Source organism: Pristiophorus japonicus, chromosome 12 (assembly GCF_044704955.1).
Source record: "Pristiophorus japonicus isolate sPriJap1 chromosome 12, sPriJap1.hap1, whole genome shotgun sequence".
Lineage (NCBI taxonomy): Eukaryota > Metazoa > Chordata > Chondrichthyes > Pristiophoridae > Pristiophorus > Pristiophorus japonicus.
Window position 1 is genome coordinate 164,974,282 of NC_091988.1, and position 288,358 is coordinate 165,262,639.

Here is a 288,358-nt window from a genome sequence, read left to right on the forward strand (position 1 = left end):
ACTCGGTTTTAAATTGCTCCCCCGTATTTTGAGGCTGTGCCCCCTAGTTCTAGTCTCCCCGACCAGTGGAAAAACAACCTCTCTGCCTCTATCTTGTCGATCCCTTTCATTATTTTAAATGTTTCTATAAGATCACCCCTCATCCTTCTGAACTCCAACGAGTAAAGACCCAGTCTACTCAATCTATCATCATAAGGTAACCCCCTCATCTCTGGAATCAGTCTCTGTACCCCCTCCAAAGCTAGTATATCCTTCCTTAGGTAAGGTGACCAAAACTGCACGCAGTACTCCAGGTGCGGCCTCACCAATACCCTACACAGTTGCAGAAGGACCTCCCTGCTTTTGTACTCCATCCCTCTCACAATAAAGGCCAACATTCCATTCACCTTCCTGCTGCACCTGCAAACTAACTTTTTGGGATTCATGCACAAGGACCCGCAGGTCCCTCTGCACCACAGCATGTTGTAATTTCTCCCCATTCAAATAATATTCCCTTTTACTGTTTTTTTTCCCAAGGTGGATGACCTCACACTTTCCGAGATTGTATTCCATCTGCCAAAACTTAGCCCATTCGCTTAACCTATCTAAATCTCTTTGCAGCCTTTCTGTGTCCTCGACACAACCCGCTTTCCCACTAATCTTTGTGTCATCTGCAAATTTTGTTGCACTACACTCTGTCCCCTCTTCCAGGTCATCTATGTATATTGTAAACAGTTGTGGTCCCAGCACCGATCCCTGTGGCACATCACTAACCACCAATTTCCAACCCGAAAAGGACTCATTTATCCCGACTCTCAGCTTTCTGTTCGCCAGCCAATTCTCTATCCATGCTAATACATTTCCTCTGACTCCGCGTACCTTTATCTTCTGCAGTAACCTATTGTGTGACAGCTTATCGAATGCCTTTTGAAAATCTAAATACACCACATCCATCGGTACACCTCTATCCACCATGCTCGTTATATCCTCAAAGAATTCCAGCAAATTAGTTAAACATGATTTCCCCTTCATGAATCCATGCTGCGTCTGCTTGATTGCACTATTCCAATCTCGATGTCCCGCTATTTCTTCCTTAATGATAGTTTCAAGCATTTTCCCCACTACAGATGTTAAACTAACCTGCCTTTTGTCTGCCCCCTTTTTTAAACAGAGGCGTTACATTAGCTGCTTTCCAATCCGCTGGTACCTCCCCAGAGTCCAGAGAATTTTGGTAGATTATAACGAATGCACTTGCCATAACTTCCGCCATCTCTTTTAATACCCTGGGATGCATTTCATCAGGACCAGGGAACTTGTCTACCTTGAGTCCCATTAGCCTGTCCAGCACTCCCCCTCGAGTGATAGTGATTATCTCAAGGTCTTCCCTTCCCACATTCCCGTGACCAGCAATTTTTGGCATGGTTTTTGTGTCTTCCACTGTGAAGACCGAAGCAAAATAATTGTTTAAGGTCTCCGCCATTTCCACATTTCCCATTATTAAATCCCCCTTCTCATCTTCTAAGGGACCAACATTTACTTTAGTCACTCTTTTCCATTTTATATATCTGTAAAAGCTTTTACTATCCGTTTTTATGTTTTGCGCAAGTTTACCTTCGTAATCTATCTTTCCTTTCTTTATTGCTTTCTTAGTCATTCTTTGCTGTTGTTTCAAATTTTCCTACTCTTCTATTTTCCCACGAACCTTGGCCACCTTATATGCATTGGTTTTTAATTTCATACTCTCCTTTATTTCCTTGGTTATCCACGGCTGGTTATCCCTTCTCTTACCGCCCTTCATTTTCACTGGAATATATTTTTGTTGAGCACTATGAAAGAGCTCCTTAAAAGTCCTCCACTGTTCCTCAATTGTGCCACCGTTTAGTCTGTGTTTCCAGTCTACTTTAGCCAACTCTGCCCTCATTCCACTGTAGTCCCCTTTGGTTAAGCATAGTACGCACGTTTGAGACACTACTTCCTCATCCTCAATCTGTATTACAAATTCCACCATACTGTGATCACTCATTCCGAGAGGATCTTTTACTAGGAGATCGTTTATTATTCCTGTCTCATTACACAGGACCAGATCTAAGATAGCTTGCTCCCTTGTAGGTTCTGTAACATACTGTTCTAAGAAACAATCGCGTATGCATTCTATGAATTCCTCCTCCAGGCTACCCCGTGCGATTTGATTTGACCAATCGATATGTAGGTTAAAATCCCCCATGATTACTGCCGTTCCTTTTTCACATGCCTCCATTATTCCCTTGATTATTGCCCTCCCCACCATGAAGTTATTATTTGGGGGCCTATAAACTATGCCCACCAGTGACTTTTTCCCCTTACTATCTCTAATCTCCACCCACAATGATTCAACATTTTGTTCATTAGAGCCAATATCATTTCTGACAACTGCCCTGATATCATCCTTTATTAACAGAGCTACCTCACCTCCTTTCCCTTCTTGTCTATCTTTCCGAATCGTCAGATACCCCTGGATGTTCAATTCCCAGTCTTGGCTACCCTGCAACCATGTTTCTGTAATGGCCACCAAATCATACTCATTTGTAATGATTTGTGCCATCAACTCATTTACTTTATTTTGAATGCTGCGCGCGTTTAGGTAGAGTGTTTTAATACTAGTTTTTAAACCATGATTTTTAGTTTTGACCCCTCCTGCAGCCCCTTTATATTCAGTGGCCCTTTTTGTTTTTTGCCTTGGGTTTCTCTGCCCTCCACTTTTACTCATCTCCTTTCTGTCTTTTGCTTTGTCTCCTTTTTGTTTCCCTCTGTCTCATAGAAACATAGAAACATAGAAAATAGGTGCAGGAGTAGGCCATTCAGCCCTTCTAGCCTGCACCGCCATTCAATGAGTTCATGGCTGAACATGCAACTTCAGTACCCCATTTCTGCTTTCTCGCCATACCCCTTGATCCCCCTAGTCGTAAGGACTTCATCTAACTCCCTTTTGAATATATTTAGTGAAGTGGCCTCAACTACTTTCTGTGGTAGAGAATTCCACAGGTTCACCACTCTCTGGGTGAAGAAGTTTCTCCTCATCTCGGTCCTAAATGGCTTACCCCTTATCCTGAGACTGTGACCCCTGGTTCTGGACTTCCCCAACATTGGGAACATTCTTCCTGCATCTAACCTGTCTAAACCCATCAGAATTTTAAACGTTTCTATGAGGTCCCCTCTCATTCTTCTGAACTCCAGTGAATACAAGCCCAGTTGATCCAGTCTTTCTTGATAGGTCAGTCCCACCATCCCGGGAATCAGTCTGGTGAATCTTCGCTGCACTCCCTCAATAGCAAGAATGTCCTTCCTCAAGTTAGGAGACCAAAACTGTGCACAATACTCCAGGTGTGGCCTCACCAAGGCCCTGTACAACTGTAGCAACACCTCCCTGCCCCTGTACTCTAGTCCCCTCGCTATGAAGGCCAACATGCCATTTGCTTTCTTAACCACCTGCTGTACCTGCATGCCAACCTTCAATGACTGATGTACCATGATACCCAGGTCTCGTTGCACCTTCCCTTTTCCTAATCTGTCACCATTGAGATAATAGTCTGTCTCTCTGTTTTTACCACCAAAGTGGATAACCTCACATTTATCCACATTATACTTCATTTGCCATGCATTTGCCCACTCACCTAACCTATCCAAGTCACTCTGCAGCCTCATAGCATCCTCCTCGCAGCTCACACTGCTACCCAACTTAGTGTCATTCGCAAATTTGGAGATACTACATTTAATCCCCTCATCTAAATCATTAATGTACAATGTAAACAGCTGGGGCACCAGCACATAACCTTGCGGTACCCCACTAGTCACTGCCTGCCATTCTGAAAAGTACCCATTTACTCCTACTCTTTGCTTCCTGTCTGACAACCAGTTCTCAATCCACGTCAGCACACTACCCCCAATCCCATGTGCTTTAACTTTGCACATTAATCTCTTGTGTGGGACCTTGTCGAAAGCCTTCTGAAAGTCCAAATATACCACATCAACTGGTTCTCCCTTGTCCACTTTACTGGAAACATCCTCAAAAAATTCCAGAAGATTTGTCAAGCATGATTTCCCTTTCACAAATCCATGCTGACTTGGACCTATCATGTCACCTTTTTCCAAATGCGCTGCTATGACATCCTTAATAATTGATTCCATCATTTTACCCACTACTGAGGTCAGGCTGACTGGTCTATAATTCCCTGTTTTCTCTCTTCCTCCTTTCTCTCTCCCTGCATTGGTTCCCATCCCCCTGCCATATTAGTGTAACTCCTCCCCAACAGCACTAGCAAACACTCCCCCTAGGACATTGGTTCCGGTCATGCCCAGGTGCAGACTGTCCGGTTTGTACTGGTCCCACCTCCCCCAGAACCGGTTCCAATGTCCCAGGAATTTGAATCCCTCCCTGCTGCACCACTGCTCAAGCCACGTATTCATCTGAGCTATCCTGCGATTCCTACCCTGACTAGCACGTGGCACTGGTAGCAATCCTGAGATTACTACTTTTGAGGTCCGACGTTTTAATTTAGCTTCTAGCTCCTTAAATTCGTCTTGTAGGACCTCATCCCTTTTTTTACATATATCATTGGTACCAATGTGCACCACGACAACTGGCTGTTCACCCTCCCTTTTCAGAATGTCCTGCACCCGCTCCGAGACATCCTTGACCCTTGCACCAGGGAGGCAACATACCATTCTGGAGTCTCGGTTGCGGCCGCAGATACGCCTATCTATTCCCCTTGCAATCGAATCCTTTATCACTATCGCTCTCCCACTCTTTTTCCTGCCCGCCTGTGCAGCAGAGCCAGCCATGGTGCCATGAACTTGGCTGTTGCTGCCCTCCCCTGATGAGTCATCCCCCTCAACAGTACTCAAAACGATGTATCTGTTTTGCAGGGGGATGACCGCAGGGGACCCCTGCACTACCTTCCTTGCACTGCTCTTCCTGCTGATCTTCCATTCCCTAGCTGGCTGTGGACCCTTCACCTGCGGTAAGACCAACTCGCTACATGTGCTACTCACGTCATTCTCAGCATCGTGGATGCTCCAGAGTGAATTCACCCTCAGCTCCAATTCCGCAACGCGGACCGTCAGAAGCTGGAGGCGGATACACTTCCCGCACATGTAGTCTTCAGGGACACCAGAAGTGTCCCTAAGTTCCCACATGGTACAGGAGGAGCATATCACGTGACCGAGCTCTCCTGCCATGACTTAACCCTTAGATACACTTAAATTGGCAACAACAATGCTATAGCATCCTCCTCACAGCTCACACTGCCACCCAGCTTAGTGTCATCTGCAAGCTTAGAGATATTTCATTCAATTCCTTTGTCTAAATCATTAATGTATATTGTAAATAGCTGGGGTCCCAGCACTGAACCTTGCGGTACCCCATTAGTCACTGCCTGCCATTCTGAAAAGGACCCGTTTATTCCTACATGTTGCTTCCTGTCTGCCAACCAATTCCCTCTCCATGTCAAGATTGGATTCAAGTATATAAGAACACAATGAGCAACTTTGAACAAATCTTTTCAGTGTATGTCTTTAGTATAATTTGTGATGAGCTTGTAGATTTAATAATATTATTGCTTGATCTCATCGAACATTATCTTTTTGAGTCAGCTGCAGTAAAGCTGACTGCCCTGCCTACCTCTGGAATGCTTTATTGTTACTTTTTGGGACATGTGATGATTCTCCATTTATAAATATGGGGCGGAACTTTCAACTTTGGTTTTGTAAAATGGGCAATATTGAATCGTCCACCCATTATACATCTTGCCCAATTTTCTTTGACATTGACTTCAATGGAAAAAAAAATTAAGCGGGCATATAACAGGTGACCAATCCAATATTGTACATTTTACACCCCACTGAAATTGAAAGTTCCAGCACAGGTTTCTATTCTCTCTTAAGTTGTCTGCTTCTATTCCTGACAGATCCAACCTTGCATTTTATATTTTTATTGCTGCCCTATGGCTTATTTTAATTTCTGTTTCCCCATTCGAATTGAAATGGATTTGTTACATAACACATGATACACTTTAAACTTCTGCCTCCATCAATAACTTCTTGAACTTCTAACTTTTACTTTAACACATTTGCAGTGCTTAGAAGATTTAACATAGAAATATAGAAACATAGAAAATAGGTGCAGGAGTAGGCCATTCGGCCCTTCAAGCCTGCACCGCCATTCAATGAGTTCATGGCTGAACATGCAACTTCAGTACCCCATTTCTGCTTTCTCGCCATACCCCTTGATTCCCCCTAGTAGTAAGGACTTCATCTAACTCCTTTTTGAATATATTTAGTGAATTGGCCTCAACAACTTTCTGTGGTAGAGAATTCCACAGGTTCACCACTCTTTGGGTGAAGAAGTTTCTCCTCACCTCGGTCCTAAATGGCTTACCCCTTATCCTTAGACTGTGACCCCTGGTTCTGGACTTCCCCAACATTGGGAACATTCTTCCTGCATCTAACCTGTCTGAACCCATCAGAATTTTAAATGTTTCTATGAGGTCCCCTCTCATTCTTCTGAACTCCAGTAAATGCAAGCCCAGTTGATCCAGTCTTTCTTGATAGGTCAGTCCCGCCATCCGGGGAATCAGTCTGGTGAACCTTCGCTGCACTCCCTCAATAGCAAGAATGTCCTTCCTCAAGTTAGGAGACCAAAACTGTACACAATACCCCAGGTGTGGCCCCACCAAGGCCCTGTACAACTGTAGTAACATCTCCCTGCCCCTGTACTCAAATCCCCTTGCTATGAAGGCCAACATGCCATTTGCTTTCTTAACCGCCTGCTGTACCTGCATGCCAACCTTCAATGACTGATGTACCATGACACCCAGGTCTCGTTGCACCTCCCCTTTTCCTAATCTGTCACCATTCAGATAATAATCTGTCTCTCTGTTTTTACCACCAAAGTGGATAACCTCACATTTATCCACATTATACTTCATCTGCCATGCATTTGCCCACTCACCTAACCTATCCAAGTCACTCTGCAGCCTCATAGCATCCTCCTCGCAGCTAACACTGCCATCCAACTTAGTGTCATCCGCAAATTTGGAGGTACGACATTTAATCCCGTTGTCTAAATCATTAATGTACAGTGTAAACAGCTGGGGCCCCAGCACAGAACCTTGTGGTACCCCACTAGTCACTGCCTGCCATTCTGAAAAGTACCCATTTACTCCTATTCTTTGCTTCCTGTCTGACAACCAGTTCTCAATCCATGTCAGCACACTACCCCCAATCCCATGTGCTTTAACTTTGCACATTTATCTCTTGTGTGGGACCTTGTCAAAAGCCTTCTGAAAGTCCAAATATACCACATCAACTGGTTCTCCCTTGTCCACTCTACTGGAAACATCCTCAAAAATTCCAGAAGATTTGTCAAGCATGATTTCCCTTTCACAAATCCATGCTGACTTGGACCTATCATGTCACCTCTTTCCAAATGCGCTGCTATGACATCCTTAATAATTGATTCCATCATTTTACCCACTACTGAGGTCAGGCTGACTGGTCTATAATTCCCTGTTTTCTCACTCCCTCCTTTTTTAAAAAGTGGGGTTACATTGGCTACCCTCCACTCGATAGGAACTGATCCAGAGTCAATGGAATGTTGGAAAATGACTGTCAATGCATCCGCTATTTCCAAGGCCACCTCCTTAAGTACTCTGGGATGCAGTCCATGAGGCCCTGGGGATTTATCGGCCTTCAATCCCATCAATTTCCCCAACACAATTTCCTGACTAATAAGGATTTCCCTCAGTTCCTCCTCCTTACTAGACCCTCTGACCCCTCTTATATCCGGAAGGTTGTTTGTGTCCTCCTAAGTACTGTGTCGAACCAAAGTACTTGTTCAATTGGTCTGCCATTTTTTTGTTCCCCGTTATGACTTCCCCTGATTCTGACTGCAGGGGACCTACGTTTGTCTTTACTAACCTTTTTCTCTTTACATATCCATAGAAACCTTTGCAATCCATCTTAATGTTCCCTGCAAGCTTCTTCTCGCACTCCATTTTCCTTGCCCTAATCAAACCCTTTGTCCTCCTCTGCTGAGTTCTAAATTTCTCCCAGTCCCCGGGTTCGCTGCTATTTCTGGCCAATTTGTATGCCACTTCCTTGGCTTTAATACTATCCCTGATTTCCCTTGATAGCCATGGTTGAGCCACCTTCCCTTTTTTATTTTTACGCCAAACAGGAATGTACAATTGTAGTTCATCCATGCGGTCTCTAAATGTCTGCCATTGCCCATCCACAGTCAACCCCTTAAGTATCATTCGCAATCTATCCTAGCCAATTCACGCCTCATACCTTCAAAGTTACCCTTCTTTATGTTCTGGACCATGGTCTCTGAATTAACTGTTTCATTCTCCATCCTAATGCAGAATTCCACCATATTATGGTCACTCTTCCCAAGGGGCCTCGCACAACGAGATTGCTAATTAATCCTCTCTCATTACACAACACCCAGTCTAAGATGGCCTCCCCCCGAGTTGGTTCCTCGACATATTGGTCTAGAAAACCATCCCTTATGCACTCCAGGAAATCCTCCTCCACCGTATTGCTTCCAGTTTGGTTAGCCCAATCTATGTGCATATTAAAAGTCACCCATTATAACTGCTGCACCTTTATTGCATGCACCCCTAATTTACTGTTTGATGCCCTCCCCAACATCACTACTACTGTTTGGAGGTCTGTACACAACTCCCACTAATGTTTTTTGCCCTTTGGTGTTCTGCAGCTCTACCCATATAGATTCCACATCATCCAAGCTAATGTCCTTCCTAACTATTGCATTAATCTCCTCTTTAACCAGCAATGCTACCCCACCTCCTTTTCCTTTTATTCTATCCTTCTTGAATGTTGAATACCCCTGGATGTTGAGTTCCCAGCCCTGATCATCCTGGAGCCACGTCTCTGTAATCCCAATCACATCATATTTGTTAACATCTATTTGCACAGTTAATTCATCCACCTTATTACGGATACTCCTTGCATTAAGACACAAAGCCTTCAGGCTTGTTGTTTTAACACCCTTTGTCCTTTTAGAATTTTGCTGTACAGTGGCCCTTTTCGTTCTTTGCCTTGTGTTTCTCTGCCCTCCACTTTTCCTCATCTCCTTTCTGTCTTTTGCTTTTGTCTCCTTTTTGTTTCCCTCTGTCTCCCTGCATTGGTTCCCATCCCCCTGCCATATTAGTTTAACTCCTCCCCAACAGCACTAGCAAACACTCCCCCTAGGACATTGGTTCTGGTCCTGCCCAGGTGCAGACCGTTGGTTTGTACTCGTCCCACTTCCCCCAGAACCAGTTCCAATGCCCCAGGAATTTGAATCCCTCCCTGCTGCACCACTGCTCAAGCCATGTATTCATCTGCGCTATCCTGCGATTCCTACTCTGACTAGCACGTGGCACTGGTAGCAATCCCGAGATTACTACTTTTGAGGTCCTACTTTTTAATTTAGCTCCTAGCTCCTTAAATTCGTTTCGTAGGACCTCATCCCTTTTTTTACCTATGTCGTTGGTACCAATGTGCACCACGACAACTGGCTGTTCTCCTTCCCTTTTTAGAATGTCCTGCACCTGCTCCAAGACATCCTTGACCCTTGCACCAGGGAGGCAACATACCATCCTGGAGTCTCGGTTGCGTCCGCAGAAACGCCCATCTATTCCCCTCACAATTGAATCCCCTATCACTATCGCTCTCCCACTCTTTTTCCTGCCCTCCTGTGCAACAGAGCCAGCCACGGTGCCATGAACTTCGCTGCTGCTGCGCTCCCCTGATGAGTCATCCCCCTCAACAGTACTCAAAGCAGTGTATCTGTTTTGTAGGGGGATGACCACAGGGGACCCCTGCACTACCTTCCTTGCACTACTCTTCCTGCTGGTCTTCCATTCCCTAGCTGGCTGTGGACCCTTCTCCTGCGGTAAGACCAACTCGCTCCACGTGCTACTCACGTCATTCTCAGCATCGTGGATGCTCCAGAGTGAATCCATCCCCAGCTCCAATTCCGCAATGCAGTCCGTCAGGAGCTGGAGGCGGATACACTTCCCGCAGATGTAGTCGTCAGGGACACCAGAAGTGTCCCTGAATTCCCACTTGCTGCTTAAGCACTTATATTAATATTCTCAACCCTCCTCTAGATTTATCCGATTTCTCTGAACCTCTGAATATTTCTTCCTCTTTCAAAACTATCTAGTTTGAGTATCAAATACAAAATCTTTTGTACATCTAATTTTAGAGAGTAAACCCCCCTTGTCCTACCCGTTTCAATATCTGACCAATCAAGGTGACTCATGTTATTGCAAGGATTCATTTTTGGTGCCAATTTTCTTGGACAGACACTGATCAAGAACATAATAAGCATATTTTAATTACTTGATTGCAACCAGGCTTGCTGATTAGTCGTTAAACTCCTTATATTGTCTCTGACCTTAAATAATGGCAACAAGAGGGTATGATGACTCTCCTTTTAAGTTATCTCAGGTAATTCTACTATTGGTCAGACAACATAATCTCCACTTAACCTTGACAAACTTGGGTGTACCTAACTCAGGATATGAATTAGAGCCAGGTGCTGGTTTTGAAAATGTCCTTTGTTCTCAGGCTCCAGTCTGAGGTACCTATGGTTCTCAGCATTAACTCCTTTTGTTTTTCTGAAGTTCAGTAGAATTGTCGGAAACACCATTTTAGATCACTTTTCCTCCATCATCATAGGCAGTCCCTCGAAATCGAGGAGGACTTGCTTCCACTCTAAAAGTGAGTTTTCAGGTGACTGTACAGTCCAATATGGGAATTACAGTTTCCGTCACAGGTGGAACAGCCATTTGTTGAAGGAAAGAGTGGGTGGGGAGTCTGGTTTGCCGCACACTCCTTCCGCTGCTTGAGCTTGTTGTCTGCATGCTCTCGGCAATGAGACTCGAGGTACTCAGCGCCCTCCCAGATGCTCTTCCTCCACTTAGGGCGGTCTTTGGCCAGGGATTCCCAGGTGTTGATGAGGATGTTGCACTTTATCAAGGAGACTTTGAGGGTGTCCTTGAAACATTTCCTCTGTCTACCTGGGGCTCACTTGCCGTGTAGGAGTTCCGAGTGGTGCGCTTGCTTTGGGAGTCTTGTGTTGGGCACGCAAACAATGTGGCCCGCCCAACGGAGCTGGTCAACTGTGATCAGTGCTTCGATGCTGGGGATGTTGGCCTGATCGAGAACACTGATGTTGGTGCATCTATACTCCCAGGGGACTTGCAGGATCTCTTTTTCTACAACTGTGATGCCCTCCCATTGTCAAATAAGTTACCGATACTCACTACCTAGACATAGAGATGAAGAATGGCTTCTTAGGTGAAGTACTGGAATACTGCTAATGCCCATAGAATCGAAGCCCAGCATGTGATACCATCTTCAGAGGCAGGACAAGCTGATAAAATATGTAAGTTAACGCATTTTTCAATGATATTTAATTGAAAATTAAATTTCCGTTGAATTCTAGTTTTATCACCTGTACATATACAGCAATGTGTGCTTGTAAAGAAAAAAAAATGTTTCTTGATTTATCACATAAACTGTATTTTGGTAAATCATTCCATCCTTTGTGATCAATTGTACTTTTATACATTTAAAAAAAAAATTATTAAAAAAAATTTAGATGCTGTTAGCCTCCATATTCTTTGTTGGCTGTAAAGCGCTTTGGGACGTCCGGTGGTCGTGAAAGGTGCTATATACATTTCTTTCTTCTTTCTTCTTTCTTCAAATAGCTGCATTAACCAACTGGTAGAGTTTGTTTACCACAAGAGAATACCCCAAGAAAAAATAAAAGCGCAACTTCTATAATCTCAGTAGATACTGATGTATACATTGAAGTGTTTGTATTGGAATCTTTCAATTTATAGGAATGTAAGAAAGCATGTGATGAGAAAAGCAATTTAGCCCTTCAAGCCTATTCCTTTCAACAAACCATAAAATTTGCATTGTAATGGCCCCCAACAAATTTAATGCCCTCTATAAAATGAATAACCACAGGTAAGATTTCCAAGAAGACAGAATTATGAAATGTTTCCCTACTGACATCCCCCCAAAAAAATTGAGAATCAATTCCAGGATATCATTCTACATTAAAATCAACATTGGAGATAAAAGTAAAAAATCCTGTAACTGCTGGAAATCTGAAGTAAAGTCAGAAAATGCTGGAAATACACAGCAAGGCCACGAAATTGGGAGGTTTGGCGCTGGCCGTTTGTCTGGTTTTGCTGAAAAACAGCTGCCATCTCGCTTCTAGCTTCCAGTGCGGAACACGATGGCTGGCATTTTGGTCAGGTCAGCAGCGCTGCCATTGTCTGAACACAAGAATATAAGAATTAGAACCAGCAGTAGGCCATACGGGCCTTTGAGCCTGCTCCACCATTCAAATAGATCATGGCTGATCTTCGATCTCAACTCCACTTTCCTGCCCGATCCCCATATCCCTTGATTCTCTTAGAGTCCAAAAATCTATCTATCTCAGCCTTCAATATACTCAACGACCTCGCATTCACAGTCCATTCAGGTAGAAAATTTCAAAGATTCACAACCCTCTGAGAAATTCCTTCTCATCTCAGTCTTAAATGGCCTTACCATTATCCTGAGACTATGCCTCCTAGTTCTAGAGCCTCCAGTCAGGGTAAGCAACCTCTCAGCATCTACTCTGTCAATTCCCCTCAGAATCTTGTATGTGTCATTCTTCTCAACTCCAGAGAGTATTGGCCCAACCTACTTAATCTCTCCTCATAGGACAACTCTTTCATCCTAGTGATCAATCTAGTGAACCTTCATTGCACCACCTCAAAGTCCTTTCTCCAATAAGGAGACCAAAACTGTACAATACTCTAGGTGTGGTCTCACCAAAGCCCTGTACAATTGTAGCAAGCCTGCGCTCGCTGCCCACATTTAAATGATGACGATTGTGACGTCAATCGGCGTGTAATGCCTGAATTGACACATGATCTGTGATTTTTAACGTCACTGCTCTTGATACTGCCCTCTCCAAACCACGTACGGAAGAACGTGCGTACATCAGTACAACAGAAATGTTGTCAGCACTTCTTAAAGGGACACACACATATTTCAGGTAAGATTAGATTCTTGCTTTTGGACTGATTTTTTTTAACATTTTATTGGATTGGTGGCTTGGTGCAATACATTTTAAAAGTTGTTAACGTGTGCAGGAACTGCTGCTGGACGTTTGAAAGGTTTTGGCTGCTAAAGGAAGGCCTCTGATAACACCGCTTTCTACCAGTCCTGGGTGCTCTAGTTGCAATCCAGCTTGGGCTGCAACATCATATGGAGATGCAGCAGAGGCAGCAAAGGGGAGAAGCTGCTCGCAGAGGGAAGAGGGAGCAGAAGAAGAAAAAGCAGAAGAAGAGGAAGCAGTTTAGAAAAGAGCAGGAAACGGAAGGAAGGAGGCAACCCAGACAGCCCCTTCTGACCGAGATATCCGGGATCGAATCATCCACCCATGGTACCTGTGAACACAACCCCAATTCCCCTTTTAAGATTTGTTCCACACCTTACCTTCCCTCTGTTACTACCATCACAGCGTCCTCTTGTCCACAATGCTGAAATAAAGGCCACCACAAAGCAAACTTTCCAATCCAACTTTAGCCATATATGCATCCAATATAACACCAAAAAGTCAACTAATCACCTTTGTGCATTCCCTTAGTGATTGTGTTGCGTGTGCCTTTGCCTATCCTAGTGATGTCAGACAGTGCTACCCCAGTGGTTGTAGCATGGCTGGTGGAAGGTTGCTAACTTTCAGTGGGGAACACCGCAGATGGCATTGCAGGACAACCTCGAGGAGCTGGTGGCTGGGAGTATGAAATCAAGTGATGGTGTTTCTTCTTCTTCACTCTCCTCTCCCTTTTCTTGGTCAGCCACTGGCCGGGCAGGCTTGATTTCTTGGGTGTTTGAAATGAGAAAGGCACAAGGGTAAGGTTGTGGTGAGAGGAGGAGGGGTAAAACAAGAGGTACATGCTTACACCAGGTGCAGCTTGTAAATCAGAAGAGATTGTGGGATGAGGGGAAGTGGGATCTGAGGAAGGTAACTTATGAAGATATCGGCATCTTGTATTTCTTGTGGCCAAGGGCTCAGCCATGCCCCTGCTAAGAATTGCCTGCACCCACTCTTCCAAGGAGGTGATGTGAAGCTAGTAATATGAGGCGTGCCTTGTGTGGGGAGTTGTGCATTGAGCAGAGTGTGAGGTTAGTGCTACAGTTGCTAGGAGATGGCTTTTGAAGTTGCTTATACTGATCCTGGCCATTCGTCTGAGGTTATGATACAGCTTTGGACACTGGGGCCAGGTCCTGGTGGTGACACTGCTAGCAGTGTTCGCCTTGGAGATCTAGTTCCACATCCTTCCTTCTGGAGGGCCTCCTGGCCCCCTTGTGGGTAGAGGACCTCTCTTCCAGTGTTGACCCCCTGCACAAAGCTGGAGTTTTGCATCCGAGACCCTAGGTGTCTATTCCCTGGCCTGTTGAGCCATTTGTGTTAGTGCTAAACCACTTTTAGCATTTTTTTTGTGCACAAGGCAGTTCAGCATCCAGAGCTTCAGACTGCCCATTTCTGAAGGATTTTTAATAGTTTTTTTGCAGATAGCAGTTCAGCTTTGAAAGCTGCTGACTGCCTAGTGCTGAAGGATGTTTTCTTTTGCAGAAGGCAATTCAGCTTTAAGAGCTAAAGACTGCCTTGAAAAGGAGCAGGCTAGCTTTAAGTAAAGCCAGCCTCGCTCCATTGACACTAACTTGGGCCCCATGCTGAGTGTACAGCCTGTCAGAAGCTCTGCAATAAGGTAAGTAAAAGGATTAATTTTTGGGTGGTAGCCTCCAACGGTCCCTTTACCACTGGTGTGGCTGCAAAGCACCTGAAAAAAACTGACTGCAGCATGAACGGTGTATGACCAATTTCACGGACCAATTTCACAAAGGGGATTTGCATATGCACTGGGCCTAATGCCAGTTTTGGACATGTGCCCTAGGTTTCTACTGACCAACCCAATCCAATATGGCTGACACACTTTCAGCGTGTGCACGGCAGCCTCCATATTGCACCGTTAGGCGCCTGTTTTACACCTGTAGCACTGGCACAGCGTGATCCAATATCCAGGTCGCTGACCCTTGAGCCCACAGGTGCTGGCAGCTTTCTGGTACAGTACCCAAGTTAATATTCTTCATGTCTGCTCAACACTAAGCTGTCAAATATATGGGGCTAGACTTTCCACTTAGATTGCTAGGGCCCCAAAAAATGGGCGATGTTCCAGCTTTAGCGATGTTTCAGCTCTCAGGATGGCTGGAAGATTGCTCATTTTTCGGATCGCAACTTTCGCCATTTTTTTCTGCCGATAGTCCAGCAATAGCTCAGCAATGTGGATTGGGCCTTAGCGATGTAAAATGGGCCCCAGCGATGTGGAAGGCAAGACGTCCCTAGCAACGGCCTTACTGTGCATGCGTTTTTTTTTTTGCAAAGAAGGTTTCCCGCGATTCGGGAGGTCAGGGGTCATCCGGGCATGCGCAGAAGGCAAAGGGAGGGAGAGAGAGAGAGAGAGAGGGGAGACTGGAGAGACAGACAGCAAAGACAGAAGAGAGCGATAGAGAGAGTGACAGAGATTGAAATAATTGTTCTAGTTCCAGTTCTTAATACATTTGAGATTGAAATAATAATCAGCAAATTATGTCCAATGTGGAAGAGTCGGCAGAGAGTGGCCAGGATGTGGAGGGGAGGAGGAGGGCCAAACCCTTCTCCGACGAGGCCAACGAGGCCCTCGTCGGGGAGGTGCACTTGCGGTGAGCCCAATTAACCCGCGGTGTGCATGGGAAACCTCCACCCTGGGCCTCCGTAAAATATGGGTGGGATCACCGACGTCGTCTCGTCGTTTTTGCATTGTATGTAAATCTCACGGATTGAAAGTAAACTGGTTATTCTTGCATAGATTCCCTGCTAAGATCTGATCAGGGCTCGGAACCTGCGGCCTTTTTTAAGTCTAATTTTGGCATCGTCTCCTTTTGGGTTACGTTGGTGTATGGGGCATGACTGAGCAATGAGAGGTCCAGTCACCTTCTCCCAGACTGTGTCATTCTCTCTGGGCTGGAGATTGTATTCGAGATGTATGTGTCGAGCATTAGAACCTAAACACAATCTTAGTTATAACCATGCACAATTGCGGATACAAACCGTATTAGCATATAACGTTGGAAACTGTTGTATTTCCATGACAGTACCTAATCAATTAGCTTATGCCATGCTCTTGTCACGTTTGCAGAGGAAGATATCTAAGAATCATGTGGAGCGTAGGTGTACCGGAGGAGGACCTACACAGTTATGTATGCTCACCGACTTTGAGGAACGCGCTGCGGCACTGGCCGGCAGCCACAGTTGCTCGGCCACCACCCATGGTGGTGCATATCCCTCCATTCTGTCATGTGTGTAATGTGTAAAGCAGTGGTGATTCAAAGTAATGTAACGGCATTTCATTATAATGTATGAATGATGTCATGTTATGCATGCAGCTTCTGTACTACTCTCAGGTTAACAACATAAGAACATAAGAACTAGGAGCAGGAGTAGGCCATCTGGCCCCCCGAGCTTGCTCCAACATCATAAGATCATGGCTGAATTCCACATAGATGTACTACCATATGATGTAATAATATGTAACGTCTCTCGGTTCCCATTTATTGCAGTACTGTTGTTCCTCCTACGTATGCCAGCGCAGTGCAAGAATCATGTGTACCCTTCTGTTCTAATAAGCTCAATAAGCTCAATTGTGTTTTGTAGGTCCAACTCTGCAGGCGCAAAGGGAGGACGCACCTGTCCCTGTCCCCTTACAGGTGATTATCACCACGGGTGCTGAGGAAGAGACCATCGAGGGAGAGGAGGAAATGATGGAACCCAAGGAGGATGTCCCTTGCATCCCGGTATCTGCTGTACCTGCGGCCACATCATCGTCTTCGATGGAAGAAGTAGCGGGCCTAAGCGGCTTGCAACAGGCAACCCCAATGTGTCCAACAGTGCCCACGCCAACCGCCCGGAGGTTGAGTCAGCGCGGTCGGCACGCACAGCGATCGGCAGATCCTAAGGAGGATATGGCTGCACTATGCAGGGAGAGCGTCGACTTGAGTCGCGAGCTCCTCCAGGTGTTCACGGTGATCAACGGTAACATTGCCACAATGTCCGCTCGCATATCGAAGGGTATCGAGCGCATGATTGTGGCAATGGACTAGCAGATCGCCGCCATCAATACGATCCGGTATGCCACTGCACTCCCAAGGTGCCGTCCCGCCAAACGCCAGCACAGATGCAAGTCAGGAGGAAGAACTTCTGGTTTGGAAGTCGTTTTGTTAGAAACGTCTTCTCCTCCACCACCACCTGAGAGGATCCTGCCACCTTGAGTCACCCCCCACCACCGCCCTCCCCCCTCCCCCCCACCGCCACAGCAGCAGGCCTTGAGGTCGCCTACTGCAAATCGTCCAGGCGCAGTTACTCGGGGATCAAAATGGGGGCCTAGGACACAGGGAGTGTAGGACCTGGAGGGAAGTGTGGCCGCAGGTAGGGAGGGGCGATTGTTATTACTGTTATTATTAATGTTGGTTCTGTTGCTGTTATTGTTGTTATTATTAAAAATGTTTTGAATGTTGGGAGGGTGAGAAGGTGTTTGTTGAATTTTATTGTTGGGTGACTGTTGGGGGGGGGGGGGGGTTTAATTTACAATTTGGTAAATTATGAAAACATTTTATTTGAAATGTTATAATTGTTGTGCACTGTCTTCTAATGATGTAAAGTATAACATGAATACAATTCTTGGAAAACAATGGCCAGGCCAGGCAAGGATGAAACCGAATGCAACTACAACTGTAAATGTCACCAATGTAAGTTCACGCAATGCATTCATTTATGAGCTGCTGACGCAAGAGTTTTGTAACTGCGTAACTCGGGACCTTTCCGGTCTTGCAGGCTGGTGTGGGGGCATGGGTTCATCGCCAGGCTGATTGTCCTCCCCGAGGTCCTCGTCATCCTCCTCCTCCTCATCTTCCTCTTCCGTCTCCACTCTCTCCTGAGGTGGATTGGCAGTCCCATCTGGCAATTGTTGTCCTCTCCTTAAAGCTAGCTTATGCAACATGCAGCACACCACAATAAACTCAGCGACCTGGTCAGAGTGGTTTTGTAGACTGCCTCCAGAGTGGTCCAGGCACCTGAAGCGCTGCTTCAGCACTCCAATTGTCTTTTTGACAATATTGCATGTAGCTACATGGCTTTCATTGTAGTGCTTCTCGGCTTCAGTCTATGGGTTTACGCAGTGGGGTTATGAGCCACATTTATCCCCCAGCATCCAGTCATGACCTTCTGGCTGACAGTTAAACAGGTCAGAGACAGCGCTCTCACGCAAGATGTGCACGTCATGGATGCTGCCTGGAAAATTTGCATTTATTGCCATGATTATTTGGTTGGGGTTGACAACAAGCTGCACATTCAGGGAGTGAAATCCTTTTCAGTTCAGAAACACCTCCGCATCTTTTAAAGGTGCTCTCAGGATGACGTGCGTACAGTCTATTGCTCCCTGCACCTTAGGGAAGTTGGCTATTCTCGAGAAGCACAGAGCCCTCTCGGTCTGTGCCTCCCTGATCATAGGGAAGCTTATAAAGTCCATCCTGCGAGCATAAAGGGCTCTAGTCACCTGTCGAATGGAACAATGTGTGGCATGCTGAAAGATAGCACAAATGTTGCCAACTGAGGCCTGAAAGGAGCCCGATGCATAGAAGGAAAGTGCCGCTGTAACCTTAATCTCAACGGGCAGTGCGGTCCTGATGGTGCAGATCTCCCATGATGAGCTGGCATATCTCAGCGATGACGTCCTTTCAGAAGCGCAGCCTCCTAAGGCACGTGTTATCAGGTATGATCACTTTTCCCTGGAACTGCATCGGGTGTAAGGTCTCTTCCTCCACAGCTGTCTGCCTTCTTCAATATACCTTCATCCATCTTCAGTCTACTGCATGTGATTAGTGACCAATACTGATAGAGAAGTTACAGACCCCATCACTATCGCTATGAATGCCCTAACTTTGTCCTCAACAAATAAAAATGTGATCAGATGATTGTCAAAGAGTCAATAAGGCCCTTAAAATAACTCACAAATTAATTCTCCTCATAAACCCCTTCTTGAAGCAACCTCTCAGTTCCTCTGACATTCAAAATGGCATCCGTAGTGCCGAGTCCTGCTGAATAGTGCCAGTCGGGAGCAACTTTTCTCCAGGGATCTCCAGCAATTTTCTCGGTGAGCGTTCAGCCCGGCGACGTGCGGGCAATGTGGTGAAAGTTGCGGTGGGCGATCACCTCGGCGATGCCAAAATCTTGTGTGCTGAAAGTTGGGCCGGCGATCTTTGGGCGATGTAACACGGCCCAGCTTTCCATTTTTAAGGTGAAATGGGTGATAGCCTACCTATTTGGGTGATAGATGGGCGATAGCCCAATAATCATCAGGGAAAGTCTGGCTCATGATGATTACGTCCTATGGCACTCCAAAGTCTGCCAAAATTTGCTCAACCTTCATTTGCTGCAGGTTTAAATTACACTGCATACTGATATCTAGAGCTGCTCCTCAATCATTCAAAAGATTGCCAGAATAAGCAACAGGAAAGAGACACCCTAGTCTTTGCCTGGACATTGATTTTTGGTGCTTGTCTTATATTTGTGCATAGAGCATTTAAGGTTCAGATTGAAAACTAAAATACAATTTTTGACACAGCTATAAGTGTTACAAACACAAAAGTAGAAGACTGTTATCGGCAACTGACGCATAGGGAAATATTTTTAGTAACTCTAAGCTGTTGCCCTGGTCTGTGATTTTGCCAGACCATGTTTTATTTGTTGATCAGCATGTTTAGAAACTGTGTTAGAAATTGAAACCTTGCAATGAATGACTGTACCATATACAATTTCTGTCAAATTATATGACAAAGTATTCATGAAGTACATCAGTTCCTTTTGAATTACTTGGCTTATGCCCTGAATTATTTTATATTGATGTTTCTATATGACACGAATAGGTGACGCATATCGAACCACTGTTGAAACAAAGTCAGTGTTTAATTGGCCAACACTGTACTGTAAACCTCCTGGTATACTCACTCAGAATAGTCAACTTGCCATATTGGTGTGGGTGGATGCAGTGGCGTCAAGAGCACATGATATAATTGTGCGAACAGCAGAATAACTTATTTAAATGATGGTCCTGCGTTTCTTGCAGGACTTGTTTAGATATTGGTATGCTCAGTGCATTATCCATCATGTGCTGAATTTGTCCAGCAACATGTGGCGTTGATTGACAGGAAGGACCCCTCACCAGTACAATTTAAAGTGATCATGCAGTACTTACAGGTCAGTGGCTGGTTTATCGGGGCTGAAATTTCGGCCTCACCGGGTCTGTACGAAGTGCGCACAAACCCGGCAAGGCCTCATAAAGCCAGTTTTCGAGGCGCGATGTACACACACCGAAAACATACTTTTCCAATCTGTCAAGATTTCTCTTGACAGATCCTCCACTTCCCCAGGAGAAGGACATTCGCGCGGGAGAGATTGGGCTATTTGCCCAACTCATGCCAAACGAATGTCCTTCAAACTTTTACGCCTGGTAAAAGCAGGCGCATAGCTTACTTTTGTCAGCGTAAGAGTTTTAAAACATATAAAAATTAAATTTAATCATACATTTTTATGTTAAAAACCCTGTCCATTAAGGTAAGTTTATTTTAAACCCTATTTTTTTCTAAAACATTTAATTAACTTTAATTTCAATTAATTTTAAATATGTGAGGTGTTTTTTTAATTCATTATATTGTGTTTCTTGTGTAGGGGGTTATTCTCATTGATAGTAATGGGAACTTGTAAAAACAGAGTTCCCATTATCAATGAGAATACTACCTAGTGATTGGTGGTCCAGGCCCATGTGACTCCAGCATTTTCATACGTACAGGGAAGTCATCTCCCCATACGCTGCACATCGAATGAAAGCCTCCGACCGCAATCGAAAGCGCCTCCGTGGCCACCAGGTATTTTCGCAACATTTTTTGGGGTCAGAGGCGTTTGTCCGAAGAAGCCACTGGCCGTAATTTTCCGCCCATTTCAGGCTACTGGTTAACTTTTGGGTACTTCTTGGTGTGTTTTATCATTCTGGAAAGTTCACTTTGTCTAAACAGAGCCAGATCTTGCTGGTGTACTCTCATTGGCTGCCTCAGAAATAGTTTGACTGCAGTCATGGGTGGCCTCATAGGACTGCTTCAGAGTTGAAGGACAATGGTGAGCTGCAAGGAAGACACCAGAAAGCTGCTGTAAAAGGGAGGAGGAGGAGGACATTGCACAGGAGGCTGTATCCAAAGCAGATATTCAGGGAGCACTTCTCCAACGTTAACTTTATTCAGTCGCAAGTCCATAAAAAATGCAAACCAAGCACTATGGTTTATTTCGAGAGGGATAGAATTGAAAATGAGTGAAGTTATGCTAAACTTGTATCGACTACTTTGTTAGACCACACTTGGAGTACTGTGTATAATTCTGGTCACCATATTATAAAAATGATATAGAAGCACTGGAGAGGATGCAGACAAGATTTACAAGGATGATACCAGAAATGCGAGGGTATACATATCAGGAAAGTATGAACAGACTGGGTCTCTTTTCTCTTGAAAAGAGAAGACTGAGGGGTGACCTAATAGAGGTCTGTAAAATTATGAAAGGTTTTAATAGAATAGATACAGAGAGAATGTTTTCACTTGTGGCGAAGAGCATAACTAGAGGCCATCAATATAAGATAGTCAATCAAGTAGGGAATACAGAAGAAACTTCTTTACCCAAAGAGTGGTGAGAATATGGAACTCGCTACCACAGGGATTGGTTGAAGTGAATAGTATAGATGCATTTAAGGAGCGGTTAGATAAGCATATGATGGAGAAGGGAATAGAGGGTTATGCTGATAGAGTTAGATGAGTCCTGCTCCACAACGGCATGCAGACCGTGATCCTTACCAACGGATCCATTACAGATCCAATCCACGTCCGGACAGGGGACAAACAGGGCTGCGTCATTGCTCCAACCCTCTTCTCAATCTTCCTCGCTGCCATGCTCCACCTCACAGTCAACAAGCTCCCCGCTGGAGTGGAACTAAACTACAGAACCAGTGGGAAACTGTTCAACCTTCGCCGCCTCCAGGCCAGGTCCAAGATCACCCCAACCTCTGGCGTTGAGCTACAGTACGTGGACGACGCCTGCGTCTGCGCACATTCTGAGGCTGAACTCCAGGATATCGTCGACGTATTTATTGAGGCATACAAAAGCATGGGCCTTACCCTAAACATCCGTAAGACTAAGGTCCTCCACCAGTCTGTCCTCGCCGCACAGCACTGCCCCCCAGTCATCAAGATCCATGACGCAGCCCTCGACAACATGGACCATTTCCCATACCTCGGGAGCCTCTTATCAACAAAAGCAGACATTGATGAGGAAATTCAACACCGCCTCCAGTGCGCCAGTGCAACCTTTGGCCGCCAGAGGAAAAGAGTGTTCGAAGACCAGGCCCTCAAATCTATCACCAAGCTCATGGTCTACAGGGCTGTAGTAATACCTGCCCTCCTGTATGGTTCAAAGGCATGGACCATGTATAGTAGACACCTCAAGTCGCTGGAGATCTATCACCAACGATGTCTCCGCAAAATCCTACAAATCCCCTGGGAGGATGGGCACACCAACATCAGCGTCCTCGTCCAGGCTAACATCCCCAGCATTGAAGCACTGACCACACTTGATCAGCTCCACTGGACAGGCCACATAGTTCGCATGCCAGACACGAGACTCCCAAAGTAAGTGCTCTATGCGGAGCTCCTTCATGGCAAACGAGCCAGAAGTGGGCAGCGGAAACGTTACAAGGACACCCTCAAAGTCTCCTTGATAAAGTGCGACATCCCCACTGGCACCTGGGAGTTCCTGGCCAAAGACTGCCCTACGTGGAGAAAGTGCATCCGGGAGGGCGCTGAGCACTTCGAGTCTCAATGCCGCGAGCGTGCAGAAATCAAGCACAGGCAGCGGAAAGAGCGTGCAGCAAACCAGTCCCACCCACCCCTTCCCTCAACGACTATCTGTCCCACCTGTGACAGTCTGTGGCTCTCGTATTAGACTGTTCAGCCACCAAAGAACTCACTTCAGGAGTGGAAGCAAGCCTTCCTCAATTCCGAGGGACTGCCTATGATGATGATGATAGGATGAGGAAAGATGGGAGGAGGCTCGAATGGAGCATAAATGATGGCATGGACTGGTTGGGTCGAATGGCTTGGTTTATGTGCTGTATAGTCTATGTAATTCTATTTAATCCTATTCAATGTCTCATGTGTCTATGCTTCATCAAGAATTCTGTCACCAAGCTATGTCACCTTCTGCAGCCACAACTTGAACCTCACACCAGGGCCTGGACAGCACTGTCTGTAGCTGTCAAGGTTACCATGGCCATTAACATTTATGTCACAGGCTCTTTTTAGGCTGCAGCAGGTGACATAAGCAACATATCACAGTTTGCAGTACACCATTGTATTAGGAAGATCACTGAATCTCTCTAACCAGGAGGAACAGCTAGATCTCCTTCCCAATGGAGAGTGAAGCAAGAGAAGAGAGCACTAGACTTTGCCTGCATGACAAGCTTCCTAGCCATAAACTGCACACACATTGCCTTGCATGTTCCCTATCACCAGCCTGGTAACTACGTAAGAACATAAGAAATAGGAGCATGAGTAGGCCATTTGGCCTCTCAAGCCTGCTCCACCATTTAATAAGATCATGGCTGATCTGATCATGGACTTAACTCCACTTCCCTGCCCGCTCCCCATAACCTTTTATTCCCTTATCGTTCAAAAATCTGTCTATTCAATGACCCAGCCTTCACAGCTCTCTGGGGCAGAGAATTCCACAGATTTACAACCCTCTGAGAGAAGAAATTCCATCTCATCTCAGTTTTAAATGGGAGGCCTCTTATTCTGAGACTATGTCCCCTAGTTTTAGTTTCCCCTATGAGTGGAAATATCTTCTTTGCATCCACCTTCTCGAGCTCCCTCATTATCTTATATGTTTCGATAAGATCACCTCTCATTCTTCTGAACGCCAATGAGTATAGGTCCAACCTACTCAACCTATCTTCATAAGTCAACCCCCTCATCTCCGGAATCAACCAAGTGAACCTTCTCTGAACAGCCTCCAATGCAAGTATATCCTTCCTTAAATACGGAAACCAAAACTGCATGCAGTACTCTAGGTTTGGCCTCACCAATACCCTGTACAGTTGTAGCAGGACTTCTCTGCTTTTATACTCCATTCCCCTTACAATAAAGGCCAACATTCCATTTGCCTTTCTGATTACTTGCTGTACCTGCATACTGGGCTTTGCCTGCATGGCAGGCTTCCTAGCCATAAACTGCACACACATTGCCTTGCATGCTCCCTATCATCAGCCTGGCAACAACGTAAGAACATAAGAAATAGGAGCAGGAGTAGGCCCTTTGGCCCCTCAAGCCTGCTCCACCATTTAATAAGATCATGGCTGATCTGATTATGGACTCAGCTCCACTTCCCTGCCCGCTCCCCATAACCCTTTATTTCATACACATTGACCCCCAGGTCCCTCTATACTGCAGCACTTTGCAATTGTTCTCCATTTAAATTATAATGTGCTTTTCTATTTTTTCTGCCAAAGTAGATAACCTCACATTTTCCCACATTATACTCCATCTGCCAAATTTTTGCCCACTCACTTAGCCTGTCTATATCCATTTGCAGATTTTTGTGTCCTCCTCACAATTTGCTTTCCCACCCACCTTTGTAACATCAGCAAACTTGGCTACATTACACTCGGTCCCTTCATTCAAGTCATTAATATAGATTGTAAATAGTTGAGGCCCCTTCACCGATCCCTGCAGCACCCAACTAGTTACTGTTTGCCAACTGGAAAATTACCCATTTATCTCGACTCTCTGTTTTCTGTTAGTTAGTCAATCCTCTATCCATACTAATATATTACCCTCAACCCCGTGAACTTTTATCTTGTGCAGTAACCTTTTATTTGGCATCTTATTGAATGCTTTCTGGAAATCCAAATACTCCACATCCACTGGTTTCCCCTTATCCACCCTGCTCATTATATCCTCAAAGAACTCCAGCAAATTTGTCAAACATGATTTCCCTTTCATAAAACCATGTTGACTCTGCTTGATTGAATTATGCTTTTCCAAATGTCCTGTTATTGCTTCCTTAATAATGGACTCCAGCATTTTCCCAACGGTCTATAGTTTCCCTGCTTTCCGTCTGCCTCCTTTTTTAAATAGGGGCATTACATTTGCAGTTTTCCAATCTGCTGGGACCGCCCCAGAATCCAGGGACTTTTGGTAGATTACAACAATTCATCCACTATCTCTGCAGTCACTTCGTTTAACACCCTAGGATGCAAGCCATCATGTCCAGGGCACTTGTCTGCCTTTAGTCCCATTATTTTACTGGGTACTACTTCTTTAGTGATAGTGATTGTATTAAGTTCCTCCCTCCCTATAGCCCCTTGATTATCCACTATTGGAATGTTTTTATTGCCATCTACATTGAAGACCGATACAAAATATTTGTTCAAAGTCTCTGCCATGTCCCTGTTCCCAATTATTAATTGCCCAGTCTCATCCTCTAAGGGACCAACATTTACTTTGGGCACTCTTTTCCTTTTTATGTACCTGTAGAAACTCTTACCATCTGTTTTTATATTTCATGCTAATTTACTTTCATAATCTATGTTCCCTCTCTTTATTATTTCTTTAGTCGTTCTTTGCTGGCTTTTAAAATGTTGTCAATCCTCTGGCCTTCCACTAGTCTTGGCCACGCCCTTGTTTTCAATTTGATACCATCCCTTATTTCCTGAGTTAGCCACGGATGGTTATCCCTTTTACAGTCGTTCCTTCTTATTAGAAGATATTTTTGTTGAGATTTATGAAATAGCTCCTTAAATGTCTGCCACTGCTCATCAACCATCCCACACTTTAATCTATTTTCCTAGTCCACTTTAGCCAACTCTGCCTTCATACCTTTGTAGTCTCCTTTATTTAAGCTAAGGACACTGGTTTGAGATCCAACTGTCTCAATCTCCAACTGAATTTGAAATTCAACCATGCTATGGTCACTCATTCCGAGAGGATCCTTTACTAGGAGATCATTTATTAATCCTGTCTCATTACACAGTACCCGATCTAGGATAGCCTGCTCCCTGGTTGGTTCTGCAACGTACTGTTCAAGAAAGCTATCCGAGATACACTTTATGAACTCTTCCTCAAGGCTACCCTGGCCAATTTGCTTTGTTCAATCAATATGAAGCTTAAAATCGTGCATGATTATTGCCTTTCCTTTTTTATATGCCTCTTGATTTATACTCCATCCAACAGTGTAGTTACTGTTAGGGGGCCTATAGACTACGCCCACCAGTGACTTTTCCCCTTATTATTCCTTATCTCCACCCAAACTGATTCAACATCTTGATCTTCTGAGCTAATATCGTTTCTCACTAATGCACTGATCTCATCCTTTATTAACAGATCTACCCCACCTCCTTTTCCTTTCTGTCTGTCCTTCCAAATTGTCAAATACCCTTGAATATTTAGTTCCCAGCCTTGGTCACCTGGCAACCATGTCTCTGAAATGGTCATTTGTATCTATTTGTGCCGTCAAATCATCTATTTTGTTACGAATGCTACGTGCATTCAGATAAAGAGCTTTTAAACTTGTTTCTTGGCCACGCTTTTCCTGCTTTGACCCCACTTTCTAATACACTTTTATGTTTATACATTCTGTCCCTTCCCTGTCATGCTTTGGTTTTCAGTTACCCCAGTGCTACCCTGCTCTATTGCCTTCTCCTTATTCTTTGACTTTTTACATTTCCGCTCACCTGAACCCCCCCTCCCCCCCCCCCCCATACCCCCACTAATTAGTTTAAAGTCCTCTCTACAGCCCTAGATATTTGATTCACCAGGACCCTAGTCTCAGCTTGTTCTAAGTAGTGCTGGTTCCCATGGAACAGCTCCCTCTTACCCCAGTACTGGTGCCAATGTCCCACAAACCAAAACTAATTTTTCCCACACCAGTCTTTGAGCCACATGTTTAACTCTCTGATCTTATTTACCCTATGCAAATTTGTTCATGGCTCAGGTAGTAATCCAGAGATTATTACCTTTGTGGTTCTGTTTTTTAATTTGGCCCCTAGCTGCTTATAATCCCTCAGTAGAACCTCTTTGTTTTTCCTATCTATGTGGTTGGTACCCATGTGGACCACGACAACTCCATGTTCCTCTCTAGCCCAGAGGAGTTGTCCTTAGCCCTGGCACCAGGTAGGCAACACAGCCTTCGAGACTCACACTCTCGGCTGCAGAGAACAGTATCTATCCCCCGAACTATACTATCCCATAGAAACATAGAAACATAGAAAATAGTTGCAGGAGTAGGCCATTCGGCCCTTCGAGCCTGCACCGCCATTCAATAAGATCATGGCTGATCATTTCTTCAGTACCCCTTTCCTGCTTTCTCTCCATACCCCTTGATCCCCTTAACCGTAAGGGCCATATCTAACTCCCTCTTGAATATATTCAATGAACTGGCATCAACAACTCTCTGCGGCAGAGAATTCCACAGGTCAACAACTCTCTGAGTGAAGAAGTTTCCCCTCATCTCAGTCCTAACTGGCCTACCCCTTATCCTAAGACTATGTTCCCTGGTTCTGGACTTGCCCAACATCGGGAACGTTCTTCCCGCATCTAACCTGTCCAGTCCCGTCAGAATCTTATATGTTTCTATGAGATCCCCTCTCATCCTTCTAAATGGCAGTGAATAAAGGCCCAGGTGATCCAGTCTCTCCTCATATGATAGCCCAGCCATCCCTGGAATTAGTCTGGTGAACCTTTGCCGCATTCCCTCAATAGCAAGAATGTCCTTCCTCAGACTAGGAGACCAAAACTGAACACAATATTCCAGGTGAGGCCTCACCAAGGCCCTGTACAAATGCAGTAAGACCTCCCTGCTCCTATATTCAAATCCCCTAGCTATGATAGCGAACATACCATTTGCCTTCTTTACCGCCTGCTGTATCTGCGTGCCCACTTTCAGTGACTGATGAACCATGACACCCAGGTCTCGTTGCACCTCCCCTTTTTCTAGTCTGCCGCCATTCAGATAATATTCTGCTTTCATGTTTTTGACCCCAAAATGGATAACCTCACATTTATCCACATTATACTGCATCTGCCATGTATTTGCCCACTGTCCAAGTCACCCTGCAGCCTCTTAGCGTCCTCCTCACAGCTCACACCGCCACCCAGTTTAGTGTCATCCGCAAACTTGGAGATATTACACTCTATTCCTTCATCCAAATCGTTAATGTATATCGTAAAGAGCTGGGGTCCCAGCACTGAGCCCTGCGGCATCCCACTAGTAACTGCCTGCCATTCTGAAAAAGACCCATTTATCCCAACTCTCTGCTTCCTGTCTGCCAACCAGTTCTCTATCCACGTCAGTACATTGCCCCCAATATCATGCGCTTTGATTTTGTACACCAATTTCTTGTGCGGGACCTTGTCAAAAGCCTTTTGAAAGTCCAAATACACCACATCCACTGGTTCTCCCGTGTCCACTCTACTAGTTACATCCTCAAAAAATTCCGGAAGATTCATCAAGCATGATTTCCCTTTCATAAATCCATGCTGACTCGGTCCGATCCACTACAACTTTTCTTTTTGATCCCCCCACTTGAATGGCCCCCTGTACCACAGTGCTGTGGTTAGTTTGCTCAGCCTTCCTGCAGTCCCTGCTCTTGTCCACACAGGGAGTAAGAGCCTCGAATCTGTTGGACAAGACCAAGGGCTGAGGCTCCTCCATTACTATATCCTGAGTCTCCATACTTTCCTCATTCGTAGTCACACCCTGCTGTCCCTGACCACAGATCAAATTTGAATTAATTCATTTAATTGGTGTGACTAGTTCCTGGAATGTGGCGTCCAGTTAACTCTCCCCCTCCCTGATGTGTCACAGTATCTGCAGCTCGGATTCCAGCTCCTCAACACGGAGCCGAAGTTCCTCAAGTTGCAGACACTTAATGCAGATGTGATCACCATGGAGATCAATGGGGTCACCAGCTCCCACAGCAGAAACACATCTCCTGCCCTGCCATCGCTAATGTATTTAATTAATTATGTTTTTAAGTTTTGTTTTTAATCCCAGCTCTTAATTCGACCCCATGCCCCAGAAGAGAGAAAACCTCAGCAAGCAGTCACTTCCCTTCTTTCCTGTGACGATACACTTTGCTTTTGATTTTTTTAACTTCTTATCTTCGGGTGAGTTGGTGTTGTTTGGGCCGGCTGATTGCTGTGCTGCTCCCAACTCTCGCGCCCTTTTATCTGTGCCTCGATCTCCCGATGATTGTACATCTTTATCAAATGTACGAGATTCCACTCCTTCAACATACATCTGGTTTGGAAACGCAGGCCGTGCATCATGCCGGACTGCAGCGGTATCCTGGCAGCACCCATGATTCTTTCTTGCTGCACCAGCCCTTTATGCTGCCTTTAGTCCAGGCCAGCAAGTTGGGCGACAAAAGCTATCCTCTCTGGACATGGCTCCCGACTCCTGTCAGGAACCTGGATACAGTTGCAGAGTAGGCCTACAAGCAGAGCTGTGCTGCCACCAGGAACATCATCAAGCAAATCATCAGCATTCTCAAGCATTGCTTCTTCTGCCTGAACCATTACAGAGAAGCTTTGCAATAGATCCATAAGCGGATTTGTCACCTGCTGCATACTTCACAACTGCACCATCATGAGGGACCAACATTTTAGGTAAAAAATGGGATGAGCAGAATTTAGGGAGCTAGGAGTTAAATTAAAAAATAGGACCTCAAAGGTAGTAATCTCAGGATTGCTACCAGTGCCATGTGCTAGTCAGAGTAGGAATCGTAGAATAGCTCAGATGAATACATGGCTTGAGGAGTGGTGCAGAAGGGAGGGATTCAAATTCCTGGGACATTGGAACCGGTTCTGGGGGAGGTGGGACCAGTAAAAACCGGACGGTATGCACCTGGGCAGGACCGGAACCAATGTCCTAGGGGGAGTGTTTGCTAGTGCTGTTGGGGAGGGGTTAAATTAATATGGCAGGGGGATGGGAACCTGTGCAGGGAGACAGAGGGAAGTAGAATGGGGGCAGACGCAAAAGATAGAAAGAAGAAAAGTAAAAGCGGCGGGCAGAGAAACCCAAGGGAAAATCAAAAAGGGTCACATTACAGCAAAATTCCAAAAGGGTAAAGAGTGTTAAAAAGACAAGCCTGAAGGCTCTGTGCCTCAATGCGAGAAGTATTTGTAATAAGGTGGACAAATTAACTGCACAGGCAGATATTAACAAATATGATATAATTGGGATTATGGAGATATAGCTCCAGGGTGACCAAAGCTGGGAACTCAACATCCAGGGGTATTCAACATTCAGGAAGGATAGACAGAAGGGAAAAGGAGGTGGGGTAGCTTTGCTGGTTAAAGAGGAAATTAGCACAATAGTAAGGAAGGACATTAGTTTGGATGATGTGGAATCTGTATGAGTGGAGCTGCGTAATACCAAAGAGCAGAAAACGCTAGTGGGAGTTGTGTACAGACCACCAAACAGCAGTAGTGAGGTTGGGGACAGCATCAAACAAGAAGTTAGGGATGCGAGTAATAAAGGTACAGCAGTTATCATGGGCGACTTTAATCTACCTATAGATCGAGCTAACCAAATTGGTAGCAATACGGTGGAGGAGGGTTTCCTGGAGTGTATTAGGGATGGTTTTCTAGACCAATATGTTGAGGAACCAACTAGAGGGCTGGCCATCCTAGACTGGGTGATGTGTAATGTGAAAGGACTAATTAGCAATCTTGTTGTGCGAAGCCCCTTGGGGAAGAGTGACCATAATATGATAGAATTCTTTATTAAGATGGAGAGTGACATAGTTAATTCAGAGACTAGGGTCCTGAATTTAAGGAAAGGTAACTTCGATGGTATGAGGCGTGAATTGGCTAGAATAGATTGGCAAATGATACTTAAAGGGTTGACAGTGGATAGGCAATGACAAACATTTAAAGATCACATGGATGAATTTCAACAATTATACATCCCTGTCTGGAGTAAAAATAGAATGGTGAAGGTGGCTCAACTGTGGCTAACAAGGGAAATTAAGGATAGTGTTCAATCCAAGGAAGAGGCATATAAATTGGACAGAAAAAGCAGCAAACCTGAGGACTGAGAGAAATTTAGAATCCGGCAGATGAGGACAAAGGGTTTAATTAGGAGGGGGAAAATAGAGTATGAGAGGAAGCTTGCCGGGAACATAAAAACTGACTGTAAAAGCTTCTATAGATATGTGAAGAGAAAAAGTTTACTGAAGACAAACGTAGGTCCCTTGCAGTCAGATTCAGGTGAATTTATAATGGGGAACAAAGAAATGGCAGACGAGTTGAACAAATACTTTGGTTCTGTCTTCACGAAGGAAGACACAAATAACCTTCCAGAAGTACTAGGGGACCGAGGGTTTAGTGAGAAGGAGGAACTGAGGGATATCCTTATTAGGCGGAAAATTGTGTTAGGGAAATTGATGGGATTGAAGGCCGATAAAACCCAAAGTACTTCAGGAAGTGGCCCTCAAAATAGTGGATGCATTGGTGATCATTTTCCAACAGTCTATCGACTCTGGATCAGTTCCTATGGACTGGAGGGTAGCTAATGTAACACCACTTTTTAAAAAAGGAGGGAGAGAGAAAGCGGGTAATTATAGACCAGGGTGACTTGGACAGGTTAGGTGAGTGGGAAAATGCATGGCAGATGCAGTATAATGTGGATAAATGTGAGGTTATCCACTTTGTGGGTAAAAACACGAAGGCAGAATATTATCTGAATGGCGGCAGATTAGGAAAAGGTGAGTTGCAACGAGACCTGGGTCAGTCATTGAAAGTTGCATGCAGGTACAGCAGGTAGTGAAGAAGGCAAATAGTATGTTGGCCTTCATAGCTAGAGGATTTGAGTATAGGAGCAGGGAGGTCTTATTACTGCTGTACAGGGCCTTGGTGAGGCCTCACCTGGAATATTGTGTTCAGATTTGGTCTCCTAATCTGAGGAAGGACGTTCTTACTATTGAGAGAGTGCAGCGAAGGTTCACCAGACTGATTCCCGGGATGGCTGGACTGAGGTATGAGAAAAGACTGGATCGACTGGGCCTTTATACACTGGTGTTTAGAAGGATGAGAGGGGATCTCATAGAAACATATAAGATTCTGACTGGTCTGGACAGGTTAGATGCAGGAAGAATGTTCCCGACGTTGGGGAAGTCTAGAACCAGGGGACACAGTCTAAGGATAAGGGGTAGGCCATTTAGGACTGAGATGAGGAGAAACTTCTTCACTCAGAGAGTTGTTAATCTGTGGAATTCCCTACCACAGAGAGTTGTTGATGCTAGTTCATTGGATATATTCAAGAAGGAGTTAGATATGGCCCTTACGGCTAAAGGGATCAAGGGGTATGGAGAGAAAGCAGGAAAGGGGTATTGAGGGAATGATCAGCCATGATCTTATTGAATGGTGGTGCAGGCTCGAAGGGCCGAATGGCCTACTTCTGCACCTATTTTCTATGTTTCTATGTTTCTATCATCTGGGCAGCAGCAGATATAGGAGGAGAAGCAGGAAGAGAGGAGGAGAGGCACCGATCACCAGGGCCCCTACTTGCCAGAGTTCTCTGTCACTCACTCGTCGAGGAGCACTTCACTTAAATCAGCCCTCCCATTCCCCATTCACCAACTGTCCCACAATCCTTACCACTCGCCTTACAACCACCTTCCAATTGCCTACCTTCAATGCAGACTTATGGGTCTTGACCTCACTTCACTACAAAGATAAACATCAAATCCAGAACATAAAATATATTTATCAAATAAATATTTTACAGTATGTCAGCAATGACAGTAATTATCCTAATGCAAGCCCTTAGTGTCGTTTTCCTATCCTAGTGCTCCTATGAAGTGTTTCCCCAGTAGCTACAGCTTGGGAGGTGAAAGGCTTCTGAGCTTCAATTGAGGACTCTTCTGATGGCCATGGAGGATGACCTCAAGCAGACTTGTCCCGGCTGTCAGTGGCACTAACAAGGGCATTGGCAGAGTGGGTCATGGGGGAGCAGGCATGCTGTCATCCTCAGGAATGATAGCACGTGCCTCACCCATGGAGTCAGGGCCGCTCTTCTGGGACTCCGCCTGCACAATCCTATGGCTCTGCTTGAGTACAGAGTGTGGAAGTGCCCTATCAACAATGTCCTCAAAGCCAAGGTGGAAGCTGTTTGAGCTTCCATGACAGCTGTGCCTGTAAGGAGAGGCTCCATGGTGGGGGTGCCACTGTGGTTTTAATGGAGCTGACTACTCGGTCCATATTTGGCAGAATGGTCTCCAAGATCTGCCTGAAGCTTTGAGACAAGTTGGAGCTGGACTGCTCCGTGATCTGCAACATTGTGCACAAGCTCACTGGCAGGCTGTCCAGTGCGTCGAATATTTCCTGCTATAGTCCCATCAGCCTTCTTCTGTAGCCTGTAGTTCAAATAGAACTAGTATGCAGATCTCTCCTTCGGGCGAGCTGGTACCTGTGGCACATCCTATCCTCCTGTCCTAGCTCCTGTGTAATTGTGCCTGGTGATTCACCAGGTGAAGACACCTCCACTAACATCCTCAAATGTCCATGTGGTGCCAATATCTGAGCTGGTGCTTGTGAGGGAGAGATTGAGTGACGGTGAATCTTCCAATCAGTTGGCCTACTCTTCAGGCACTGGCAGAAGGGCTTCCACATTTTCAGCATCCGAAATAAAAGAGAGGGACAAGGGGGAGCTTGTGGTGTGAAGGGAAAGCAACAATAGGGAAGTAGTTGGTGAAAGCATATGCAGCTTGTGTGTGGGACGAGAGAGATGTTAGAGGGAAAGAAGAGGATTAGGTATGAAGGAACATCTCCAGAGGTACCAATCGCCTTGGCGGTGACTCTCGCTCTGCCCATGATTTCTTTAAGGGAGAGAGGGTGTCCAGGCAGGCTCTTCCCCATCCGTGCCAGCAAGCCGTCTGGAGTTGTGTGTGACCTTCTCCTGGAAGAAAGGGAGGAGTGCATTAGTGAGAGTCTTGTGACGTGTTTGTAGAATGTGCCTGTCATGGTTGAATAGCTGGTAGTCAGTCTTTCAGAGGTGAATACTGGGTAAGTGAGGATTGTAATAATGGTGAGTGTGAGGAGAAGGAGATATAGTGAAGTGTGGTGCAGTAATTGGAGGAGAATGAAAGGAAGTGGGAAAGAGGAGTCCTTTGAGTGCTGCTGTAGGTGGTGGAAGTTTGAACAGAGATTAAGAGAGCCGCACTCTTACCTTGACATCTCTAGTGAAGTCATTGATTTTTTTTCCGGCATTGCAGCCATGTCCTGGATGCTAAACTCCTAACATTGACATGTTTTGTGACCTCTTCCCACTGTCTCCTGAGTTGATTCCTGGATGGATTTCAGCTCCATGGGGGTAAGAAAATGTCCATCGTCCTGTCCACTGCCTACACCAGGATGTCCAAGGCAGCATCAGAGAAATTTGATGTTCTCTCAGCCATTCACTATTGTTGAGTGTTCTCTTTGTTCTGTAGCCAGAGCGCCCCTACCCTGTAAGAGGTGCAGGCTGCCTTTAGGTGGTGTTAGAGAGGCGCATTGTCTGCCCTCCCCACAGCTAGATGGGCAGCCAATGAATAGTATGGGCAATGCTGGCTGTACACCTGTGTGATTATAATGAACTGGCAGCACGAATATTATATGTTGCCTGAGTCAATACTAACAGGTGCATGTAGCAGAGGATAGGGAGTTAATCAGAGACCCAAAAATCTTGTAACTTTAATTGTAGCAATTTTGGTAGCCACCTCACCTATTCTGGATGGGCTAGTTACAATTAGGAACATAAGAACATAGGAACAGGAGTTGGCCGTTCAGCCCCTCAAACCTGTTCTGCCATTTAATTAGTTCATGGTTGATCCATATCTTAACTTCATTTACCCGCCTTGGTTCCATATCCCTTAATATCCTTCCCTAACAAAAATCTGTCAATTTCAGGTTTGAAATGTTTTATTGACATAGCCTCAAAAGTGTTTTGGGGGAGAGAGTTCCAGATTTTCACTACCCTTTGTGTGAAGAAGTGCTTCCTGATATCACCCCTGAATACCCAGGTCTAATTTTAAGGTTATGCCCCCTTGTTCTGGACTCCACCATCAGAGGAAATAGTTTCTCTCTATCCACCCTATCAACTCTTTTAATCATCTTAAACGCCTCAATTAGATCACCCCTATACTCAAGGGAATACTAGCCTAGTCTATGCAACCTGTCCTCATTATTTAACCCTATTAGTTCAGGAAACATCATGGTGAATCTGTGCCACGTCCCCTCTACAACCTCCCTGAGGTGTGGTGCACAGAACTGAACCCTGTACTCTAAATATTATCACCTGATTGGTCCAAAATCCTGTCAATCATACTCAAGGAATCATAGGGGCTTCACTTATAAACCAATCAGATCTTTGAGATGTGATGAAGTTAATGGACAGAAAATTGTGGAGCGTAATTGTCCAAATTCCTGTTATGCATTTTTTGGCATATGAAGCTCTGCACTGGGCACTAAAGATTAAACTTTACCCCAACATTTTTAACAATAGCCATAGTTGATCGGTTGAGTCTAGTACTTCCTGTTTATTATGCCATTCAAAATCTCTAAAGTTATCTTTTACTGTCATTGTACTTTCTGTAAAAACAGAGAGACAGACTATTATCTGAATGGTAACAGATTAGGAAAAGGGGAGGTGCAACGAGACCTGGGTGTCATGGTACATCAGTCATTGAAAGTTGGCATGCAGTTACAGCAGGCGGTTAAGAAGGCAAATGGCATGTTGGCCTTCATAGCGAGGGGATTTGAGTACAGGGGCAGGGATGTGTTACTACAGTTGTACAGGGCCTTGGTGAGGCCACACCTGGAGTATTGTGTACAGTTTTGGTCTCCTAAATTGAGGAAGGACATTCTTGCTATTGAGGGAGTGCAGCGAAGGTTCACCAGACTGATTCCCGGGATGGCGGGACTGACATATCAAGAAAGACTGGATCAACTGGGCTTGTATTCACTGGAGTTCAGAAGAATGAGAGGGGACCTCATAGAAACATTTAAAATTCTGACGGGTTTAGACAGGTTAGATGCAGAAATAATGTTCCCAATGTTGGGGAAGTCCAGAACCAGGGGTCACAGTCTAAGGATAAGGGGTAAGCCATTTAGGACCGAGATGAGGAGAAACTTCTTCACCCAGAGAGTGGTGAACCTGTGGAATTCTCTATCACAGAAAGTAGTTGAGGCCAATTCACTAAATATATTCAAAAAGGAGTTAGATGTAGTCCTTACTACTAGGGGGATCAAGGGGTATGGCGAGAAAGCAGGAATGGGGTACTGAAGTTGCATGTTCAGCCATGAACTCATTGAATGGCGGTGCAGGCTAGAAGGGCCGAATGGCCTAGTCCTGCACCTATTTTCTATGTTTCTATGTTTCCCAATTTAATGTAGCCAATACATTCACCTTGCACTACACTAGCTTTCATTGGCTCACTTGTGTCTTCCTTCTTAAATCAACTTTACAGCAGAGAATGTTTATCTGTATAAATGCAGTGTAATGTTTCAAATCTTTGTTGAAAACTTATTCATCTGCTAGTACTATCAAGACTTGATCCTCTCAAACCAGTTCCCTACGACTCAGGGATTATTTAAGGGGCCTTTGAATCCTACTTCATGGTGTATATAGCACATATGTTACAACATGAACAGGACCAATTTTCCTATTCTTAACATCCTGAGTATAGCAGTTCCTGGAGCATTAGGGACAGATAATCGGAGGAGAGATCCATAATTCCTGGCCTCTGCCCCTTTAATTCATCAAGCGCACTTCTGGCAAACTGGGGCCAGATGAAGGAAACTCCTGCTTGAAACAGGTGCCAACTTTATTATCATGTTTAAAGGATGTAGTAGCACTGTTCTTGTCATGTATGTAACCTTCATGTAACTGTAACCTTCATGTAACAACACTGCATACTATATACACCTAAGAAATGCACACCATGACCACAGGGGGTGAACTTGTGGGAGATACTCCTAGCTTGGTCTTTCAGGTATAAAAGGGGAAGCTTCACCCACCTTCATCACTTCTTGGTCCTGTGAACAAAGGTCAGGTCACAGAGTGACTTTGTCTGCAGAATGTGCCTTGTGTGAAATTATAGTAGTGTGTAAGGACACAACATTTGGCGACGGGAAACGGGAATCAATGATTCTTGAGAATGGCCACTGGTAGCACAGAGGAACAGTACTGTGTTGGTGCGGACTGGAACGATTTCGTTGAGAGGCTCCAGCAGAGCTTTGTCACGAAGGACTGGCTGGGAGAGGCAGCGGCTGACAAGCGAAGGGCGCATCTACTGACCAGCTGTGGACCTAAGACGTACGCACTGATGAAAGACCTGCTCGCACCCGAGAAGCCGGCGGACAAAACCTTCGAGGAGCTCAGCAAACTGATCAGTGAGCACCTCAAACCGGAGAGCAGTATACACATGGCCCGACATCGATTCTATGCACACCGTCGTTGGGAAGGACAGAGCATACCGGACTTTGCTGTGGACCTTCGGCGCTTGGCCAGCCTCTGTAAGTTCACAGACACCTGCAGGGGGGAGATGTTACGGGATTTCTTCATTGAGGGCATTGGACATGCTGGGATTTTCAGAAAGCTAATTGAGACCAAGGACTTGACCTTGGAAGCAGCGGCATTGATGGCTCAGACCTTCATGGCGGGGGAGGAGGAAACCAGGATAATATACACGCGCAACTCTGCTTCCAACGTGGCGATAGAGCAGGGAGTTAACATTGTAAACGCGACTCAGAACCCTGTAGGCAGGCAAGGGCAATTCGAGCTCTCCATCCAAGCCGACTGCCTACTATGGGGCAGCCAGGTAGTCATGCCCCAGAAGGGAAGGGAAGCATTCATCAGGGAACTCCACAGCGAGCACCCAGGCATCGTGCTAATGAAGGCCATTGTCCGGTCACATGTATGGTGGCCGGGAATTGACTCAGACCTGGAACACTGTGTTCGCAGGTGCACGACGTGTGCCCAGCTGGGCAATGCCCCCAGGGAGGCCCCACTCAGCCCATGGCCCTGGCCCACCAGGCCATGGTCACGTATTCACGTAGACTACGCAGGCCCATTCATGGGAAAAATGTTCCTCATTGTTGTTGACGCATACTCGAAATGGATCGAGTGCATCATATTGAATTTGTGCATGACATCCACCACTGTGGAGAGTCTGCGTGCGGTCTTTGCGACCCATGGCTTGCCAGACATCCTGGTTAGCGATAGTGGCCCGTGTTTCACTAGCTATGAATTCCGGGAGTTCATGTCGGGTAATGGCATCAAACATGTCATGACAGCACCGTTCAAGCCGGCCTCCAATGGCCAGGTGGAACGTGCGGTCCAAATCATAAAACAAGGCATGCTCCGGATTCAAGAACCCTCCTTTCAATGCCGCCTATCGCGCCTCCTGCTGGCCTATAGGTCCCGACCGCATTCGCTCATGGGAGTCCCGCCCGCGAAACTACTCATGAAACATACACTAAAAACTCGGCTGTCCCTCATTCATCCTGTCCTGTCAGACATTGTTGAGGGCAAGCACCAGTCCCAAAATGAGTGCCATGACCGTAACTCAAAGGGGAGATGGATAGAAATTGATGGGCCTGTATTTGTTCTTAATCACGCTTTGGGGCCCAAGTGGCTTGAGAGTACTGTAATTGGCAAAGAGGGGAATAGGTTCATAGTGGTCAGACTTAACAATGGACAGATATGCCGCAAGCATCTGGACCAAGTAAAAAAAAAGTTCAGCATGGACACTGAGGAACCTGAGGAAGATCATGAGATGCTGCCCACACCACCACCAGTGAATGAGCAACAAGAACTTTCAGCAGCATGCACAGTCCCTGCGGCCAGCCCAGACGAGCCAGAATCACCACAGAGGACAGAGACGCATGCCAAGGCTCAACAACCAGAGCCCCAACTGTGGCGCTCCACGAGAGAGCGTCGACCGCCCGAAAGACTTAATCTTTGACCCCACAAGACATGGGGGTGAGGTGATATCATGTATGTAACCTTCATGTAACTGTAACCTTCATGTAACAACACTGCATACTATATACACCTAAGAAATGCACATCTTGACCACAGGGGGTGAACTTGTGGGAGACATTCCGAGCCTGGTCTTTCAGGTATAAAAGGGGAAGCTCCACCCACCTTCATCACTTCTTGGCCCTGTGAATAAAGGTCAGGTCACAGAGTGACTTGTCTGCAGAATGTGCCTCATGTGAATTTATAGTAGTGTCTAAGGACACAACAGTTCTAATACCTCTAATAAAAAAATACACATGCTTTTCTTGTTTAATAACAGGTCAATGGAGCTTTCCATAACTGCTATTATAAGTGGTTGTCCAGGGCTGCCAAATAGACCAAAAAGGGCCAAAAGAAAGATTACTTTTTCAGTTTTGAGACCACTTGTGGCCAGCTTTTTATTTATTCTTCCTCCAGACATATAGTTTTAATGAGCCTTTGGGACAATTGTTTTTTTTTGTTTGCAGCACAGTTATTGGCATCAGTGGTAACTCTACTATTAAAAGTGCTGGGATGCAAAGGATCACCAAAAGGATATCAACAGGTTGGGCTGCATGACTGCTCTGTGCCCCTTCACAGGTATTTATACTGCTGCATCTGCAGATAGAGGTGACCAGACCAGACCAAACCAGCTCCATTGGGCAGGCCACATTGTCCGCATGCCCGACACAGGACTCCCAAAGCAAGCACTCTACTCGGAACTCCGACATGGCAAGCAAGCCCCAGGTGCGCAGAGGAAACGTTTCAAGGACACCCTCAAAGCCTCCTTAATAAAATGCAACATCCCCACTGACACCTGGGAATCCCTGGCCAAAGACCGCTCTAAGTGGAGGAAGAGCATCCGGGAGGGCGCTGAGCACCGCAAGTCTCATCGCTGAGAGCATGCAGAAAACAAACGCAGGTAGCGGAAGGAGCATGTGGCAAACCAGACTCCCCACCCACCCTTTCCTTCAACGACGGTCTGTCCCACCTGTGATAGAGACTGTAATTCCCATATTGGACTGTAAAGTCACCTAAGAACTCACTTTTAGAGTGGAAGCAAGTCTTCCTCAATTTTGAGAGACTGCCTATGATGAGTGCATGTGGGACTCCAATTCTCATGCTAGGTTGTGTCAGCAGAACCAATGACAGATGTGTGTGAAGGCCAGACTAACTGTTGTGCTGGATGGTTCTTCAGAAGCACCCTAAGCACTTCATGTTATGTTTTACTGCATGAAGGAAGACATGCTAGGGTGATCATCAGCCAGCAAAGCCTGATTGACTGCACCGAGCAAAATGCCACCAACCATATTTGCAGGTATTGTCGAATTTGCCTGACAAAAGCTGGGAGAAAGAGTCTTCACAGATTCTAGACTAGCAGAATGTCAATTGCAAAGCTGTAACATCTGTCATAAGGACACCTACTGCCAACATGTATCAGAATCAGTCAGCTGCAGCCTCAAGCCTGCACGAGCTTCCTTTCCATCATTTTGGCTGTCACTTCCTAATCGTCAGACTTGGTAAATACTCCTGCTGAGTTCAGATGCCTTTTGAGCTTTTCTAAAGGAATTCACAATTTCACAATTCACAATGTCCCCCATTTGGGGTATCCCTTTTAATTTTCCCTATCGCTTTAAATTTCACAAATATTTTCCACTCCTATCACTAATGTGCTCCCACTTGCCCTGGTCTACACATGGGTCTCTGAATAATGATGAAAATAAGTTAATTCAGAAGCTTTGAGAGCTATTGGAATATTATCATGCAGGTGGGAATGACACTTGATTTTCACAAGTAGAGGAAAATCTGTTCCAAATAATTTTCTAACGTTTTCACAGACAGTGACTAGTGGGGTACCGCAGGGTTCTGTGCTGGGGCCCCAGCTGTTTACATTGTACATTAATGATTTAGACGAGGGGATTAAATGTAGTATCTCCAAATTTGCGGATGACACTAAGTTGGGTGGCAGTGTGAGCTGCGAGGAGGATGCTATGAGGCTACAGAGTGACTTGGATAGGTTAGGTGAGTGGGCAAATGCGTGGCAGATGAAGTATAATGTGGATAAATGTGAGGTTATCCACTTTGGTGGTAAAAACAGAGAGACAGACTATTATCTGAATGGTGACAGATTAGGAAAAGGGAAGGTGCAACGAGACCTGGGTGTCATGGTACATCAGTCATTGAAGGTTGGCATGCAGGTACAGCAGGCGGTTAAGAAAGCAAATGGCATGTTGGCCTTCATAGCGAGGGGATTTGAGTACAGGGGCAGGGAGGTGTTGCTACAGTTGTACAGGGCCTTGGTGAGGCCACACCTGGAGTATTGTGTACAGTTTTGGTCTCCTAACTTGAGGAAGGACATTCTTGCTATTGAGGGAGTGCAGCGAAGGTTCACCAGACTGATTCCCGGGATGGCGGGACTGACATATCAAGAAAGACTGGATCCACTGGGCTTGTATTCACTGGAGTTCAGAAGAGTGAGAGGGGACCTCATAGAAACGTTTAAAATTCTGACGGGTTTGGACAGGTTGGATGCAGGAAGAATGTTCCCAATGTTGGGGAAGTCCAGAACCAGGGGTCACAGTCTAAGGATAAGGGGTAAGCCATTTAGGACCGAGATAAGGAGAAACTTCTTCACCCAGAGAGTGGTGAACCTGTGGAGTTCTCTACCACAGAAAGTAGTTGAGGCCAATTCACTAAATATATTCAAAAGGGAGTTAGATGAAGTCCTTACTACTCCGGGGATCAAGGGGTATGGCGTGAAAGCAGGAAGTGGGTACTGAAGTTTCATGTTCAGCCATGAACTCATTGAATGGCGGTGCAGGCTAGAAGGGCTGAATGGCCTGCTCCTGCACCTATTTTCTATGTTTCTATGTTTCTATGCACACTTTGTGCTTTGAGGTTTAACGTTCTACCCATTTACACTCTGTACTATAGCGTAAAGAGTTGCACAAAGTTATTGTGGCTTGTACCAGAAGGAAGATATTACCAGGACATTATAAATCAATACATTTGACATTTTTTTAATTCATTTTAGTTTATCAGATTCAGAGGCGTTGATTTATAACATTCATTCCTAGCTACATATCCTTGACTGAGAAAGGACAACATTTTATGATACTGACTCCTTTAGCATTTAAAATGTAGATAAGAGTGGGGAAAGGTTAGCAAGGTTGGATTATTTTTTATAAGGAAGGATAGGAAAGGAGATGATAAGGTATCAACAACTCAATGGTTAGGACTGGATGACTCGATGCGACCTGGGCCTCCGGGCTGGACCTCCTGCAGCGACTCGACGTGACCTGGGCCTCCCGACTGAACCTCCTGTGGCGACTCGGCGTGACCTGGGCCTCCCGGCTGAACCTCCTGTGGCGACTCGGCATGACCTGGGCCTCCCGGCTGGACCTCCTGTGGCGACTCGGCGTGACCTGGGCCTCCTGGCTGGACCTCCTGTAGCGACTCGGCGTGACCTGGGCCTCCCGGCTGGACCTCCTGTGGCGACTCGGCGTGACCTGGGTCTCCCGGCTGGACCTCTTGTGGCGACTCGACGCGACCTGGGCCTCCCGGCTGAACCTCCTGCAGTGACTGGGCGGTTGGACCTAGCTATCGGCCTCCACCCTCTCCCCTGCCCCCCCCCCCCGCCCCCATTTGGACCTCTCCTTTCCCACTGATGGCCTGGCCTCCTCTCCTCCTCCAGCACGTGGTGAGTACAATGGCTGTGACCCCCCCTGCCCCCCCCCATTCTGAACCCCATTTCACCACTGGCCCCCCCAGTGCCTGCCCCCAACCAAGCCTTGAACCACCTACCATCAAGGACGTTACCCAGCACCGAGCCTGCCGGCAACATCTCTCCATCGGCAACTAGGCCCATACAGCAGTGCCTGGTCTCCAGTTGCCTTGGACCCCCTTGCCACTGGACCAAGACCTTGCTCAGCTTAGCCCGTGTGGTAGCCGTCGTGCAACGACTACCCCACGTTAAAAGAAATTACGAACAGGCATCTTCCACTCCTCTAACATGAAGTTCAGGACCTGAAATGTCAGGACCGTCATGGACAACCCCAACAGTGACAGACCGGAATGCCGCAGTGCCATAGTTTCCCAAGAACTTAGACGCTTTGATATCGACATCGCCGCCCTAAGCAAGACCCAGTGGGCAGCGGAAGGCCAGCTCAAAGAGCAAGATGGAGGTTATACCTTCTGGAAAGGGAAACCAGAGGCAGAATGCTGCCTCCACGGAGTCAGCGTCGCCATCAAAAATGAGCTGGTTGACCGCCTCAAAGACTCCCCCTGCGGGGCTAACGAACGCCTCATGACGCTTCGTCTCACCCTATCCCAGAACCAGTGCGCCACAGTCATCAGTGCTTACGCCCCAACACTCGATGCAACAGATGAGGCCAAAGAGGGTTTTTACTCCAACCTCGAAAAATCTCTGACCTGCGTCCCCACGGGCAACAAACTGATCGTCCTTGGCGACTTCAATGCCAGGGTCGGCAAAGACACAGACCTCTGAGGAGGTGTGATTGTCAGAGAGGGGGTAGGGAAAGCCAACTTCAGCGGTACTCTACTCCTGACAAAATGTCTAGAGCATGAGCTTGTCATCACCAAGACCTTGTTCCGACAGAGGGACAAATACAAGGCATTATGGCAAGCCAGGTTAGCTGTGAGGCGCTGACTATGTCATCATCCGAGCTAGGGATCGCAAGGATGTGTGCATCACCCATGCCATGACAGGAGCTGACAACTGCTGGATGGACCAATGCCTAATCTGATCCACCATTGACATCAACATAGCCCCAAAGCGAAGGGGGCAGCAGAAGCAGTGTCGCAAAAAGTCAATGCCAAGGCACTTAAGGACTGAGCTAAGAGAGCCCTTTACAGTCAGCGCCTCACAGCTAACCTGGCGTGCCTTGATGACCCTGAGACACAGAATGCCCACAGCGCTTGGTCTGCCCTCCAGGCCTCCATAACCAGTGCCTGCTCGGTCACTCAACCAGGAAACACCAGGACTGGTTTGATGAGAATGATCAGGAGATTCAAGAGCTAATAAATTGCAAGTGCAGGGCATTTCTGAGCCTTAAACAACAACCCAATTCGGGAGCAGCAAAGCAGCATTACAGATGGCTAAAGACTAAGGTCCAACAAAAACCCGGGTCCTAAAGAACAGGTGGTGGATAGAGAAAGCACAGGAGATACAGCAACTGGCCGACAGCCATGGTGTGCGAGGATTCTTGATCGCAGTCAAGGCCACATATGGTCCAAACACACAAGGCCCCACCCTGCTGCTATCCAAGAACAGGGAAACACTCATCAAGGACACCAAGGCAGTCAGGGCCCGCTGGAAGGAGCACTTGGAAGATCTCCTCAATCGAGATTCTGCCTTTGACTCGAGTGTTCTCGACTCCATTCTATTGCATGCTACCCGCCACCACTTCAGTGAGACCCCAACAGTGCACGAGGTAGAAAAAGCCATAAGACAGCTAAAAAACAACAAGGCTATGGGAGCGGATGGAATCCCTGTTGAGGCACTGAAGTATGGCGGAGAGACACTGCTGGTGCCAATACATGACCTCATCTCACTGATGACTGGAGGGAGGAGAGCATGCTGGGAGATCTCAGAGATGCAGTGATCGTGACCATCTTTAAAAAAGGGGACAAGTCCGACTGCGGCAACTACAGAGGAATCTCCCTGCTATCAACCACTGGGAAAATTGTCGCTAGAGTCCTCCTCAACCGTCTTCTCCCTGTGGCCGAGGAGCTCCTCCCGGAGTCACAGTGCGGATTTCGTCCACTCCGGGGCACAACGGACATGATTTTTGCAGCGTGACAGCTGCAGGAAAAATGCAGGGAACCACGCCAGCCCTTATACATGGCCTTCTTTGACCTTACAAAGACCTTTGACACTGTCAACCGCGAGGGTCTATGGAGCGTCCTCCTCTGTTTTGGGTGCCCCTTAAAGTACGTCACCATACTCCGCCTGCTCCACGACGACATGCAGGCCGTGAACCTTACCAACGGATCCATCACAGACCCAATCCACGTCCGGACCGGGGTCAAGCAGGGCTGCGTCATCGCCCCAACCCTCTTCTCAATCTTCCTCGCTGCCATGCTCCACCTCACAGTTGACAAGCTCCCCGCTGGAGTGGAACGAAACTACAGAACCAGTGGGAACCTGTTCAACCTTCGCCGTCTCCAGGCCAGGTCCAAGACCACCCCAACCTCTGTCGTTGAGCTGCAGTACGCCGATGACGCCTGTGTCTGTGCACACATAGAGGCTGAACTCCAAGATATAGTCGACGTATTTACCGAGGCGCATGAAAGCATGGGCCTTACACTAAACATCAGTAAGACAAAGGTCCTCCATCAGCCTGTCCTTGCTGCACAGCACTGCCCCCAAGACATCAAGATCCATGGCGCGGCCCTGGACAACGTGGACCACTTCCCTTATCTTGGGAGCCTCCTATCAACAAGAGCACGCATTGACGACGAGATCCAACACCGCCTCCAGTGCGCCAATGCAGCCTTCGGCCACCTGAGGAAAAGGGTGTTTGAAGACTCGACCCTCAAAACTGTCACCAAGCTCATGGTCTACAAGGCTGTAGTAATACTCGCCCTCCTGTATGGCTCAGAGACGTGGACCATGTACAATAGACACCTCAAGTTGCTGTAGAAATACCATCAGCGATGTCTCCGCAATATCCTACAAATCCCCTGGGAGGACAGGCACACCAACATTAGCGTCCTCTTCCAGGCCAACATTCCCAGCATTGAAGCACTGACCACACTTGATCAGCTCCGCTGAGCAGGCCACATAGTTCGCATACCAGACACAAGACTCCCAAAGCAAGCTCGCAAGCTCAGAACTCGCCCACGGCAAACGAGCCAAAGGTGGGCAGAGGAAACGTTACAAGGATACCCTCAAAGTTTCCCTGATAAAGTGCGGCATCCCCACTGAGAGTCCCTGGCCAAAGACCGCCCTAAGTGGAGGAAGTGCATCCGGGAGGGCGCTGAGCTCCCCGAGTATCGTCGCTGAGAGCATGCAGAAATCAAGCGCAGGCAGCGAAAGGAGCGTGTGGCAAACCAGGCTCCCCGCCCACCCTTCCCCTCAACCACTGTCTGTCCCACCTGTGACAGAGACTGTGGTTCTCGTATTGGACTGTACAGCCACCTAAGAACTCATGCTAAGAGTGGAAGCAAGTATTCCTCGATTCCGACAGACTGCCTATGATGATGATGATGGTTAGCTTGTGTAGCTTTCTTTGTTATTCAAACATGCAGCCTGATATTGTAGTGATGCATTAAAAAATATTTTGCATCACAGAAATCACACTGTCATTGTGTGTCATATTTGTCATAGCTATTTACTAAACTTCCCTTTGCAAGATGGTAATGATTTTGCCCATTTCACTATGGGAAGTTATATTTTACCTTAATTTTGCTAGTAGACTGATTTGATTGTGAACAGGTTTTCCAACGTACAATTGTCCCAGATGAGACATATTATTATTGGCACTTTACAGGTATAGTATTTTCCAATATATTTTGATTTGATTCCAGATAAATCTTCATTTTGAATTTCTTGTACTGAATTATTAAACAAGTTAATACTTTTATTAAAAATACTGGCCCAATAATGTCACAGATATGCATGAAGTATTTGTCAGCTGAAATCGCCAATCGTAATTTCTAGGCTTTGCTCCTAAAATGAATCACTAATAATAGTACAGTATAAAAAAAGCTCATAATTACAGCCACTGCCACAGAGCTTTATGAACTTCATGAGAAAATGGCAGTTCATATAAGAATATAAGAACATAAGAAATAGGAACAGGAGTAGGCCATACGGCCCCTCGAGCCTGCTCCACCATTCAATAAGATTATGGCTGATCTGATCATGGACTCAGCTCCACTCCCCATAACCCCTTATCGTTTAAGAAACTGTCTATTTCTATCTTAAATTTGTTCAATGTCCCAGCTTCCACAGCTCTCTGAGGCAGCGAATTCCACAGATTAACAACCCTCTGAGAGAAGAAATTTTTCCTCATCTCTGTTTTAAATGGGCGGCCCCTTATTCTAAGATTGTGCCCTCTAGTTCTAGTCTCCCCCATCAGTGGAAACATCCTCTCTACATCCACCTTGTCAAGCCCCCTCATAATCTTTTATGTTTCGATAAGATCACCTCTCATTCTTCTGAATTCCAATTTATAGAGGCCTAACCTACTCAACCTATCCTCATAATTCAACCCCCTCATCCCCGGAATCAACCTAGTGAACCTTCACTGAATGCCTCCAAAGCAAGCATATCCTTTCATAAATATGGAAACCAAAACTGCACGCAGTATTCCAGGTGTGGCCTCACCAATACCTTATATAGCTGTAGTAAGACTTCCTTGCTTTTATACTCCACCGTCTTTGCAATAAAGGCCAATATACCATTGGTCTTCCTGATCAATTACTGTACCTGAATAATATCATTTTGTGTTTAATGCACAAGTACCCCGCTGTACTGCGGCACTCTGCAATCTTTCTCCATTTAAATAATAACTTGCTCTTTGATTTTTTTCTGCCAAAGTGCATGACCTCACACTTTACAACATTATACTCCATCTGCCAAATTTTTGCCCACTCACTTAGCCTGTCTATGTCCTTTTGCAGATTTTTTGTGTCCTCCTCACGCATTGCTTTTCCTCCCATCATCAGCAAACTTGGCCACGTTACACTCAGTCCCTTCTTCCAAGTCATTAATATAGATTGTAAATAGTTGGGGTCCCAGCACTGATCCCTGCAGCACCCCACTAGTTACTGGTTGCCAACCAGAGGATGAACCATTTATCCTGACTCTCTGCTTTCTGTTAGTTAGCCAATCCTCTATCCATGCTCATATATTACCCCCAACCCCGTGAACCTTTATCTTGTGCAGTAATCTTTTATGTGGCACCTTGTCAAATGTCTTCTCGAAGTCCAAATATACCACATCCACGGGTTCCCCTTTATCCACCATGTTCATTACATCCTCAAAGAACTCCAGAAAATTTGTCAAATATGACTTCCCCTTCATAAATCCATGCTGACTCTGCCTGACCGAATTTTGTTTTTCTAATGTCCTGCTACTGCTTCTTTAATAATGGACTCCAACATTTTCCCAACCACAGATGTTAGGCTAACTGATCTATAGTTTACTGCTTTTTGTCTGCCTCCCTCTTATTTAAATAGGGGCGTTACATTTGCAGTTTTCCAATCTGCTGGGACCACCCCAGAATCCAAGGAATTTTGGTAAATTACAACCAATGCATCCACAATCCCTGCCGCTACTTTTCTTAAGAACCTAGGATGCAAGCCATCAGGTCCAAGGAATTTATCTGCCTTTAGTCCCATTATCTTACTGAGTACCACCTCCTTAGTAATTGTGATTGTGTTAAGTTCCCCCCCCCCCCCCCATAACCCCTAGACTATCCACTGTCGGAATATTGTTAGTGTCCTCTACCGTAAAGACTGATACAAAATATTTGTTCAGAGTTTCTGCTATCTCCATGTTCCCCATTACTAATTCCCCAGTCTCATCCTCTAAGGGATCAACATGTACTTTAGCCACCCTTTTCCTTTTTATGTACCTGTAGAAACTCTTGCTATCTGTTTTTATATTTTGCGCAAGTTTACTTTCATAGTCTATCTTCCCTTTTTTAATCATTTTTTTAGTCGTTCTTTACTGGTTTTTGAAAGCTTCCCAGTCTTCTGTCCTCCCACTAGTTTTGGCCACTTTGTATGCCCTTGTTTTTAATTGGATACCATCCTTATTAATTGTGTAATTTACCATTTTGTGCTTTTGGAGCCAACACCCCCACACATGCTAACCATCCATGTTTATCATGAACAGTTAGCATTCAGGTGGGCATGTCCAAATTAGCTGGTTAAACCCAGCAGTAGCCCTGTGAACACTTGAGGGTTCTTATCCTGCATATCAGATCTCTGGATTTGGGTAAGTTGGGTAGAAAGCAAAGAAAGACCACCGGACGTCCCAAAGCACTTTACAGCCAACTACTTTTTGAAGTGTAGTCATGTTGTAATGTAGAAAATGTGGCAGCCAATTGTACACAGCAAGCTCCCACAAACAGCAATGTGATAATGACCAGATAATCTATTTTTTAATGATGTTGATTGAGGGATAAATATTGTCGAGGACATGGGAGATAACTCCACTGCTCTTCTTTGAAATAGTGCCATAGGATCTTTTACGTCCACCTGAGAGAGCAAACGGGGCCTTGATTTAACGTCTCACCTGAAAGACGTCCCCTCCAACAGTGCACTGCTCCCTCAGCACTGCACTCGAGTGTCATCTAAATTTTTGTGCTCCTTCTGACTCAGCCTTCTGACTCCGAGGCGAGGGTGCTACCAACTGAGCCACATTGGTCCTTTTCTGCATCAGTCAAAAGCTGAAATTCTACTAGTGTGCATTTCTTAGTTGTTTGGAGATGATGAAACATGGCATTAGTTTGTTATGTACAATGGACCTAACACCAGTTTCAGGCACACGTCCTGGATGCCTGCGGAGGAGCCCTAACCAATATGGCGGGTAGCCCACCTCTGGTGTGGTATGAGTGTGCGCACGCCACACCTAAATGGGCACAAAGGTGCCTGTTTTACACCTGTAAAACGGGTGTTGCGCAATTCAATTTTTAAGCCATGGCCTCTTTAAGTTCTTATGTTGTGATATTACCATTTTATTTCTTGAAAAATACCTAACATATTTTGTAATCACCGTTAATTGTGAAATACACAAATTTGCTGGAGCTATGTTAATATATGTCCATGTATGAAATATTTAATTTTGATGCCATTTGCAATGGTGGCGCATTGTTACACTTGTTTTGCAGCTGGATTTTAGAAATTCGGTTGTAATTTTCTCTTTTTTCGAGAGGGGGCTCCCTGTATGGCAATCTACATCGCCAGATCTGTGCTTACACTGGGTTCCTCGCCCTGAAAAGAAGAAAACCGTAATCAGTGCTAACTCCGCATGTAGGAGAAGAAAAATATTAGCGATGTGAACTGCTTACAGACCTTGTAAGTGCATGCGCAATATAACTAGACATCCGTCCTTTAATACACAAGACGCCCACATGCACGAAAATATGAATTTATTGCCCCAGGAAACTTCATGTTCCACCACATAACTAACTTACTGGTCACCCACAGACCAATTAAGGATTGAAGCAAACATGGTAATTTCAGCAAAAAAATTAAGTTTTACGTGCAGTACGTGATCTTGAAAATGAAAATTTATATTTAATGTAAAACCCTGAGAAGTATAGCACACGGTGGATGTAGTGTGAGTAGAACAGTATAACTTATATGACTAGTGGCTATTATATTGAGATTGGGGCGTGGATCTATCATCGTGTCTGAAGCTTCAGTGTATCGCACCCATTTATGACACATTTCGTCGCCTTGCGGTGACAGGAATTGCAAGGTCCTCCCACCCACGACTCGCGACATCTGTTTACATCCCGAAGCATTGAAACAACTATCTAAATAACACATTTTGCAAAGAAAACAATTGCGTCTAGAAACTCTTCAAAAGAGCAAAGGTTATTTCAATGCACGCCCCTTCGAAAAAAAGGATATCAGTGACACACTGGGAAATTGATAGGAAAGCTTTGGAAACAAACCTGTCAGTGCAGACAATTCCTGGGACATTTAATTGTTCCTAAGTTTCTGGGAGGCCAATTGAAAAACAAAACCGAGTTGCAATGTTATGTTCTGATAGCTGCATACATAATCTTATCGTGAGCTGAGAAAAATGTTTACATGTAATGATCAAAATTGATATTGGGGTGGTGGGAATTTAAAAAAAAACATGAATCTGCCAGGATATGATTAATCCTGACCCTTGAATTGCACAGACGTATAAAATGTAACGATATGCAAGGCTATGCTTTAAAAAAAATAGCACTACGTATTTGTTGTAAGTAAAGAGACTTTCATGTATTACATTATGTGCTCACTGTTTGAAATATTAGTCCATCCCCCAAGGATGCTGGTAATGTTTTAAAAAAAGCGTTTGTGGGAGATTGTTGATTGGGTTTTATTTTTGGAGCCGAGTGGGATCTGATAGCCTTGTTAGGTATGTTATAACATTCCGGTTGTGTGCCGAGAGGGAGAGAAGGGGGTCACACAGCTGCCTCCCGTCCCCCCCAATGACGTCTGGCTGTTCGGTGGGGAGAGACGCTGCACAGTCGGCTACCTGGTGCAGGGAGCCCTGATCTCCCCCACCACCACCAACAACCAACCTCCTCCTCGACTGAAGATTAATCCATTCATTCAGATCTGTTAGAAAAAAAGCTTCCCTTCTTTTTTTTTGTTCCCCGGGTCGGCGAGCGGCATCCGTTTCATGCATGAGTGGAGGAAGATTTGATTTCGACGACGGCGGGGCGTACTGCGGAGGATGGGAAGGTGGCAAGGCGCACGGCCACGGCATCTGCACCGGCCCCAAGGGCCAGGGCGAGTACTCGGGCTCCTGGAACTACGGCTTCGAGGTGGTAGGCGTCTACACCTGGCCCAGCGGCAACACGTACGAGGGCTACTGGTCCCAGGGCAAGCGGCACGGGCTGGGCTTGGAGACCAAGGGGCGCTGGGTTTATAAGGGCGAGTGGACGCACGGCTTCAAAGGCAGGTACGGGGTCAGGCAGAGCCAGGCGAGCGGGGCCAGGTACGAGGGCACCTGGAATAACGGCCTCCAGGACGGCTACGGCACCGAGAAATACGCGGATGGAGGTAAGACCCCCCCACCCCCTTCCTCATTATTATTATTATTTTAGTCACTAGTGTTCAATTCAAATCTCTCCCGGCTGATCAAACATGTCAGTTTATATTTAAAAGAGACAACACGGCCACTTTCAAATTTATAATCTATTTTTCTCCCTCCTCAAGACCTTTAAATATGTTGCTTGATATTGGGAAGCATCTTCAATCGTCAATTGGAGATCTAACTATTATAACCAGATTTTTTTTCCCCCCGTTAGGGATCAGATGTTTTGAATTGTTTCCTGGCCCCTTGTCAACGTTATTTGTGATTTTTTTTACCCGGTTGCCATGGTAACTGTATCAACACGTACCACGAGTCCACAACTGAATGTAAACGAAAGAGTTTTTCTTTTACAATTAACGTGCTCAATAGGTTCGTGGGGAAGAAAGGATTTGTTATTTTACTCGGCTCACGTGGACACATCACCACCTTGTTCAGAAAAAAAAGTTACCAGAAATCAACTTTGAAAACGTGCCAAGATTTGATATCTAAACGTTTATTCTTTGTTGAGGAAATAGCAATCAGTCGTTTGAAGGGGGTGTAAGGAATTCCTGTCACTGCTCTATGTACTCGTGTAAACATGGGCAGAAAAGGTCACGTTTCTCATCAAAAGCATAGTATCCTTGTGGGGGAATTAATCAGGTCTCTTTGGGGTCAAGATGGTTCCAGGAAATCAAGCCTGGTGATGGAAGTTCAGAACCAAGTCGACCCTCTGTAGCAGACCCAGGCCAGCCCACAGTACTCCATCCAGGTCACTGCTGATAATTGACCAGCCAGTTTGCCCCACAAGAGGAACCTCGAGGGATAGGCCTTTCATTAGCAGCTGGAATTCTTTCCACCTGGCTCCCGATATCCCTCTGTGTGGGGGACCTGACCCATCCACCTCCATGGCACGAACCTGGTATTGCAGTACTTCCAGGAACGGTGCAGTGGCTCTAGGCCTTTTGGCTAAGAGCATTGGCGCAGAGTGATCCTTGACTGGTGCAGGGTGACCTCTGGCGTTTGTGACTTGACAAAGAATTGGAAACGATTGGCTACGAATTTATTTAAAAAAAAAGCTAAAGCACTAATAGCAGGGTGGTGCAAATTTGACAAGCAGAGGGAGACAGTGCTGGTTAGCTGCAGTTATAACTGGTTAATCTCCAATAGTACCCCTGCACATACTTAACCTTCTTGACTTTGGCAATTTATACCTACGATTTCAGGACTTAGGCAAGTGAGTTGTGTCCTCACAAAGATAGTGTATGTGCACAACTAACTTGGGAAAATAGAAACCCTATTGGTAGTGTAGGTTTCTCAGTAACTTAATTTGGATATTATTAAACATGGTGATGAGGCGTGCCAGACACCTGGCTGACGAAGAAAAAGTATCCATTTTAGAGATATGTTTTTCGGTTTCCATATTTTTCCTAGCAACCATATATAGATATAGTTATAATGTGAAAATAGGCCATTTGGCCCAACCTGTCGGTCAGCATTTAACTTCCATGCAAGCAAATAGTTCTAATCGCATTTACCCATCCTGTTCTGATATCCATTCAACCCCTTTTTTCATCCACCCACCAATCCAATTATGAACATTAACATAATTTTTACCTCATCCACTAACCCCAGAAGTAAATTCCACAGCTTTAAAACTCTCCTATGTACAGAAGTTTCTCCTATGCTCTGTCCTAGCCAATATTTATCCCTCAATCAACATCACTAAAACAGATTATCTGGTCATTATCACATCGCTGTTTGTGGCAGCTGGCTGTGTGCAAATTGGCTGCCACGTTTCCTACATTACAACAATGACTACACTTCAAAAAGTACTTAATTGGCTGTAAAGCACTTTGGGGCTTCCGGTGGTTGTGAAAGGCGCTATATAAATGCAAGTCTTTCTATTCTACTTCTCTTACATTTAATCTTGTATGCATGGGCCCTCACTCTTGACCCCTCAATTACTAAAAGCAGTCTATTCCTATCTATCCTATTCCATCCTTTAATTATTTCAAACACTTATATCACCCCATAATCTGTGATGTTCTCATGAAAAACGACTCAATTTTGCAAGTCTTTCCATATTTAATTTTCCTCATAACCAGGCAGCATTCTAATGAATCTGCTTTGCAAACTCTCTATAGCCTCAATATCTTTGCTACAGTCCAATACTGCACACAGTAGTCTAACTGAAGTCTTATTAAGATTTTATATAGGTTCATCATTACCTCTTGGCTATATGCTCTACCTCATAATGAAACCTAGAATTTCATTTACTTTTTTGAAACAACCTTATCAACCTAAGATACTGCTTTTAATGTTCTGTGAATATATATATGAATAATATATCCAAGTTTGCTGATGATACAAAGCTAGGTGGGAATGCAAGTTGTGAGGAGGATGCAAAGAGACTTCAAGGGGATATAGACAGACTACGTGAGTGGGCAAGAACATAGCAAATGGAATATAATGTGGAGAAATGTGAAGTTATCCATTTTGGTAGGAAAAATAGAAAAACAGTATTTTTTAAACGGTGAGAGATTGGGAAATACCTGAATTTTGGCGAGATCCCAACAGACTGGAAAACCGCAAATGTAACACCCCTATTTAAGAATAGGGGTGTTACATTTGCAGTTTTCCAGTCTGCTGGCCAGATCCAAGACCACCCCAACCTCTGTCGTCGAGCTACAGTACGCGGACGACGCCTGTGTCTGTGCACATACAGAGGCTGAACTCCAGGACAGTCGACGTATTTACTGAGGCGTACGAAAGCATGGGCCTTACGCTAAACATCTGTAAGACAAAGGTCCTTCACCAGCCTGTCCTCACCGCACAGCACTGCCCCCCCAGTCATCAAGATCCACGGCGCAGCCCTGGACACCGTGGACCACTTCCCATATCTCGGGAGCCTCCTATCAACAAGAGCTGGCGTCGACGACGAGATCCAACACCGCCTGCAGTGCGCCAGTGCAGCTTTCGGCCGCTTGAGGAAAAGAGTGTTTGAAGAGCAGGCCCTCAAAACTGCCACCAAGCTCATGGTCTACAGGGCTGTAGTAATACCTGTCCTCCTGTATGGACCGTGTACAGTAGACACCTCAAGTTGCTGGAGAAATATCACCAACGATGTCTCCGCAAGATCCTACAAATCCCTTGGGAGGACAGGCGCACCAACATCAGCGTCCTCATTCAGGCCAACATCCCCAGCATTGAAGCACTGACCACACTCGATCAGCTCCGCTGGGCAGGCCACATAGTTCGCATGCCAGACACGAGACTCCCAAAGCAAGTGCTCTACTTTGAGCTCATTCACGGCAAACGAGCCAAAGGTGGGCAATGGAAACGCTACAAGGATACCCTCAAAGCCTCCCTGATAAAGTGCGACATCCCCACCTGGGAGCCCCTGGCCCAAGACCACCCTAAATGGAGGAAGAGCATCCGAGAGGGCGCTGAGCACCTCGAGTCTCAATGCCGAGAGCATGTAGAAATCAAGCGCAGATAGCGGAAAGAGCGTGTGGCAAACCAGTCCCACCCACCCCTTCCCTCAACGACTATCTGTCCCATCTATGACAGAGTCTGTGGCTCTCATATTGGAATGTTCAGCCACCAAATAACTCACTTCAGGAGTGGAAGCAAGTCTTCCTTGATTCCGAGGGACTGCCTATGATGATGATGATGATTTAAGAAAGGAGGGAGACAAAAAGCAGGAAACTATAGACCAGTTAGCCTAACATCTGTCATTGGGAAAATGTTGGAGTCCATCATTAAGAAAGTAGTAGCAGGACACATAGGAAAATCATAATGCAGTCAACCAGAGTCAGTATGGTTTTATGAATCGGAAATCATGTTTGACAAATTTTCTGGAGTTCTTCGAGGACATAACGAGCAGAGTCGATAAAGGAGAACCAATTGATGTGGTATATTTGGATTTCCAGAAAGCATTCGATAAGGTGCCACACAAAAGGTTACTGCACAAGATAAGAGTTCACGGGGTTGGGGGTAATATATTAGCGAGGATAGAGGATTGGCTAAATAACAGAAAACAGAGAGGCGGGATAAATGGGTCATTTTCAGGTTGGCAAACTGTAACTAGTGGGGTGCCACAGGGATTAGTGATTGAGCCTCAATTATTTATATTAATAACTTGGATGAAGTGACCGAGTGTAATGTAGCTAAATTTGCTGATGATACAAAGATAGGTGGGAAAGCAAGTTGTGAGGAGATTGCAAAGAATCTACAAAGGGATATAGATAGGCTCAGTGAGTGGGCAAACATTTGGCAGATGGACTATAATGTGGGAAAATGTGAGGTTATCCACTTTGGTAGCAGAAATAAAAAAGTAAATTATTATTTAAATGGGGAGCTATTACAAGATTCTGTAGTACAGAGGGATCTGGGGATTCTTGTACATGAAACTCTTTTGCACAAAAAGTTAACATGCAGGTGCAGCAAGTAATCAGGTCCTTTATTGCAAGGGGAATGGAGTATAAAAGTAGGGAAGTCCAGCTTGAACTGTACAGGGCATTGATAATACCACACCTAGAGTACTGCGTATAATTTTGGTCTCCTTATTTAAGGAAGGATATACTTGCATTGGAGGCAGTTCAGAGAAGGTTCACGGGGTTGATTCCTGAGATGAAGGGGTTGCCATATGAAGAAAGGTTGAGCCTGTATTTATTGGAGTTCAGAAGAATGAGAGGTGATCTTATTGAAACATATAATATTCTGAGGGGGCTTGACAGGGTAGATGCAGAGAGGACGTTTCATGAGGGAATCTAGAATTAGGGGGCATAGTTTCAGAATAAAGGGTCGCCCATTTAAAACAGAAATGAGGAGGAATTTCTTCTTTCAGAGGGTTGTGAGTCTTTGGAATTCTCTACCCCAGAGAGTTGTGGTGGCTGGGTTTTTGAATATATTTAAGGTGGAGATAGACAGATTTTTGTATGATACGGGAGTCCAGGGTTATGGGGAGCAGGCAGGGAAATGGAGTTGAGGCCAGGATCAGATCAGCCATGATCTAATTGAATGACGGAACAGGTTCGAGGGGCCAAATGGCCTACTCCTGCTCTTATTTCTTATATCCTTGTACATGAATCACTGAAAGTTAACATGCAGGTACAGCAAGCAATTAAGAAAGCAAATTGTATGTTGGCCTTTATTCCAAGAGGATTTCAGTAAAGCAGTAAAGATGTCTTACTGTAAATCTATAGGGCCCTGGTGTACAGTTTTGCTTTCCTTACCTAAGGAAGGACATACTTGCCATAGAAGGGAGTACAACAAAGGTTCACCAGACTGATTCCTGGGATAGAGGGATTGTCCTATTCTCTAGCGATTAGAGGTGATCTCATTGAAACATACAAAATTCTTACAGGGCTTGACAGGATAGATGCAGGGAGGATGTTTCCCCTGGCTGGGGAGTCTAGAATAAGGGGTCGACCATTTAGGACTGAGGTGAGGAGAAATTTCTTCATTCAGAGGGTGGTGAATCTTTGGAATTCTCTACCCCAGAGGCCCGTGGATGCTCAGTCATTGAGTATATTCAAGACAGAGATCGCTAGATTTTTGAATATTAAGGGAATCAAGTGATATGGGGATAGTGCAGGAAAGTGGAGTTGAGTTAGAAGATCAGCCATGATCTTATTGAATGGTGGAGCAGGCTTGAGGGGCCGAATGGCCTACTCCTGCTCCCAATTCTTATGTTTTAATGAACCTGTACCCCCAAATCTCTCTGCTCGCCTACAGTACCAAACCTACTTGCATTCAAAGTATAATTACTGTTACTTATTTCACCAAAATACATCACCTCACAGTTACTGACATTGAATTCCATCTGCCATGTTTTAGTCAATTCCCCCATCTTATCAATATTCCTTTGCTGCTTCTTCTGGTCTTAACTAAGATTTAACTATGCCTCCTATTTTGGTATCATCTGAAAATTTCGACACTACTCTCTCTCTCTCTCTCTCTCTCGAGGCCTATATTCAAATCACTGATATACACAGTGAACAGAAGTGGCCCAGAACTGAATCTTGGGGATATGACTATTGACTACTCACTTCCAATCACTCTGAAAAACTACCCATAACTACTAGTCCATTTTCTCCCTTTTTATTCAATTTTTAATCCAGTTTTCTATCCTCTTACCAACTCCATACTCCTTAAACTTCTCCGGTAATCCCCCATGTGGTACCTTGTCAAAGGCTTTTCTAAAGTCCATGTACACTATACACAACCACTGATGTTAAAGTAAGTAGCCTATAGTTACCCAGATTATCTCCGTCCCCCTTTTTAAAAATGGGTACTACATTGGCCACTCTCCCATCCTGAAATCTCAGAAGGATCTCCTCTCCCCACCTCTGGGTTTCAGGGATTGACAGATTGTTTCCTACTCGGAAAGAAATAAACACACTCTCAAAACATATGTTAAAGTTTATTGAATGACATTATTTCAGGAGAGGAAAAAAAATTCAGTAGCTCTTGTAAAACGCAACCACTCTGAATCTTACATTTTCTGCTGACTTTCTTGGCCTGATCAGCATAATTATTACCCTAATAGGAGTTCTCCTGCAGCTACAGTGGGCTGTCATTCCGCCAAGTCTCCAGTCTACTGTTTATATTCTAACCATAGGTGTTTCTTCTTACATCTCGACCTTTTAATCTGATCTCCTTAGGTTTTGTGTGGGTAAGCTGTAATGTATTTAAACATAGTCTTTGAAATGGAAATTTAATTTTTTCAGTAATCTGAATTATATTCCAAGGCTGAATTTTCATGCAAAACTGGATATTGATAATGGGAGGATACCTTATCTCTAAATGGGCTTTGTTACAGTTGATTCCTTTATTTCAAACTTGATTTTCTTAAAATTATCCTTGATATTTTAGAAGTTGAATATGCAGCCTTTAGGAATTATTGTACAGCCAGTAATTAATTTACAACTATCATCAGTTGTTAGAAAGGTTCAAGCCAGGAAAGCAGGTGTTATTAGACCCAGATTGAAATAAATTCTTATGTAAATATCTCAATTTCATTTTCTTTGATCAAATTATTATAAGGCAACATTCTCAAAACTAACACTTCAAATAAAATTGTATCAGACGAGTTATTGTTCACAATTTAGTTTTACATTTTATAGCTAGTATTGGGCAAATAACAATACTGAGCTTTACAAAATCTATTAAACAATTGTGAATCTCAATCAGAATTAAAATATTTAGCATTAGATCATGGTTAAACCGATTGGAAAGGTTTCTATTTCCTCCATTGAAATGATCACAGAGCAATAGAATAATTACACATAATAAAATACACTTTTGCCTCAATTTCTGTATATATTTTTAATTGAAGCGATTTAAAAAAATGATCTCCCATTGTATAGTACATAACAAACATTAGTCCCCTTATGTATAAGCTTATTATTGTGACAGTTAATACAATGCAAAGCATCTATTTTAATAAAATGATCCAACTTATATAACAATTTACCATCTTGTGTACTGTGTGCATTAAACAGTGATGCTGCCAGAGGTGTTGGCTAGTTTCCATAGTAACAAAGCAAATCACATTGCATCAACTCTTAACTGCAATATTACACTGCAGTATATGCAATGAATATCTTTCAAGGGAATTATTATTCATATATATTTTAACAAGACAGAAAATATTGCAACAGATGAATCCATAAGTTATTAAATATGCAGTACAATAAGTTGAAATCAGTGTGAGCATCCGGTTACGGATAAAGATAATTTGGATTACCTAAACCAATCTAACTCCCATGCAAGAGTACACTTTCATTTTCATTTCACCAAAGTGTTAAAAATCTGTATTCTGAAAATTCACAACTTCAACTGAAAACCACAGTGAATAATGTATGAGATGAATTAGGGCCTTTCAGTGGCCAAAGTACTCTTTCCAGATGTTGTTTAGTATTACACTTTATAATTGGCATCGGGGAAGTAACAAATACTATTTTATTATCCATTAAGTAGTTGTTAATATCATCCCTAATGTATAGTTTCATTTAGTTTTCGAACCTGACACCGTTTTGAATTACTCTGCACCAGACCTGCTGGCTATATACAAAATCAAGACAGTCAGCAAATAAACAAATTTAAATTTTAAAATTACCAATGCAACAATCAATTCACAGATATGCTGTTTCTATGTCTGAGAACTCCAGAGATCATCTTAATACTTAGTTTTGTTTGGTACAACATTCCTTAGTGTGCTAAAATGATTCCGGTGTCAGTCATCACTCAGAGGTAGTACTCTTGCCTCTGAGTTGGAAGATTGTGGGTTCAAGTCTCACTCCAGAAATTTGAGTACATAATCTAGGTTGACACTTCAGTGCCTTACTGAGGGAGTACTGCACTGCTGGAAATGCAGTCTTTCAGATGGGACTTTAAACTAAGACCCTACCTGCCCTCTCAAGTGGACATAAAAGATCCCATGTTACATATCTGAAGAGCAAGGGAGTTCGCCTGTTGTTCTGGCCGATATTTATTCCTCAACCAACATCACTATAAGATTATCTGGTCATTAATTTATTGCTGTTTGTGGGACCTTGATGTGAGCAAAATGGTCTTCCGCGAGAGATGGACGCCAAAGGGACTGGAGTGCATCATCACCCTCGGCAACCAAATTTTAACTTGATTTAAAGTACTGTCCAAAGTTTAATTTGTTTAATATGTCGATTTTAGTGTCCCCCCCCTTTAATCAGGGGGCACTTGATTTACAGATCAACTTAAAATTGGCTGATGCGCTTCTACATCACAACATTTCAAAAAGTACTTTGGTTGTAAAGTGCTTTGGGATGTCCAGAGGTCATTAAATGCAAGTTATTTCATACTTTCTGTCATTTATTTTAGGATGGCTTGTTGCATTTTATATTATTTTTAATACTTAATTTAAATCTTAATTATAACAGATTGAATCTCTGAAAATAGAAGTTATGTATAGCCAGCAAAGATACAATTCTGCATTTTTAGAAAAATTAGTACTGATTTAAATCATCAAAATAAATCTGCTGCAATATATTGTCTTTAAATACTTTGAGGAGTTTGCAGTTTTGTGTCATACATAAAAGGATAGCTCAGGGCATTGGAACGGCAATATGCTGTGCCAAACAGGAGAAAGATGTGGGTTCCCCACTGTGATTTCCAAAAGAGAAAGTGGGGTAGAAATTCATCTTGGGCAGAAGAAAAACGGGCGCTATCATATCAGCCACCTGCTATACCACCCACCCGATATTCAGTTCCATTATAACTGAATATCAAGCGAAGTGTATAACAAGCGGCCATTGCGATACCGCCTGTTTCGTGCTACCATCCAAGACAAATGTCTACCCCAGTAAATTTGCAATCTTACCTGTGTCATTGTGTGAAAACCAAGCCTTTCTCCAGAAGTTACATTTCTTGTACAAACCTAGTGGTTGACTATAACATGACATTGGTGGAGAGCTTTGGACAGATCTCCAATCCAGAGGTGTGTGTGACATGAGTCAGCTGCAAAGGTTTGCTTTATGACATGGCCACTATCTCATACAATTATAATCGTAGACCGTTGTAGTGTAAATATCACTAACATTCAGTTAGGCATTTTGCCATTCTGAGATTTGTCACATGATCTTCCATAAATAAAGCATTCATTCTCATGATAAAGGGGTACATCAACCAATGATCAGTGGCTCTCTTTGTCCCCATTCTTAAGTTGACTGTTTTAGAATCATCATTGTGTTTTAAAATTTTACGACTTAGTCCATACTTTTGCAATTAGTCTAACAGTTCCTGCATTATTCGTGGCAAACAAGCGTTTTAGCTAAGAATTCATTTAACACAAACTTCCAATCTAAAAGTCACATTATCTTTTTTACAGCATTTTGGACGACTATCCAACGTGTCTAAGTAAAGCCCTTGTCTTCACCACACTAAAATTGGACACATTGTAAAGTTTGTGTCAGGAACTGTTAGCAACAGCCACAACTAACTTCTTAATAAGCAAATGAATCATAGACCACTGTTTTAACTCTTCCCTACCTGGCAGAAATCACACGGGGGCAGTTAAAGTGGCTCCCACTCCTTTCCTATCCCAATCTGACCACCTGCAAGGTGGAAAGGGCACACATCCCAAGCTGGCAGGGTTCTCTTTAAATATGCAGATCGGAACCCTACTTTTAGAAGGGTTACCAATTTTGTGAGAGTCAAAGTGAGTTTAAAAAAACGAAGAGGATCTGCTTCTTAACACTGGCACCAGTTGATCACTCTACTTCCAGACAGATTAGGGGATTTCTAGTTTTCCCAGTTTCTACCCTGTATTTTCTGCAACAAACAAATTACTCATTTATGGATTCAGAAACAATTCAAATCATTGTACCTATTCTATGTTTAATTTATTTTAAAATAATTTTGTATTGGTATTTATTCAGTTCTTTAAGTGTCATATTAACCTTATTGCTATGAACATTAACATGATTTATCTGTTTTTCAATTCTTTCTCTACCCTATTCACCCACTTCCTTCTATAATAACTTCACATGGTTTTCAATATTTTAACCAAGTTAACATCAGCCTTTTCTTAAGTAAATTATTGTACCATTTCAATTACGGTAGAATTACATAGAATTTACAGCACAGATTAGGCCATTCGACCCTACTGGTCCATGCCAGTGTTTATGATCCACATGAGCATCCTCCCACCCTATTTAATCTTAACCCTGTCAATATAACCTTTTTCTCCCTCATGTACTTACCTAGCTTCCCCTTAAATGTATCTACGCTATTTGCCTCAACTACTCAATTTCATAGAATCATTAAATTTACAGCACGGAAGGAGGCAATTTTGGTCCATCGTGTCCGTGTCGGCCGACAAAGAGCTATCCAGCCTAATCCCACTTTCCAGCTTTTGGACCATAGCCTTGTAGGTTACGGCACTTCAAGTGCATATCCAATTACTTTTAAAATGTAGTGAGTGTTTCTGCCTCTACCCCCTTTCAGGCAGTAAGTTCCAGACCCCTACCACCCTCTGGATGAAAACATTTTCCCTCAAATCCCCTCTAAACCTCCTACCAATTATTTTAAATCTATACCCCATGGTTATTGACTCCTCTGCTAAGGGAAATAGGTCCTTCCTATCCACTCTATCTAGGCTCCTCATAACCTTATACACCTCAATAAGGTCTCCCCTGAGCCTTCTGTTCCAAAGAAAACAACCCCAGCCTATCCAATCTTTCCTCATTGCTAAAATTCTCCAGTCCAGGCAACATCCTCGTAAATCTCCTCTGCACCCTCTTGAGTGCAATCACATCTTTCCTGTAATGTGGTGACCAGAACTGCACGCAGTACTCCAGCTGTGGCCTAACCAGTGTTTTATACAGTTCAAGCATAACTTCCCTGCTCTTGTATTCTATGCCTTGGCTAATAAAGGCAAGTATTCCATATGCCTTCTTAACCATCTTATCTACCTGGCCTGCTACCTTTAGGGATCTGTGGACATGCACTCCAAGGTCCCTTTGTTCCTCTACACTTCAGTGTTCTACCATTTATTGTGTCTTCTATTGCCTTGTTAACCCTGCCCAAATGCATGACCTCACACTTCTCTGGATTGAATTCCATTTGCCACTGTTCTGCCCACCTGACCAGTTCATTGTTATCTTCCTGCAGTCTACAGCTTTCTTCCACATGGCCAATTTTTGTTTCATCGGCAAACTTCTTAATCATACCCCCTACATTCAAGTCTAAATCATTGATATATACCACAAAAAGTAAGGGACCTATTACTGAGCCCTGTGGAATCTCACTGGAAACAGCCTTCCAGACACAAAAATACCCATCAACCATTATTCTTAGCTTCCTGCCTCTGAGCCAATTTTGGATCCAACTTGCCACTTTGCCTTGGATACCATGGGCTTTTACTTCCGTGACCAGTCTGCCATGTGGGATCTTATCAAAAGCCTTGCATCAAACACACTACCCTCCTTATTCCCTCCCCCAAAAATTAAATCAAGTTAATCAGACATAACCTTCCCATAACAAATCCATGCTGACTAGTGGCAAGTTCCACATTCTAACCACTCTGAGTAAAAAAAAAGTTTCTCCCAAATTCTCTATTGGATTTATTGGTGAGTATCTTGTATTTATGACCCATAGAAAATATTATCTCGACTTCTGTCCTATCAAACCTCTTCATCATTTTAATACGTATATTAGGTAGCCCTCAGCCTTAGCTCCCGACCATTGAGTCTTTCAAGATAGTTATAATCTCTCCGTTCTGGTATTATCCTTGTCTTTGTTTTGCACCTGCACCAGTGCCTCAAATATCCTTTTTGTAGTATGGAGACCAGAACTGTGCACAGTGCTGTATGTGTGGTCTAACCAAGGTTCGAAGTTTTGAAGGATGTCTTTATTGTCCCTTTTTGTTAATGAGTCAAAGAACTTGCATTTATATGGCACTTTTCACGCTCTCCTGGTGTCCCAAAGAACTTCACAGCAAGTGAATTACTAAGTATTACACAAGCAAGATAGCAGTCAAATTGCGCACCGCAAAGTCCTACAATTAGCCATGAGGTACATGAGCAGAGTTTTGTTGGTTGGCGACATCATCCTCAGACATGGGCTACCTATTGAGATGATGTTTAATAGTACGGTGACAATGATTGTGGCTGACCAGTGAAGAGTGTGTTTTTTTTGGTTGTGTTTCCAGGTACGTACCAGGGCCAGTTTACAGGAGGGATGCGCCATGGATATGGAGTGCGCCAGAGTGTGCCCTACGGTATGGCCACCATGATCCGCTCGCCGCTGCGGACCTCGCTCACCTCCCTCCGCAGCGAGCACAGCAACGGCGCGGTGCTGCAGCACGAGCCGCCCGCCGACTCGGTGGCCCTCGCCTCCCCGGCCGCCGCCATCGGCCCGAGCCGCGGCGGCTTCGCGCTCAGCCTGCAGAGCGCCGGCGACGCCGAGCAGAAGCCCAAGAAGAAAGGTCTGTTCCGGCGGGGCTCGCTGCTGGGCAAGCTGAGGAAGAGCGAGTCCAAGAGCTCACTGTCCAGCCAGCGCAGCAAGCTCAGCTTCCTCAAGAGCGACGCCGGCCTCAGCTCGGCCGCCAGCGACGCCAACTCCACCGCCAGCCTGGGCGACGGCGGCGCCGACGACTTCCCGCCCGTCGAGCCCGACATCGATGCCACCACCACCGAGAACTACATGGGCGAGTGGAAGGGCGACAAGCGCTCGGGCTACGGGGTCAGCGAGCGCTCGAGCGGCCTCAAGTACGAGGGCGAGTGGCACGACAACCTGCGCCACGGCTACGGCTGCACCACCTTCCCGGACGGCCGCAAGGAGGAGGGCAAGTACAAGAACAACGTGCTGGTCAAGGGCAAAAAGAAGCATCTGATCCCCCTGAGGACCAACAAGCTGCGGGAGAAGGTGGAGAGGAGCATGGAAGGGGCGCAGAGGGCAGCGGCTATCGCCAGGCAGAAGTCCGAGATCGCATTGTCCAGGTAAGCCGAAAGTCCCATTGACGAGGTCCCACCATTGGGAATGGGTGTGAGTTGCATGGCCAACCATCGACACAAGTGCAGACAAGCAAGAATGCCACTGGAATAAGTGACACTTTCCAGGTCAGACGTTGTGATGCCAAGGTTTGGGGGTGGTAAGCAGTCAGAAGTTCATCACTGAGGGTATTTTTAACCTGTATCATTGGGATTGAAGATAGAGATTTCCGCATGCTCAGAGGTTGAATTAAAATTCCTATACATGTTGAGCCCTTATTTTCAACCAGTTCCATTCAGTCCTCCAATCAATCGATAATTTAAAAAGGCTTTTGCTAGCACATCGCTCTCATCTTTCAGTCAGAGCAATTTTTCAGGAAGTCTTAGCTAATATTTCTGCTTCAGTTACCATGATAGCACAATGCAGAATTTTTCATGCAGAATAGCAGTGTACAATAACAGGCAGAGGTCAAGTGTCATATAACAATGAATGCATCATTGGAACATTCTTTTTGTTTTATTAATTATGGAAAAATAACTTTAAATTCCTAACAACATTATCCCAATGCAGCATTGCCTATAAGGCATTAATTACTTGGTCTTTCAAGTTGAGGGCCAAAATTAAAATTTGTATTGCCAGAATTGTGTTGCTCTCCACACGTTATATATGAACTTTTTCATTAAGTGATGTTATGTGGAATATACAAAGTAAGAAATGTAGCAGAGTTTCAAGTAATCATAAAATGTCATCCATTTAAGGCAGGGAAGTAGCATAACTTTAGCAACAAAATTGGCAGAGGGAAAAAGCCACATGCAAAAATTGTTATTTAAATCTTTGTTCTAATTTTAATGGGTGGTTGATTAATTAGGTTATCAGAAGTTAAAGTTTCCATTTGTACTTTATAATGGAGACACTTTTAATGAAAAGTGTGAAATTATGTGTTTGCTGGTGTATATCTCTACTACTTACTGGCTTTGAGTCTTGGCTAGCTTGCTCATCTGTCAAACTCACTGAGGGAGATTTTAACTGGGAGAGAGTTTCAGGAGGGCTGAGTGTGGATGAGCATTAAACCTCCCCAACATCATCAATTTGAGTCCTGAGCTGCTTTAACCCACTGGTTCATTTACATCCCGCTGGCCAGCTGTCCTCCCAAAACAGATATAAAGAGGGTGGGTGGGGTGGCTTGACCCATCCACCTCCACGGAGGTGTGTGGGGGGCCTGACCCATCCACCTCCATGACACGAACCTGGTATTGCAGTACTTCCAGGAACGGTGCAGTGGCTCTAGGCCTTTTGGCTAAGAGCATTGGCGCAGAGTGATCCTTGATGTGTGCAAGGTGACCTCTGGCGTTTGTGATTTGACAAAGAATTGGAAAGATTGGCAACGAATTTAAAAAAAAATAAAGAGGCAGCTGGTCAGTTGACAGCAGGAGATGATCTGGTGACCCAGAGGCTACCTGTAAGTAGTCAGGTATGCCTTTGCTTCAGTAGGGTATCGTGGGTAGGAAGTGGAGGTGCTCGGGGCAACAGAGGCCCAGACTTTCCTTGCGGGGTCAGGAAGAGCTGGAAAACGTACCTAATAGTGCCTCTTTTCCCTGCAGACCAGGTTTTAGTACAGCGACAGGCACACAGATCAGTTGGCAGTTAAAATGCCATTCGGATCCAAATGACATAATAGGCCAACTTACATATATTAATGAGACAGACAGTCACCTCAGCCACCTAAAAAAGGGCCCAGTTAAGGTGGTGGGAATGGAGTGGAGACGGGCGGTAAGTTTTCGGAGGCGAGTGGGTTAAAATCACCTCAGTGAGTCTCATTTGACTTCCTCTACCTCCTCTCACCTTGCTACATTATGTATCCCTGTCAGTCACACGCTAGTGCTACTTTGAATCTCACCCAGTTAATCTCTTCTCTTGCTATTTTCTCTGTGTTGCCATTAACTAGGTGTTCTTTCCCTGGGTACATTTTCTACATCTTTCTCGCTGCTGTGTCTTATCTCTCTGTATTCCTTCTCCATAATGTTATTGATATCCCTGTCACCCACCTATTTCTTTCCTGTTGTAGCTACTTATTTTGGTGTATCTCTCCAGTACTGAATTGGATCTCTGTCAACTATCTTCTCAAGTGGCACTTTGCATCACTGTCATCTGCCCGTCCACCTCTAATGCTGTCTCTCTTGCCCACCCATTTGCCCTCCCAATACTGCTGAATATGTATTTCTCACCTTTCTGTTTTTCCTGTGTATTCTGTGAAATTCCTTTATGCCTTTTCATCTATTTCCTTCAACTTTTCAATTCTCACATCTTACTGATATACATATTTGACATTTATCTTTCCTCTCAGGTTTATTTGACTCTTTTGCAACATTACATTACATCACATTCAGTCAGTATAGTTGCAAACATTAACTTGCCTCTGGGTATTACATTGGAATTAACATGTACCTCTGGAGTACCAACATAATGTGTAACAGAGAGTTTGGATGAGATTTTACATTTGCTTAAATTATGACTTTCTGATATCAGCATTGTTGCCAAGCAGAGGCACAGCATGGAGGCAAAACTTTTGCCAAAAGGGTAGGAAGGAACTTCATAGGAACTGTTACCTGGGCTGCTCTCACACACTTTCTAATGACACATGACAGAGTGCCATTGGCAGAATAGATTACTTGCCCTACTCCCAACCAGGTAATTTTGTGCAGTGGAGATAAACTTAAAAAATGGTGGGATGGGAGTTAATATAAAACAAATTCGATGTAAAAAAAAACCTAAACTGACTGACATTTTAACATGGCTGTTTGACCTGACACTTGGATGGGGCTGATGTCCGTGGAGGGTCGCAACCCCGTTGCTGTTTCCATCTCACTGTAGAAAATGAACTTGCCTTAATGGGGCCTATTAAGCCCGCCCAGTGCTTTACCCGGCCCAATTAAATAGAGCAGGTCTGGTGACGTCATTCATGACGTGGTTTAAGCCAGGATCCTTAAAGGGACCCAGGCCACATAAAATTTTTAGTTTAATCTAACATAGTGGGTGTTGAATCTTTACTGTACAATAATATAATAAAAGTTATACATGAGTGACAAAGAAATATTTAAATAATATCATTAAGTAATATGACTCCATCTACAAATACGATTAAAAACTTAATTAAAAGATACATTAACTGGGAAGTTATTGGTGCTTTAGTCACAAATCTATAGACTTTTGTATCAGTATCTGGTACAAATAAAAGATATGTGTGTATAGGTAAGACATACAATTACGCAGATTTTAAACGTAACTGTAAAGGAGTGGGTATACAATCTTATTTATGCAAGTTCAGCAGAAGAGCTGCGGAAACCCTGACAAACAGTGTAAGTGGTGCTGACGATGTGTTTCTGGGATTTCTGCAGCTCATCCATTGAAGCTAACAAACGAGAGAATCTCAAACTGAAAAATTAAATTAGTCATATTCAGGGACTGAAAGCAAATTGAATCAGTGGAATGAGTGATGAGAATGAAATTGTTAAGGTTGATGACTTGATTTAATGTATAACTGGACAATCGCAGTATACAGTGAGGAAAAAACTTGACCAAAAACAACACACAAATTTATTTAAATGGTACATATCATTTTTTATAGTGCAGATCAATTCACTGCAATTACTGTTGAATTGGAAGGCAACAGCCGAGAATGGCCAGTGAAAAATGTATTTCCCTCACCATTTACATCCTTTCACGAATTTTTAAATTAACATTTACCAGTAGAACAGAATCTCCATCAATCCATTAGCTGATGTAATCAACATGTTTCTATTTTGGTTTGTTTTCCAAGCTGTCAAGTAATCAGTTGGAGCAATGGCCACTGAACTCACACCTCAGGTTGACAGACGTGGTTCCCAAGCTGCGTGAATCCCATGACCATGTAGGGAAATTTAACAAGTAGGGGGAGAAAGGTTCTTAAGTGCCTGTAAAGTACCTCATAATGATTTAAATTGGGTCCCCCGCCGCTGAAGGTCGGGTTGGCTCCGGGATGATAGATGCACCTGTGGGAAAGGTGTGTGGGAGTGGGATGACAGCACGTTCTCGACCCGCTGTCAAAAATAACAACTTTCCCACCTGACCCACCACCACCATGGAAAATTAATTCTTTGGTCTGTATACTTCTGATGAGCACGTTTATAAAGTTTCCAGGATATCGAATGGAACACTTGGGCATTTTCAAAATAAAGGTTTGTTCCAGGTTAAACTTATACAGCACCCAGTGCAAGGTTAAAGGGCAATGACATAGGCTCACTTTAGTGTACGTGTGGGGGTAAGGGTGTTGATGTGACTCTTGAGTTATTATTGTTGCTTTTATATCAATGCAAAACTGTTTTGCATAAAACTGGCAGAATTAATGCAGTTTTAGATACTTCAGCATGGCAGTACTTCATTACTTTGAATACAGGCTAGGCAATCCTTTTCTGGAAAGCATCATCATCACCATAGGCAGTCCCTCGGAGTCGAACATGACTTGCTTCCACACTAGAAATGAGTTCTCAGATGACTGAAGAGTCCAATGCGGGACCTACAGTCTCTTTCACAGGTGGGGCAAACAGTGGTTGAGGTAACAGGTGGGTGGGGTGCCTGGGTTGCCACGCGTTTCTTTCGCTGTCGACGCTTGGCTTCAGCTTGCTCTCGGTGAAGAGACTCGGTGTTCAGCGCCTTCCTGGATGCTTTTCCTCCACTTTGGGCGGTCTTGGGCCGGGGGGAATGTTACATTTTTTTCAAGGAGGCTTTGAGAGTGTCCTTGAAGCGTTACCTATGCCCACCTGGGGCTCGCTTGCCATGTCGGAGCTCAGAGTAGAGCGCTTGTTTTGGGAGTCTCGTGTCAGGCATGCGGACGATGTGGCCCATCCAGCGGAGCTGCTCGAGCATGGTCAGTGCTTCAATGCTGGGGATATTGGCCAGACCAATGGATTTGCAGGATGTTGTGGAGGCAGCATTGGTGGTACTTCTCCAGTGTTTTGAGGTGACTGCCATATAGGAGGACGGGTATCACCACTGCTCTGAAGACCATGAGCTTGGTGCCGGGTTTGAAGTCCTGGTCTTCAAAGACACTCTTTCTCTGGCGACCAAAGGCTGCACTGGCACACTGAAGGCGGTATTGGACCTCGTCGTCGATGTCTGCCCTTGTTGACAGTAGGCTCCAAAGGTATGGAAAATGGTTCACGTTGTCCAAGGATTTTGATAACCGGGGGGCAGTGCTGTGTGGTGGGGGCAGGTTCGTAGATGACCTTTGTCTTATGGATGTTTAGCGTAAGGCTCATGCTCTCGTACGCCTCGGTGAAGGTGTTGACGATAGCTTGGAGTTCGGCCTCCGTGTGTGCGCTGACGCGGGTGTCGCCTGCATACTGTAGTTCCATCACAGAGAATGGGATGATTTTTGAACTGGCCTGGAGGCGGCGGAGGTTGAACAGATTTAGCTCCACTCCAGTGGGGAGCTTGCTGAGGATGAGATGGAGCATTGCAGCAAGGAAGTTCAAGAAGACGTTGGTGCGATGACACAGCCTTGCTTGACCCCAGTCCGAACGTGTAATGGGTCTGTGATGGATCCGTTGGTCAGGATCACGGCTTGCATATCATCGTGGGGCAGGCGGAGAATGGTGACAAATTTTTGGGGGCAAGCGAATCTGAGGAGGATGCTCCATAATCCCTTGAAGAAGGCCAGGTACAGGTGTTGGTGCTGTTCCCTGCATTTCTCTTGTATTTGCCATGCGGTGAAGATCGGGTCCATTGTGCCCCTTAGCGGGCGGAATCCGCATTGTGACTCTGGGAGGAGTTCTTCAGCCATAGGAAGAAGACGGTTCAGGAGAATTCTTGTGATGAATTTCCCGGTGGTCGACAGCAGGGAGATTCCTCTGTAGTTACCGCAGTCGGACTTGTCACCTTTCTTGAAGGTGGTCACAATTGCAGCGTCTCTGAGATCTCCCGGCATGATCTCCTTCTTCCAGATAAGAGGCCGGTCGTGCTTCTCTGCCATGTTTTAGTGCTTTGGCGGGGATTCCATCTGCTCCTGATGACTTGTTGTTGTTCAGTTGTTGGATGTCCTTTTCAACCTTGTGCTGGGCAGGGGTTGTGCTGAGATGGTGGCGGTTGGCATGCTGTAGGATGGAGTCGAGGACACTCACGTCGAAGACAGAGTCTCGGTTGAGGAGATCCTCAAAGTGCTCCTTCCAGCGGGCACTGACTGCCTCTCTGTCCTTGATGAGCATCTCTCCGTTCTTGGCCCTCAGTGGGGTAGGGCTTTGGGTGCTTGGGCCGTAGATCGTCTTAATTGCGCTGAAGAATCCTTGCACGTCATGGTTGCTGGCTGGCTGCTGGATTTCTTGAGCTTTCTCCACCCACCATCTGTTCTTTAGGTCACGGGTTTTCTGTTGGACCTCGGCCTTCAGACGTCTGTAGAGCTGCTTTCTTGCCCTCAAGTTGTGTTGCTGCTTCCAGTCCAAGAATGCCTTGCACTTGCAACACATTAGCTCCTGGATCTCCTGGTCATTCTCGTCAAACCAGTTGGTGTTTCCTGATCGAATGACCGAGTGTCTCTTCGCAGGTGCTAATTATGGAAGCCTTGAGGGTTGACCAGACACTGTGGACACTCTGCGTCTCTGGGTCACTGGGAGTCGTCAGGTTGGTAGCGAGGCACGGGCTTCATAGGGCTTTCTTAGCAGGGTCTTTGAGTGCACCGGCGCTGATTTTCCTGCATCATTGTTTCTGTTGCCGTCGCTGTTTTGGGGCAATGTTTGATGGTGATGACAGAGCGAATTAGGCGCTGGTCCATCCAGCAGTCGTCAGCTACTGTCACGACGCGGGTGATGCACACGTCTTTGCGGTCCCTCGCTTGGACGATGACGTAGTCTAGCAGACGCCAGTGCTTGGAGCGAGGGTGTTGCCATGAAGCTTTATATTTGTCCTTCTGACGGAACAGGGTATTGCTTATGATGAGGCTGTGTTCTAAGCATTTCATCAGCAGGAGGATGCCATTGAAGTTGGCTTTCCCTGCCGATCACTCCTCCCCAGAGGTCAGTGTCTTTTCTGACACTGGCGTTGAAGTCGCCAAGGAGGATCAGCTTGTCGCTCGTTGGGACTCTGGACAGGGATTGAAAAGCAGAACCATGTTAAGAAAGTCACTGACAGAATTGAAAATACAGGCAGTTGTTGAAGCCAATTATTTTTTTCCATAAAGAAAGATTGCTAGGGAGCTTGACATTTCTGTGCTGGGAAATACTTATTGTGTTTGTGTGTGTGTGTATATATAATATGCATATATTTTCAATGGGAAAGAGTGGGCTGTAAAACAGTTTGCTGATTCACTATCACCTGTTTTGTGCCAAAGACCAATTTCACCCCAGTGTCTTCAGTAGAGGAGAATAAGGGAAGAAAATAGGCAAAAAAAAAAGTTTTTAGCAGTGGGGTGTTTTACCACAGTTTCCCAATACCACTCCTGATGGGGCGCATTACCTGCCAGGAGTGCATATTGAGGAATGTTGGTAATATGCATACAATTTCCCAATATATGCTCTGTTACAAGTTATGGGTCTGCCGTACATATTCTTTCCAATCCGTCTTTTGGATGAGATGTTAAACCGAGGCCCCATCTGCTCTCTGAGGTGGATGTAAAAAAATCCCATGGCATTATTTTGAAGAAGAGCAGAGCATTTATCCACGGTGTCCTGGCCAATATTTATCCCTCAATCAACATCACAAAAACAGATTAGCTGGTCATTAACGCATTTCTGTTTATGGGAGCTTGCTGTGTGCAATTTGGCTGCCGCGTTTCCTACATTACAACAGTGACTACACTTCAAAAGTACTTTATTGGCTGTAAAGTGCTTTGGGACATTTCGAGATTGTAAAAGGTACTATATAAATGCAAATCATTCCAGTAAGTGGTTGCTGTGTTTAGGAGTGTGCTCGCATGCCAAATATCTTATCCATATGATAGCATAACACAGGGGCGAAACAAAGGGATCTTGTGATCTGAGCTGAATATCCTGTCTTTTACACATGCCTTCACATGCACTTCTTCAATCTTTTTGAAAGCGATCTGAGAAATACTTGATAAACTTGAGGTGTGATATGAATTTTTAAGTCTTATATATCATTATCATAGGCGGTCCCTCGAACGAGGATGACTTGCTTCCATGAGAGTTCACAGATGTTTCAATGAAGGACCCGTTGTTCCAGTCCTGAACTCCAGTTGAAAGGGTGGAAGATGCCTGTGCGTGAATTGTTTTAACGTGTGGTGACTGTTGCACATCAGCCGCCACACGGGCTTGACAGAGCTATGTCTTTATCCAGTGGCAAGGATTAACCAGGACGACTGGAGACCTGCTCTGCTGCATGGACCTAGTGCACACACATATCGCAGTGTGGGCAGGCCCGTGCTACCCCTGGGCCCTCGGCTCTTCTGGGCCCCGTACCTCCGCCACGATGTTCCAGGGCCCTGCGCTCCAGCTCGATTTATAGCCCCGACCTGTCTATCATAGACAGCAAGTGAATATACAAGTGAATGACAGTCAAAACAAATTCTACATATTTATTTAAATCTCACTTCTCTCCTCAAAAACACAGGAAAAATAATAATTTATACACCACGGGGTCGAGTTTCTACTTATTTCTGCTCGTTACACCTGTGCAATCCAGGTGGAATTGCTTGAAGCAGCGCAAAAGATTGGGGAATTTTAAATGCAAGTGTATTTTGCCCAAAACCCTGCCCACATTTAGGCCCCTCCCCCCACAAAACTGGCCACACCCTCAGGTCGAAATTAAAAAATTCTGCCAATTGCGCTGGATCGGGAATGCTCTTCAAATTGCACTCATTGTTTTAGGTATACAATCACTAGTAGGCACCTTTTGTAAAGTTTTTTGTTTCAAAAGTATTTAATTTACTAAGAAACTGACTGGTGTACACCAATGAAACTATTAAATGGTTCAGTATTATATTTTTAAGCCATGAACAGTGATTTTTAAATCTGGTTACTCACAAAATGGATGCCTGGGCACCCTTATTAAAAATGCTTATTTTTGCTGATAAACCCATTTTTTTTTCATTCAAGGGATGTGGGTGTCGCAGGCAAGGCCAGCATTTATTGCCCATCCCTAATTGCACTTGAGAAGATGGTGGTGAGCCGCCTTCTTGAACCGCTTGCAGTCCGTGTGGTAATGGTACTCCCACAGTGCTGTTCGGGAGGGAGTTCCAGGATTTTGACCCATTAACGATGAAAGAATGATGATATGCTTCCAAATCAGAATGGTGTGTGACTCGGAGGGGAACATGGAGGTGGTGGTGTTCCCATGTGCTTCTGGTCCTTGTCCTAAGTGGTAGAGGTTGCAGGTTTGGGAGGTGCTGCCGAAGAAGCTATGGCGAGTTGCTGCAGTGCACCTTGTAGATGGTACACACTGCAACCACGGTATGCCGGTGGTGGAGGAGGAGGAGGGAGTGGATGTTTAAGGTGGTGGATGGGATGCCAATCAAAGGGGCTGCTTTGTCCTGGATGGTGTCGAGCTTCTTGAGTGTTGATGGAGCTACACTCATCCAGGCAAGTGGAGAGTATTCCATTACACTCCTGACTTGTGCCTTGTAGATGGTGGAAAGGCTTTGGGGAGTCAGAAGGTGAGACACTCGCCACAGAATATCTAACCTCTGACCGGCTCTTGTTGCCACAATATTTATGTGGCTGGGCCAGTTGAGCTTTTGGTCAATGGTGACCCCCAGGATGTTGATGGTAGGAGATTCGGTGATGGTAATGCCATTGAATGTTAAGGGGCAGTGGTTAGACTCTCGCTTGTTGGAGATAGTCATTGCCTGGCACTTGTGTGGCCTGAATGTTAGTTGCCACTTATTAGCCCAAGCCTGAATGCTGTCTAGGTCTTGCTGTATGTGGGCACGGACTGCTCCATTATCTGAGGAGTTGCGAATGGAACTGAACACTGTGCAATCATCAGCAAACATCCCCACTTCTGACCTTATGATGGAGGGAAGGCCATTAATGAAGCAACTAAAGATGGTTGGGCCTAGGACACTGACCTGAGGAACTCCTGCAGTGATGTCCTGGGGCTGTGATGATTGACCTCCAACCACCACAACCATCTTCCTTTGTGCTAGGTATGACTCTAGACAGTGGAGAGTTTTCCCCCTAATTCCTATTGACACCAGTTTTACCAGGACTCCTTGATGCCACACTCGGTCAAATGCTGCCTTGAAGTCGAGGGCAGTCACTCTCACCTCACCTCTGGAATTCAGCTCTTTTGTCCATATTTGGATCAAGGCTGTAATGAGGTCTGGAGCCGATTGATCCTAGCGGACCCTAAACAGGTTGGGTGAGCAGGTTATTGGTGAATAAGTGCCGCGTGATAGCACTGTTCACGACACCTTCCATCACTTTGCTGATGATTGAGTGTAGACTGATGGGGCGGTAATTGGTCGGATTGGATTTGTTCTGCTTTTTGTGGACAGGACATACCTGGGCAGTTTTCCACATTGTCGGATAGATGCCAGTGTTGTAGCTTGGCTCGAGGCGCGGCTAATTCTGAAGTCTTCAGCACAACAACCAGGATGTTGTCGGAGCCTTTGCTGTATTCAGTGCGTTCAGCCGTTTCGTGGAGTGAATCGAATTGGCTGAAGATTGGCTTCTGTGATGGTGGGGACCTCAGGAGGAGGCCGATATGGGTCATCCACTCGGCACTTATGGTTGTAAACACTTCAGCCTCTCTTTTTGCACTCACGTGCTGGGCTCCGCCATCATTGAGGATGAGGATATTCATGGAGCCTTCTCCTCCTGTTAGTTGTATAATGGTCCACCACCATTCACGACTGGATGTGGCAGGACTACAGCACTTTGATCTGATCCGTTGGTTATGGGATCGCGAAGCCTTATCTATAGCATGGCTGCTTCCGCTTTTTAGCATGCATGTAATCCTGTGTTGCAGCTTCCCCAGGTTGGCACCTCATTTTCAGGTATGCATGCTCTTCTACACTCCTCATTGAACCAGGGTTGGTCCCCAAGCTTGATGGTAATGGTAGAGTGAGGGATAAGCTGGGTCATGAGGTTACAGATTGTGCTGGAATACAATTTTGCTGCTGCTGATGGCCCACAGAGCCTCATGGATGCCCAGTTTTGAGCTGCTAGATCTGTTAATCTATCCCATTTAGCACAGTGGTAGTACCACACAACACGCTGGATGGTATGAAGATGGGATTTCATCTCCACAATGACTGTGCAGTGGTCTCTGCTACTAATGCTGTCATGGACAGATGCATCTGCGACAGGTAGATTGGTGAGGACAAGGTCAAATAGGTTTTTCTCTCGTCTTGGTTCGTTCCATTATCTGCTGCAGGCCCAATCTGGCAGCTATGTCCTTCAGGACTCGACTAGCTCAGTCAGTAGTGGTGCTACTGAGCCACTCTTGATGATGGACATTGAAGTCCCCCATCTAGAGTATATTCTGTGCCATTACTACTCTCAGTGCTTCTTCCAAGTGGCGTTCAACATGGAGGAGTACTGATTCATCAATTGATGGAGGGCGGTCGGTGGTAATCAGCAGGAGATTTCCATGCCCCTGCTTGACCTGAAACCATGAAACTTCATGGGGCTAGAATTTCCAAACAGTCTGCCAACGCCGGATTGCTGCTCAAAATACCGCTAAGATTCCCTAAATTATTGCCGGCGAAAAATTCAAAATAAAAGAAAAAAATCCACGGAATCTTGGGCCGATTGGGCGGTTCTTTTAAAAAAAAAAGGGCGATAATTACTAAAAATTTACACCAAGGCTGTGGGTTGGGCCTAGGAGAAGAAAAACACAAAAAATATTTTTTCAAAAAACATAAAATAAAAAATCAGAAAACATTCTCAGGATCCTGTTCACTTAAATCACTGCAAGAGAATGTTAAAGTAATTAGTAAAAACCCATTTACTTACCTTTTTTTTTTTGCAGGGCTACTCACCCATTGCCCAGCTCCGCTGATTCTCGTTGGTGTTTTTTTAAAACTTATCTACGGGTCACCGCTGAGCCAAAAATTGGGCAATGGCAGTCTATGGATGGTGCACGGCAGTGGTCCGCTCCCCAGCGGTTCTTCGAAACCGCGGGCAGACCTCAGCTGTGGAAAATTTTGCCGACCAGGTTCTCGTCCAAAACAGCCAGTACCGCTGAGAAACCGGGCGGCGAAGCACTGTAAATTCTAGCCCATTGTGTCCGGAGTCTATGTTGAGGACTCCCAAGGTCACTCCCTCCCGACTGTATAACACTGTGCCACCAACTCAGGACATGGTGATGAAGGAGTCTGGGACATTGGCTGAAAGGTATGATTCTGAGAGTATGACCGTCAGGCTGTTGATTGACTAATCTGTGGGACAGCTCTCCCAATTTTGGCACAAGCCCCCAGATGTTGATGAGAAGGAGTTTGCAGGGTTGATTGGGCTGGGTGTGCCGTTGTCGTGCCCGTAGCTGGTGCCGAGGTTGATGCCAGGTGGTCCGTCCGGTTTATTATTATTATTGTTTTTTTGTAGCAGTTGTGTACAACTGAGTGGCTTGCTCGGCTATTTCAGAGGGCAGTTAAGAGCTAACCTCATTGCTGTGGGTCTGGAGTCACATATAGACCAGACCGAGTAAGGACGGCAGATTTCCTTGTCTCCGGATCATTTGTCTGGGCATCTGGATTACTAGTCCGGTGATACCACTACGCTACGCTTCCCATTCAATTGTATTAATAATATTGCACCAGGTTATCACTCCAAAATACATCAAGAACTATTTATTAATGGAAATTTTTTTAAAAACAAGTAGTAATTGCATTCTACTACGCTGCCCGATTGTGCTGGTTCATTAAAGGTTTGTGATTATGTAAATACATTTTATTGGGAATTTGAAACCTAACCTAACTAGCGCAATTTCAAGTGCATTTTGCCCAAAATGGAAACTCTTCCCTCCCCCACCCCCGTCCCTTTCATGGGCAGATTCTTGTATTTGGCATTCACTTTCTTTCAGACTACTTCTAACTACAAAAAAAAACTGGCTTACTGCATTTTTTTTTGGGCTTCCAGCTCTGGACAAGAGCTGTGTCTCGCAGTCATCTGTTCTAAACTTGACTGCTCAGATGTCCCTTTGTGTGTGTGTTCTCAGGTAGGGTGGGTGGTTGAGATGTCGACTTCCTCCCTCCAGATGAATAGGGGACATCCTGGCTGATGTGCATGGGATGAGACAATTTACCAGCATTGTATCGGTCGTGAAATAGTCCTGTCTGGTTTCAATACACATGTTCAATGCATCTGTAGCATGTGGCCTTTCTTTTAAACCTGTGCAAATTCATTTTGTTTTCAAATACAACTCTTAAACAAAACTCAGTCCCACAATCCTATCGTTGAAGAAAAAAAATGCTCCAAAATATCAAATATGACGCATGCAGCAGCTCATGGCTGGGAGCATGCATTCATAAAATTGGCCTTCGTAAGTGATGCTTGGTTGGTATCTTCTTAGTAATGCGCATAAGAAACTTTAAAAGTTGCTATCCATTAACCTTTGCCAGCTGTAGTGAATATGTGCTTAAGACATAGATTTTTAGATGGTTATTTTGAATGACATTTGTCTATTTACAATATTTGATATTTGGTCTCCTACTCACCGAATGTTTGACGTGCATTGAAAGCTCTGGGCCACCATTACTACTTTGATGCTAAAGGAAACTACACAACCACAGCATTTTCAATCCTTTGTATTTACAGATGAAAGATTTTCTGTGCAACAGAATCCTGTTCAATGTTTGGGCAGTTAAAGATGTTGCTTGTCATCAGTCATGTATACTTATAAAATCAACATTTCACAACATTTTTGCTAACGTACAGAAGTGTGCTTGTTTGTAGAAGCCATTTGCAACATTTTTGCAGCCATGATGTAATTGGTAAACAAATCATGGGACCACATTTTTAGCAATCTTTTGAATGGGAATTTAAGACATAAGTCATATGTGCTGGCAATTTTGCATGAATTAGTTTTATCATATACGGTATGTAATGTGTCTTGATCTAAGTGAAATATATCCATATTTATACATCAGTATGAAGAAGTATGGTAATATAGTTTACTGGAGTAGCTGGAAACCAGAGAGTCCAAAATCAGATATGCTGATTTAATAAGGCAGGCACCAATGAAAAATGTCTCTTACTTTTCTCCTATTTCAGTACCCCAGCCAACCCCCCACCTACCCTTCCCCCTCCCCTCCCGCACACTCCACTCCCAGTGTGTCCCATTGCCATTTTGTTTTCTTTAACCAGCAGAGAAGCACATTCATAGCTGCGGACTTCAGTGGGATCACCATAATAACTCTCCAACAAGAGGTTTAGATTTGTGGGGTAGGACTGCTATTTCTTCCATCCAGTTTTTGTCTTTGTGATAACCCCTCTATTAAATATATTGAGGATTTCTGAAACATACACAGTGAGGGGACATATGCTAAGATTTTACACGTGACTCTCGAGTTTGTAACGCAGTTCTACCAAGAAAGCTACTGGGTAACAGATGAGTACAGTTTATTTGGAAATTAAAACATTTGTCTTCATGCCTCTTGCAGTGATTAATAGGATTATGTGAGATTTATTTTATAATTTTACATCAGCTCTCCTGTGTTGTTTATAAGAACTGCGTATGTGACTGCCAGCCTGGTGGCCTTTGGGAGGCCCAATATTTGGCGGGCTAAATCTGACGAGCTGCCTCTGGACGCCCATTTTGGGTGGCAGTTGGCTGGCAGAATGTTAATGAGGACCGACCATTAAAATGGCGTCCCACTGGCTTTCTGCCCGGGTTAAAGTTCCCCCTCAAAGAACATTGTTGAAGCTGACTTGAAAATTGAAAGTATCCTCTGCTTAATTTCACCTGTCAGAATCCAAATTCTTTATTTACACCATGGAGCACATTTGAAACTGGGTTTCTCAGTTCTTAGGTAGTGTTGGAATATTTCTGCTGCTGTGAAATTTATATGTGAAGTGGAAAGTCTGTATTACACACTTTCTCTGGCATAGGCTCCTACTTATCCACCTCCTGCTGCACCACCTGGAAAGATGGTGTCAGGCAACCCTTTGAAATGCCCCGTTTTCATCTTTTAATTTAGCTGTTGAGCTGTGGAGAATTTATTAAAATATATATTATTAATAAACTGCCATTTCAAGCTTACTTCAACTTTTATTTTATTTATCAGTTTTGCATTTAAGAAAATAATTAAAATTTATAGAAATCCATGCAACACAAAAAGCAAGTCTAGTTAGAATAAATGGAAGAAAGCAGATAACTATAACAAATGCAGATTTCTGGCATCATCAACATTGACATCAGTGCTACATTGGCCAAAAATGACATCAGTGTGCCTATGCTGTTTTAATGGCCAAAATCAACTTATTATCAGATTGTTGCCTGTGGCTTACAGCATAGCTATGTACCACTGTTAGTTTTGACAAGTGCACAAAAATGGTATGGCTGTGCATTTCATATACTGCAACCTAGATTAGAACCCTGGGAATGAATTTCTCCTAAAGCTTTGATGGCTTCAATAATCTTCAACAAGATGTAACCAGTTCACATTCTGTTTTTTTTTTAAAAGAGCAGTTTCCTCATGATCAATATTTTTTAAGTTAGTTGAAACTTAAAAAATTTGACTCTACTGCAATGCTGAGAGAATTGGCAAGACATGTCTATAAGATATTGTACCATTATGGTACCTCTCAACAGACAGACAGACGTGGGGTATATGTGCACAAATCGTTGAAGGAGGCAGGGCAAGTTGAGAAAGCAGTTAAAAAAGCTTATGGGATCCTGGGCTTCATGAATAGAGGTCTCGGCCGGAATTTTACCAGTGCTGCGAGTACGAGTTTGGAGGCGGGTCCACTGTCAAAATGGCCGTGGTTGACGGCGGGGTGGAAGTCCGCTCTGAACCCGCTTCCCAGTGAATTTCCCAACGGCCGGCTCTGCCTAGGGTTTGCAGACCAGGCGTTAAGCGGTGTGTTATGCATGCTGATAGTTAAGAAGCTGCTTAATGCAATTTAACCAGCATTTTACCAGGTCCTAATGATTTTTCTAATTTTTTTACGAGGATCCTGTCCCTTGGGAATCACGTCAGGTAAGTGTGTTGGGTTCTCAACAACTCTGGATTGGTTTGAATAGTTAACGGCTGCAAAAGTGATATAAAAGCTACCAAATTCTCAGCTGTTTAATTTCCAATCTTCGAAGCTGGAGCCTTCAGGATTTGGAATACACTTTTCAGCTTTATGAAAGTTTGAAGTGTTTGCAGTGAACTCTCTATCCAGTGTCACCTCCTTGGGGCAACCTCTCTCACCACTGACAGATCTCTTCTGTCATCTCAACTTCACCTGCCATCTATTCCAGCAGCGTCAGTGCCCTTGACAAAAATCTCACCTTGGTCCTCAGAATCCCACCACGATCATCCCCAACACCAACATCACAAGGCACACCAGCAAAAGAAATAACAGCACCAACCTTCTCCACAATCACCTGATGCTGCACAGGACACGGCATCAGCACCCGACCACATTGCTGCCAGGGATGGCCTCACCATGGCCACATTCACGTCACTTGATGCTGCATACTCTGGCTGCCTTGTGATGCATCAGGTTGGCACCAATCCACACCAACACCATAAAGCATCCCTACAATGCCCAAGCCATTCCTTTCACACTCATCACCGTTGGGGTGGGGTGTGGGTGGGTGGGGGGTGTGTATGGGGGTGTGGGTGGGGGTTGGTGGGGTGGGGGGGTGTGTGGGGATGGGGGGGCTGTGGGGGGGTGGGAGGGTACCGTTATGCAACTCACTAAGCTCTTCAAAAGGTGCACACAGATCTGTCCAAGAAGGAAAAGTGTTGAAAATATAGATTTCACTGTTTGACAACACATTAGCAGAAACTTTACATGGACATTGACGATACCATCCAAGTGCCTACCCTTGTGTGTTAGTTGGTGTGATTGGACAAAGATGAGGGTGCGTGTGAGGGGTGGCCAGTGAGATGGGGATGTAATAACGTAGATAGAGAGAAGGATGAGTGGAGGTCCAAGGTAAGTTGTGGGAGTAAAGTATGTGCAGGGATAGGGTAGGGAAGGCAAAGTGATGGGGATGTGATGAGTGGCACAGCAGAATGACGTTGAGTGTGGCTTTGCAGTAACGTTTCATGATCCACTGAGATCATTGAAAGGTTTGCGCCACAGAATCCAGGTCCTCCTGACAACATCCCTGCTTGTGCCCTCCTGTGCAATGTGCAACCAGGTTGCTTTGGTGTGCTGGGGAGGTCTCTTCCGCCCATTGGAAAAGAACCTCCCTGCGTGTTGTGATTCTCTCCAGAAGCATCTGGAGGGAGTCCTGGAAGAGCCTGGGTATAGCCATGCATCTTTGTGCAGTGTTTGCAGTACCTCAATTCTGCAGAACATTGTCAGAACTGTCAGAATGAATGTGGGCATGGTCCCCTTAAGGAAACCGGCTGATGATGCGTAATCAAATGACGTCATCAGACTCGCTTCCTTTAACTTGGCCGGGAATCTTGCAGGGCCAGCTTAACAAGCCCCAGCCACGTAAAATCACTTGGGACAGAGCGGGCTGCAACCAGGAGCGAGGTTTCAGCTCGCATCCGAAGTCACCTGTCTTGCGCCTGACCTGGTATGAAAAATCGCGGCCACAGAGTACAAAAGTGTGGAAATTATGATGAACATTTATAAAACAGTGGGTCGGTCTCAATTGGAGTATTGTGTCCAGTTTTGGGCACCGCTCTTTAGGATGGCTGTGAAGCCCTTAGAGAGGGTGCAGAAAAGATTTACGTGAATGATTCCAAGGATGAGGGACTTCAGTTACATGAATAGACTGGAGAAGCTAGGGTTGTTCTCCTTAGAGCAGAGGTGAGAGGAGATTTGATAGAGATGTTCAAAATCATGAGGGGTCTGCTCAGAGTAGACAGAGAAACTGTTCCCATTGGCAGAAGAGTCGAGAACTAGAGGACACAGATTTAAGATGATAGGCAAAAGAACCAAAGACAATGTAAGAAAAAATGCATGGTTAAGATCTGGAATTCACTGCCTGGAAGGGTGTTGGGGGCAAACTCAATTTTATCTTTCAAAAGAGAGTTGAATAAGTATCTGAAGTAAAACAAATTACAGGGCTACAGCAAAAGGGCAGGGGAGTGGGACAGGCTGAGAGTTGGCATGGGCTCGATGGGCTGAATGGCCTTCCGTGCTGGATCCGTTCTATGATTCTATGCAAATGGAAACAAAGGTAGTAGTATAAAAATTAGACAGCTGTGCAACAATTATTTAGTGACTGGGGTGAATCCTTTGCACAAATCAGTATCCTGACAAAGCTGTACGTTTGGATGAATGGCTCTGTAACACTGTGCTCTGGGCTATCTCAGTAGCAATTTTTGCCTCTCGGCTATATGCAATAATCTGATTGGCTCACCAATAAACTGCTGGAGATCTGCTGAAGACCTGACTCTGCAACGTCTGGTCTAGCTGGCTTTTATCAGCCAACAGTTCCATCTGTGGAAGCAACCTGATAAAAGTCAACTTCCCTTTCCTCCTTCTGCATTATCACACAGCTCCTGCTCCTGGTGTAGATTGCCACTCAGTACAGTGGCTCAAACCACGCTGGCACTCTCTGTGTCTAACAGATATAGTGAACAAATCTAGGTACATTTCCCAAATCCTTGCCCATTGCCAGCATGTATTGAAAAATCGCAGATAACATTCCCAGGATTTTCTGATATGCTCTGGGGATGGGTGAGAAACCTTACTGGGACTAGGGTCCTGGCGAATCAAATAACTAGGGCTGTAGAGAGGGCTTTAAACTAATTAGTGGGGGGGAGGGTTCAGGTGAGCAAAAATTAAAAAAGTCAAAGAATAAAGAGAAGGCAATAGAGCAGGGTAGCACTGGGGGAAATGAAAACCAGAGTGTGACAGGAAGGGACAGAATGTATAAACATAAGTGAATCAGAAAGTGGGGTCAAAGCAGGAAAAAATGGTTAAAAAAAAATTTAAAAGCTCTTTATCTGAATGCACGCAGCATTCGTAACAACATAGATCAGTTGACAGCACAAATAGATGTAAATAGGTATGATCTGATAGCCATTATAGAGATGTGGTTGCAAGGTGACCAAGGCTGAGAACTAAATATTCAGGGGTACTTGACAATTTGGAAGGACAGACAGAAAGGAAAAGGAGGTTGGGTAGCACTGTTAATAAAGGATGAGATCAGTGCGTTAGTGAGAAACGATATTGGCTCAGAAGATCAAGATGTTGAATCAGTTTGGGTGGAGATAAGGAATAATGGCCCCAAGTTTCCACACGCGGCAAAACAGGCGCCCCTCCGAGCTGGGCGCCCGTTTTTCACGCCGAAAACGGCGCCTGAAAAAAAACGCGCAATTCTCGAACGTTTTGCTGCTCGATGTCTGCTTGGCGCAGCGCACAGGGGGCGGAGCCTACCACTCGCGCCGATTTTGTAAGTAGGAGGGGGCGGGTACAATTTAAATGAGTTTTTTTCATGCCGGCAACCCTGCGCGTGCGCGTTGGAGCGTTCGCGCACGCGCAGTCTGAAGTAAACATTGGCGCTCGGCCATTTTAAAAAGTGCTGCAGAAAAAGTAAACATTTGTTTATTGAACCCTTGCAAAGGCTTGCATTTTAATTTTCTTGATATTTCTGTGTGTGAGGGTGAGGGAGTGCATTCTGTAATTAAAGATAGACTGTAATAAACGGGACACATGCACTTGTTTGAGACTATTCAAATTCTTTGTAGCTGTTCAATTTTTAACATTTTTTAATAAAACCACATTGCCCTTCCATGATCAGCACTGAGGCTTCTTGCAGATTTCTCCCCCTGCCGTCGGTCGGGCCCGTCGGCAAACGGCTGCCTCAAGTACTGAGGCTTCCTGCAGCTTTCTCTCTCCCTCCCCCCCCCCACCCCTGCCGTCGGTCGGTCCCGACGGCAAACCGCTGCCTGAAAGACCTGCCTGAAGCACTTTCACACAGGTAGGAACATGGTTTATTTAATCTTTTCTTTGCTTATAAATTTTTATTCAGGTTGGATTTATTTGTATAATATTTGTATAAGTATAACTAAGGATTTATTGTAGAATTTAATTACTTCCCTTCCCCCCCCCCCTCCCCCCACCTCGTTCCCGATGCCTAATTTGTAACCTGCGCCTGATTTTTTAATGTGTAGACAAGGTTTTTTCAAGCCTACAAAAATCTTCACTTACTCCATTCTAAGTTAGTTTGGATTACGTTTTCACTGTGGAAACTTTCAAATCAGGCGTCAGTGGCCGGACACGCCCCCTTTTGAAAAAAAAATTCTGTTCAAAAGTGAAACTGTTCTACCTGACTAGAACTGCAGAAAACTTAAATGTGGAGAATTCCGATTTCTAAGATACTCCGTTCTCCACCAGTTGCTCCTAAAAATCAGGAGCAAATCATGTGGAAACTTGGGGCCATTAAGGGGAAAAAGTCGCTGGTGGGTGTAGTCTATAGGCCCCCTAACAGTAGCTACACTGTTGGACGGAGTATAAATCAGGAAATAATGGAGGCTTGTAAAAAAGGAATGGCAATAATCATGGCCGATTTTAACCTTCATATTGATTGGACAAAGCAAATTGGCCAGGGTAGTCTTGAGGAAGAGTTCATAGAGTGTATCCGGGATAGTTTCCTTGAACAGTATATTGCGGAACCAACCATGGAGCAGGCTATCTTCGATCTGGTACTGTGTAATGAGACAGGATTAATAAACGATCTAGTAAAGGATCCTCTCGGAATGAGTGACCATAACGTGGTTGAATTTCAAATTCAGTTGGGGGTGAGAAAGTTGGATCTCAAACCAGTGTCCTAAGCTTAAATAAAGGAGACTACAAAGGTATGAAGGCAGCGTTGGCTAAAGTGGACTGGGAAAATAGATTAAAGAGTAGGATGGTTGATGAGAAGTGGCAGACATTTAAGGAGATATTTCATAACTCTCAACAAAAATATATTCCAAGGAGAAGGAAAGGTTGTAAGAGAAGGGATAACCATCCGTGGCTAACTAAGGAAATAAGGGATGGTCAAATTAAAAACAAGGGCATACAATCTGGCCAAGACTAGTGGGAGGCCAGAGGATTGGGAAACTTTTAAAAGCCAGCAAAGAACGACTAAAAAAATAATAGAGGGAAGATAAATTATGAAAGTAAACTAGCACGAAATATAAAAATGTAGAAACATAGAAAATAGGTGCAGGAGTAGGCCATTCATCCCTTCGAGCCTGCACGACCATTCAATATGATCATGGTTGATCATGCAACTCCAGTACCTCCATTCCTGCTTTATAGTAAGAGTTTCTACAGGTACATAAAAAGGAAAAGAGTGGCTAAAGTAAATGTTGGTCCCCTAGAGGATGAGACTGGGGAATTAATAATGGGGAACAGGGAAATGGCAGAGACCTTAAACAAATATTTTGTATCGGTCTTCACGGTAGAAGACACTAAAAACATCTTAATAGTGGATAATGAAGGGGCTATAGGGAGGGAGGAACTTAATACAAATACTATCACTAAAGAAGTAGTACTTGATAGAATAATGGGACTAAAAGTGGACAAGTCCTCTGGACCCAATGGCTTGCATCCTAGGGTCCTAAAAGAAGCGGCTGCAGATATAGTGGATGCATTGGTTGTAATCTACCAAAATTCCCTGGGTTCTGGGGAGGTCCCAGCAGATTGGAAAACCGCAAATGTAACGGCCCTACTTAAAAAAAGGAGGCAGACAGAAAAAGCAGGAAACTATAGACTAGTTAGCCTAACATTTGTTGTTGGGAAAATGCTGGAGTCCATTATTAAGGAAGCAGTAGCAGGACATTTGGAAAAGCATAATTCAATCAAGCGGAGTCAGCATGGTTTTATGAAAGGGAAATCATGTTGGACAAATTTTCTGGAATTCATTGAGGATTTAACGATCATGGTGGATAAGGGGAGATCCAGTGGATGTGGTGTATTTGGATTTCTAGAAGGCATTTGACAAGGTGCCACATCAAAGGTTACTGCGCAAGATAAAAGTTCACAGGGTTGGGGATAATATATTACAGGTTGAACCTCTCTTATGCGGGACTCCCTTATCCGGCACCACCCCTCATCCGGCACCATTCCTGGCCGCCGGGTGATACATGCGCAGATAATCTTTTTTTCTGCTCACCAATATTCTCTGCGCTCCTGAAGACAGAGACTCCTTCCTCGGTCCGAGTCGAAAGGCACTGATATCCTAAGTGGCCTTGAGGGTGGGTATTCAAGTCAGTGGGGTGTGGTGGGGGAGAGATGTTCAACCTGTACTACTAATAATATTTTGATTTAAATTATAAATTGCTAAAAGTTATTTAAAAAGAAATATATATATGTTTAAACCCCCCGGCTAGTTTTTCGCTTTGTCGAGCTTGGCCGCTATCTTTCTCCTCAATGCCGGGCACTCCTGCAACCACAGATCTGCCATAGCTCCGCTTACGCTGGGCAGGCTTGCTCTTAGTGCAATCCGTGTGCTGAGCTGGGATCGCGTTGAGTCCCATCGACCTGCCTCCTGCGCCCTGCCCTGGCTGGGGTCGGGCTGCATCCTGGGCTGGCCGCTCCTCCCCTCCGCTCCCTGCTGCCATCGACGCACCTTCTGGGGTCGGGCCGGCGGGCCGTGTCCTCAGGCTGGCCGCCACTCCCATCCCCTCCTCGCTGCCCTCGGCGGTCGGCCAAACAAAAATAAAATACCTCTTCGTTACTTTCAATGAGTCTTGGAGATTGTGTGTGGGGGGTGGAGTGGGCTGGGGGTGGATCGAGAGGTCGGGGATATCTGTATCGAGGCTGGCTGGCTGGGGCTGGGAGCTGGCAGTTGTAAAAGACGGTAGAACACGTGTCCTGCCCTCATCCGGCAAATTCCCTTATCCGGCAGAGGCCAGTTCCCGAGGGTGCTGGATAAGGGAGGTTCAACCTGTAGCGTGCATAGAGGATTGGCTAACTAACAGAAAACAGAGTCAGGCTAAACAAGTCATTTTCTGGTTGGCAAACAGTAACTAGTGGGGTGCCGCAGGGATGGTACTGGGGCCTCAACTTTTTACAATCTATATTAATGACTTGGATGAAGGGACCAAGTATAATGTAGCCAAGTTTGCTGACGATACAAAGATGGGTGGGAAAACAAATTGTGAGGAGGACACGCAAAATCTGCATAGGGAAATAGACAGGCTAAGTGAGTGGGCAAAAATTTGGCAGATGGAGTATAATGTTGGAAAGTGTGAGGTCATGCACTTTGACAGAAAAAAAAATCAAAGAGCAAGTTATTATTTAAATGGAGAAAGATTGCAAAGTGCCGCAGTACAGCGGGACCTGGGGGTACTTGTGCATGAAACACAAAAGGATAGTATGCAGGTACAGCAAGTGATCAGGAAGCCTAATGGTATCTTAGCCTTTATTGCAAAGGGGATGGAGTATAAAAGCAGGGAAGTCTTACTACAGCTATATAAGGTATTGGTGAGGCCACACCTGGAATACTGCGTGCAGTTTTGGTTTCCATATTTACGAAAGGATATACTTGCTTTGGTGGCAGTTCAGAGAAGATTCACTAGGTTGATTCTGGGGATAAGGGGGTTGACTTATGAGGAAAGGTTGAGGAGGTTGGACCTCTACTCATTGGAATTCAGAAGAATGAGAAGTGATCTTATCGAAACGTATAAGATTATGAGGGGGCTTGACAAGGCGGATGCAGAGAGGATGTTTCCACTAGAGACGAGAACTAGAGGGCATGATCTTAGAATAAGTTGCCGTCCATTTAAAACAGATGAGAAATTTCTTAGAGGGTTGTAAATCTGTGGAATTCGCTGCCTCTGAGAACTGCTGTGGCAGCTGGGACATTGAATAAATTTAAGACAGAAATAGACGGCTTCTTAAACGATAAGGAGATAAGGGGTTATGGGGAACGGGCAGGGAAGTGGAGCTGAGTCCATGATCAGATCAGCCACGATCTTATTGAATGGCAGAGAAGGCTCGAGGGACCGTATGACCTACTCCTGTTCCTATTTCTTTGCTTTTATAAGAACACAACATAAGAACCTGAGAAGTCTTGCTACAACTGTACAGGGTATTGTTGAGACCACACCTAGAATACATAAGAATAGGAGCAGGAGTAGGCTACCTGGCCCCTTGAGCCTGCTCCGCTATTTAATAAGATCATGGTTGATCTGATCATGAACTCAGCTTCACTTCCCTGCCTGCTTCCCATAACCCTTTATTCCCTTATCGCTCAAAAATCTGTCTATCTCCACCTTAAATATATTCAATGACTCAGCCTCCACAGCTCTCTGGGGCAGAGAATTCCATAGATTTACAACCCTCTGAGAGAAGAAATTCCTCTGAGAAGAGCGAGCTGCGGAGACTGGGTCATTGAATATATTTAAGGCGGAGATACAGATTTTTGAGCGATCAGGTAATAAAGGGTCATGGGAAGAGGGCAGGAAAGTGGAATTGAGTCCATGATCGGATCAGCCATGATATTAACTGGCGGAGCAGGCTTGAGGGGTCAAATGGCTCCTATTTCTTATGTTCTGATGTTCTTATGTTTATGCCAAAATTACCGTTTTCGCTGCCCGCTTTTCGGCCTTTAATTATCGGTAAAAATCAGCATTGCACGAGGATTTGTGGCGCAAACCGCGAATTTTGGCAACTTTAGTCTGGGGCCGATAGCACTGCGAGAGAAGCCTTGGGAGGGAGGAAAAAAAAATTGCAAAAAACATTCACAAAACCCTTACCTACTAAATCGCTGAAAAAGAATTAAAAAATAAAAACTTTAACTTACCTTTTTTGCAGGACTTCATACTTACCGCTGCTAGCAGGCTGCATCACAGGTTTGACACTGTTGATATTCTGGGTGCAGAATACGGGTCCCGAGAAAGCCAAAAATCGATTGCAAATACAATTTGCGATGTTGCACATCGGCGCTCCTCTACCCGGTGGTGCGTGGAAGCGCTGCTGCAAAAGGGTACCCCGAAGAGCCCGCCAGCTGGGTTTTTGCCGCGGAGGGTCGCGGCGAAAACCCAGTCGCAAAGTCGTCAAAATTCTAGCCCCCTATCTGTGTAATCTCCTCCAGCCCCACAACCCCCCTGAGATATCTTCACTCCTCTAATTCTACCCTCTTGAGCATCCCTAATTATAATCGCTCAACTATTGGTGGCCGTGCCTTCTGTTGCCTAGACCCCAAGCTCTGGAACTCCCTGCCTAAACCTCTCTACCTCTCTTTCCTCCTTCAAGACGCTTCTTAAAACCTGCCTCTTCCTGCACTAATTTCTACTTATGCGGCTCATTGTCAAATTTTTTTATCTCATAATACTCCTGTGAAGCGCCTTGGGATGTTTCACTACATTAAAGGTGCTATATAAATACAAGTTGTTGTTACTGTTCTGTCATGTAAGAATACTTTGAACTTGCACAGATTTTTTTCTTTTTTTACAAATTAAATTGATTAATAGTGAGAGCTTGAAGCTGACAGCAGCCCACTAAACTCAGACCAGTAAAACTGATGATGGATCAGTGGTACTGAAAGTGAGACTAGGCATATGGAATCGTGAAAACATTCCATTAAAAGTAAATTCCCTCTGTTCTCACATCCAGGAAGCTTCTTGTACAACAGATATCTTTGTATATAAGTACCAGGAAGTACATTTTTCAGTGTTTAATATGCTGATGGATCTGTTTATTGCTGCTTGCTGTTTCGGCTTTGTATTGGTTCTGTGACTTTAATTTAAGCCCTGTCGGGAGAAAAGTAAGTGTGAACATCAGATTGGATAAAAACAGGCTTGAATAGAAAACAGCTTCATGTGGTTTGGCCTCTTAAATGGAGAACAACATCAGGAGATTAGATATTGTGGCTTTGGGCAGAGGAGTGAGAGTTTGGAGAGACAGGACTGAATTTAAGGAAATGCAGACTATTTAAGTACTGTAGTTTCCTTGTTTGTAATGCAGTGCACTCTTCAAATGTTTTACTAAAAGGTCATGAGGGATAAGACCAAATAAAGACAAGAAGCAGACTAAGTGCAGCATTTACTCCCTGTGACAAATCAGTCAGCCTAATTAAATTTTCGGATTCCAAGAGAGTTTAATGGTCTAGAAAAATATTGAATGTATAATTTTAAGCATAAATCTATTTTTTTCTCTAGATAAGTAGAATGTGAAAAGCAGAGATTATCAATTATCTAACTTATTTATTTTTTCAAACAATGTTATCATTGCCAACATGTCAGGGTTACCCAAAGAATTGTAAACTGTGGGTTTGATTTGATGCCAAGGCTATTTGGCAAATTTAACGTTTTTTTTGTTAATTTGACTTATTTTTGAATCAAACTCGAGCAAAAACAAACTTTGAAAAAGTTTAAAAAATAAAATAAATGCTAAGCTGGGGTAAAGTTTGACCATCATACATGACATGTACTTCTGTCAGCCCTTTCAAACCACAGTTGCATCTGCCCTTTGAATGCCCAGTGCTCATACATGCTCTATACAGCTAGAAACGAGAGTCTCTTTGGGCTAGTCAGGCAGGGTGAAAATGACGCACATGATTCCCAGAGTCAGCAGTGAGCCCTTACTAAATAAGGCAATGCAAGCTGGTTTATCATTGCTGAAAGAGAATGCAACAGCTGATAGTCAACGTCTGCTCCTATTCCCGATTAGTACTTAGATCTGCACAGAGGCATCTCCTCTTTGTAGCTCTAGTGATCAGGCTGGTGAACACTTCAAGCCGCAAAGCATTCAAAAGCTAGAGCCAAAATCAAACAATTCATGTTCTTGATCCTGCTTGAGCTTTTGCCCATTATTAAACAAAGCAGCGTTCCACATTTCTTAAACAAATTAACACAGTAACATTGTTTTTTAAATTAAATCCATGCAGTCTTTTGTATATCTGAATTCTATGCATTTGTGCAGTGCTTGTACTATAAAGAAATATGGGGTTGATTTTTGTCTTGCTTTTAGGCATAAAAAAAGTCATTAACTGGACTAACATTGGAACCTCCAGCAACATGTCACACTGACTTACCCCTCGAAGTCTGCCTGTTCTCATTTTCTAGTGGAGCTTGATTTACGCAACCAGAGCTCCCATTGTAAACAGGCCTTATTAATATCTGAAAATCAGGGCCTGTAAATGTGGGTTACTAAAAGTTATTAGGAGCAACAAAGCCTGCTGGTTTACAATTTGTAGATGGAAATGTGGGCTATATCTCCCACACAGCAGGGTAGCTAATAAAAAGGATGAATATGAATCCTCTCAATCAGCTGAGAAGTTCAACTAGTTAAGCACCTGATACAACTTGGTGCTGACAATCTTGCTGCAGGAAGTCAGAGCGAAGTGGCATGTGATTTATGGAGCTGATGACCATGCCCTGCCCCAGAAACAGCAGATGCATCAGGCATGGGTGGAGCCTGCTGAAAACGGGCAGCATCAGTCAGCCACCAGAGTTCTGCATGTGGCTGACTCGCATGCAGTGCCTCACAATGCACACCCCAAAGGGGTCTAGAGCTACCAGAATCCCAGCAAGCTGTCCGTAAAACTTGCAGCAAGCCAACATACATTCCTTCCATAGAGAATCACTGAGAAAGTGTGGTCGGTAACACATGCCTGAAGCAAAGCACACCCACGTTACTCAAACTGCTAATACTCACACCCTACACAATAGAGGATGTCGATGTCCTGCACCTAGTTTGAACAATGTGCTGAAAATATGTTTGTCATTGTTTACAATATATTCGAAGCTCAGCATAAAATGGCAAGGGATGGTATTTCAATAACTACTTAGGATTACAGTACATAGCCCAAACACAGCCTTCCTCCTCTGCCTTATTTCCTCCAGCAGAACTTGCACAACTATATCATCGCTCCGAGGGGCTTTGTACCTTCCTACAGATCTGCCAGTTATTATTTTTAAATTGATGTTGAATTTGATGCTGTGCTCCCAATCCATTTTTTGTGTGTGTCTGACGCTTTAAACTGCTGCAGGCCTTTAATCTTGCAGCAGCACACTATTTCACCCCCTTTCTCCCCCGCCACTGGTTGAGCTCCTCGTCAGGAGGCATTACAACACCAATGGCTTGCCCTCGTTATTCAAATTAGGCTGACATCAGAGATTAGAGAAAGGATTAGCGCTCATGATATTGGGTTTGTGCCATTTCCTGTCCTGACCCTATGGACATCGTCATTATTGGAAAATCTAGGTGATTTAGTCCTAAATTATCTACACCCTGCAAATCACTATTCATTCCTTTTACTTTTACTTTGTGGTAAGCTTCATTTGGGAAAAAATAAGGAAAGTACTAATATAGGCAATGGGATTTTTCTCTATCACATGCATGACACAGGTGTATAAACTATGTTCCTGCTACATTACAAAAAAAAACACAACTTGAATTTAACCCAGGTGTCAGCGCACTCTCACTGGTTTTTCATAAGCTCGCTTCTGTACCCAGCTCAGTGTTAACTCCTGTTTTCAGCCATTTCCTTCTATTTTTTTCTTGGGTCTCTCTACCACCTGCTGCTATCTGCCCCATTCGATAGGGAACTTGACAAATGAGACATTGCTAGTTGAACACACTATTTTTTGACATCAACATATCTAAATGGCTCAGATTTTACTTTCAAAATAGCCGGGCAGCTAGTGGTGCTCGCCATTACTTATGGTACAGCAACTTCAGGAGAGGGGAAGATGCGTGGTTAAACTCAAAAATCCAAAAATTGCTGTCCGAGACGCGCCGCTCCGCCGTTAGCTTGGTGAAAACAGCATCTCGCTGTCTGCCTCACCATTGAATGTGTTGAGTGGTGTGAAGTGGCAGATACAAACCAAACTCGTCACAGAAGGTTAAATCAAGTAATTTCAAGTCTAAGTATCCTTTTAATGAATCAGTAAGTATTAATTATTGCCAATCAATCTCACTGAAAATTAATTATTACAAGTGTGGAGTCTCATTCCTTCAGGTTTTAATTGTTGGAGATTTTAGAAATGTAACAATTTAATTTTATTTCCACATTTTTTTCTCTCTCTCTTAATTCAATCTTTCTTTCCCTCTCTTTATTTTCCTTTCTGTACCTGATTTGACATTGAATTCACCCACTCTAATTAATTTACACTTCTCCATTCTTGCGCTGTTCATTTCACAGTCCTTCAATCTGATTGGTTGAGGAGATACCCTGTTGCTTTTCCTGTTCACTCAACTCCCAGATGCCCCGTTTCCCTCGCTGTGATGTTATCAGCTCGTACTTTCAACAACTTGCCACGCAAAAAATAAAAAAACTTAAACATGCAAGGGTAAGTCTAACTAACGGCAGGTGTCTCCCTGCTACTGCAAAATCTGGCCTATAGAGTCAAATGCTGATTTTGTTTCCACTCTAACTCTGGTGAGAATGCAAACAGATATACGTAAGAAGCTTGAGTTGGGTCACATGGGAATAGTGGACGTGCAAAGATTGTGTAAAGGAAACTATAAAGGAGATTAATTAACTATATATAGAAAAAAAGTCTTGCATTTATAGAGCGCCTTTCACGACCACCAGATGTCTCAATGTGCTTTACAGCCAATGAAGTACTTTTTAAAGTGTAATCACTGTTGCAGTGTGGGAAATGCGGCAGCCAATTTGTGCACAACAAGCTCCCACAAACAGCAATGTGATAATGACCAGATAATCCGTTTTTGTTATGTTGATTGAGCGATAAATATTGGCAAGGACACTGGGGAAATAACTCCCCTGCTCTTCTCCCTGCTCTTTTTCGAAGTAGTGCTATGGGATCTTTTACGTCCACGTGAGAGAGCAAACGGGGCCTCAGTTTAACATCTCATCCGAAAGACGGCACCTCCGACAGTGCAGCACTCCCTCAGCACTGCAGCTCAGCCTAGATTTATGTGCTTAAGTCCCTGGAGTGGGACCTGAACCCACAACCTTCTGACTCAGAGGCGAGAGTGCTACCCACTGAACCACAGCTGACACCAACTGATATATTATCAATATATTTCTGATTACTCATGTTTGGCATTACAGTGTCACAGATTAGCAAATCAGCAATAATTGGAAGTAGGTGTAAGAGATACAGAAGGATCATTAATACTCTGTTCAACACCTTTAAAACTGTTTGCTGCTTAGTGACCAAAGTCTGAATAGAATATCTTATAGCACTTTGCAGGATGAAAGTAGACTTTGGTGGCAGCGCATTTTACACCTTGCCTGATTTTCTTTTCTTGTAGAAATGAAGATCAGGCAAGGTATAAAACAAGCTGTGGATTCGTTAACGCCCATTTTGTGCTGTCGGCGAAGTTGAATTTTACCCGCCTTTGATCTTTAATTGTTCTGAGATTATATATTTTTTTAAATTATAGTTTAATTCAGCATTCTGACAAATTGCCTATTCAGGTTATGCTTAATTACTAAACTTTGAAAAGATTTTTACTGCAGTATTTTCATATAGTGGGGCAATTGATAATACTTGTAGTGCTGCCTTTTAACACATTTTACTGCTACATGCAAATGAAAAATAAGGTCGACAATTCAAATTGCTTGACAAAGAAATTCAATTTATCCAGCAATGATTTACCAATAAAGAAAAGCACACAAAGTAATTGTCGCACAATTTCAATTCAAATGAAAAAATAATTAGAATTAAATAACTTGGATGTAAGAGGAATAGAACAGTAGCTATGATTGTATAACCACTGTTGTCATTCTTGGATGACCAGTCAAAGAACATCATGGACCCAACTTAGTCCCTATGGATATGTAAATGGATTTCCATGCCATTAGTGATGCCATTTATGTACAGAGTGATGCTCTTCATTTTATTTCCCAGACAAAAACATACAGAAAGAATAGATGCACCACAAATCTGTCAATTAAGAATTTTCTTCCCAGTTGATCAGCCAGTTTATCCTGCTGAGATACTAGGATGATTCTAGGTTTAATCTCTCATTTGTGCTAAATTAGCTGATCTCAACTAGAGTGATGTTACGGGTGGCCTTGGCACCCTGGGTTAAGGGATGGGCAAATTGACTGAAGTTTCCTCTCCTGATCGCTGTTCAGTGCCGGAAGATTGCATGTGTAGCTATCAGTTGAGGCCAGAATTGGGTTTGGATGTGATGCTTCCCATGGTAAAATAGGCTGTTCACATTCACTGTCAAAGCTCATACATGAAATCAGGTCATGTAGGTAAGGCACTGCTCCAACCCCATGGAACCATTTCCCAGAAGCAGTTGATGGGGCTTAAATTCTTAAGTCGGAATTTTGCCGGCGCTCAGAGGGCGAGTTTGGATGCGGGTCCTCTGTCAAAATAGAAAAGATTGACAGCAGGTAGGCAGCCAGTAATGGTGACCATGAAACTACCGGATTGTTGTAAAAACCCATCTGGTTCACTAATGTCCTTTAGGGAAGGAAATCTGCCGCCCTTACCTGGTCTGGCCTATATGTGACGCCAGACCACAGCAATGTGGTTAACTCTTAACTGCCCTCTGAAATGGCCTAGCAAGCCACTCAGTTGTACACAACCGCTATGAAAAACAATAAAAAGAATAAAACCAGACGGACCACCCGGCATCGATCTTGGCATCGACTTCGGGCACGACAACGGCACATCCAGCCCAGTCAACCCTGCAAAGTCCTCCTCATTAACATCTGGGGACTTGTGCCAAAATTGGGAGATCTGTCATAGTCATACTTGAAGAATCATACCTTTCAGCCAATTTCCTAGACTCCTCCATCACCATCCCTGGGCATGCCCTGTCCCACCGGTAGGACAGACCCACCCGAGGTGGCGGCACAGTGATGTACAGTCGGGAGGGAGTGGCCCTGGGAATCCTCCACATTATGTCCAAGCTATTCCTTTCACACACATCACCATTGCGGGGGCTACTGTTATGTCTCCCCATTCACTACAGTTCACTAAGGTACTTCCAAAAATGTACACAAATCTATTCAAGAAGGCAAAGTGTTGAAAATAAAGATTTCAATTTACATGAACATTGGCTAAAAGACCAAAGTGCCTACCCTTGTGTGTTGTTAGTTAGTATGATTGGACATGGATAAGGGTGGGTGTGAGGGGTGGCTAGTGAGATGAGGATGTATAATGCAGATTAAGAGAGAGGGATGGGTGGAGGTGCAAGGTAAGGTGGTGTGAGTAAGGATGTGCAGGAGTAGGGTAGGGAAAGCAGAGTGATGGGGATGTGATGAGAGGCACAGCAGGATGAGGTTGAGTGTGGCTTTGCAATAAGATTTTGTGGTCTACTGAGATCATTGAAAGGTTTGCACCACTGCAGCCAGGTCCTCCTGACCACATCTCTGCATGTGCGCTCCTGTGCAATGTGCAACCAGGCTGTGTTGGTCTCCTGGGGCGGTCTCTTCCATCCATTTGAAGGGGAGAGAACCTCCCTGCGTGCTGTGACTCCTTTCATAAGCATTTGGAGGCATCATAGGCGAGCCTGGGTGCAGCCGTGCAGTGTTTGTCAGTGTTTGCAGCATCTCAATGCTGTAGAACACTGACAGCACAACTGTCAAAATGAATGTGCACATTTTTCCTTTAAGGAAACCGGCTAATGACGCATCATCAAATGACTTCATCAGACCCGCTTCCTTTTAATTCGCCGGAAACCTCGCAGGGCAGGCTTAACAAGCCCCGTCAATGTAAAATTCTTTTCACAGAGCAAGATGGAGCCACGAGCAACCTGCCCCCTGGCCGCATTGGACCTGTCTCGGTAGGCAAAATCGTGGTCTTAGTGTCCCAAACCAGATGCAATTCCGGCAGCACGCAGCGACAGCCAAAATTCGTTTGGCCCCAACAGACGAGCTGCGTCAGGGCGCCCGAGGGGACTAACTTACTTTGGGGTGTGCTGTCTCTGCGTGCAGGAGCCTCATATTGACACGAGGCCTGCGCTCATTTCAAGTGGCTGACAGGCTTACCGAAAAAAAGGCCCGCCTGTCCGTGCAAATCGGGCATGGGCCTCTGCACTGCTAATTTGGTTTACATTGCTCCTGTTTTAGGCCTAAAAAATGGGTGGAATGATACATTTTGACCCCAGTGTCTTCAAACTTAAGGGGAGGGGTGAAATGTGTTGGAGGGTTTGGGTGGAAATTAAAGTACCTGCTATGAATTAAGATTTATATTTCAGTATTACTGAACAATCCCAATCTCTTCAGTTGGGCCCCCAGTTCAAAAGTTTCATTCTAGCTATAAGTATATCCGTAATGGAAAGATTCCAGGAGTATTTGTTCTAGCTAATACTGGTTTTGTAATTTATCTACCTCCCTCAGCATGACCGTGCGTTTTGGCAGCACCTTCACGAGGGAATACAGGGCTTTTTATGTTTCTTTGATTTTTGCTTCCAAGTTAAGAGTGGTTTCAGTGTTGCCTTATTCAGATTCGGCAACAGCATTGCCTACACCCAAAGATGCATCCAGAAAAGGTAGGAAAGCAGATGATCAGCAGACTGCTAGGAGATTTAAGACCTGTTAATTGTTCCATCGGGATATATCATTTACTTGCTGATCTAAGTGGGCACATTTATTTATGGCCACGTGTAAAGTTACAATATTTGAAACATTTGCAGGGTAATCATAAGTAATTCTTTGTGGAATTAAAATATAGCTTTCCATGCTACATGTTGCAAGAAAAAACTAGATTGCACTCTACCATGTTCCTGAGGTCAAACCTTCATGGTTATTTATGGAGAGGATGTGTTGTCAATGCATGATCGCAAGAAAAAGTATTTGACAGCATTAAAAGTTTGTCAATAGAAATCCATACATGCACATTGGGTTTGAACACGTGTATCTTCACCTTTTGTTCCTAGCTAGCAATTCCAGTCCACATTTTCTCTGCTACCTATAAAGGCACTGTATGAAATACAATTGAACAATATCAACACAATTCATAGTGGGCAGAGATCCACAGTGAAAAACTGACCACAATTTGGAAACGATTCGCAATCTCACCCATGGACGCCACAAGGAGGCTGAGGAGACAAAAAAAATCACAAATAAAATATTTATTTAAAAAAGAGAACAAAGGAAAGAAAAGCTAAATTTGCAAAGCTATGACCATTGAGAAACCTTTTGCTAATAGGATTACAGGTTTCATCCCAAACCTCTCTTTGATTTTTAATTGGAGAATGTTATATAAAGCTGTTTTTTGAAATAGGAAAATATGGTTTGGTTTTGACTGTGCCAGGATTTTCCAGCAGCTCTCCAGCTTCCACTGCCCCATCTGTGGTTTTCCCCTTACTTAGATGGGCGTAGCCAAATGAAATGTTAGTGACGGAAATACGTCATCTGATTTGTTTTCCGTTGTTAGTGCCTTATCAATGCTCGCCTCATGACCTCAACTTCTTTGATTGTTGCTAAGGCAGTGGAGGGAGGGTTGAAAATGTAAAGGGTGTCAGAGTCTAATGCAATCGGTGGCATGCATACTTTATCACATTTCTGTTTCTAACATATTCCCTTTTATATTTATATGCAAGAGAAAACTACACATAAGGCATTGAACAGAGACAGGAGTGGGGTCACCAAAGCTGTGACCTTGGTTGCTTAGGACCGATAATGATGGAGAGCACATAATGCACAGAGGCTGTTTGGGCTCCTACTCCTGTTAAATCGTACATAGAGGCCTGAGGTTGTCTCCAAAGCATTCGGCACACTCCAGTCAGGGTGGAGTGCCAGTGTTACCACACTTGGGCTTTCTGCAGAGCAGTCCTCATTGGCCGAGGATGTAACCTTGGGCAAAGTTAACATCGCAAATGGTTTGACTGGGGCTGTATGGACCTTGGGCCTCAAACTACAGCAGTGTCTCTTGTCTGCATAACAGTGTTGGGAATCAGACTCTGATAATGCATAGTTTCAACGTTGTTACCAGCAGTCTTTTCTCACAAAGGTCTCTAACCTGTGATCTGTGTTGAGTAATGCTTAGCAGCAGTGGAATGGCATTCAAGGTGATGAAGTTTGCTCTTATGGTGACACCATAGCCACCTCACTAAATTGACAACAGATGTGTTTCTGAGGATGCAGGTCCAGGCTGGCATTTATGCTCCACTCGAGCCTCCTCCCTGTCTTTCCTCATCTAAATCTATCAGCATAACCCTCTATTCACTTCTCCCTCATATGCTTGTCTCGCCTCCCCTTAAATGAAACTATTCTATTCGCTTCAACCACATTCTCACCACTCTTTGGGTAACAAAGTTTCTTCTGAATTCCCTATTGGAATTGGTGACTATCATATATCGATGGCCTCTAGTTATGTTTGTCCCCACAAGTGGAAACATTTTCTCTCTATCCACTCTATCAAAATCTTTCATAATTTTAAAGACCTCTATTAGGTCACCTCTCAGCCTTTTTTCAAGAGAAGAGGCCCAGCCTGTTCAACATTTCCTGATATGTATACCCTTGCATTTCTGCTATCATCCTTGTAAATCTTCTCTGCACCCTCTCTAGTGCCTCTATATATATTTTTTATAATATGGCGACTAGAACTGTACGCAGTAGGTTCGATACAGGTTTAGCATAACTTCCCTACTTTTCAATTCTGTATCTAGAAATAAACCCTCGTGCTTGGTTTGCTTTTTTTTTTAACGGCCTTGCTAATCTATGTCGCAACGTTTAGTGATTTGTGTATTTCTACTCCGAGTTCCCTTTGTTCCTCTACCCCACCTAGACTCGCACCCTCCAAGTAATATAAGTGACCTCCCTATTCTTTCTACCAAAATGTAATACCTCACATTTATCTGTGTTGAACTTCATTTGCCAATTATACATGCATTCTGCAAGTATCAATGTCCTCCTGTAATTTGTTGCAATTTTCCTCCGTATTGACTATCCACCCCCACCCCCTCAAATTTGGTGTCATCTGTACATTTAGAAATTATGTTTATGATTCCAAAGTCTAAATCGTTAATATAAATTATAAAAAACAGTGGTCCCAGCACTGATCCTTGTGAAACACCACTACCCACTTTCTGCCACTGTGAATAAGCTACCTTTTATCTCTACTCTCTGCTTTCTGTCTTGAAGCCAGCTAGCTATCCATTCTGCTACTTGTCCCCGACTCCGCATTCTCTGACCTTGTTCATCAGTCTATTATGGGGTACCTTATCGAAGGCCTTTTGAAATCTAGATAAATTACATTTACTGCATTACCTTGTCTACTCTCTCTGTTACCGCTTCAAAAATTTTAATGAGGTTGGTCAAGCTAAACTTTCCCTTTAGAAATCCATGCTGACTATTCATTATTATATTTTCAGTTTATGTATGGCGACCTCCCTCATTTGCTTTAAAATCAGGACCTTAATAAACATAGTGTACAGTGGTCCACAAGCTATAAGCACCTGAGGTGCTTCCAGCATTGCATTATCCAGTGCTATGTGTCTCCTTGGCTCTGTAAACCTCACTTCCCATAAAGCAGGAGCTGGAGGCAGTCAGCAGCAGCACTACGTGCACAAAAGTCCATTTTCCCATGAAAAAAGCCATTCTGAAATATAGCTCCCATGGAATATCCCTGCTTCAATCCCCACAGCCAGCTAAAACAAATACAACAAAAAGTAGATCCATACTTGCCACTTGTTCCTGAACTTATCCCTTGTCTCCACCCTTTCCCTCGCTCCCCCGTTTCACCTCGAGGATTAGCATGTTTGCTTCGCAGCTCTACACCCTGGCTCCTCTACCTCAGCCCATGAGAAATTTCATGGGAGATAAAGTCCAAAAAGGAATGTTACATCTCCTCACATTTTATCTTATTTTCTCCCCCTTTGAATTCTCTTTACCATTTAATGACTGAAAAGTTGATAGGCAATCTGTTCTCAGGCCTTGGCCAATGTCCTTGAACCAGCTGTCAGAAGGCATATGAAGGCAATGAAGGTCCACTGGAAATGAACTTCAACTTTGTTCAGTAGTGGATCGGCCACCCGTTATAAACCCTGCTTGATTTTCCTTTCCATTTTTTTAACCACACTCACTCTCCTCGGTTTTCCCTTGTCTGCTCTGATACATTTACCTGCTCCAGTAGCTCAACTGAGATTTAAAGCTCAAGTTTGTTGAAAGTCAGAGAAGGGAAGCTGCATTCTATCACTCTATGGGGCCGAAATTGCCTCTCCCGATAAGGCCTTTGGCTGCCTGAAAGCAGCGGCCATGGATTGGCGCGGAATGGCCGCCGACTCTCTGCAGAGGGGCCGCCATTTTATAAATGCCCTCATCGGGTGAAGCAATGTCCGTTTTTCTGCCACGGCGTGCATGCGCTGACCCCTTGCCAACCAGTGGTGACCCCTTCCCGAAATTGCCCCGCGTGAAATATCCCTTTTGTGTAATTGCCCTGCGGGAGCACTGCCGCTGCCCGTCGGTGCCCCTGACAGCTTTTTCTGTCTGTGCACTTATTGGTCAGCGATGTAGCTGCCCTTAAAGGGAAGGTGGCGCTGCCTGTGACACCATTTTATTTTTTTACTGCCAGGTCGGCCTGACAATTATGCCCCCGGGTTTGGTCAGGCCGCCAACAGGCAGCCTGGCAACTCCTCTTGGGTGCCAGTCTGCTGGCTCGACCGAAACCATCCCTGGTGGCCCAGTGGACCTAACTTAAAAATATGCAGAGCTCACAGCGGCTGAAGGGGAGAAATGTTGTGACGTGTCAGCGCAACGCGGCACGTCCGCGTCGTGCTGACATCATTAGCGAGTCACTGATGAGTGATCTGGATGGCCGACCAGCTGCAAGGGCACTTCCGCCCCTCAGCAGCAACTACATTCTCCCCGAGCAAAAAAAAACCTTCCAAATGCTAAATATCGACTGCATCTCCACTGCTTCCGATGCAGCAGAGAAAAACTTCATAAAACATAAAGCGCACTCCGTTTTGGGCGGAGGTGAATTTCTACCTCTATGAGTTCACTACTGCATTACTGGGCTGCTTCAGTGTTGATTTGCTTTTGCAGGCAGATGGTCTTGAATTAATGTTAATTTGTAAATTGCAGCTTTGAAACTGTTCAAAAATAAGTTTAGGGTGTTAATAAACATTTAACAAGAATCAATTTCTTATAGACTGTATTTATACTACACTCTTCAGCCTACTACTGGGAGTCTCTCACCTCGGGGCTTTAGTACACACAATAATCTTTGAGTTATAAGGGATCATTTTCTGACTTTGCACTCCCAGCTGGAAGCCTCACCCACCAAGAGCACAAATGTGCAATGTGGAATTTCCGATTTGCACTCTGTGTGAGGCTCTCTACTGGAGGCACATTGAAAAACGTCCTCCATACTGCCACTTTTCTGTTCACGCATACATCTTGTAACAAGGAAAAATGGCAATATAAATACAGCCTTCGACTCCATTTACACTACGAAAGCCATTTTGTTATATATGTATGGTTGGAAGAAGCTTTTCTGAACCATTTCATGTTGTATGATTCCATTATACCTTTGCTTTCAAAGAAGAGATTAATTTTCTGTCCATATCCTTCTATTTTGATTTTTTTTTGTAATGTTACAAAAAAGTAAATTTTATGGAACAGTGCTGCATGATACTGTGTGTAGCAGTATCATGCAGCACTGTTTTGAGAATGCTGCAGGAGTGAAGGTAGACATCTACCTGTTTGTCTTGATTTTTTTTGGGGGGTTGGGGGGTAAGTTGGAGATTGTATGTTAAGTGTGTTTTGCACATAGTAAGGCATTTAGTGCTGGATTTTTGGCTTTTTTGTTTTCGGGGCAATAATGGCGGCGGGACGGGAAAGTTAGCAGCTAGTTTGTGCTTTGGTATGCAAGTTTGGCCATCTCGGCCCTACGTCAGGGAGCGCAGTGCTAAGGGAGACGTTGTACACCTTGCGTGGTGAAAGGAATGGAAATTCCCGAGCTAAGGAGTAAGGCCATGAGTGCTCAAGAGAGGAGGGGGGGGGGGAACTTAAAAAAAAAACACAAAAACATTCCTAAAACATTGCCCAAAGCACCGCAACACAAATCACACAAAATTTTAAACAAAAAACACTCGCACTTACTTTTGTAAAACTTTAGCTTCCTCTCCGATGCCGTCATGGCTTGACCGCTCTGATTTCCCAGACGGTCATTGCGGGCGTGCTTCCGGGCGGATAGGCCGGGCAAGAGCTCAAACTCTTGCCGGTGTTGCAACCAGGGGCATTGCACACCCGGGCGCAGCTCCTCCCGGCGGTGCTGCTCAGCGCTGCCGAAAACCCAACTGGAGGATCGCGGCAGGGCGCTGGAGACCTCACCACCGCCTTTCACACTGCTCTGGAGCGAAACCCGGAGTGCAAAGGACTGGAAAATCCAGCCCTTAGATCTCTAAAGATAATAATGCCATTTGTGGATTTATTGTGCATAATGCTTAGAAACATTGTATGAATAAACCTTTAACAATAAAATACAAAAAAGATCAGCCATGTGAATAGCTGAAACATACAAAATGAAAGGCATTGCTAAGAGTCTTCTGTACATGTTCCCATTTATCTTCATCTCTACAGCTGTATCTTTTTCACAGGTTCTAGCATTCTTACACTGTCTTGAGATTTGAATTCTTTCCTGGTGCCATCTTACTCCCTGGAGTTCTCCCCGGTGTCCTAGCCAATATTTATCGCTCAATCAACATCTAACAGATTATCTGGTCATTATCACATTGCTGTTTGTGGGATCTTGCGCAAATTGGCTGCCACATTTCCTACATTACAGCAGTGACTACACTTGTAAAGCACTTCATTGGCTGTAAAGCACTTTGGGAAACCTAATCTGAGGAAGGACGTTCTTGCTATTGAGGGAGTGCAGCGAAGGTTCACCAGACTGATTCCCGGGATGGCTGGACTGTCATATGAGGAGAGACTGGATCGACTGGGCCTTTATTCACTGGAGTTTAGAAGGATGAGAGGGGATCTCATAGAAACATATAAAATTCTGATGGGACTGGGCAGGTTAGATGCAGGAAGAATGTTCCCGATGTTGGGAAAGTCCAGAACCAGGGGACACAGTCTAAGGATAAGGGGTATAAGCCATTTAGGACTGAGATGAGGAGAAACTTCTTCACTCAGAGTTGTTAACCTGTGGAATTCCCTACCACAGAGAGTTGTTGATGCTAGTTCATTGGATATATTCAAGAGGGAGTTAGATATGACCGTTACAGCTAAAGGGATCAAGGGGTATGGAAAGAAAGCAGGAAAGGGGTACTGAGGTGGATGATCAGCCATGATCTTATTGAATGGTGGTGCAGGCTTGAAGGGCCGAATGGCCTACTCCTGCACCTATTTTCTATGTTTCTATCCGGTGGTCGTGAAAGACGCTGTATAAATGCAAGCTATTCTTTTTACTTTCCTTGGGCAGATCTGAAATAGGTTTCTTCTGTTGCTTGTGAAGGGTATGCTAACTTTAACCTGGAAAGGTGGCTAATTGCTTGTGGTGCATTTATAATTTGGATCCATTAAAATTTTTACATTCAAACCATGGACTAATAGGCTAGACTTTCCCTAAAGTCCCTCACCGCCGGATTGCCGCCCAAAAAGACCGCTAAGCTTCTTCAAATAACGCTGTCAAAAAAATTCCTTAAAAAAGGGAAGAAATACTGCCTGGCGAGAAAATGGATCTTAGATGTAGATTCGGAGATTCTTGACGATTTCTCGGAGGTTAAACGCGAAACTTAGCAAAATGGGCGGTTCTTACCAGAGTGGACGGTAAGTACTCAAAATTTAGACCGAGGCTATGGTTGGGCTTAGGGAGGAGGGGAAAACTCAATAAATATTTTTTCAATGAAACAAAAAATAAAAATTTAGGAAATATTCTCAAGAGCCTTTTCAACTTAATCGTTGTGAAAGAATTTTAAAATAATTATAAAAAAACCTATTAACTTACCTTTCTTTGCAGGGTACTTGCCTACCGCCCTGTTTCCGGCAGCTTTTTGTGGGCGGTTTTTATGATCTTACAGATGGGTCCCCATTGAGGCAAAACCTGGATCGTGGTGGTTTTCTCGGCGGTGCACGCAGATGCACGTGGGTGGTCTGCTCCCCAGCAGTATTTTCAAAATGACAGTGTAACTCTTTAAAAAAAAAGTTAAGAGGAAACTTTCACCGGGTGGTTTTCCGCTGAAAAAGAGTTGTACCGCCGAGAAAACCGCCGAAAATGAGGAGGAAAGTCTAGCCCAATGCTCCTTAATATTAGAAAGCCCAGTGCATGCTACAAATTGAAACCACTCTACTTCCAAAATCCCACTAGCAAATGCAGCATTGAAGAAGACAACTGATTTGCCTGGTGGCCTCGTAAACAGTGCCAAACTCAACATTTGTAGAAGATTGGTAGGGTGTTCTACACGTTTTGGGTTTCATCTACACATGTCTACAGCATGGGACAGAAGAAAATGTATATTGGGACAGAAGAAAATGTATATTTCTACAGAAGAATGTGACATAACAGGATAAACATAGTGATCTTGTGCTCCGAGCGTAGAGCTATGCTTGAAGCAAGCACGGGTCAGAGAATCGGGGATACAGTGCTGGAGCCCTATCCCTGAACTGTGCCCCCTTCAAGTGTAGCTCATTGGTGGGATTGCTGAATTTACCCTTGTGATAGTGCAAGTCATATTATATAGTACAGCAAAAGAGGCAAAAATAATAATAGTCTGTGATAGGCAATCCTGACTAGTATTCTCTTACTGTTATATTAAATTTTAGCACATTTACCATTGTTGTGAGAGACAATGGCCCCGATCTTTATAGGGAGGCAGTAAGGGAGGGTTAAACTCGCAAATCTCGTGGATGCGGAGGTCCTGTCAAATTTAACGGCAGGACCTCATTATCAATCTTTTATTCCTTTTCCTGGCTGGCAGCCGGTCAGATTGACAGGCTGGCCTGTCGCTGGGCAGGAAAGCCAGTGTCAGAAGGCAGAGACATACACCTGTTACATATAAAGGGAAAGATTGCGGGGCAGAAAGGGTCGGGGGGCAGGGGAGGGTGGTCAGACCAGCAATCGGGAAGGAGGGAAAGATCAGGACTTGATATTGGAGGGGGGGTGGGGGGTGCGGGGGGAGTCAAAGCCTGCCAATTGTAAGGGAGGGAACGATCAGAGCTCGGGCGGGGGCGCGGTGGAGAAGGGTTGGAGTCAGGCAATCTGGAGGGAGAGAAGGGAAGGTTGTGGGGGTGGTGGGGGCACGGTGGGTGGAGAGAGCGGTCGGCAGATGGTGGTGCAGACGGCTTAAGTTCAGGGCTGAGAAAGGCAAGAGTCGATCAATTGCGGCAGCGAGGAGAGATTGCGATTTGCAGAAGATTTGCTTGAGGGGTTGGGGGGAGTACTCCTGCTCCTCCTGGCCCACAAGGAGTGCTCTAAAAAGCTTATCTTCGGCAGCCATCAGCTCTTAGTTCCATTTTGCTGCCAGGTTTCCCGAGCCCTGGGAAACATGTGCAGCATCTGCTAAATTTAAATCAGGCGCTCAATTGCACTGCGGAAGCTTCATTTAAATATAATAAAGTGTGCGGCCTTACAAGATAGGACATAAAAATGCCTCGCAACCCACTGTCGTAAAGATGGCAGCAGGGGTGTACCAGGCGGGTTGTGTTTTGTGATATTATATTTTTAACCCCCTCTCCTGCCCATCGTGAGGGGGGGATTAATATCCTACCAAATATTTGTTTCTTAAGAGCGATTTGAATTGTTATTAGCTTGTTGTCCTCATGAGTGTATTGTTTATGTGAGACGGTTTTATACAGTTCAGCTGTATGACTCATGCACTAGAATGTAGAGATTCCAAGACACTGACCTAAATGTCTCCACTAGATCTGAGTATTTCTTACTCAGTTTGGATCGCTGCTTCTGATTTCACTTCTAGTACTATGATTTTTCTCAACCTGCGCTTCATTAAAATTTTAGTTTTTTCTTTTTACTGTTTTCATGAGATGTAAATGGCAGAAAAAATCAAAGAGAAAGTTATTATTTAAATGGAGAAAGATTGCAAAGTGCTGCAGTACAGCAGGATCTGGGGGTACTTGTGCATGAAACACAAAAGGATAGTACGCAGGTACAGCAAGTGATCAGGGACGCCAATGGAATCTTGGCCTTTATTGCAAAGGAGTATAAAAGCAGGGAAGTTTTGTTATAGCTAGTATTGGTGAGGCCACACCTGGAATACTGCATGCAGTTTTGGTTTCCATATTTACGAAAGGATATACTTGCTTTGGTGGCAGTTCAGAGAAGATTCACTAGGTTGATTCTGGGGATGAGGGGGTTGACTTATGAGGAAAGGTTGAATAGGTTGGGCCTCTACTCATTGGAATTCAGAAGAATGAGAGGTGATCTTATCGAAACGTATAAGATTATGAGGGGGCTTGACAAGGTGGATGCAGACAGGATGTTTCCACTGATAGTGGAGACTAGAACTAGAGGCATAATCTTAGAATAAGGGACCGCCCATTTAAAACTGAGATGAGGAGAAATTTATTTTCTCAGTGGGTTGTAAATCTGTGGAGTTCGCTGCCTCAGAGAGCTGTGGAAGCTGGAACATTGAATACATTTAAGACAGAAATAGACAGTTTCTTAAATGATAAAGGTTTATGGGGAGCGGGCAGGGAAGTGGAGCTGAGTCCGTGATCAGATCAGCCATGATCTTATTGAATGGCGGAGCAGGCTCAAGGAGCCATATGGCCTACTCCTGTTCCTATTTGTTATGTTCTTATGTTCTTATATGTAAAGTATGACCTTTGTGAATCAATTGTAAAGTATCATGGGTGCATCAAATTTAGCTAGTTGTACAAAGAATGGCATTTTCAACTATAATTTTCTTTTAAATCTAAAGCACAAAATGACAGCTCCTCAGACACACTGGTCCTGATACTTACCGGGGATGGGAAGAGAGGGAGGGGAGGGGGTTGGTTCCCGCATGTGCTGCAGAAAATTAACCGCACAATGTATTTTTTTCAACAGGTTTCTCGCCAGATTGACGGGCAGGCTGCTTGTCCCATGTGTGGGAGGGGCTTTCCGGACCTCACCGGGGGCTGGTTCGTGCATCACGGGGGGTATGATTCCGGACAACCCACAGGGGCGTTTGGATATTGCGGTGGGAGCTGGGGGCATGCGTTCGGACACCGGCAGAATCAGACATTGCATGGCGGATCCGGCGTTGGGGGGAATCAGACATTGCGGGGGAAAGGACATCATTGGGGGTGAATCGAACATTGCAGTGGGGCCTGGCGATTGTGGGGAGGTGGGGGGACAGCCGGACGATTGCGGTGGGGCCAGCCGATCGCTTGTTAGGCCTGGGGGATCCACTCCTGCTTCTCCTGGCCCACAAGTAGTACATTAAAGACACATACCTCATAGATCCTTTTACCTGTCGGTATTCCCGAGGGTCGGGAATCCCGGCCTCCATGTGTTAAAAATTAAAATTCTGTTAAAATGGAGGGACGCAGCCTCCTTAGTAGATTTTAGTGACTGAACCACCTCCTGAGAGCAATTTGGTTACTCGTCTCCGATAAAACGGAAGTCGGATGGGGTGGAGGCGGGTTGTGGCTGGGTTTGAGAAGTTTACAATCCTTACCTTCCCCCCCGCCCCTAACCCACCTGTCTTTGGGAGTTAAAATTCCTCCCAATCACACGGATTTGAGATAAGCATTGCTAATTCAGCACAAATCTACAAAGTAAATTTTAACCACAGGTGGAGAAAGGCGGGGCGATGGGGGGAGTACACCCGTCACTTGCACCTTCTTGTTGGAGTGAGGCTTGTGCCATTTTGAGGCCCGGACCTCATTTACTTGGTCACTCATTTTTCTTGCCTGCCTTAATTCTTTTAGAAATAAAGGCCGGAATTTTCTGGGCTGTCAGTGGGCGGGGTGTTTTTTCTGCAACGTGCCTTTCCCAATGTCTGGTCTGTCAGCGCTGAGCAGACCCAACAGGCAGTGGTGGGCAACGCAGTTCAACTAATTATAATGTTCTTATCAGACCCTTAACAGGCTTTTTTAACCTTGCTTTTTAACTTTAATTTCATGGCCACAGGAACCACGCTATTCGGTGACCACATCAGTCAACTTGAGGCGGGAGTTCAGTGGCCATTGCTCCAGCTGATTACTTACTTACAGCTTCAAATGTACAGTAAAAGCTCCCACCTGACAGAGATCACTTTCCTCATTCACAAGCTGTTCCTCACTGCATTTCCACAACAGATCTAGCATGTTGCAGGTTTTTTCAAGTTCCCAACCAGCCTTGCCTCATTACCCCTCTCATCATTCACAGATCACTTCTGTCATCTATATTTCACCTGTCATCTAGTCCATCAGCATGGGTGCCGTTTATACTGCCTCACCTTGGTCCTCAGAATCGGACTACCATGAGCCCCAACACCAGCGGCACCAGGCACACCAGCAGTACCAACATCAACCTTCTCCGCATTCACCTGATGCTGCTCAGGACAGAGGGCATCAGCATGTGAGCACATTGCTGCCCGACAGATCAGGGATGGCCTCGCCATCGCCAGATTTATTTAACTTTACGCTGTACACGTTGGCTGCCACATGATGCGCCGGGGTTAGCACCACCCCACACCAGCACCATAAAGCATCCTTACAATGGCCAAGCCATTCCTTTCACGCTCATCATCATTGCGGGGGGCACCATTCACTGCAACTTACTAAGTCACTTACAAAGATGCATACACATCTGTCCAAGACCGGAAAGTTTTAAAATAATGATTTCAGTGTTTGTCAGCACATTAATAGAAACTTTGCATAAACATTGGCTAAAACACTTAAGTGGCTACCCTTGAGTGTTGTTAGTTGGTATGATTGCACTAGGATGAGGGTGAGTGTGAGGGGTGGCAAATGAGATGGGGATGTGATAATGTAGATAGAGAGGGATAGGTGGAGGTGCAAGTTAAGTTGGTGTGTGTAAGGATGGGCAGGAGTAGGGTTGGGAAGGCAGTGTGATGGGGATGTGATGAGAGGCACAGTAGGATGAGGTTGAGTGTGGCTTTGTACTCACCTTTCCTGATCTAATGAGATCATTGAAACATTTGCGGCAATGCACCCAGGTCCTCCTGACCACAAAGTTGCTTGTGCATTGTGTAAATAGGCTGTTTTATCTCCTAGCGCGATCTCTTCCGCCCATCGGAAGGGAAGAGGACCTCCCTGCGTGTTCTGACTCCCTCCATAAGCATCGGGAGGGAGTCAGAGGAGAACCTGGGTGCAGCCCTGCATCTCTGTGCACTCATTGTCAGTATTTGCAGCACTTCAATGCTGTGGAACACTGACAGCACAACTGTCAAAAGAAAGTTGCCCATGGTCCCTTTAAGGAAACTGGCAGATTGCACATCATGAATGATGTCACCAGACCCGCTTCCTCTAATTGGACCAGGAAAAGCACTAGGCAGGCTAAACAAGCCCTATTAATGTAAATTCATTTTGGACAGCGGGATGGAGCCAGCCCTGAACCTGCGAAGTGAGCAAAATCCCGACCAAAATGTTTTGAAATTGCATCATGTGTCCATTATCTCTCCCTGAAATTTTGAAGTCTTAACTGCTTGTCTCCACCTGTCAGATGGACTTAAGACATCAAAATTTATGGGAGAGATAATGGACATGTGATTCAATTTCACAACAGTTTTTTTCTAAATGAATTAAGGCAGATAAGAAAAATGAGTGTCCAAGTGCCAACAGTTCAAATACAAAGTAATTGAGAGATTTCTATGGGTGCTAGTTTGGATCTGAATAATTAAGTACCGATCTATTGAGTTTTCCCATGGTTTTCCAAATCACTCTGCTGTTCCCAAGAACACTGTTGCTGGTATAACTGCTGCAACAAAGTTGAGAAAAGCACTCGTCCATTCTGTCAGTAGCTGAAAACACTAGGCTGGCAAAAGTCCTGTTACATGTTTTAATTATAAATTCTGCACTCTCCACAATGTACTGTGGTTACCACAGGAGCTAAATTAATTAGTGTAATTCTGAGCAGCACTTTAATTTCATGATCTTGGACTTTATATCAAAAAAAAATACTGTAGAGTCTCCTCTGCAGCATGTAGTAATTAGAAACAGTGATAATTCAATCTCCTGAATAGCAATCACATTGTGTTGTAATGCTTAAAATCAAAGTTATTATTGAACTTAACATGACCCACTTAGCTTTCTCTAAAGTAAAGTTCATGTATAAGGTCCAACAATTATTTTATTCTTAAGTATTAAGGTAAAAATAAGACTGCCTTGTGTGTATGATATGGATTAGTGCATCTGCCATGGCATTGTACATGGGGAGTTGAGACCAAGTGCCGTCTTCATGTGAAGCAGGGTTAGAGGGCAGGAGAGAATTGGAGCAGGGCATGAGACGTAATTCAGTCCCTCAATTTAAAGCCAACATTTGGTCCTTATTTTTTTATTTCCATTATAAATTCCTATGCCCCTTTATTTATAATACAGTTAGAAACTGCTTATGTAAACTTGTCACACAGTAATTACATACACTGGCTGGTGGGATTGTTGCTGCCACTGTCATTCAAGGAGCAGGGATAAGGAAGTTTGATGCTGCGTTGCAAATTTTAATATGTAAGCCTTGATTTATGTACATACAAGCGCACACAATGTCTGATCATGATGGGATCATGCTGTGTACGCATCAGAAGTGGGTAAAAGGAGAAGCTCTATTTGCAAAAGAGTTCTTAAAGGGGCAGAAGCTTGTTAAATTAATATTTCTCGGTTAGTTTTTTCAATAGCCTTTTACTCCATTCCTTTTCTTTAATTTATTTTTCTCATTTACATTTTTAAAATTTTAGCATCAGAATATGATGGGAATATTTATGTGGAAACAAAACAGCTTAATATTTCTGCAAAATCACGAACACCTACTGTAATTGCAAGCTATGGAGTCCTATACTGATTAGCAAGGCAGTTTAAAAAATTACGATGTGGGTTGCTTTTAAAGTTCCCCAGCCAGTATTTCATGGTTGAAGTGTGACAAAATGAAAGAAGCATGATGAGGAGAGCAGCAGACACTAGAGCCCGCAGCTGCCTTTCTGCCACTAACTATATCTGCAGGTGATCGGCGCACTTGCTTGTCAGTGACCAAGGACAACTGCTGCCACAGGCTCCAGATCAGCACAGAGCCAATTTCATAGCTGCCATCTGCCTCAAGGAGATTGTAGCCAATCTGCAGCACAGAGATAGCTGTGCCAGTGGCAGAGAAGGACACCGTGGGGGTTGTTTCAACCCCCAGAAACGGGTGGGTTTCGGTCAGGTGGAAGGTTACAAAGTTAAAACTCTGAAACAGGAACCCAATCCATCCACTTATAGAAACATAGAAACATAGAAAATAAGTGCAGGAGTAGGCCATTCGGCCCTTCGAGCCTGCACCGCCATTCAATGAGTTCATGGCTGAACATGCAACTTCATTACCCCATTCCTGCTTTCTCGCCATATCTCTTGATCCCCCTAGTAGTAAGGACTACATCTAACTCCTTTTTGAATATATTTAGTGAATTGGCCTCAACAACTTTCTGTGGTAGAGAATTCCACAGGGTTCACCACTCTGGGTGAAGAAGTTTCTCCTCATCTCGGTCCTAAATGGCTTACCCCTTATCCTTAGACTGTGACCCCTGGTTCTGGACTTCCCCAACATTAATAAGAACAGAAGAACATAAGAATTAGGAACAGGAGTAGGCCATCTAGCCCCTCGAGCCTGCTCCGCCACCCAACAAGATCATGGCTGATCTGGCCATGGACTCAGCTCCACTTACCCGCCCGTTCCCCATAACCCTTAATTCCCTTATTGGTTAAAAATCTATCTATCTGTGATTTGAATATATTCAATGAGCTAGCCTCAACTGCTTCCTTGGGCAGAGAATTCCACAGATTCACAACCCTCTGGGAGAAGAAATTCCTTCTCAATTCGGTTTTAAATTGGCTCCCCCGTATTTTGAGGCTGTGCCCCCTAGTTCTAGTCTCCCCGACCAGTGGAAACAACCTCTCTGCCTCTTTCCTGTCTATCCCCTTCATTATTTTAAATGTTTCTATAATTTCACCCCTCATCCTTCTGAACTCCAACGAGTAAAGACCCAGTCTACTCAATCTATCATCATAAGGTAACCCCCTCATCTCCGGAATCAGCCTAGTTAATCGTCTCTGTACCCCTTCCAAAGCTAGTATATCCTTCCTTAAGTAAGGTGACCAAAACTGCACACAGTACTCCAGGTGCGGCCTCACCAATACCCTGTACAGTTGCAGCAGGATCTCCCTGCTTTTGTACTCCATCCCTCTCGCAATGAAGGCCAACATTCCATTCGCCTTCCTGATTACCTGCTGCACCTGCAAACTAACTTTTTGGGATTCATGCACAAGGACCCCCAGGTCCCTCTGCACCGTAGCATGTTGTAATTTCTCCCCATTCAAATAATATTCCCTTTTACTGTTTTTTTTCCCCAAGGTGGATGACCTCACATTTTCCAACATTGTATTCCATCTGCCAAACCTTAGCCCATTCGCTTAACCTATCTAAATCTATTTGCAGCCTCTCTGTGTCCTCTACACAACCCGCTTTCCCACTTCTGTTGTTAATGGAAGCGGGATGATGGACAGGCGACCAATCTGCCCTCAGGAAGTGCGTTGGTCACTGAAGCCCTTTAAGGAGGCTGCGTGCCTTCATTTGAACAGTTTTAAAATTTTTAACCCATGCTGGCCGGGTTTCCTGGGCTTCAGGAAACCCGGCAGTTAAAAGAAGGCGCGAAGGGCTGGATCCATAAGATAAGTGGCTTTACAGCACTGCTTGTGGGCCAGTAGGAGCAGAAGTGATTCCCCCAGCCCAACAAGCCACCCTGTAAATCCCCCTGCGATCTGTCTGGAGCCTGCGATCATGCCCCTCAACCACCATTTCCATCCACATGCGATCTCTTCCCCGAACCTATGAAGACCTTAGTGGGTCTTTTGTTAGACCCGTGGCTATGGTCATCTACCTGGACAGCTATGTCTGTGGCTATGGATCCGATGACTACACTTAACTTTTATGGCACAGGCTCATTTCAAGCAGCCACAGGGAGCAAGTGCAAAATCACCCAGGGTGTTGCTGAGGCACAAATTCATCAGGTAACTGGCACACTTTTTAGGAGAGCTGTGAAAATCACCCAGGTCGGCATGATATCAATGCAACAGCATGGTATGGTTATCCAGTTTTTTCACATTGTTAGATTACCCAGAATGCAGGTTGCAAAATATGGCACCCTTGTGAGCTTCTACTGTTAACTCTCTCAAATTTCTTAACACTTGTGGGATGTCCAAATTGTGTGCAATTATTATATATAGCTCCCTTTCAAGGCTGTTTACGGGCAAAATTTCTTCAAATAATTTCACCTACATTTACAACTTTTAATACATCAGCATTATAGAAAATGTTTTCATACTTTCTCATAGCTTCACTTTCTGCCTTCATTATGTTAGCAACTGCTAAATATATACCAGAGCTTTCTCATCTTATCAAATCGATGTTTGTTATTGAGCTTAATGCTAATTCTGTAGCAGCCTATGGAAGTTTCTCCCTTCTGGCAGCTCTAAATTGGCTCCTACTCTGAGGTTAGTTTCTAAATAAACATTACATAAAAAGAAAATGTTTTCCGTGGTGGGTGTGGCCAGGGACACAATAACATCATGTCACTAATTGCATTATGGAGCAAGTCTCTATTTACAGACGTATTAAAATGATATGCAGATGACTTTTCCAGGTCTATCGTAACCTTTTTACAAAGCTTTAATGCTAATATGCTGAATTTGAAGCTTTGGTTACTGGCCAGTTTTTTAACTCCCCTGGCTCCGTGTATGCTTCTCACGCTCTCTAGCTCCTAATCATAGATACTCAAGCATTGAAATTCAAACATAGCCTACATTCAAAGCTTTAGTTAGTTAGGACACTAAGCAAACTTAAGTTTGTTATTATCATGCTGATGAAAAATGTTGGAAATGGCCGAGAATCAGCGATACTGCAAACAGGAGTCTGCTGTGTGACAGGGTGGCTACTTCCTCCTGCCCCGCCCCCCATCCCCCAGCTTTTTCCATTTTCCTGCTTAAGGCGCTGACTGTTGCTTGCGTAGGTTCTGTAAGCACTCGCCTCTCCAGTATTTCACCCAAATGCCGGTTCTTTATCTGTGAGCCGAGATGTTGACTGTCCATCAGTCATTTGACTACAGAGGGCATCACAGCTGAGCTCACCAGATGCCAACACACGTGGATTTTCCATCAAAAGCTATTGGATAATAATCAAAGAGGGTGAAATATGGCTGAGTTTTCACTGTCCTGACCTTTGGTGCTGTGGCTATTTTTAACAGCCCTGCTGCTGAAGATTGCTAGCTTAACATTCATTCAATACAATTAGTGGAGGAAACCCTTAACTCTTTGACTGTCACAAACGTTTTTTCCATTTGACTCCAAATTATACTCCAAACAATGTTAGCCTATATTTCCCTTTGTAACAAACACATAACAGATGAAATTTTATTTTGACTATAAATGTACTCTAATTAATAGAAAAAAATAACTGAGAGACAAATTCCGTTAAAACTTGTTGAGATAAAAAAGGGGAATTTTAACACCCCCATCTGGTGGAAAGGAGATGTGAGGGCCATTTAAAATTTAAGCTGGTCAGTTACCCCCTGTTCCGACTCCATAGGGAATTTAACACCACTGTTTTTGACCGCAGATAGGGTGTCTGCCTAAATCGGGCAGGAGCCTCATGTATGTAAATTGGGGTCCTATTGGGTCAAAAGGAACCCGATGGTCTTTTAATTATTGTCTGAGCTTGAGGGCTGCCCTGCTTACTGAAAGCTGCTCTGAAGACTGAAGAGGCCTCAAAAGGTAAGTGTTAAACTTTCCTTTATGGGGCCAAGAGGAGCAGGTGGCCTTCTCTAAGTCCCACAAGGCCTCTGCTGCCCGTTTCCCTCCCCAACCTTCCCACCTGCAAGATTCTGAAAAAATGTTCTCCCCACCACTTACCCTCCAGCCGGCTCTAGGTTGCACAATTTTAACAAGCTGGCTGCCCGTCAGCTGCCTCTTTCTGCCCGTTTCGGGTAGGCAGCTGACCGATGGGCTCAGGAGTTCTGGACCTCAAATTGGTAGGTGGTGTAGTCTGATGCTTGCCAAAATGTGCCAAGTGTGGTGAAATGGTTAAGTAGAACAGACTGCCTCAAAAGCAGAAGGTTTGACATTGTAGGAAATTCAAGTTACAAAGACACATTCACCGTTGAGAGATTGAGCAAAATGATGTGAAAATTCTCAAAAAAAAGTAAATTTTTAACTTTCAAGTACATTCATACTTACACAGTTAATGTGAAATGTTTACAATTTCATAAGAACATAAGAAATAGGAGCAGGAGTAGGCCATTTGGCCCCTTGAGCCTCTCCGCCATTCAATAAGATCATGGCTGATCTGGTCATGGACTCAGCTCCACTTCTCTGCCCGCTCCTCATAACCCTTTATTCCCTTTATTAACTTCAAGAAGTTAACTAGCTGTGGCTCATTTTGTGCTGCAATATTTACACTGTCCTTGATTAATGCACACTGTTGAATCTACCGTTACAGGCATAAACATGGAAGAGTATAGATATGCTTGAAGTGCACTTAACATCTGCTTTTGCAGTTATTTGCTGCATTATCCTTCATAGTGAGCTATTATTTGAATATTATACAGACAGAAACATAATTTTAGCAAGCTGAGGTTGTCTGGTTTCAACTCATCAGTTTTCACACTAAAAATAATTCTGGATCTTCAAATTGTTAAATGTATATTTCATGTGATAGTTGACACAGTTGTCAAATTGTGTGATTTTGAAAGTCATAGTTGTGGGTTGAAGGATTAGATTTATGGGCAACCTGTGGTTAAAATGGAATGAGTTCCTCTGAGTCAAAGAGCCAGCGTGAGAATTTAGATTTGTTTGTCAATGCTCAACAATAATTACTGAATACAGAACTTCCATGAGGAGGACAAATGACTTGCAGGTGCCATCAATGTGAATGAGTTCGACAGGTCCTGCTTCAACTTTGTGACATCTAGGACTCAATATGCCTGGAAAATATACTGGACAATATTGTCATGCAAATGCTTAACATGTTCATATTCAGTCTCATCATTTGCATTTTAACAGAGGCATTAAACTGTTTAAAATAGTGTAGATATTGGGGGCAAAGTTGCCCCACGCCCCGATGGGGGGGGGGGGGGGGGCGGTAACCTTCTGGGGCTGGGACTTTTATCGCGGGCCTGGAGGTCCTGCCCTCGACATGGAATTGGGTCATGCAGCACGGCACTGAGTCCAGCATCACACTGAGGAGGCCAGCGTTACGCGGATGTAGCTCGCTACAACATCCCTCCCCTTCAGTTAAAGGGGAGGGCCGCTGCACATTCTGCAGGCCTTTTAGTGGCCAGCCACTGGGCCACCAGAGACGCGATCGACTGGGCCTGCGGCCCGGCACCCAAATGGGAGTAGCGGGCTGCACGATGGCGGCCCAGTCGACATGAGGGCCAACAAAATAAAATGGCGGCCCGGAGCGCATAAGGCCTACCCTTGAAGGAGCACCCGAGGGCAGATGTCCACCAGCTTCGCAACCTACGAAGCTGGCGTTGACATCCGCCCACACTAGTCTCGCGGCCCGTGGGTCAATTTCCCCTGCAGGGTGCCGATGATATCATCGCCGGTTGTATGCGGCCCAGGGCACTAATCGTGTGTCGTGGCGCCACCTGTATACTGCCCCTCCAAAGCTCTGGGGCAATTTCCCCAGAGGCGCCTTTCCCCAGGTGAAAACGCTATTGCGCCTCCTTAGCGCCCCCCTGGAGGCACGAACAGGACTATAAAAAGGGGCAATTTTGGCCCCATAATGTCCTAGCTTAAACTCTCAAATCTGCCATGCACCCTTAGTGCTAACTACAGGTAGGAGAGATGTTTTCTGAGTTCAGTACTTTCCGAGACATTCTATTTAAAACTATTTTAAATTCACCAACCTCATACTCCCAGCAGGGAAGCTCCGCTTAAACCAAACTACAATTCTGTAGCCTAAGCTCTCTGGCCTACATTCCCGGTATGTCCAGCTCCCCACTGGAAGCATGGAAATAGCCCTACCATTATTGAGTTCAAAATATCTATTCAATATGCTGTAACCCAAATGGTATCAAGAGACAAAACTTGTAACAGTGCTGAATTATCATCTGTAGACAGCCATTAACCTTGATTGCTCGAACAGTTTTTGTGTCATGTCATTTCACATGTTAGTTCAGCCCTCCCATCCTATCGAGCTCATTAACTGCTAATGGGCAGCTTCCCCTGATATCAGCAGCACTCACCATGTGTACTCACCATGTCAACAAGACAGTTTTGAAAATAATCAGCAGGAATAGACAGAGAAAGATAAGGATAATCACAGTTCTTATTCATTCTTAAAAGGAGTAGCGATTATAAAATTGTTTGGTATGCTGCCACACGAGTTGTTTAAATTTCTCCCACTTTAAGAAATGTTGCTGTGTTTGGCACAGTTAGAGTGGGACTTCTTGCAAATCAAGTCGTGCTAGTGGGACAGGGTGCTAATATAATTTCAGTTCTAATTTTTAGTCAACTTCAAGGAATTTCAGTCAACTGTCTTGTGGTTTCACATTAATACACGTGGTGGTGTACATTACTGTGGTCCTAGTTTTGCAGAACTCTGAAACTTGGAGGAAGCGGTTAATGATCACTCCCAAATCTTGCTCCTTCTCCATTACCTTTAATCAACACCACCTCATGTTCTATCCTATGCCTATGTGCGCGACTGCACAGTTAGCTACCTTGAAGAACATTTGTCAATCTTCAGCCCATTTTTCCCAATCTATCCACATCCAGTTGCAATCTATTTCCCTCTTCTAGATTACTGACTGTGCCATACAATTTGGTGTCATTTGCAAATGTAATTTCTATATAAACTGAAAATGCAGGTCAGGCAGCATCTGTGGCGAGACAAGCAGAGTTAACGTTTCAGGCCGATGACCTTTTGTCAGAACTGGAAACGGTTAGAGATGGCATTCCTATGCTGCCAAGACTCTCCCCCAGATTGTTAATGAACAGAAGAGGACCCAGCATGAATCCTGGAGTGCCTCACGTGACCATACCCCATTGGGAAGCTACCCCTTTTAAAGTCATTCCTTGTTCATGGTCCCTTAGTTAATTTTTTATCCACACTTCCCATTTCATCCCCCAGATAAAGAGCCATAATTTTTCTTGCAATCATAACAATAAATGGGAAACATTATCAAAATTAATCTAATAATAAGATACTTAGGGTGATTAAAATCTGTTCCTTAAACTGGATTCTGAAATCAAGTTCTGATGGTATTAACTTCATAATTGACACTGGACTTTGCTGAATCCGTTTGAGAGGAATCCACAAGCTAATTGTTTTTTCATTTAAGCTACTTATTAATTTTGATAACTGTTGACCGTTGCTGTTTTCTGCTGGCTGAGTTATTTCAACAAAGTGTCAGCTGTGGCTCCGTGGGTAGCACACTAGCCTCTGAGTCAGAAGGTTGTGGGTTGAAGTCCTACTCTAGGGACTTGAGCATATAAATCTAGGTTGACACTCCAGTGCAGTGCTGATGGTGGTCTCGTCTTTTGGATGAGATGTTAAACCGAGGCCCCGTCTGTCCTCTCAGATGGACGTAAAAGATCCCGTGGCACTATTTTGAAGAAGAGCGGGGAGTTATCCTTGGTGTCCTGGCCAATATTTGTCCCTCAATCAACATAACAAAAATAGATTATCTGTTCATTATCACATTTCTGTTTGTGGGAGCTTGCTGTGCGCAAATTGACTGCCACGTTTCCCACATTACAACAGTGACTGCACTCTAAAAGTACTTCATTGGCTGTAAAGCGCTTTGAGGCATCCGGTAGTCATGAATGGCAATATATAAATGCAAGTCTTTATATCAATCGGACATTGCTATAGTTAATTAATTAAGTGTTAGTCTTGGCTCAGTGGGTAGCATACTCACCTCTGAATCAGAAGGTTATGGGTTCAAAACCCACATCAGAGACCATAAAAGCTCATAATCTAGGCAAGCGCCAGTGCATCACAGAGGGAATATTGCACTGTTGGAGGTGCCATCTTTCAGATGAGATGTTAAATTAAGGTCCCATCTGCCCTATTGGGTATATGTAGAAAATCCCATGGCACTATTCAAATAAAAGCAGGGGTCTCCCAAGTGTCCTGGCCAATATTTATATTTCAATTAAAATCTGAGTCCCTTATTCATGCTATTTACAAAATAGCAGGCCCAATTGGGTTAACAATTCTCTCACTGGAATATATTTGGAATGTCCACTATATTCTACCAAAGGTGGAAAATTAATGTAGTATTATCTGGGGAATGAAATGGGAAGTGTGGATTTTACTTGGTCAGATTTATTTGTGTGTGAAATAAAATAAAAAAGCCAAAAGACACTTTTGATAGATTTGATTTGATAGAGGTTTTCAAAATCAGGAGTGTTTCCAGGATGTGGGCATCTCTGGCAAGGCCAACATTTATTGCCCCTCCCTGATTGGCTTGAAAGGTGGTGGTGAGCCATCTTCTTGAATTGCTGCAATCCATGTAGTGAAGGTACTCCCACAGTGCTGTTAAGGAGGGAGTTCCAGGATTTTGACCCAGCAACGATGAAGGAAAGGCGATATATTTTCAAGTTAGGATGGCGTGTAACTTAGAGGGGACGTTGCAAATGATGGCGCTCCCATGCACCTGCTGCCCTTATCCTTCTAGATGGTAGAGGTCACGGGTTTGGGAGGTGCTGCCGAAGAAGCCTTGGCAAGTTGCTGTAGTACATCTTATATGTGGTATACACTGCAGGCATGGTGCACCGGTGGTGGAGGAAGTGAATGTTGAAGATGATGGATGGGGTGCCAATAAAGCAGGCTGCTTTGTCCTGAGTGGTGTCGAGCTTCTTGAGTGTTTTTGGAGCTGCACTTATCCAAGCAAGTGGAGAGTATTCCATCACACTCCTGACTGGTGCCTTATAGATAGTAGAAAGGCTTTGGGGAGTCAGGAGGTAAGACACTCACCACAGAATACCCAGCCTCTGACCTGCTTGTGTTGCTGCGGTATTTATGTGGCTGGTCCAGTTAAGTTTCTGGTCAATGGTGACCCCCAGAATGTTGATGGTGGGGGATTTGGTGATGGTAGTGCTGTTGAATATCAAGGAGAGGTGGTTAGACTCTCTCTTGTTGGAGATGGCCATTGCCTGGCACTTATGTGGTGCGAATGTAACTTTTGTAAGGAGAAACTGTTTCCATGGCAGAAGGGTAACCAGAGGACGCTGATTTAAAATGATTGGCAGAAGAACCAGAGGCGAGATGAGGAAACAATGTTTTATGCAGCGAGTTGTGATCTGAAATGCACTGCATAAAAGGGTGTTGGAAGCAGATTCCGTGGTAACATTCAAAAAGGAATTGGATAAATGTTTGAAGGGAAGAAATTTATAGGACGATGGGGAAAGAGCAAGGGAGTGGGACTAATTGTAAAGCTTTTCCAAAGAGGCACAATGAGCTGAATGGCTTCCTTCTGTACTGTATCATTCTATGACAAAGTAACCTAATCAAACATTTTTTTTAAGCAAAACTACTATCAGTCCACTAGGAATTAATATACCCTTTTGAGACGGTCTGCTAAGCAAAATGTCCTGTTGCTTGTCAACTTCTCTCTCTTATCGACATTGACAAACAACAGGACTTTTGGATGAAACAGGCTCGGCTTTTAGTAGGCCTTCGAGATGAGATGTGGATGATGTCAGTTCGAGTTCCCCCACAGAATGTAGATGTTTTTACCAGAACTGAAACTAGCCATCTGTGCAGTGATTTATGCCATTGCATCTTTTCAGTTAAACAAACAAATTTAGAGTTCAACCGTTTTTAACACATTGTGAGGTGAAGTGTTAATGTATGGAAATTGCTATTTTATTTGTACCTTCCATCTTGAAAGGGTTAAGTATTTTATAATGGATTTGCCTAATAGTTCACTATTCTCATAAGAGTCAACCAGATCACTGGCTGTTAATCTGCATATATTAACATTTCAAATAAACTGTTCCATTAATCAAAGAAACTTTATATTAATGTTTATGAACATTGGCATTTCCTACCATCCGTGGTCCTTTATTATAAATCTTGGTGAGACAGAATAGATATAATTTTTATTCTAGCTAATTTAAAAACTGTATGAAATAAAAACAGAAGCATCCCTATTTGTCACTCTGAGCTGTTTAAAGTGTGCATCTCTTAGCAGTCATTTTTGGAATAGCAAACTAATGGCCTAGAAACCGCTTCTCACTCCCTTCTCAAGTAATGGAAAGGAGAGAAAATATAAAAATACTTCTGTCAAGGGAGTGTCATTCTCAAAAAGTAAATGCATCTATTTACTGATGGGCTAAAATGCTAGATCAATTCTCCCACACTGTGTTTTCTAGCTTAATTGGAAATATTTGTCCCTGATTTTCTCTGAAGATGAACATGAGAGATAATTTTCTAAGTTCATGTTCTCAATGGGGAGCATCACCAGCATGCACCTGGGTATTCAGAGACATTGGCTCCAAGTTTTGGCCCGCGCCGAAAACGGCGCACCTCCGAGCTGGACGCCTGTTCTTCGCGCCCAAAAGTGTGCTAGAAAAAAACTTCGATATTCTCCGGCTCCTCGGAGCGCGATCTCAGCTTGGCGCGTTCTTCACAGCGGTGGGCGGAGCCAAACACTCACGCCGATTCTGTAAGTAGTGGGGGGCGGGTCCAATTTAAATGAGCCAACGTGGTGCCGGCACCCTGCGCGTGCGCGTTGGAGTGTGCGCGCACGCGCAGTGTCAAACAAACATTGGCACTCGGCCATTTTTAAAAGGACTCGGCTGCCGTCGAGCCACTGACGCCGCCCCTTAAGCGTGGCCGAATGGCCTCAACCCTCTTGAAAAGCTGCGTGCATCTGGTGTTGATCCTTCGGCTGCCGGCCAGCCACTGACGCCGCTCCTATCCCATGGCCAAATGGCCTCAGCCCCCTTGAAAAGCTGCGTGCCTCCGGTGTTGATCCTTCCGCTGCCGGCCAGCCACTAACAGAATGAAGGCCTGCCTGCAGCACAGCAGCTCAGCTCGAAGGCTGCTTGCTGCCGCTGTTGGGGCTGCCGTCGAGACACTGACGCCACACCCCTGCCTGTCTCCAACATGAAAGGCCTGCCTGAAGCACAGTAGCTCGAAGGCTGCTGATGTTTCACACAGGTAGAAACATGGTTTATTTAATCTTTTCTTTGCTTATAAATTTTTATTCAGGTTGGATTTATTTGTATAATATTTGTATAAGTATAACTAAGGATTGATTATAGAATTTAATCACTTCCCTTCCCCCCCCCACTCCCCCCCCCCACCTCGTTCCCTACGCCTAATTTGTAACCTACGCCTGATTTTCTAAAGTGTAGACAAGGTTGTTTCGAGCGTACAAAAATCTTCACTTACTCCATTCTAAGTTAATTTGGAGTAAGTTTTCACTGCCGAAACTTTGAAAACAGGCGTAAGTGGCCGGACACGCCCCCTTTTGAAAAAAAAATTCTGTTCCAAAGTGAAACTGTTCTAACTGACTAGAACTGGAGCAAACTAAATGCCGAGAATTTGAATTTCTAAGATACTCCGTTCTACACCAGTTGCTCTAAAAAATCAGGAGCAACTGAGGTCGAAACTTGGGCCCAAACTGTGCGCAGTCTTCTGGCCATTCATGCCCAGAAAATCATGTACAGTGTGCATCTGATTTTCCCATATATGCTCCTGGCAGGTGAGGTTCCCTGCCAACAACACAAAGATACACAATGATGCCTGATGAATATTTCTATTATATCACGGAGTGGTAACTGGAATAATTGTTCAGATCTCCAGCATTTAACTTTTTTGTTGTTGATGAATTTTTGAGAGCGGAGATTAACTTTGAACAATTTTTCAATTTGCACCAAATTCAGGTCTTTCAAAAAATCAAAATCGGGCGAATCTATAATTAATCAACTAAAGTCAGTCAACAGCTTGTTCACTTATTGTTGGCCCCAAAGCAGTTTATCTATTTTTGGCAAGAACTGTTCCACCATAGTCCATCCCAAAAGAAATTGAAAATATTTAACTTGACATGCCTTTTATATTTCAGAAAAGAATGAGATATCATCCTTGAGGTTGAATTTTTGTGAAATCAAATGGTTCGAACAGAATATGCTCAGTGTTTAAATTCTTAACAGCTGTCCTCTCCACATCCACAGAGAAAATTGTGCTTTAAACAAATATTCCCTCTGGGAACTACACTGCCATCAGGTTTAAACGAACTAATTAGAATGGGTCCTGTAGATATAGCTGTTACAAGGGCAGAACCAATTGTTTTTCGTTGCCAAGATGTCACTATCCCAATGTTACTTTAATCTGTGGAATATTGGACTTTTGTTTATTCCTATTTCCCAACCCGTTGTAATTTAAAAGATATATTTCTATTTATTGTACCCATAATAATAATAAATATAAGTAGGTAGACTTGGGATACCCATCCAGTGGGTAGGCATATTATAACACGGTGACTCAGGTCAATAATATGCATTTTCTCTACCTTGATGATTTGTGTGAAAATTTAGTGAAATAATTTCAGAATTATCCACTGGATTAGTGTATCAATAAAGTTGAAACTTTCAGTATGTCCTGAAAATAATTTTAATTCCTTATATATGACCTGGAGCCTAGATGTGTGTAAGTACTTGTATGATGACAGGTGCTGATGTGGGATTAACTTGGAGCATAAGGGCTGTTTCTGTCATCACCATTCATTTTGTAGAATATCTGGTCAAAGACCGTCAGATGTAACCAGTTTAAAAAAAAAAAGCAAAGTCAGCATTATATTAGTAGTACCTATGAAAGTTTGTAATATCCAAAGTCAAAAAACCAAGTTACAATTAATTGAAGCATAGCATGTTTAATTTTTTACCAAATATCCACTGCATTGATTTTTAAAATATTCCATCTAATATCCCGCACATAGACTCGGGAAAGCCTCCACACTTGGATTCGTGAACCAAACTGATTGAACGGAAATCCAATGCTCATCAACTCTACAGCTAAAGCTACAGAATGCAAAAAATTTTAATATCACAAGCTATTGAAAAGCTTGTAAAGATAAAACTACGTGAAAGAAAACAAGACAAGCTTCTGTTCATGAAAGTAACTGTACCAAGAGGAATACAAAATAATTAAAGCTTTAGTGACCTTGAAGTGTGATATATTTGTATACATTAAAAAGTGATTTTAAAAAACAGTTTAATGGGGGAAAACTTTGAAAGCTTTGCTATGTACATTAAACATTATTAAATATCAGGCTAGTTGATGTAGATCAGACTACTTCTCCATGATGACCCACTGAAAGGTAGCTGCTAGCAGTAATTTTTAACATGTTTTGGGGTCATACAATATTTCTATTACAAAATCAAAAGCGGTTTTACAGTGGTTTCCCAATGGACTGTGCTGTGAACTGCGCGACATTTGTTTCCGCCTCAATTCCTTGGGGCTAACAAAGTGCACTTAGCAACTTCTATAAATCCTTAAGACCTTCAGTCGAGTTGGCATCCTGTTAAAATTATATTGAAAATGGTATTGATTTAGTTAAGAATGAAACTTTATATTGTTTTAAATTACGTTTTGTGCTTTAAATCTCAGTTTCTAAACACCTTTAACATTTCCCTTCAGGTCTTCACATGCAAAAACCAAGGCCGAAGCAGCAGATCAAGCTTCGCAGGCTGCAAGCAATGAGTCCAGTATTGCAAGGGCAATCGCCAGAGAACTGTCTCCAACTTTTTACCAGCCAGGTATTTCTACAGTTTTAAAATGATGTAAGATATCGTGCAGCTATAAAAATTACTGAAAATAAAAACAGATTCTTCCATAGGAAAACAGGGAACAGTTAAATAAACTCAAATATCAAGTAAATCTGCAAGAGCCCAATGGCCCATTCTCATTGCATGGCTTCTTGTATTCCTATACATAGGTTGCGCAATATTTATATAATAGTTGATTCTTTCAACAAGCTGGTTTCTCACAGTGAAACACGGATTACATTATGAGGAAATCCAGGCTTGTTTCAAATCCTGTTCAGAATTAAAAAGCATACTTACTCTTAGATTAGAATAAAAATTACCTACCTCCGGACAATATTTTACAAATGGGCCTTCACAGAGTCATAGGCCAAATATTTACTCAGAGCTGCTATACAGTGGCAGTGGGGTGGGGATTGGACAGGAAACCCATAAGTATAGGATTCCTGGTCGTGCTGCAGAAATTAACCACAGGAGGTCTTTATAATTTTTCAACAGGTTTCCCACCCAACAGCCACAAATTCATGGGCTGGCTGTTGTTGGCTGGGTAGGCACAAGTCTGACATCGTGGGGGGGGGGGTGGTGTAGAGGGGGGGGGGTCGGACGATCATGGGGGTTCTTCTAAGAAGTAAAAACCTCTATAAATCTATAGTATTAGCCTGAGCAGCACGTCCGTATGAAGCAAACATGGAGCTTTATATTAGTTTTTTTAATAAGAATTTATTAATGAATTTTAAATAACACAAAAATTGATGGCATATTTTTGCAACATAGCCTAACAAACCACACCAGCATTTCCCGTGTCCATAAATTTTCTTAAGAGGATTATGACCATCAGAAAGAAATAGCCAGAAAATACATAATTTTCTGTTCGTGATCAAATATAAGTTATGGTTTGAACACAAATTCTGTCTTTGTGTTGTACACTGACAAACAGAGAATTAAGGTTTAATAGTAACAGCTTAATGGAAAGAAAGGGGCTGAAATTCTTCAAGCCCTGCTCTCCTGCTGAAAGTGTGGCAAGACAGGGCTTCCAGGTGTAGTTTGACGTGAAAGTGACGCTGTCCCAGATCCCGGGGATGGGGTCATTAACGTAAAAGGGGTGGATGCCTACATCATTTATGGCGTTGCGTGGATGCCTGTCCTATGGGGTAAGAAAATCAAAATAACACCTTTCTGTTCATCAGGGTGTGAGCCCTTGTAACTGTAGATAATATATTTAAAATGCACTTTTGCCGTTTTCCAAATGGCAGTCGATCACTCTGCAATTGAATGCTGCTGGGAAACCTGCATCAGGCCTTCACTGCCACATTGGTAAAATAAGTAGACCTGCTTCATGTAGGCATACTTTCAGTTGGGATTAATAAAGGTGCAACTGGTACTATATCTGACTCTTTGAGTAATGTCATGATGCAAGAGGAGAATAGTTGTGAGAAGTTCTCATCGCCTTCCGAGAGGAGAGGAGAGGAGAGATTGGGAGGGTGCAGAGGTGAGAGGGGGAGGGAGGGAAGGGGAGAGAAATGGATAGGAGGAAAGAGAGAGGGTGGGAATGGAGAGGGACTGGGATTGGGTCAGGAAGGAGGACGGGAAGAAGGAGGGGGGGAAGAGAGAAGGGTACCCAATTTTTTGCCTCCGTTCTAGGGAGGTCATTCGTATTTTATCAATCCTATGTTTGGTTCAATTCCTGAACTGTGCTATGTTTGTGTTGTTATCAATTGGTGGGAATTATCCCCCCCCCCCCCGGCCCCCACTCTTGAATTTATTTCTGCAGTGATGAGCACTTTTACTGCTTTGTAGTTCGCTTTAGTTTGATTCTCAGCAGCCTTTTCTGAATAAGGAGCATTGATTTTTTTCTTGGTTTTGCTAGAGATAGCCAAGGCTGTCCTTTGCAATGCCAAGTCCGGCCAGGATGTGCACAGCTTCCTTGCATTTCATTCAAATGTTGGGACGTTTTACTACGTTTAGGCTATATAAATGCAAGTTGTTACTGTTTTTCATTTCCTTTCCAGTTCAATCATTTTGTTGATTTTCCAAATGTGCTATTTGCTTTTTTAGATTGTGTTTCTTTAGATTAAACTTTTGGATTTTTAAAAATGTTTTAAGTAGCTCTAGCACCTAACATTATGGGCTAGAAATTGTGTAGCACCCTGTATAGGGTGATAACTTTAGCAGGAGCGCAAAAGTATCGCCGAGCGCTACACAATTGAATCCGACGCAAACTTCTGGCTCAGCGCTACCACTTCTCTTGGAACGCTCCCTCCTTTCCTTAAAGGGACGAGCCAATGCTGAGGTCATTGGGGGCTAAGGCTGGGAATGGTCAGCAACTGCACCTGTGATCTGCGTAGAGCAACCCCAAGCACTCGGAGTGCAGTGCTGATCAATCGCGGCCTGGAAAAAAATCAAAACAAAGCACATTGGGGACATAAATAACATTTGGCCTACTTGACCACCACTGCCTTTAATTACTGCTCCCCAAGCAGCCGGCCAAGGTCACAAGGTCTCCTGCAGCTGCCGTTGGTAACACCGGCGATGCTGCAGGGGACGGAAGCGAATTTTACATCCGGGGCGATAACCGGGTACTGCGCACCGGATAACATCCCGATCTCTGGGGCACGGCAGATCGAGGCGGTAAGTTTTAGCGCCAGTGCTAACCCGCAATGGAAGCTTGCCGGCATTGGTAATTTGGCCGTGCTCAATCGGTAAGCCGTTAGCGCCCCGTTATCGCCCTCTGAAAGTGCTAACGAGAGACGCAAAGTAGGCCAATTTCTCCCGCTATGTCTCATAACATTATGTTCACAGCTTTATTTGCAGGTGCAATACTTTTGGAATATTGCCACTATGTACCATTTTTAATAAAAAACAGATAAGCATAATAAGAGGCTAAATTATTTTTTAATAAACTAAGGGCTAGAAATTCCGTTGCGCTCCATTTGGGACAATAACTTATGAAATCTCCGAAAAGTATTGGCAGCCGATAATCATTTTTTGATCCCCGGAAAATTCAGCTTTAGCGCTCCAAGAGAGAAGTGATGCGCTAACTATTTCTCTTGGGGCGCTAAAGTGCGTGAGCGGGACAGTAGCGGCAGAGCGCTGAAGATTTGCAGTGCAGTGCTACCGGCACCAGAGGCTGCTTCCCTCATTTAAAGGGAAGGGTGAATGATAATTTACAACATTTTACTGATCAGTTCTGTGTGGCCAGGCGACCTGCGCGACTGCCATTACAGCCCCAATCACTCCGAGTGGGGGGCTTGGACATCACGCAGCGATGAGACGTTAAAAACTGTCAGCAGGCATCAGACTGGTGTGAAGAATAAAGTTTGGCCTACCTGAACACCACTGCCTTTAATTATCGCTCCCCAAGCAGCCAGCCGAGGTGACAATGCCTTCTCTTCCTGCCATTGTTGACGCCCGGCGATACAGCAGGGGGCAGGAGGCAATTTCAAATCCGGGGTGGTAACAGTGCACTACACACTTGATGACGTCACGATCTACGGGGTGCTGGACACCGAGGCGGTAAGTGTTAGCACCAGCGCTAAAGTGGCAGGGAAGTTCCGCAGGTGTCACTGAATGCTCCGCGCCCGGTCGGTAACCCCTTAGCACGCCGTTAACGGGAGATGCAAAGCAGCCAAATTTTCCCCCTAAATGGCAAGCATAAATTAAATATAAATTCTTCAATCCATTTTAATACATTGTAAGATTGGGATGTAAATGGTAATTAAAATAGACAGTAAATGGCAGTCTTATTCCATTCTCAGCAAGCCGACAGCTGGTGTAATAGTAGTAGTTTATTTAATCCAGACTGGATAGTTTTAACATTGGCCACATGGTTTATTTATGACTGGCATGCATGTGAATCCCAGGCATGCAGCCATCTGAAATGGAACTGTCTTCTTACTCGGTGTCAGTATTGAGCTTCAGTCGGTTTAACAGGGAACGTTGACTGGAAAACTGGATCTTGATTAATTTGTTCTGTGTTCAGCCAATATAAACAATCACGAATATCCAAGTCTTATTTAAGAGAATCCTTCACGTCGCTAGCTTTCAATCTTATGTGCAGATTATATAAAGGTTGTCCAAAAGATTGTTAAACTGAATTTTAAAACTTTTATCTTTTAACTCCATCGTAAAATATATTGGTCTCCTTCCATGTGGTTGCTCCCCCTTCCCTTCCTGTGGCACATAATATTTTTAGATCAAGAAGTCAAGAACGTGACCTGCTTCCAAGTCAGCCCTTAAAAAGTACACAACAACTTGCATTTAGATAGGGAGGGGCAAGGCCATGGAGGGTTTTCAAAACAAGGATGCAAATTTTAAAATCGAGGCGTTGCTTAACCGGGAGATAATATAAGTGATTTGTATGAGTTAGGGTACGGGCAGTAGAGTTTTGCATGAGCTTATATTCCTGGATTGTGGAAGACTGGAGGCCGGCTTGGCGTACGCTGGAATAGGTTTAGAGGCATGGATGAGGGTTTCAGCAGCAGATGAGCTGAGGCAGGGGTGGAGTCGGCGATGTTATGGAGGTGGAACTAGGCAGTCTTAGTGATGGCACTTTTATGTGGTCAGATGCTCATCTGGGGTCAAATAGGTTTCAAACAGTTTGGTTCAGCCACAGAAAATTGCCAGGGAGAGGGTTGGAGTCAGTGGCTAGGGAACGGAGTTTGTGGTGAGAACCGAACATAACAACATAAGAAATAGTAGTAGGAGTAGGCCATAAGGCCCCTCGAGCCTGCTCCGCCTTTCAATAAGATCATGGCTGATCTGATCTTGGCTTCAACTCCACTTTTCTGCCTGTTCACCATAACCCTTGGCTCCCTTATAGGGTTCAAGAATCTCTCTACCTCAGCCTTGAATATATTCAATGACTCAACCTCCACAGGTCTCTGGGGTAGGGAATTCCAAAGATTCACTACTATCTAAGAGAAGAAATTCCTCCTCATCTCCATCTTAAATGGGTGACCCCTTATTCTGAATCTATGCCCCCTAGTTCTAGATTCCCCCACAAGGGGAAACATCCTCTCAGCATCTACCCTGTCAAGCCCCCTCAGAATCTTGCATGTTTCAATATCACCTCTCATTCTTCTAAACTCCAATGAGTACAGGCCCAACCTGCTCAACCTTTCTTCATAAAACAACCCCTTCATCCCATGAATCAACCTAGTGAACCTTCACTGAAATGCCTCCAATGCAAATATATCCCTCCTTAAATAAGGAGACGTTAACTATAAGCAGTACTCTAGGTATGGTCTCACCAACGCCCTGTACAGTTGGAGCAAGACTTCCCTACTTTTATACTCCATCCTCTTTACAATAAAGGTCAAAATTCCATTTGCCTTCCTAATTATTTGCTGTACCTGCATTTTAACTTTTGTGTTGCATGTACGAGGGGACCCAGATCCCTCTGTACGCAGCATTCTGTAGTCTCCATTTAAATAATCTCTCTCCATTTAAATAATATTTTGCTTTTTTATTCTTCCTACCAAAGTGGATAACCTCACATTTTCCCACATTATACTCCATCTGCCAAATGTTTTCCCACTCATTTAACTTATCTATATTCCTTTGAAGACTCTGTGTGTCCTCCTCACAACTTGCTTTCCCACCTATCTTTGTATCATCAGCAAATTGGCTACAATACACTCGGTCCCTTCATCCAAGTCACTAATATAGATTGTAAATAGTTGAGGCCCCAGCATCGATCCCTGTGGCACCCCACTAGTTACAGTTTGCCAACCTGAAAATGACCCATTTATCCCGACTCTCTGTTTTATGTTAGTTAGCCAATCCTCTATCCATGCTAATATATTACCCCCAACACCATGAGCTTTTATCTTGTGTAGTAACCTTCTATATGGCACCTTATCTAATGCCTTTTGGAAATCCAAATACACTACATCTACTGGTTCCACTTTATCCAATCTGCTCGTTACATCCTCAAAGAACTAATACATTTGTTAAACACGATTTCCCTTTCACAAAACCATTTTGAATCTGCTTGATTGGATTATGAGTTTCTAAATGTCCTGCTACTACTTCCTTAATAATGGATTCCAGCATTTTCCCAATGACAGATGTTAAGCTAACCGGCCTATAGTTTATTGCTTTCTGTCTCCCTTTTGTAATTTTGAAATATTACAACCATTGCATCCACTATCTCTGCAGCCACTTCTTTTAAGATCCTAGGATGCATGCCATCAGGTCCAGGGAACCTGTCAGCCTTTAGTCCCTTTAGTTTGCCTAGTTCTTTTTCTCTAGTAATAATAATTGTTTTAATTTCTTTCCTCCCTTTTGCCCCCTGATTTTCTACTATTCTACTTTTAAAGACATTATAAAATATTTGTTCAAAGTCTCTGCCATTTCATTGTTTCCAATTGTTAATTCCCCAGTCTCATCCACTGAAGGACCAACATTCACTTTAGCTACTCTCTTCCTTTTTATATACTTATAGAAGCTCTTGCTGTCTGTTTTATATTTCATGCTAGTTTACTCTCATAATCTATTTTCTCCCCTTTAATTATCTTTTTAGTCATCCATTGCTGGTTTCTAAAATGTTCCCAATCTTCTGACCTACCACTAATCTTCACAACATTGTATGCCTTTTCTTTCAATTTGATACCATCCTTAACTAACTTAGTTAGCGACGGATGGTTCATCCTTCTCAAGGAGCCTTTCATTCTCAATGGAATATATCTTTGAGAATTATGAAATATCTCCTAAATGTCTGCCACTGCTTATCTACCTTCTTACCTTTTAATCTATTTCTCCTGTCCACTTTAGCCAACTCTGTTTTCATACCTTTGTAATTGCCTTTATTTAGGTTTAAGACACGAGTTTCAGGCCTAAGTTTCTCACCCTCAAACTGAATGTGAAATTCTATCATGTTATGATCACTCTTCCCTAGAGGATCCTTTACTATGAGATCATTAATTAATCCTGTCTCATTACACATTACCAGATCTAAAATAGCCTGTTCCCTGGTTGGTTCCACAATGTATTGTTCTAATAAACAGTCCCAAATCTACTCTATGAACTCGTCTTCAAGGCTACCTTTGCCAATTTGATTTGCCCAATTTATATGAAGATTATTGCAGTACCTCTCTTACAAGCTTCCATCATTTCTTGGTTTATACTCTGTCCTACAGTGTAGCTACTGTTAGGAAGCCTATACACTACACCCACCAGTGACTTATTAACCTTGCTATTTCTTATCTCCACCCAAACTGATTCTACATCTTGAGCTTCCGAGCCAAGATCATTTCTCAGTACTGTACTGATCTCATCTTTTATTAACAAAGCTACCCCACCTCCTTTTCCTTTCTGCCTATCCTTCCGAAATATCAAGTACCCCTGAATATTCAGTTCACAGCCTTGGTAACCTTACAACCACGTCTCTGTAATGGCTATCAGATCATAGTCATTTATTTTTATTTGTAGCTTTGGTCTTCCCAATATTTAGTTGGAGGAAATTTCTCCAACTAAATATTGTACTCATCTAGTACTGGATGGTGGACAAGTAGTGCGACAATTTAGAGGCGGTGGTGAGGTAGAACTAGATGTCATCAGCGTATATGTGGAACCTGATGTGTTTTCGGATGATGTTGCCAAGGGGCAGCCTGTAGATGAGAAATAGGACGGGGTCAAGGATAGATCCTTGGGGAACACCAGTGGTAATGGTGCGGGAGTGGGAAGAGAAGCCATTGCAGGTGATTCTCTGGCTATGATAGACAGATAAGAATGGAACCAGCCAAATATAGTCCCACCCAGCTGAAGTGACTCAGTGAGGAAACATCTGGGCCCCAAAACTTCCAAGTGAGATTGGAAAATGAGACGGAAACCGCCAAAATAGAGCAAGAGCATCCGGGAGGGCGCTGAGCACCTTAAGTCTCATCCCCAAGAGCATGCTGAAATCAAATGCAGACAGCGAAAGGAGCGTGCGGCAAACCAGGCTCCCCACCCACCCTTTGCTTCAACCACTGTCTGCCTCAGCTGTGATAGAGACTGTAATTCTCACATTGGACTGTACAGTCACCTGAGAACTCACTTTTAGAGGGGAAGCAAGTCTTCCTTGTTTCCGAGGGACTGCCAATGATGATGATTCTTTTCTTATCTGTTGCAACTTGAAATTAGAGTTTCAGAAATCTTAGAAATAAAATCAAAATACTGCGGACGCTGGAAATCTGGAATAAAAACAGAAAATGCTTGAAATACTCAGCAGCTCAGGCAGCATCTGTGGAGAAAGAAAGGTCATCAACCTGAAACATTAATTCTGTTTCTATCTCTACAGATGCTGCCTGACCTGCTGAGTATTTCCAGAATTTTCTGTTTTTATTACCGTAGAAATAAACTGATTTACTGAAATCTGTCTTATATGAATAGTGCTTTGTGATGGGTTAATAATCAATTATTTTGAAGCAATAAAAATTGTAGTGCCTAGAACGAAAGGGACAGCATTGCTCCACCAAACTATTGGAAAAGTTTTTATACCTCCATTTATACACACAAATCCCAATATCTCCCCGGGCCCCATTCCCTAAACTTTTTTAGGCCTCAGATTTGAGGTGTTTCTATCCTCTTTAATGGTGGTATTTCACTGCCTGGCACTGCAGCAAGACACCCTTTCTGCTCAGTCGGAGCCTGCCCCGCATAACTAATGACTCCCAACCCAAAAATATGGGTTGGGGTCGGGGCAGTGGTGAAGTCCTGTCCTAATCCCCCTCCTGGCGGTGAACTACCCCAGAGCAAAATCCAGTGTGTTACCTGTGAATAACATCAATGTTTTTCCAGGTTCCTTCTGTATCTAAAATGGCAATGAACTTCCTTTAAATTTAAACTGTGTTGAAGTATGGCCTGGGTTGACGAGCTGGAAGAATGGGCCCAAGTTTCGGCCTCAGTTGCTCCTGATTTTTTGGAGCAACTGGTGTAGAACGGAGTATCTTAGAAATTCAAATTCTCGGCATTTAGTTTGCTCCAGTTCTAGTCAGTTAGAACAGTTTCACTTTGGAACAGAATTTTTTTTTTCAAAAGGGGGCGTGTCCGGCCACTTACGCCTGTTTTCAAAGTTTTGGCAGTGAAAACTTACTCCAAACTAACTTAGAATGGAGTAAGTGAAGATTTTTGTACGCTCGAAAAAACCTTGTCTACACTTTAGAAAATCAGGCGTAGGTTACAAATCAGGCATAGGGAATGGGGGGGGTTTAAAGGGAAGTTTATAAACACTTTAGTTTTACAAATAAAGAGCCATCATCAATAATAATTGATAAAAACATCAATAAATCAACCAATAAATCAATCAAAAAAAATTAAAAAGAAATAATTTAAAAAAAAAATCAATAAATAAAACATTTTCTACTTACCGACTGCAGCACCGGGAGCCCTCCAACAGCGTGCTGGGATGCCCCCCCCAGTGTGTCTCTGTCAGTGTCTCTATCTCTCTGTCTGTCTGTGTGTGTCTCTCACTCTCTGTCAGTGTCTGTGTTTCTGACAGCGAGGGGAGGGGGAAGAGGGGGGGAGGTGAGGGAGGGGAGGGAGGGGGCAGGGGGAGTGGAGCAGAGGGGGAGGAGAAGGGGAAGGGGGGGAGGGAAGGGAGGGGTAGGAGGAGAAGAGGGAGGGGGAGGAGGAGAAGGGGAAGGGGGGAAGAGGAGGAGGAGAAGGGGAAGGGGGGGAGGAGGAGGGGAAGGGGGGAGGAGGAGAAGGGAAAGGAGAAGTGGGGGGGAAGGAGAACGGGCCGGGCCCAAGACTTCAGACTGGGCCTGTCCCCAGCATCAGATTTACAGGTAGGTGGCGTTGGGTGGGGTCGGGAGCGCGGGTGGGGTCGGGAGGAGTGCGGGTCGGGTCGGGGGGAGCGTGGGTCGGGGTCGGGAGCGCGGAGGGAGGTTGGGTAGGGTCGGGTCCGGTCCGGGTTGGGGGGGGCGGCAGTCGGGAGTACGGGTCGGGTCAGGGGGGGGGAGGAGGGAGGAGGGAGGTCAGGTTGGTTCGGGGGGGAGGGAGGGAGCGCGGGTCGGTTCGGTTCGGGTCGGGGGGGGGACAGAGGGAGGTCGGGTCGGTTCGGTCCGTGTCGGGGGCGGGGGGGAGGGAGGTCAGGTTGGGTCGGGTCCGGTCCGGGGTGGGGGGCGGGGGTCGGGTCGGGGGGGTGGTGGGAGGGAGGTCGGTTCGGGTCGGGGGGGGTGGTGGGAGGGAGGGAGGGAGGGAGAGGGTGGTCAGGTCGGGGGGTGGGGGGGGTGGGAGCGCAGGTCGGGTCCAGTCCGGGGGGTCGGGTCGGGTCCGGGGGCGGGGGGGGAGGGGGGCGGAAGGGGGTGTCGAGTCGGGTCAGGAGGAAACAGGAGCTGGGCGTGGGAGGCAGCCTTATGCACGCAGTCCCAGTGAGGCCATTCGGCCAGGGCTAGGGGCTGCGTGCTTCAGACCCCTCCCACACAGTTTTGGGCGCCTGGAGCTACTGCACATGCGCGCCCACTGTAGCGCGCATGTGCAGAGGTCCCGGCAGTGTTTTCAGTGCAGGGACCTAGTTCTGCCCCCTACACCTCGTACTGCGCCACGCCTGGCTCAAGAGGACCAGCAGGGAGCCGGAGAATACGCAAGTTTTTTTCAGGCGCACTTTGTGGCGCGAAAAATGTGCGTCCAGATCGGGGCTTCGCCATTCTAGGCGCGGCCCGAAACTTGGGCCCAATATTTCTGTACTACACGTAAGGGCTTAAATCTTTGTTACCGAGGTTTTTCAGCTTGGGGACTGTTATAGCAGATTTTAGACACAACAGCATCCCAGTTACATACTTCTGTGAAATGCTGAATTGGTGGACAGTGGGAACCCCCAGTGGTCAGGTCAGTTAGTTGAAATTTCCACATTCATTCATATTAGTCTATTAATAAAGATTGTTTTCATTCAATATTTGAGAATAACCAGTCTATATTAATTAGATTGAAAGCTATATTGTCTGTCCTGAGCTAATGCTCAATGAATGGAGACCCAAACTGAATACCTTAAGGAGGTAGTGCTCTGAGACAATGTCTCTCTCCTTCTCAATTACAAAATGGTCTGTGGTTTTGCAGCAGGTGGAAAAGACTGTCTTTTCTGTCTGAAAAGTCAGAGCCAGCTTACCTTTTTGAAGTGTAGAGCTACAGTATGTCTTAAAGTCCATGTTTAGAGAAAGTAAATTTGCATCTTTGTGGTTTTGTATAAACCGAAGAGGAAAATGTACTGTTCCCACTGGGAAATCTGTATATTATTCATACATGTATTTTTGAAAGTAAACCAGTAAATCTGTTTAGTCTTGGTAAAGTGCTTATTTAATCTGCCTCTATAAATTTATATTGTGGCTCATGTTGGCCTAGAAATTCCTGCTGTCATACTGCTCTTCAGATGCTGTATTCTCCGAAAAGGCACATTCTTCTCTCTGTCCCCTTCTGCAACGGGACCTGCAAAGTTGAATCTTGGAAATTTGTTTGCCATCCTAGTCTTGCAGCAACTATTTTTATGCCTCAGTAGCAATACAGCTTTGGAGTGGAGAGCCCTAGTAGAATATGGAGCACCCCTTTGTTTCTACTATTTTCAGTTTGCATTTCTTCTTGCAGAAAATTGATGTTAAGCAAACACTTAAGATTTCTTCCACTTACTATGGGTGTCTTTACATTGTGTAAGAAATAGTGCTTTGAAACTTTTAGAAATTCTATCACATTTACATAAGAGCAAAAGAAAAAGGAGCAGGAGTAGGCCATACGGTCCCTCGAACCTGCTCCGCCATTCAATAAGATCATGGCTGATCTGATCTTGGCCTCAACTCCACTTTCCTCCCCACTCCCCATAATCCTTGACTCCCCTTAATCACATTGATTCATTTATATATTTCCTTCAAACAAAATATAATTGAACTTTTACAAGGCACATAAAATTGCATTACGTATTGAACAAAGTATTTCCATTAAATTATTTTCTTTATGTAATGATCCTTTTATAGGGCCCAAATTTGCTCCCTGAGGTGCACCAACGTTGTACACAAAAAACGGCACCGAAAACTTACCTCGGTGTTCTTCCCGTTCCGAGCAGTAGGGGAGCGGAGCTAGGGCCATGCTGGATAAACAGAGCCGGCAGAGAGACGGGGCTAGGGCCCAGCATGTGTGTGAGTGCTGGCAGCATTGCGCATGCGCGTTGGAGCGTGCGCGTATGTGCAATGGGTCAGTAACATTGGCAATCGGCCATTTTTCTTGCGTGCCTCCTGCCCCTAGCCCTGGCCGAAGGGCTTGCCAGTGTGGCATGTCGTGCCCCGAAGGGCTCTCCTGCTGCTTCTTGCGTGCTTCCCGCCCCTAGCCCTGGCCGAAGGGCTTGCCAGTGCATGCTGCAGTCGGCGAGGTAGAACTTTAAATTTTTTAGTAATTTATTTATTATTCATTTATTATTGATAATGGTTTTTATGCATTAAAGTTGTTATGAAGGTGTTTAGTGCTTTGCAAGGTCCTCTCACTTCCCTCCCACCCGCCCCCCCTCTCTGGCTACCTGCGCTGATTTCTTAATTCACCGCAAGGTTTTTCTGTGCGGCCACAAGTGGCCACATTCACTGGCCTAAGTTAGTTTGGAGTAACTTTTAGCCATCTAAACTTGCTTAAATGGCCAAAACAAGCATAAGTGGGTGGTTACGCCCCCTTTTGGAAAAAAAACTAAACTAAAAAAAAAACCTAACTAACTCACTTACACTGGAGCAAATTAAATGGGCAGAATTGCAATTTTTGAGGTACTCCAAAAAAAAATCCAGTTGCTCCAAAAAAGATGGAGCAACTCTCCTGGGCAAACTTGGGCCCTAATATGCACCAGAACTATCTACAACTTTATAGTATTGTTACAGGACAAAATATATATCACAAAGCCCATTCTATGTGAGCTCAGGACTTAATTCTACAGGTTTTCCTTTAAGGATGGGTGTTTAACATGGCCTTAACAAGTACCTTTTCCATCAATTCCTTTCCTCAGTTTTGATTTGCTGCTGTTTTACTTTGAATCAATCAACAAATTATGATGATGAAAGTGTGACAGCTATGTGAGCAAGCGTCTAAACCGTGAAAGTGGATAAAAAGTCAACAACTGCTTTCTGATGGTGTTGCACTGAGATTTACACATGTCCATGTTCATTTAAATCATTTAACCAAGGAAAATATGTCCCCAGAGGTCAAGTTATGCATCATATTATGAAAAACAACCTAGCAGAATAAAGGATGGTGCTGATTGTCACACAAATTCGCCTCTACATGAAGAGATATTCTAGTTTATACTACTGGGTCAAATTGCTGTTAAGAATTTACAATGGCTTCAGATAAGGAACATATTGCACAGTAATATTACTGACAGCTGTGCTGATGAAAACATTGCAGAGATGATCATGAAAATTAGTGAATTATAACGGTATGAAAGTCAATGCTGTGGAACATACTGAACCATTTTAAATATAGAGTTTGGGAATTAAATTATAAAAATGAAAAGTGAATTTATATTTTATGAGGAACTGTTGCCATCCATACCCTGCTTGTAAATCAGTTACAAAGAAATTGAATTAACTTTAACATTTAATACAGTTGCACTTTGCACCCTCTCCAGTGCCTCTATATCCTTTGTATAATATGGCGACCAGTACTCCAAGTGTGATCTAATCAAAGTTCGATACAAGTTTAGCATAATGTCTCTTCTTTTCAATTCTATCCCTCTAGAAACAAACCCTAGTGCTTGGTTTGCTTTTTATAATGGCCTGCGTCGCTACTTTTAGTGATTTGTGTATTTGTACTCCGAGATCCCTTTACTCTTCTACCCCATTTAGTTTCTTATTTTCCAAGTAATATGTGACTACCTTATTTTCCTTACCAAAATGTAATACCTCATATTTATCTGTGTTGAAATTAATTTTCCAATTATATAATGATTCTACAAGTTTATTAATGTCTTCTTGTAATTTGTGTAGTCCTCCTCCGTGTTGACTATCCTTCCCCTCGCCCCCCAATTGGGTGTCCTCCGCAAATTTAGAAATTATATTTTTGATTCCAAAATCTAAGTGAGAAATTTTAAATTGTGAACTACAGTGGTCCCAGCACTGATCCTTGAACTCTTCTTAACTCAGTCTAATTTCTAGGCTCAGCTAATTTGAATTTCATGGTTGAGCACTGGACAAGATTACAGTCTCTAATTAAGCACTTGCTCAAAATAGGGCGTTGAAATTTGTGCCCTTCTGCAGTCCTGTACCACTGTAAATTTCTAAATAGAAAAGCCACAATGTTTTAACCGTTTTATACACTGGTTAATAATTGGATTAGATTCATTGAAGCAAAAAGACATTACGTCATGGACCACATGGACAGAGGTGTTCAAGGGGTCACTCAATTCCTAGTCTGCAGATCAATGGAACTGCTAAGCCGCAGCCCCATAGGAGTGGCATTGGCATAACGGGAGTAGCATATGTTGCCCTCTGTCAGGATGTTACCACGTCTACTCTCTCGCCACCTCCGAACAAATATCTGCATTGGTGCCAGAAAGCCAACTGGGCCAGTCCCCTCCAGTAGCAGGATTAAGGGAGTGGTGAATGAGTTAACAAGGACAGTTAATGCAGAGGGGTTTTGTATAACTTTTCAAAGGCGGGGAACAAGCAGATCAGCAATTTTTAATCAACTGATCCGTAGCATCTCTGGCTGCAAGGCATTGCGTGGCTCTCCTTCTGCATCTACCTCGCTTCCACCTAAGTCTTCCTCATCAGATGATGACAGTTGCTGTTGCTCTACCTCCTCCATCTACATTCACTTTTGTATTGTCATGTTATGCAACATACAGCACACCACAATGATACAAGAGACTTTGTAGTAGCCTCAGACCTATCTAGCCACCGAACCTTTGCTCAGGAGTATTATAGTGTGCTCTGTGATGTTACTAGTGGCCCCATGACTCTGGTTGTATCTGACCAGTTCAGATGTAGTAATGTTGCGGAAGGATGTCATCAGCCATGTGTGGAAGGGGTAGCCCTCAGTTCCCAAGCAGCCATCCTCTTCGTGGAAGAGTGGCATAGTGGAGGGATGATTGACTATCACAGGAGAAAGACATTGTAACAGCTGCCTGTGAAACTGGCACAGACTTGCAAGATTCTTTTGCAATGATCATAGACCAGCTCGACATTAATGGAGTGAAAACTCTTCCTATTGATGAAAGCTGCTGGCTGGTCTTCTGAGTGCAGTCTATAACTCCCTGGACTCGAGGGAAGCCAGCCACTGCTGCAAATCCTAGAGCTCCCTTTTTTTGACTGTGGTGAAGTTGTCAGACACTGGCAAAGTATGGACACCTGGTCCAGTAGGGAGCTGGTCCTGTTGCAGGAGGCTGCAGAGGTCTGCAGCAGCCTATCTGAAGAAACACAGCCTCCGATTACACAGTTCCTCAGATAGATTAAATGCCTATAGACTCTGTGTGGTGGGGTAATGCCTCCTGTGAGCACCTCTACTCACCTGCTGTATTCTACTCGGCCCTGCTGCTGTTCCAGGTTGCGGAGGCTGCTGCTTCTGCTCCTTTTCCCCCATCTGTTCCTCCATCCATGTTAAACTGGCAATAATGGCACCCATGATAAGCAGCTAGAACTTACTGAGGGTAGTAAAATAAAACATGTCAAAGAAGTTTAGGAAAGATGTCAAGGCCGTGGAAAGGATATTTACCAAAATGGTACCTGGGATGAACGACTTCAACTATGTGGAGAGATTAGAGCAGCTGGGATTGTTCGCCTTAGAGCAGAGAAGGATGAGGTGAGATTTAATAGAGGTGTTCAAAATTATGAGCAGTCTTGATAGAGTTGCTGGGGAGAAACTGTCTGGGCAGGAGGGTCGATAACCAGAGGAAACAGATAGAAACACAGAAACATAGAAAATAGGTGCAGGAATAGGCCATTCGGCCCTTAGAGCCTGCACTACCATTCACTAAGATCATGGCTGATCATTCACCTCAGTACCACTTTCTCTCCATACCCCTTGATCCCTTTAGCCGTAAGGGCAATATCTAACTCCCTCTTGAATATATCCAACGAACTGGCATCAACAACTCTCTGCGGTAGGGAATTCCACAGGCTAACAACTCTCTGAGTGAAGAAGTTTCTCCTCATCTCAGTCCTAAATGACTTACCCCTTATCCTTAGACTGTGTCCCCTGGTTCTGGACTTCCCCAACATCGGGAACATTCTTCCTGCATCTAACCTGTCCAGTCCCGTCAGAATTTTATATGTTTCGATGAGATCCCCTCTCATCCTTCTAAACTCCAGTGAATAAAGGCCCAATCGATCCAGTCTCTCCTCATCAGTCCAGCCATCCCAGGAATCAGTCTGGCGAACCTTCGCTGCACTCCCTCAGTAGCAAGAACGTCCTTCCTCAGATTAGGAGAGCAAAACTGAACACAATATTCCAGGTGAGGCCTCACCAAGGCCCTGTACAACTGCAGTAAGACCTCCTTGCTCCTATACTCAAAACCCCTAGCTATGAAGGCCAACATACCATTTGCCGCCTTCACTGCCTGCTGTACCTGCATGCCATCTTTCAATGACTGATGTACCATGACACCCAGGTCTCGTTGTACCTCCCCTTTTCCTAATCTGCCGCCATTCAGATAATATTCTGCCTTCGTGTTTTTGCCCCCAAAGTGGATAACCTCACATTTATCCACATTATACTGCATCTGCCATGTGTTTGCCCACTCACCTAACCTGTCCAAGTCACCCTGCAGCCTCTTAGCATCCTCCTCACAGCTCACACCGCCACCCAGCTTAGTGTCATCTGCTAACTTGGAGATATTACACTCAATTCCTTCATCCCAAATCATTAATATATATTGTAAATAGCTGGGGTCCCAGCACTGAGCCCTGCGGCACCCCACTGCCTGCCATTCTGAAAAGGACCCGTTTATCCCGATTTTCTGCTTCCTGCCTGCCAACCAGTTCTCTATCCACGTCAGTACATTACCCCCAATACCATGTGTTTTAATTTTGCACACCAATCTCTTGTGTGGGACCTTGTCAAAAGCCTTTTGAAAGTCCAAATACACCATATCCTCTGGTTTTCCCTTATCCACTCTACTAGTTACATCCTCAAAAAATTGCAGAAGATTTGTCAAGCATGATTTCCCTTTCATAAATCCATATTGACTTGGACCGATCCTGTCACTACTTTCCAAATGCGCTGTTAGTTCATCTTTAATAATTGATTCCAACATTTTCCCCACTACTGATGTCAGTCTAACCGGTCTATAATTACCCGTTTTCTCTCCCTCCTTTTTTAAAAAGTGGTGTTACATTAGCTACTCTCCAGTCCATAGGAACCGATCCAGAGTCGATAAACTGTTGGAAAATGATCGCCAATGCATCCACTATTTCTAAGGCCACTTCCTTAAGTACTCTGGAATGCAGACTATCAGGCCTCGGGGATTTATTGGCCTTCAATCCCATCAATTTCCTTACCACAATTTCCCGCCTAATAAGGATATCCTTCAGTTCCTCCTTCTCACTGGACCCTCGGTCCCCTAGTACTTCCGGAAGGTTATTTGTGTTTTCCTTCGTGAAGACAGAACCCAAAGTATTTGTTCAACTGGTCTGCCATTTCTTTGTGCCCCATTATAAATTCACCTGAATCTAACTGCAAGGGACCTACATTTGTCTTCACTAATCTTTTTCTCTTCATATATCTATCGAAGCTTTTGCAGTCAGTTTTTATATTACTCTCATACTCAAATTTCCCCCTCTTAATTAAACCCTAAGTCCTCCTCTGCTGAATTCTAAATTTCTCCCAGTCCTCAGGTTTGCTGCTTTTTCTGGCCAATTTATATGCCTCTTCCTTGGATTTAACACTATCCTTAATTTTCCTTGTTAGCCACGGTTGAGCCACCTTCCCCATTTTATTTTTACTCCAGACACGGATGTTCACTTTTTGAAGTTCATCCATGTGATCTTTAAATGTTTGCCATTGCCTATCCACCGTCAACCCTTTAAGTATCTAAGATAATTGGCAAAAAATCTAGGAGGGAAATGAGAATTTCTTTTACGCAGCAAGTTTTTATGATCTGGAATGCACTACCTAAAAGGGTGTTGGAAACAAATTCAATAGTAACTTTCGAAAGGGAATTGGACATGTACTTGGTAAAAGAAAAAAATGCAGGGCTATGGGAAAAGAGTCGGGAGTGGGACTAATTGAATTGCCCTTTCAAAGAGTCAGTACAGACCCGATGGGCCAAATGGTCATCTTCTGTGCTGTATGATTTTAAGCAATTTGGAAGCTAGAAATTCTCCTGGCAATCCAATTACCTGCGGGTGAGTTCCCCTTTAAATAATGCTTCTGAGAGACCAATCCCGCTGTGCTTTACTGACGGGTTGGGTGTTGGGCAAGACTTCCTCGATTTCGCACTAATATCATGTTGGGATCCTAATGACGTTATAGGACACTGATTTGCATGTATTCATGAAGCGTTTCCTGTGTCTTGTGGGCGCCTCGGCCGACAAAAGTACAGCACGTTTACAATGGCGGTCTGCAGGAATGTTGCAGTAAGTACTCTGTGCACCCATCCCGTTCCTCCCAGGCAGGGTGGGTTAAAATCACCCCTTAAATATTTCTGGCTATAAAATGTTCAGGAGAGTTAGAGAGGAAAAAGGGGAGGGAGGAGTGGCTTGTTAATTAAGGACATGATTACACCCAGAGAAAGGAAAGTTCTTATTCATGGCAATGTGCAGACATTAGCCTGGATTTCTTTCTGCAATACAGCAGAATATAGTGGTAGTAGAGCAGGGAAATGGTAAAGGAAAGCCTGCTGCTGGATGCCTGTCTTTAAAAACAGTGTTGGGCATTTCCATCCTCCCTCCCAGTAGGGATCTCAGCATCCTGCCTGTTGACTGTCCTGCTGCATTTAAATGACAGCAGGGAAGCTGAGCAACAGGACAAAGCTGATTTATTTGCCTTACTGCCATGGTACCACTGACTCCCAAGTAAGAATCGAAGAGGGATGGCTTTACTTGCTTGAGCAGCGGCACAAAGATTGTTGAAGGCACTGAAGAAGGAAGAGGACCTGCTTCTGATCACCTCTCCCTCTCCTATGCAATCTTCATGCCAGCATGAAACAGTGATGTGGACTAAAAACAGGAAATGCTCAGCAGGTCAGGCAGCATCTGTGGAGAGGAAGCAGAGTTAACGTTTCGGGTCGATGACCCTTCGTCAGAACTGGAGAGTGTTCAGAAAGACGGATTCTTAACCAGTACTGAATGGGGGAGGGGAAGAAGGAACAAAAAGGAAGGTCTGTGATAAGTTGGAAGCCAGGAGAGATTAGAGAGACAAAAGGGGTGATGGCCCAATTCAAATGGTAATGCCAGGAGTCAGAAAAATATTAATCAAGATAGGGTGTGAATGGTGGGATAATGACTAAGATTGGCTGACTTACTGAGATTTCCAGCATTTTCTGTTTTTATTCCAGATTCCAGCATCTGCAGTATGTGGGCTCCTCCTGAGCCTTTTGAACAGAATTTGTTGCTTACCTTCAGGTGCCTTTTAACTTTAGCTTCTCTCCCCTCTGGCACATCAGTAAGTGTCTCACTGCAGCACTGCTGGATTTGTACATGGGCAGTGGTGGGTTCCCTGTGTAGAGCGGAGATCCTGATGGAAGCCCACCCTGTATGCATAATTAATCTTGGCCCAGCGTCGTGGCAGGATTGTGTTGCTGGGTGGAATTTCCAAACCAACCAGTTGGGATTATTTGACAATTCAGCACAATACAGTTCCCTTTTAATGTAGATTTATCATTGATTATTTTTTGTTAGTGGCCACATTTAGCTTCTTTGGCGAAAATAAATGAGCAGGGTTGCTTATATTGTTACCATACTGAAGTAATGTAGTAGAGCAGTCTACACATCTGGAAATTGCACTAAACAGCCTACAATAACTCAATTATTATTTTCCAGGTCCTGAATATCAGAAGAGAAGATTGCTACAGGAACTGATCGAGAATGGAGATAATGTGGAAAATACAGACCAGGAACCCCCATCAATTGAAGAGCCTCCACCAACCCCTCCAGAGAGTCCTGGACTCCATGATAAAACCACAACCCCATTTGAGTCATCTCCTGCCGGCACTCCTTCACCAAGTCCTGTGGAGACACCGCCGGAGGTCAGAAAAGTGAGAGAATCAAATTCCAAGATGGAGGACTCCAGTTACTTGAGTCCTGGCAACTGGAATGGGGAGCAAAATAAAAGTAGAAGCTGCACAAGTAGCCGGTCCAACAGTCATCCTGGAACACCTTCTAGTTTACTGACCGTACAGTTTGAGAACAGGTCAGCTGCCAACAACCGAAATCCATCTCTGACCTCCAATCATCAGAGCAACAGAAGAACACCAACAAAACTGGAGGAGCAACTACAGAACAACTATGATTTGGACATAAAGCCTCTAGAAAGGATTGAAAGCAAACCAAGTACAAATCAAAAGAACAAGTCAAAAGCGCCTATCCCACCTCACCAGCTGCAAGATGCTAAGTTCCACGACAGCTATCACAGTTACGCTGTGCGGACGCAAGTAGGACCTCTCCCTTTAGATTTAGTGGATGATGAAGCTCCCGTTCAACCATTGCCAGTCAAGAAAGTAGTAATCCCAGCAAAACCTTCAACACCCGAACCAAAACCAGAGGTCAAAGTAAAAAAAGAACCGGAACCAGAACCAAAGCCAGCGCCTCAAGTGCAAGAAACTGCACCACGCCCCAAACAGGAAAAACAGCCACAACCCCAGCCAGAATCCAGACCTCAGCCCAAGCCTGAGCCCAAGCTGAAGGCTGGGCCTAAACCAGTGTCAAAACCAGTATCTAAACTAGTAACACAACCCGAAGCAGAAGGGAAGGAGGTAGCAGCGATGGCACCATTTGATCAGGTGAGTATATCATTAGGGCACAGGGATGTTGCATGGATTTACAAACTGATGTTTTACGCAAACAGTTATCTTCTATGACAAAGCAGATTTTAGCACAGCCAGATAATTGTTTATAAACATTTATAAATATCCTCCTCATACATCTTTACATTGTTGGCGTTAAAATCCTGGCATGTTAAGGGGGCAAGGCCACATGTGGTGCCATTAGTAGTTTGATATATTTAAATATTGAATTAAATGATGGATCAGACTCCTTACCCTGTTTGAATACCCCTCTATTTCCCTATATGCATAAAAGTGTGTGAAAGTTCTCTGTCTGATTGTGCCCTGAATTATCACAAAACAAGAAAGTAGAATGGACTTCAACATGTATAATAAACTTCTGTTTCGTGAAACTAAATCCTTGGAAATATTTGAGATCGCTGGATGCTGTGATGGGGGATTTTAGGTCCTTTCTGGTGAATGAACTAAGAGGGTCAAAATGGTCTTCCCTATCTATCTGTTCCCTATCTGTTGGTACTCTGAGATACAGTGAGCGAAATGGCCCTTTTTTACAGCCCTGTTAGTGCCTCTGGGGGGGTACTAATGGGGCACAATGATGTTTTTACCTGGGGAGGAGCGCCTTCAGGGAAATTTCAGTCAGCGCCTCAACCCCGCCTGTCCTTAAAGAGGAGGCCTTTGCGCCACGGCCGCTATCTTTCTTTGTCGGACGATTTTGCAGTTGGCCCGAAGATGGCGGCCGCTGGTTTGGATGGTATTCCAGGTCCCACAATTTCCTCTATCCTTTGTGTGGAAAAAGTGCTTCCTTATGCCACTCACAAATGCCAGAGGACCAGAGGACATATCTACCCTATTGAATCTCTTAATCATTTTAAAAACATCGATTAGATCACTCCTCAACCTACTAAACCTATCTAAACTTCACTTATGTCCGAACACATGTAAGTGTTTTTGCAGGACCTGAACTCTCTCTTTTTCTTCACATCATCGTTTGACATGAACGATAACTTGCACGTGATCGTCCTCCTTCTCCAAGAGCTTAACTGGCACCTGGGAAGCGACATGCCATTTGGCACCCCTGGTTATTGTTACAGAAGTGACTGTCCATGCTCACAGTAGAATCTCCTACTACCACTGCATTCCCGCACTCAACTCTTCCCCCTTTGTGCAACTACTTTTCCTGGTGACTGTGATTGCTTTCCTCACAGTGACTCTGTATGGAAATTAGCTTTTTGAGTGTTAGAGAGAACTCCCAGCATCCGTCTACTCTTAGGAAAAACAGAAAGCAAACTAGGAAGAATATTTTCCGATATGCAAAAGCAATGTAACAGAGTGCACAGATTTAAGGTTGTGAATACCAAGTTCAGGTCAAACATTAGGAATTATTTCTGTACAGAGAAGGTGATCAACAGCTGGCAGGAAGGGTGGTTGGGTCGAGACAGGCAGCTTATTTTAGGAGCAACTAGATGTGGTAATGGAAAGACAGTAGGGTTGGAATTCTACGATTGCAAGTCAAATGGAACGGAGGGACCATCTTCATCCAAACCTTATTGGTGTCTGCAAGCTTGTTGGTGTGACTGGAAGCTGAATATACACGCAGTAAGAATGAGTCAGGCTTTCACATCACCATGGTTGTCACGTATGTACAGAAACCTCTCACCATTTAATCTTTCAATCAACAATATATCCTTACCATCATTACCTTAAGAACAATAGGTTTCCCAAATTCGAAAATTCAACATTGTACACTTTAAATACATCACAAGGAAAACAACTGTAAAATATTTTACACTACAAAATGTTATCTCAAAAGGATAAACACATTACATTTAAGAATGGTTTAATCTCTCTCTCAAAGAACCAGTATCCCTTCTGTTGTCCAGGTCAACTTTTTGGAAGAAAAAAATTAGTGACTGACTTTTTTTCTTTAAAACACAGCCCAGCTTTTTCAAATGTTCAGAGTTTTATGTCAATCAGGTTTTAAGTAAAGACAGTGATGGAGTAATCAGCAGTCGGTGCTGGGCTGCTGGCCCCGCCGAAACCCTCCCTGGTGGCCCAGCGGGCACCAGGTAAGCGGCTGCAGAGCTCGCAATGGCCCTCCCCTTTAAAAGAAGGGAGGGATGTTGTGACACATCAGCGCAACGCAGCATGACTCACGGCACTGAGCATCGCACTGCACTTCCGCCCCTCTGTCGCCCTGCTACTGCCCCACGGAGGCACATTACACCTCCAATACAACCCCGCAGATTATTTTGATTCAAAGACCCCATTTCGTCGGGCGCTAAATTTTCATTTAATTCAAATTGTGCACCCCAAACAGGGTGTGGGGAAATTTCGCCCCCACGGTTTCCTTGAATTCAGAGGAGTAGTGCTTAAATAGATTCTGAGTGACTTCAAGATGTTGTTAATGAGCTCTGCAATATGTTGCAACCAGGCATACTGGACAGCCTAGCATCAAGACTGTTCCATCAGAATGAATAAAAGTGAAAAAAAAATTTCTGGTTCTTCCATGCACAAACCTTACATATCGTAGGTGCTGGCTGCTACGCAGTTAACTGTTGCATCAGAGATGTCACAGAACCTTAGTAAAGTAGGATAACTAATGCATTAACCTCAGCTGCAACTACCATCAGAAGGAACAGAGAAGGTGAAATTCTGTGGACCAGCATATTTCCTCAATGTGTCATACAAAAGTACAGCTGTGTATTAACTGCAAAGTGTTCTGCTCCATCAATGATTATATGGTTTCTGATGTACAACTAAAATATTTACAAATGTATTATCTTTCTGGGAAAGGCATTTAAAAAAAAAAAAAAATTATAATGCAGGTAAACATGTCTGCTGTATTTGAGGGTAAGGGGACAGCTGATCAGATGCCATATAAACATTGGTCAGGTAGATGGGAGATACTCAGTGCAACCCTGGACTATGTTTCATTTAATTCCTGATAACATGAAAAAGGTGTTGTAACTTGACTTTTCCTACTTAGTTTACAGGTAGCAAAACCGTGGGCAACGGTTTTCTCTGCTCTATCGGACTGGGTGTCTAAGCCGCAATTGCATTTCAGGAAAACTGCGAATGTGCTTTTAGAAAATCAGCTTTTATGTGTAATTGAATCATGAATGGGTTTATAAGGAATGTGGTTATAATTTCACTATGGTGGATGTTATTCCCTCCCAACCCACCATATAACTTGAATGTCTTAGAAATAAATTAGTTCCCCCATCATTCCATTTAAATCCTGACCTTGTGTTTCCTTTCATTATATACAGTAGTACTTTTGTGTGCAATGATATATTTCTCTTTGGTTTTGTGGGAATTTTTGAACATTTAAAAATGTATTCTCGGAATGTGGGCTGCCATTTGTTGCTTACCCCTTCTAGGTGCCACCTGAGGGACAGGATTGCAGAAACTGGTTGGCTCTTTGTGCTGCACATAAGTTCATTGGATTGAGTTTGCCCTCATTCCATGGCAACTAGCTGCATCTCTGGAGAGTGCATCTGGACAGTTTGGTTTCACCTCCCATGTCCCACTGGCGTGGTGCTCTGAGTGGGGCAGCTGGAAGCCTGGCGTGTGCTGCTATCCTGAGAGATGATAATATCATGCAGCTGTGACTCCAGGGTAGCTTGGCCATTATCATCATCTTCCTGTGCCACCTATTGCTGTGGTAGATCTGCAGAACAAGAGGGTAGAAGGGAAGAATAGGTGAGCATCCCCTCTTTGGACTAAGGAGACAGAGAAGGGCATGAAAGGTTCCGTCTGTGTGATGCTTCATAGAGATACCAGGACGACACTACAGGTGCTCAGCCAGTCACCTGATGCCACCAATCTGAGCATCTGTCACAACAAGAGCGGAGTAGCTCCCTATACTTGACCCTGTACTTGAAGGGGATGGAGGTTTTAAAGGTAGGAATGTCCCCTCTAGTGGCCAGTCTTTGGTGGACATTGTACACCAATTTCTCCTGCAAAGACCAAAGAGCGTAAGGAGTGGCAGTTAAGGAGTGTGTGGCAAGAGGCATGGGAGAGGTTAACTGAGATGTGGGGCTGTGCGGGTGTTAAAGTGGAGGAAGGGGTTTTTGGGTTGTGCAAAGCAGTTGTGTGTTTGAGGAGCAGCAGTGTAAATCACATTGAGGAAACTCTGGGTCTAAGAGTTTGCCCACAACTAATATCAGACTAAGTGGTCGATAGTTTCCAAGTTATTCCTTCTCTCTATTGTTGAAAAGCATTGGCAACCGTCCAGTTTCACCAAACAATTTGCATATTTAAGTAAACAGCTTTGTATTTTATTTAATGCAGGTGGGTATTTAATTAAATTGTAGGCTTTCTTTTAAAGAAAGAAAGACTTGCATTTATTACATAGGATTGCATAGGATTTACAACACAGAAACAGGCCATTTGGCCCAACCAGTCCATGCTGGCATTTATACCCAGGTCGAGCCTCCTCTCATCTAAATCTATCAGCATAACCCTCTATTTCTTTCTCCCTCATATGCTTGTCTAGCCTCCCCTTAAATGCATCTATACTATTCGCTTCAGCCACTTTCTGTGGTCGCGAGTTCCACATTCTCACCACTCTCTGGGTAAAGAAGTTTCTTCTGAATTTCCTATTGGATTTCTTGGAGACAAATTTCCCCACAAGTGGAAACATTCTCTCTGTATCCACTCTTATCAAAACCGTTATTAATTTTATAGACCTCTATTAGAACACCCCTCAGCCTTCTCTTTTCAAGAGAAAAGAGACCCAGTCTGTTCATAGTTTTCTGATAGGTATACCCTCGCATTCTGGTATTATCCTTGTAAATCTTCTCTGCACCCTCTCCAGTGACTCTATATCCTTTTTATAAAATGAAAAGTAGAACTGTAAGCAGTACTCGAATAAGTGTGGTCTAACCAAGGTTCGATACAGATTTAGCATAACTTCCCTACTTTTCAATTCTATACCTGTAGAAATAAACCGTAGTGCTTGGCTTGCTTTTTTAATGGCCTTGCTGTGTCGCAACCTTTAGTGATTTGTGGATTTGTACTCGGGGATCCCTTTGTTCCTCTACCCCACCTAGACTCGCACCCTCCAAGTAATAAGTGACCTCCTTATTCTTCCTACCAAAAGGTAATACCTCACATTTATGTGTGTTGAACTTCAATTGCTATTTATATGCCCAATCTGCAAGTTTATTAACGTCCTCCTGTAATTTGTTACAGTCCTCCTCAGTATTGACTATTGGCGCAAATTTAGAAATTGTGTTTTTGGTTCCAAAGTCTAAATTGTTAATATAAATTGTGAACAGCAGTGGTCCCAGCACTGATCCTTGTGGAACACCACTACCCACCACCTGCCACTGCCCACCTTTTACTCCTACTCTCTCCTTTCTGTCTTGAGGCCAGTTAGCGATCTATTCTGCTATTTGTCCCCGCATTCTCTGACCTTGTTCATCAGTCTTTTATGCGGTACCTTATCGAAGACCTTTTGAAAATCTAGCTAAATTACATCTACTGCATTATCATTGTCTACTGCCTCTCTATTACCTCTACAAAACATTCAATGAGGTTGGCCAAGCAAGACTTTCCCTATTGAAATCCATGCTGACTATTCATTATTATATTTTTGGTTTCTAGATATTCTTCTATTTTCTCCTTTAGTAGGGATTCCATTATTTTTCCGACCACCGATGTTAAGCTCTCTGGACATGTTCTATCTCCCTTCTTAAATATAGATATTACGTTCGCTATTCACCAGTCCTCTGGCACTACACCTTTTTCTAACAAATTATTAAATATGTGTAGTAATGCTTCTGCTATCTCTTCCCTAGATTCTATTAAAATGCATGGATGCAACCCATCCAGACCAGGGGTTTTATCCTCTTTGAGTTTGATTAGTTTATTTAATATTTCCCCTCTTTTTATTTTAAATTTACTTATCTCATTACTAATCTCATCACCCAATGTCATGTCCACCTGTTCTATCTCCCTGGTAAATACTGAAGCAAAATCATTATTTAATATTTCTGCCATCTCTCTATCTTTACATGTGGTATTATCCTGCCTATCCCTTAATGGTCCTATTCCCATCCCAACCTTTGTTTTATTGATGTGCCTGTAAAATATTTTACTACAGGTATTTTGTTTTATGTTCCTTGATAATTTAATTTCATAGTTCCTCTTTGCCTTCCTATTTTTTTTACTTCTCCTAATCTTTTCATATTCTCCCTTATCATGCACTTCCCTGCTGTCTATGTACTTAATGTATGTATCTTTCCTTGTCCTCAGTTGTTCCCTTATGGCTTTATTCATCCACGGAGACTCATTCGTGTTTAGTTTGTTCTTTCCTTTTATATATATATATTGTTCCTGCACTCTGTTGAACACCATTTTAAATATTTCCCATTGCTGTTCTACATTTGTTTTTTTTACCAATATTGTTGCCCATTCTATTTTCCCAAGTTCTATTCTCAGCCCCTCAAAATCAGCTTTTCTGCAATCTATTACCCTGGTTTTCATCACACTTATGTCCTTCTTAATTATCATCTTAGAGCGTGTTTTATTATGGTCACTATTGCGCAATGTTCCCCTGCTTTTACCTCTCTTACCTGCTGTGGTTCATTCTCCATTACTAGATCTAATAAAGAATCCTCCCTTATTGGGCTTTTTACATATTGGGTTAGAAAGAACATAAGAAAAAGGAGCAGGAGTAGGTCCCTCTAGCCTGCTCTGCCATTCAATAAGATCATGGCTGATCTGATCTTGGCCTTAACTTCATTTTCCTGCCTGTTTCCCATAACCTTTAACTCTCCTATAGTTCAAGAATCTGTCTATCTCAGCCTTGAATATATTCAATGACTTAGCCTCCACAGCTATCTGGGGTAGATAATTCCAAAGATTCACAACCATTGAGAGAAGAAATTCCTACTTATCTCCATCTTATATGGGCGACCTCTTATTCTGAAACTATGCCCCCTAGTTCTAGATTCCCAATGAGGGAAACATCCTCTCAGCCATCTACCCTGTCAAGCCCCCTCAGAATCTTATATGTTTCAATAAGATCACCTCTCATTCTTCTAAACTCCAATGAATACAGGTGCAACCTGCTCTACCTTTCCTCATAAGACAACCCCTTCATCCCATGAATCAACTTAGTGAACCTTCTCTGAACTGCCTCCAATGCAAATATATCTCTCCTTAAATATGGAGACCAAAACTGTATGCAGTATTTTAGGTGTGGTCTCACCAACGTCCGCCTCTGGCCTCTTTTGCATCCCTCCCTCCCTTCATCGGAACTTTAGTGGCTGTGCCTTCAGCTGCGTAAACTCCACACTATGGAATTTCCTCCCTAAGCCCTCCATGTCTTCACCTCCCTTTGCTCTTTTAACATCCTCCTTAAAACCCACGTTGTTGACCAAACATAGATCACGTCCCCTAATAGATCTTTCTTTGACTTAGCAGCTATTGTTTTGATTACGCTTCTGTGAAGCACATTTGGACATTTTTCTATATAAATGCAACTTAATCTAAAAATGCAGACATTCTGCTGCATAGTCAGACACTTTCCAGCAGTATTGTTGCAGTCACGAAGTGCTAGGTTTTCATAAAAGCCTGTTTAGGAGGGACCGTCTAATGGGTTACAAGACTGCTTTTGCCTGAGGCACACGGGTTTTGAATCTAGCCCAGATTGAAAAGATCCAAGCAGCAGTATTGCTGAACTACTGTTCTTAAATAAAGCAATAAGTGCAGCTTTTCTTTCTATTCGGCTGCAGCCAATGCTAATTTTTGAAAACGAGAATTATTTTTTCTCTGCTCTTATTGAGTCAGAGTGCCAAATTCCTATTAGCTCTGTGACTCATTTATGAAAGGCCAAGATCAGTCTATGAATTCAATATTAAAATCCATCTGATTTAATTTCCACACAAGAGCCTGGAGTGAGGGTAAAGGCAGTTTGCAGAACATAATGGGGAACAATAAATCAATCCTTGTCTTCATAACCCACAATAATGCAAAATAAGATATAATTAAACAGTATTAACTTTAGTGTATTAGCAGCCTACACAAGTTTAATGAAACAAGGCTGTGGTATCAAGGACAATGAAGGATGATTTTTACACCCACTTGTATAATAAACCATAACTCGCTTGTCACGTTTTGTCGCTAACCTACTATTTGGTGAAGCTCTGCTTAGTTTTATGATACGTGGTATAACCACAGCAGGAGAAGAATACTGGCAGCTTGAGACGAAATTCAAAAGTAAATAAATATAGATATATTATGTTTCTTTTGAGCAATAGTGATTACCTGGCCTCCTATAACACTATTTGTCAATTTATTATCCAAAAGTGGTCTTGTGACCTTTCAACTCTTAATGTTGCTTCTAAGCAATGTCATTGGCCAATAGTGATCACTTAGCCATTGTATTCATGTTATTTTTCTAGCAATCTTATTGCCTGCAACTAATCATGTGACAACCTTACTGGTATTTGACTGAGAAAGATCTGGAGCCATGCTAAGGTTGAGACTGGGATTATGTGGGTTTCTGCTTATTTTTGGTGACAATACAACTGTTTCCATGGTAACCATTGGTTATTGTTTTTGATCACTGTGATTGTTCCGTCAGAACATTTTCATTGAAGAATCTCATCTTTTCATAGGACTATGGTACCTGTGCTCATTAGTCCCTGGTAGCTATATTATCATGACATTCGGTGACAAAGTAACATCACAAAGCAACTTGCCTTCAAAAATATGTTGCCAAAGCCATAAATGGAAAATCATTTAGAAGGAGGGTGTTAACCAGTTTCATCCGATTTATTATAATGGCTGATTAGTTCCTGGTAACCATGTGACCGTTGCTGTGGTAACGCTGCTCATTGTTTCTTGAGCACTTATATTACAACATTAATAGAGTAGAAGCAACAGAATAGCAGGAAAGATATACAGTTTTTCAAAAAATGCATGCAATCATCGTCCCTTGAGATCAATTAGTTGCAATATAAAAAATGAGTGTCACAAATGATTTCAGGCAGAAATCAAAAGGAAACATATAATTAAACAGTATTTAGATGAGAATGTAAAAGAACTGCCTGCCCAGAGGGCAATATTGTCTAATATGTTAGCCACGAAGCCACATGTGGCGAATTGGGAATTTAGGTATGGCTAATTGCATTTTTGATTAGTAAATAATAAATGAGTAATATATACCATCGTTGGCCATGTGATTTCAGTACACATATTTGCATGCCGTATGCATTGTACTTCAGTCTTTCTGTGCACTTGTTGGTAAATTGGTAAGATGAAAAGCAGAATATAAGTGATTTTGATCATTGAGTGTGCTTTACTTCCTTGGTTACTGCTTATTGGTTATCTATTAAAATGGTGTGTAACATGGGTGATAACTAATATTAGTGCAGGTGACTAAAAAAGTATTGCCATAGCCACCCAGTAGTTAGTCAGCAATTTCTATTGGACATCATTGTTGTAAAAGGATATTTATTTTAAGTTAGTTCTGGATACGTAGCTGAAGTTAGTGGAATGCTATAATTGCATCCAGTATTCCATGTTGTTTAATCTCATTCAAGCATGCTGTTGCACTCTGAAAATTAATTAATCAATTTATAAAGAACTAGCAAATATTCAAACAAGGTCCACAAATACAGTCTTGTGAGATTTCCTGAAATATATGTTCCTTAAAATACAAAAGTGAAGGCGCTCTATCTATTCCTACCAATTTTCTACTAATATTGTTAGGGGCTATATTCCTGGGGGCTGCACTCCCTCAATAGCAAGAATGTCCTTCCTCAGATTAGGAGACCAAAACTGCACACAATACTCAAGGTGTGGTCTCACCAAGGCCCTGTACAACTGCAGCAAGACCTCCCTGCTCCTATATTCAAATCCTATCGCTATGAAGACCAACATGCCATTTGCTTTCTTAACTGCCTGCTGTACTTGCATGCCTACTTTCAATGACTGATGTACTATGACACCCAGGTCTCATTGCACCTCCCCTTTTACTAATCTGTCACCATTCAGATAATCTGCCTTCCTGTTTTTGTCACCAAAGTGGATAACCTCACACTTATCCACATTATACTGCATCTGCCCACTCACCTAAGTCACCCTGCAGCCTCTTAGCATCCTCCTCACAGCTCACACTGCCACCCAGCTTAGTGTCATCTGCGAACTTGGAGATATTACATTTAATTCCTTCGTCTAAATCATTAATATATATTGTAAATAGCTGGGGTCCCAGCACTGAACCTTGCGGTACCCCACTAGTCACTGCCTGCCACTCTGAAAAGGACCCGTTTATTCCCACTCTTTGCTTCCTGTCTGCTAACCAGTTCTCTATCCACGTCAATACATTACCCCCAATCCCATATGCCTTAATTTTGCACACTAATCTCATGTGTGGGACCTTGTCAAAAGCCTTTTGAAAGTCCAAATACACCACATCCAATGGTTCTCCCTTATCCACTCTACTAGTTACATCCTCAAAATATTCTAGAAGATTTGTCAAGCATGACTTCCCTTTCATAAATCCATGCTGACTTGGACTGATTCTGTCACTGCTTTCCAAATGCACTGCTATTACATCTTTAACAACTGATTCCAGCATTTTCCCTGCTACCGATGTTAGGCTGACCAGTCTATAATTCCCTGTTTTCTCTCTCCCTCCTTTTTTAAAAAGTGGGGATACATTAGCTACCCTCCAATCCATAGGAACTGATCCAGAGTCCATGGAATGTTGGAAAATGACCACCAGTGCATAGAAACATAGAAACATAGAAAGTAGGTGCAGGAGCAGGCCATTCAGCCCTTCTAGCCTGCACCGCCATTCAATGAGTTCATGGCTGAACATGCAACTTCAGTACCCCCTTCCTACTTTCACGCCATACCCCTTGATCCCCCGAGTAGTAAGGACTTCATCTAACTCCCTTTTGAATATATTTAGTGAATTGGCCTCAACTACTTTCTGTGGTAGAGAATTCCACAGGTTCACCACTCTCTGGGTGAAGAAGTTTCTCCTTATCTCGGTCCTAAATGGCTTCCCCCTTATCCTTAGACTGTGACCTCTGGTTCTGGACTTCCCCAACATCGGGAACATTCTTCCTGCATCCAACCTGTCCAAACCCGTCAGAATTTTAAACGTTTCTATGAGGTCCCTCTCACTCTTCTGAACTCCAGTGAATACAAGCCCAGTTGATCCAGTCTTTCTTGATAGGTCAGTCCCACCATCCCGGGAATCAGTCTGGTGAATCTTCGCTGCACTCCCTCAATAGCAAGAATGTCCTTCCTCAAGTTAGGAGACCAAAACTGTACACAATACTCCAGGTGTGGCCTCACCAAGGCCCTGTACAACTGTAGCAACACCTCCCTGCCCCTGTATTCAAATCCCCTCGCTATGAAGGCCAACATGCCATTTGCTTTCTTAACCGCCTGCTGTACCTGCATGCCAACCTTCAATGACTGATGAACCATGACACCCAGGTCTCGTTGCACCTTCCCTTTTCCTAATCTGTCACCATTCAGATAATAGTCTGTCTCTCTGTTTTTACCACCAAAGTGGATAACCTCACATTTATCCACATTATACTTCATCTGCCACGCATTTGCCCACTCACCTAACCTATCCAAGTCACTCTGCAGCCTCATAGCATCCTCCTCGCAGCTCACACTGCCACCCAACTTAGTGTCATCCGCAAATTTGGAGATACTACATTTAATCCCCTCGTCTAAATCATTAATGTACAATGTAAACAACTGGGGCCCCAGCACAGAACCCTGCGGTACCCCACTAGTCACTGCCTGCCATCCCGAAAAGTACCCATTTACTCCTACTCTTTGCTTCCTGTCTGACAACCAGTTCTCAATCCACGTCGGCACACTACCCCCAATCCCATGTGCTTTAACTTTGCACATTAATCTCCTGTGTGGGACCTTGTCGAAAGCCTTCTGAAAGTCCAAATATACCACATCAACTGGTACTCCTTTGTCCACTTTATTGGAAACATCCTCAAAAAATTCCAGAAGATTTGTCAAGCATGATCTCCCTTTCACAAATCCATGCTGATTTGGACCTATCATGTCACCATTTTCCAAATGCGCTGTTATGACATCCTTAATAATTGATTCCATCATTTTACCCGCTACTGAGGTCAGGCTGACCGGTCTATAATTCCCTGCTTTCTCTCTCCCTCCTTTTTTAAAAAGTGGGGTTACATTGGCTACCCTCCACTTGATAGGAACTGATCCAGAGTCAATGGAATGTTGGAAAATGACTGTCAATGCATCCGCTATTTCCAAGGCCACCTCCTTAAGTACTCTGGGATGCAGTCCATCAGGCCCTGGGGATTTATTGGCCTTCAATCCCATCAATTTCCCCAACACAATTTCCCGACTAATAAAGATTTCCCTCAGTTCCTCCTCCTTACTAGACCCTCTGACCACTTTTATATCCGGAAGGTTGTTTGTGTCCTCCTTAGTGAATACTGAACCAAAGTACTTGTTCAATTGGTCTGCCATTTCTTTGTTCCCCGTTATGACTTCCCCTGATTCTGACTGCAGGGGACCTACGTTTGTCTTTACTAACCTTTTTCTCTTTACATACCTATAGAAACTTTTGCAATCCGCCTTAATGTTCCCTGCAAGCTTCTTCTCGTACTCCATTTTCCCTGCCCTAATCAAACCCTTTGTCCTCCTCTGCTGAGTTCTAAATTTCTCCCAGTCCCCAGGTTCGCTGCTATTTCTGGCCAATTTGTATGCCATTTCCTTGGCTTTAATACTATCCCTGATTTCCCTAGATAGCCACGGTTGAGCCACCTTCCCTTTTTTATTTTTACGCCAGACAGGAATGTACAATTGTTGTAATTCATCCATGCGGTCTCTAAATGTCTGCCATTGCCCATCCACAGTCAACCCCTTAAGTATCATTAGCCAATCTATCTTAGCCAATTCATGCCTCATACCTTCAAAGTTACCCTTCTTTAAGTTCTGGACCATGGTCTCTGAATTAACTGTTTCATTCTCCATCCTAATGCAGAATTCCACCATATTATGGTCACTCTTCCCCAAGGGGCCTCGTACAATGAGATTGCTAATTAATCCTCTCTCATTACACAACACCCAGTCTAAGATGGCCTCCCCCCTAGTTGGTTCCTCGACATATTGGTCTAGAAAACCATCCCTTATGCACTCCAGGAAACCCTCCTCCATCGTATTGCTTCCAGTTTGGCTGGCCCAATCTATGTGCATAACTGCTGCACCTTTATTGCATGCACTCCTAATTTCCTGTTTGATGCCCTCCCCAACATCACTACTACTGTTTGGAGGTCTGTACACAACTCCCACTAACGATTTTTGCCCTTTAGTGTTCTGCAGCTCTACCCATATAGATTCCACATCATCCAAGCTAATGTCTTTCCTAACTATTGCATTAATCTCCTCTTTAACCAGCAATGCTACCCCACCTCCTATTCCTTTTATTCTATCCTTCCTGAATGTTGAATACCCCTGGATGTTGAGTTCCCAGCCCTGATCATCCTGGAGCCACGTCTCCGTAATCCCAATCACATCATATTTGTTAACATCTATTTGCACAGTTAATTAATCCACCTTATTGCGGATACTCCTTGCATTAAGACACAAAGCCTTCAGGCTTGCTTTTTTAACACCCTTTGTCCTTTTAGAATGTTGCTGTACAGTGGCCCTTTTTGTTCTTTGCCTTGGGTTTCTCTGCCCTCCACTTTTCCTCATCTCCTTTCTGTCTTTTGCTTTTGCCTCATTTTTATCTCCCTCTGTCTCCCTGCATAGGTTCCCATCCCCCTGCAATATTAGTTTAACTCCTCCCCAACAGCACTAGCAAACACTCCCCCTCGGACATTGGTTCCGGTCCTGCCCAGGTGCAGACCGTCCGGTTTGTACTGGTCCCACCTCCCCCAGAACCGGTTCCAATGCCCCAAGAATTTGAATCCCTCCCTGCTGCACCACTGCTCAAGCCATGTATTCATCTGCGCTATCCTGCGATTCCTACTCTGACTAGCACGTGGCACTGGTAGCAATCCCGAGATTACTACTTTTGAGGTCCTACTTTTTAATTTAGCTCCTAACTCCTTAAATTCTTTTCGTAGGACCTCATCCCTTTTTTTACCTATGTCGTTGGTACCAATGTGCACCACGACACCTGGCTGTTCTCCCTCCCATTTCAGAATGTCCTGCACCCGCTTCGAGACATCCTTGACCCTTGCACCAGGGAGGCAACATACCATCCTGGAGTCTCGGTTGCGTCCGCAGAAACGCCTATCTATTCCCCTCACCATCGAATCCCCTATCACTATCGCTCTCCCACTCTTTTTCCTGCCCTCCTGTGCAGCAGAGCCACCTACGGTGCCATGAACTTGGCTGCTGCTGCTCTCCCCTGATGAGTCATCCTCCCCAACAGTACCCAAAGCGGTGTATCTGTTTTGCAGGGGGATGACCACAGGGGACCCCTGCACTATCTTTCTTGCACTGCTCTTCCTGCTGGTCTTCCATTCCCTATCTGGCTGTGGACCCTTCTCCTGCGGTAAGACCAACTCACTACACGTGATACTCACGTCATTCTCAGCATCGTGGATGCTCCAGAGTGAATCCACCCTCAGCTCCAATTCCGCAACGCGGACCGTCAAGAGCTCGAGGCGGATACACTTCCCACACACGTAGCGCCCAGGGACACCGGAAGTGTCCCCGAGTTCCCACATGGTACAGGAGGAGCATATCACATGGCCGAGCTCTCCTGCCATGTCTTAACCTTAGATACCCTTAAATTGGTAGTAACAATGTTACAGTTCACTTACTGATATAAAAAATAAAGAAAAGCTACTCACCAAACACCAGCTAATCACTTACCCCATTGGCTGTGACGTCACTTTTTGATTACTTTCTACTTCTATTTTGCTTTCTCTCCCGCTGTAGCTGCCTTTTGATAGGCTGCTCCCACGTCTCACCAACTGCCGCTGGCTCTCGATCTCCCGCTGGGCCTTTTATAGGCCGCTCCCACGTCTCACCAACTGCCGCTGGCTCTCGATCTCCCGCTGGGCTTTTATAGGCTGCTCCCCTCTCACCAACTGCTGCTGACTCTCGATCTCCCGCTGGGCCTTTTATAGGTCGCTCCCCTCTCACCAACTGCCGCTGGCTCTCGATCTCCCGCTGGGCCTTTTATAGGTCGCTCCCCTCTCACCAACTGCCGCTGGCTCTCGATCTCCCGCTGGGCCTTTTATAGGTCGCTCCCCTCTCACCAACTGCCGCTGGCTCTCGATCTCCCACTGGGCCTTTTATAGGCTGCTCCCGCGTCTCACCAACTGCCGCTGGCTCTCGATCTCCCGCTGGGCCTTTTATAGGCCGCTCCCGCGTCTCACCAACTGCCGCTGGCTCTCGATCTCCCGCTGGGCCTATTATAGGTCGCTCCCCTTTCACCAACTGCCGCTGGCTCTCGATCTCCCGCTGGGCCTATTATAGGTCGCTCCCCTCTCACCAACTGCCGCTGGCTCTCGATCTCCCGCTGGGCCTTTTATAGGCCGCTCCCGCGTCTCACCAACTGCCGCTGGCTCTCGATCTCCCGCTGGGCTTTTATAGGCTGCTCCCCTCTCACCAACTGCTGCTGACTCTCGATCTCCCGCTGGGCTTTTATAGGCTGCTCCCCTCTCACCAACTGCTGCTGACTCTCGATCTCCCGCTGGGCCTTTTATTGGCCGCTCCCGCGTCTCACCAACTGCCGCTGGCTCTCGATCTCCCGCTGGGCCTTTTATAGGTCGCTCCCCTCTCACCAACTGCCGCTGGCTCTCGATCTCCCGCTGGGCCTATTATAGGTTGCTCCCCTCTCACCAACTGCCGCTGGCTCTCGATCTCCCGCTGGGCCTATTATAGGTCGCTCCCCTCTCACCAACTGCCGCTGGCTCTCGATCTCCCGCTGGGCCTTTTGTAGGGCCACTTCCTTAAGTACTCTGGAATGCAGACTATCAGGCTCTGGGGATTTATCGGCCTTCATTCCCATCAATTTTCCTAACACCATTTCCTGTCTAATAAGAATTTCCCTCAGTTCCTCCTTCTTGCTAGACCCTCGCTCCCCTAGTATTTTCGGGAGGTTATTTGTGTCTTCCTTAGTGAAGACAGAACCAAAATATTTGTTCAATTGGTCTGTCATTTCCTTGTTCCCCATTATGAATTCACCTGATTCTGACTGCAAGGGACCTACATTAGTCTTCTCTAATCTTTTTCACTTCACATATCTATAGAAGCTTTTGCAGTCAGTTTTTATGTTCCCTGTAAGCTTGCAATACTCTATTTTCCCCCTTCGAATTAAACCCTTAGTCCTCCTCTGCTGAATAGAAACACCAAGGGTAGACTTTCCTGTCCTGATACTAAGCCACAGCTCTGTCACTACCTCCCTCATGAGGAGGAGCATGTGAAGGTGTGTTTCCTTCTCTGATGCACTGGAACCTGATTTGCATCCTTCATTTAATCCTTTTCTCCAAATAATACAAAAAGAGAAGAATCCTGAGTAGAATTTCCATCTCTAGAATGTTGATTGTAATAATTATAAATCTTGCTCGCAAAAGGCAAGAATAAAACCCCCCCTCCCTTCCCAAATCTACACCCACCTGTACGGCTTCTGTTTGCTCAATATGCAGTGTAGACTCTGCATACTAGCAATTTAACCTGCTCAAATCACACAGTTTACCAGATTAGATCACTGGTAAGCGTTGTGTTGTTTCTAGCTATGACCACAATATCCATTAATGCTTTGGTCATAAATTATCTGTGGCTAACTGGAAGAATCCCAGTCCCTTATAACAGATCTACCCCGCCAACACACATTAATAAATCAACAATGCTGCTGTGTGGACTTGTCCAGATCAGATTACCAAATCTGCATGGAGAGTTGACTTGTTTCTAAGCTTCGATCGCCAGTTATGTTATTCTGGAGCTGTTCCAAGTTCAAAAATACTCCACCTAGCTTTTCCGCAAGACAAATCGAGAATAGCCACTAGTTGGTCATTAGACAAGCACGGATTTGAGCCCTTTCTGGATGGACAGAGGAGCTCATGCTGTGTGGCATGGTGAGCAGCATAAAGTATGTGATTACATTGCCACCATCCTCCTGATTACAGCATGGACACTCACCATGCCCTGTCCAATGGCAGTGCACCTCAATCTGTAAAAAAAAACCTAATCCTACAGGGGATGTATAAAATGGAAGGCATCCATTCCAGATTTCTAAATGGCCTTTTTTTATTACCGGATTCATGCTGATAGGAAATAAACATTTGGAACTTATGGAATTTGAAAATTCTAAATAATATTTGCACCTGTTTGAAATAATTAGTGAAAAAGAATGTTACAGTCTAGAAGCTGTAATTTGTGTTGTGTGCTAAAACCAGGATGTTGACACATGATTTATGTTTATTTCAGGGACCTAATACCATTATGATTGCCATGGTCATTCTCCTGAACATTGGCCTGGCTGTCTTGTTTGTGCATTTCCTCACATGACTTGTTTCTGAGGTAAGAAGCAAATTTTAATCAGTTAACTGAGCACCACAACATCTCTGATCCTAAAAAATATATTCATTTAATACAGTAGTAAAAATAAAAGCTAAAGATTTTCTTATAACAATACTTTTAGAATTTTACACACAAAACAAGACTGATGTCACTCAAATTCTTTGTGGTCATTGCAGAAGCCCTTGTGCCACTTTTCCTGCTGCGAATAAGGAAGAAGACTTTTGGGAAGTTGTACATCCTGCAAGACTTGACACTCAGAGACAATGCAGAGACTGATTACAGTGGCTCCTTTTGAAGAATTCCCTGATCTGTTTTCCGTCACCAGTTTGTGCCGTACAATTTTGCAAATGAGATACATTGGAAGATGTACATCTGACCTGAATTTATTTGTAGAAACTAACAGCTGCCTTACCTTTTGCCTGTGTTTATATTATACAGTACTAGCTGCCAAGGATTGTGCTTGAAAGCTTGGAATTATTCCATTGTACAAAGGGAGGGGAAAAGAGAAAAAAGATTCTTATGGTTCTATTTCTTAAACAAAAAGAAAAAAGTTGAGTTAGTTCAGGGAGATCTTGCTCACATATTTTTGTAGCTTGATGACTTTTTTGGTTAAACTGAGTAATATGAAAAAGGTTTTCAATGTGGATATTACTGTATGTATTTAACTCTTAAGTCTAAAAGATTTAGGGCTATATTTTCCTCTGTTCACTATTTCTGGTGAAAAAAATAAAGTGGTGTTTCCCATTTTATACACATATTTTACCACAAATAATATCTAACGCAGGAAAATACTCCCTTAGCGATTGTCTTTTGGAAAAGAGAACATGGATGCTTTGCACTGCATTCATAGGGCTTTTTATATGTCATGAATGGAAATTTTGGTCTACTGTGAATTTTTAATACATTTTTCTCTCTCTCTGTATTACTATCCTAATCAGATGAGTAAGAGAATTATGATTCATATTTGTTGCATGTTTATCAATGAGCTCTTTTTAAATCACATTTTTAAACTAATTGTGCCATCCTACCATACTTATAAACAGTCAGTATGCATTTTCAAGCAATGCTGTAATAAACTAAGGTAAAAAGGGAATGCACAAATCTGCTGTTAACATCATAATGCTTTCAGAATTAAATTGTTTAAAAATTCAAGGAAGACCAACACTTCTTTGCAACAAATTTAACACTTCTTTACATTTTGACGGCCATATTAGTTAAAAAAATTGTATACCTACAGTTTGTAACCATATATTTTTTACAAGAGTTTTTGGCACTTTGAGTACTTCTACATCTTTAAGATACAAATCACAGACATTTGTTTTTCTTTAAGATATTTAAAAAAAAATGCCTAACAGTATTTCTGCCAATATATTCAAAGTGGATTAATCAGCTTAAGCCAGCAACGTCACACAGTACTCGCTGCTAGATTGCTTGCAGAGTAGTATTTTCCCTTTTTTGTGGTGAAATGTTATGAGCTGTTTTTCTTCCTGTTCTCTGCATGTGCGCACTTTGTAGAACTTTAGCATAGATGGTTTTAAGCTTTGTTTTACATATAACAAGGTATGTATGCTTTTGTGTGGATATACATTCAGGACTGTTCTTGCCTTGTAAGATTTATATATAAAAGGATAAAATTACCTCAGAGACGCATGCTTCTCCAAAATTTTGATTGAAATGCTTATTTAGTATTTTCAGGTCTTATTACAATGTGAATAGTTTCACCAGCCACACTGAACATTTATCTTCCAGATATTTATTCATTTCTATAAATAAGTGTTATTAAATACTGTCTTGTTGGGTATTACCACATGAAGGATTTTGTGGATTGGAGTCAAGTAAAGCAAAATGTATTTATAACTTACTGCATATAATATTTAAGAAAAATTCCTTCATATGTTCAATATCCAAGACATTATATAGTATTCTCTGAGTGTGGTTTATTTCATTGCCTCATGATGAGATAATTAACTGAAGTGAAATGAATAGAAATTAATGTAACTGATCGGCAAGACAGTTGTTGCATTGAGCAGATTTAACATTATAAACCAAGAGAGAAAAGCTTAGTTCAGTCACATTTATTATCTGAACCATAAGGATTCGTGCCTTAATGTGCAGATACTTGTTATCACATTCAAAATACTTCAGATAGTAAATTTTCATTTGAAATAGTTTTTTTTCCTATCCTTGATGATGCTGTTTGAATTTCAAGTCTCCATATTGGATGAAGTGTTTTATCATTTTATGACATAGGATCTAAAGATACAACAGATCACAAAACTTGAAGTAATCGCTTCCTGGAGAATGCACTATCTGGTAAAGGTTATAAACTATAATGGACTGCAATGAGCTCAGCAGACTCCAAAGCTCTGCACTGCATGATACTTTCTAGAATATTACTTCTCTCAATTTGAATTAGTAGGGCTGATTTTAATTTTTGGCAGTGTTGCTGAAAATGGGCAGTAGCAGATTGGCTGCCCATTACACAATCTGCCCGATTTCCCTTGCATTTATCAAGGAAAATCATGCAAGGAGTAACAGGCGGACAACCTGCTACTGCCCGTTTTCTGCCATCGCCTAAAGTTAAAATCTGCCGTATTATTGTTTAATTTGGTGACTCTTTCATGTGTCATAATCAAAGAACTTGAGAAAAGTTGGGAACTATTTAAACTAGCTGAAATTGGCATTAATGATGAGGTAAATGGATTTGGTAGATTTACCACCCCATTACTGTTGCCATTTTTAAAGGGGCCTTCCCATGGGCCCCCAAAGCATCTGCCAATTTCAGGCAGTAGGGCTCTTTATTATGCAAATTGGGGTGTATGACATAGTTAGGACCCTAATTGCAATTTTAAGGGATACATGGGAGGAACATTCACTGCGCATTGTCCACTCGTCTACCTTGCCATTGAGCAGCTTAGCCGGTGGTCTGTAAAGGGACCACAGCAGGCCACTCAAGAAGCAGCCCTAAAAGTTTTTACAAGTTATATTTTTGTGAAGGCAGGAGGAGTAGTGGTGATCGTCACAGCTCCAGAACAAACTGCAGGCCGTTTCTTTACCTCTCGCTCCCTTTCCCCGCAGGCAGGCACAGCATCCGAGCCTCCTGATACTGCGCCATCCCACAACTAGCAAGCTGCAGTGGAATGCATGTTCCGAGTGTGCAGGCCTTGAAACGTCAGCACGAGCGGACAGTGGGAGGGTTAGGTCGAGGTGGGGGCAGGGTGGGTGGATGGGGGTTGTCAACATGCTCCACCGGCCGGCTGGATGGCTGGAAAATTAATATCTACCCCTTTATTTTCTTGTCAAGAATAATTTTTCAAATGGTGCGAAGATTATACTTACATTTTAGATGCATTTTAATGGCAGTATTTTTTTTTAAATCTGTTGCTGCTGATTTTCCGCACCCGACAAAGTTGAAGATTACCCTGATAATTATCACTCAGGTCAAGTGGTAGAGATCTTTGCCAAATCGTCCTGTAAATGTTGCTATGATTGATATAAACACTGCATGTAGCTTTGTTTTTGCAACTATAAACGTTTCTGAATATGGAATCTAACTTTAAAATGCTTTTCTTTTAATCTGTAATTCAATTTATAACATGTTTTATGAAAAAAAACTGGATTTTTCTACAAGACCAATTATATCCTTTGCATTAAGCAATATGGAGAAGTAAGAGAAGGCACAGGCTCTGACTGATAGAAAGAAAAGATTTTAACCGTGATTCGAACTACTTAAAAATGATGAAGCGGTTTTGCTGGAATATTCAAAGAAAATATACTTCGTGCTCTTTTGAAATCAATTTCAGTAATGCTTGAGATAGTTGTGATTGAACGTGTAAATGATTTTAACAGGCTGACAATCTTTGAGTTTGATCTGATAAATGAATTATAAAGATAATGGGCCAAATTTTGCTGTGGCAGGGCATCGGCATCTGCTGTTAGATAAATTTACCCTTGCGCGATAGGTTTTTAAAATATTTGCATGGAAAGTTGTTGAAAGTGAGAGCTAATAACGTTGCAGCGAGGGAAACAGGGCATCTGGGACCTGAGTGAACAGGACAAGCAACTGTGTATCTCCTTAACCAATCAGATTGAAGGATTGTGAAATGAGCAGTGCAAGGACTGAGAAGAAAGTGTACAGCATGGGTGAATTCAATGTCCAATCAGGTACAGAAAGAGAAATAAAGAAAGGGGAAAGAAGAGCGAAAGGAAAAGTGAAATAACATTTTACATTTTACATTTTTAAAATCTCCGACAACAATTAAAACCCGAAAGAATGAGACTCCACGCCTGTAATAGTTCATTTTCAGTGCCAGGGAGGTTGTTTGGTGGTAATTAACACCTATCATGTCGTTAAAAGGGTACTTAGACTGAAATGGCGAGTTTATTTTGTGTCTACCGTGCAAATGCAGAAACTTCACACCATTCCATACATTTCAATGGTGAGCCAGACAGCGAGGTGCCATTTTCGCAAGGCTAAGGACGGAGCAGCGCATCTCGGACATCAACTTTTGGATCTCCACATTTAATCGTGCATGTGCCCTTAGCCTAGAAGTTGCTGTACCGTTTACAGATAAATAACGGCGAACCTCATTAACCTCACCGTTATTTTGACAGCAAATTCTGGCTGTTTGAATGTTTGCTAATTAGACATATAAACCTAGACTTTCTGATCAGCATTATTTTAGGGTCAGTGGTAATCCCTTGTAACTGATCGGAAATTCTAAGCTATATTCTTTTAAAATGGGATTTTAGTTTGTTTTGCTTACAAGAACAAAAAATGTTTTTTTGGGGATAAAAATCATTGGAATATTTTTAAAGGATTATTGTGTGTTCTATATCTTACAATTGGTCACTCTTTTACAAGAAATATGACTGTTTCATCAGCAGAAGCAGATTAGAACATAGAACATGGAACTAAAGATTATTTCATGTTTTGGTGTAATGGGATACTTCGGACTCTCTGAAAGTAGAGTAGGAGATGCACTTCAATCCTGCTCCAGTGGGTTTGCTGTAGTCAATATTTGTCACTTGGAAAAATAACAAGAAGCACTGAGTGTAAAAAGAGAATCTTAAATCTAAGTTAGTTCATCATCATCATAGACAGTCCGTCGGAATCGAGGTAGACTTGCTTCCACTCTTAAAATGAGTCCTTAGGTGGCTGAACAGTCCAATACGAGAGCCACAGTCCCTGTCACATGTAGGACAGATAGTCGTTGAGGGTAAGGGAGAGTGGGACAGATTTGCCGCACGCTCTTTCCGCTGCCTGCGCTTGATTTCTGCATGCTCTCTGCGATGAGACTCGAGGTGCTCAGCGCCCTCCCAGATGCACTTCCTCTACTTAGGGTGGTCTTTGGCTAGGGACTCCCAGGTGCCGGTGGGAATGTTGCACTTTATCAGGGAGGCTTTGAGGGTGTCCTTGTAACATTTCCTCTGCCCACCTTTGGCTTGTTTGCCGTGAAGGAGTTCCGAGTAGAGCGCTTGCTTTGGGAGTCTCTTGTCTGGCATGCAGACAATGTGGCCTGCCCAGCAGAGCTGATCAAGTGTGGTCAGTGCTTCAATGCTGGGGATGTTGGCCTGATCGAGGGCGCTAATGTTGGTGCATCTGTCCTCCCAGGGGATTCGTAGGATCTTGCGGAGACATCATTGGTGGTATTTCTCCAGCGACTTGAGGTGTCTACTGTACATGGTCCATGTCTCTGAGCCATACAGGAGGGCGGGTATTACTACAGCCCTGTAGGCCATGAGCTTGGTGGTAGATTTGAGGGCCTGGTCTTTGAACACTCTTTTCCTCAGGCGGCCGAAGGCTGCACTGGCGCACTGGAGGCGGTGTTGAATCTCGTCATCAATGTCTGCTCTTGTTGATAAGAGGCTCCCAAGGTATGGGAAATGGCCGTGGATCTTGATGACTGGGGGGCAGTGCTGTGCGGCGAGAACAGGCTGGTGGAGTTAAATGTTACCATTGGCTAAATGGTTCCGTATAATTTTTTAATGATTATGAACATACAACAATTAATATTAGTGAAAAGAATATCCATGTATGTTTATTATTTTATGTAATTTGCAAAGTATTTTGTGATACTCAAAGATCCAATTACTTGCTGTTTAGTCGTCTTCCCAAAGTTACACTCTGCAGAAAAAATGCTGCACTATTTTAATTGCAACCTTGTTTATTTATAATAGAATGCATCAATCATTTAGAAGCTTTTATAATATAATGGTATGACTTAATAGGCAATTAAACCTTGCTCTCAGTTACTGTAACAGTATATGAATCAAAAACTTTTGGTCCACATTCCACTTATGCTCGAAAATTGTCATGAACTTAATCATGTTTTAAACCTATTTTCAGCTGTTTTAGGACAAGACTTAGTCACTTATATAGGAACCATGAGGTACAGAAATCATTAGAGACTTTCAATTTAACTGCAGTATCATTCTGTGTTGTAAGTATGTATGTTTCTCCAAACTTAAAAAAAATCCCAGAGGAGTTCAGTTTGTATTTTGCTACAGACAACAGCAATGTACATTTTGTGTTGTTATCTGGCTAAAAACTCCACGACATAAAGCACTCTGGAGCATAACATGTGGACATTTACAGATACTAAACATGGATTTAACTTAATATGAACAGTATTTAGCCTCTTTTTCTTTAAACTGTGGTTGTATTGCATGTAGTCTTTGAATTTCAGATTACCAGGATTTTCAGTTTATTTCTACAGCTGACTAAAGTAAATCATTGTATAAGTAAAGCTATTGTAAATTCTGAGGTTAATTAAAAGTAATATTAATTTCTTATGAGGTTCCAAGGTTCCGACATCAGTTAATTTTTTTATTAATATCAGATTTTCTTCTGAATATAGCAACAATTAAGTCTTTAACAAAATAACCTACAAGCTAGGAATGAGTTCAGATCTAAACCTGAGAAGTGACCTTATCAGTACTTGGGTAGTTTGGTAAAATTCCAAAAATTAAACCTTGCTGGGGGTAGAATCGAAACAGCCTGGATAAGTTTTCCTTTGGCTTCATGGAAACTTGGAGCTGCATCAAGTTTACACTGTATGATTGAGCTGTAGGGAGAGGTGTGATCATTTCATACTTGGGTCAGATTTGATTGAAAGCTATTTGTTCATCCTTACTACATTAAGGAAATTTGTAGATTTTTGGAAGAAAGCCAATGAAACAACATGTATAAATTTTACAAGATCTACATTAAATCGCATAGGACTTAATAAGATGTGACACAACAATTTCAAACTCCGTAGGATATTATTATATCTGATCGGATTTAGCTGGATCTAGTAGGGCAAGATTAGATAAGAATTTGATATTGGCATATATATTTGAGCAGTCTGAGCTAGCAGTCACTGAGAATGTTGTACACAGAGAAAGGATAAGTGATGCCAAAGTCGGGACTTCACCTCAAAGTTTCCACTATGAAAAGGTCAGGTTGGTAAATAGCACACATAATTTATATTCTTGGTAACTTCAAACCCCAAACCTTAGTTACTTTGGTAAAATCATATGTATGTGTGTGCATTGAAACACAAATTGAAATCTAAATGCTGTATGACCCTTAGTCCCTTCATGTTGCATTACCAAATCTTCCAGATGAAAAATAAGCCTCAAGTAAGTCCCTACAGACTCCAGCAATGATATGAGGATTGTAAACACTGTACAAAATTAAAACAATAATCTTGTTGGTTTACGGAGATATTTCTTATTTCTTTTAATAGTCATACAGATTTTTCTCTTCACTGCTTTTAAATAAACATATTTTTCATTCTTTAGATTCTTTGTATTGATCATTTGTTCAAAATCTTCAAATGGATTCTTGTAGCACTCTGTACTGAGTTAGTTGATCTCGGGCAGTATGGCAGTAGGGGTCCTATAATTAGCCTCAGCATCCCTGAGGGAGGGGAAAATGGTCAGGATTTTCACTGATATTTACTATCCAGTGACCCATTGCTAGAAGTGTGTGGGCATGGGATTGACTCAGCCTTGACCACCTCCTTCCACAGTCAAATAACCTGTTGCTATTCACTATCAAAACTCACACATGAATAATGGCTATTTATGAGAGATAGCCGAGGGCCATCTGCATTCATATAGCCAAATCCGAGTCAATGCCTTTCTGAAATTGTGCCTTACCCGCCCTCCAAGACCAATATCTATTCTATGAGTTGTACTGCCTAAAACAACAACTTGCATTTATATAACACCTTTAATGTAGTAAAACTTTCCAACGCGCTTCACAGGAGAATTAAACAATATTTAACACCGAGCCGCATAAGGAGAAATTAAGATAGGTCGATCTAAGCTTGGTCAAAGAGGTAGGTTTTAAGGAGCGTCTTAAAGGAGGAGCGAGGTGGAGAGGTTTAGTGAATGAATTCTAGAGCTTAGAGCCTAGGCAGCTGAAGGTACAGCTGCCAATGGTGATGCAATGAAAATTGGAAAACTGCAGTACTCCAGATGGGGGTCTGACCCAAAGCTGTGTACAACTGAGGCATGATTTCTGCATTTGCATTCCAACCCCCTTGGGATAAAGACCAACATTCCATTAACCTTTTGATTTCTTTATGTATCTGCTGGGAAATATCTGGTGAGTATCAAAAACAACCACTATAATGCCTGCTTTTCTCTTTAATAACTCAATAGAATGCAATTTTTAAACATGATTTATGAAAATACTATTCCGTTAGTGTCAAGAATTACAGAAAATAATACTGTATTATTCTGTTTTTATTAAAAGAGTAATTTCAACTACCAGTGAAGCCCTGTGGCATTCTCATTGGGAGAAAAAAAAAATCAGAGGTTCTGCTACCATACTCTACACTTGTACACACAGACCACAATTTTCCCTACCTCAGCAGGACCTTGATGGGCAACAGCGGTTGGGTCATGGCCCCACTGCTGGCTCCATACCAGCCTCCGACATGACTTTTCCCCGATTGGGCCTGTTAAGCCTTCAGCTAATTGAAGGAAGCGGGTCTGATGACATCATTTGATGACGCTTCATCAGCCAGCTTCCTTGAAGGGACCATGTGTAAATTTACTTTGACATTTGTGCTGTCAGTATTCTACAGCATTGAGATGCTCAAAACACGAAACGAGCACTGCACAGCTGCACCCAGGATCTCCCATGACTTCCTCCATATGTTAATGGAGGGAGTCACAGCATGCAGAGAGGTTCTCTTTCCTTCCAATGGGCGGAAGAGACCTCTCCAGGAGACCAACACAGCCTGGTTGCACATTGCACAGGAGGGAACTGCTATGTATGTAACCTTTATGTAACAACACTGCAAAACTGTATATACGTAAGAAATGCGCACCTTGACCACAAGGGGTGAACTTGTGGGAGACACTCCTCACCTGGTCACCTAGGTGTATAAAGGGAGGTCCCACGTAGGGTCATCACTTCTGGGTCCTGTGAATAAAGGTCAGGTCATGGGGTGACCTTGTCCATGAATGTGCTTCATGTGGATTTGTGGTATTGTGAAAAGACTTTACATTGGCAACAAGAAACGGGAATCAACGACCCACAAGAATGGTCACCGGCAGCATAGATGAATGGTACTGTGTTGGTGAGGACTGAAACAATTTCATTGAGAGGCTCCAGCAAAGTTTTGTCACGAAGGACTGGCTGGGAGACGCAGCGGCCGACAAGCGAAGGGTTCATCTGCTGACCAGCTGTGGCCCTAAGACTTACATGCTCATGAAAGACCTACGAGCACCCGAGAAGCCGGCGGACAAAACCTTCGAAGAGCTCAGCAAACTAATCGGTGAGCACCTCAAACCGGCAAGCAGCGTGCACATGGCCCAACACAGATTCTATACACACTGACGCCGGGAAGGGCAGAGCATACCGGATTTTGTTGCGGACCTCCAGCGCTTGGCCAGCCTCTCTAAGCTCACAAACACCTGCAGGGGGGAGATGCTAAGGGATTTCTTTATTGAGGGCATCGGTCATGCTGGGGTTTTCAGAAAGCTAATTGAGACCAAGGACTTGACCTTGGAAGCAGCGCGTTGATGGCTCAGACTTTTTTGGCGGGGGAGGAGGAAACCAAGATAATACACGCGCACAATTCTGCCTCCAACGTGGCGATGGATCAGGGAGTCAATATCATAAACGTGACACAGAGCCCCGCAGGCAGGCAAGAGCAGTTTGAGACACCCCAGGCAGCAATAGACCCAAGAGTAAGTCTCCAACAGAGACAATGGCAGGCTGAACGGGCATTTACGCCCCCCCCCCCCCCCCCAGTGGACAATGCGGCCCGGGATGGGGCCATTGACACCCACTAACAGGAGCAGTCAAAGGGACAATCAGCGAGGAATGCCTTGCAACAGCTCTTTTGTTCACAACAATGGGAATCTCACTTCATGCTGGAGGTGTGGGGGCAGACATGCTGCCTGGACTTGCAGGTTTCAACAGTTCGTCTGCAGAAATTATAACCTCAGTAGTCATTTAGCCAGAATGTGTAGAATGCCTGTAACCAGGCTAATATACGAGGCGGATGAACCAGATGAGGGGTCTGTGAGGCAGGATGATGCTTGGGACAAATCAATGGACGCTGAAGTTCAGCGGGTTCATGTGGCAAACATTCACAGCTCATATACCAAAACGCCACCTATGATGATGAAAGTCCTATTAAACGGCATCCCTGTATGCATGGAGCTGGACATGGGGGCCAGCCAGTCACTCATGAGTGTTCAACAATTCGAAAAGCTGTAGCCACTCAAAGCCAACAGACCCAAACTAGAATGCATTGAGACGCAATTATGGACGTACACCAAAGAAATCATTCCAGTGCTAGGCAGTGCAATGTTGGCGGTCACACACAATGAATCGGTGAACCGGCTGCCACTCTGGATTGTCCCGGGCAATGGTCCCGCACTGTTGGGGAGGAGCTGGTTAGCTGAGATGAACTGGAAATGGGGGGATGTGCACGCAATGTCATCTGTGGAGCCACTATTTCAACCCGGCGTCGGGACGTTCAAAGGTACCAAAGTAGTGGTACACATCACCCCGGACGCAAGACCAGTGCACCACAAAGCCAGAGCTGTGCCGTATGTGATGCGGGAGAAAATTGAGAGTGAGTTGGACCAGTTGCTGAGAGAGGGCATCATCTCGCTCGTTGAATTCCGCGACTGGGCAAGCCGCATCATTCCCGTCCTAAAAGCGGATGGCTCGGTCAGGATCTGTGGCGACTACAAGGCCACTATCAACCGGGTGTCCCTACAAGACCAATACCCCTCCTGAGAGCGGAGGACCTTTTTGCCATGCTGACAGGTGGCAAGCTGTTCACCAAGTTGGACCTCACTTCAGCCTACGTGACCAAGAACTGGCCGACGAATCTAAACTGACCGCCATCACCATGCACAAGGGACTGTTTGTTTACAACAGGTGTCCGTTTGGCATTCGACCAGCGGCCGTGATTTTTCAAAGAAATATGGAAAGCCTGCTCAAATCCATTCCTGGAACATTCGTGTTTCAGGATGACATCCTCATCACGGGTCGTGACACCGAGGAACACCTCCACAACCAAGAAGAGGTGCTACGCCGACTGGACTGGGTAGGCCTGCGACCCAAGAAGTCTAAGTGTGTGTTTTTGGCTCCCGAGGTCGAGTTTCTGGGCAGGAGGGTTGTTGCAGATGGGATTTGGCCTACAAAATCCAAAACCGAGGCGATTTGACGAGCGCCCAGGCCCTGCAACACATCGGAGTTGCGTTCATTTCTGGGATTCTTGAACGACTTCGGGAACTTTCTGCCGAACTTAAGCAAATTGTTGGAGCTGCTACACATGCTCCTGCGTAAGGGTTGTGATTGGTTTTGGGGGGACTGTCAGGAACGGGCTTTCAATCGGGCGCGGAGCCTACTTTGTTCAATTTAAGTTGTTGACCCTGTACAACCCCCGTAAGAAATTGGTTCTGACATGTGATGCATCATCCTATGAGGTTGGGTGCATGTTGCAGCAGAATAATGCCGAGGGCCAACTCCAACCTGTGGCTTATGCCTCCAGGTCGCGCTCTCAAGCTGAATGGGGATATGGGATGGTTGAGAAGGAAGCACTCGCATGTGTCTATGGGGTGAAAAAGATGCATCAGTACCTTTTTGGCAGGAGTTCGAATTAGAAACGGACCACAAGCCATTAACATCCCTGCTGTCAGACAGCAAGGCCGTCAATGCCAGTGCGTCAGCTCGCATACAGCGATGGGCTCTCACACTGGCTGCTTATGACTACACCATCCGGCACCGGCCCGGCACTGAAAATTGCGCTGACGCGTTCAGCAGGCTTCCACTGGCCACCACCGAGGGGGCAGCGGAGCAAAGCGCTGAGATGGTCATGGCTTTCGATGCCTTTGACAGCGCAGCCTCCCCCATCACAGCCTGCCAGATCAAAATCTGGATCAACAGAGATCCCCTCCTATCCTTGATTAAGAAATGAGTCCTGACTGGGGATTGGGCGCCCGCACACAGAGCATGCCCTGAGGAGGTCAGACTGCTTCACAGACGGATGGATGAGCTCTCCATCCAAGCCGACTGCCTACTATGGGGCAGCCGGGTAGTCATGCCCCAGAGGGGCAGGGAAGCATTCATCAGGGAACTCCACAGCGAGCACCCAGGCATCGTGCTGATGAAGGCCATTGCCCGGTCACATGAGTGGTGGCCGGGAATTGATTCAGACCTGGAACACTGTGTTTGCAGGTGCACGACGTGTGCCCAGCTAGGTAATGCCCCGAGGGAGGCCCCACTCAGCGAGTGCGGTCGGGATCTATAGGCCAGCAGGAGGCGTGACAGGCGGCATTGAAGGGAGGGTCCTTGAATCCGGAGCATGCCTTGCTTTATGATTTGGACCTCACCATTGGAGGCCGGCTTGAACGGGGCTGTCCTGACATGGTTAATGCCATTACCCAACATGAACTCCCGGAATTCGTAGCTTGTGAAACATGGGCCATTATCGCTAACGAGGATGTCCGACAAGCTGTGGGTCCTGGCCCACCAGGCCATGGTCATGTATTCACGTAGACTACGCAGGCCCGTTCATGGGAAAAATGTTCCTCATTGTGGTTGATGCGTACTCGAAATGGATCGAGTGCATCATTTTGAATTCGTGCACGACATCCACCACCATGGAGAGTCTGCGCGCAGTCTTTGCGACCCAAATCATAAAGCAAGGCATGCTCTGGATTCAAGGACCCTCCTTTCAATGCCGCCTGTCACGCCTCCTGCTGGCCTATAGGTCCCGACCGCACTCGCTCACGGGAATCCCACCCAAGGAGCTACTCATGAAACAAACACTCAAAACTTGGCTGTCCCTCATTCATCCAGTCCTGTCCAACATTGTTGAGGGCAAGCGCCAGTCCCAAAATGAGTATCATGACCGAAATTCAAGGGGGAGATGTATAGAAATTGATGACCCCGTATTTGTTCTCAATCACGATTTGGGGCCCAAATGGCTTGAGGGTACTGTAATAGACAAAGAGGGGAATAGGGTCATAGTGGTTAAACTTAACAATGGGTAGATATGCCGCAAGCATCTGGACCAAGTTTAAAAAAGAAGGTTCAGCATGGAAATTGAGGAACCTGAGGAAGATCATGAGATGCTGCCCACACCACCGCCAGTGAACGAGCAACAAGAACATTCAGCAGTGTGCACAGTACCTGCGGCCAGACCGGACAGGCCGGAATCACCACAGGTGACAGACACGCAACCAAGGCTCAACAACCAGAGCCCCAACTGCGGCGCTCCACGAGAGACCGCAGACCACCCGAGAGACATAACCTATGATCCCAATAAGATGTTGAGGGGGAAGTGATGTCACCTTTATGTAACAACACTGCAATACTGTATATATGTAAGAAATGCACACCTTGACCACAGGGGGTGAACTTGTGGGAGACACTCCTCACCTGGTCACCAAGGTATATAAAGGGAGGTCCCACACAGGGTCATCACTTCTGGGTCCTGTGAATAAAGGTTCAGGTCACAGAGTGACCTTGTCCATAGAATGTGCCTCGTGTGGATTTGTGGTATTGTGTAAAGACTTTACAGGAACAAGCAGGGATAACGTCAGGAGGACCAGGCTGCAGTGGCGCAAACCTTACAACGATCTCAGTAGATCGCAAAACGTTACTGCAAAGCCACACTCAACCTCATTCTGCTGTGCCTCTCATCACAGCCCCACCACTCTGCCTTCCCTACCCTACTCCTGCACATCCTTACACCAACTTACCTTGCACCCCCACCCATCCCTCTCTATCTACATTAATACTACCACCTCATCTCTCTAGCTACCCCTTTCACTCTCCCTCATCCTAGTCCAATTATATCAACTAACAACACGAAAGGATAGGCGCTTGTGTGTTTTAGCCAATGTTTATGTGATGTTTCTGTTAATGTGCTGTCAAACATTGAAATCTTTATTTTTAACACTTTGCATTCTTGGACAGATTCGTGTGCACCTTTGGAAGTGGCTTTGTGAGTTGCAGTGAATGGTGAGACATAATGGTACCCTCCGCAATGGCGATGACTGTGAAAGGAATGGCTTGGGCATTGTTAGAGATGCTTTATGTTGTTGGTGTGGGGTGCTACCAACCTGGGGCATCATGTGGCAGCCAGCGTGTGCAGCGTCAAATGAAGTAAATCTGGCCACGGTGATGCCATATCTGGTGTCCCGGGCAGCAATGTGGTCGGCTGATGCCCTCTGACCTGTGCGGCATCAGGTGATTGTGGAAAAGGTTGGTGTGGTTGTTGATGCTGCTAGATCTGATTGTGCTCAGATTCTGAGAACCAAGGTGAGAAAGTATAAAATGCACCCATGCTGATGGAATCGATGGCAGGTGAAGTACAGATGACAGAAACTGTCTGTGAACGGTGGGAGAGGTAATGAGGTCAGACTGGATGGAGATTTGTGTAAGGACTTGCAGCATTCTGAATCTGTAATGAAAATGCAGTTTAGAGAAGCTAGTGGTTCAGGGAACGTTTCTCAATCAGCTGGGAGCTTTGACTTGATATATGAAGCTGTCGACTGATTCAATGGTCAATGACCTCCCGCCTCAGCTTCACAGACGAGGTCTAGGCACAGCGGGAAACTGGTGGGCGACATATCAAATTCAAAAAGCTGGGTGGGGTGGAAGCATTAAGTAGCTGTAAACAAATGATTTGAATTGAGTCCCTCGCCGCTGCCTTTCGGGTCTGCTCAGTGTTGGCAGACCCGACATTGCGAAATGCAGGTATGCACATTTTGATAGTGGTTTCCCAAGCCACTGTCAATCATTTTAAATTTCACAGCTAATCCGCCACTCATCCTGTCTGCTAAGCGCCGGCAAAATTGGGTCCATAGCATGGGAGGCCTGTGCACCAGAACTGGTCACCCCTGCAGCCAGGCTGTTCCAGTGCTTGTCATTTGCCCACTAATGTGAAATATTGCCCAGATGTTCCCCATCCATAAAAATAGGATATATCTAACCTGGCTAATGTGTAGCTTTATTAATTCGCTCGATCAATATCCTGAAATTCTATTGTGGGAGCACCATTAACACAAGGACTGCAACAGTCAAAGAAGGAGGCCCATCACCACCTTCTCCGGGGGCAATAAATATGCCCTTGCTAGTGTCACCCACGAATTATGTCAACAAATATAAATTAAACGCCCAAAGTAGTATTAGCAGAGGCTTGGAATTAACCTTAAATCCACAATCCCGCTTTCATGGCATGAAGGTCAGCAAATCTGAGCTGTAAGATTAGCTCTTTCTCCAACCCATGCTCGCTGTTAGCATAGCTTCCCCACTGGGCTTGTAGAATTAGCCCTCAAGCTTCCAGTTCAGCCTTTTGGCTAGGGATAGATGAAGTAAATTGGGGAGGCTATCTGTAGGAGAAACGCAACCTTAAGCACATCAAAATCACTTGAAACGCATAGGAGGAGCAGTGAGAATTTGCTATATGGCAACCGATCTCTCTGTTGAGGTAACTGTAAAAAGATATGCCCGTGGCACTAATAAAAACAGAAAATACTGGGAAAAAAACAGGTCTGTGAGCATTTGTAAAGATGGTGGTGGTAAAATTAATTTAAGCTGCGTTTTTGATCGTGAATTGCAAGGAGCGATTTTCATGCTTGTGCCTCATTCAGCTGCTCATGCTGCTGGTGGCTGCGCGCCTAATGGGAAGCGGGAAAATCGGGCCTCACTGATGCGATTTAAAGGCAGCCTGCACCTCTTAAAGAGAAGATGCTATTTGGCAATAGGCAAATCGAATTTGCTTTACAACAGTCAAAATGACACAAAGAGGTGGTGCTGCTGCAAGGCCCCAGATTCTCTGATGCTGCATTGGAGGTCCTAGTGCAGGGGGGCAATGGGAGGTGAAGGGTACTTTTCCCAATGGGACCAAACGGTCTTCAACAAGTATCCTGGCAGCAATTGTAAGCGGTTACAGAAGAGGACAATGCTAGGGGCCTTGCAGCCAGGACCTGCAAAGATAAGGCTCCTAAATCTCATATCTGTTGCTCTCTGATGAGTCCAGCACCACCTAGACCCCCAGCACTCAAGCCCCCCTCTGCCGCTACCCTTCACTCTCCTCCAATCATTGCAGCACACTTCATGGAACCTCCTTTTGCACCTGCTACATCCCCCCCCCGCCCCCCCCGCCCCTCACAATTACTTCCCCACACCTCTGACACCTTTTATTTTACATCCACTTTAATCATGATGTACACCCTCAAGACATCTCACTAGACTATCACTAATACATTCCTTTCTTTCTTGCAGGAGAAGCTGGCGCACAATACATACCAGAAGACGCCCACAGGAGGAGGAGGGAGATAAGACCTGCATGTCCTGCCCCCCTTGAGAGATGCTCGAGATCGTGGGCAGAGGTCACATCAGGACTGTGGCTGGCAGCCATTCATTTGTCTTCCTTATACCCTTGCCACTAACTGCTAACCCTTGTCCCTCTCTTCCATTTCAGGTTCACAAGCTTAACGGGGCCCAAATGGAGCAGTGCAAGTAGAGGGTAGCGCACATGAAGATGAAGAGTCACTTGACGTTACACTTATAGGCACCAGCTCAAGACTGACACCCTGCATAATTCAGAGGGGTAAGCAAGAGAGGTCTGCATTGGGAAATACAGCAAGCACTGGTGCGCAGGAACAAGGGAAGGGGCCTAGGATGGACCAGCAAGCAGCTTGCCAGAGGGAGAGCTCGCATTATAGCCCTGCTGCAGAGGCCACAGTCGGAGATTTTGAAGGATCAGCTTATAAAAGACTGATGGGTATTCAGCAGGACTTTCTAAGTGCACTGGGCTGCCTGCTAGTGAGCTCGTGCACAATGGCAGAGCTCATGGAGGAGTCCAGCTCCAACTTGTACATCATAGGACCCTGATTTGCATTTTAAATGGACATGCGTCCTGACTCATCGGAACAGATTTCAACTAACTCCATTGCAGCAGTGATTTTAGTATCTTTGCCTCCACACGCGCCAGGGACCCGGAGAAAAATAGGGACTGACAGCTTGCTGGAGCCGTCCAGTTACTGGCTGCAGAATCAGCACAGGCAGCTGCTCCTGCAGAACAAACCACAAGAGGTCAGAGCCCCACCTGCTGCCGTCTGTCAAGAGAATGATCTGCTGGGAAGCTAATACTTGGCAAGAGGAAAGGAGACTGTTCGGAAATAGCCTGTAATGTTAGTCATTGTTGGTATTAAATAGCAGACTATGGCAGCTTGAAAGCTATCAACTTATCTAATTATATAGGAAACAAACTCCACCCAGGTTCTGCACTTACTGTTTGAAATCAGATGGTTGGTTTGACTTGTTGCAATCCATTGGGACTGTCTTCTTCAAATGTCAAATCTTTACAAGGTTAAGCAACGAAGTGTTTATTTTTAATGCACACCTGTTTTGCATTTCCACGACCATACTAATGTTCTGTACATTCCAACACAGATGATAGATTGGGGGAACCTTTGTACACTGCTTTTACAGCAGTTCACCACTTTCTGAATGTGCATTTGAGTAGAGTTTGTCCCAATTTGGCAGTCTTGAGATCCTGCATTTAAAACAATGCAACATTTTTATTTTTCCAGCTAATAGTTTGAACAAATTGTAACACCAACAGTCAGGTTCGATTGCCGGAGGCTCCTTTTAAAGGATGACATTTCCTATACAAAGCATGCAATTCCCTGTCTCCGCCCCTGCCACAGCTCATCTGCTGCTGAAACCCTCATCCATGCCTTTGTTACCTCAAGATATGACTATTCCAATGTACTCCTACTTTTATTTATATATTGAATCTTGAGGTACTGATTTGGAAAACATCCTTGTCTCATACAGTGAACGAGTTCAAAAGTACAGCAATGTCAAAATACCTCCAGGTTAGTTACTACGCTGCTTTTCATGTAAGTCAGCTCTTTCAGACTATTGGTGTTAGTAATTTGTTCAATCTATTACTCCCCTCCCTCAATAGTCATAGTTAATGTGAAGACAAATGCTTTCAGCTTAAGATCAAATTCTAAAATGTTCTATACATAACATTTATTTCCATTCATTACAATATAAAGTATCACAGTTTAAGTAATTACTGTAGGATAAAATGTTTTAGTCTACAGTAAAAAAGGAAGTCTACTCAAATTTCTTTAGTCTACAGTAATTTGAGATTAAATCCACTGTCTCCTTCTCTCAAACTAACTTAAGCTCCATGTGCTTTGGAACTTCAAAGACACAAAACACGTCCTTATTACATGATGCCGATGGCTGTCTTTTATTTAGATAATGTTGAGGTTTGTGGTAGTTTGAAGCCTGCCTAATTCTGGTCCAGTCTCCATCTCTGGGCTCCTAGTCAGACAGCCTGATTGAATATCAAGGCTTAGATTTAAACTCAGCTGTTCTTTATGGGTGGGTTTGTGGCTAGACAATATGGCCTACAGTAGCAGAGTGCTTCATTGTCAAGAAGGAAAATTGACAAGCAGCCTTGTCCCTTGTCCCAATTAAACACACCTTCTACTGATAGACGAGTATTAATAGCTATGGAGAAACCAGCAGCCAGATGATCCCACATTCCCCAGTGAATTCCAGCAACAAAGGCAGAAATTCAGTGAATGAATTAAACACCATGTTCCTGTTATTTAACTGAATAGGTTTACAGTAACTGTAGCAACATTCAACTATCTTCAGATCCACTTTTCAGTAATTTAGCAATTTCTCTTCCTGCAAGATGGAACAATGTTCTACTTCAGGGACAGGTAACTGTATAGTTAAGTCAATGTATTATACATCTCAGGTTTATAACTGTGAAAAGTTTTGTCCAATATTAAAATAATTTAGGTAAATACATTAAATGCCTCAGTATTTCTAGTACAGGTGTGTGTATTGGTAAAATGTGCTGTAATTACATTTGTTTACTTTGTGCTGGTGCATAAAGCTTGGTCACTTTCTCCACCTTCTGGTCACAGATAGGTACTGCAGTCTCTAATGAACCAAAGAGCACCAATTACATTCAATACAGAAACAGCAGGGAGGGTGCAGTGGTGCAGAGAAAACCCGGCATGCAGGGGTGGATTAACCATGGGGCAGATGGAGCTGCAGTCCCAGATCCACCAAAGAACATAGGCCCACCAAATAAATGTAGGAAAAAAAAAATAAGGCTTCCCGAATAGACAATGGCCTTGAAATCCCGGTCGGTCCTCTGCTTTCAGCGGGCCCGCGACAGAAAATGTTAGAAAAAGATTTGCACCTACCTTTTCCTGCTGCGCCCACCAGCGATCCCGGTCCTGAGGCCTCCTCTCCCTGCGCTTCGGAGTGCGGGCATGTTGGGACGTCCGAATGCTGGAGCTGGAGTCACATGGCACTGGGCAGCCAATCCAGGTACAGTATTTTCTCATTCATAATAATGGGAACCCCATAAGTAGAAGTTCTCATTATTATGATTGAGAACTCCCCCTCCCGCTAACACCCAAACACAAAAAAATAGAAAAAAGACATCACATATTTAAGATTAATTTAAATTAAAGTTAATAAATGTCTTAGAAAAAAATATATTTTTCCGATTTTTAAAACATTTTTAAAAAGTTTTTTAATAATGGTTTGAAATAAACTTACCTTAGTGGGCAGGGTTTTTAACAATAAAATGTGTTTTTTTTTAATTTTATTTTACTATGTTTTAAAACTCTTAGCCTACTTTTACCAGCGTATGTGCCAGCTTTTACCAGGTGCAAGAGTTTTCAGGACATTCGCTGGGCAAGAGATGGGTAAATACCGCAATCTTGCCCATGCGAATGTCCTGGCTGTGGGGATAAGGAGGATCTGTCAAGCCGGAGCTTGACGGATTGGAAAAGCCGGTTTTTGGCGCATGTGCATTGCGTGCCGAAAACCGGCTTTTGCGATGCCTTCCCGGGTCCGTACACATTCCATACGGACCTGGGGAGGCCGGGATTTCTGCCCCAATAAGAGAGGAAAAACAAGACCGAGAAAAATAGATTCACTTGTTTATACCTATATACAGAAGTACCTATACACACTAATGTACCTATATACAGAACAGAATATGTACTAGCCTGTTTTATTTCACACGTCATTGAGAGAAATTTGCATATATATATTGGAGTCTAGTATTGCAATGTTACCAGAACCAGAATATATACCTACTTGATACAGAATATATGTTATCAGTGTTGAATATACTGGCCTATGTTTTCATAATCAGAATCATATACGTAATGTAATGAACTTGAACAAACATAACTATCGGCCCATTTGGATCAGTTTGCCCCAGGCCCATCAGGCTCTTAATCTGGTCCTGCCGGCAAGGCGGGGGATGCAGTGGTCCTGCCGAATTTGATGGCAGGACATTGTTATAATTTATTGTCTTCCGATTCACGCCTGGAAGCCGGTCAAATTGACAATCTGATCAACTGCTGGGTGAAAAAAACAGCAGCAGGAGGCTGCACGTGGGGAACCTTGGGGACGGTTCCCCGCAATCGGGTGGGGAGAAGACCAAGGCCATCGCTGGGAGGATGGCGGGGGAAAGGGAGAGGTCATCATGGGTGGTGGGGGAAAGCCCCTGCTTCTCTTGGCTCACAAGGAGGACTGCAATAGGCACTTAACTTATTGAGCCAGTAGTTCCTCCCTTCCGACATTACAACAGTGACTACACTCCAAAAGTACTTGATTGGCTGTAAAGCGCTTTGAGACGTCCGGTGGTCGAGAAAGGCGCTATATAAATGCAAATCCTTCACTGCCAGGGAATCCCTGGGAAACCTGTGCGGCATCTGTTAAATTTAAATCAGTCTGCACTACGGGAGCCGGATTTAAATATGCTTATGAAGTGCCCTGCTCCTCTCTGGGAAAATGGCGGCAGGCGCATATGCAGCGAATTGGAGTCATGTTTCCCGTTTTTTAATGTTTAACGTCTTCCAACCATCTCACACCCATCATGGAGAGGGGGGTGGGAAGATTAATATCGAGGCCAATGTAACAGGTTTTGGGTTTCTACACTAGCTATTTTCTCATGTTCAGAATCATCATTCACTGCCACAAGTGGAGCTTGCATTCCCCACAATTTAGAGAGCAACTTTTCCTGACCAATATGTAGTTAAATGATGACATGATCTCAACAGAGAACCCTTTCCCCATAAGGCTACTAGAATATAACCAGTACTGCCGTGTGAATCCATCTCTCAATGAAAGGCTGACTAAATACTGCAGGGAAATAGGCTTCAAACATTTAACAATGGAGAATACGAAGAGATTAGGAGAGAAGTCAAGAAAACAATTAGCAAGGCAAAGAGGAACTATGTAACTACATTATCATTGAAAGTAAAACAAAATAGTAAAATATTCTACAGGCACATAAATAAAACAAGAAAAGTCAGAATGGGGAATAGGGCCACTAATGGATGGACAGGATAAAATTATAGGCAGTGATAGCAAAATAGCAGAAATATTAAATAATTATTTTGCTTCAGTATTTACCAGGAAGATGGAACAATGGGCATGCCATCGGAAGATGAGATTAGAAATTATATAACCGTATTTAAAATAAAAAGAGATATATTAAAGAAACTAATCAAACTCAAAGAGGATAAAGCCCCTGGTCAGATGGATTGTGTACGCACAATTTTAAAAGAATCTAGGGAACAGATAGCAGAGGCTGTAGTGTACATATTTAAAAATTTGTTAGAGGAAGGTGTAGTGCCAGAGGACTGGCAGATAGCTAATGCTATACCTATATTTAAGAAGGGAGATAGAACATTTCCATGGAACTATAAACCAGTCAACTTAACTTTGGTGGTAGGAAAGATAATGGAATTCCTACTAAAGGAGAAAATAGCAAAGCATCTAGAAACCAGGGATATAATAATGAATTAAAACAGAAAGTGCTGGAAATACTTAGCAGGTTAAGCAACATCTGTGAAGAGAGAAACAAAGTTAACATTTCAGGTCGATGGCCTGTCATCAAAACTGATGGCTACAACAATAATTGGGCACTTTTTTCAGCAGACAGCTATGGTGACTGGTGTGAGGTATTGAAGAGTCATACGGATATTTGCCAAGATGCTGATGGGAACTTACGGTTAAGGCATACTCTGGAAAAAGACTTCGACAGTTGTCAATCTATGTCTGGGGTAGTTGACTTTTAATGCCCTCTGAGGTGGCCTGATTTCAACTGGGGCTGCTGTAGAGGTACATAAGAACGTAACAATTAGAAGCAGGAGTGGGTCATACAGCCCCTCGAGCCTACTCCTTCATTCAGTAAGATCATGGCTGATCTTCGACCTCAACTCCACTTTCCTGCCCTATCTCCATATTCCTTTATTATTACAATTGACCTAATTTTATTTATTCCACTGGAACCTCCAAGATGGGGCTTGGCTGAGATGTCCCATGGTTGAATACCATGCTGACAATCACTGTCCAGGCTCTCACATGAAGATTGGTCACTTGGGTGAACTCTTAACACTGCACACACAGCAGGTGATGGGATTTCATTCATGCAACATTTGAGGAGAGGAGTTGCACAAATGAGACAGCCTCTTGATCGGTAAGCAAGGTTTCCTGTACCAACAGCAGACCTCAGGTATTAGTTACAAACCAACAACCTCGTCCCTAATTCCCTGATGGGCCCTCCCAGTAGGCCTGTCTCCATACCAGGAGCAAAGTTGGCTTCCTTCTACGCTGTACTATTCTGTTTCTGTCACTTCATAAAATCAGCTCTTCTGACTTTCATCCCATCAGCCAAAACTAAATTTACACAGAGGCCCCAGAGGTGATAACAGTAGGTCCTATTACACTCTGTGTAATGTATTCATTTAATCTCAATATCAAACTGTGAAGGTCACTAAACATTACTAAGAACAAATCAGTTGCTCATTTATCTCATTTGTTGTTGGTGTGAACTTATTCTGTATAAATTGACTGCTGTGTAACCTTACATAACACCAGCGGGATTAACAAACGCCTGATGACCCTTTGCCTTACCCTATCCCAGAACCAATGCACCACAGTCATCAGTGCATATGTCCCAACACTCGACATCCCTGTACCGCATACCCAAGGATGACAAATTGATTCTCCTAGGAGACTTTAATGCCAGGGTCGGCAAAGACACAGCCCTCTGGGGAAGCGTGATTGGCAGAAAGGGGGTAGGGAAATCCAACCCCAACGACACCCTACTCCTGACAAAATGTCTAGAACACAAACTCCTCATCATCAACACCCTGTTCCGCCAGATGGTCAAATACAAGGCATCGTGGCAACACCCTCGCTCCAAACACTGCCACCTGCTGGACTATGTTATCGTCTGAGCCAAGGATCGCAAGGATGTGCATCACCCGCGCCATGACGGGAGCTGACGACTGCTGGATGGGCCACCGCCTAATCTGATCCATCATCAATATTAACATAGCCCCAAAGTAGAGGGGACAGCAGAAGCAGTGTCACAAAAAAATGAATGCCGGGGCACTTAAAGACCCAGCTAAGAGAGCCCTATACAGCCAAAGCTTCACAGCCAATCTGGCGTGTCTTGATGACCCTGAGATGCTCAATGCCCACAGCGCTTGGTCTGCCCTCCAGGCCTCCATAACTAGTGCCTGTGAAAAAATATTTGGTTACTCAACCAGAAAATATCAGGACTGGTTTGATGAAAACAATCAGGAGATCCAAGAATTAATAGATCGTAAGCGCAGAGCATTTTTGAGCCTCAAGCAGCAACCAAATTCGGGAGCTACAAAGCAACATTACAGACCGCTCAAGTTTGAAGTCCAACAAAAAACCCGGGGCTTAAAGAACAGGTGGTGGATGGAGAAAGCGCAGGTGATACAACAACTAGCCGACAGCCACGACATACGAGGATTCTTCACTGCAGTCAAGGCCACCTACGGTCCAAACTTCCAAGGCCCCACCCCACTCCTGGCAAAGAACAGGGAAACACTCATCAAGGACACCGAGGCTGTCAGGGCCCGCTGGAAGGAGCACTTTGAAGATCTTCTCAATCAAGACTCTGCCTTTGACTTGAGTGTTCTCAACTCCATCCCGCAGCATGCAACCCGCCACCACCTCAGTGAAACCCCAACACTGCACGAGGTAGGCAAAGCCATAAACCAGCTCCAGAATAACAAGGCTACGAGTGCGGATGGAATTCCTGCTAAGGTGCTAAAATATGGTGGAGAGGCGCTATTGGCGCAGATACATGACCTCATCTCTCTCATTTGGAGGGAGGAGAGCATGCCGGGAGATCTCAGAGACGCAGTGATCGTGTCCATTTTTAAAAAGGGGAACAAATCCGACTGCAGCAACTACAGGGGAATCTCCCTACTATCAACCACTGGGAAGGTTGTCGCTAGAGTCCTCCTCAACCATTTTCTCCCTGTGGCCGAGGAGCTCCTCTCAGAGTCACAGTGCGGATTTCGGCCCCGACGGGGAACAACGGATATGATCTTTGCAGCATGACAACTGCAGGAAAAATGCAGGAAGCAGCGCCAGCCCTTATACATGGCCTTTTTCGATCTTACAAAGGCCTTTGACACTGTCGACCGTGAGGGCTTATGGAGCATCCTCCTCCATTTTGGGTGCCCCCAAAAGTTTGTCAACATCCTTCGCCTGCTCCACGATGACATGCAGGCTGTGATCCTTACCAGTGAATCCATTACAGACCCATTCCACGTCCGAACTGGGGTCAAACAGGGCTGCATCTTCTCAATCTTCTCGCTGCCATGCTCCACCTCACTGTCAATAAGCTCCCCGCTGGAGTAGAACTAAACTAGAGAATCAGTGGGAAGCTATCTAATCTATGCCGCCTCCAGACCAGGTCCAAGACCAACCAAACCTCTGTCTTTGAACTGCAGTACTCGGACGACGCCTGTGTCTGCGCACATTCTGAGGCTGAACTCCAGGATATGGTCGATGTATTCACTGAGGCATATGAAAGCATAGGCCTTACGCTTAACATCCGTAAGACAAAGGTCCTCCACCAGCCTGTCCTTGCCGTACAGCACTGCCCCCCCAGTCATCAAGATTCATGGCATGGCCCTCGACAACGTGGACCACTTCCCATACCTCGGGAGCCTCTTGTCAACAAAGACAGATATTGATACGGAGATTCAACATCGCCTCCAGTGCGTCAGTGCAGCCTTCGGCCACCTGAGGAAAAGAGTGTTCAAATACCAGGCTCTCAAACCTACCACCAAGCTCATGGTCTACAGGGCTGTAGTAATTCCCGCCCTCCTGCATGGATCAGAGGCATGGATGACTTACAGAAGACATGTCAAATCGCTGGAGATATATCACCAACGATGTCTCCACAAGATCCTGCAAATCCCCTGGGAGGACAGACGCACCAACATCAGTGTCCTCGCCCAGGCTAACATCCCCAGCATTGAAGCACTAACCACAGTCGATCAGCTTCGCTGGGCAGGCCACTTAGTTCACATGCCAAACACGAGACTCCCTAAGCAACTGCTCTATGCGGAGCTCCTTCATGGCAAATGAGCCAAAGATGGGCAGCGGAAACTTTACAAGGGCACCCTCAAAGCCTCCCTGGTGAAGTGCGACATCACCATTGATGCCTGGGAGACTCTGGCCGAAGACCGCCGTAGGTGGAGAAAGTGCAACCGGGAGGGCGTTGAGCTCTTCGAATTTCAACACTGCGAACATGAAGAGGTCAGACGCAGGCAGCGGAAGGAGCGTGTGGTAAACCAGTGCCACCGCTCCCCCCACCACCCCCCCACCCCCCTTCTCCTGACGAATATCTGTCCCACTTGTGACAGAGTCTGTGGCTGTCGTGTTGGACTGTTCAGCCACCAAAGAACTCATTTCAGGAGTGGAAGCAAGTCTTCCTCGATTCCGAGGGGCTGCCTATGATGATGATGAACACCAGTGGCTACGTTTCAAAATTCATGAGCTATAAAGTGCTTGGGAGGGCCCAAGGACTTGAAAGGCATTATATAAATGTAAGCTTATTCTTTCAATCTGCATGGAATAGTTGACTTTTCTGCATACTTTAAGAATGTATTGGCTATTAAATCTCACTATCATAGAATCATAGAATAGTACAGCACAGAAGGAGGCCTTTCAACCCATCAAGTCTGCACTGGTTCTTTCGAAGAGCAATCCAGTTAGTCCCATGCCCCCGCCCTTTCCCCATATTCCTGCAATTTTTTTCTCCTTCAAGTATATATCCAATTTCCTTTTGAAGGCTACTATTGAATCTGTATCCACCACCCTATCAGGCAGTGCATTCTAAATCCTAAACATTCATTGTGTTAAAAAGCTGTTCCTCATGTCGCCTCATTCTTTTGCCAATCACCTTAAATCTGTGTCCTCTCGTTATCGACACCAGTCATTGGAAACAGTTTCTCTTTATTTACTCTATCTAAACTATTCATGATTTTAAATACCTTTATCAAATCTCTTAGCCCTCTCTGCTCTAATCAGAACAACCCCAGCTTCTCCAGTCTATCCATGTAACTGTAATCGCTCATCCCTGGAACCATTCTTGTAAATCTCTTCTGTACCCTCTCCAAGGCCTTCATGTCCTTTCTAAAGTGTGGTGTCCAGAATTGGACACAATACGCCAGTTGGAGCCAAACTAATGTTTTGTATAGGTTTAGCATAAACTTCCTGGCTTTTGTATTCTGTGACTCTATAAAGCCCAGGATCCCATATGCTTTATTAACTGCTTTGTTAACTTGTCCTGCCATCGTCAAAGATCTGTACACAATCACCCCCCCAGGTCTCCCTTTTTTTGCACCCCCTTTAAAATTGTAACATTTAGCATGTATTGTCTGTCCTCATTCTACAACAGACACCACAGGCGCAGGACAATAATGAAACAGTGTTCTATATATTTTTTACCTTCAGTGTTTAGCGTACGGCTTTTTATAGGGCATCACTGCATCTGTGAAAGAAGGTACAATAATTGGTATGTGATTTAGAGAGAGGAATGAAAGGTTGGTCAGCACCATTCTGCTGATCTTGGTTACCAAACTGTGGCATAAACCAGCAGTCAAGTGACAACAAAACTCTAGAACCCCATTTGGAAGGCAAGTTCCTGGTTATTTCAGGATAACTTGCTCTATTTTGTCCTGAGCCATAGGCCTACTGCAGCCAAGAGGGTTAGGGCGTGAGCGACAAAGCTATGACTCCGCTGGGCTGTGCTGAGTTCCTGTGTGACCTGGGATCACAAATGCGACAGAGCAAGGTACTAACCTATCCGTAGCACTGCCACCCCAATGCTGACTCTGATCTTATGTTCAGTCGAACATTTGGGTTTTATTTTACAAATGAATAAGCTCACTGTACGAAAACTTGCTAGATCATGACAGGAGGCAAAAACAAAAGACAGAAAGGAGATGAGGAAAAGTGGAGGGCAGAGAAACCCAAGGCAAAGAACAAAAGGGCCATTGTACAGCAAAATTTTAAAAGGACAGAGGGTGTTAAAAAAACAAGCCTAAGGCTTTGTGTCTTAATGCAAGGAGTATCCGCAATAAGGTGGATGAATTAACTGTGCAAATAGATGTTAACAAATATGATGTGATTGGGATTACGGAGATGTGGCTCCAGGATGAGCAGGGCTGGGAACTCAACATCCAGGGGTATTCAACATTCAGGAAGGATAGAATAAAAGGAAAAGGAGGTGGGGTAGCATTGCTGGTTAAGGAGGAGATTAAGGCAATAGTTAGGAAGGACATTAGCTTGGATGATGTGGAATCTATATGGGTAGAGCTGCAGAACACCAAAGGGCAAAAAACGTTAGTGGGAGTTGTGTACAGACCTCCAAACAGTAGTAGTGATGTTGGGGAGGGCATCAAACAGGAAATTAGGTGTGCGTGCAATAAAGGTGCAGCAGTTATAATGGGTGACTTTAATATGCACATAGATTGGGCTAACCAAACTGGAAGCAATACGGTGGAGGAGGATTTTCTGGAGTGCATAAGGGATGGTTTTTTAGCCCAATATGTCGAGGAACCAACTAGGGGGGAGGCCATCTTAGACTGGGTGTTATGTAATGAGAAAGGATTAATTAGCAATCTCGTTGTGCGAGGCCCCTTGGGGAAGAGTGACCATAATATGGTGGAATTCTGCATTAGGATGGAGAATGAAACAGTTAATTCAGAGACCATGGTCCAGAACTTGAAGAAGGCTAACTTTGAAGGTATGAGGCGTGAATTGGCTGAGATGGATTGGCGAATGATACTTAAGGGGTTGACTGTGGATGGGCAATGGCAGACATTTAGAGACCGCATGGATGAACTACAACAATTGTACATTCCTGTCTGGCATAGAAATAAAAAAGGGAAGGTGGCTCAACCGTGGCTATCAAGGGAAATCAGGGATAGTATTAAAGCCAAGGAAGTGGCATACAAATTGGCCAGAAATAGCAGCGAACCTGGGGACTGGGAGAAATTTAGAACTCAGCAGAGGAGGACAAAGGGTTTGATTAGGGCAGGGAAAATGGAGTATGAGAAGAAGCTTGCAGGGAACATTAAGACGGATTGCAAAAGTTTCTATAGATATGTAAAGAGAAAAAGGTTAGTAAAGACAAATGTAGGTCCCCTGCAGTCAGAATCAGGGGAAGTCATAACGGGGAACAAAGAAATGGCGGACCAATTGAACAAGTACTTTGGTTCGGTATTCACGAAGGAGGACACGAACAACCTTCCGGTTATAAAAGGGGTCGGGGGGTCTAGTAAGGAGGAGGAACTGAGGGAAATCCTTATTAGCCGGGAAATTGTGTTGGGGAAATTTATGGGATTGAAGGCCGATAAATCCCCAGGGCCTGATGGACTGCATCCCAGAGTACTTAAGGAGGTGGCCTTGGAAATAGTGGATGCGTTGACAGTCATTTTCCAACATTCCATTGACTCTGGATCAGTTCCTATGGAGTGGAGGGTAGCCAATGTAACCCCACTTTTTAAAAAAGGAGGGAGAGAGAAAACAGGGAATTATAGACCGGTCAGCCTGACATCGGTAGTGGGTAAAATGATGGAATCAATTATTAAGGATGTCATAGCAGTGCATTTGGAAAGAGGTGACATGATAGGTCCAAGTCAGCATGGATTTGTGAAAGGGAAATCATGCTTGACAAATCTTCTGGAATTTTTTGAGGATGTTTCCAGTAGAGTGGATAAGGGAGAACCAGTTGATGTGGTATATTTGGACTTTCAGAAGGCGTTCGACAAGGTCCCACACAAGAGATTGATGTGCAAAGTTAGAGCACATGGGATTGGGGGTAGTGTACTGACATGGATTGAGAACTGGTTGTCAGACAGGAAGCAAAGAGTAGGAGTAAATGGGTACTTTTCAGAATGGCAGGCAGTGACTAGTGGGGTACCGCAAGGTTCTGTGCTGGGGCCCCAGCTGTTTACACTGTACATTAATGATTTAGATGAGGGGATTAAATGTAGTATCTCCAAATTTGCGGATGACACTAAGTTGGGTGGCAGTGTGAGCTGCGAGGAGGATGCTGTGAGGCTGCAGAGCGACTTGGATAGGTTAGGTGAGTGGGCAAATGCATGGCAGATGAAGTATAATGTGGATAAATGTGAGGTTATCCACTTTGGTGGTAAAAACAGAGAGACAGACTATTATCTGAATGGTGACAGATTAGGAAAAGGGGAGGTGCAAAGAGACCTGGGTGTCATGGTACATCAGTCATTGAAGGTTGGCATGCAGGTGCAGCAGGCGGTTAAGAAAGCAAATGGCATGTTGGCCTTCATAGCAAGGGGATTTGAGTACAGGGGCAGGGAGGTGTTGCTACAGTTGTACAGGGCATTGGTGAGGCCACACCTGGAGTATTGTGTACAGTTTTGGTCTCCTAACCTGAGGAAGGACATTCTTGCTATTGAGGGAGTGCAGCGAAGGTTCACCAGACTGATTCCCGGGATGGCGGGACTGACCTATCAAGAAAGACTGGATCAACTGGGCTTGTATTCACTGGAGTTCAGAAGAATGAGAGGGGACCTCATAGAAACATATAAAATTCTGACGGGGTTAGACAGGTTAGATGCAGGAAGAATGTTCCCAATGTTGGGGAAGTCCAGAACCAGGGGTCACAGTCTAAGGATAAGGGGTAAGCCATTTAGGACCGAGATGCGGAGGAACTTCTTCACCCAGAGAGTGGTGAACCTGTGGAATTCTCTACCACAGAAAGTTGTTGAGGCCAATTCACTAAATATATTCAAAATGGAGTTAGATGAGGTCCTTACTGCTAGGGGGATCAAGGGGTATGGCGAGAAAGCAGGAATGGGGTACTGAAGTTGAATGTTCAGCCATGAACTCATTGAATGGCGGTGCAGGCTAGAAGGGCCGAATGGCCTACTCCTGCACCTATTTTCTATGTTTCTATGTTTCTATGTGTATGGTTCATAGATTTCATCACAGCTCCCTCAATGGCTGTTACTAAATGCACTGACCGCTGTACATTGAGCCATACAGACGACGAAGGCCCCTGCTTCCGTCTCTAGTTGGGGTTGAACTAGGTGATCTTACCCAGGCGGAGATGGGCTCTACAACTTCCCTCAGTGAGGGAGAGAATCAGCCGGGGTTCCCGCTCCTGATCACTACCCAGTGACCCTGCTGGAAGGTGAATGTGTGTGGCCGTTGGGTGAGGATGGGATTGGGCTCAGCTGTGATGCCCTCTCACGGCCAACAATCGCTCACTGGGCCCACACTCCGTGAGCTCCATGGGGACAGGCAGCACCATTGAAACCCCTGTCCCTTCGAGAGCAAGCAGCTGATTTCCCCGGTTATGTGATCAGATTCAAACCAGTTTGTATTCTGCTGTGCCTGATGCAGGCTCATGATGGTGCTGTAACATAAGTTTCTGCATAAAGTGCCACGAAGCAGTGAGACTATTGTATACAAAAGCAAAATACTGCGGATACTGGAATCTGAAATAAAAACAAAATGCTGGAAATCTCAGCGGGGCAGGCAGCATCTGTGGAGAGAGAAACAGAGTTAACGTTTCAGGTCAATGACTCTTTGTCAGAACATTCTGAAGAAGGGCCATCGACCTGAAATGTTAAGACTATTGTATAGAGTAGATGAAAACTAACACCTATTTGTTCTTGGCCTGTTGGTCTTTCTTCCCCTCCCCCTTTCAGTGCTCCTTAAGAATCGGTTCTTTTTGAACATTCACCAGTTCTGACAAAGGGTCATTGACCTGAAAGGTTAACTCTGTTTCTTTCCACACTGAGATTTCCAGCATTTTCTGTTTTATCATCATCATAGGCAGTCCCTCGGAGTCGAGGAAGACTTGCTTCCACTCTTAAAATGAGTCCTTAGGTGGCTGAATAATCCAATATGAGAGCCACAGTCCCTGTCACAGATCGACGTTGAGGGAAGGAGTGGGTGAGACAGGTTTGTCGCACGCTCTTTCCATTGCCTGAGCTTGTTTTCTGCATGCTCTCGGCGATGAGACTCGAGATGCTCAACGCCCTCCCGGATGCATTTCGTCCACTTAAGGCGGTCTTTGGCCAGGGACTCCCAGGTGTCAGTGGGGATGTTGCGCTTTTTCAGGGAGGCTTTGAGGGTGTCCCTGTAACATTTCCTCTGTCCACCTTTGGTTAGTTTGCCGTGAAGGAATTCCGAGTAGAGCGCTTGCTCTATAAATCCCCTGGGAGGACAGATGCACCAGGCCAACATCCCTAGCATTGAAGCACTGACCACACTCGATCAGCTTCGCTGGGCAGGCCTCATCATTCACATGCCAGACATGAGACTCCCAAAGCAAGCACTCTGTTTTATACCTAAAATAAAGCCATAGAACCAGCTGGTGATGGCTAATTTGATGTACTTTGAATATCACTTCAATATTCCTTACAGTTTTTAAATTAAAGACAGAGGTTACGGGACTTCCTGAATAGAGCAGTCGGTTAAGGCACAAGTACCTTACCCAAAAAGAACAGATATGGCCCAGGTTCCATCTCCAGTCTTTGCCAAGTTTGCTAATGAATGCTGGGGTGAGCACTAAGGGTGCCATTTGCTCTCCAGTATCCCTGGATTGAGGTGCGAAGGAATCGGCTAGGGTCCCGATGCCTGATCTCTCTCCAGTGTCTCCTGCAGAAAGTATATGTGTGGCCGTTTAATGAAGACAAGGCCGGGCTTGGCTGTGATATCACATCCTGTTGAATAGCCTGCCTACCTTCATTGTCTGGGCTCACACATGAAGACTGATGAATTGGGTGAGGCACCACAGGGCTGCACTCGTGGAACCCACACCCCAACAAGAGGCAGTGCCTTTAGGAGAGGAAGCGGGCGGGAATTGCCAGGAAAAGGAGGAAAAAAAGACTGATGTTTAGGGCCATGTTTGCTTAAATTCTCTATGGAGAATTAAACATTTCCCCCAAATTGTGAAACTTCACGAAACAGTGACCAACTCCAGGGACTAAACAAAGGCCTGAAATCCTATGCCGAGGGGGCAAGTGGAGGGTCATACAGCATCACAGGGACAAGGACTGATGAGGGAGGCCATTCTGCCCATCCCTGCTCAGCCATCCAGAAAGACCCTACAGTCCCCCATTACAGCATCTAGCTGTTTGTTAACTGACTCCAGGATTTTCGTCCCCACTCCCTCACCAATAACCCATTCCATATGTTGATCATTCTCTGTGATAGAACTTCCTGTTGTCATCCCTGAATTCCCCATTCCCCCTCGTGATCCTATGCCCCCTTGTCCTATTGCCATGGTTTAGTTTGAAGTAGTGTTCCAGATTTACTTTTCCCATACCGTTTCCTACCTTATACACCTCTCTGTCACCTCACTTCAAAGCTGAAAAGCCCAGATTTCTCCAGTCGTTGCTCAGAACTCTGACTTTAGTAGATAGCTTCATCAGTTTCCGATTTGGTTTGTGCTTGCAATCTTGCAATAGATTTACCTGTGCATTTGTGTCAGCCTGGCTCAGCAGAGTGTGCTCTCACCTCTGAGTCTGAAGGTTGTGGGTTGAAGTCCTACTCCAGGTCATAAACATATTCTAAACTGACACCTCAGTGTAGTACTGAGGGAGTGCTGCATTGTCAGAGGTACATCCTTTGTATAAAGAAAGAACTTGCAATTATATAGCGCCTTTCATGACCTCAGGACGTCCCAAAGCACTTTACAGCCATTGAAATACTTTTGAAGTGTAGTCACTGGTGTAATGTAGGAAAACGTGGCAGTCAATGTGCGCATAGCAAGCTCCCTTAAACACCAATTAGATAAAGGACCATATTTTTAGTGATGTTGTTTGAGGGATAAATATTGAGAGAACCCCTCTGCTTGTCTTCAAAATAATGATGTGGGATCGTTTACGTTACACCTGAGAGGGCAGAGGGAGCCTCAGTTTAACGTCCCATCTGAAAGACAGCACTTCCGACACTGCAGCACTCCCTCAGTACTGCACAGTATTATGGGCTCAAGTCTCTGGAGTGGGGCTTAAACCCATAACCTCCTTGACTCAGAGGTGAGAGTGCTGCCACTGAACTAAGGCTGACCCCTTTAAAAGAACCCCTGGCACTATCTGATGAAGGGCAGTGTGCTGGCCAACATTCCTCCTTCAACCACCATCACCAAAACAACTGCATGAAGATAGCATGGAGGGAATTTGACACCAATGCACAAAAAACTGAATTTTGCAGTAAGCTGAAAACTTACTTTTTCGCAGATGAAATTAAACTGGAGATGGTACAATGGGCCAAAAATCGCAGGCTCTAAGGGCGTGTATGATGTGCACACACACCTGTAGAGGCCCCGCGAGTGCCAGTTCACGGTGCGTGATGCGCATGCTATTTGTCCAACTCTTGCCCGGTGAATGTCCTTCAAACTCTTATGCCTGGTAAAAGCAGACATAAGGCGTGCTTTTACCAGCGTAAGTGTTTTAAAAGATAGAAAAATAAAATTTTATCAATACTTTTTATATTAAAAATCCTGTCCATTAAGATAAGTTTATTTTTACCTCTATTAAAGCATATTAAAAAAATGTTAAAACATTTTGTCTAAAATATTTAATTAAATTCAATTTTAATTATTTTTAAATATGTGAAGTGTTTTTCTTAGTTATTTTAAATGTTTGTGTTTTTGGGGGTATCCCCATTCATAGAAATGGTGATCTCCGTACAAACTGAACTCACCATTACAGTAAATGGGGATACGCCAATTTCATTAATTGGTTCAGCCCACGTGATCCCAGGCTGCACTTACGATCCTGGAATACGTGGGCTCCTTCGTCGGACTGCGCAACTAGGCCTCGGAGCGCAAGTCAACGTTCCTCCGGGAGCATAAGAGATATTTTCGTTAAAACATTTCGGTCGGAGGCATCGGCCCGGGGGAAGCCTCCGACCGCAATTTTTGGCCCAATATTTTTCATTCTAGTTATGGTGCTACCCAGTGGCAGGGACTGGATGCTGCAGCTGCTTCTGCAGACAGGGAGGTCACAAAGTTTAAATCAGAGTGCTTCACAGCTGGTGTCTGAGCCAGCCCATCAGGGACCGTTGTTACTGGCTGACTTGTATTACATCAAGTCACAAGGTGCAAGCAACACTTCCTTGTGCAGCACACCAACGCAGCCCATGGCCACTAATAAGGGGTACCTGTGTGCCTGATGTGGCAGATATTCAAATAGATGGGTTGGAAGGATCTGGTTTTAAAAAAAAGCTTCATACTCTGGTAACATTCACTTCCTCAGGAAGAGTCATTCCTGTTGCCAGTGTTGTCCATCGATCATCCTGCAGCAGGTGTAACAGCACCCCGTCTTGGGAAATGGAGTCGGCAAGACAGGTACCTGTGGATGGATCTATAAATGCGGATCACAGAATAGTGATGGGTGGAGTTTAAATACCCCAGGTGTTGCTGTAAGTGCATTTGCTGGGCCCTCCTAAGCTCCTCTTCCTCATCTAAATCATGCAGCACATTTGGAACTTCCCACTCTCATCACTTTGTACAGCGCAATGTAAATACCAGCAGCAACCAAGAATACTGAAGCATGAAGTGAGCTCATTATAATTCATTTTAAGTGAGCTTTACTGAAGTAAAAATGGATTAAGGCACTAAGTGCTGAATTTATGTATTTTTTATGCTTTGAAGCTTTGTTGGATAAAGTTTAACTCAGAGGCATTTTAAAGAAAGTCAAAAGAATTGGTTTTAAAAAGCCAGAAATGATCTTCATCTCCTCAGAAGATCATGTGTACGGATTTTCATCACTGAGTTCAGAGTGAATGTGAAATTAACTGTGTAACTAAATTAAGGTAATCCATTATCACCTAAAGTCATTTGTAAATCATTCATATTATGACATTTGTTCGAAACTTGCTCCTTTCGTAATTATAATCTTAACAGAGGCGGCCGACTATCTGTTGGGCCACCTCTGACTCCCTTCCTTTCCCGAGCCCACCGGGCCAAACTTCCTCTAAAGAAGCCCCCTGCCTTAGCCCTGACACATCTTTCTCCAGCTTCTCTCCGATCTCCCCTTATGACCTTTCCGAGCTCATCCTGTCCATCAGACCCACTTCCTGCTCTCTTGACCCTATTTCCACTAAACTGCTGACCGCCCAATTTCCTTTTCTGGCTCCCATATTAGCCGAAATTCTTAACGGTTCTCTCTCCTCTGGTTCTCTCTCCCTCAAATCTGCCGTCATCACCCCTCTCCTCAAAAAAACGACCCTTGACCCCACTGTCTTTGCAAACTACTGCCCTATCTCCAACCTCCCTTTCCTCTCAAGTCCTTGAACATGTTATCACCCCCCCCAAATCTGTGCCCATCTTTCCCGCAATTCCATGTTTGAATCCCTCCAATCCGGTTTCTGCGCCTGCCACAGAACCTAAACGACTCTCATCAAAGTCACAAATGACATCCTTTGTGACTGTTACAAAGGCAAACTATCCCTTTTGGTCCTTCTTGACCTGTCTGCAGCCTTTGACATGGTTGACCACTCTATCCTTCTCTAACGTTTCTCCACCGTCGTCCAGCTGGGTGGGACTGCACTTGCCTGGTTACATTCTTATCTATCTAATCGTAGTCAGAGAACCACCGGCTTCTCTTCCCGCCCCGCATTGTTACCTCTGGTGTCCCCCAAGGATCTATCCTTGTTCCTCTCCTATTTCTCATCTACATGTTGCCCCTTGGCGATATCATCCGAAAACACAGTATCAATTTCCACATGTACGCTGATGATACTCAGCTCTACCTCAATAGCACTTCTCTCGACCCCTCCATGGTCTCTAAGTTATCAGACAGCTTGTCCGACATCCAGTTCTGGATGAGCAGAAATGTTCTCCAGTTGAATATTGAGAAGACCGAAGCCATTGTTTTCAGTCCCCGGCACGAACTCTGTTCCCTAGCCACTGATTCAATCCCTCTCCCCAACTCATGTCTGAGGCTGAACCAGACTGTTCACACCCTTAATGTCATAGTTGACCCTGGAATGAGCTTTCAACCAAATATCCGTAGCATAACTAAGACTGCCTATTTCCACCTCTGTAACATCACCCATCTCTGCCCTTGCCTCAGCTCATCTGCTGCTGCAGCCCTCATCCATGCCTTTTTTAACTCTAGACTTGACTATTCCAATGCACTCCTGACTGGCCTCCCACATTCTGCCCGTGTCCTAACTCGCACCAAGTCCTGCTCACCCATCATCCATCATAGACGGTCCCCCGGAATGAGGATGGCTTGTTTCCACGCCAAAAAAAGGACGAGTTCACAGGTGTTTCAATGAAGGACCCGAACTACATCCTCAAGGGTGGAACTTGCCTGTGCGTACATTTTTTTAACGTGGGGTGGCCGTTGCACATCAACCACCACACGTTGCACACCAGCCACCACACGGGGCAGCACGGATCCATCACCCCTGTGCTCGCTGACCTACAATGGCTTCCGGTTAAGCAACGTCTCGATTTCAAAATTCTCATCCTTATTTTCAAATCCCTCCATAGCCTCACCCCTCCCTATCTCTGTAATTTCCTCCAGCCCCACAACTCCCTGAGATGTCAGCGCTCCTCTAATTCCGCCCTCTTGAGCATCCCTGAAGCACTTAACCATTGGTGGCCGTGCCTTCTGTTGCCTATGCCCTAACCTCTGGAACTCCCTTTCTAAAGCTTTCTGCCTCTCTACCTCTCTTTCCTCTTTCAAGACGCTCCTTAAAATTTACATCTTTGACCAAGCTTTTGGTCACCTGCACTAATTTCTACTTATGCTGTTCTGTGTCAATTTTCTTATCATAATACTCCTATGAAGTGTCTTGGGATGATTCATTACATTAAAGGCGCTATTTAAATACAAATTGTTGTTGTGAAATCAAGTATCCCGCGACACTACTTTCATAGGAAACCAAGCAGATTGACTTAACTTTCAAATCAGGCATAATGGGGTCAAAAATTCACGGCTCTTCCAATACTCTGCCAGCATAACTTGGGCAGGAGTGCAGCGGAAACATTGGAAACTGGGCCAGGACAAAGATACGCTGATCCCAGCCTAATACTTGGGTTTGCTTGGGGCCTTGTAAAGGGACCGACTGTCCCTTATAGAGTCACTGATGCAGGGGGTCCAGAGACACCAGGTGCCCTTACAACCCTGGCCCTCAGAGGGACCTGCAGCTTCAGCAGCAATGGTACAGGTGTACCAGGCTGCCAAATGGCACATGCAGGGGCAGCATCTGCCTTGTGGGGGCCCAGTGCAAAGGTTTGATTTGGTTTGGGGGCCCTTGCATTTTACGACATTGGAATTAAATACTACCTACTTAATCTGGTGTCAAATCCTCGCATATATGATTGTGAAATCCATGTTTGCAATAGGTAATATAGAAATAAGCAGCACTGCCGCTATAGCACTCAGAGGTGGTGAGGTTTTAAAACAGGTGGAAAAGTCCCAAAGAGGAAAGGTATAATTTTCTTTCCGATCTCAGCTAAGACTGATTAACAACTTAATCAACTACACTCCCCATTCCTCCAGCTACCTTTTCCTCAGTCAGGCATCTGGTACAGTATCCTCATCCTTACTATCTAGATACTGAGGATGAGAATGTTGCACCAGAACAAGAAGGGTAGCATAATGGTAATGTTATCGAACTATTAATCTGGAGACAAGGGCCGCGATTTTGTCAATGGGGGCGAGTTGGGTACGCGTGGCATCGGTGGTGTGCGGAGAACGCGCTCCCAGCTGCAGCCCGCCTTGTTAACAGCAATCTTCTGTGGCTGGGGCTTGTTAAACCCCCCTGCGGGTTTCCCAGCCAATTAACTGGAAGTGGATCTGATTACGTCATCAACCGATTTCCTTAAAGGGACCATTCCCACCTTTTGTTTGACAGTCTTTTCTTCTGTCAGTCTTTTGCAGCATTGAGCTACTGCAAACACTGACCAGCACTGCACAAAGGTGCAGGGCTGCACCCAGGCTCTCCCTGACTCCCTCCAGATACTTATGGAGGCAGTCACAGCATGTAGGGAGGTTCCATTCCCTTCCACTGGATGAAAGAGACCTCTCAGGAGACCAATACAGCCTGGCTGCACATTGCACAGGAGGGCACAAGCAGAGATGTCATCAGGAGGACCTGGCTGCAGTGGAGCAAACCTTTCAATGATCTCAGTAGATTACAAAACGTTACTGCAAAACCATACTCAACCTCATCCTGCTGTGCCACTCATCACATCCCCATCACTTTGCATTCCCTACTCCTACACATCCTTACTCACACCAGCTTACCTTGCACCCCCACCCATGCGTCTCTATTTTATCACTTCCCTCTCTCACTAGCCACCCCACACACTCGCCATCATTCTGTGTCTAATCATATCAACTAACAGCACGCAAGGGTAGGCACTTGTATTTCATCCAATGTTCATGTAGAGAATCCGTTAATGTGTTGTCAAACATTTAAATCTTTATTTTGAAAACACTGTGTTCTTGGACAGATTTTTGTGCACCTTTGGAAATGGCTGAATGAGTTGTAGTGAATGGTCAGACATACAGGGTGCCCTGCACAATGGTGATGAGTGTGAAAAGAATGGCTTGGGCATTACAGGGATGCTTTATGGAGCTGGTGTGGAGTGGTGCCAACCTGGCACATCATGCGCACAGTGTCAGGTGAAGTAAATGTAACCGTGGTGAGGCCATCCCTGGCCTCCCGGGCAGCAATGTAGTTGGGTGCTGATGGCCTGTGTCTTGTGCAGCATCAGGCGATTGCGGAGAAGGTTGGTGTTGTTGTTGTTGGTGCTGTTGTGCCTGGTGATGTTGGAGTTGGGGCTGATCGTGGTGGGATTCTGAGGGCCAAGGTGAGTCCGGGCACCGATGCAGTTAGAATAGATGGCAGCTGAGGTGGAAATGACGGAAGCGATCTGTCCATTATGAGAGTTGCTCCAAGGAGGTGACTTCCAACCTGCATGCAGCTCAAAATTTCCTTCCAAATCCTGAAGGCTTCAGTTTCTGACATTGGAAAGTGAACAGCTGTGACATGGTAAGCTTTTATACCACTTCTGCAGCTGTCAACTAGTCAAAGCAATAGTCACTGAACCCGACTCCACTTACCTGATGAGTTCCAAGAGGGTTGGAAAACCCGACAAAAAGGTGATAAAATTGTAAGTGCCTGCTTTTAATCCTCTTAAATACCACTAAACTACCTGTTCAGTACATTAATGAACTGGCCCGGATTTCCGATCGGCAGATCTGACAGTTGAGAAACTCACACAAAGGTGAGTTCCGACCCACTGGCAATCACGGCCATTTTGACAGTGAGACGCCTCCAAACCCGCACTTGCAGTGCTGGGAAGATTCTGGCCAAGAGTTCAAATCCCACCATGGCGAGAGTTAAATAAATCTAGAATTAAAAAGCTAGTATCAGTAATGGCGACCATGAAACTACTGGATTGTTGTAAAAAACCCATCTGGTTCACTAATGTCCTTTCGGGAAGGAAATCTGCTGCCCTTACCTGGTCTGGCCTATATGTGACTCCAGACCCACAGCAGTGTAGTTGACTCTTAACTGCCCTCTGGAATGGCTGAGCAAGGCACTCAATGGCAATTAGGGATGGGCTGAAAATGTTGGCCTTGCCAGCGATGCCCACTTCCTGTGAATGACTTAAAAAAAAAGATCCTCCCCCAGGTGAAAGTGCATGGGACCAATAAAGTAGGTGCTGAAGGTGATGTAATAGAGGAGAGTCCAGTGGGATGCCCGAGATGCAAGGGGTGGAACGATCATCCTCATTGCCTTCCTCCTCAAGATCATCTCTCAATAGAAAGTACTTCTTCTTTTCCCTAAACATTGTTATCCTCTTCTGCTCCCAACCCCACTTGCTGTGCAGGACCAGCTGCAGGTGAGACAACACCCATTCTCCTGGAGCTGGCATTAGCCCATCGCTCTTGCTACTGTTAACCTCCCCAGCAGAGTCCATGTCAGCTGTGACTCAGTGGTTAACACACTCGCCTCTGAGTCAGCAGGTTGTGGGTTCAAGTCTCACTCCAAGTGGTCGTGAAAGGCACCAAAAAAGGTAAGTTTTTCTTTCTTTCTTTAGCTGCTTGGCACCCCTGAAGCTCAATAGCTTGATACTTGATGTCTGTCAGTTCGCTTATGTTCAGAAATCCCATCACCAATTGTCTGCCATTCCTGGGTATAGTGTGCCAGTTTCTCCTAGAACAATAGTTACAGCAGTACCCTGTAACATGAGAAGTTGGGAGTTTTAAAAGGGGCAGTATGCAAGGGAGGTTCCAAGTGGAAGAGTTATAGGTCCATTGAACCAGGGTACAATGTGATTGAAGACTTGTCATTCTGTTTATGAAGTGAATGTGATCAGTGAAGTGGTGATTAAGTGTAAAGGGAAAGGTCATAATTTTTTTATGTTGTCTGCTCTGGTCAGTTCAATAAACTTCTTGTGACACTTGTCCGATGGCCTGGGGATGAAAGAGGTGGTACTCAAAGCTCCCTACCTACACATTACTTTGGGTGGCCTCCAATCCTGTGAGCACAGCAGGCAGTCTTTTGAGGTCATCAAAGAAGATCTGCAGATCAACATCTGTAGAATTCTGGACTCACCTCCTTCCTCCACCACTTGCCTGATGTCTTCTTTGCAAGTTATCTGAATATGAAATAGAAGCCATTATAAAATCTAGAGAAAGCACAAGGAATCCTTTGGTTAGAAATCACTGTAGTTGAACACTCGGACAAAAGCCGGAGAAGGAAGCAAATGTCACAACACACTTCATTTACTTATTTCGCCCCCAGAAATCTTTTGCCACCTTAAGTTGCTGCATGCTTTAAAAGTCTGCAGCAACATGTTTTCTTCGCTCGCCCTCTCCAATGATTTATTCCGATGTTACACGGGAGTTGCACTCCTTGCTAGTCATTGCATATCATTCCCCAGCAGGGGATGTCCCACCTTGCTGGTGCTATGGGGGCACAAACCACAAACCGTTGTGGCCTCTGTATCTATCATAATGAGCACTCTGTATTCTTGGTGTATGTTTAGTCTGTTTTGATGGTGCCCTTTTTGTGTTGCCAGACATGGGACTTCGAGAAGAAATAGCAAGGTTGCCATATACAGCATTCGCAAGTGATTATTAAATGCATAAGGAAGTAGGTATTTGCTAAAGAAATTAAATAGTTGTTTAAAAATGAAGGGGGTGAAATTCAACTTTGGCGAGGGCATAAAATCAGCGATTAGTCCCCTGTTATATACCCCATTCAATTTTCCATTGAAGTTGATGTAAAGGATAATCTGGCCAGGTATATAAAGGGCACACCGATCCACTACTACCCATTTTGCAACCCCACCAAAGTTGAATTTCACCACCAAAGACTATTAAAGAGTACAAGAAGCAAGTAGGAGAGTGGAATTAATATAGGAGGCTCATGTGGAGGAATATACCACTGTACTCTTGATGCTGTAACATTCTTCAATTCTATGAAATGGCACTCTACTGTGCAATATTCAGGCAGTACTCGAAGGAAGAAACTTTTGGAGTATGGGTCACATTATTGGTAAGGTGCTCCCAGATCATGATCGGATTTCTTGTGCATCTTTCCATCCTTCCCTTGTGTTTCAGGATATTTTTCCTGTAGGTTTGTATACAATGATTACTGGACCATTGGGAAATATTACAATATAACTGCAGTTGGTATGAAGTGCAATTTACTGCTAGTGTGAAGCAGAAGTGATGTGAAGCTGAAATTGCTTCACGTTGGGTAAAGTTTGTGGTAGAGCTGCTGTATTAACATAATTATTCCACAGGCATTGAGGACATTACTGATTTTTATATAATTATAAAAAGCATAAATAAGGAGTTCTGGATGATTTTAGTTTCATATCTGGCTTTTGCCTCATATCTGGCTTTGCTCTCAGTGAAGTTTCCAGTCATAAGATTCCTTCTCTCACTGAGTCATTTATTACAGATATGACATAAACATTGCTCTAAACTGATCAGTGAGATTCTCAGAGAAGGTATGTAATCCAATTCTATATGTTCGAAGAATCTCGAGACCATTTTCAAAGTGCCAAAAAAGCAGCAGTACAAAAGCCTATAGATTAGTGGGCTATTCTGTATTGAAACAAGTGTTCCTGTTGAATACTGCAATCCCATAGACCTGGGAATGCCACCAATGAATCCTTTATATAATCATAGCCCCTGGTGCTCATTTATCTTGTTATTTTAGTGGTGTGTGTTAATCTAGCCTCCATGTTATTTTCAGTAGCTCATCCACACCAATTTTGTTATCAGCAATCGCGTTAAAAAACGACAGAATAAAAAATACATTTTTACATGAATTATTAGCAGGGATTCTGATGGTGAGGCATTCCCTTTAAACAATAACTTGTATCTTATTGACCATATCCTAAAGCAAATAGCCAGTGAAACCTGCTCATACAGGATATTCAGCTGTCAGGTTAATCCAGCTATTATGGATATGCTCTTTGCACAGTGTCAGCTGTGGCTCAGTGGGTAGCAGACTCGGCTCTGCGTCAGAAAGTTGTGGGTTCAAGTTCCACTCCAGGGACTTGAGTACAAAAAATCTAGCTGACATTCCAGTGCAGTACTTAGAGGGTGCTGCACTGTTGGAGGTGCTGTCTTTCAGATGAGATGTTAAACCGAGGCCCCGTCTGCTCTTTCAAGTGGACGTAAAAGATCCCATGGCATTATTACAAAGAAGAGCAGAGGAATTATCCCTGGTGTCCTGGCCAATATTTATCTCTCAATCAACATAACAAAAAAATAGATTATCTGGTCATTATCACATTGCTGTTTGTGGGAGCTTGCTTTTGTGCAAATTGGCTGCTGCATTTCCTACATTACAACAGTGACACTACTCCATTGGCATAAGCTGTCTGGCAGTTGTGAAAGGTGCTATATAAATCTAAGTCTTTCTTTTTACTTTAGTAATTGTTTGCTGCGCATGTATTCCAAATATGTTGACGAGATTCAACGCTGCCTCCAGTGCGCCAGTGTAGCCTTCGGCCGCCTGAGGAAAAAAGTTTTTGAAGACCAGACCCTCAAAACTGCCACCAAGCTTATAGGCTACAGGGCTGTAGTAATACCCGCCCTCCTGTATGGCTCAGAGACATGGACCATGTACAATAGAAACCTCAAGTCACTGGAGAGATACCACCAACGATATCTCTGCAAGATCCTACAAATCCCCTGGGAGGACAGACGCACCAACATCAGCATCCTCAGCCAGGCCAACATCCCCAGCATTGAAGCACTGACCACACTTGATCAGCTCCGTTGGGCAGGCACATTGTTCGCATGCCTGATACAAGACTCCCAAAGCAAGCACTACTCGGAACTCCTTCATGGCAAACGAGCCAAAGGTGGGCAGAGGAAATGTTACAAAGACACCCTCAGACCCTCCCTGAAAAAGTGCAACATCGCCACTGACATCTGGGCATCCCTGGCCAAAGACGGCCCTAAGTTGAGGAAGTGCATCGGGGAGGGCGCTGAGCTCCTCGAGTCTCATTGCTGAGAGCATGCACAAAACAAGCGCAGGCAGCAGAAAGAGCGTGCAGCAAACCAATCCCACCCACCCTTTCCCTCAACGACTATCTGCCCCACCTGTGACAGAGCCTGTGGTTCTCGTATTGGACTGTTCAGCCACGTAAGAACTCAGTTAATGAGTGGAAGCCAGTCTTCCTCAATTCCGAGGGACTGTCTATGATGATGATTCCAAATATTATCGTAATGGCAATCTGCTACCACCCAAGCTGTATGGTTTAACTGCAGATTATTTACCACCAGCTGGTTTTATACAGAACGCTCATAGCAGCAAAACCTTCTGGTACTAAACAATTATAATTCACACCGGCCTCTTCCAGCATCCTTACAATTCAGCCTGAACAGATTGTAACTGGGTATCAAACTAATGAGCACTAGGAACAAGTCAAGAAAAGTAGCACCCTGTAATAACTTGTGAATGATGTGCTCAGTTTTTTGCTTGGAAGGAAACACTGCATAGAAGAATGGGAAATTAAATGAAGCATGAAAGAAGTGGCTGCAACAGGCTAGCTGAAGCCAAGTCATGCGAGAGACCATATTGCCGGAGGAAATCATTTTCTGCTAGAAAGAGCCGAGCTAAAGAGTGACTGGATTTTAAAAGACCTGAAGGACAAAGACATTGGATGCCAATAAGTAGTTTGTAATGTTGAAATATTATTCTGGTGTAAAGTAGGCCTCATTCTTTGTAAAGTTAAACTATTCATAGTTCATTTTATTCTACTATAGAAACATAGAAACATAGAAAATAGGTGCCGGAGTAGGCCATTCAGCCCTTCAAGTCTGCACCACCATTCAATAAGATCATGGCTGATCATTCAACCTCAGTACCCCTTTCCTGCTTTCTCTCCATACCCCTTAATCCCTTTAGCCGTAAGGGCCATATTTAACTCCCTTTTGAATATATCTAACAAACTGGCCTCAACAACTTTCTGCGGTAGAGAATTCCACAGGTTAACAACTCTGAGTGAAGAAGTTTCTCCTTATCTCGATCCTAAATGGCTTACCCCTTATCCTTAGACTGTGACCCTTGATTCTGGACTTCCCCAGCATTGGGAACATTCTTCCTGCCTCTAACCTGTCCAATCCCGTCAGAATTTTGTACGTTTCTATGAGATCCCCTCTCATTCTTCTAAACTCCAGTGAATACAGGCCCAGTCGATCCAGTCTCTCCTCATGTGTCAGTCTTGCCATCCCGGGAATCAGTCTGGTGAACCTTTGCCGCACTCCCGCAATAGCAGAATGTCCTTCCTCAGATTAGGAGACCAAAACTGAACACAATATTCCAGGTGTGGCCTCACCAAGGCCCTCTACAACTGCAGTAAGACCCCCCTGCTCCTATACTCAAATCCCCTAGCTATGAAGGCTAACATGCCATTTGCTTTTTCACCACCTGCTGTACCTGCTTGCTAACTTTCAATGATAATTTAATTGAAACTTTAAGCTTGAGTACTCAATGCAGGAGTGAGTGTTTAGGGAACTCATGGAACACATATTCAATTTGGGGTTTGTTCATGGGCAGAAAATATGATTGGTATGTTTAGTGAATAAAGGACAAAAGCAGATTTTTTAAAAAAGAGACCTGAAATGCCAAAAAAGAAAAAAACGCAGGCAAGAAGGAAGGAAAGAACAAACTTGCATTTATATAGCATCTTTCATGACCTCAGGATATTTTGACGTGCTCCAGCCAATGAACTACTTTTGAAGTGTAGTCAGTATTTTAATGCAGGGAAACATGGTCGCTAATTAGCTCATGTCTCTGAAGTGGAGATACTAAAGAAAATGAAATAGATGGACATAACTAAAATAGCCCAGATTTTGCTACAGTAGGGCATCGAATAGCATCTGCCATTGGTTAGACATGTTCGTGCACATTCAGGTTTTAACATTTTTTGCGTGGCAAGTTGCTGGAATTGCGAGCTGATAATAGAGCAGCAAGGGAAACCTGAGTGACCAGGGAAGCAAACTGTGCATATCCTTAACTAACAAATTGAAAGATTGAGAAATAAACAAATTAGAGTGGCAGAATTCAATCTCAATTCAGATATGTCCTGTCCACAAAAAATGCACAAGGTGTGCTGCAGAAACTCGCCATGGCTTCTTCGACAGCATCTCCCAAACCCACGAGTTCTACCACCTAGAAGGGCAAGGGTAGCAGGTGCATGGGAACACCACCACCTCCAAGTCATACACCATCCTGACTTGGAAATATATCACTGTTCCTTCATTGTCGCTGGGTCAAAATCCTGGAACTCCCTCCCTAACAGCACTGTGGGAGTACCTTCACCATACGGACTGCAGCAGCTTAAGAGAGAGGCTCACCACCACCTTCTCAAGGGCAATTTTGGATGGGCAATAAGTGCTAGTCTTGCCAGCGATGCCCACAGCCAGTGAATGAATAATAAAAGTAAAATATCTGAAATTCTGTATTCCCTAGTATTGGAAGTCTGAATTATGATGAAAAACTGGAGAAAAAAAATTCTACCTTGAAAGGAGGATATTGAGGAGTTATTTTATAGAGATACTAACTGGCATGGATAAAAATAAATCTGGTGTATCCTTCAAACTAAACTGCAAGGGAGCACAAATTCCAGCTAGTAAAAGGCAAATTTAGGATTGATGTGCGAAAGCTTTTTACACAGTGATCAATATATGGAATGGATTTCTGGATAGAAGCAAAAACCCTGAAATTATTTAAGGCAAAAAATAAATGCTTCAAGGGGGGCTGTTAGGCCTTTCTGAATAGATGATCTAAGGTGGCCCAAGTAACTTTCTTCATCCAAATTTATCTTGTGATCTTGCAAAAAGTCAAAATACTGCAGTGTGCAAAGGACTGAAACTCTGGAATATCAGTGATTTATGAACCAAAGCTCTCTTCCACTGCAAGAATATAAAGGCTCTACACAAAGCGTTAATGGAATAATTTTCATCAGTTATTTTTCCAACTTCCTCACAGAATGTTTAGTTCTCCAGAACAAGAAAAATAAACCCATCAGAATATTTTTGCTGAAAGCTATGAGTTTGACGAGTTTCTAGATCCAGGTTGTATTTTTCATTATAATTCACCTGTTCTCACTTTGATCTAGTGAATTTTTAAATTACCACACCATCATTTACTTGACTTCATGAATGATCCTAACCCATCATTCATGATATAAAGGGAGAGAATAGAATATGGGAGTAAACTAGCAAGAAATATAAAAACAGATTGCAAGAGACATTATTATGGGGAATAAGTAAATGGCAGATGGTAAACAAATATTCTGTATCTTTCTTCACAGTAGAAGATACAAAAACATACCAGAAATAATGGGGAACCAAGGGTCGAATGAGAGTGAGGAACTTAAAGTAAATAATGTTAGTACTGGAGGAATTAATGGGACTAAAAGCTGGCAAATTCCCTGGACCCAATGGCCCAAATCCTAGGGTTCCAAAAGAGGTTGGGGATAATATATTAGCATGGATAGAGGATTGGCTACCTAACAGAAAATAGAGAGTTGGGATAAATGGTTCATTCTCGGGTTGGCTATCAGTAACTAATGGGGTGCCACAGGGATCAGTGCTGGGACCCCAACTATTTACAATCTATATTAACGAAGGGACTGAGTGTAACGTAGCCAAAGATGGGAGGAAAAGCAATGTGTGAGGAGGGCACAAAAAATCTGCAAAAGGACATAAACAGGCTAAGTGAGTGGGAAAAAATTTGGCAGATGGAGTATAATGTTGGAAAGTGTGAGGTCATGTAATTTGGCAGAAAAAAATCAAAGAGCAAGTTATTATTTAAATGGGGAAATATTGCAAAGTGCTGCAGTACAGCGGGACCTGGGGGTACTTGTGCATGAAACACAAAAGGATAGTATGCAGATACAGCAATTGATCAGGAAGGCCAATGAAATCTTGGCCTTTATTACAAAGGGGATGGAGTATAAAAACAGGGAAGTCTTGCTACAGCTATACAGGGTATTGGTGAGGCCGCATCTGGAATACCGCGTGCAGTTTTGGTTTCCATATTTACGAAAGGATATACTTGCTTTGGAGACAGTTCAGGGAAGGTTCACTAGGTTGATTCCAGAGATGAGGGGGTTGACTTATGAGGAAAGGTTGAGTAGGTTGGGCCTCTACCTATTGGAATTCAGAAGAATGAGAGATGATCTTATCAAAACATAAGATTATGAGGGGGCTTGATGAGTTGGATGCAGAGAGGATGTTTCCACTGATAGGGGAGACTAGAACTTGAGGGCATAATCTTAGAATAAGGGGCCGCCCAATTAAAACAGAGATGAGAAGAAATTTCTTCTTTCAGAGGGTTGTAAATCTATGGAATTCGCAGCCTCAGAGAGCCGTGGAAGCTGGGACATTGAATAAATTTAAGACACAAATAGACAGTTTCTTAAATGATAAGGGGTTATGGGGAGCGGGCAGGGAAGTGGACCTGAGTCCATGATCGGATCAGCCATAATCGTATTAAATGGCAGAGCAGGCTCGAGGGGCCGTATGGCCTACTCCTGCTCCTATTTCTTATGTTCTTATGTTAGGTGGCTGCAGAGATGATGGATGTGATCTTCCAAAATCCCTAGATTCTAGAACTGTGCCAATGGATTGGAAGGTAGCAAATATAAGAACGACATTGAAGAAAGGAGGGAGAGAGGAAAGGGAACTACAGGCCAGTTAGCCTGACATCAGTCATCAGGATAATGTTCAAATTTATTATTAAGGAAGTTGTAACAGGGCACTTAGAAAACCTTCATATGATTAGGAAGAGTCATGATGGTTTTATGAAAAGGAAATTGTGTTTAACAAATCTATTAGAGTTTTTGAGAATGTAATTAGCAGGGTAGATAAAGAGGAACCAGTGGATGTAACATATTCGGGTTTTAAAAAGGCATTTGACAAGGTGCCACACAAAAGGTTGTTACACAAGATAAGGGTTCATGGGGTTGAGGTAATATATTAACATGAGGATTGGTTGGTCAGAAAACGGAGAGTAAGAATAAGACATCATTTTTAGGTTGGCAGGCTGTAAATAGTTGGGTGCCACAAGGATCAATGTTGGGCTCTCAGCTATTTACAATCCAGATTAATGACTTAGATGAAGAAAGTGTGTGTAATGTATCCAACTTTCCTGATGATACAAAGCTAGGTGGGAGAGTAAGCTGTGAGGAGGACACAAAGGGCTGGATTTTTCGGGGGGTCCGTAGGTGCGATTGGTGGCTGGTCGTGGACCATGTCCGTGTAGTTGAGGCGGGAGTTCAGTGGCCATTGAATCAGCTGTTTGAGTTGATAGTTTCAAATGTAAAGTAAAAGCTCCTACCTTACAGAGATATCTTCCTTCATCCATAAGCTCTTCCTCATTGCATTTCTACAACAGATTCACTATGCTGCAAGTCTTTACACAAGTCTCCATCCAGTCTGACCTCATTATCTCTCTCACTATTGACAGATCGCTTCTGTCATCTCTGCTTCACTTGTCATCTATTCCATTAGCATAGGTGCCCTTTATACTATCTCATCTTGGTCCTCAGAATCCCACCACGATCATCCCCAACAGCAGCAGTACCAGGCACATCAGCAGTACTACCAACAACAGCAACCTTCTCTGCAATCACCTGATCCTGCACAGGACAGAGGGCATCAGCTCCAAAGCACATTACTGCTTGGGAGGCCAGGGATGGCCTCACCATGGCCAGATTTACTTTACTTGATGGGCCAGGTTGGCACCACCCCACACCAACATCATAAAGCATCACTACAATGCCCAAGCCATTCCTTTCACACTCAACACCATTGCGAGGGGTACCATTATGTCTCACCATTCACTGCAACTCACTAAGCCATTTCCAAAGGTGGACACTAATCTGTCCAAGAACATATCGTGTTGAAAATAAAGGTTTCAATGTTTGACACCACATTAACAGAAACTTTATATGAACATTGCATAAAACACCCACGTGGCTACCCTTGTGTGTTGTTGGTTGGTATGATTGCATTAGGATGAGGGCACTGGAAAGCTTGTTCAGAAAGCTTGTCAAGTAGATGATTTGGCTGAGGATGGCAAAACTTGGCTAGGGAGCAACTCTCAAAAAGGGCTGCATAAAAAGGGAAAGCAAAAATTCAAGTGGTGACAGAAAGGTTAATTGTTCAGACTGGCACAGCGGAAAAGTGGTCACCCCTGCTCGCTTTGTTGTTGAAAAAAAGTTGAAGGTCCTGCTGCAGGGGATGCACTGAAGGAAGGTAACCCTATTTGGGGCTGAACGCTAACCTCCAGTATAAGCACAGGTGCTAGCTGCAATGACTGAGGTTGGCAACCAAACCGATGCATGAGCCAGTTCCTGATACCTGGCTGATAATGAGCAAGATGTTTGCTGGTATAAGTTGCAAGGTAAAGGCAAGTATATCTGTCAATTTTGATCACATATTTTGTGGAATCCATCAACCATAGCACACACCATTCTGACTTGCAAATATATTGCCATTCCTTCATTGTTGCAGGATCAAAATCCTGGAACTCCCTCCCTAACAGCAATGTGTGAGTACCTTCACTGTATGGAATGCAGCGGTTCAAGAAGGCGGCTCAGCACCACCTTCTCAAGGGGAATTAGAGATGGGCAATAAATGCTGGCCTTGGCAGTGATGCCCACATCCCATGAATGAATTAAAAAAAAACAAAATAAAGAACTCCCACCCTCTATGAGGTACCATTTCAAGCATCAATTGTATCCTATTTGCGGCTACCTCACATGGTACACACATACTTCATACTTTTCTTGAGGAAAGAGATGACGGCCGAGGATCAGCAAACAGGTGTCCAGGTTGAAGTGCTCCTCGGGTGTTAGAGAATTTCTTAGCAGGGTTAACAGCCACTGATGTAGAGGATAACCCAGTTCCTCTAAGAATTATCCATCTAGTGTTTCTTCTCCCTCAAATAATGTGGACACTGAGAGCACAATGTAGGCATAGTGCTTCCTCCGCCAACAATTTCCACATCTCAATAATCAAGTCATTGCCTTTTTAATTGGAAAACTGCATGTATGCTAATTCTTATCCAATTTATGTAGCATTTACCATGGTTTATCACAGTTGTATGGATTGGTAACTGGACAAATGTGTTTTGTATTTCCACTCTTGTTATTTCATGATGGCTTAGTGATATTCTCATTTATTTCTGCTTGAAATAATTGTTTTCCAAAATTATCTTTTTTTAAACTTAATGCTCTAGTTATAGGGAACCGAATCCCCAGCGTGTTTCTGTGAAAATTGTTTTTTGTTCCAGTTACAAAGCTGTGTGTAACTCACTTTGTGTCACTTCTTGGCCATTCGTGAAATCTTATCAATGAACAGAAACTGAAATTTCACACCCTAGCATTCAATATTGCTTATAATTAACATTGTTATGTTACCTGATAGAATTGTTTTCTGGGCATGAATAAAATATGTAATATGAAACTAATTCTCTGTCTAAACAAAAATAATTTATTTTCTGAAAAGCCCTATTGTAAAATATGAAAAAAATACTAAAATGAATTTGTGTAGATATTTAATGATTACTAACTTTTCTTGCAGAGTATATAAATGAAAGAGTGTAAAGGGTGCTTAGAATCCAGTCAACATGATTTTCTTCTTCCCTCCATCTGTTAAACAGTTTTTTCAGGGGGTTGAAAAATTCTATTGTATAGTTTGAATCAGGCTTTCATAAGTATCCTAATCCTAGCTCTTATGAAACACTATTTGTGAAACATCACAAAAAAGCCCAATTAAAGAGAAACCTTGCATTTACAACATCTGAGTATCCACGTTCTATTGATTTTTCCTTCATCTCTTACAAAGCAGAGAGAGAGAGAGACCTCAATTTCATTTTTTTGATGATGCAAGCAGATTATGTCATGGTTTTTCACAGCAAGCAGACAGGCAACCTCATTTGTAACCTATTGTGCTGAAACATAGAAACCCAATTGTCATATTGCCTTGATTGTTAAATTGTGTTCTAGCCCAGTCTTCATGATCACCAAGTTAATTTTGAAACACTCTACTATAAGAAAATTCTTTATAAAATAAAATTGAGCAGAAAATATTTGTTGCGAGTTTCCTAAATAGAAATCTGCTTTGCTAACATTCTCAGAATACTGTAGTTAATAATAAATGTAGAAAAATGAAAGGAGCTGGGCAGACTGTGGAAACATGGACACCACAATGCTCTTAGTGCTTGGGTAAGATAACTTCTGACATTATTTTAACCCTTCGTTCCAGTTATAAGTGATCCTTTTCACTGAAATGTATTGGGCCTGTATGTTTCCTTGGAGAAATGAGAGCAGGATGCATTAAAGGTTGTTAAATTGGAATGACTTCTCTAAATTATAAGATGTATTGAACATTTCAACTTGAACATTTATTTACTTTGTATTTTTAATAAAATAACAACAGCCTGAGTTGTAGCTATATTTGGATGATATCACAGAGTAGTAGAGATTGTTAATTACAATAATCAATTTTACATAAAAATATTGCATCCATTAGTTTTTCCAGTCAAGATATTAATTCTCTAATGTTGTGAGAATTGTGTTCCATGTGTGCTATTTAGACGTGATACAGAGCTACTTCAGGAATATTTTTACCACCACTTCAGCAGTGATATTTTCCATTTCTGGTTTACAATAACCACACAATTCAGGTAGAGTAAGATCCTTTTCTCTCAGCTTATCCTATTACTCCATTTTAAAAATCAATTCCATTAGTTGCACTGTTTGAATCAGGCTCTTAATAAGACTGCATAATAGCGATAATAAGGTGGTCCTGACAGTAATTAACCTGACAAACGGTGAGACACTTGAATAGGAGTCTCCCAGGATACACTGCACTAATCCTGATTATTCAGTATTGATAACCCCATCGCAAGCATGCTATTTCCAGTGCTATTGTTATGGTTTACCAGAGGAGACATGCCCATAGTGTATGTGTTTATGATACGAGGGTAGACCTTCCTTTCTGGTCATCCACCAAGTACCCAGCAGGAGTATTTGCCATCAGAAAGGAGTGTGTATTTTTCCTCCCCTAGACCATTTGCATGGTTTTGATTTAACATCTCATCGGAAAGATGGCACATCCATCAATGCAGTAGTACACTGAAGCATCAGCCTCAATTGTGTTCTCAAGCAGTTTGAGTGGGGCTTGAACCCATGACCTTCTGAAGCAGAGGCAAGAGTACTACCACTGACACATCCAAGGGACATAAGCAGAAACTTACCTCAAGAGTGGTCATAGTGCACTTTACAATACAAGTTTTTAAAAATTCTTCTCCCTTCTTGAAAGGGCACAATCAAATTGTGTTTACTGCAATATCTACCTTTAAACGAACAATATTCTTTGCATTCTCTTCAGTGCAGAGTATAATAGAATTGCCAATATTTTGCTCAGATTGAAGAAGCAGTAGAATAATTTACAGACAAGGGAAAAAATATTTGAAGGAGAATAATCTTTTAGGATAACAAGTTGCATTCCCCATATTATTTTTTCAGTCTTTGGAATTAAAGCAGAAAAGAAAACATTAGCAAAATAAAATATTTCAGTGGTAAGGAAAAACTAAGTGATCGAGTGAGTGGAGCAAAAATGGCATTAAGGTCATTACTGATGGAATTACTGACGTAGAGGTTAAATGAGCTAACAACTTAGTTAAAATAGCACACGCAATATTTGACACAGATGCATTAACCAGTACACTAAAAACACCACATTGTGGAACTTCAACCACAGTGAGTTAAAAGTATCCACTGTATCAAGTAATGACTAGAATGGACTTGATTGTGAATATCCTTTGCTGAAACCTAACTGAGTTTGCTTATGATATTCATTGCCCATGATGAATGGTCACTTAAGCAAGGTACTAGAGAGCAACTTCTGCCTTTGGACAGCGTCCCAGTGTGATTTAGGGCCTTCGGGTGTGGCAGCGGGGGAAAGAGCAAAGAAAACTTGCAGAAACAAAAGAGTTCCCTCCCATTGCTCTTTATGTCTCGTTGTGCCTTAATTCCAGTCCAGGGAACAGGTCTATATATTTCAAGCTCATATCCAGTGGGAACATCATGAGCACTACACAGGCTACATAAAGGAAAGATAACCTTTCAGAAGCTTCAAATCAACCACTTCATAAAATATTCACAGTACCCATCCAAACCAGTCAAGTGATAGAAAATGAGTTAAATTTACCAAGAGGTTGAATATCCAAGAATCAACTTTTGATTTTACACATGATACAGGCCCCGATATTGGTGACCTTACTGCCCACTGCCGCTGACTGCTGCCGAGTTTTGACTCCGGTCTCCCCTCTGTGCCAGTTTCCACTTGGGTTGGAGTGGGCAGGAAGGGAGTACCGCTGGGAATTGCCCGCTGATGGCTGCTGACGGCCAAGTAGCGTAAGTGACCTCCTGCCCGCCGAACTGCCAGATTGGTGCGGGCTGGAGTCGGCACCAGAACGGGGAAGGACCGCTGCGTGGAGGACGGTCTAACCCCGACGGTAAGTATGAAGACCTGCAATAAAAGATTAGTGAACATCTTTAAAACATTTTTTTAAATTATTACAGCGACTTACCTGGATGGTGGCTGTGAAGGTGTTCCGGTATTTTATTTTTTTGTTTGCTGTGATTTTTATTTTCAGGTCTTCCACCCTCCCTGGGCACGACTCCATCCATGGCAGTATTTGGGCGGCAAGGGACTTTGCCGTCGAGATTGAGAGCTCCTGCCCGCTGCCGCCCAGATTGACGTGTAAGCCGTTATTTTGCCGCTGGGCAGTTCTGCCACCACTTTTAATGGTATCTTCCTGGCAAAGTAGTGCCTGGTCTCTCAGCAGCCATCGGCAGTCCTTTGGGCAGCACTTGGGCGGGCTTTGGGGTTCACTGATTTCAGGCCCACATAATGGGCCCAAGTTTCGGGCTGCGCCTAGTGCGACTCAGCCCGGACCTGGACGCCCGTTTTTCGCGCCACAAAGTGCGCCGAAAAAAAACTCACCGATGCTCCGGCTCCCTGCAGGTCCTCTGGAGCCGGGTGCGGCACAGCACGAGCTGTGGGAGGCGGAGCCAGGTCCTTGTGCTGTAAACAGTGCCGGGACCTCTGCACATGCGCACTACAGTGGGCGCGCATGTGCAGTAGTTCCAGGCACACAAAACTGTGTGGGAGGGGCCCGAAGCACGCAGCCCCTAGCCCCGGCCGAATGGCCTCACTGGGGCTGCGTGGATCAGGCTGCACCTCCCATGCCCAGCTCCCTCCTGACCGGACCCGACCCGACTTGACTCCCACTCCCCCTCCCCACCCCCCCCCACGGACCCGACTCGACCTGGCCTCCGCTCCCCCCCCCGCCCCCCGGCGACCCGACCTCCGCTCCCCCCCCACCCCGACCTGACCTCCGCTCTCCGCCCGCCCCCCCGACCTCCACTACCCCCCCCCGCCCCGGCGACCTGACCTCCACTCCCCCTCCCGCCCCGGCGACCCGACCTCCGCGACCACCCCCCCCCAGGTGACCTGACCTCCATGACTCCCAACCCTCCGCGACTCCCTCCCCCCCCACCTCTGCGACTCCCCCCCCACCTCTGCGACTCCCCCCCGACCTCCACCCGCGACTCCCCTCCGCGACTCCCCCCCCCGACCTCCACGACCCTCCCCCCGACCTCCGTGACTCCCCCCCCCGACCTCCGCGACTCCCCCCGGACCCGGGACCCGACGCCACCTACCTGTAAATCCAGCCCGAAGTCTTGAGCCCGGCCCATTCTCTCTCTCTCTCTCTCTCCCTCCCCTCTCCTTCCCTCCCTCCCTCCCCTCCCTTCTCCTTCCCTTCTCTCCCTCCCCTCCCCTCTCCTTCCCTCCCTTCTCCTTCCCTTCCCTCCCTCCCTCCCTCCCCTCTCCTCTCCTCTCCTTCCCTCCCCTCCCTTCTCCTCTCCTTCCCTCCCCTCTCCTCTTCTTCCCTCCCCTCTCCTCTCCTTCCCTCCCCTCCCTCCCTCCCTCCCTCCCCTCTCTTCTCCTTCCCTCCCCCCATCTCCCTCCCTCCCCTCTCCATCCCTCCCTTCTCCTTCCCTCCCTCCCTCCCTTCTCCTTCCCTCCCTCCCTCCCCTCTCCTTCCCTTCCTCCCTCCCCTCTCTTTCCCTCCCTCCCTCCCCTCTCTTTCCCTACCTCCCTCCCCTCTCCTTCCCTCCCTCCCCTCTCTTCCCTTCTCTCCTCCCCCCTCCCCTCCTCTCCCCCTCCTCCTTCTTCTCCCCCCCTCCTCCTTCTCCCCCCTCTCCTCCTCCTCCTCCCCCACCCTCCCTCTACCTCCCCCCATCCCCCTCTACCTCCCTCCTCCCCCTCCCCTCCACCCCCCTCCCCTCGCTGTCAGAGACACAGACACTGACAGACAGAGAGTGAGAGACACACACACAGACAGACAGAGAGATAGAGACACTGACAGAGACACACTGGGAGGGGCCGTCCCAGCACGCTGTTGGAGGATTCCTGGTGCTGCAGTCGGTAAGTAGAAAATGTTTTTTTTATTGATTATTTAATTTTTTTTATTTTTTATAAATTTTTTTTGATTGATTTATTGGTTGATTTATTGATGTATTTATCATTTATTATTGATGATGGCTCTTTATTTGTAAAACTGAAGTGTTTAATGTTTGTAAACTTCCCTTTAAACCCCCGCTCCCCCTATTCCATACGCCTGATTTGTAACCTACGCTTGATTTTCTAAGTGTAGACAAGTTTTTCTGAGTGTACAAAAATCTACACTTACTCTATTCTAAGTTAATTTGGAGTAAGTTTTCACTGCCTAAACTTTCAAAACGGGCGTAAGTGGCCGGACACGCCACTTTTGAAAAAAAAAATCTGTTCCAAACTAAAACTGTTCTAACTGACTAGAACTGGAGCAAACTGAATGCCGAGAATTGCAATTTCTAAGATACTCCATTCTAAACCAGTTGCTCCAAAAAAAACAGGAGCAACTCAGGCTGAAACTTAGCCCCAATAATACTTCTTATAAATCTGCACTTTGCTGTAATTTTAAATTTACAAATTGGAGAGATATACAGTGGCAAATAACTTCAGTTATAATAAGTATTCCTTTGGAATCTTTCATAATTTTCAATGAGATCTGTTCACTTATATGAGTAAATATACTAAAATGAATGCACCATTACACACTTTACATTTTATCCAATTCACCACTTGGATTTAGAATATTAGGGTCCTACTTATCTAGGAATATGCTAGATTAACCTGGACAAATTAATATTCCTGTTTGTTACAAACATTAATTGAAGATTTTTCTTTGTGACTAGTTGTTTATATTTGTCCATTGACGTACCATAATACTAGGAAACTTGTGTTGTGACACTATTCAGGGTATGCTGGGAGAAATCTTGGCAGGTCACACTATTTTTCAACCAATGACTGTCCTGTGCAGAAGGATCACTGTGGCTGTTCCTGTCTTCCTGCCCTCATTTTCAGATCACAATATCACTAGAAAATAAGGCAGGATGATGTGGGGGTTTAGAGTATCTTAGGAACTGAATATGGGTAGCTTATATGAGCTAAAATGAGTGATTCCAATACATGGGACAGTTACTTACGACCAAAGCCTAAAATAAATATTGGAGGTTAGTTTAAATTCAGTTAGACTTGCAGTTGCTCAGCTGAAGCTCAGAAATAAAGCTTTTGAGGCCTTCCCTGGAATATTTAATGACTCTGAAGTTCATTACTGCTGAGCTCTACAGCACAGAACCAGATTGAAGACTGTGACAATTGTGATTTAGACAAATTGGACAATCGCAATGCAGAAATGTATTAATTATCTCCAAAGACATGAGCTATAATTGTTAGAATTAGCAGTGATATGTAATCAGTTAAGGTCTATTTTCAACTTTTGCTCTAATAGTTTTGTGCCTGAGTTTTGTGTGCTGAGTGAATTGAATATATGTGACAAGAGCTATTAGCTTCATAGTGTGGTTCCTTGCACAATAACTGCAGCAAAGTGTACTTCTGTTTGTCAACTGATATGAAGCAGCAATTTCTGAAGAGCTGTAATTTTTCTGCTCATGAGGGTCGGATATACTATGTAATCATTGTATATTATATATTTACTGGCCTATATATTTGTTTATATTGACAGTGTACCAAATATCTAGATGTGCAGTATTGGGCTCCACGCCATAGGAAGGATATTGGGGCTTTCGAGAGGGTACAGCACAGATTCACTATAATGCTGCCTAGTATGAAGAAATAAAAATATAAGGAGGGATCTGAAAACTGTCCTACAAGCAGAACTACAGCCTACCAGTTCCAACAGGATGGCGCTGCCTGTCGCAGTGAATGTGACTGTGGTGCTGGCCTTTTATGCCTCTGGCTCCTTCCAGGCAGCAACAGGGGACATATGCAGCAGCAAGCCATATGCTACACATTGCTGCATTTGGCACATTACAAAGGCTCTCTATGCCTGCAGAATGGACTTCATAATGTGCCCAATGAGAGGGACATCCAGAATGAGCAGGCACTTCGGTTTGGCAGATTTGCAGGCTTCCAGATGGTTCAAGAAGCCATTGACTGGACACATGTGGTCTTGCAAGCACCGTTTCACAATGCAGAGTTATTCAGAAGCTGAAAGGGATACCACTCCCTAAATGTTCAGCTGGTGTGCGATCACATGCAGTGCTTCCTTGCAGTGAATGTCGCTATCCAGGGAGCACACATGATGCATGAGAGCAGTATCTCACAAATGTTTCAATGACAAAGGGAAGGGCGAGGCTGGCTGATCAGGGACGAAGGATACAGCCGGGCCACCAGGCTCATGACCCTCCTCTGCAACCCCACCACAGAAGCTGAGCAGCGCTACAATGAGAGCCATGCAGCCACTCGCAACATCATCGAACAGACAATTGGGGTGCTCAAGCAACGCTTCCAATGCCTCAACCCCTTTGGAGGCAGCCTTCAATATCCCCCTCAACAGGTCTCCAAATTCATTGTAGTGTGCTGCATGCTACACAACTTGGCAATCACGAGGGGCCAGGCATTGCCAGTGGGGATTGTAGGAGGAGAAGGACGACGAAGAGGAACCTGGCGAGGCACCGATTGGACAGCCACCCCATCCACGGGGGAGGCAGCGTGGAGCAAGAGGCTGCATGACCCCATAATGCACCATAACCCCACAGCTCATCATGGACTGGTTTGCTCGTTGGACAGTGGGGAACACAGAGAAGATGGCACCAGTCAGCGATTGCATAATATCACCAAGCTCAAGCGTAGCTTGTGTCTGCGATGCGATCTCTGTTGCGACGTTAGCCATGGCATTTTTAAACTTTTGGTTAAGCCATTGCACTGACACAAACCCCAAAACTATAATAAAGTTATAGAAATATTAGGCATATCTTTATTACTGTAACATCTATTCTCTATGAATAAAGTAAATACAGAGCACAATTCAATAAAACTACCTTACTTCTCTTTCCTTCCATTCTCACTTTTTCACATTCCCTCATTATATTAGTTAACCTTTATTACATTTATAATTAATACACCTTACTCTAACTATGCTATACTTTTCTCTTTTTTTAAGTTTAACATTTTTAAAACATTGAATAATATACATTTATTACATTCACTCCTTTCACAGATCAACTGCAGTTTACATTATTATGGACCCTACATCACGAGTCAATCTTCTGAGAGAATGTTCTGTATAAATAATCTTTAATTCTCAAAGGCAATAGCAAAACTCAGGATGTTTATCCATCCTCCATCTCCAGTTTGAAACCCGAGACTGCTGCTGTTGTGTATGCAATAACTGTTAGACTGAGTACTGTTTAACTCCAAGAAGTATGACCTTGGCTCTGCTTTATTAAGGCCCAATGTGACTAATATGGCTGGCCTTTTATACTTGGGCTGCACACATGTCCGTGCAGTCCAATGGCCTCCAACAGTGATGCCAAAAGTACACACATGACAATACCCCGCTCTGAGATATTAACACAGTCTTTTACAAATTGAGACGGTCCGGTGTTTTACACTCCCGGGTTGACCGTCTCAGTTTAACTCCAGTCTTGGGTGAGTGTTCAGAATCTGTTGTGACTGGTGGCTGGTTGGCTGACCTGGTGGGAGTGGCAATGGCCATGTCAGGGATTGAAAGTCCATTTTTATTGAACATGTCAGTGATTGAAAGTCCCGATTCACTAATGACCACTGAGTCCTCTAATGACTGGGGTTGGTTGGTCATCGATTGTCTCTTCCTCCGACTATTCCAGTTTGTCTGTGTGCCGCAGCTTTGTCTGATCCATATATTTCCTGCATGTTTGCCCATTTTTGAGCTTGACAATAAATACTCTGTTGCCCTCTGTCATGTATTCTACATAGCTACTGTTGGTACTATTTCAAGGTGTGCCACCAGAGGGCACAGCAGTGGGAGACTCGTAGGTTACCTGTACAGGTGTGCCTGGCCTAGTATAAAAGGCAGGCCACCAAGTGTGATCCTCTCTCTGGAGTTAACTAATAAAGGACAAATGTCACTACAGTTCAAGTACAACACACTGCCTCGTGGAGTCATTGTTAGAGCATCTAAGGACAAAACAACTGGCGACGTAATTACAAACTTTCACGCAGAAATGGCTACCCATGGTATATTGCAGCAGTTCGCCGATGGTGATGATTGGGATGCCTTTGTGGAAAGGCTAGAAGACTTCTTCACAACAAACGGCCTGGCAGGAGATGACCTGGCCGCATTGGCTGATAAGCGCCGTATTATCCTGCTAACCAGTTGTGGGCCCAACGTCTATGACCTATTCAGGGACTTGCTGGGACCAGTGAAGACAACAACTAAGTTGTACAAAGAGCTCGTAACCCTGATCCAGGAACAACTCAAGCCCAAGGAGAGCATCCTCACAGCCAGACACCGGTTCTATACCCACCGACGGCCCGAAGGCCAGGAAGTCGCGAAGTACGCCGCAGACCTCAGGAGGCTGGCGGTAACGTGTGAGCTCGGCACCCACCTCAACGAAGTGCTGCAGGACATTTTTGTAATTGGAATTGGCCATGAGGGCCTTCTTCACAAGCTACTGTCAGCGGATACCACAATCACTCTGCAGAAAGCCATCTCTGTGAGCCAGGCATTCATGATCTCGACCTGTGGTTCTAGGCAGGTGTCTCACCCTCAGTACTCAAACCCGGCAGGTGCTATGCACAGAGCGGTGCCGTTCAGAGGCTGGACTGTAGAGCACGAATCCTCTCAAGGGACTCGGGGGCCTGTTCTCTCTTCCCTAACTCAGAGTCCGCCGAGGGGGGGCTAATCGATTAGCACCATGCTGGCGTTGCGGAGGGAATCACCGGGCTCACCAGTGCCGTTTTAAAGACTATATTTGCAAAGGCAGCAGCACAAAGGCCCGCTTCCAGCGAAGGTGTAAGAGAAATAGGACTCTCCCGTGTCGATGAGGAATCCGCAGATGGCCATGAATCCAGCGTGAATTATGAATTGTTAGACAGAGAGGCTGCCCAGTCCCACAGGAGGCACATAGCAGTATTTACCTGCACCACCGAGTGCTCCCCGCTGAAGATGGAAGTCGAGATAGAGGGAAGTCCAGTCTTCATGGAAGTGTACACGGGGGCGAGCCAGTCAGTGATGAATCAAGGAGCCTTTGAGAGGCTATGGGACAATCTGGATGAACGACCTGAGTTGGCCCCGGTTCAGGCAAAGCTGCGCACCTACACCAATGAAATCATCCCAGTCGTTGGTAGTGTCAATGTAAACGTACTCCATGATGGCGTGGTGTACAAGTTACCTCTATGGATTGTTGCAGGTGATGAATCACGCTGCTTGGCAGAAGATGGATAGAGAAGATCCATTGGAAGTGGGAAGACTTCACCCCTCCAGCGATCGACGTCCTCTGCGCTCAGAGGCAAAGCAAGCTCCACCTGAGGGTGGACCCGGCACCGGAGAGCAGACCAGCATGGCACCCGAGACGCAGACCGCTCAGCACGACTGCGTGGAGATGACCCAGCTAAGACAATGCAAACGCACCTTCCAGGCTCCAGTAGCAGGACTCCAGAGGAAGAAAATTGGATCCAGAAGCGACTTCCCAACTGCGGAGGCAGAACCCGGGGAGAAGAGGATCACGCAGTCGACATCGTGGATGAAGGAAAGATGGCGCCCGAACCACGAGGTGAGGCGCTGAAGACAAAGGTGGCTGCGGCCAGACCACGACGTGCAGCGCTGATGGAGCAACACGTGGCACCAAACGGAGAAGCGGATTGGGGTAAAGCAAGCAAAGCTCTCTTAAAGGAGGTCTGCAACCCACTACAATTAAAGGGACAGTTCCACACATTTAAGCAATGTAACAGTCATTGGAAGTTAGAGACAAAAGGTGTAACAGATTATGTAAAGTGTGTAACTGATCATGTAAAATGTGTAATCGGAATTGTATACATGCAACCAGCAAGGAAAAGTCGTGCGATTATGTACAATGTGTGATTGATGATCGGAATTGTGCATATGCAACCAGCAAGGAAAAATCGCGCGATCGTGATCGGACCCCTAGAGTCTCCATCATAAGTAAGGAAAAGCTGTGCGATGCAGGATTCCCACTGCACGCAGCCAATGCAGTGCGCAGACACCCATCGGATACACACACGCCCAGCGAGCTACCCAATGCTGTAGCCTGCGTCCTGGGACCAGAGTCAAGCACAACGAAGTGTGGCCACAAGCAGCCAACACACACGAGCTACGAAGCAAACGACCTCAGCAGGGCAACGGCAATGATATTGATACCATGCCCTGGGTCGGCTCCATCTCTCAGGCAACCGATGGCACCAACTGCCATGAGTCTGAAGGAGCAGACTACACCAAGGCCATACCCCTAGATGTAGGGTCACCCATCACTGTTTCCCCAGAGGAAACAAGCACCAGCCAGGATTCCAAACCAAACGACGCTCAGGCCAGCGAGTCAACAATTCCCTGTGCACTGCTAGACGACAGCTCCTCAGGGAGCAGCTGTGACCCAGGGCATAATGAAAGGACAGGGAGGTCACAGACATCTGTGCACCTGCCCGAAGCTAGGGACCATGGCAACAGCCCCGAGAGCAGGCTACACGAGCCAACCGGGTTCCCACTGCCAGCACCAGGCACTGAGCCGCCACCAGATTGCAGGAACACAACCCAGCAGCTCTGGAACTAGCTTGTCCTCACGCACCGGTCACCAAATGACAAGGCACCTAATGTACTTGTCGCACCACGGAACCACAACAAAAAAAAAATGCAAAATCCACTTACCTGAACTTGAATGTATATGAATGTCAGGAGCCCCTGCCATATCGATGTGGAGGGGGGGGGTAGAATGGAGTGGTCAGGAACACACACACACACACACACACACACAGACAGCAACCACCAGAATGCTACTACACCAATTACCCACCCAACGTTGAGCTGGCCTGCCAGAGGTCAACCAGACAAAAACTCACATAGAGCTAAGCCCAGAGCACAGTCAATGCAGAGGCGATTTGCACTGAGGGTTCAGGGGCGAGTAATGTCATGTATTCTTCATGGCTGCTGTTGGTACTATCTCAAGGTGTGCCACCAGATGGCACAGCAGTGGGAGACTCATAGGTTACTTGTACAGGTGTGCCTGGTCTAGTATAAAAGGCAGGCCACCAGGTGTGATCCTCACTCTGGGGTTAACTAATAAAGGACTAAGGTCACTACAGTTCAAGTACAACACACTGTCTCATGGAGTCATCGTTAGAGCATCTAAGGACACAACACCCTCCTTGGCCATGACAGTACTAGCGATCCACTTAGGACCCTGATCATAATTCAGAACATATACAGGAACATTTACAGAAATATCGCATGACACAGCTGCGCGATCATGATACCTTTGCTGACTTTGTCTTCTATATTCAACATGATTATTCAAGTCAGGGTGTACAAGAGATAGCTTGGTCTTAAGACCGCTCTTCATCATTAGTTCAGCAGGTGAGACTCCAGTAAGCGTGTGTGGTCTTGTCCTGTAACTCAGCAATATGCATGACAGACGGGTCTGCAGTGACCCTTGGGTTACTCGCTTCATATTCTGCTTTATGATTTGGACAGCATATTCTGCTTGCCCATTGGATGCAGGTTTGAACGGTGCTGACCTTACATGTTTGATACCATTGAGTTTCATGAACTCTTGAAAATCCTGACTGGTGAAGCACGATCTGTTGTCGCTAACAACGATGTCAGGCAGACCATGTGTCACGGACATGACACTGAGATTCTCAATGGTAGCTGTGGATGTGCTGAATGACATGATTATACACTCTCTCCACTTTGAATATGCATCCACTTCAACGAAACACATCTTCTCCAGGAAGGGACCTGCAAAGTCTATGTGGATCCTGGACCATAGTTTGGACAGCCACGACCACAGACTCAGTGACGATTCCGCTGGTGCTTTGCTGAGCTGCATGCAGGTGTTGCACTGATGCGCACATGATTCCAGCTCAGAGTCAATTCCCGGCACCATACATGAGACCTGGCGATGGCTTTCATCATTACAATGCCGGGATGTGTGCTATGTAGCTCACGTACAAATTTCTCACTCCCTTTCTTGGGCATAACCACATGATTGCACCACAGTATACAATCTGACTGAATAGACAGTCTGTCTTTGCGACAAATGTAAGGTTTGGTCTCCTCGTACATTTGCTTGGGTATGGCAGACCAAGCACCTTTGAGGATGCAACTCTTCACCACCGATAAAATCGGGTCCTGGCTGCTCCAGGTCTTAACTTGTTGAGGCGTGACAGGGGTTCAGTCACTCTCAAAAACATCCATAACTAACAATGGGTCTGCAGGTTGTGGCGTTTCCACCTCAGGTGTGGGCAACGGCAGATGGCTGCAAGCATCGGCACAATTCTCGGTGCCAGGTCTATAGCGTACAATTCTGGTCACCAAATTACAGGAAAGATGAGATTGCACTCGAGAGGGTAGAGAGGATATTTATGAGGATGTTGCCTGGACTGGAGAATTTTAGCTATGAGGAAAGATTGGATAGGCTGGGGTTTTTTTATTTGGAACAGAGGAGGCTGAGGGAAGACCTTATTGAGGTGTATAAAATTATGAGGGCCTAGATAGAGTGGATGGGACGGACCTATATCCCTTAGCAGAGGGGTCAACAACCAGGGGGCATAGATTTAAGGTAATTGGTAGAAGGTTTAGAAGGAATTTGAGGGGAAATTTCTTCACCCAGAAAGTGGTGGGGGTCTGGAACACACTGCCTGAAAGGGTGGTAGAGGCAGAAACCCTCACTCACCACCTTTAAAAAGTACCTGGATATGCACTTGAAGTGCCGTGACCTACAGGGCTATGGACCAAGAGCTGGAAAGTGGGATTAGGCTGGATAGCTCTATGTTGGCTGGCGCAGACACGATGGGCCGAAATAGCCACCTTCCGTGCTGTAAACTTCTATGATTCTAAGTACATGGAAATGCACAAAATCAGAAAAGACAATTTCGATCCATGTGGCCAGCTGCATATCTTTGGATGCTCAGCCACTGTTTGGGCATTTGTACCATATTTCTAATAATAATGTATAGTTCTAATGATTCAAAAGGACAAGTTTAGTTTACCTGATACAAAACTCAGTTGTCAGTATAGAACAGAAACAAGGGTTAAAAAAATCATGATGAATTATTTATCCACCTCCCAAATTTATTCCCCAGTCAGGAGATAACCATTGATTTAAAAATAAGTTTTAACTTCATTATTTGATGAGGTATCTGCTGATTCTTTTATTGAGGTGATAAATTTAACCTGCACATCCACCAGAATCTGCATGGCTGATTGCTTGTAAAAATGATATTTCCCAACACTTTGCTTTTGATTGCTCTGTGTTGTGACAGATGATTGAAACTGCTTTACTGAGGAAAGGAGATTTTAGAAGCAAAGATGTATTACCAATGTTTGTCGAGTAAGAGGAAATAGGAAAAGTTTTATCCAAAATGGCTTTACTACTTTGTAATAATAATCAAAGGGCAATTGATATTTTAAGTGAAATGATTAATAATTTTTCTTTTTAAAATTGAACTAAAAATTCAAACTAATGTTCTTGGCAAAGCCACAGTTATGAAAATGAATTATAAAATGAATAGTGCAATTCTTTCTTGCCAGTGCAGATAAATAATTCAATTTATAATTCACTACATCCTTCTCAATATTGCTATTTATATTTAAATCGACAATTGTGCAAGGAAGTAGGCAGTGTAACAAGGGAGATCATTTATTGACTTTACAATAGCCGTGATGAAAATTGATCATAGTTCAGGAAATTGAGGCCAAATCAGTACCCCGGGGGGAAGGGTGTGGGAGGAGGAAGGGGGGGGAGGGTGTTGCTTGATTTCCCGCCACAGTTACGCTGTTTCACCATGACTCCTGCCAAAATTACAGCTGGTGATCGGGAAACCTCTGCGCAGTTAGCGGGTGAAATAAAATTGCAGGGTGTATTTAAAAAAGCAAAACCAGAAAAAAAATTGAAACTGTCCCATGTCAATTTCAGAAATTTTAAAACGAAACAAAGTGTTCTTAGTATGTATGAATATAAGAACTAGAATTTTTAGAAACTGAAAAGGCAATGATGTTCCATAAATCCATCTTTATTATGAATCAATCCCTTCACACATCTCTTAATTTTGTCTTTCTCTATAAATCTAATTGTTCCTTGAATTTTTTTTTTCTGTCTTCCACAAATAGCCTTAAACAATTTATTCTTTGCATGAAATAGATCCATTTCCCTTCTAATTCCAAATGTTTAAACTTATGCTCTTGGGTATTTTAACAATTCACCACAGTGAACAATTTATCTGGATTAATCTCATCAATTCCCTTTCTAATCATGAAACCATCAATAAGAGTGTGAGAACAACTTCTTTATTCTGACCAAACATGGCCGGGAATTTCCTTGGCGTTATTTCCATTCCATTCCACCACCGGAACTTTGGTAGAAAGCCCATTTGCACGCATAGACAGGGCTTCTGCTATACACAACGAGAGCAACTCCAAGGAACTTAACAGCCCAAGTATTATTATATTGATGTAAAAATAGCTTCCAGAATATTCTGGAGAGCACCAAGAGCTGAAAATGAAACTAGGAGCTGGGTAATAGGTAATCAGAAAATATCATACTTTGCACAGCATTAATATGTGTATATATAATATATATATTTGTATACTGCTTTCTGCTTCCCCAGATCAGTCAGGACTCAGAGTGTAGGCAAGGAGCTGGTATGCTGAGTGAAGTAAGGTGTACCAGCCTCCAGATGGCCACAGTTTGGCCCCATCAGAGGTCCAGCTAATCAACAAGCAGCTAGTTGCAGAACTTTGCCATCTGCTGCAAGGATACCTGAAGCCAACCATCAACAGCCACTGGCAGTCAGGGTCAGCATCACTCTTAACATTTCCACCTCTAGCACTCCTATACAGCACAGCTACTGTACTGACCACATGTATCAAACGCTAGACTGATGTATCAATCAATATGCACGTTCACCTCCTTTCCCACTGAAGAGAAACAGGAGCGTGACCAGGCTGCCTAATTTTACCACATTGCTACAGTTGAGACAGTACATGTCGTCAATGATAACAGCCATGTGGCCACCTAACCAACAGATTCCTGCTCCTCGTCTGTCACCACCACCTCATTCTCAAGTTCATCAACTGCATCCAGAGGGTGAAGCTAGTCTGGTGCAAATGTTGAGTGGAGGATGTAGGATGTTGTCTTGTTCTGGGCTACAGGCTGGCAGCTCTTCCTGGCCTACAATGATAGAAAATAAACATTAGAATACTGGTTGCAAGGGATATCACCAAATACAGCTTGTCAAGCAATTTAGTCTGTACGATGTGTATGACTAAATTGCAGTAAGTGTGAAGGAGGAAAAGAGATAAAATATTGCGGGAAGCTGATATCTTCAGCTTTCCCGATTCCTTTCATACTCCTAAATGCAACAATGTGCAGTTTTGGTTTCCATATTTATGAAAGGATATACTTGCTTTGGAGGTAGTTCGAAGAAAGTTCACCAGGTCGATTCCGGAGATGAGGGGGTTGACTTATGAGGAAAAGTTGAGTAGGTTGGGCCTCTACTCATTGGAATTCAGAAGAATGAGAGGTGATCTTATCGAAACGTAGAAGATTATGAGGGGGCTTGATAAGGTGGATGCAGAGAGGATGTTTACACTGATAGGGGAGACTAGAACAAGAGGGCTTAATCTTAGAATAAGGGGCCGCCCATTTAAAACTGAGATGAGGAGAAATTTTTTCTCTGAGGGTTGTGGATCTGTGGAATTCACTGCCTCAGAGAGCTGTGGAAGCTGGGACATTGAATAAATTTGAGACAGAAATAGACAGTTTCTTAAACAAGAAGGGAATAAGGGTTATGGAGAGCGGGCAGGGAAGTGGACCTGAGTCCATGATCGGATCAGCCATGACCATATTAAATGGCGGAGCAGGCTCGAGGGGCCAGGTGGCCTACTCCTGCTCCTATTTCTTATGTTCTTATGTCCAGGGTGGCCTCTGTGGGAGCGCTAACCTGCATTTTTGAAACTCTTTGCTTCGGCGCGGTCTGGAGATCGAAAGGGTTAAAAGTTGGAAGATTCAAGATTGGATTAAAACAGGCTGTTAGACGATATGGCACCTTTTAGCCATTGAAATGTTGAGTAGTGGGTACCTCAGTAGTGGGTAAAATGATAAAATCAATTATTAAGGATGTCATAGCAACGCATTTGGAAAGAGGTGACATGATAGGTCCAAGTCAGCTTGGATTTGTGAAAGGGAAATCATGCTTGACAAATCTTCTGGAATTTTTTGAGGATGTTTCCAGTAGAGTGGACAAGAGAGAACCAGTTGATGTGGTATATTTGGATTTTCAGAAGGCTTTCGACAAGGTCCCACACAAGAGATTAATGTGCAAAGTTAAAGCACATGGGATTGTGGGTAGTGTGCTGACATGGATTGAGAACTGGTTGTCAGACAGGAAGCAAAGAGTAGGAGGAAATGGGTACTTTTCAGAATGGCAGGCAGTGACTAGTGGGGTACTGCAAGGTTCTGTGCTGGGGCCCCAGCTGTTTACACTGTACATTAATGATTTAGATGAGGGGATTAAATGTAGTATCTCCAAATTTGTGGATGACACTAAGTTGGGTGGCAGTGTGAGCTGCGAGGAGGATGCTATGAGGCTGCAGAGTGACTTGGATAGGTTAGGTGAGTGGGCAAATGCATGGCAGATGAAGTATAATGTGGATAAATGTGAGGTTATCCACTTTGGTGGTAAAAACAGAGAGACAGACTATTATCTGAATGGTGACAGATTAGGAAAAGGGGAGGTGCAACGAGACCTGGGTGTCATGGTACATCAGTCATTGAAGGTTGGCATGCAGGTACAGCAGGCGGTTAAGAAAACAAATGGCATGTTGGCCTTCATAGCGAGGGGATTTGAGTACAGGGGCAGGGAGGTGTTGCTACAGTTGTACAGGGCCTTGGTGAGGCCACACCTGGAGTATTGTGTACAGTTTTGGACTCCTAACTTGAGGAAGGACATTCTTGCTATTGAGTGAGTGCAGCGAAGGTTCACCAGACTGATTCCCAGAATGACGGGACTGACCTATCAAGAAAGACTGGATCAACTGGGCTTGTATTCACTGGAGTTCAGAAGAATGAGAGGGGACCTCATAGAAACGTTTAAAATTCTGATGGGTTCAGACAGGTTAAATGCAGGAAGAATGTTCCCAATGTTGGGGAAGTCCAGAACTAGGGGTCACAGTCTAAGGATAAGGGGTAAGCCATTTAGGACCGAGATGAGGAGAAACTTCTTCACCCAGAGAGTGGTGAACCTGTGGAATTCTCTACCACAGAAAGTTGTTGAGGCCAATTCACTAAATATATTCAAAAAGGAGTTAGATGAAGTCCTTACTACTAGGGGGATCAAGAGGTATGGCGAGAAAGCAGGAATGGGGTACTGAAGTTGCATGTTCAGCCATGAACTCATTGAATGGCGGTGCAGGCTAGAAGGGCCGAATGGCCTACTCCTGCACCTATTTTCTATGTTTCTATGTTTCTATTTGAGTGTAACTTGTTACTATGCGAATAATAATCTATGCATGGAATCAAAGATACTCCTCTGCTGATCATCTGAGTTGTGTACAGTTATTCATGACATTGTCTGTATTTGAGTGTAAACATAGAAACATAGAAAATAGGTGCAGGAGTAGGCCATTCGGCCCTTCGAGCCTGCACTGCCATTCAATGAGTTCATAGCAGAAATTGCAACTTCAGTACCCCATTCCTGCTTTCTCGTCATACCCCTTGATGCCCCTATTAGTAAGGACTACATTTAACTCCTTTTTGAATATATTTAGTGAATTGGCCTCAACAACATTCTGTGGTAGAGAATTCCACAGGCTCACCACTCTCTGGGTGAAGAAGTTTCTCCTCATCTCGGTCCTAAATGGCTTACCCCTTATCCTTAGACTGTGATCCCTGATTCTGGATTTCCCCAACATTGGGAACATTCTTCCTGCATCTAACCTGTCTAATCCCGTCAGAATTTTAAATGTTTCTATGAGATCCCCCCTCATTCTTCTGAACTCCAGTGAATACAAGTCCAGTTGATCCAGTCTTTCTTGATATGTCAGTCCCGCCATCCCGGGAATCGGTCTGGTGAACCTTCGCTGCACTCCCTCAATAGCAAGATTGTCCTTCCTCAAGTTAGGAGACCAAAACTGTAGACAATACTCCAGGTGTGGTCTCACCAAGGCCCTGTACAACTGTAGCAACACCTCCATGTCCCTGTACTCAAATCCCCTCGCTGTGAAGGCCAACATGCCATTTGCTTTCTTAACTGCCTGCTGTACCTGTATGCCAACCTTCAATGACTGATGTACTATGACACCCAGGTCTCGTTGCACCTCCCCTTTTCCTAATCTGTCACCATTCAGATAATAGTCTGTGTCTCTGTTTTTACCACCAAAATGGATAACCTCACATTTATCCACATTATACTTCATCTGCCATGCATTTGCCCACTCACCTAACCTATCCAAGTCACTTTGCAGCCCCATAACATCCTCCTCGCAGCTCACACTGTCACCCAACTTCGTGTCATCCGCAAATTTGGAGATACTACATTTAATCCCCTCGTCTAAATCATTAATGTACAATGTAAACAGCTGGGGCCCCAGCACAGAACCTTGCGGTACCCCACTAGTCACTGCCTGCCATTCTGAAAAGTACCCATTTACTCCTACTCTTTGCTTCCTGTCTGCCAACCAGTTCTCAATCCACGTCAGCACACTACCCCCAATCCCATGTGCTTTAACTTTGCACATTAATCTCTTGTGTGGGACTTTGTCGAAAGCCTTCTGAAAGTCCAAATATACCACATCAACTGGTTCTCTCTTGTCCACTGGAAACATCCTCAAAAAATTCCAGAAGATTTGTCAAGCATGATTTCCCTTTCACAAATCCATGCTGACTTGGACCTATCATGTCACCTCTTTCCAAATGCGCTGCTATGACATCCTTAATAATTGATTTCATCATTTTACCCACTACCGATGTCAGGCTGACCGGTCTATAATTCCCTGTTTTCTCTCTACCTCCTTTTTTAAAAAGTGGGGTTACATTGGCTACCCTCCACTCCATAGGAACTGATCCAGAGTCTATGGAATGTTGGAAAATGACTGTCAATGCATCCGCTATTTCCAAGGCCATCTCCTTAGGTACTCTGGGATGCAGTCCATCAGGGCCTGGGGATTTATCGGCCTTCAACCCCATCAATTTCCCCAACACAATTTCCCGACTGATAAGGATTTCCCTCAGTTCCTCCTTCTTACTCGACCCTCTGACCCCTTTTATATCCGGAAGGCTGTTTGTGTCCGCCTTAGTGAATACCGAACCAAAGTACTTGTTCAATTGGTCTGCCATTTCTTTGTTCCCCGTTATGACTTCCCCTGATTCTGACTACCTTGTTACTATTTGATGACATCATCTGTGTATAAAACGATCGGGTTTGTGTATAGTAATTCAGAAAGCAGTTCGCCGTGATTTCAGGACAATTCTACATCGTCTGCATGTTAATGGTCTAAATATACTATAAGAGTTCAAAGGCTTTTTTGGTATAAAGATGAGAGTTTAGACACTGGACACACACTGCAATCTTGGAAGGTGTGTCACAAGCACCACGGAAAGCAGAGAGCTGCATTTGTGAAGTATCGCGGTAACTTTATACTCGGTTTGTTTCGTATGGATGTCTAAATAAAAGACCTGATCCTGCCTTTACTACAACTGAGTGTGTGTGTAATTCGATGTTTAAAGCAACAAAGTGAAAAAAAGCAAGACAGCTTTGCTTTACAACAGCCTCCTCAAAGGAAGTGATTTCTGTGCCACCTTCTGTTGACCAGACATGACCCTGGAGTGAACAGCATTGAGACTAACAGGAAGGGTTCATGTAATTCCACTTCACTCTGGAGTCAGTCAAACTTTAGCACCTGATTTACACTCCATAAATTCAGCATTAGTGCGAAACCCAAACTGGTTCACATTGATGCCATGGTGTTAATGAACCATGCTTTATTCAATTTTGATCACCATGGCTACGATAAGACAGAGGCATTGGGAAGAATTCAAGTGAAGTTCTAAATTTGTAAGGACTTGCTGATATGACTACCAGAGATTACAGTCTTAACACTGGGTTTAAGAAAAATGTCCGATGCCCATGCCTAGTCACCTTTCACTTTAACATGCAGTACAAATTCACCACAAAAGAACAACATAACGAACTTGTTCAACTAGAACTGTAAATGCAAAAATACTATTGTTCTCAAAGGATTGTCACTGCAATATATAATTTTACAGTTTTTCATGGATCATTTTTAACTATTCTTTCTGAAAATTTATTCAGCATTTTCTAACGTTGTCTTTCTGATCACTTGCAGCAGATGCTGCTAGTCAGCTGACTTCAAAATGAGGGAAATTAGAATGCACAGTGCAATGAATAAAAGGCAGGCTTTGCCATAATATATTACAATAGAAAGATGGCTCATTGCCTTCAGAACTGTCACTAAGCAACTGAGCTGATGGAAAGAAAATGGCATTTAATGTTGAGAAATGTAAAGTAACGCCTCAATGCTAAAAACAATTATATTTGCACTATAAAAGGGTATATCGTTAAATAAAGTACAGCAAGGAAAAGATGTGTTTGCTAGTTTGTCAAATGTTGAAAGTGAATTGTACAAGCTACATTGTATGCTAGCAAATACCAAGATCAAAGATTAGTGTTCACGAGTAATCTCAAGAGTGCATGCTGATTTTCCAAATCTGTGTTACCAGCAGGTAATCTTGTGCATCCGCTGTGCAGATCAGGATAACATGGGTGTGCCACTCACAATATTCTGTCCTTTAATTTAATGTCCCAAAATTCATGGGCAGCACACACAAGGGGCAGGATTTTAAGTTCGGGACTTCCTTTGAGCGGGGTGGTTTGATAACACACCTGAAACCCAGAATTCAGTGCAGCGTGTCTGTCAGTGGCTTTTTACCCCGCCATTGCTTTACCATATCATTTCCAGGTATTCCAACCAATCAGCGGGCATGACACAATTTCAGTATTTAAAAGGACACTCCAAACATGCAATTTGAAGGAGTTTGCAGTTGGGAGCCAAAGGGAAGGAAGGGGGAAAATGGAGTCAAGTAAGTCAAAGGTTGTGCCTCATTCAATCATGCCTCACTGGATGTGCTGCTGGGGCTGTGATGATCTGGAGGGATGTGCTGTTCCCTAGCGATGGGAGGAAGAGTCAGCTGAGGACACCAACAAGATGTGGTTGGAGATGGCGGAGGAGGTCAGCAGCAGGAGCTCATGGATAGGAAGCTGTTCAATGACCCATAGGGCAGGAAAGGTGAGAGCAATGGTACATTCACTTACATCTTGCTGTGCGTATCACCCCAACCCCCTCACTCTGCCTTCTCAGGCCTACTCCAGCACATCACTCCTCACACAAAATTACCTTGGAGGTGCACCCATCCCACTCGGTCAATGCACTACTCACATCCAAATGTGTTTATCCATGATCCTTATGCATGGTGATGGCTCTCCCTCATAGTTAACCTCAACAAATGCTCTCCATCCATCCATTCAATACATGCCATAACTCTCACTCATAGGTCTCTTCTTTTCCTCCTTACAGCAGAAGAGAGCGCAGAACACGAGAGAGATGCAGAGGACGAGAGGTGGCCCTCTACAGATCACACAGCTAACAAGTGCAGAGACAGAGGCGCTGGAAATCGGTGGAGTCTCGGCGTGCCTGACCATTGGAGTTGGGAGATGGGGCCTCCCATCTACTTGGTGACAGGATTAAATATCAGACAGCCACATGGCATACAACACTCTCTCATATTGACTTGATTCCAACAGCGAGTGAAATATGATCATGTGCATAATGATAACATCAAACTTTCTTACCTTGAAAGCACTCATTCATGCCTTTTATCTCCCCCAGGGGCTTTACCGTCCTGCAGGAGGTGGTTAAGCTGGCTGACGACTATGAGGACTCCACAGAGGAAATCACTCCCTCTCAGTGCACCATCACAGGACTCGTGCAGACCATGCACCAGCTCAAATACTCACACTTCGGTTGGATCTGAAAGGCAGATGGTTGGGTTTTCACTGGTGACTGACACATCACAAGTGAGGAAGAGCAGATGATGGAGACAGAGACAGCAATGGAGAGTCCACCATGGAGGGTGCAGGATGCTCCAAGCTCTGCTCAGCTGGATGCAGATTCTGAACCTCGGGGTCGTCAATGAACAGGATATTTCTGGAGCAGCAGCAGAGAATGTGCGATGTACTTGCAGATGTTCCAGCTGCACTGTGCATGTTTGCAGAGAGATTGGAGGAGTCTGTCTCTAGCATAAGTAGCATGATGTTGCGGGCCTTAGCGATGATGTCTTTGTCCATGGAAAGAGTGGACCCCTGCAAGGAGCATCAAACGGGGCAATCACATGAGTGCATGCAGGTATTTACCAATGGCTTGCACATTAGGAATGCCACCCTAAATAGGATTATTGATAACCTAGCCATGGCCATTCAGCGCCCCACTGATCTGCAGCAATGTGCTCTCCAGCTCATTGGTAGCAGGGAAGTGCAGCTGGGCCATGAGAGGGATGATGGTGTAAGGTGATATGGAAGCAGGGACTCGGCTCAAAACGCTTCCACTTCTCACCCATTGCCCACCGCCCCCTCAGTCAGTACCCCACATGCTGCCTCGTGTCCTGATGGCTGCGTCTTCCCCTGCACAACTGCCGGTGAAACAGTCTTTGGCAGAAACCCAGATGAAATCTGCCAAAAGCAGCTCAGCTGTCAAGGCAGGGATCTAAGCAGCCTGCTTCTACCTCTGCTGAAGTAACAGGGATTGCATCTCATAGAAGTGGTAGGAAAAGAAAGAGTCAAGATTTATAGTCGCACATGAATGAGTTGCACATTGTGAGAATGTTAAGTTTCTGTTTTATATGTGAGCCACAAAAATATGATTGTTTTGCACCACTTTCACGCCTTGCCCTTTCTTGTTTGCTGCCAAGTGGCCTTTTCAGTTGTGTGCTGATGAATGGGAGGACATGAACTGACACCAAGCAATGGGGTGCTTTGAAAGAGAGGCTGGTTTTTTGTAGGTCTGCTTTGTGATAGTGGTGGTGGTTGGGGGGGGGGGGGGGGAGGGAAGTGAGTTTTGCATGTGGTTGTTAGATGGGTGCACTGGTGGAACCTAAGTGACCCTCACAATAATGAGGGCATCCCAGGCAGTAATGTGCACCGCTGGAGGTGCATTGACCGCATCACCTTCCGCCTCCTCCTCCCCCACTCCTGATCTTCCTCCTCCTCCTCGGAATCATATGAAAAGGCTCTGCATCTTGTTCCTCCTGCGGTTCCAAACCTCGCTGCTGTGCCATTCTGGAAACCCTGGCTAGTGCGCACTGAAAGACGCCTCCTGATCTGTTGACACACCCGAAGTGCATCTTCGGCATGCTGTGATGGCTTGTTCGATGACACATCTGATGGTTATATAGCATTCATTGTATTGCTCCTTGCCTCATTCCTCGGGTTTCTGAGAGATGTCATTAGCTACCTTTTATGTCTCGGAGCAGCCAGCCGTTAACTCTTCTTCGAGGTGCGAAGAGATCAGGGAGGTTGGACTGCCGCAGGACAAAAGTATCATGGCAGCTACCCGGAAATCTTGCAGACAGCTACTTAAGGATCTTTTTGTGGTTTGCACACCAGGTACTCACATTGATGGAGTGGATGCCCTTGCGGTTGACAACGTCTCCTGGGTGATCTACAGGTGCCTTAATTGTTACATTCTTGCTGTCAATGGTGCCCAGCACCTGTGGGAAGCCAGCCAGCGCCGCAAACCCCAGGCGCTCTTTCTGACTGGCGTCATCGCAGGTGAAGTTGACATAATTGCCGGTCCTGGCAAAGAAGCAATCCGTCACCTGTCTTACGCATTTGTGTGTCGCCGACTGCGAGACTCTGCAAATGTTAGCCACTAAGGTTCAGCTGGCAGCGGGTCTTGTTCCCGCAGGCTGCAAATGTCCTGATGTGACACAATGAGCCTCCTGAGACACTGGTGTTCCAACATGTCGCGGAAACTTATCCTCTGCCTGTTGACCCTATGTGCCGGGTATGGCCTCCTGCGAGCTCCATCTCTCTGCTGATCCTCTCTCTCCTGTGGAGCTGCAAGTCTGTGAGCAGCAGGCTGTTGCTAGTGCAGGTCCTGGTGCTGCTGGTGGCCATCATGGTCCTCATGAATTTCAAAGTGATACAGGGTAAGTGGCACCAATACAGATATGATAGATTAGAGCTGCAAAAGTGCAGATCAGACCTCCGCTGCTTCAAAGTGTAGATGACATATCCAAAGTGTATAAAGAAACCTCTCAGCACAAGTACTGTGAACAAACCCTTTCACACAAGCAGGTAAGCAAGCAGCTGTGAGTACCTAGAACTTACTGACACATTTCCCTGTCATGGCTTCAGCCCCATCAATTGTTGCTTTCTTCTCACCATGTTTTCACTGGCGAGTTCCAGGAAGCCCAGGAAACCCGTGGAGCCAAAGTTAAACTCCAAAACCTATGTTAATATTGCTGTAATTGATCTATTAACATCTTGAAATTGACAAACCCGCCTCTCCCAAAAGGATTCCTCACACGCAGCCTAACACATTGCAGTTAAATGAAGAAAGTGGGGGGTTGGAGCCGGCTTCCTGACATGCCCACATTTTTCTGGGATTTCACCCACACCCAAACCCACGCGCTCACCAATGTTAAAATTTCCCCATGATTTCCTGTATTGTTCATCCAGTCGGTAACATAGCCGTGGACAATTAGAAAGAAAGAACTTGTGTTTCTATAGCGCCTTTCACAACCTCAGGACATCCCAATGCGCTGAAGTACTTTTTGAAGTGTGGTCATTATTGTAATGTAGGAAACGTGGCAGCCATTTTGAGTTCTTGTCACCATAGCTCTAAAAATAACAAAAGTATCCAAGGAAAAACACCAATGGTGGTCCTAGGTCTTAAATCAGTGAGGGGCTATTTGTTTTCTGTCTGTTCTCATTCAAAACAGACTATAAAGGGAGGACATGCTTTGAATTTTTTAAATCATGAAAGGAATTGATAGGATGGATCAAGGGCATTTCTTTGTTTGGAATCTGAGAATAGACCACGGAGCTTAATGAAGTAAGACAGCCTTGAGGAATTACCTTTTCTTGCCTTGGTTATTTTATTTTTATCACACATAAGAAGTAACAAAATAAAATGATAAATAATCTTATTGAAATTAAGCTTATAAAAAACTGATGAAACATTGTGGTAAGTTTACATTTTAAATAACTATTCCCTCTTGAGCTATGCATAACTATAATAGCACCAGGCAACATCCACATAGTATGCAAGCTGATCCAGAATTTATACACAATTGATTGACACAAATCTGGATTGTAATTTCCTATATCCCAGTAGAATGTAGCTTCATAGTTGTGATTCCCCACAAAATGAGATTCCCGCCTCAGTTAAGACATATTGTGAAGCAGAGAGGGAGAAAATGACCCGGATTTTGTGGTCAGCGGCGAAGGGACGGCCCTCATCGCTGACCTTGAGAAAAGCTGCCCATAAAGAATTAGCTGGCTCGAGACCGTGGATAAGCCATAGGCACACGAGTGCCAAGCAATGACTATCTCCAACAAGACAGAGTCTAACCACCACCCTTTTGACAATCAACAGCATTACTAGCGTTGAATCCCCCACCATCAACATCTTGGGAGTCACCAGAAACTTAACTGGACCAGTCATATAAATACTGTGGCAACTAGAGTAGGTAAGAGGCTGGGTATTCTGTAACAAGTGTCTCATCTCCTGACTCCCCAAAGCTTTTCCACCATCGACAAGGTCAGGAGTGCGAATATTCTCCACTTGCCTGGATGAGTGCTGTTCCAACAACACTCAAGAAGCTCGATACCATCTAGGACAAAGCAGCCCGCTTCATCGGCACCCCATCCAGCACCTTAAACATTCACCACCGACGTACCATGGCTGCAGTGTGAACCATCTACAAGATGCACTGCACAACTCGCCAAGGCTTCTTCGCCAGCACCTCCCAAACCCGTGACCTCTACCACATAGGACAAAAGCAGCAGGTGCAAGGGAACACCATCACCTCTAAGTTCTTCTCCAAGTCACACACCATCCTGACTTGGAAATATATCGCCGGTTCTTCATCGTCGCTGGGTTAAAATCCTGGCACTTCCTCTCCGTCAGCACTGTGGGTGTACCTTCAACACACGGACTGTAGCGGTTCAAGGAGGCAGCTCCCCATCACCTCCTCAAGGGTAATTAGAGATAGGGAATAATCCACATCCCATGAACAAATTTTTAAAAATTCCTCTATTCCAATGTCACTTTGGATTTGGCGTTGTCTATAGAGGATCTGTAGCATCCAGGAACAGTGTAATGCTGATCAATCAATCAGATTGAAGAATTCACACAGATAGCAAATCAGGAAGTAAAAAGCAGGGAATATAATTCATATTTTATTCATTGTACAAAAGTGAAATAATGATTTGGACATACACATGGGATTAAGGGAGAAGCTGAAATATCATAAACAAACTGTTAAAACATTTTATTTTTATGACTTTGAAAGACATCCAATTTTTAAATGTTCTTCTGAGGTATGCCATTGAAAACTCAGTGACTCCTGATCAACCAAAGCTTAACATTTTCATTGTTTTTTACAGTGTGATTAGTGTGTAAAAAGGTGAAGTTCGGGTCAAATAATTGATTCTGTGTTGATTGCAGCTGCGAAGACTGTAACAGCGCACTCTATGGAGGAGCAGGGTATCACTGATAGGAACTTCCGGATTTCCACATTAACCTGTGCATGTGCGGACGCTAGAAGTTTTACAGAGCAATGACAGCGAGCACTGACACTCTCGCTGTCATTGCAACCGCAAATTCCAGGCCAATATTAGCAGGCAGATCAACTTATTACATTCCAGTATACCTTCTAATGCCCATCTCAAGAATAGCACTGGTGGAGGACTGCGCATCAATATCCCTTAGGCAGTTAATGTTACCTAATGTTGGATCCTAATTTTTAAGATAAAAAAGAAAAATCCAAAATGAATTAATTTAAAAAGCATTGCAATCCTAATTGTATTATGAAAGTAATTTTACTTCTAAATCAGCCCAGGCACAGAGACATCACTGAGCGGTTAACACCAATTAATAAAATGCCTTGAAATTGATAGGTACATTGTAGGAAGCGACATATTGTGGTTTTAATTTGCTGAGATCAATTCCAATTATGCTTTTTAATACTATTGCATATCAAAACACAGTTTATTTAATTCTTGGTCAGGTTTTTACAAGTGCTTATTCGAGCTCTTTGATAACTTTTCTATGATCATGCTCAACAATTAAAATGGAATGTTTGAAGAAGGATTATACAGTGAAATGATGGCCTAGAAGGTGGATCGTGCTGCACATGCCTAATGAGGCTGGCAGCAGGAGCATGTCAAATTGGTCTGCCAGCCTCATTAGTATTGTGCCGGCGAGCTGCGGCCATCAGTCGTGGCCCCAGAAGCAGCTCGCCAGTCAATGGTGGGGTAGCAACATCAGTTGGCTCGAATGCTGGCTGAGGACCCAAGGTGTGTCCAGGATGAGCAGTGGCCTGCAATTACTGCAACACTACTGCCCCTCCCAGCTCCTCATTCACGTATTCTTTTTTTTAAACTTACATTTTTTGGTGGAGGCCTCCAGCAGTCCCTTTAGGCTGCATTCAGACTAATCAAATCAATTTCCAACTTAGGTCCTAAAACAGGCATTAGGCACTTTGAATATGTTAATAAGGGGCATAACTATTTTCAGCGATTGCTAGAAACGCCTCTACAACGCCCGAACCCATATGCTCTAAGACGTGTTTCCGATGTTGTTCAATAGTGGGAGGTTGGCCTAAACTGAACCTCTTTGTACCCACTTTCCATCCAGAAAACGGGCACAACAATTTTCACCCCCTATATATTTAAACATCACAGAGCAGTAACCTTTGCTAACGTTTATTAATTGTTAATACTTGTTAATGTGTAAATGACTTCCACAAAACTAATGTGTCAACGTCTGAAGCTAAATAATTAAACAGGTTTGTAAAGATTATACATAGCAGTTCAATAAAAGGCATTACCTTATAGAATCAGTGGACTTAAAATTTAACGATATGACTTCTTACTGACGAAATGACAGAGCTGAGAATGTATTTAGCAGGATATGACAGACATAAGCCATAGTGAAAGTGATGTAAACAACACGAGAATATGTTTTAGTGGACACAGCAGGGAGTAGACTTTGTTGATAGAAATAATTTCTATAAGAATAACCAGCTGAGGAGCTATGATGCTGGTTCACAATATAGAAACAGTAATTGGGATTCCTTCAAACTAAATTTCGTTTTTTATAAATGCAGATGAGTAAATGGCTATTATAGTCAAAGATATAGAAGCAATTCATTATATTCAGGATAAAACCCACTACTTCTATCTCCTTTTTTATTCTCTTGGCCCTTCTTGGGACCTTCTCTCCTGTTACTCAGTCATGGCACCTTTAACTGCTCCCCTCTCAGGTACTTTGCCCCTCACCCCCCAATCCGTACCCCAATTCATCACCACTCCACTGCTCACCTACTCTCCTCTCACCATCCCAGGCTTGAATGCCCTGTGTGCCCCTCTCAGTATTCTTGAAGGGTTCATTGAGACATTTGTCGCTGACTCCATTTGAGCAGCATCCTCACCAGTCAACCATTCTCACCTATCTTCCCATTCAGCACACTCACTGCGGGTTAATCCTGCCAACTGCCCTGTGACTACATCTACTATTGGCTCTTTGGAATATGCCATAGAATAAACGATCGTTGGCCTGCTTCTCTACTCCAATGGTCCCAGTCAGAGACTAAGCCATCTCCGACTACTCATTCCTCACCACCCACACCAATGTTCCTTGTAATTTTTTGGGGGGCCGCACGTCCCCTTTAATGGGCTGCGTGGCCCATTCAAAAGTCCGTGTGATTTTTTTTCAATTTATAAGCTGGCTTACTGACTGTGCGGGACCCCTGGACACTGTGCGGCCATGCAGCTTAGAAAGAACATTGCCCACATTCGCCTACCCTCTCCAACCTCCCTTCCTTCTGTGTCCACTCTGGGGGGAAAAAATTCTCCCCCAAGTCAACTACAGCTACACTTTCAAACTCTCAATTGCCTTTCCATTCATTATCATACTTCAGCTATTGTTCTGCTCAACCTCTCCTTGAACTCCAACCTTGATGTTTGGTCCCCAGTAAAACCTTTACTCTCTCCTATCCTGGTTGAGTTCCCTAGTATGACCCTCATCTGCACTCCCTCAAGTCCAAGGGGTGCAGACTTGAATATAACTGGTGCACAACTGGTTTCGCCATCCATTACCAGATCGAACTAGACTGCAGCAAGCAATTTTGGGCCCCATTCTCCTCTGCCAAAACTTTTCACGACTCCAGGATCATCCTGTTGATCAAAGCCAGCTTTTTTTCTGCATGACCAACTGTTTCCTTAACCCCCTCTCCTTTGCCCTCTCCACTCTCACCTCCAATAACAGCTACAAGGAGCTCATGAACATTCATGTCATTAATATTGAGACCACACATTCAGCTGCCTCTGTTGCACTCCTCCCTCTCCCTTGCCCACAGAGCCAAGCTTCTCCCCTGCCCTACCCTGAACTCACATCTTTCTCGATATCCTCTCCTCATGCCCTCACACCTGGGGTGGCAACAGCAACATGCAGCTCTCCAGCTGCCCTTACAGCTTGCCTGGAGGAAGTTGGTAAAAGATTAGAACCTTTGTGCCAAGCAGCAGGTGGAGGAACCAGAATATCAATTGTGAGTATGAAGAATAATGCTTCAGAAATAGGAGGAGGGCATGGATTGACTGTGAGCTTCTCTTTTTCTTTTTCTTAGTTTGGAGGAGCCGTAACAGAGGGAGGATGTTTGTGATATAGTAGCATAGTGGTTATGTTACCGGACTACTAATTCAGAGGCTTGGACTGATCCAGAGACTTGAGTTCAAATCCCACTGCGGTAGCAGGGGAATTTAAATTCCGTTAATTAAACCCCTCTGTGATCCATCCGTGGCTATCTAAAGAAGTTAAGGATAGCATTAGATTGAAAGCAGAAGCATATAATGCTGCAAAGATTAATAGTAAGCCTGAGGATTGGGAGAGTTTCAGAAATCAGCAAAGGGTGATCAAAAAATTGATAAAAATGGAAAAAAATAGACGATGAGAGAAAACTAGCAAGAAATATAAAAACAGATTTTAAGTGCTTCTACAAGTATGTAAAAAGGAAGAGAGTAGCAAAAGTAAACATTAGTCCCTTAGAGACTGAGGTAGGAGAAACTATTATGGGGAATAAAGAAATGGCAGAAACGTTAAGCAAATATTTTAAACATAAGAACATAGAAAATAGGTGCAGGAGTAGGCCATTTGGCCCTTCGAGCCTGCACCGCCATTCAATAAGATCATGGCTGATCATTCCCTCAGTACCCCTTTCCTGCTTTCTCTCCATACCCCTTGATCCCTTTAGTCGTAAGGGCCATATCTAACTCCTTCTTGAATATATCCAATGAACTGGCATCAACAACTCTCTGCAGCAGGGAATTCCATAATTCCGTCATTTAATATCATGGCTGATCTGATCATGGACTCAGCTCCACTGATTGATGGGATTGAAGGCCGATAAATCCCCGGGACCTGATAGTCTGCATCACAGAGTACTTAAGGAAGTGGCCCTAGAAATAGTGGATGCATTGGTGATCATTTTCCAACAGTCTATCAACTCGGGATCAGTTCCTATGGACTGGAGGGTAGCTAATGTAACACCACTTTTTAAAAAAGGAGGGAGAGAGAAAATGGGTAATTATAGACCGGTTAGCCTGACATCAGTAGTGGGGAAAATGTTGGAATCAATCATTAAGGATGAAATAGCAGCGCATTTGGAAAGCAGTGACAGGATCGGACCAAGTCAGCATGGATTTATGAAAGGGAAATCATGCTTGACAAATCTTCTGGAATTTTTTGAGGATGTAACTAGCAGAGTAGACAAGGGAGAACCAGCGGATGTGGTGTATTTGCACTTTCAAAAGGCTTTTGACAAGGTCCCGCACAAGAGATTGGTGTGCAAAATCAAAGCGCATGGTATTGGGGGTAATGTACTGACGTGGATAGAGAACTGGTTGGCAGACAAGAAGCAGAGAGTCGGGACAAACGGGTCCTTTTCAGAATGGCAGGCAGTGACTAGTGGAGTGCCGCAGGGCTAAGTGCTGGGACCCGAGCTCTTTACAATATACATTAACGATTTAGATGAAGGAATTGAGTGTAATATCATCAAGTTTTCAGATGACACTAAACTGGGTGGCGGTGTGAGCTGTGAGGAGGAGGCTAAGAGGCTTTAGGGTGACTTGGACAGGTTAGGTGAGTGGGCAAATGCATGGCAGATGCAGTATAATGTGGATAAATGTGAGGTTATCCATTTTGGGGGCATAAACACGAAGGCAGAATATTATCTGAATGGCGGCAGATTAGGAAAAGGGGAGGAGCAACGAGACCTGGGTGTCATGGTTCATCAGTCACTGAAAGTGGGCATGCAGGTACAGCAGGCGGTGAAGAAGGCAAATGGTATGTTGGCCTTCATAGCTAGGGGATTTGAGTATAGGAGCAAGGAGGTCTTACTGCAGTTGTACAGGGACTTAGCGAAGCCCCACCTGGAATATTGTGGACAGTTTTGGTCTCCTAATCTGAGGAACGACATTCCTGCTATTGAGGGAATGCAGCGAAGGTTCACCAAACTCATTCCAGGAATGGCTGGACTGTCATATGAGGAGAGACCGGAGAGACTGGGAGTTTAGAAGGATGGAGGAGATCTCATAGAAACGTATAAGATTCTGATGGGACTGGACAGGTTAGATGTGGGAAGAATGTTCCCAATGTTGGGGAAGTCCAGAACCAGGGGACATAGTCTTAGGATAAGGGGTAGGCCATTTAGGACTGAGATGAGGAGAAACTTCTTCACTCAGAGAGTTGTTAACCTATGGAATTCCCTGCTGCAGAGAGTTGTTGATGCCAGTTCATTGGATATATTCAAGAAGGAGTTAGATATGGCCCTTACGACTAAAGGGATCAAGGGGTATGGAGAGAAAGCAGGAAAGGGGTACTGAGGGAATGATCAGCCATGATCTTATTGAATGGCGGTGCAGGCTCGAAGGGCCAAATGGCCTACTCCTGCACCTATTTTCTATGTTTCTATGTTTCCCTGCCCACTCTCCATTACCCTTTATTCCCTTATTGCTCAAAAATCTGTCTATCTCTGCCTTAAATATATTCAATGACCAAGCCTCCACAGCTCTCTGGGGCAGAGAATTCCACAGATTTATAAACTTTTGAGGGAAGAAATTCCTCCTCATCTCAGTTTTAAATGCGTGGCTCCTTATTCTGAGACTATGCCCCTGATTTCTAGTTTCCCCTATGAGTGGAAATATCCCCTCTGCATCCACCTTGTCGAGACCCTTCATTATCTTACATGTTTCAATAAGATCACCTCTCATCCTTCTGAACTCCAATGATTTTTGGTCGAATCTACTCAACCTATCTTCATAAGTCAACCCCCTCATCTCCGGAGTCAACCTAATGAACTTTCTCTGAACAGCCTCCAATGCAAGTATATCCTTCCTTAAATACGGAGACCAAAACTACACGCAGTACTCCAGGTATGGCCTCACCCATACCCTGTACAGTTGTAGCAGGACTTCTCTGCTTTTATACTCCATCCCCCTTGCAATAAAGGCCAACATTCCATTTGCCTTCCTGATTACCTGCTGTAACTGCATAGTAACTTTTTGTGTTTAATGCAGAAGTACCCCCAGGTCCCTGTGCACTGCAGCACTTTGCAATTTTTCTCCATTTAAATAGTAATTTACTTTTCTATTTTTTCTGCCAAAGTGGATAACCTCACATTTTCCGACATTATATTGCATTTGCCGAATTTTTGCCCAATCATTTAACCTGTCTATATCCGTTTGCAGATTTTTTATGCCCTCCTCAAAATTTGCTTTCTCACCCATCTTTGTATCATCAGCAAAATTGGCTATATTACATTCAGTCCCTTCATCCAAATCAGCAATATAGATTGTAAATAGTTGAGACCCCAGCACCGATCCTGCGGTACCCCACTAGTTACTGTTTGCCAACCGGAAAAAGAATCATTTATCCTGACTCTCTGTTTTCTGTTAGTTAGCCAATCCTCTATCCATGCTAATATATTGCCCCCAACCCCGTGAACTTTTATCTTATGCATTAATCTTTGGTGTGGCATCTTACTGAATGCTTCTCTGGTTGGCAACTAGTAACTAGTGGGGTGCCACAGGGATCAGTGCTGGGACCCCAACTATTTACAATCTATATTAGCGACTTGGAAGAAGGGACTGAGTGTAACGTAGCCAAGTTTGCTGATGATACAAAGATGGGAGGAAAAGCAATGTGTGAGGAGGACACAAAAAATCTGCAAAAGGACATAGACAGGCTAAGTGAGTGGGCAAAAATTTGGCAGATGGAGTATAATGTTGGCAGAAAAAAATCAAAGAGCAAGTTATTATTTAAATGGAGAAAGATTGCAAAGTGCCACAGTACAGCAGGACCTGGGGGTACTTGTGCATGAAACACAAAAGGATAGTATGCAGGTACAGCAAGTGATCAGGAAGGCCAATGGTATCTTGGCCTTTATTGCAAAGAGGATGGAGTATAAAAGCAGGGAAGTCTTACTACAGCTAGATAAGGTATTGGTGAGGCCACACCTGGAATACTGTGTGCAGTTTTGGTTTCCATATTTACGAAAGGATATACTTGCTTTGGAGGCAGTTCAGAGAAGGTTCACTAGATTGATTCCGGGGATGAGGGGGTTAACTTATGAGGAAAGGTTGAGTAGGTTGAGCCTCTACTTATTGGAATTCAGAAGAATGAGAAGTGATCTTATCGAAACGTATAAGATTATGAGGGGGCTTGAAAAGATGGATACAGAGAGGATGTTTCCACTGATGGGGGAGACTAGAACTAGAGGGCACGATCTTAGAATAAGAGGCCGTCCATTTAAAACAGAGTTGAAGAGAAATTTCTTCTCTCAGAGGGTTGTAAATCTGTGGAATTCGCTGCCTCAGAGAGCTGTGGAAGCTGGGACATTGAATAAATTTAAGACAGAAATAGACAGTTTCTTAAATGATAACGGGATAAGGGGTTATGGGGAGCAGGCAGGGAAGTGGAGCGGAGTCCATGATCAGATCAGGCATGATATTAGCAGGCTCGAGGGGCCATATGGCCTACTCCTGTTCCTATTTCTTATGTTCTTATGTTCTTCTGGAAATTCAAATAAACCACATCCACTGGTTCCCTCTTATCCACCTTGCTCATTACATCTTATCCACCCTGCTCATTACATCCTCCAGCAAATTTGTCAAACATGATTTCCCTTTCATAAAACCATGCTGATTCTGGTTGATTGAATTATGCTTTTACAAATGACCCGCTACTGCGATATTAATAATGGTCTCCAGCATTTTAACGGCAGATGTTAGGCTAACTGGTCTATAGGTTCCTGCTTTCTGTCTGCCTCCTTTTTTAAATAGGGGTGTTACATTCGCAGTTTTGCAATCCGTTGGGACCTCCGCAGATTCCAAGGAATTTTGGTACATTACAACCAATGCATCCACTATCTCTGCAACCACTTCTTTTAAGAACCTAGGATGCAAGCCATCAGGTCCAGGGGACTTGTCCGCCTTTAGTTCCATTATTTTACCGAGTACTACTGCTTTAGTGATAGTGATTGTTTTTAGTTTCTCCCTCCCTATAGCCCCTTGATTATCCACTATTGGGATGTTTTTAGTGTCTTCTTCCGTGAAGACCAATGCAAAATATTTGTTCAAAGTCTCTGCCATTTCCCTGTTCCCCATTATTAATTCCCTAGTTTCATCCTCTAAGGGACCAACATTTACTTTAACCACTCTTTTCCTTTTTTGTACCTGTAGAAACTCTTACTCTCTGTCTTTATATTTCATATTTTGTATCTGTCTTCACAGTAGAAGATGCAAAAAGCATATCTAAAATGGGGGGGGGGGCGGGGGGAGGGAGACGAGGGTCTTATGAGGGTGAGGAACTTAATGTAATTAATATAAGTAGGGAAAATGTACTAGAGAAACTAATGGGACTAAAAGCCAACAAATCCCTTGGACCTGATGGCCTACATCCCAGGGTTCTAAAAGAGGTGGCTGCAGAGATACTGGATGCATTGGTTTTGATCTTTCAAATTCCCTAAATTCTAGAATGGCCCCAGCAGATTGGAAGGTAGCAAATGTAACACCACTATTCAAGAAAGGAGGGAGAGAGAAAACAGGGAAATCTAGGCCAGTTAGCTAGACATCAGTCATTGGGAAAATGCTGGAATCCATTGTTACGGAACTGTATCAGGGCATTTAGATAATTATAACATGATTAGGCAGTCAACATGGTTTTATGAAAGGGAATTTGTGTTTGGCAAATTTATTAGAGTTTTTTGAGGATGTAACTAGCAGGGTAGATAAAGGGGAACCAGTGAATGAAGTATATTTGGATTTCCAAAAGACATTTGAGAAGGTGCCACATAAAAGGTTATTATACAAGATAAGGGCTCATGGGATTGGAGGTGATGTATTAGCATGCTTAGTGTCATGTTTGTAACCTTCACATAACTGTAACCTTTATGTAACAACATTGTACACTGTATACACCTGAGAAATGCACACCTTGACCACAGGGGGTGAACTTGTGGGAGACACTCCTCACGTGGTCATCCAGGTAGAGAAAGGGAGGTCCCACGCAGGGTCATCACTTCTTGGTCCTGTGAATAAAGGTATAGGTCACAGAGTGACCTTGTCTCCAGTATGTGCCACGTGTTGATTTGCTGCAGTGTGTAAGGACACAACATTTGGCGACGAGAAACGGGAATCAATGACTCAAGAGAATGGCCACCGGTAGCACGGAGGAACGGTACTGTGTTGGTGAGGACTGGGACGATTTCGTTGAGAGGCCCCAGCAGAGCTTTGTCACGAAGGATTGGCTGGGAGCAGCAGCGTCTGACAAGCGAAGGGCGCATCTACTGACCAGCTGTGGACCTAAGACGTATGTGCTGATGAAAGACCTGCTCGCACCCGAGAAGCCGGTGGACAAGACCTTCAAGGAGCTCAGCAAACTGATCGGTGAGCACCTCAAACCAGCGAGTAGTATACACATGGCCCGACACCGATTCTATATGCACCGACGTTGGGAAGGGCAGAGCATACTGGACTTCGTTGCGGACCTTTGGTGCTTGGCCAACCTCTATAAGTTCACAGACGCCTGCAGGGGGGTGATGTTATGGGATTTCTTCATTGAGGGCATTGGTCATGCCGGAATTTTTAGAAAGCTAATTGAGACCAAGGACTTGAACTTGGAAGCAGCCGTGTTGATGGCTCAAATCCTCATGGCGGGGGAGGAGGAAACCAAGATCATATACGTGCACAACCCTGCTCCCAACGTGGCGATGCAGCAGGGAGTTAACATGGTAAACGCGACTCAGAACCCTGCAGGCAGGCAAGGGCAATTTGACACCAACCAGTAACAGACTATAGGGTGGGTCCTCAACAGAGACAATGGCAGGTTGAACGGACATTTACACCATCACAAGGGACAATACGTCCCGGGATGGGACATTGACACCCACAAACAGAGTGCTCAAGAGTAATCAAAGAGACAATCAGAGAGGAATGCCTGGTAACAGCTCTTTTGTTCACAACAATCTCAGCTCATGTTGGAGGTGCCACGTGTTGATTTGCTGCAGTGTGTAAGGACACAACATTTGGTGCCGGTTCCAACAATTCATCTGCAGAAATTGTAACTTGAGTGGACATTTAGCTAGGATGTGCAGGAAGCCTGCAGCGAGGCTGGTTTACGAAGTGGATGAACCACAAGAGGGGTCTGCAAGGCAGGGGTATGCCTGGGACACAGCAATGGACGCTAAAGTTCAGCGGGTCCAGGTGGCAAAGATCCACAGCTCATACACAAAAACGGCACCTATGATGATGAGAGTACTGTTAAACGGCATCCCGGTATGCATGGAGCTGGGCACAGGAGCCAGCCAGTCACTTATGAGTGTCCAACAATTCAAGAAACTGTGGCCACTCAGAGCTAGCAGACCCAAACTAGAACGCATTGACATGCAACTACGGACGTACACCAAAGAGATCATCCCAGTGCTAGGCAGTGCAATGTTGGTGGTCACACATAATGGATCTCAGAACCGGCTGCCACTCTGGATTGTCCAGGGAAATGGTCCTGCGCTTTTGGGGAGGAGCTGGCTAGCTGTGATGGAAATGAGAGGATGTGCAGGCCATTTCATCTGTGGAGCGAAGTTCATGCTCACAGGTCCTACAAAAGTTCGAGTCATTATTTCAACCTGGCGTCGGGACTTTCAAAGGCACCAAAGTAAGGATACGCATCACCCCGGACGCCACACCAGTGCACCACAAAGCCAGAACTGTGCCGTATGTGATGCGGGAGAAAATTGAGAGTGAGTTGGACAGATTGCGAAGAGAGGGCATAATTTTGCCCGTTGAATTCAGCGACTGCGCAAGCCCCATCGTCCCTGTCCTAAAAACGGATGGCTCGGTCAGAATCTGTGGCGACTACAAGGCCACCATCAACCGAGTGTCCCTTCAGGACCAATACCCGCTTCCGAGAGCGGAGGATCTTTTTGCCACGCTGGCAGGCGGCAAGCTGTTCACCAAGTTGGACCTCACTTCCGCCTAATGAACCAGGAACTGGCCGAAGAATCTAAGCTACTGACCACCAGCACCACGCACAAGACGCTGTTTGTTTACAATAGGTGTCCGTTTGGCATCCGTTCAGCAGCCGCTATCTTTCAGAGGAACATGGAAAGCCTGCTCAAATCCATTCCTGGAACAATCGTATTTCAGGACAACATCCTTATCACGGGTCGAGACACCGAGGAACACCTCCACAACCTGGAGGAGGTGCTACGCCGACTGGACCGGGTAGGCCTGCGACTAAAGAAGTCCAAGTGTGTGTTTTTGGCCCCAGAGGTCGAGTTTTTTGGCAGGAGGGTTGCCGCAGACGGGATCCGGCCCTCCGAAACCAAAACAGAGGCGATCCGTCGCGCGCCCAGGCCCGGCAACACATCAGAGTTGCGTTCATTTCTGGGGCTATTGAACTATTTCGGGAACTTTCTACCGAACTTAAGTATATTGCTGGAGCCGCTACATGTGCTCCTGCATAAGGGTTGCAATTGGTTTTGGGGGGACTGTCAGGAACGGGCTTTCAATCGTGCGCGGAGCCTGCTTTGTTCAAATAAGTTATTGACCCTGTACGACCCCTGTAAGAAATTGGTTTTGACATGCGATACATCATCCTATGGGGTTGGGTGCGTGTTGCAGAAGAGTAATGATGAGGGCCAACTCCAACCTGTAGCTTATGCCTCCAGGTCGCTCTCGCAAGCAGAAAGCGGGTATGGGATGTTTGAAAAGGAAGCACTCGCATGTGTCTATGTGGTGAAAAAGATGCACCAGTACCTTTTTGGCAGAAGGTTTGCGATAGAAACGGACCACAAGCTGTTAACATCCCTGTTGTCCGACAGCAAAGCTGTCAATGCCAATGTGTCAGCTCGCATACAGCAATGGGCTCTCACGCTGGCTGCGTATGACCACACCATACGGCACCGGCCAGGCATCGAAAATTGCGCTGATGCACTCAGCAGGCTTCCACGGCCACCACAGGGGGCAGCGGAGCAAAGCGCTGAGATGGTCATGGCCGTTGATGCCTTTGACAACGCAGGCTCCCCCATCACAGCCCGCCAGATCAAAATCTGGACAAACAGAGATCCCCTCCTATCTCTGATTAAGAAATGTGTCCTGACTGGGGATTGGGCGCCCGCACACGGAGCATGCCCTGAAGAGGTCAGACCGTTTCACAGATGGATGGATGAGCTCTCCATCCAAGCAGACTGCCTACTATGGGGCAGCCAGGTAGTCATGCCCCAGAGGGGTAGGGAAGCATTCATCAGGGAACTCCTCAGCGAGCACCCAGGCATCGTGCTGATGAAGGCCATTGCCCGGTCACATGTATGGTGGCCGGGAATTGATGCAGACGTGGAACACTGTGTTCACAGGTGTTCGACATGTGCCCAGCTGGGCAATACCCCAGGGAGGCCCCACTCAGCCCATGGCCCTGGCCCACCAAGCCATGGTCATGTATTCACGTAGACTACGCGGGCCCATTCATGGGAAAATGTTCCTCATTGATGTTGATGCGTATTCGAAATGGATCGAGTGCATCATTTTGAATTCGTGCATGACATCCACCACAGTGGAGAGTTTGCGTGCGGTCTTTGCGACCCATGGCTTGCCGGACATCCTAGTTAGCGACAATGGCCCGTGTTTCACTAGCTATGAATTCCGGGAGTTCATGTCGGGTAATGGCATTAAACATGTCAGGACAGCGCCATTCAAGCCGACTTCCAATGGCCAGGCAGAACGTGCGGTCCAAGTCATAAAGCAAGGCATGCTCCGGATTCAAGGACTCTCCCTTTAATACCGTCTATCGCGCCTCCTGCTGGCCCACAGGTCCCGACTGCACTCGCTCACGGGGGTCCTGCCAGTGGAACTACTCATGAAACGTACACTAAAAACTCAGCTGTCCCTCATTCATCCAGTCTTGTCAGACATTGTTGAGGGAAAGCGCCAGTCCCAAAATGAGTGCCACAACCGTAACTCAAAGGGGAGATGGATAGAAATCGAGAACCCTGTATTTGTTCTTAATCATGCTATGGGGCCCAAGTGGCTCGAGGGTACTGTAATTGGTAAAGAGGGGAACAGGGTCATAGTGGTCAGACTCAACAATGGGCAGATATGCCGCAAGCATCTGGACCAAGTAAAAAAAAGGTTCAGCATGGACACTGAGGAACCTGAGGGAAATTATGAGATGCTGCCCACACCACTGCAGAGAATGAGCAACAAGAACCGTCAGCAGCATGCACAGTCCCTGCAGTCAGCCCGGACAAGCCGGAATCACCACAGGTGACAAAGACGCATGCCAAGGCTCAACAACCAGAGCCCCAACTGCGGCGCTCCACGAGAGAGCGTCGACCGCCTGAAAGACTCAATCTTTGACCCAAAGACGTTGGGGGGAGATGATGTTATGTTTGTAACCTTCATATAACTGTAACCTTTATGTAACAACATTGTACACTGTATACACCTGAGAAATGTACACCTTGACCACAGGGGGTGAACTTGTGGGAGACATTCCTCACGTGGTCATCCAGGTATATAAAGGGAGGTCCCACGCCGGGTCATCACTTTTTGGTCCTGTGAATAAAGGTACAGGTCACAGAGTGACCTTGTCTCCAGTATGTGCCTCGTGTTGATTTGCAGTAGTGTGTAAGGACACAACAGTTAGAGGATTGGTTAATGGACAGAAAACAGGGAGTAGGGATAAACGGGTCTTTTTTATGTTGGCAGGCTATAACTCGTGGGGTGCCACAAGGATCAGTGCTGCGGACTCAGCTATTTACAATCTATATTAATGTCCTACATGAAGGGTCCAAGTATAATGTATCGAAGTTTGTTGACAATGCAAAGCTAGATGGGACAGTAAGCTGTGAGGAGAACACAAAGCGACTGCAAAGGGATATAGGTAGACTAAGTGAGTGGGCAGAAAGCTGGCAGATGGAGTACAATGTAGGAAAATGTGAGGTTATTCACTTTAGTAGAAAAAATATTTTTTAAATGGTGAGAAACTTTTAAATCTGGTGGTTAGAGAAATTTGCATGTCCTTGTGCAAGAAACAAATAAAGCTAGCATGCAGGTACAGCAAGCAATAAGAAGTCAAATGGCGTGCTGTCCTTTATTGCAAGTGGGTTGGAATATAATGAGGTCTTGCTACAATTGTACAGGGCTTTGGTGAGACCACTGGAGTACTGTGCATAGCTTTGATCTTCTCATCTAAGGAAGGATATACTTGCCTTGGAGGTGGTACAATGGAGGTTCACTCGATTGATTCCTGGGATGAGAGGGCTGTCTTATGATGAATGATTTTGTAGAATGGACCTATACTCTCTGAGTTTAGAAGAATGAGAGGTGATCTCATTGAAACATAAAAGATTCTGAAGGGGATTGACAGGGTATATGCTGAGAGGTTGGTTCCCCTGGCTGGAGTGTATGGAACTAGGGGTTACAGTCTCAGGAGGAATTTCTTCACTCAGAGGATTGTGAATCTTTAGAATTCTCTTGCCCAGAGGGCTGTGGATGCTGAGTCTCTGAATATATTCAAGGCTGAGATAGGTAGATTTTTGGAGTCTAGGGGAATCAAGGGTATATTGAAATCGAATGGGAAAGTGGAGTTGAGTTCGATGAACAGCCATGATCTTATTGAATGGCAGAGCAGGCTCGAAGGGTCATATGGCCTACTCCTGCTCCTATTTCTTATGTTCTAATGTTCTTAACTAAATCTGAATTTACAAAAAGCTAGTATCAGTAATGGTGACCTTGAAACTATCGGATTGTTGTAAATTTAGGGAAGGTAATCTACCATTCTTTCCCAGTCTGGCAAATATGTGACTCCTGGACCCACAGCAATGTGGTTGGCTCTTAACTGCCCTCTGAAATGGTAGCTCACTACCACCTTCTCAAGGGAGATTAGGGATGAGCACTAAATGCTGCTGCTCACCTTCTGTTAATGAATTAAAAAAGAAGCTCCTACTCTGTGCTCGTGAAATAGGTATTTTTTGACGTTGAAGATGGCTGGGCGATTCAGCAATTGTCATGGTTGCTTGTGGTTATTCTCCCTTGTGTGTCTCAAATAAGCCATATTGCTAAAGGGCAGGTGGCACAGTACTGAACACTGTCTCCATCACTCATCATAGGCAGTCCCTCAAAATCGAGGAAGACTTGCTTCCAATCTAAAAGTGAGTTCTCAAGTGACTATGCTTGCTCTCAGCGACGAGACTCAAGGTGCTCAGTGCCCTCCCGATGCTCTTCCTCCAATTAGAGCGGTCTTGGGCCAAGGATTCCAAGGTGCCGGTGGGGTGGGGATGTTGCATTTTATCAAGGAGGCTTTGAGGGTATCCTTGAAACGTTTCCTCTGCCCATCTGGGGCTTGCTTGCCGTGCAGGAGTTCCAAGTAGAGCGCTTGCTTTGGGAGTCTTGTGCCGGGCATGCGGACAATATGCCTGCCCAACAGAGCTGGTCAAGTGTGGTCAGTGCTTTGATCCTGGGGATGTTGGTCTGATCGAGAACACTGACGTTGGTGCGCCTGTCCTCTCAATAGATTTGCAGGATCTTACAGAGGCAGCACTGGTGGGACTTCTCCAGCGCTTTGAGGTGTCTACTGTATATGGTTCACGTCTCTGAGCCATATAGGAGGGCGGGTATCACTACTGCCCCGTAGACCATAAGCTTGGTGCCAGATTTGAGGTCCTGGTCTTCAAACTCTCTCTTCCTCAGGCAACCGAAGGCTGGAGGCAGTGTTGGACACCGTCTTCGATGTCTGCCTTTGCTGATAGTAGGCTCCTATTGGTTCTATAGTTTAGTCCCGAGGTTTGGAAAGTGGTCCACGTTGTCCAAGGCCACGCCGTGGATTTTGATGACCGGGGGGCAGTCCTGTGCGGCAGGGTCAGCTTGGTGGAGGACCTTTGTCTTATGGATGTTTAGTGTAAGGCCCATGCTTTCGTACGCCTCGATGAAGATGTTGACGATGATTTGGAGTTCAGCCTCTGAATGTGCGCAGACTCGAGCGTCGTCTGCGTACTGTAGTTCGGTGGGACGACCTTGGATCTAGCCTGAAAACGACAAAGGTTGAACAATTTCCTATTGGTTCTATAGATTAGTTCCACTGCAGCGGGGAGCTTGTTGAGAGTGAAATGGAGCAATGCAGTGAGAAGATCGAGAAGAGCATTGGCGCGATGACGCATCCCTGCTTGACCTCGGTCTGGACATGGATTAGGTTTGTGGTGGATTCATTGGTCAGGATCATGGCTTGCATGTCATCATAGAGCAGGTAGAGGATGGTGACATACTTTTGGGGGCAGCTGAAATGTAGGAGGACGCTCCATATTCCCTCGTGGTTGACAGTGTCAAAGGGATTTGTGAGGTCAAAGAAGGCCAGGTACAAGGACATGCCAGAGGGACAAGTACAAGGCCTCATGGCAACACCGTCGCTCCAAGCATTGGCACTTGATCGACTTCATCACTGTCCAAGAGAGGGACCGCAAGGACATGCACATCACCCACGCCATGACAGGAGCCGGCAACTGCTGGACGGACTACCGTCTAATCTGTTCAGTCATCAACATCAATATAGCCCCAAAGCAGCATCGGCAACAGAAGCTGTGCTGCAGAAAAATCAACGCCGGGGCACTGAAAGACCCAGTTAAGAGAGCGCTATGCAGCCAGCACCTCACCGCCAACCTGACGCCCCTCCATCACTAAATATGTACTTACAACATTCTGCAACAAATACAGAAGCAGTAAAATCCATTTTTACTCAAAAGACCAAAACTAAACACCTATCTTGGCAATATCAGCCTGTCCCTTAAGACAGTTCCTAAATGGCAGCTGTGGAATCAGTAGCACCCGCTCTTTTTGGGAGCAGTTTGTCCCTGAAAATGGTCCACCTTGTCCAAGGCCACGCCGTGGACTTTGATGACCGGGGGGCAGTGCTGTGAGGCGGGGTCAGGTTGGTGGAGGACCTTTGTCTTACGGATGTTTAGTGTAAGGCCTATGCTTTCGTACGCCTTGGTGAAGATGTTGTCGTTGGTTTGGAGTTCGGCCCCTGAATGTGCGCAGACTCGAGCATCGTCGCGTACTGTAGTTCGATGACAGAGGATGGGACGACCTTGATCCGATTAGAAGTTTGAGTGCAGACCTCTCTGACAATCATTTCTGCGGAATTTGTGTTGTTGTGCCCTCTACACGTGCAGTCAAATGTAAACACTAGAAAAGGCATTCAAAACGTTTGTGTGCAGTGTTGTCCAGGAGCAAAGATTTGGCACGCATTCTTTCTCTGCATTGCACCCATCTTTTGGGAGCAGAAGAAAATCGACCCTATTGTGATGACAATATCTGAAAACAAAGGTTTTGAAATCACACCGTGAGAGAATAATATTCAAATGTTCATATAGTAACATTTATACACTATATTAGTGGAAGTATTGATCCATTTACATTAAGTAGGTTAAGACCTCTGCTTTTATTATGACAAAATGGACAGTTAACTTTCTGGCATCTGAGGAGTCAGTGGATGTGGTCGCTCCCCTCACAATACTAAATATTAAGGTTTCAATTGTATGTTTTCTTGGTGGACATAGTTTCATTCTTGGCTTCCTTTTTAAGACTTGCAGTGCAGGGCTCCTTTAAAGATGCTGCTATTTCCAACTTATCAGCCTGTGTTTTGAACTCCTCTGTATCCCTGATCATATGAGAAACTTTGGTAACTTTTGGATTACCTTAGTTAATTCAGATATTGTAAAACTCAGGAACTGCTGCTTTGTTGTTGCAGGGACCAAAAATGTCAAAATATAATGAATTGCTTAGCTAATATTTACAATTTCTTTTCCCCTGGACAAAGTGCGATGATTTCAACTCTGAGCGCGGAAGTGGTGAATTTCTGGTTAATGCGGGAAATTTGCTCAACTCCATTTAACTTACTACTGGAACAAGTTACCGTGCAGAAATACAATCAGTCGTTTTTCCATACAGTTTAGTGAGATACATGTATTAAAATTCTCTTATGTCGGCATGCACTTCCAGTCATTCTTTTCCATTATAAATTCCTAAGAACACATTTGTATTGGAATTCGCAATGCTACCACTGCTGGGAGAATGTAATTACAAGATTATTCCATTATGAATTTTGAAGTAGGATTTTTTAATGGAAATTGAAAAATACAGAATGTATGACTTAAACAATGGAAACTGAATTAGGTCAGCAAACACTGATCCAGTTATTAATTTTTAACTCAGCTTCACCTGAAGTCTACTCTTGATAATTTGGTGACAATTACTAAAAATCCTCATTGGAGCTTCCTGTAAAATATAATTTGGTGGACTATTTTTTTTTACAAAGCCCTCATGCACAACAATTTGAGGTTTTAAAGAGTTATATATTGTAGTCAAACTCCAGTTCCCAATATGTTAGTTACATAGACAGAGCGACAGATAGATACATACACACATGGGATGAATCTCTCTTTGTCTATAATACTAAATCTGAACGAGACAACAAGAAAAAACATAGGGCCTGAAATTCCCACCTCCCTGGGTCCGGACGGAGTGTGTACGGATCCGGGAAGGCATCGCAAAAGCCGGTTTTCAGCGCACAATATGTCAAGTTCTGGCTTGACCGATCCAACGCATCTTGGCAGCAAGGACATTCATATGGGCAAGATTGCGCTATTTGCCCATCTCTTGCTCAGCGAATGTCCTAAAACTCTTGCGCCTGATAAAGGCAGACGCATACTCTCTATGTTTTGATACTGATTCCAGATTTCACAGTGCTGCCGGCTGTCTACAGCAGAAAGAGGAATTGGGGGAGAAATTTGCTAATGGGGCGCGAGCCATTTCTCCTCCGGGAGGCAGGGAGGGGGGTTGGTGTTACTAGTCCCTGCAAAATTGCAAGGGGTTTAGTGGAGGCACAAAACCGGTAGTGTCCTGCTCCCGCCGGTAACTCTCCAGGCTGTTGTGCCTCCAGCAATAACATCATCGCTGTGCGCAATGACCCATTTTCACTCCGTGGCAGAAATTGGAGTGTGGGTCGTGAACCGGGCTGCACTCTGTTCGCGTGGCAAAACTTAAAGGGGAGGTGCGCGGCGCCATTTTGAATTTTTCGGCATGACTTACCGGTCAGCCTTTCCGCGTAATTTTTCGCGGGGTCCATGCCGCGACGGTGCAGCCCAGCACTCTGCTTCTGTGCCGGGCTGCAGTGACGGCACCCTGCATCCCCAGTTGCATAGTGGAGGCCCCTCAAAACCACTGCAGGGCTTGCAGTGGCCCTCCACTTTAACGGAAGGGGGGGGTCCTGTGATCACATCAGTGCTACGCGGAGAGGCCGCATAGCGCTCCGACGTTCCCGAGGTTAGCACTCCAGACCCACTCCCAAGAGGAAGTGGAGCGCCCGACATTGCAGGGGCGGTAACCTGAATTTAGGTCGTGGGATGGGACTTCCTCGCTGAGTCCAGGAAGTTCCGCATCGCCAAAGTTACCGCCCCCAAACGGGTTGATACGCAATTTCGCCCCCATTGTCTTTACAATATAATTGATTGAATCAGAGTAAGAGCAGTGAAACACAACCCATGGGGCTGGATTTTCATGTCCTATCCGCCTCTGTATTTGCCCCGGAGTGCTGGCAATGGCGATGGTGAGCACTTCTGGGCGGGCGACCAGCTTCCTGCGCCCCGCCGGGGTTTTCGGGGCCGGCCTCGGCATGGCTTGGGGCATTACCGCCCGGAAGAGGCGAGCCGGTGTGCAACGCCCCTGGTTGTGACACTGGGTTGATTTTTGAATCCCGTCTGACCCAAAGTGTTGTGTAGCCCGCCCTGCTGGGACCGCCTGTGAAAATGGGCAGTCCGACCTTTACTGGCTGCAGTGAGGTAAGTAATGTCCACCTGAGGTAAATATGATTGTTTTTTCTTTTACTTCCTTTTGCGATTTATGTTGTGGTGGCGTGAGCAATGTATTAGGAATGTCTTTGGTGGTTTTTTTCAGGTTTTATTTCTCCCCAGGTCTCTCTCCGAGCGCTCTCAAGCCGGCTGTTTAGCTTGGGATTTTTGCATGCTCAGTTGGCCTAGCACCTTAAGAGGGGTGTGCATTGCTTCCCTTAGCGCTCCATCCCACACCCAGGCCCCAGCTGCCCAATTTTGCTGACTGAGGCGCAAACTATTCCTGGGCGCAAACTTTATCGCCCCGCTGCCTTACCGCCCCGAAATGAGCAAAGCCGAAAATGCAGCCCATGATTTCCTGTTATGACCTATGTGACAGGCGACCATGGAGACTGAACTAACTATGACGTCACTATAACAAGATCACGTATGTTTTACTTTCAGGCCAATTTGAAAAAACAGTACATTGAATAATTAAAGTGATGCCTGATTATCTGTGGTTTGTTTCTGCCCTCTGTCCAATTTAATATGGCAGCAATGTTGCAAGATGCATCCACAATATACACAAAGTAAAATAGCCAAGAATCAAAAATTGTTTATCTGTGGAATGGGTATTTTCTAGATGACAATATAAAGTGGATGCAAGGAGCAGCATCAGGAAGATGGCTGATGAAATATAAATCTGACAGTTCAAGGTAACAAGAGCTAACTGTTGAAGATCAGATTTTAGTTTGAATAGTACATCACTGAACGTACTGTGAGGCATAGTCTGCTAACACAGTAGAAAGTATGAGAAAAATATACTTGGGCAATGTAACGTATTTGCTGATCCATTCTTTTATTAAATATATCCCCGTTTTAAGTCAAGCATGAACAGTTCTGATGTGTTCGTGATGAAACTACAGTCGACTTAAGATGAATGTTTCTCCTGTAGATGCAGCTCTCAGCAATTGTGAGGGACTTTGTTAAGAAGGATGCCTAGGATCTGACAACATTTACACCAATGGTAGAAAGTCTTTTAAGTGCTGGGACTGTATTATGTGACCAGTTGGATGGAATTCAGTACTGGACTGGAATCACGATGGGCCTGATTTCATCATTGACCAATTAGGATTCTTCAGAACTTCCTAGTAAAACTACAAGTACTTCCTAGTAAAACTACAAGTACTTCCTAGTAAAACTACAAGTACTTCCTAGTAAACTTGAAGACATCCAAAATTTGGCTGCCCATGTCCTAACTCGCACCAAGTCCCGTTCACCCATCACCCCTGTGCTCGCTGACCTACATTGGCTCCCGGTTAAGCAACAACTCGATTTCAAAATTCTCATCCTTATTTTCAAATCCCTCCATGGCATCGCCACTCCCTATCTCTGAAATCTCCTCCAGCCCCACAACCCCATGAGATATCTGCGCTCCTCTAATTCTGCCTTCTTGAGCATTCCTGATTATAATCGCTCAACCATTGGTGGCCGTGCCTTCTGTTGCCTAGGCCCCAAGCTCTGGAATTCCTTCCCTAAACCTCTCCGCCTCTCTACCCCTCTTTCCTCCTTTAAGATGCTCCTTAAAACCTACCTCTTTGACCTTTGGTCACCTGCCTTAATTTCTTCTTATATGGCTCGGTGTCAAATTTTTTATTTTATAATACTCTTGTGAGGCGCCTTGAAACATTTTATTACATTAAAGGTGCTATATAAATACAAGTTGTTGTAAAATGTTTTAACTTAGAATTACGCTGTGCAATATTACCATGCAAATGTTTAATGCACTTGAACTGAATCTGTTTTGTCCACTGTTTTAACAGAGACAATAATCCATTTAAAATAAAGTAAACTGTTTAATGCCTCCTGTAAAAGAGCAGACAATGATATTTCATACAAATATGTTAAGCATACTTACAATAAAATTGCAGAGCATCATTTCTATTCCAGTACAAAAGCAAAATACTGCAGATGCTGGAAATCTGAAATAAAAACAGAAAATACCAGTCTGACCAGTTCTGATGACAGGTCATTGACCTGAAACATTAACTCTGTTTCTCTCCCCACAGATGCTGCCTGACCTGCTGAGTATTTCCAGCATTTTCTGTTATTATTTCGATTCTAGTGTCTGGTATCGTGGCTCTGAAAAACTGTGGGCTGTGAACGTTGCTCTCCAGCATTGGCCCCAGATGAGTTTGTATGGTGATTGGGAAGGAACATCATTTATATGAGACTAGCAGGTACCTGCACCACTAAGGGCACATCAAGGACCCCTGGCCACTTACAGCTGCAAAATCCAGCATTTATCCAGTAAACACTCCCCAAAACTTCATGGAGGGCAAGGGGGCAGAACCAAATTTGTTTTAAAAAACCCAACCTGTTCTTTAGGATCCGTGCTGCTTCCATCTCCTGCACCCCCGCCCCCCCCCACCCACCCCCTTCCACCAGTGCTGCCCACTTACATCATTTTGGAGGCCAATGCACTTTCTCGCTCTCAGAATACTGACCACCAGTGATACATCAGGTTTCTTCAGAGACGGGTTGCAAAAACTAGCAAAGGGAATACCCATCCCCGGTTCTGCCCCTTTGGTGTCATTGGCGTTGCAAGGGGTTGGGCAGTGATCTGGCTGAACACTTGAGGAAATGAAGGACCCATGTTTCAATATTACCAGACTTTGCCATTTTAACATATGTGTATATTTTCCTCCAGTCATTAGTGTGAGTTAAAACATTAATGGAACCTTTCCTGTCCTGCCCTCTCCCCGCCCCAGTAATGAATAGGCATAGCACAACCAAAGATTACGGCGCTTGTCCAGGCCAAGCTGCCATCTGGCAGTGTCTTGCATTGGGAAATGGGGATGGTAGAAGGAGTGCATTCCTGACCATGGCCTCGGAGCCTTGCGGCTGCTGTAACAGACTGAGGGAGGTAGAAACATAGAAACATAGAAAATAGGTGCAGGAGCAGGCCATTCAGCCCTTCAAGCCTGCACCGCCATTCAATGAGTTCATGGCTGACCATGAAACTTCAGTACCCCCTTCCTGCTTTCTCGCCATACCCCTTGATCCCCTGATCAAGGTGCAGTATAAAATCTACTGTTAGCTTGTTGGGACACGTGAGGACTACAATGCAAAGAAACTGAGGTGGGAAGCCAGGAAGGCTCCCTTCTACCTCATTAGAAATGCCATGCTGGACCTTCAGCCATTGCAGGCACTGGCCATGTTCTGCCCCTCGGGGTAAGCCCCAGAATCCTGGAGCAGTGCTGAAAAAAGATGGAGGCGGAGCATAAAGGATCTCTGCCCATTTTTTTCATTCCCCAAGGCTAAAGGTAAGAATATTTTAAGGATATGGTAGCATAGTGGTTATGTTACTGGACTAGTAATCCAGATGCCTGGACGAATGATCCGGAGACATGAGTTTAAATCCCACCACAGCAGCTGGGGAATTTAAATTCAGTTAAATCTGAAATAAAATGCTAGTATTGGCAATGGTGACCATGAATCTACTGGAAAGTTGTAAAAACCCACGTGGTTCACTGATGTCCTTTGGGGAAGGAAATCTGCCGCCCTTACCGGGTCTGGCCTATATGTGACTCCAGACACACAGCAATGTGGTTGACTCTTAACTACCCTCTGAAATGGCCTAGCAAGCCACTCAGTTGTATAAGGCAGCTCACTACTACCTTCTCAAGGGCAATTATGGGTGGGCAACAAATGCTGGCCTTGCCAGAGAGGCCCACATCCCGTGAATGAATTTTTAAAAAATTGCCAGTGTGAGTATAAAATGATTTTTCCTCTTTATGCTTATTGTGTCTTTTTCACTCTCATTAGCAACCTGAGAAAATTCTATCTAATTGTGCTAATATTCTAGCAACGTCTTTCACGAATGTGGTCATGGTAACCATTTAGAACTGGCTAAACAGTTAGCAAGAATAACGACATTATCCATCATGTAGCAAACTGTGTTATCGACCTCTGTTAAGTGTATTAGCTGCAAAGAGTCTAAAGTATTCAAGTTTATATCAGAGCTTCTGCCATAATCTTTTTTTTACATTAGGAATGTTTGGTTTGCAGGCTGGAAAATCTTCGCAAAAGCCCTTTACCAGAAGCTTACTTCTCCTTTTACGGTACGCAAAGTAATTTGGTGACAACTACGAAGGATCCTCAATAGAGCTTCCCTCCTGTATAATGAAATATTACAGGCCATTTATTCTGCAAACACTGACCAATAACAATTTGCAGTTTATGGAATTTATATATTGTAGTCAAACTGCAGTTCTCGAGACTACAATATATTTCTTGAAGAATGGAACCATGGATTCATCACGGAATACTCGGTGCAGCACATGACGAACCATTAGGTGATTGTCTAGATGGGACAGAAAAGAAAGCAGTTGAGATCAGCTGTCTAAAAAAAGACCACATACTGTGGACATACCATTCAAGAAGCACAGGGATAGCTAATGTGAGAATAGCTGATGGGAAAAACAGAAGGAAATAAGAAGAGGAATGCAGAAGCAAAAACACATCAAGGACTGGATCAAAATTGAGAAAGTTCATCATAACTGGGTCAGGAGCTGTAAGGCTGCCAACTTTTGGATCAGAGATGCCTGAAAAAAACATTCAAAAAGTTACCATGAATAATTTTAGTGTCTAGCTAGTTTAAACATTCTTTTGTAACAGCCTTCCAGTTATGACATAAGAAAATAAGAAATAGGAACAGGAGTAGCCATACGGCCCCCTCGAGCCTGCTCCGCCATTCAATAACATCATGGCTGATCTTCGATCTCAACTCCACTTTCCCACCCGATCCCCATATCCCTTGATTCCCTTAGAGTCCAAAAATCTATTGATCTCAGTCTTATAGGCGGTCCCTCGAACGAGGATGACTTGCTTTCACGAGAGTTCACAGATGTTTCAATGAAGGACCCAATGTTCCAGTCCTGAACTCCAGTTGAGAGGGTGGAAGATGCCTGTGCGTGAATTTTTTTTAACGTGTGGTGACCGTTGCACATCAGCCACCACACGGGCTTGACAGAGCTAGGCCTTTATCCAGTGGCTGCTCTGCTGCACAGACCTAGTGCACACACATATCGCAGTGTAGGCAGGTCCGTGCTGTCCCTGGGCCCTCGGCTCTTCTGGGCCCTGTACCCTCATTCGCCGCACCTCCGCCATGATGTTCCAGGGCCCGGCGCTCCAGCTCTATTTATAGCCCCGACCTGCAGTGGTGTTCTCACACAGGTCGAGGCAGCCCTTGATGTTCCAAGGCCCGGCGCTCCAGCTCTATTTATAACCCTGACCTGCAGTGGTGTTCTCACACAGGTCGGGGCGGCCCACTCAATGACTAGAAACCATAGCCCTCTGCAGTAGAGAATTTCAAAGATTCACAACCCTCTGGGTGAAGGAATTCCTCCTCATCTCAATCCTAAATGGCCGACTCCTTATCTTGAGACTATGTCCCCTAGTTCTACACTCTCCAGTGAGGGGAAACAGCCTTTTAGAATCTATCCTGTCAAGCCCTCTCAGACCTTATATGTTTCTATGAGATCACCTCTCATTCTTCTAAGTTCCAGAGAGTATAGACCCATTCTACTCAATCTCTCCTCATAGGGCGATCCTCTCATCCCAGAAATCAATTTAGTGAACCTTTGTTGCACCGCCTCTGAGGCAAGTATATCCTTCCTTAGGTACGGAGACCAAAACTGTACACAGTACCCCAGGTGTGGTCTCAGCAAAGCCCTGTACATTCGCAGAAAGACTTACTTTTGTACTCCAACCCCCTTGCAATAATGGTCAACATACTATTTGCCTTCCTAACTTCTTGCTGTACTGGCACATTAACTTTGTGTGTTTTGTGTACAAGGACACCCAAATCCCTCTGAACACCAACATTTAATCATTTCTCACTTTTAAAAAAATATTCTGTTCTTCTATTCTTCCTACCAAAGTGAATAACCTCACATCTCCCCACATTATATTCCATTTGCCACCTTCTTGGCCACTCACTTAACCTCCCTTTGCTGATTCTTTGTGTCCTCCTCATAGCTTACTTTCCCACCTAGCTTTGTATTGTCAGTAAATTTGGATACATTACACTTAGTCCCCTCATCTTAGTCATTAATATAGATTGCAAATTGTAATAATGATTGACTCAGAAACGTTACCACATCTGTGAAGGGTGGTATTCTGGGCTGACTGTTTTTCTCTTGTAAGTAAGTCCTCTTGGAATACTTAAGTTCTGATGTTGCCCATAAAAGAGCATTACCAGAAAAAATAGTGGTCTGAATCTTAACTCCAAAAAATGCGTGGGTTGAGGTTGTGTCAGAGGTTAAAATGCAAAAAATCTGGAACAGGAACTGAACCCGCCAACTTCCAGCTTTAATGGAGGTGGGACAAGGGACATGCGACCAATCCACTCATGGGAAGTGGATTGGTCAATTAAATATTATAATGAGGTTTCCTTCATTTTACCAGTAATTCTATTTTTAACCGCAGGAAGCTGGGTTTCCTGGGCCTTGGGAAATTTGGCAGCTGAAAGCAGGCAAGAAGGGCTGAATCCACGAGGTAAGTGCCTTTACTGGACTGCATAAGAACATAAGAGCAGCAGTAAACCACTTGGCCCCTCGAGCCTGCTCCGCCATTCAATAAAATCATGGCTGATCTGATCATGGACTCAGCTCCACTTCCCTGTCCGCATGTGGGCCAGGGGGAGCAGGGGTGTCAGTGGCTATCTATGGGCGAGAATCTCACTTAAAGGGATCCTACAGTAAAACTCTGCAGGACATTCTTCTGGGTTTCTCGACCTCACAACAAATCCCCTGCACAGAACCCACCTCCAGGCTAAAATTCAGCCCATGGGTACTGAGATAATAACTGATAGCTACTGAAGTATGGTAATAAACAATGTTGAGTTATACTGTGGAAAATATTCTGTCAGAAATATTTTGATTCAAATATTTGTAGTTCATATGACAAAGTAATGGAAACCCTTAATTATCAATTTATTGTTTGAAAAATATCTATATTGCTACTATAAAGGCACTGTTTTCAAAGGCAGTTAAAGTATTATACTGTGGGTGAGTTAAAAAGTCAAACTGTCATTAAAGTTAATTTGTGTTACTCTGATTTATTGAGGAGAGTGCTGAGTGACACTGTCAAGCTGTAAGTGCCTACACATTAAAATAAACAGTCTGTTGTAAGAAACCACAAAAAAAGATGAGAGATCCAGCAAAAGATTTTTACGTTAATGTTCAGGGTCATTTTTTTAAAAAGTGAATGGACACTTTATAAACATTTTTAAACACATCGAGACTGATTTTGGGGCAGAAATGAGGCTATAGCAGAACAAACATTTAGGAAAAACCATCAACACATTGTCAGAGGTCCGCTCCTTCTAATTTTCGGGTGGACCTCGATGTAGACCACCAATGCTCCAGCCAGAAACAGGAGGTGACCTCATTAATATGTTTAAATAGGGGTCAAATGAAGTAGTTAGGACCCATCATGCAATTTTGATGTTGATTGGTGCTTTGCTCCGAATATACTCATTTATATCCTAACCATCCTCTCTACTGCACAACCACCATTTCAGACATATTCTGCTATTCTGCATCCCAGGAATCACCCACCTTATCACAAATCAAGCTTTTCACATCAGTACAAGCAACTCTTGTATTCTGCAGCACATTCTGGGACACCATCGCCATTGCCTATTTCTATATTTGATGCTTCTGAAGTATCCTTTTAAATACTGGAGACCTGAGATCTGGTTGCTGAGGATCTTTAACTGAGGCAACCATATCCTGAGTCACAGCAATGGCACCTCCTTATCTTCCACATCAAGCTCCTCCTTGTCTTCCTCTGCTTGTTGCTGTCGGACAGGTAGAAAGGAGAAAAGAAGCCAGGTAAGTAGATGAGCAGCGAAAGTTTTTCAGTACTTTAGGTATAAGGTATGACCTAAAGCCTTCACATCATGTTGTGATGACAAATATAGGTTTTCTGCAAGAGCTGAATAAAGAGAAGATGAATCTTGAGGCCATCCTGCACCAGCACAGGTGCTGGATATCTGGGGCAGGAGCATAAAACAGCAGCTCACTTTAATAGCACGAGAAGTGAAGGTTCCCCTTTAAGGTGGTATTAAAATTGACTTTTTCATCTAGATATTTGCTGCATTGTAAAGATGTCTGAGGGGTCTTCAAAGCCCCAGGGAGCAAGGAGGACTGCTCCCTGCTCAGAGAGGTGAGGCAAAGAAGGGCTGCTAACTTTACATTGGAAAATCATTTTCCTCAGAAGACAGCTGTTTGGGTTCCTTGAGAAGAAAGGTTAGTAAAGGTCATTATCCCAGATACTCAACATTTTGAAGAAGTCATCACATCTTTAATGACTCTTTGCTATAGCATTGTGTCACTGTCAAATGACTGGAAGATGATGGTGCCTCAAGTTACAAATGTCAATTTGCACAAGGAAGCCAGATGTCATCTCGCATAGCAAATGAGGTTAATACTTTTTGTATAAGAGACTCCTCTAAACGGGATTGGATTATGACATGAAGAGTTAAAGAACAAAATGCCAAATGATAATGAATGCAATCAATCTGAAAGAATGGTGATGGGGAGAAAAACACTTGGAATAAATACATTTTAAAGCATGAAAGGAGCAGTGACTAATGCTGAACAGCACCTCTCCGGTGACAGCGTTGATGAAATATTAGTGTCCAGTGTGAATTAATTGATAGAAATACATTGCCCTGAATGGACAGGATGCCAGACTGCATTCAATTTTTTGAACACTCTCATTTATTCTCAAAATCATATTAAAAAGCACAAACCAATCTGGACAATGTGGAATCATTCCCAGTGTCAAGGCCAGCCTGTTTATTGGCAAAAGTAATTGTGTTTATCTAAGAAGAAATTATACAAATCAATCAAACTATTGCATTTGGGCCTGAAAAATAAGGATAGAATTGATGGCAGACTTAAATATCACCCGTAGATAGAATTTTGATGGATTTTTAGGTCCCTAAGTATTGATGATTCACTTTTTGAACAGATAAAATATTTTTCATATTGAATTGGAAAGTTGGTAATATCTCTAAAAGCTAACATAAGAAGAAGAAAATGTTTGCACATCAGTGAAGAATACACACAAAAATAATTTGAAATGGATTTACTATGCTGCAATGTGTCCACAATACTTCGTATTCTGTGATTGCCAAGCTATTCTAATATATCATGTTTTCTATCTGCCCTGTGAAATTGCTAGCTAGAACAATATCATTTCTGCTGGTCATTAAGAATATTTTTGGGGTAAATTGGTTCTCAAATGTAACCAGAATGACCATTGTTGCAAAAATATAATAATTATTAGTTACAGGAATTACCTATAAAAGTATTTGTAAAATCATCCAATCGAAATAAGAAAAAGGACTTGCATGTCCATTAGGAGGGAGAGCTCACTTTCTTCCTTAGCTGCAGACAAAGATTCAGACCTCATATGGTTTGTTTAGAAACAAAGATTGCGGTTCCTCCATGGCTTCGCATTGCAAAACTCTCTAATCCATTGAGCTATTTGAAATACTGCTTGAAGATGTACACAATATGTTTGATAATGATTCTGGTCACAGTATGGGCCTTGCACCTGCACTCTGCTTTTCTCTGAGGCTGCTGTGGGATGCATTTAGTCAGGACAGAAGAGAATAGCCTTGGACTGCAGCGAGCCATCCTTCCAGTTTGTCTTCATCTTCAAATAGGCCCTGCACATGATTGTCATATAAAGAAAGTATTGTGGCTGGTACCTGTGACACTTTGGGCCGCAAAGGAGATTATTTCACTTAAATGGGCATATCTCAGTGTAGGGAAAGCATGGGTCTGTCAGTGGAAGCAATGGAAATAAAAATTGGGAGAGATGTAAAACAGGTTACCAATTCCCTATCACCCATTTTACACTATTGCACAACATCAAAATCTACCCCACGACTTTTTTTTAATGTGACCAAAGGAAATTTAAGTATCTCTCGCACTCTCTCTCTCTCTATAATATATATATATAAACTATAAATAAATTATAAGGTAGGGTTGAAACAGCCTTTATTTGAATACTCAAGATAATTCAACCTAAACTGGCATCAGACCAGGAAACTAAAACCCAGATCTAAACTATTAATTTGTTGAACCAAAGTCAATGCAAATTGAAAGTAAAATCATTACACTGCCAGATTAAACAGCAGTAAGAAAATAACTTTAAAAATCACTTTCTTGCTTCAGGAGTTCACATTCGACCTATCGTACGGGTTTAGTACATTTGATTTATAACGTATTTCCTGAAATGCTTTTCTATGTAAAAAGGCCAAAGAACCCTTTCCATCATGTGATAGACCCATCAATTGTCTTAATGTCAAGAATATGTAAAATGGTGAACCAAGCTCTGATCTGATGATTCTACATGACTTCATGATTCTACCTAATTATGTTATCAACTGTAAAAATGAACTGGATCAAGGCTGCCTCAAACTTCCAAAATGTTCAACATGACTGCAGTCAGCATCCAAGATAAAGCATCCATGCTTCCTCTAACAAACCTGGGTGCACTAGCCTCCTGTTTTATGCCAGGCCTTTGACAGGTCAGGGCCAAGGAAACTCCAAGCCTGTGAGCCTCTATGCATCAAGAGTCAAGTAAGGGTCTAGTGGAGGCTCTGCCCCTTAGAAGACTCACAGGGAACTCTCAGTGCATGCAAAGATCTGGATACACCAGTTCCTAGCCAAATTCCATGGCTTACACATTCCCCCCACTGTTGCACAAGGAGTATGTGAGGAGGGCTGAACAATTTTGGTCCCATTTTGTTCAGTTGGCTGACTTCTTAATTGATCAATTAGTCTTCATTCACAGAATGGCACACAGATGTAATAACTTACACAAAATTGCATTTATATAGTAACTTAAATGTAGCAAAATGTCCTAATGTGCTTCACAGAGGAGAAATAGGCACAGAACAGTAATAGAGGCATTGAGATGACAAAACGTTTGATCAAAAGGTAGATTTTCTAAAGGATTTTAATGATGAGGAGATAAGTACCAAGGTTGAAGCATTTAGGGTTAGAGTTCCAGATGAAAAAGACTGAATGTTTGAAGGCTCTGCCATCAATATTGGAGCAAATGATTCGCAAGGTCAGAGTCGGTAGACCAAAGGGCATAGGAAGCTATATGAACAAGGATGAAAATGTTGAATTCGGAATATTGCAGGACAGGTAGCCAATGAAAGTCATTGAGGATGGGAGTAATGGGTCAGTGATGTGGTGTCCCTGCACCTTGCTACAAAATCACATGCAGACACAATCACTACGTGACCTTCCTTTATTTCCAGGACCAAGAAGTAATGACCCTGCGTGGGACCTCCCTTTAAATATCTGAATGCCCAGGTGAGGAGTGCCTCCCACAAGTTCACCCCCTGTGGTCAAGGTGTGCATTTCTAGGATATATGTACAGTGTGTGGTGGTTACATGAAGGTTACAGTTACATGAAGGTTACAGTTGTATGATGGTTACATACATGACATCACCTCCCCCCTCATATCTTTTTGTGTCAAAGGTCAGGTCTTTCAGGTCGTCGACGCTCTCTCGTGAAGTGCGCAGTTGGGGCTCTGGTGGCTGAGCCTTGGCATGCGTCTCTGTCACCTGAGGTAATTCCGGCCTGTTCCGGCTGGCCGCAGGGACTGTGCATGCTGGTGAATGTCCTTGTTGCTCGTCCACTGGCAGTGGTGTGGGTGACATCTCATGCTCTTCCTCAGGTTCCTCAGTGTCTATGCTGAACCTTTTCTTTACTTGGTCCAAATGTTTGTGGCATATCTGCCCGTTGTTGACCACGATGACCCTATGCCCCTCTTTGCCAATTACGGTGCCCTCAAGCCACTTGGGTCCCAAAGCATGGTTAAGAACAAATGCTGGGTCATCCATTTCTATACACCTCCCCCTTGAGTTTCGATCATGGCATTCGGTTTGGGACTGGCAGGGCTGGATGAATGAGGGACAGCCGTGTTTTAAGCGTGTGTTTCATGAGGAGTTCCACTGGCAGAACTCCCATGAGCGAGTGTGGGCGGGACCTATAGGCCAGCAGGAGGCGCGATAGGCGGTACTGAAGCGGGGGTCCTTGGATACGGAGCATGCCTTGTTTTATGACTTGGACCGCATATTCTGCCTGGCCATTGGAAGCCGGCTTGAATGGCACTGTCCGGACGTGTTTGATACCATTACCCGACATAAACTCCTGGAATTCATGGCTGGTGAAGTACGGGCCGTTGCCACTGACCAGAATGTCCGGCAAGCCGTGGGTCTCGAAAACCGTATTCAGACTCTCCACAGTGATGGATGTCGTGCACGCGTTTAATATGATGCACTCGATCCATTTCGAGTATGCATCGACAACAATCAGGAACGGGCCCACGTAGTCTATGTGAATACTTGACCATGGCCTGGAGTGTCAGCCGTGGCTCAATGGGTAGCACACTTGTCTCTGGGTCAGAAGGTTGTGTGGTTTGAGTCCCACTCCAGGAACTCAAGCACATAAATCTAAGCTGACGCTCCCAGTGGAGTGCTGCACTGGCGGAGGTACCGTCTTTTGGAGCTGAGTCCATGGCCAGATCAGCCATGATCTTATTGAATGGCGGAGCAGGCTCGAGGGACTAGATGGCCTACTCCTGTTCCTAATTCTTATGTTCTTATGTTTTTATGGGCCAGGGCCACGGGCTGAGTGGGGCATCCCTGGGGGCATTGCCCAGCTGGGCGCACGTCGTGCACCTGCGAACCCAGTGTTCCAAGTCTGAGTCAATTCCTGGCCACCATACATGTGACCAGGCAATGGCCTTCATTAGCACGATGCCAGGGTGCTCACTGTGGAGTTCCCTGATGAATGCTTCCCTTCCTTTCTGGGACATGACTACCCAGCTGCCCCATAGCAGGCAGTCGGCTTGGATGGAGAGCTCATCCATCTGTCTGTGAAACGGTCTGACCTCCTCGGGGCACGCCCCGTTTGTGGGCGCCCAATCCCCAGTCAGAACACATTTCTTTATCATGGACAGAAGGGGGTCTCTGTTGGTCCAGAGTTTGATCTGGCGGGCTGTGATCGGGGAGCCTGCGGTGTCAAAAGCCTCTCCGTGGTGGCCAGTGGAAGCCTGCTGAGTGCGTCAGCGCAATTTTCGGTGCCTGGCCGGTGCCGTATGGTGTAGTCATATGCAGCCAGCGTGAGAGCCCATTGCTGTATGCGAGCTGACGCATTGGCATTGACAGCCTTGCTGTCGGACAACAGGGATGTTAACATCTTATGGTCCATTTCTAACTCGAACCGTCTACCGAAAAGGTACTGGCGCATCTTTTTCACACCATAAACACAAGCGAGTGCTTCCTTTTCGACCATGCCGTATCCACGCTTTGCCTGGGAGAGCGACCTGGAGGCATAAGCCACCGGTTGGAGTCAGCCATCATCATTTCCCTGCTGCAACACGCACCCAACCCCGTAGGATGATGCATCACACGTTAAAACCAGTTTTTTGCAGGGGTCGTACAAGGTCAACAGCTTGTTAGAACAAAGCAGGTTCCTCGCCCTATTGAAAGCCCGTTCTTGACAGTCCCCCCAAAATCATTCACAACCTTTACGCAGGAGCACGTGTAATAATGTGCTTAAGTTCACCAGAAAGTTCCCGAAATAGTTCAAAAGTCCCAGAAATGATCGCAACTCCGATGTGTTGCCAGGCCTGAGCGCACGACGGATCGCCTCTGTTTTAGATTCGGTGGTCCAGCTCCCGTGACGCACTGGTCTGGTGTCCGGGGTGATGCATATCACTACTTTGGCAACCCTCCTGCCCAAAATCTCGACCTCTGGGGCCAAAAATACACACTTGACCTTTTTCAGCCGCAAGCATACCTGGTCCAGTCGGCGTAGCACCTCCTCCAGGCTGTGGAGGTGTTCCTCGATGTCTCGACCCGTTATTAGGATATTGTCTTGGAATACGATTGTTCCAGGAATGGATTTGAGCAAGCTTTCCATGTTCCTCTGAAAGATAGCAGCCGCCGAACAAATGCCAAACGGACACCTGTTGTAGATAAATAACCCCTTGTGCATCGTGATGGTGATCAGAAGCTTGGATTCTTCAGCCAGTTCCTGAGTCATGTAGGCCGAAGTGAGGTCCAACTTCGTGAACAGCTTGCCACCTGCTGGCGTGGCAAAAAAGTCCTCCGCTCTCGGGAGCGGGTATTGGTCCTGCAGTGACACTCGGTTGATGGTGGCCTTCTAGTCACCACAAATCCTTACCGAGCCATCCGCTTTAAGGACAGGAATGATGGGGCTTGCCCAGTCACTGAATTCCACGGGCAAAATTATGCCCTCTCTGAGCAGCCTGTCCAATTCACTTTCAATTTTCTCATGCATCACATACGGTCTGGCTTTGTGGTGCACTGGTCTGGCGTCCGGGGTGATGCATATCACTACTTTGGCACCCTTGAAAGTTCCGACACCAGGTTGAAACAGTGACCCGAATTTTTGTAGGACCTGTGAGCATGAACTTCACTCCACAGATGAAATGGCGTGCACATCCCCCCATTTCCAGTTCATCTCAGCTAGCCAGCTCCTCCCCAAAAGCGCGGGGCCATTTCCTGGGACAATCCAGAGTGGCAGCTGGTTCTGTGATCCACTATGTGTTACCACCAAGTTTGCACTGCCTAGCACTGGGATGATCTCTTTGGTGGACGTCTGTAGCTGCGTGTCAATGCGTTCCAGTTTGGGCCTGCTGGCTCTGTGTGGCCATAGTCTCTCAAATTGTTGGATGCTCATAAGTGACTGGCTGGCTCCTGTGTCCAGCTCCATGCGCACCGGGATGCCATTCAATAAAACTTTCATCATCATGGGTGGCGTTTTGGTATATGAACTGTGGACGTCAGCCACATGAACCCGCTGAACCTCAGCATCCATGGTTTTGCCCCAAGCATCATCCTGCATTGCAGACCCCTCGTCTGGTTCCTCTGTCTCGTAGATTAGCCTCGCTACAGCTTTTCTGCAAATTCTGGCCAAATGTACACTGACATTACAATTCCTACAGATAAATTGCAGGAACCTGCAGTTTTTCGCAGTATGTCTACCCTCGCACCTCCAGCATGAGCTGAGATTGTTGTTAACAAAAGGACTGTTACCAGACATTCCTTTCTGATTGTCCCTTTGGTTGTTTCTAAGCACTCTGATGGTGGGTGTCAATGGTCCCATCACGAGACGCATTGTTCCTCGTGATGGTGTGAATTGCCGATCCCCTTTCCATTGTCCCTGTTGCGGGTCCACCCTAGAGTCTGTTGCTGCCTGGGCGGTTTCAAAATGCCCTTGCCTGCCTGCAGGGTCCTGAGCCACGTTCACCATGTTAACTCCCTGGTCCATCGCCACGTTGGAACCAGGGCTGCGCACGTAAATTAGCTTGGTCTCTTCTTCCCCTATCATGAAGGTCTGAGCTAACAACGCTGCCCTTTCTAAAGTCAAGTCCTTGGTCTCTATGAGCTTCATGAAAATCCAGGCATGACTAATGTCCTCAATGAAGAAATCCCTTAACATCTCCCCCCTGCAGGCGTCTGTGAACTTACAGAGGCTGGCCAAGTGCCGCAGGTCCGCAACGAAGTCCGAGATGTTTTGTCCCTTCCGTGTTTATAGAACCGGTGCTGGGCCATGTGTACACTACTCGCCGGTTTGAGATGCTCACTGATCAGCTGGCTGAACTCTTCAAAGGACTTGTCCGCCGGCTTCTGGGGTGCGAGCAGGTCTTTCATCAGCGCATACGTCTTTGGGCCGCAGCTGGTCAGTAGATGCGCCCTCCGCTTGTCAGCTGCTGCCGCTCCCAGCCAGTCCTTCATGACAAAGCTCTGCTGGAGTCTCTCCATGAAATCGTCCCAGTCCTCACCCACACAGTAATGTTCCTCTGTGCTACCAGTGGCCATCCTCGTGGTTCGGTGATTCCCGTTTCTCGTCGCCAAATGTGGTGTCCCTGCACCTTGCTACAAAATCACATGAGGCATGTACTTCAGACACAGTCACTACGTGACCTTTCTTTATTTCCAGGACCAAGAAGTGATGACGCTGTGTGGGCCCTCCCTTTAAATACCTGAATGCCCAGGTGAGGAGTGCCTCCCACAAGTTCACCCCCTGTGGTCAAGGTATGCACTTCTAGGATATATGTGCAGTGGTTACATGAAGATTACAGTTACATGAAGGTTACAGTTGTATGATGGTTACATACATGACAAGCGAGATTCAGTGTAGGACAATATATGGATGGCAGAGGTTTAGATGAGTTGGAATTTGTGTAGAATGATACCTAAGAGGCCAAGAGGAGGGCAATTCAGGAGGTAACAAAATATGAATAAAGCTTCCAGTGGTATTAAAGATGAGATAAGGGTCAAAGTGGCTGATGTAGTTGAGGTGAAGGTAAGTGATCTTTGATGGATAGAATTTGATGTTTGATGGGACGTGGAAGTTGCAAACTGATTGGTTCAGCCTGAGCAAACAGCAGAGTGGGAAAGGAGTTGGGGGCAAAGGTACAGAAATCTTGTCAGGGGCCAAATAAAATGGCTTCTGTCTTCCCAAAGTTTAACTGGATAAAGCTTTAGCTCATTCATGATGTAATATCAGTCAAGCAGTCTGACCAAACAGAACTCGTTTTCCTAATGTGTGCTCATTACAACAAGGAATGACATTGCTAGCAAATAGAATATTTCTACTTTCCACTTATTGACAAAGCAACAAATTGATACTCCTGTGAACAGAGAGTCTTGGGAACATTTCAAAAATCAGTTCAAACACCAATGCCGTTTCATGGCTGGTACAAGCTGGTGTCATAAAAGATAGGTTACTGTTCTGTGTGTAGTTCTGATCTTTTGGTGGAAAAATCCATCTATATTATAACCAAAGAAGGAATGCTTTTTGCCCTGACCCTTAAGAATACGTATAGTTTATGCCATGTCTTGAAGCCCACCATAGACACGCTTGTAATGCAAAATGATGCCGATCAAGGTGAGGATTGATGGTTGGCCACCTTGCTACTGAGCTCCACAATTATAAAGCGAGTTTTCCCACTGCCTTCGCATCACCACATATGTAGTCTGCGAGTATAATTTCCTCTAATAAATCTATGTGAAAGACTCTGCATCTAGAGCTCTCATTCCTGGCACAGAGATAATGACTACAAGCATGTCTCTCCAGTATTTCTAACAATGCATATACACAGTGAGAGTTAGCAGTGGCCTCGGCCAGTCCAACATCCCCAGTATTGAAGCACTGACTGCACTTGATCAGCTCCGCTGGGCAGGCCACATTGTTCGCATGCCAGACACGAGACTCCCAAAGCAAATGCTCTACTCTGAACTCCTTCACGGCAAATGAGCCAAAGGTGGGCAGAGGAAACGTTACAAGGACCACCCTCAAAGCCTCCCTGATAAAGTGCAACATTCCCACTGACACCTGGGAGACCCTGGCCAAAGACCGTGATAAGTGGAGCAAGTGCATCCGGGAGGGCGCTGAGCACCTCGAGTCTCATCGCCGAGAGCATGCAGTGGAAAGAGTGTGCAACAAACCAGTCCCACCCACCCTTTCCCTCAACGACTATCTGTCCCACCTGTGACAGGGACTGTGGTTCTCGTATTGGACTGTACAGCCATCTAAGGACTCATTTTAAGAGTGGAAGCAAGTCTTCCTCGATTCCGAGGGACTGCCTATGATGATGATAAGTTTTTTATGCCTCCATGGCAAACATGGAGAAGCAGACCACCAAGTTCTGGAGGCGATTGCCTTTGTCTTCTCCTTTGCTTCAGAGGCTTACTGCAAAATCTGCAAAAGTTAGATCTTTACTGTTTTACTTGAACTCAACCACTGATACATGCTGAATCCAACTTAGTTATAAAACTAGACTGCATTCTTCAAATTCCACTTTGCAACATTCCTCATTGAAAAATATTGGAGGTAATTGTCGTCTTGCTATGTCCTGTTTGCACTTAAAAACAGGGCAGTAACTCGATCAAAAATCAAGTGATAGCTAGCCATACTAACGTCTGTTCTTATTTTTGAGCGGAATGACATCCAGGCAGCTAGAGCTCACATCAAAAACAAGTGGGAGACTCATACATAGATGCAAATAGGGGTCAAGTGATCCAATTAAGATGCCAACACCTTTGTGTCTCTGCCTGCCTGACTACTGCCAGTTCCTGCTCCCACCTGCCAATCACGGGTAGTACAAGCCAGGAGGCAGCTATTTCCAGTGATAACTAAAGGATTCCTGAGTTGCTGTCAGGTAAATCTGGATGGAGCTTCTGGGAACATTTTTCTAGCATTCACTTGGGGGCTTTGTCCTTTCACGCATCTGAAATGTAATGTAATGACATTTTTGTTTCGGGTGCGAAGGATGACCAGCTATTTCGAGGGCCTCTCCAAAATAGAGCCTGGCAGGTGTCAGAAGACCAGTGACTATGAGATTGTTTTGTTTTTATAATTGTCTTCTGCTTACCGCCCTGTTTGTCAACATGAACCCCCACCCCCACGATCTCTTATTCCAGGACCTCAAAATCCTTTATTTCATTATTCTTTCCTTTATTCTACAATCTTCAGTCATTTAAAAACCTAAAGCTTGAAAGAAAGATTTGCATTTATTCAGTGCCTTTCACACTAATATACTTTTGAAGTGTATTCACTGTTATAATATAGGAAACGCAGCAGCCAATTTGGCAACAGCAAGGTCCCACACACAGTAATGAGATAACGACCAGGTAATCTGTTGTAGTGATGTTGGTTGAGGGGGGGGAGGAATATTGTCCAGTACATCCCTGCTGTTCTTTAAAATCGTGCCATGGGATCTTTTATGTTTACTTAAGAGGGTAAATGGGGTCTTGGTTTAACGTCTCATCTGAAAGATGACACCTCCGACAGTGTAGCACTCCCTCAGAACTGCACTGGAGTGTCAGCCTAGATTTTGTGCTTAAATCTCTGGAGTTGCGACTTGAACCTACAACCTTCTGACTCAGGAAGTGAGAATGCTTAGCCTAATCATCAAAATTGTCTTTTTAAATTCTTTTTAACTTTCCTGGTGTCCTGCCCTTTGGGTCCTGGTTCTTTGCCTTGCCTTCCTAATAAAGAAAATGACTCTATCTAGGCACCTACAATACACTTGATAACTTGACAAACAACATAGGACCATGTCATTGATGCCACTATGTATATATATACAAATCTTTACTATTCATTGGAATCTCAACTTTAGATACCATGCGTAACGTTTGTTTTACTTTTCTTTATTGAATCTAAACAGATTGTACGCAGCACAAGAATTAATTTTAAAATCATCTTTTCTACAGTTTTTACACTAATTTATTACTAGCTGTTCTCCTCAATTTTCCAACCGCGGGCCATAGTGGTTCGCTTAGGTGCTCCTCCCCAAGTACAGTCCATTAATTTCTCAGAGATTGTTGGTTCCATTCATATCTTACCGATGTTAAATTAAAATCAGAGAAAAATTTCCTGAGACATTAACATTTTAAAGCCTTCGTCCCAAATGAGATCTCTTGCTGTTGGAAGCAGAGAGCCCAATACAAAGGCTGCATTCGAAGGACAGCATTGTATACGCATCCTCCTGACCTTCCTGGTATCAATTCTAATTTCACACAGTTGCCCATGGTAGACCTCAGCTACCATAATCACTGGGACTTTCTGCATCTATGACAACCTAGAAAACTATCAAAAGATGATGAACAGCTCCAAAAAGCTGGCAATTCAATAGCCCTGAATATAGGCCTGTTGCCAGAGCCACTGCTTTATGTTGGCTGAATAAATTAAATTCTGTTTCATTGCATGGAATTCCAAAATTTTCACCAGTGTTTTTGGATGACATTTCACAATCTGAAATCCTTTTCTGTAAAAACTGAAACTTTGTCTATGATGCGAAAACCAATGGTTATTCTGCAAGTTCAGGTGGATTGGAGCTTATTGTAATTATACCCAATATAACCATGCAGGGAACAATAAATGAGGACCACCTATAAGTGTAATATATTATCACATGGTTTGTTACATGGTTTAGTATGAGCATGCTCAGTTCGCTCTGAGGGGAAAGTGTGAGAGCAGAAGTGTGGGAAATGGGATAGACATAGTTGCGAGCCGTATCAACCAGAGTGGCGGGGAATCCTCGGTTAATTGTGGCTGGTTTGCATCTCCACCTCAATTTCCCACTTTTGTTCCATATCTCTATCGATCTCAGTTTTGAACATGTCAATTGACTCGACATTCACAGTCTATTGTGTGAGGGAATTTCAGATTTCCACTACAATTTGTGAAAAGTGCTTCTTGAGTTCACTTCTTAATGGCCTAGCTCTAGTTTTAAGATTACACACTCTTATTCTGGAACACAACAAAAAGCTGCTAATAATATTATAGGAATGATTTGAGTCAGCTGTGGCTCAGTGGGTAGCACACTCGCCTCTGAGTCAGAAGGTTGTGGGTTTAAGTCCCACTCCAGGAACTTGAGCACATAAATCTAGGCTGACACTCCAGTGCAGTGCTGAAGGAGTGCTGCACTGTTGGAAGTGCCATTTTTCAGATGAGATGTTAAACCAAAGTCCCGTCTGCTCTCTCAGGTAGCACTATTTTGAAGAAGAGCAGGGGAGTTATCCCCAGTGTCCTGGCAAATATTTATTTCTCAATCAATGTAACAAAACACAGATTATCTGGTCATTATCACGTTGCTGTTTGAGGGAGCTTGCTGTGCGCAAATTGGCTGCTGCATTTTCCACATTAGAAACATAGAAACATAGAAAATAGGTGCTTCGAGCCTGCATCACCATTCAATAAGATTATGGCTGATCATTTCCTCAGTACCCCTTTCCTGCTTTTTCTCCATACCCCTTGATCCCCTTAGCCGTAAGGGCCATATCTAACTCCCTCTTGAATATATCCAATGAACTGGCATCAACAATTCTCTGCGGCAGGGAATTCCACAGGTTAACAACTCTCTGAGTGAAGAAGTTTCTCCTCATCTCAGTCCTAAATGGCCTGCCCCTTATCCTAAGACTGTGTCCCCTGGTTCTGGACTTACCCAACATTGGGAACATTCTTCCCACATCTAACCTGTCCCGTCCCGTCAGAATCTTGTATGTTTCTATGAGATCCCCTCGCATCCTTCTAAACTCCAATGTATAAAGGCCCAGTTGATCCAGTCTCTCCTCATATGTCAGTACAGCCATCCCGGGAATCAGTCTGGTGAACCTTCGCTGCACTCCCTCAATAGCAAGAACGTCCTTCCTCAGATTAGGAGACCAAAACTGAACACAGTATTCCAGGTGAGGCCTCACAAAGGCCCTGTACAACTGCAGTAAGACCTCCCTGCTCCTATACTCAAATCCCATAGCTATGAAGGCCAACATATCATTTGCCTTCTTCACCGCCTGCTGTACCTGTATGCCAACTTTCAATGACTGATGAACCATGACACCCAGTTCTCGTTGCACCTCCCCTTTTCCTAATCTGTCACCATTCAGATAATATTCTGTCTTCGCGTTTTTGCCCCCAAAGTGGATAACCTCACATTTATCCACATTATACTGCATCTGCCATGCATTTGCCCACTCACCTAACCTGTCCAAGTCACCCTGCAGCCTCTTAGCATCTAACTCACAGATCACACCACCACCCAGTTTAGTGTTAAACGCAAACTTAGAGATATTACACTCAATTCTTTCATCTAAATCATTGATGCATATTGTAAATAGCTGGGGTCCCAGCACTGAGCCCTGCGGCACTCCTCTAGTCACTGCGTGCCATTCTGAAAAGGATCCATTTATCCTGACTCTCTGCTTCCTGTCTGCCAATCAGTTCTCTATCCACGTCAGTATATTACTCCCAATACCATGTGCTTTGATTTTGCACACTAATCTCCTGTGTGCGACCTTGTCAAAAGCCTTTTGAAAGTCCAAATACACCACATCCACTGGTTCTCCCTTGTCCATTCTACTAGTTACATCCTCAAAAAATTCCAGAAGATTTGACAAGCATGATTTCCCCTTCATAAATCCATGCTGACTTGGACCGATTCTGTTACTGCTTTCCAAATGCGCTGCTATTTCATCCTTAATAATTAATTTCAACATTTTCCCCACTACTAATGTCAGGCTAACTGGTCTATAATTACCCGCTTTCTCTCTCCCTCCCTTTTTAAAAAGTGGTGTTACATTAGCTATCCTCCAGTCCCCATAGGAACTGACCCAGAGTCAATAGACTGTTGGAAAATGATCACCAATGCATCCACTATTTCTGGGGCCACTTCCTTAAGTACTCTGGGATGCAGACTATCAGACCCCGGGGATTTATCGGCCTTCAATCCCATCAATTTCTCTACCACAATTTCCCGCCTAATAAGGATATCCTTCAGTTCCTCCTTCTCACTAGACCCTCGGTCCCCTAGTACTTCCGGAAGGTTATTTGTGTCTTCCTTCGTGAAGACAGAACCGAAGTATTTGTTCAATTGTTGTGCCATTTCTTTGTTCCCCATTATAAATTCACCTGAATCCGACTGCAAGGGACCTACGTTTGTCTTCACTAATCTTTTTCTCTTCACGTGCCTATAAAAGCTTTTGCAGTCAGTTTTTATGTTCCCGGCAATCTTCTTCTCGTACTCTATATTCCCCCTCTTAATTAAACCCTTTGTCCTCCTCTGCTGAATTCTAAATTTCTCCCAGTCCTCAGGTTTGCTGCTTTTTCTGGCCAATTTATATACTTCTTCCTTGGATTTAACAGTATCCTTAATTTCCCTTGTTAGCCACGGTTGAGCCACCTTCCCCATTTTATTTTTACTCCAGACCGGGATGTACAATTGCTGAAGTTCATCCATGTGATCT

The 288,358-nt window shown here is 44.4% G+C and overlaps 1 protein-coding gene and 1 long non-coding RNA gene across 4 annotated transcripts; one reads left to right on the top strand and one right to left on the bottom strand.

Moving 5' to 3' along the window:
* The first annotated feature begins 50,259 nt into the window (after positions 1-50,259).
* On the top strand, positions 50,260-167,406 carry jph2 (junctophilin 2). Of its 2 annotated transcripts, none has more exons than XM_070896104.1 (6): positions 50,260-50,323; positions 64,741-65,530; positions 127,234-127,352; positions 147,281-148,239; positions 165,670-165,762; positions 165,939-167,406. In XM_070896104.1, exons 2-5 carry the CDS (start codon positions 64,770-64,772, stop codon positions 165,748-165,750), a joined length of 1,920 nt encoding a protein of 639 aa, XP_070752205.1. In that variant the 5' UTR covers positions 50,260-50,323; positions 64,741-64,769; the 3' UTR covers positions 165,751-165,762; positions 165,939-167,406. The 2 variants fall into 2 exon arrangements, with proteins under 2 accessions (XP_070752205.1, XP_070752204.1); XM_070896103.1 differs by lacking the exon at positions 50,260-50,323 and adding an exon at positions 51,245-52,033.
* LOC139277533 (uncharacterized) lies at positions 142,818-185,570 on the bottom strand. 2 transcript variants are annotated; one of them, XR_011596104.1, is made up of 4 exons: positions 185,488-185,570; positions 183,537-183,800; positions 151,614-151,912; positions 142,818-142,944 (listed from the first exon to the last, which is right to left on the bottom strand). It is a non-coding gene; the product is annotated as an uncharacterized lncRNA (long non-coding RNA). The 2 variants fall into 2 exon arrangements; XR_011596103.1 differs by lacking the exon at positions 142,818-142,944 and having other exon boundaries at positions 150,652-151,912.
* Positions 185,571-288,358: the final 102,788 nt, after the last annotated feature.

Coding starts and splice junctions, on each gene's coding strand:
- jph2 (XM_070896103.1), top strand. CDS start 51,655: ATGAGTGGAGGAAGATTTGATTTCGACGACGGCGGGGCGTACTGCGGA. Junction 52,034..64,740: donor CGAGAAATACGCGGATGGAG/GTAAGACCCCCC, acceptor TTGTGTTTCCAG/GTACGTACCAGGGCCAGTTT. Junction 65,531..127,233: donor TCCGAGATCGCATTGTCCAG/GTAAGCCGAAAG, acceptor ATTTCCCTTCAG/GTCTTCACATGCAAAAACCA.